The sequence below is a fragment of the Eleginops maclovinus genome, chromosome 10, assembly GCF_036324505.1.
Source record: "Eleginops maclovinus isolate JMC-PN-2008 ecotype Puerto Natales chromosome 10, JC_Emac_rtc_rv5, whole genome shotgun sequence".
In the NCBI taxonomy this organism is placed as follows: Eukaryota; Metazoa; Chordata; class Actinopteri; order Perciformes; family Eleginopidae; genus Eleginops; species Eleginops maclovinus.
Window position 1 is genome coordinate 14,244,446 of NC_086358.1, and position 288,358 is coordinate 14,532,803.

Sequence of the window (288,358 nt, forward strand, 5' to 3'; positions counted from 1 at the left end):
ACAGAATTTCAACCACTGCATCATAAAAGCTGTGTTGAGGCAATCCCTGTGCTCTGAATTTGGTATTGAAAACATTTAACTTACCATCGGTTTCTGCAACTCTGAAGGTACCTCACTCTTGAGAAAATACAAAGTTTGATGACTAGGAGATAAATTACTATATCATTCCAGACAGATGAGACCTCAGCTTTGTCATAATAGCCGCAATCATGGTCTATTTGTTTATTTTTTACCATTATTGACACTGTTTTCACAGGTAATACTAATACTATGACTAGTAATCTAATTATCAGAATCTTAACGTCAGAGTCAGGAACTGCCTGGGGTTTAAAATGACTTAACATTGGTGTAATTGTCCTCCACCTGTTTGTGAACACTGTGTAATGTCTGCTCCAACATGGCTCTGAGGCATTCCTCACACCTCTTTTAAAATGTGACTTCACTTTAGATTTAAGGCTGGAAGTAAATATAATAACACTGTGTCCTTGCACATGGACATCACTGTGCCAGTGTATAACAGGGCCGGTAAACTCCAACAGAACTGTTTTTCCCATGGTTGAATAGCCACACACGCACGCACGCACCTTGCTAACGTCATATTGGAGGTGTCTTTGTCCGACCATTTCTGTAACTTTCCGAAACTGATGATCCAAATTTCACACCTACTTCATGCTGACATAGACAAAGAAGACAGTGTTTGAACTTCCTTCCCTAGCTCTTTTTTCCTTTCATGACACACCTATACTGTTACATTTGGTTTGCACAAATCCAAAACTATTTTAAAAAAAGAAGCTAAAAATCGACCTTATTTTTCTCCAATACCCTGAAAACATGCCGTCACTGAACATGTTTTTTTGGTGGGTGGTAGACAGACTCTTTATGCCCTGCACCTTTCAGAGCTCTCTGTGGGGTGTAAAGGTGCATTACAATGGACAACATCACCCTGCCCGTTGTTTTTGTTAGCCTCTAATTGCAAGACCCACAGCAATGTTGATTGTGACATTCATTACGCACGTCATTAGCAGAGTCATTAACAATGGGGGAGCATGTTAAGGAGTGTTTGGAGACAGTTATCTGCTGTTGGCATTGGGTAAATAGAAACAGGGTGTATCTTGCTTCGGGTACATGTGTAGAACAAGAACACTTGTTTGGAGGAGTGTGATAAGGAACGGGAGAGGGAGTTGTAATTTAAGTAACTTCAAGTTGTTATTGGCCTGCCAAGAACAGTGCCAAAAATCACGGGGAAACAAAATCTGAAACGCCTCATCAGAAAGGGAGAATTTATTTGATTATATTTTCAGCTAAGATAAGAAAAGATAAGTTCCAAAATATTTTGGCTGAACATGGATCTGCAAACATTGAAATAATAAATCTCTGTATCTTGGACAAGATCTCACCCCAATATATTAACATTATATCATTCAAACATTCCACTGAGCGATCAATACGCATGATTTTAAATGATTCAACCGCTCAGATGGTTGCATGATCCTGATACAATACTTATTTACATATTGCTAATTGATCCAGTTGCTGCTATTGTGCCTACTAATTGACCACCAATTACGTCATTAGTCTGTGTTAGCCTGTTTTGATAAAACTTAACTACTTGCAGATGAGATAAGTGCAGCATCTGCAGTATCTATGTAACCAATCTGTGCTGTCTGCCACTAAGAACATGTAAATTACTGACACTTATCCGGGCATCTACTGTATGTCTGAGCCCAAATACTGAATGCTAACGAAACAATGAATGTAAAGTTCTTTGTAAAGTGACAATACAATCGCTATGGATTGTGCAGTCTCAGTTGGAGAGATCATCAGTCTCATCACCTCTGAGACTTTCCAGAGCAAATGAACAACTTCAGTTTGATCATCATTACATGATAAAGGGAGGTATTGGGCCTAATGCCAGCCCGAAGGCTTGTCACTCCACCAGAATGAGAAAGAAAAGCAAATCTTGGCTGTAAAGAAGTTTTAAAACAATTGTTCCAGTTGCTTATCAAAAAAGGCCAACGTAAACAGAGCCAAAAACCACAAACCAAAATACACAACAAACGATTTGGTATATGATTCATGTTCTTCAAGTTATGATATCACATTTGGAAGACCTTGATTTGGCTTCTCCCAGAAGTGTTCCGAAGAACATACAACAACTGAAAAATATCTCATTTTTATTATTATTTCAAGGGCAGAATACTAAAGTAGTCTTGACCCTGATGCAGCAAGAACTTGCTGCTCTGATCACCTGAGATCCTCTAGTTTTTGAAACAGACTTCTGAGAATGGAAGTATTTCTATATTTTCAGGAAATTGTTCAACAACATTCATGTTCAGTGAAAGCATGTGTTCATTTCCACTGCTGTTTTTAGCTCTGTAGAATATTGTGGATATTTTCAGGTTAACTACCAGATCTTTATCCAGCAACGAACCATTACCTCCACCATAGTATATATGATGAGCATATGGTACTTCACCTGCATGAATAGACCGTTTAAAGCCACTCACATGCTCAAGAAAGGCTTGGGTGAATGCTGAAACTTAAACACTGTTATGAAATGTCCTGTAGAGCCAGAAAGAGTATTTGTTGGTTCTCAATGCTGTGCCAAATATCAACAACAGGCTCATACACCTGTGCCTGTATTTATTAAGTGTCTCTGAGGTGGAAGTTGTTTTAAACTGGCCAAAAGCCTTTTTTACGAAGAGTAAAAAGAATTTTATTGAAACCAACTTTCTGAAAAACTGCGGAGAAAATGATTATTATAAACACCTACCTTGGTGTCCGGTAAACTTTTAAACTCATCGATTTATCCCTCTGACCAGCCAGGCAGTCCTGATTTATTTCTTCTCTTCTTTACCTTTCTACCTACTCAGTCTTTTCAGATGAAAGAACAGCTGTAAAGGATGTCATAAATTACACCCACTTGTTTGGAGAAAGCTGTATAGCAGATGAACTTCACATGGGACGGGAAGAAAGTCATACACAGTGTTAAATAAACACTGTATGATTGAAAGACAAACAGTCAAACTTGCAAGTCGAGAAATAACTCTTACTTTTGTTTAGTGAAAATATGATCTTCTGTGTTTTGGGGGAAATTTAAAGCTATACTGATAGAATACTTCCAAAACCTTCCCCTTCAAACAATCACAACATGATAGAATGGAAATTATGAAATTTGCAAATGTTCTTACGCTTACTTTGTTTTGCTAGTGGTTTATTTTGTGGTCTTATTCCTTTTTGACAAGTAAAAAGAATCTGAAGTTGTGGAGGAAAAAGTTTGTTTTTCTCGAGCAACTTGTCTCCCCTCCACACACTCCCCTTCTCCCCCCAACCATTAATGGCTGATGGTACTTACATTTAATGAGATCATGGGGTCGTCTGCAGAGTGCACTTCTGCAAATTGCTCTCAGCATGGGGTCTGAAGTGGGATAGGGTAGGGGCCAATGGGGCAGTGAAGGAGTGTTTGCCCAGTGTTTGGGGGCCTGGGCCCACAGTGGCTCTACCTGTCAGTCAGTAACCAATGAAACATGTCATGCATTTGTCTGCCTTTGTCCTCATTTGTTTGTCTGGCAGAGATAACCACACAGAGGTGGTGTTTGTCTCGTCTCTATTGTATGAAACCGTTGTCAGCCCATCACGTCCATCCATCCCCTACTGGCCCCCTTTCTCCCCTCTGTCCCTTTCTCCCTGCTCCACGACTGGTCATTTTGCCACTATTTTGTAGCTGCGGGGGGTGACCTGAGCAATTTAGCTAATCCATTAACAACTAATTGTCTCCTCCTACCCTATTTTGCTTGGACAAACAGCCTGGTGGGGGGGAAGTTAAGCCACAGTGACCTATAAAAGTCACTGTGCAAGAGAAGGCAGTCAGTGTGTCGATCACTGCAGACTCTGCACATTTACTTGGACTTTGGATTTTTTTTTCAAATCCAGAAAAAGTGACTCATCTTTACTTCGAGTCACCTTATTTTAAGTTAATAGTTTTCAGTATCACAAGCTCTTATTTCTTTAAATTTGTTGGTGGAAATGTTGGGAAATCTGAGGATACTCTGCCTCTGTCTCTGCTTCTCATGGGCTGAAACGCGTATATGGGCCTGGATGCTCAACATGCCTCACAGCCCTCCCAAAGAAGGAGCAAAAGGCCTGAGAGACAGCGCTGCTTTACCCAAAGCAACCATGGTAAGATACTTGATACTGTGCTTCTTATTATAATGAAATTCAAACCTTTATTCAATTTTCTTAAAAATCTTCAGCTTTCTTTTGAGCCCTATTTTAGGGTATTTATGATAATAGCAATAAAGATGGTTTTATTTAAAGGGGTGGTTTTCGTTGAAAGGCTTACTATGTTTTTGCCGTCAAATGTTCTCAGAAAACCCCAAAAATCGTTGTTTCCGAGAATATAGTAATAATCAGTGATAGATCCCTCTACTAATATATAACTTGTGCTGTAAATTCTTTAAGTCCCATAAGTCCATGTTCACGATTTACAAGTTTCAACATAAATCTCTGTAAAGTTTTAACATTTCCCTGTTTTTTTCTCCAGACTGTGTGTGACCATGACAGGGCCTGTGGGCGGGGTTTCTCGTGCGATCGTCACTTTGGCCTTTGTGTTCCCCTACGAGGGGAGGGTCACTACTGTCGGAGGGATGCCCAGTGTGTCCGCGGACTCAGCTGCATGTTTGGGAAGTGCCACCGCAGCATTCCCAACGGACAAGAGGGTAAGAGTGTAACAGCAAAAACATGTTGAAAATCTATAATTGAAACCTAAAAGACTGTGTCTTTGTCATTTTGGAGCTTCAAATAACCAATGTTTTTCCTTCCCCCAGGTGCCAGATGTAAAGTTGACAGGGATTGTGGGGATTCCATGTGCTGTGCTCGACACCACGGCGAGCAGGTGTGTAAAAGACGTCTAATCCGCGACGAGAGCTGTTTTGTTCCCGATGGTGGCCTGGCATTCAGCATAAACCAGATTTGTCCATGTGATGAGGGGCTTCTGTGTCGAGAAAACGGAGCGTCACACCAGAGAGAGTAAGTGCAGCAAATAATCTTAAATAATTTACACAACAAAATAGAAGCCAAGGTTGAATAACCAAGCCCACGAGCCTATGGTGGTGATTATTGGTTAGGGACTTTGCTCCACTTAACTACAGTATAAAAAAATGTAGGCCCTGCGTTATTGGAGCCCTTTGCGTGTTTAAAACTGGGTCCCAGCTATGGTTTTGAGTATTGTGTTCCCGCATTGAATACTCAAAACAGTAAACATTCACACAAAGAAAGCCATTTTTTGGAATGCTAACAGTTCACATTATTGTCCCAAAGTGCATTGCACAAAGGAAATGGAGGGGCGACTCACAGCTGGAAATAATTAAAGCAAATTATGGAGGTCTTAAAAACAGCTCCATGAACAGCGGAGAAATACAACATTTGTGAAGTTTCATCGACAGTTACATTCCAACAACACAGTTTTTATTTTGACAATCATTGCTACATGTTTTGTATTATATCCTGTTTGTAAAGAAACTGAGATTATTTTTTAGAAACTAGCTTGATAGAAGTAATGGGTATTTCGAGACCATTGTTCATGCTCATATATTAACTGACACGACCTTGGTTGGTATCATTTAAGACCTTTTTCTTCAATCTCATAGTTTGTATTAACTCACAGAACCCTTTATTATCTCAGCATAATCTAAAATATGCTTGAAAAATGTCCAACCGAAAGTTTGTTTATGTTGATAATAAATCACCAGTTTTCTAACCACATTTTGTTTGTCTTACAGGTTAGATTTTATTTACCACCCAGAACGAACAAGCTGGACCTGCCAAGTTCCCAAATCCTAAAACCAGCTTCATCTTTAAAGCTATTTATTGTGTAAATATGTTGTATATGGTTGTGTATATATTAAAAAGTGTATGTATTTCTAAAGATAGATTTCTTATTAGAGTCTTACAGCAAGGATATTTTTTTTGTTGACAAAAGCACTACTGTATCCAGCTTAACAATTCAATAAGGTCCGTTCATCATGCATTAAATGATCTTTGATTAAATCTATTTCGTTTGTATGTTACCATTGAATTCAAAGAATAAAACATGTTTTTCCAAAGAAATGTATAAAGTGGGTTTTTTGGTAATCACTTAATTTTCAAGCTGCACAGATTACCCATAATCAATCATAAATACAAATAAGCAAATGTACAGATTAAAAGGTTGTGCTGCTTTCTTGTGGTGAACATACATCAAGAGGGTGCATTTGATTGTAATTATTACAAGCACAATACAGGACACTTTAATGTAGTGTTAGTCAAATAACTTAACTTTAAAACTAAAAGTTAAAAAAATTGCTTTTCTAATCCATCATAACCGTTAACAGATGGACAATAGAAAAGGGTTTTCACACTCCAGAAGTACTTCAAGATAGTTCTCATACTTTCCCCCCAATTTGCTATATTCAGAATGGAATAGTTGCTTATTTAATAAAGCTGTTTGTGACACCTTTCAAAAAGTTAATATTTCACACACTCAAGATGCAGTATCACTTTAAAATGTAATGGGGACACACAGCGTTTTCTCTTGGAAAGCAGGCAGGGTTACATAAAAAAGTAACAACCCAAAGAAAGGCGCTGTAAAGCTAGCAGTCTCCTGTCCGTTTTCAGATCGGTATCTTCCCTACCGACTCCCCTGTTGCTCTATTCAGATGCTAATTGTCTGCAGCTTGCCTCTTCAATTGCGGGTTGAATTGAATTGTTCTATGAAAGACATTAGTGTCCAACCTTTTCTGCTATCGTTTTACAGCTCTTATCATTAAGTCTTTGCAAGGAGTTATTTGATCGTGTGAAGGGAAGTGTATGTCAAAACATCAAATATTTAAAGCTTTATCTGTGAATTTGAAGCATATTATCAAACTTTTCCTTTCCCTTGAGCAACCTTACTTACCAGCTGTTTTAGCTTCGTAAAAATGGCTGATTTAGCATAGATATCAAAACATGAAAAACTGACAACTGAAATGACGTCCATCTTAAGCTACTGAGTCTGTAGGCTGAATGATACATCCATTACAAATTATGTAAACAAGCCATGAGAACACGCTTCACACACATACCTAATGTTAGCGACACAAAAGAGATAGCTTATCGCACAAGACTGAGAAACCCTACACTACTGAATGGTATAAAACAAAGGCCTATCATCTCCACTGAAGAACACTAGTCACTAGTGTATGCCTGCTCTTATCTGAGCTGCCATCTCGTTTAGAAGGTATCCATACATGTCTGTTTGCACTATTTAGCTACTTAAATGCTTTTCTTCTGTCCAAGAGGACAAAGAAAAGACACAGGGCCTGTCGGTGACATAAACAAATGAACTGCAAAGCGTTTACATGTGTCTCTTGTAAAACACGTTGTATCTCAAGAGATATATGTTGAAGGAATAGTTTAATGGCTAAGGCAGCCGCCGTTTAGCTTAAATTAGCATAAAGACTGGAAACAGTGGGATTGCCAGGCTCTGTCCGCATACCAGCTTAGCTAAAGCTCACATTTCAACACAATTAACTTGCTGTTGCACATTTACAAAAACTGAATATAAAATTGTGTCTGGGTTTATTTTTTCTGCCACACAAGGAGGTAAGTGGTCCAAGCCAAGAAATAAGCCCAATTTTAAAAAAGCACATTGCCCATTTTATAATATGGTTTAATTGAATGTTTTCTTCTTTTAAAGAAATAATAACCTGTTCATTTCTGAGCTTAAAAGGTGCAGGTCGCTGGATTTTGTTCCCTTTTGGACAGAACCAGTGAAGCTGTATCCACCTTTCAGTCTTTTGCTAAGCTAAGCTAACCAGTAGCTCATACATTGATCTTCCTATTTACAATAGAAACTCATTGAGAATATTCCCAAAAATGTGGAATTTCAGGTTTTTTTAAGGATAAAATCTATGAGCAGACCATTTTTTTACAGCACTCTGACTCATAGATGAAATGCATATATAACGTTTTGAAAAATAGGAGAGACTTTTTACACAACAAGAGCCTGTTAGCTCAACATTGAGCTTAAAGTCGTGAAAATTCCAGTATCTGCCACAGTGAAGATGCTAGTTAAAAAGGGATATACGTTCATCGTGAAAGTCATAAATGTAGGCTATTCACCATAAAATTAACACATTTTGCTCTATGCCCATTTCTAGAAAAAGGGAGTTTAAGCTCTCTGAGTGGTAATCCTGAGAGATGCTGGTCATTTAAAAGTGAATGTCCTAGCAGCACAGAGAGCTTTTGTGAGCAGCCTCACAAAAGAGCTCTTAAACCTGCAAAGGGGGAGGGGGTGGGTGGGGGGAGTTGAGATAGGAGAGAATGGGGGAGAGTTGATTACACTCACCTGTGATGGTATAAAACCTCCTGAAAGTATCAATATGTTATAGAGGCACTCATGCTGTAGTTTGTTGAACAGCCATGAAGATACTTTGACATCACACTTTTTAAAGAGTTTCTCTTCTTTACAGGTGAGTCTCTTTTTCAATGACCTATTTAAATCATTACATATTGATTCTTGTCTTAATAAACATCTTCTGAAATCTCTCTTCAGCATCACAGCATGGCTTCTGTGGGTGCATTGTTAATGCTTTTGCCCGTTGCGTGGACATGCTCTCCCCAAAAAGCAGGTAACCTCCTTATATTATAGAGCTCATTTGGTTATTATAATTCACATAACATCCAAAAATATGTCTGCAGATCGAAGATTTGTCAGGTTCATTGGAAGTTTATTGTAAAATGTAACCCTTTACAACCTTAATCTTTATATCTTTAGACCTTCCATTTGGATCAGGAAAAATAAATGTGTACTGGGAAAAAGAGTCAACGGAATGAAGTAAATTTCTATATACAGAGAAGAAGAAGAAGAAGAAGCAGCAGCAATAGAAAAACTAGACTGACAATATTAAGTTATTATTCCTTGTTTTAACTAAAGTGAGTTTCAGGCTGAATATAAAAGTGTTTAAGTGATGACGCTAAATAATTATTACCAAAGTGTCTCTCTATGATTGTGTCTTATTTCAGACTACGTTATGGTGTCATGTTTCCCCAACGCCATCATTGCCAACGTCCCAGAGTGTCCTTACGGTTGGGAGATAGAACAGCTGTCCCTTGGTGGAGTCTGTTACTCTGGAATACACAGCCCAGGCTACTACCGCTTCATCATCCCAGACCTGACTCCCAAAAACAACTCATACTGTGGCACGCACTCTGAGGTGAGACACTATCCAAGTAACAATATCTCTTGTACCTAAGTATGGTGATATTTGTTGTTTTTCTTGCCCAGTGGTTGTCTGCCGTAGGCCGTCATAATTTGACTTTTTAACCATGTTCAAGAAAAATCTTTTACGCCACCATTTATAGATCTTGATCAGTTTAAACTATACAGTATATTTTCACCAGGATGAAGATTTTTGGTCATTGGATGTCTGGATCTTAAGCTATTATATAAACAAGCTGAGCAAACAGCATCAGAAAACACTGATGTTTGAAATGAAACCATGAGAGGTTATAAAGACAACAACTCCCACTGGCCCACGCTTTATTTAAAAAGTCTCATTCCAACAATGTAATGATAAATTGTGTCTCTACGATGTGGATTCTTCACAGTACATACCCGGCAAAGACCCTAAGTACGTCTTCTATAACTCCATTGTGTCCAACGACACGTCGCTCACGATCAGAAACCAGCCGGTGAACTACACGTTTAGCTGCATGTACCGAGCAGCCTATCTGGTAAATAACGCAGTGTTCAGCCAAAGGTAAGAATTAATAAACGAAACCTCACAACCAAAGTCACCGTGCAGAAGATGAGTGCATTCTAACCCAATGACTTGCAGTGTTTTTACTAAACCCTCTGCTTTTTTCAGAGTGGCAACAGTTTATGTCAACAACGGGAGTTTAGGCACTTTTAGGTCACAGTTGTCCATGACTGTTTTCACGGTGAGTAGCCACTCACAGACTTAGTTTCTCCAGTGGCCGGTTATAGTCATTAGAGACATGCAAATAAAAGATTGCCAGGCATTGTCAGATAAAAAAATAAAATAAATATATAAAATATAAATATATATATTGTAGAATTCAAAGTTCCTGTATGCCAAAGATGCTCCCTATGTGATCCACACGTCTGAGATCGGCTCTGAAGTCTTCATTGGCATTGAGGCCAAAGGACTAAGTAACAGGTATATACACATTCTAACATTTTCCTGATGTTTAAAAATCTAGTTTGTGTTCCATACAGAGTGAATACTTTACGTTGTCATTTGCTTAACCCTTCAGATTCAAAGTTGTGATAAACAACTGCTGGGCCACGCCTACTCCATACTCAACAGACAAGAAGAGGTGGAGTCTCATCATCAATAGGTACCCTTGCACCTCACTTAGGACAGTTTGGGCTTTTACATTTTTTGACATCCCAATTTAATTTCTAATTTTGAAAATGTAACTCCCATGGCCATTAAAGCATAAAGTAGTGCAAACTTTTATAGCTGACTTTTAATTTAGAGCATGTTATTTTCTTTTTGCTTGTTACGTGTCTTCAAGCTCAAGGAAAAGCGCTATGAAAATAACATGTATTATTATTATTATTACTATTATTATTATTATTACTATTATTATTATTATTATTATTACTATTATTATTATTATTATTATTATTATTATTATTATTATTATTACTATTATTATTATTATTATTATTATTATTATTACTATTATTATATTATTATTATTATTATTATTATTATTATTATTATTATTACTACTATTATTACTATTATTATTATTATTATTATTATTATTATTATTATTACTATTATTATTATTATTATTATTATTATTATTATTACTACTATTATTACTATTATTATTATATTATTATTATTATTATTATTAATTGCCATATTACTGACTGTTACAAAAGTTTTATAAAGGAAATAAGTAAATGGATGGCAGTGGTCAGAAATCAAGGAGTTAAAAAGATTTAGCCCAGTGAGGGTTGAATATTATATTCATCCTTAAAATTGGTAACTTCTCAAAAGTGTGACACAAGGTTCAGGTCCCTTTCTGCCTTAGAAATACAACTTAAATACATTTGAATCATTTGTCCTAAGTCAGCCAATGGTTTTTGATGTAACAGCTCTGATGAGTTTTAATAAAACATTCTTCTGCGATGTTCTAAGTATAGTTGAATGTGTCTCTTCTCGATGTCACTATTGATTGGATGAGTTCTTCAGCAGGTTCAGCAGTACTGTAGGTACAATGTTGTTTATTTTCCAACAGCTGCTCCTCCGATAACACTGTGACTGTTTTTGAGAACGCCAAAGACAGCCGCTCCATGTTCAAGTTCAACTCTTTCCGCTTCCAACGGCTGGAGAAGGTTTCCACCGTCTGGCTGCACTGCGAGGTCCAGGTCTGTGATGGAGAGAGGCTCGTCTGCCAGCCAGTGAGTACAACACCTTTACATTATATGAAAACATTAAACTATTTTGCTTCTTTATCTATTCCCTGTTTATACATTTCAGCGTGAAACATTTCCTTTTAATTACATTTACATTGACATGCACTCATTTTGAAGACATACCAACTTGTTTTGCGGTGAATTTTAAGTAAGTAATTTCAGGTCTAAACGGTAGAAGCAGGTAGTCATAGTAAGGATTAGACAAAATTACAAAGAGTTAATACAGACTTGTGCCATGACTCATGACCCCACATATTCATCTTGGGACCCTTTGGATAAATACATGATTAATCATATCGTAGTGAATATTTGAATGCATAATGTATACTGTTATTTAAAATTGTATTCATTTTATTTATAAGTACTCTTAGGTTGATTTGACAATTTAAACTTCCTTTTCTCTGCTCGTCACTTTCCTGAAGGCCCCCTGCTCTTCCAGAAGTCTGTTAGCAGAGGCAGAACCGAGTGGGGGGGTCCTTACTGCGGAGTTCCACCTTAAAGGTACAGTACGCCATGTTGCTTATACGTATGCTGGGGTGTTTTGAACTTTTGAAAATATTACACACCTGTCATTTCGGAAAGTCAAACATCCAAGTGAAGTTAAAATAAGTACTTACAGATTTTGAGTGATGGAGGACGTATTTAAAGCAAAATGTAGCATTGTTGTTCGTACCATCGTTGATTTCGTACTGTATATTCTTTTATTTTGTATTATGATTATTTGTATCTCCTAACAGGTATTAATTCCTCCAATAACGGACACATGAAAGGTAAAAAAAAAAAGTGATGCAATGATAACTATGATTGAAAAGTATTTGAATTCTAATATTCAGAGAGATCTAGAAAGGAATTTCAAAATACTGATATTTAATTTATTCAGTTCCCTGTTCGATCATTGTGTATTCTCTTTGCTAACATGCTGTTTCAAAGCCTTCAATACAATAACAGAATTTACATTTGGTGGAAATAGGTGTTGAATTAATATGTTGACAATGAAGTCATTAAATGTTGAAACTTAGGGAGAAAAATCTGAGAGGATACGAGCTCTCGCTATGCTAGCTCCTGAATGTCTAATCTTGTTGAAAGTTGTTTCTCTTTCTTCGACATTTGATCCACTCTCTATGTTCTTTTCCTCTACAGACACTTCACTTTTCATCCTGCTGGCTGTCTTCATGAACACATGTTGTAATTTAGTAAATGGATCAAGAATGTGGTAAAGCTCATATTCATGTCACCTCACACTCAAATGAAAGGAAATTTTCACCTACTCTCAGATATTATTTGTATTTAGCCATGGATACTCTTTTAAAAGGTCACATAAATACTTCACTGCTTTCTCCAATAAAGATTAAATGAGATTTTGGAAAATAAATTATCCTTGTCCCTTTTGTTTTTAATCATGAGTAACCTTTTAAAATCTTTAATGAATTACAATGTTGGTAGGTCAGTTAACTGTTTCATCCCACAGGAAGTTTGAAGCAGTCCCTCAACAAGGCAGAAAACACATTCATATTTAATAATAATATTTATTAATTTCCAATAAATCTACCCAGAACATGTGTGAATGGAATTATTGAAACATAACCATTTTGATTTCATACATCACTGTTGAATCTGATTACTCTTTATGCACTCCTCAAACCATATTGGGATTAGAAGTGATAATGTTGTTGTATGTTTATTAGGTTTTTCCTCTTCTCTGTTGCTGCATAAACACTCACATTTCCCCACAGGGATTAATAAAGGTACATCTTATCTTATTACAGTCACAAAGAAAAAAATAATAAAGCATTTTAAATGCCATTGTTACAAAATCTCCAGTGTCCCAAGTTTTGATAAATGTTTTATAGTTCATTATGTTTTTGTTCTGTTTGAAGGCAATAAACGAGTTTATCATAAAACACAGAGAAAAGTATACATGTTTTTTGCAACATGATAAATATATCAAAATGATTTTATACTTATACTAATAAAGCTTTATGTATTCATTCATTGTTTGTCATATTTAGAAATCATATAAATATATATATTTATATATATATTATATAAATGTATATATAAAATTGTTTCAATTCATGTCAAAATATGTACTACAGTTAAACACGCAGGATCTTTTTTACTCTAGCATTGAATGAAATTAGCCTGTGTAAAAGTTATCTGTATTTAAATCACAAAGTATAAATATTAAAAGTATTTTCAGTTTGTAGATAATCCTTTATCTAAAGATGTTGTTGATCTCTACATGTCCACTGTAGTCATCATAGCTTTTGCCAGGGTTTTATGGGCCCGTTTCTCAGTAACTCTGAGCATTCCTTGTTTCTGGAACACAACAAGGTACATAACATAATACTGGTGAAAATAAAGCACAGATTTTCATAAAACATAACATTCACATTCAATGGGTATATCATAAAAAGGATCATGACCATAATGGGCAGTAACTATACCTCTGTTTGTTGTTTCAGATTGTCAGCGTGCGGAGAGCTGTGAGCAATAACAGGAGGATTAAACCCCTGCTTGCTCAGCAGCCAGTAAGTCTTGTGAGATCCTTTACCCTGTCATGGAAAAAACTACAATGGTTAATAACATAGGATTTACATGCTATTGGAGAGATATTAAGACTGTGTAGTCACCTTCATTTCTACTTCCCCTCTTTCCTCCAGCTCAAACGATCCAGCCTGGAACAGAATGTCAGCAGTGCACTGAGATATGTGAATCTTCAGGGCTGTAAAACATACAGGAGAGAGTGGCACACATCTTAAAGTACACTTTCAGATTGAAAATGTAGACATTTTAAAAGTGAATTTCAAGTCAAATGTCTGTAACTAACAAGACTATGCTAATTTGTTAGTCCGGTTAATGTTTACAAGGCTTAGCAGGCCTGTTAGCATGCTACTATGAGCTGGTACATTTTGCATATACAGTATACAGTGATAAACCAACCAATTGTTTTATTGCTGCTATAAGAAAAGTCAAAGGATCACCAGACTCATAGTTCATCTTTTTGGGACACAACATTTTCAGGGCAATCCATCAAATAGTTGTCAACATATTTCACTCAAAACCTAAGAGAATTCCCTACATTAATAACAATCAACTTTGTATATTAGCATCTGCGAAGGTGAGACTTCAGTTCACTCACACAAGCTGTTACTTTCCATGCGAGACGCAGTGTTCACTGTGTCGCCAAAGAGACAGTAGCGTGGCATTGTGGTGCCTACCACTCCAGCAACCACTGGACCTACAAAAACCCACAACAAAGTGCTTGTATTCATGGGCTCAAGATTATCCGATGTCATTTATTTTTACAAACAGCTACCAAGTGTGTAGGACGAAAAAGACTTAAAAAGAACCATAAATCCTGCAAACGTTGCTTGTAAAAACAACCTGTCTCTTACCAGAATGTATCCCAATGCGAATTGCAAGACTCTCATTAGGCATATGGTGGATTTTGAAGACTTTGATGGCTTTCAGAAAATGCAGAGCCATTGTAGATATCTCCAAAGCGTGCTGATGGCCATTGCTGATTGGTAGGCCACTGGCTACCATGTATGCATCACCAATTGTTTCCACCTAGCAAAGATAATAGTTTGAGAGGCATTTTTAAGTAACAACAGAGAGCTGTTCCCTGCCAAAGAACCTATTTGCAATTTAATGAAAAAAATGAACATGTCATAGAAATAGTAATTGGGAAACATTGTTGATTGCCTTCTTTCCGAGAGTTAGAGGATCAAAATCAAAATCAATTGTTTTAATTTTTATTAAATGTAGTTACGTTGGGATAGATATATACAAATACATTAAACTACAGAAAAGATGGTTTGTAATTTTGCTAGCTTACTCTGCTGCATTTCCCTGGCATGCCTTCATTTTAATGTTGATTCCAATTTTTACAAACATTTGATATATAAATAGGATAGGTGACGTCACAGAGACTAAACCATTATTTGTACAGTCTTTATTTTAACCAGGCTAGCTGTGTCCATCGTTTTCCTGTCTTTGTGCTAAGCTAGGCTAACCAGCTGGTGGCTATGCCTTCATTTTTGCAACACAAAAATAGATTAAGTTAATTTCCAAAAACTAAGAATATAACTTAAAAACTATTTTAGATTGAAGCGTATAACTATAGCATACAATTTAGACAGCAGGTCACAGAGCTAACATATTTAATGAGTGTTCTTCCTCACTCAATGCATACCGTTGAATGAGAAACTAAATGTGTTTTGCATGATTTACTTTATAGACATCGTACAGCTTGATGACATCATCAAAGAGGCTGTAGAGGTCATTGAGGAACGTCACCACCTCCATCGCAGAGCTGACGGAGCACATTGAAGTGAAGCCCACGATGTCGGAGAAGAAGATAGTAACCATGCTGTAGCTCTGTGGCTCCACCGACTTCCCCGCCATCAGCTGATCTGCGATGTACCTGCCACCAAAGAAGCACCAGCACTGAGAAGGTGAAGGATGGATGTCCATTTACACGGTGCAACTGTTTTCATGTGATTCAAATGGGTTTATCATTTTGATTTGTTACCTTGGTAACATGCTGGAGAGAAGCTTATCTGAACGGGCCTTCTCTGCCGTGAGCTGATCGGTCCTCTCCTCCACCACTTCCTCCAAATGATTTGCATATTTCTCCAACTTTTCCACCATATTATCCAGTATATTTGCATTACTACAGTACAGAAAATCATTATACTCCTTTACGGAACTTTCAGTTTGAGTTTGTTCATTTGACATTCAATAGGGTGTCTCGTCTTTTTTCAATTTTCATTCTCATTTTAAAAAATCGTAACATTAGCAGATGGGCATTTTGAACCATGTCTGCTATTGACTCCTTAAAGAGACAGTTTATCTAAAAATAAACTTACATGCAGCGCTATTTATTTACTATACAAGATTTGTTGCCTTTGAGTTGCAGTGTTGGTAATGTCGGCCACAGAGGTATTTGTGTGATAACCATTGCAGATATCTCCAACACTTTGCTACTAACGCCAAAACAAAAATAAATGAAATAATTACAGGTAAAAAAAGATATGCACTACCTTCAGTTAAAATATGCCCAATGTATTCAGTTACTATAGTTATTTTGAAGCAGATAACCAAGTATATCCAAGGTCAACATATTACATACGGCAGACAGTGAGAACATTTGATTTTCTCACTGCCTTTTGGAAAGTATAAGCCGTAAGACTAAAAAAGGTCTATGGCCTGACCTTTCTGGGGTTATGTTCCTCAGCTCTCTCCGTATAGATGAAAACTGCGGTCGGCGGTCAGGGTTTTCATTCCAGCAGGCCTTCAGCACTACGTTTATTTTCTCCTCACACAGCACATCACAGAGTACTGGGCGGAGTGGTTCCCCTTGGAAAGGTGTTCGCAACTGCATAATGATCTCTGAAGAAAAGATGTAGCAATAAATGGGAATCATCGTAGTGTTGGAATTTGAGTTGAAAATGAATTAATATGCGTTTATCCTGCTAACCTTTGGGCTCCAGGTTGATGTCTTGATAAGGGCCAGACTTAGCATTGTACATGAGCTCCCACATGATGATGGCAAAGCTGTAGACGTCAGCTTTGGGCATCCCATTGACCTGGAGACCAAAATGTCTCAGAAGCTCGGGGGCTGTCCAGTAAATCTCTACAAAATAAAAAAATCACCTCACATGTGTTACCTCCATTTTATGATGTGGCAAATGCCGTTAAAAACTTTAAAAATGATTACTAGGCATTCGAGTGCACCCACTGACCTTCATGATCAGGGTTTTCCAGTGGGACACCCTTCTTTTGGCTCCCGTATTTAAACTCCCACAGGCCAAAGCCAGAGAGTTTGATCTGGAGGCGACTGTCCACCAGACATGTGCTGGGCTTCAGGTTCCCATGGAATTTCAGATTACTTTTGTGAATGAACTCCATGCCCTAAAACCCAGATGAAAAGATTAAAATGATGACTTTTCGAACAAATAAAAAAAACCTGCACTGTAACTACAGCTAGTGTTTACATTTTTGAATAAATTCACTCACATTTACAATGTCGTAAGCAAAAGACAGCTTGAACATCGTATCCAGGTCAACATCTGACTTCATAAGATCCTGCAGAAAAGAGGGAAGTCAAATATATTATACACAATAACAATCACAGGGTCACTAAAGACACACATGAAATATTGAGTTATTCAGTACCAACGGCTTGTTGTTGCCCACTTTAATCTGGTCTAGAACGACGCACATTTGATTACATAGTACACTTTATGTAAATTAAAAGCAAGCTTGAGTAGATGATAAAGGTTTGAAATCAGTTTAGCGTTGGTAAATAACCAAAAGTATTAAACAAAATAAAACAACCGTTTGTTATTCTTCTACCCTTTGTGTTAATCCAGGTGGTTCTATATTGGCTATTAACTAAGAGAAATGGGATAGCTTTAAAGTTGCACTTCTGCTGAGATGCATCAAAGTACGTAGTAGAAGTGTGCACACTGACCTTCAGACTGCCTTTCCTGCAGTACTGGATGACCAAACAGACATTTGGTGACACGATGCAAACACCAAAGAACTGAACCAGGTTCTCATGTTTCATCTCTTTCATCTGTCTTAAAGAGTTTCACAAGGGTCAGGCACAGTATGGAATTACATAAAGGCTAACATGTCTTAAAGAAAAAGCATTTCAGCATTAAAGGTTAAAAAATGTTCTTTAGAGTATCAAGATAGATATGTTTCTTTTTCGCAGTAACATTAGTTATTACTTGTTACAGTCGGATTTACTCTATCTGTATTAGGGTCATTGTAGGTTAAGCAAATATGACGGAGCTGGTGGAAAGGGCAATATTCAGAGTAAAAACATGAATGTTTCAAATGTAAAAGAAAAACGTGGATATTCAACTCAAATGTTTCCTTTTTAAATATGTGACTTTAATTGCATTCAATTAAAAAGATTACATAAATATATAATATAATAATTCTATATTTTCAGAAAATGTCTTTTAAACTTTATTATTGTAAATGTACTATTTTTAGTCATTGTTTTTTAAACCTAGAATTGCCCTTGTTTTAGGATTTGATCTAACATTTAAAAAAGATGCATCAAAAAAATTAAAAGTATGTTTGATCCAGGACAACATGAGTGACTTTACCATGTTGAACTCTGCGATTATTGAAGGTTTCTGGAAATGCGAGCTAATGTGGTTCTTGATGTACTTGATGGCCACTTGATTTCCCTGAATAGAATAACATTACATACTTTAGGGATATCACATATGTTAAGCAAAAGGTCACAGTACAGTAGGCTCATTTCAAACTCTGGTACCTGGTAGAGACCTATGGTGGTGTAGACGTGTTCTCTCGCTGGCTTGTCCCTCATGCTGTTGTTGGACAAGTTAGAGTGAGAGCTGTTGCTGCCTCTCTGACTGGCCGTGGTGCTCAGAGATAAACCCTGAAATCCCTGGAGGACACACACAGAACAAGCCTGTGAACAAAAGTAAGATGTAGACATACACTGATGCATGCTTTTTCTCTATCTGTTTCAGTGCTCATACAGCGCTCTCTCTGATGATGGTGATGTCACTGTAGTTGATCAGCCACCAGCGGGAGCCGTCGAGCCTCGTCTGCAGACGAAACTTCTGCAGAACCAGGACTCCGATGAACAAAACTGACAGAACACCAATGAGGGGGAAGCTCACGAGAAGAGCCAGCAGGGCGATGTCTGCATCCCATCAACAAGGGACATTAGGATGCTGGTTAGTATGGTTTGTTTTACGAGTGTTCTTAAGGAAATATAACAACTGAGATAATTGCTGAATTTACTAAATGCATATTCTGCAATTACCATTAATGAGCCATTCACAGAGCTCATTGTTGAAACCACATTTTGGTTTATCAGGGGGAGGTCTTTCTCCTGGCCAGACCACAGAAGCAAACATAGACGTTGGCCTGAAATGACAATTTTTTGCGGTGATTTCCCCTCATTGTAATCATAAAACAAATTTAAAACAATTTGATTTATTTAGTTTTCAACATATTTTACCGGACATCTTTGGTCTGGCTGTCAAAATTGAGGATCGGGACAAACTTGGTTTCGTCTCCCACAACCTGCAGGTCATAAATGGAATAGTCCAGATTTCTCTCCCCCTCTTCGTCAAAATGGACTAGCCCAGAGGCACCTGTAATGATAACCAGGGGTGAAAAGAATATATAAGAACATATTTACTTTACATTTTTTTTACTTTATACTTTTATACATTTCAGAGGCACGTTTTTTTCTTTTTACTACACAAAACATGATTGTTTTTTGTATTTGAAATTAGACATGTACATTCAAACAATTGTCAATGTACCTGATTAAATGTTGGTTTTTTATTAATAAATGATACAATATTTTCCAGCTGTAGTCACTGGTTGCTTCACAGATTTTATAAATCATAAATAAACTGATTTACTACATACAGATTTGGCCACCCCGCAAAAAAATCTTCACTGGTTTGCATATCGATACTTCTCACAAAAGAACAGATTTATAATAGCAAGTACAAACCATTAAATCGAATGTTGTTTTTGTTTTTTAATCTCCGCAGCAGCTCCTGTCCGTCTCGAGGGTCTTTTTCATCTTTGAGCACTTCCTTCAGCCCCATGGCGTACAGAAGCACTGCGTCGTGCAGGTAGGCAGCGTACGGGCTAACCTACAATACCAGAAAATTAAACAATCTGTATCTGTGATTTTACTTTTTATCAGAAGAAATGGAATAAGTGTTGTAACGGCTCAGGAAAACACGGATACATACCTCTCTTTCAGAGGACAGGTGGCTCTGAAAGGGTTGTTCTTTAAGTCTTTGAAAAACTTGCTCATAGAAGTCATAATAATCGTATCCATCGTAGGATTTCTGGCCAATAATGAAGGTCATCTCAAAAGCTCTCATAGCAGCTTGGTCCATCCTGTTGTTCAGGGCATATTTCCACAAGTTATCCTGCTCAGAAAGAGATTGATACAGCACAGATGGAAGAAAAGATAACTTAGTGTTGACAGCAATTCATAATTATTCTTTCCGTTTCCAAAGCTTGCAGTCCAATTAATGGTGCGGGAGTCTTTTACCTCAGCTGATTATGTGCGAACTTTAGATTTCTACTCACCACACTTCCACTGACCTCAAAATGTTGCACCAGGAAGAAGACATAGTCACCATTCATCAGACCCTGTCGCTCAGCCTCCAGCAACAGGGCCATGGAGTCCTTGGAGTTTGTCAGCACCACAATCACTGCATGGCAAAGGACACATTTACTAGCCAAAAATATGGTAATGTGTGTTTTAATGAGCCTCAACCTATTTCCTTCTTACCTCTGGCCAATGTTGAGATTAACCTAACATTTTGGTAAATCAGCTTCTGATCGCTGGTGTCAAACTTGAGTGCAGCAGCTAGTTGGAATTTGGCTCTTAGGGGATCCTCGATAGTTTTCCACAGAGCATCAACTTTGTCCCAAGTGTTAGATTCTAAGCCCCCTCCGATCATCGCAACGTGGCTCCACCCGAAGAACTCCAGGGTCTTTACCAGGACCTCCGAGCTCCTTTTAAGAGGTGGCACGACATTGATCTGGGAATCATAGATGTCCCTGTTGTCCATTTTGGAGGATTGACCCACAAATCCGAACATGGGGATGTTCCATGCGGATGCGATAAGACCGGTGACCTGGAAATAATGTATTAAAAAGATAAAGGAATCCACAAAAGATCTTTAAAAGTGTTATTCCATGAATCTACCTTGTTCCTCCTTAAAAATGTTTTCAATTGAATGATCCAATGTCTGCATTAGCTAGGTTTAATAAAAATACACCTTACAATACTGCAACTCAAGCTCTGCAACAGCTATTTAATGTACATGGTGCTGAGTTGTTTAAAACAAATATCATTATAGTTTTGTTAGGGTATTTTGTTCCAGTGTTCCTGGTATAACAATTGTAAAGAGACACCATGCTGCTAAAGAGTATAAATCATGCAACATTTGGAAGAAAACAAAGGACATACTGTACCAGATTCAGTACGTCATATCAGTTTTTCTTCTCTTTTCTCCAACCTTTTACATGATTTACAATCTACAGCAGCATCGTTTGAAAACATATGCCTTCCACTGAGCCAGGTGTAACACATCTGCAAACCTTCCCCATGAAGAGAAGCGGATCAGATTCCCGTTTTACACAGTGGATGCAGAAGTATGTCGATATTTACTTACGGATGATTAGCAATATCACCATGTAAACATACACAGCTAAGGAAAGATTAGAGACTTGCAGTGTTTAAAACCAGCCTCATGTTTTGACTATAGTCAGCCCCAAACTGTCACCATTAATAATGACCTTTTGTTTATTATATTTCTCATACTGATTCTATTTATTATCTGGCATTGATAGACTTCTATGTATTGTTTAATGTATTGTATTAGTTCTAATTTGCTTGTTTTTTGTGTTACCTGCCAAGGGACCTAAATTGCACATAAGCTTCTTTCTAACTCTGATGCAATTACATTTAAATATGTGCTGTCCCTTTTAATAAAGAAAAAGAAAAATACAATTAAAAAAGAAATACAATTCCTGTATTCACCATAGGTTTCAAAGCTAAAGTATAAACTCATTAGGAATAAAAACTATTTAAAGTTATAAAACATGTTTTTATCTTTAAAAATGTAATTCACTGTTTTACTTTCCATTCAAAAATGTATATAAAAACATCAAATGCATGAATTATCAATTTCTACATCACATGGATCCTACCTCAGCTTCTTCGGGACATGCTGGACCAAACAGCGCGGACACATTTTCCCTCCACACCTGATGAATGAATCCTCCCAGGGAAGCTTTAGGATTACAGTCTGTATCCGTGAAGACAAAATCCAGACTGTAGTTCCCCAAGAAGGAGGGGTTGGTGTTCACCTTCTCCACGGCCATCTGTAGGGCGGAGCCCAGCCGCAGGGCGCTGAAGGGGAACGAGATGTTCCAGGGAGCCTGGAATCCGATGATCAGTCTGTTAGACCCGCTGGTGTCGTTATTGGTGACCGTGCCAGCTGTCAGTGTGAGATGCAGCACCAATATGAGCCTCATGCCAGGAGGATACACCACCCTCATCATCACTTCCATCCTATTAGATGCTCCATTTCATGGGTTTAAATAGACAACGTCCAACTTGATGATAGGGAGGAGGAAATGTAAATATGTGGAAGAGGGTGGGAGGTCCAAAAGGGCATTGAGTTCATAATTTTTTCAATCACGGTCAAAGGCTTGAATTTGATGTCTTACTTAAAGTAGATTTATTTTATCTCATTAACTGTAAATATTTTTAGTGTCTCTTTGATTACTTAGTCTCAAATCAAAAATAACATGTGACGGTTATTTGATACCATAAATATTGTTTTTGTTTTTGTGTAAGAATTACATTTACTCAAGTGCTGGATTTTTTGATTATTTCCATTTTCTGCTACTTTCTACTTCTACTCCACTTCATCTCAAAGACAATTATCATACTTTTTAACTCCATTATATTTCTCAAGATCTTATATTATTTCATACACCTAGATTAATAACAGAGAATATAACGAGAAGCCACTCTATTTAAGTACCAAACAGTATATAAACCAATTAAAATAAGGTCCACCTCAACATAAAGTGATACATATTCATACTTTATCCTTTACTTATGGTACTTTAAGTTTATATTGATGCTTACAATTCGTAGTTGTACTTAAGTGAAGTTTTGAATAAAACATGGGACTTCTTTTATAGATAAATGCAGAAAACTTTAAGACTAAACACAAGTAGTTCTAGAGTTGTTTTCATGACTCGTGTTTTAAGGTCATTTGAGATATTCCTGTTTTTATGATTGCTAAATATTTGATCTGATATGTGCTTTACATGTAATACCCTTGTAGCAAAAAGAAGAACAACCAGAAGTTACCTTGTATTTCCAGTTGTTCTGCACTGTGGTACTGCTACTTTCACCTTAAGTAAACTATCTAATAGTTATTCCACTGCTAAAGAAATCACCTGTTGAATGTATTAACCATAAATCAGTAAATTCCAAAGCAACTACAACCAGTCTGCCTTTAGGTATCCCTCATGAATCCAGTTTGAAATTTCCTCATATCCTCTTTCTAACTCTCACAGGGACACATGCATGAGAAAACACACACACACACACACACACACACACACACACACACACACACACACACACACACACACACACACACACACACATGAGGAGGGTGAACAATCGGATTTATTTAAAGAATGTTGGCTAATTTAATTACGACAAATAAAAAATACAATCCAAAGTGAAATCTTTGCTGATGACCCCCTGGGATTTGTCTCTGCAGAAACCTGATGAGGCAGGTTGAGCCTTGCTTGTTGGCACAGAGAAGTTCACACACACTTGAGTGCAGTTTCAGGTGCTAATGACCACAGGTGGGCAGCTTGTTGGTGTTTCTGGCTTCAGCTGCTTTTCTTCCCCAGGAGACCTCACCACCTCTGCTAATCCCACCAGGTAACCTCGGAGCTTCTCCTAATGAACCTTTACCTTCAACTCACATGTCCTGCCCAGTCAAATCCTTCAGGAGACAGAATTATAATTCATACTTCACATTCAGGTAACATCTGTTTAGATGATTGGACCACCAAATAATTGCTTTATCTGACTTTGTGAAAGATTACATTAATGAAAAGTTAGATTAAAAGGCAGAAAAATGAACAAATGTGGAACAAAAACAGACCATACTAACTTTGATTTTATATTGCTGCAGCGATTTCCATCTTTATGATCCCCTTTTATTATTTTAGCATTCATTATTTGTGACGTGGCCACGATCACTGCTCCAGAAAGAATTGCATGGTCACACTTTTTTAATCAGTGTGATCAAACGGGAGGTGCAATTCCAGCTTATCTTTCTTTGGGGGCATCAAGTGACACCGACACTACCTTCTAAATGTGCTGATAACACGTTTCTCACCTGGAAAAAAAACCTTTATCACAGGAAAATATGCTAAAAAAAGTCTACTTGACATTTATTGTCATTCAAATCAAATTCATTTCAGTGTCCAAGAAAGCGAACATTTCTAAAATGTTTCAAAATGGTTTTAATTGGAGAAGAGTCTGAGTTTACGTCAGCTTACCAATCAGAGCAGACTGGGCTCTGGTTTCAGACAGAGGGTGAAAAGAGGTGCTGCAGTACAGGCAGTATGAGAGAAAGTAAAGACTTTTCTGAACATTAAAGCATGGAGACATGTCAGACTAGAGGCTTAAAATACAAATATGAACCTGAAAAGGAGCTTAATAGGGCCCCTTTCTTATTCATATGGCTTGCACTGACAGAATCGCGGCACTGTATGACCACAGGTCGACCTTTAACTTACTTAACTTGCATACTCTTTTCAAAGAGAATTGTAAGGTTTGTTTTGTTGTTGAAGTGTGAGGACTTTGAATACGTTAAACACTAGATAAGATTGGTGACCTTTCATCAGCTGCAGCATCTCACTTCCTCTGACATCGTGAGGTTTATCTGTACTGAAATTAAAATAATAAATGATTGATAGAGGTGATGGTTTTGAAATACACATATGATAAATTGCAAAATGCACACTTTAATATCTTGGCGTATACAACTCGGAGCAGTTTAAAGTCAGGTTTCTTTATCAGTGGACGTGAAGGTGGAAGGTTCAAAGGTTCCTCTGACGGTCAGATTGTCTTTATGAGTTCTTGTTCTCACAGCACAGGAGGAAGATCTGCTGTGCTCACACAAACAACAAACCACACACACACACACACACACACACACACACACACACACACACACACACACACACACACACACACACACACCTGCGAGTGAGCTGAGAGCAGAGTGGAACAGCTGAGTGGAACACCTGAGAGGACCAGCAGCAGGTAGGAAAGCTGTGGCATTATGCATTCAACAGTAATAATGAAGATGTGAAATTATTTATTTTATAAAGTTGTTTGCAATTTGAATTTCAGTCTGTCTCACTCATACCTTTCAAGTGTATGCTGATAAACAAACTGATGAATTCTGATTATATTTGAAAATAGTTGATCCTTCGTTCTCCCTCCCAATATTTGACTGTACTTGCATGCACACACTCGCTCTGCGTTCTAAAAAAATATGTCTTTGCTAGTTTGGTTTTGCTTACTTTGGTTTACTTAGAGATTTCTTCTATAAGCCTTTAGTTATATTTTAAGTTTTCTTGCATAACTTGCTTCTTTTCTTTCATGGTGCAAGCAAATAAGATCAGGAGGTGCATTTAATATGAAAACGTTTTAATTGTTCAGATTTTTGCCAACAGGTGCTCTTTGTTCACTTAAAATAAATAAGTGCTGCTAGTCTTCCTGTGGTCCACAATGAACAATAACAATACTATACACACCAACAAGAAATCAAATGTACTAAAATCACATTGTATTATTAAAACAAGACAAACCAGCCAAATGGAAGTAAGAAAAATAGTCAATTAGTCATTTTCTGTAATATTAAGGTATGCGACTGTACTTTACTTTTTCCTATTGCGCTGGCCGTTACTTTAATACTATAAAACGGGCTTGTTCCCAATCAGTCTCATAAAATGATTACCCTTGAGCTCAGTGCAGTTCAAAATTGTGACCTAAACTGTGTCAAAGGTCAAGAAAACTTTATTTGATTATTTTTAAGAAGAGTAACTATTTATTTGTTACCCCATGTTTTTTACATCAAGCCGCATTTGTTTAACAGTGTATGTAAATAATCAATATTTTGCAGCTTTTACTGTTCTTGTCGTATTTTCTGTCAGGTGTGGGACTTTATCTGGACAGATTATCAATAAGTGTTGCTCAAGTCGTGTTGACTTTGACCTTTTGTTATTACAGTATGGAGACAATTTGAAGTGTTAAGGAGCTCAGAATTGCAGAATAGACAGTACATCTTAAATAAACTCAATTGTATATGTCAAAGTGTTTACATCTTCAATTAACATTGTTCTGCGTCCCAGCACACCTTGCACCATGGATTCCCTACTCCAGCTGCTATTCTCGCCCCTCCCGACCTCGGCCATCATCTCGCTGTTTGCCCTGGCCGCTGCCACCATGTTCTACCTGAACACACGGCCCAGCCCACTGCGCAGCCCCGTAGACCTCAACCATCAGTCTGTGGGCATCAAGGTAGAGAGCGCCAAGCTGTCCATTGTTTTAGTAGTATAAGTGTAACATACAATATGGAAGAGTTCAATGGTTCATCTTCATATATAGTCCCTGAGACCTTAGCGATGATAGGTAGAAAGTTCACTTGAGGTACTTTGTATTTTTCTAATCTCCACCACTCATGTAGGTTGAAAAAAAGAGACCAAATGATGCTGCTGCTGTTTATTATGTGTATTTGTATGGTGCAAGTATACTGATTTTAAAGTTGTTTTTATTATATACATCAATACATTTGATGTATTCTGTTCAATGTATATAAATATAGTATTTTTAGTCTTATTTTGTGTTTGTCCATATTATTTTTCCATAGATCTGTAAAGCATATTTAAAGGTTCTAGAAACATTTCTAATCCTTATTATTGATTTTGCTTGATGTTTTCATCAGGATGGAGCAAGGAAGACTACGTTGCTTGAGGATAACAACAACCTGATGTCGTATTACCATGAAGACGCCAAGACACTGTATGAGGTCTTTCAGAGGGGCCTCAAGGTTTCAGGTGATATTGGATAAACCGTTTTTCCACATTTTTAGCAATACCATTTCTTTATACGGCTATGAATGGCATATGAACAAACCCCTCTGTAAACACTTTCAGACTAAAGATGGGAATCCAGTGAATTAAAGAACATTTTTTTGTGAATTGTACGTTTTCTGAAAACATGTTTAAATATGCTGATGAGGTGTTGTGCAATGGTAACTGCTCGCTTAAAATCTGCCTGGTGTGTCATGGTCTTTAAAGTCATCTCATTCTCAGGCAACGGACCATGCTTGGGCTACAGAAAAACCGGAAAGCCGTACCAGTGGCTGAAGTACAAACAGGTAAAGAACATAATCAAAAATTTGAGAAACAACAAAGTTAATATGAACTGCTGTGAACTCCAGCTGACCTTTACTCCACTTCCTGTTCCTGAAGGTGTCTGATAGAGCGGAGCACCTAGGGTCAGGGCTTCTTCATAAAGGACTGAAGCCCAACTCTGACACTTTTATTGGCATCTTTGCACAGAACAGACCTGAAGTGAGTGTGGGCGTTGCTAACGGGATTACGGGGTGTTTTTTCTCACAACACTCTAAATGCTGTCTCTGTTTTATATGCGTCCCCTGCAGTGGATTATTGGCGAACTGGCCTGCTACACCTACTCCATGGTAGCTGTTCCCCTGTACGACACCCTGGGTCCTGAAGCTCTCGTGTTCATTATCGACCAAGGTAATTGGAGCTTCTCTTGCACTCTTAATGCGGCTAATAACCTAGTCCAGCAGCTCACTCCTCCCTCTAGGGATCTGTAATCTCTTCTCACTTATTCACCTCACTTGCTCCTTCAATCTAGGCTTTTGATTATCACTTCTGGAAGATTAATCACAAGACAAAGACCAGGAGTATTGCACTAGTTCTGCTTATAAAACTTGTCTTTTACTCATTTTGTAAGCTCTTCCTCCCTAACAGCACTTTTATCAGCTATTGCCTCTATTATACAGTCCATTTAAATCATACAAATGTTTGCTTCCTTTTTCAGCGGAGATCTCCACAGTGCTGTGCGACAATGAGAAGAAAGCAGAAACTCTGCTGCAGAACCGAGAGGGAGGCCAGAGTCCGGTCCTTAAAACCATCATCATCATGGACCCTTTCCCTTCTGAGCTGGTCGAGCGGGGAACCAAGTGTGGGGTGGACATCGTGTCCATGCAGGATGTGGAGGTAATGCTTGCATTAACACAAATAAGTGCTGAGTCATTGCTTGTGTTTAAACTGGCTTCTATTGCGATTGTGTTCCCCTTCTGAACAACTAATAGGCTGTAGAATCAACTTTATTTAATGCCTATTTTCTTGTGTTCTCCAGACTTTGGGGAAGAGTAATCACAATGAGCCAGTTGTAAGTTGAATTCTGATTTCATCATGTAATCCATTTTTATGAGATTTGTCAAGCTGCATGTTGTTTTAATGTGGTCATTTTATGTTCCAACAGCCTCCTAAGCCAGAGGATCTCAGTATCGTTTGCTTCACCAGCGGCACCACAGGTGAGACATTTCACATTTATCAGCGGGGTTTCATTTTAATACTAAAGGAAAGGAAGTAAACATTAAAAACAGTCTTGTGCCTTCATAATGTTTGATTCTTACATGTGACTGAGCAATAAAAGCATGAAAAGCAAACTAGGCCATTATTTGTTATTATAGACTATTGACGTCATGTCGTTGGTCCGTCCACCTTTTTCTGTTTTTCTTTTTTCTTATATTGCTACGTGTTGTGTGTGTGTTCTGTTTTTCTGTCAACTAAATTACTATAAAAGCCTACCTGTTTGTTATCTGAAATATAATCTGTCATGAAAGGTGAAATATTTTTCTCGTCTCTGTCAGGAAACCCCAAGGGAGCGATGTTGACCCATGAGAACGTGGTCTCTGACGCTGCGGGTGTCATCAAAAGCTTTGAAGTATGTTTTAATAACCACAAGATGCCATATTTGAATGAAGCATTATGTAAGCCTGTGTTGCTGACAGCTTAGCTTTGTCCCGCAGGTTGCTGTTGTTCCATCCACTCAGGATGTCAGCATTTCATTCCTGCCTTTAGCACACATGTTCGAGAGAGTGGTGCAGGTGAGATCTGATAATACCATTTTTAGAGTCCTTGTATTACTATTAGATATTTCGAGGATGACTCCAAATTGTTTCTGTTTTTTGCAGATGGTGATGTATGGGGCCGGAGCTAAGGTTGGGTTCTTCCAGGGAGACATCAGACTGCTGCCAGATGACATGAAAACGTTGCGGCCCACTATCTTCCCCGTCGTGCCTCGACTCCTCAACCGAGTCTACGACAAAGTCAGTGATCAACAGCGTTGGAAATGAACTATACATTAATAACTGTACACTAAAGATTCATTTGAAGTGCTTTCAAATGTTTCAGTTCAAAAGTATTTCATGGTTTGCACTTCACACATTCATAGATATTTTCTGCCTCTAACTTTTTCATAATTTTAATATATTTTTGAATGATTTGAATCTTGGTCTGTTCTGCTGACAAAACAAACTTGGTGAACATATTAATTTGGCTTCTGACAACTTTTTAAAACCAATTTAAACAATTGATTTATGGTGGAGTCCGAAGATTAATTCATTATGAAAGTGATCATTAGTTAAAAGTTAGAAATGAGCAACTATAACTGGAATATCCTGCTTTTACATGTGTGCATAAGTTTTAATATTTAAATGATGCAATATGTAATACAGCAGTCACAGGGGTCATTTCACTTTTAAGAACTTTCCTGATTCTAGGCTTATTACTTGCTTGCATAGTATCAAATTCTAACACAGGACTTTGACTGGTAACGTCATTTCTTGCATGGTATTAGAACTTTTACAGAACGAAAGGATCTGAATATTCCACATTTGACACATGAGCCACCTCTTTCTTATCAATGTCCTTTTAAAATCAACCCACAATTCTTATATTATCAGCTGTAACCAAACGTCCACAACCACAGGTTCAGAGTGGAGCCCAAACCTCTTTCAAGAAGTGGCTGCTGAACTTCGCTGTGGAGAGGAAGTTTGCTGAAGTGAAGGAGGGCATCGTCAGGAAGAACAGCATCTGGGACAAACTCATCTTCCACAAAGTCCAGGTACAGCACCTCTTCTGTCCAGCTAACTGCGGGTAAAGGAATAGAAAACAGGAGGTCATGAATGTAAAGCACGCTCTATCTGCACTGCAGGAGTCTCTGGGGGGGCGAGTCCGGGTCATGGTGACGGGGGCAGCACCCATCTCTCCCTCTGTGCTCAACTTCCTCCGGGCGTCTCTGGGCTGCCAGGTAACAGACATTGATCCTGTCAAAGGTTAACCTTTTTAAATGGAAATGTGTTATTTCAAGCGGGTCCTGTTTACTTGATCTTGAATTTATTGACTGATTTTCTATATTTTAATACTTATAATACTTTATTATGTATTTTATCCTGTTCTGTTACGGATTTGTATACACACTATATTGTAGTCATATTTTTTCTATATTATTTGGAAAACTTTGCATGTTATAATTTTGTCTGGTGTAATTCAATCTTTAAATCCTCTGGTATACTAGTTCTATTTTACGTTTACACCTACTTTAGTTTTGTTTATCTCCCTTATTATTTATTCTACTCTTCTCTATATATATGTACTTATTTCTTTCCTAGCAACACCTTCTTTTCCATTCTGCAAATCAACATTTTAGGAAGCTTATAAAAGATGTCAGAACTTTTCCTCCTTCAAACAGACACACCTCCTTAGAATGACCTCCGTACAAACGTTATTAAATCCCCTAAATACAACATTTCTGTGATCATGATTGGCCACATTGTTTTGCCAATTAGACTCAGTTTCTAAGAGCAGTCACAAACTTGAGGTAGTTTGAACCACAGCAGCGCTCATCTGACCGCTCCCTGCTGTCATAATATACTTTAACCTCTCTCTGATTCGGCTTCTCCTCTCAGATTTTTGAGGCTTACGGACAGACGGAGTGCACTGCCGGCTGCACCTTCACCATGCCGGGAGACGCCACCTCAGGTATACACAGTTTAATCTCACCTGCCACACAATTCCTAAGCTGATATAAAGTTAAACTTGCCATATAAACAATGGTAGCAAATGTTTACTAAAAAAATAACTCAAATGTGTGATCCAGTATTTACATTTGACTTTTTAACACAAGGAAAATGTTTTCAATGAATGTTATTCCTCTGCAATGCATTCATTGATATATGGATTGATAATGGAATCAAGCAAATATCTTATAATGAAAAAAAGCATTAATTGCAGCCCTGTTGATTTTTTTATTTTTGATTATACTTACGTACTTGTCCTTGAATGATATTTTAAAATAAAGGAGTTTAACTTTTACAGTGCATTTTTTGCAGGGTGGCACTTAACTAAAGAGTCTTACTGCTTCCTCCTCTGCTTACTATAAATCACATGTTCACACAACTTTAAATACTATAAGATATTTGGTTATTTTATAGGTAAGAAATCATGTTACACAACCTTTTTACCAACAGGGCATGTTGGGGTGCCGCTGCCTTGTAATGTTGTGAAGTTAGTCGATGTTGAAGAAATGAACTACTTTGCTTCAAACGGAGAAGGAGAGGTAAGATAATGGAATTATGGAAGATTTATATTGCTTGAACCCTGTTTTAATTTAGTTTTTAGCCTATATATGTTTGTTTTGGCAACATGCAACAGTGAAAAGTATGACAAATGATCTATTAACAGTTTCAATGTATTTGATAATGTACAGAAAACTATCACTGATTCACTCAGGTACATTTAGAATGTATATGTTTCTATTTTAATCACTATTTTGCATTGCATTTGCATTTATCACACATTAAACTTTGTATTTTTATTTTACTAAAAAATACTTCAATTCAAAGACTTTAAGATTTCAGTTTAGTTCACCACAACTTATAATGCGGATTATAGGAACATGTACAATTATATTTATTGCTCTTCTTTCAGGTGTGTATCAAGGGTAAAAATGTTTTCAAAGGATACTTGAAGGACCCAAAGACGACTGCAGAGGCCCTGGATGAGAACGGTTGGCTCCACACCGGAGACATCGGGAAATGGCTTCCGGTAAGAACCAAAACCTAGATAATGGGAACATTCCAGTAAATGTTGTTTCTCTACAATGTAAATGAGTTTGGTTCACATTTACCACAAACTGAATCAGTGCAACCACAGACTCCCATGAACCAGATGCAGTGTGTTTGAGGATGAAGCCCTGAAGTGAGAGTGGCCGATTGTTTTCAGTGTGTGACCAAGGGATTTAAGGTGGAATCAAAGAGCTTCATGAATGAAGAAACATGTTGATTTCTCGTATGTTTTCAATAGAGTGGAGTTTTGAAAATCATTGACCGGAAGAAGAATATCTTCAAGCTGGCTCAGGGGGAGTACATCGCGCCAGAGAAGATTGAGAACGTATATGTGCGCAGTGGATCTGTGGCCCAAGTGTTTGTGCACGGAGACAGCCTACAGGTAAGAGCAGCATCTTTACAGTCCGTGCGTATGCAGTCAGCACAAACACCCTGACTCTGATGGATAATCTGGTGTCCTCTGTGTGTGCAGTCCTGCCTGATCGCCATCGTGGTCCCTGATCCCGACACCCTGCCAGGTTTGGCAAAGAGTCTTGGTTGCAATGGCCCCATTGAAGAACTCTGCAAAAACACGGTAATGTTTCTGTGTGTAGGAGGCCTTTACTCTCATGGTGTAGAAATCTAACTAACCTTGGTAAACAATATGGTATTGCTATAAAGCCGTTCAGTGTGCAGCAGTGGTGCTAGAATTACACAGATGTTTTACTCACATACACATTTAAAAGTAGTGTAGGAATAAAAAATGTTACTAAAGTTAAATTATAAGCATGTAAATATAGGAAATGTACAAAAAGTAAAAGAACTAGTTTTGCTTAATGTCACAAAGTATCAAAAATGTTATTGTTGATACATTAAGGTCGGTTAACTGCAGGATTAATATAGTTGTATCTAAATCTTATGTAATCAAAATAATTATATTTGGTTTGAAAATGAATGGGTCAGGTAGATACCACTGTAATGTGGTGATTAAAACAGTACAGTATTTGCCACTGGAAATCTGTTAAGGTTAAGCATAGAATTAAATACTCAAGTAAAGTACCTTAAAGTTGTACTTGAGCAAATGTACTTAGCTTCTTTCCACTCCTGTCTGCATGTTGTACTTTTCTACCCAAACTCCAGCAGAGAAGTAAACATGATCATTATCACTAGTCTTTTCCTTGATCTAAAACTCATAAAACACAATGCCTGCAACCAAATTGAGTATTAAACCAGATCAGTGTGGCCAAATAGCTTTTTTTTTGTATTTTTATTGGAAGACTTCTAACTGTGAAGATGTTTTTTCTTTGTTTACAGGAAATTAAGAAAGTCATTCTGTCAGACATGACTAAGCTGGGCAAAGAGGCGGGACTGAAGTCCTTTGAGCAGGTAATCACTGCTTCGATTTCCAAAATGAAACAACTGTTATGAATATTCAAGTCTGTTTTTATTAAGGGTAGTTTCAGCTTTTCTTACTGGTGATACCTTTTTTGGGGGGATCTACTAGGTTTACAAACTTTGGGTTTTGCCTGTGCTACACATTTCTCTAAACCTAGCTCAGTTCACCGTCTAGTGGTTAAAAGGAGAAGTGTTTGTTCAGTTTTGTTCGAGACCATGCAGATGTCAGAGACTTGACTCATTTCCTCCTCACTGACCAGAAATCCCCCAAATCTGTCTCTTATTACCAGATCAACAACTTCTAAACCAAGCCAAGCTTTTTTTCAGTTTGCATGTTTGACAGAATCTTGTATCCAAACTTTTTAACCATCTGCACTGTACCTCTCCTCCTCTTCCTCCCTGTTGCAGGTAAAAGATGTGTACCTTCACCCAGAGCAGTTCACCATCGAAAACGGTCTGTTAACCCCAACCCTGAAGGCCAAGAGGGCCGAGCTCAAAAATCTCTTCCAGCCACAGATCGACAAACTGTATGCTAACCTCTAATAAATGAATACACCACCATCTTTTTTCCTGTTTTGAATGAAATTATTCTTCTAGTGCAGAAGCCTTTCTAAAGAACTCTGAAGTTCTGAGAAGCGTTTTGGCTGCAGAGCCCTCATTCATCTAAGACAATCAGATTCTGTTAGTCATCTTGTGCAGAAAAAAATGTTCATTGCATCCTGGGGGTTAGTTGGACAGACTTTTTGGCTACAATGCCTGAGTGAATCATCCTCTCACAGTCCCAGTTCGATCAAAGCAATCTGACCTCAACTTTAAGACTTAGAAACATAAGATCTCCTTCATAAAAGTCTTCAATTCCCTTGTGTAGAAATGTCCTTCGAATGACTGGTCATTTATAACTATTGTTAACTGTATTCATTCAGCACTTTTCAAAACAAAGTGCTTTACTTGGTTGAAACAGGATTGAAACTTTCAAAGACTTCAAAAAGATAAATAAAATCACACTCTTAAAATAATATACATACAATTTGAGTCAAATGGGAATTAAAGAAATAGTTTGCTTTGATGGAATCACAAAATGTGAAAGCCAGCATTGGACTTTTTGTTAAAAGGGTCCCTTTTATGCTCATTCTCAGGTTCTTATTTGTTATGCTTTAATGTTCAGAAAGCTTTTTATTTTTCTCATGCTGGCAGCCTCTGTTGTGATTGGTCAACCACTTAGAGATGTCCCGCCCCTTAGCCTATCACATACAATATGTTAGAGCGCTAGCCAATAGAAGCACAAGTGTTACAACGTGATATCACTTGATAACAGAAGTAAACAAAGCAGTCCAAAGGCGGCATTTCAGGCAGGGGGTTGGAGAGTGTGGGAGAGAAACTCCCTCTGGATTTTGGGATTTTGGTCCTTGCAGAACACTAACATGCACAAATGCTAAATTACACACTACAAGAAAGGAAATACCCCAAAATAGTACCTCCTTTAAGTTGAAGAAAACATGAATTTTGATTGAAAAAGGGAAAGACTGAGAAAGCATAGAACGTAAGGTCAAATTTCTGGTCTTATTAATGTTTATTGTATTTCAGAATTCAATTACAGGACAGAACCCTTTGAGATGCTGATCTCATTTTAAAAGGGTTCTCTTGCACAGAACATAAATTCAAAGATGTAATCGGTGCTCATAAACTGGTGCTGTGGGAGGGATGCTGCAGTTTTGTGGCAAGTGTGCTTGAAATGCTGATGAAACATACTAGAAATATAACTTCTCAATTTCAAAACACGGTTCCACACAGTTTATTTTGGCCAAATGAAAACATTGCTCAGTGGTGAACTCTGACCTGTGGAGCAGCTGGAGATCGCACAGGAAAACACACGCTTACATTTTTGGGTTGAAGTAAAGTCGAAATAAACTTAATTTGCTTTAAAAAAAGACATGAAACATATATGAAAGGAACAACATTTAAACGATAAAATGTATAACAATAAAAAGGGAATAATAATACTGATTCTTCAAAAAATATCTATAGACCACACAGTAAAAATCACAGACCTTCGTGGAACAGAGGAAGAGCTACTAATCAGGAAAGTACCAGACAAATGTAAATACAGGTATTATACCTTTAATGTAGACAGCTGCATGACTAAGTGCATGTCATTTCTCCTGAACGATGTGCACATACTCACATTTTCTTGAGCTCAATATCTATGGAAGGATTACAGTTGGAAATGATGTCACTTGATGCAGCTGGTCAATTAAAGTTCAAGGATAGCAAACATTTTCAGCTTTTTGTTTGTCTACAATGCCCTCATGTGGTACAGCACCAACATTACATGTGCTGATGCTGACAAGGCTCGTCTTTATATCAGTGTTAAATAGAATGAATGAAAAAATGGCACTCATGGCTTGATTTTTCGAATCATGAGTAGAATATTAAAGAAGGACTTACTTGCAACACTCTCAGGAAATATGAAAAATATGAGTAATTTTCCCACCACTGCAGACACAAAGCCTATAAGGACTATTTCTAATTCTCGATAGAGATTCAAGATTCCATGGTTTTATTTTCATATGCACAGTAGCTACAGTGTAGTAATGGCAATGAAAAAGCTCCTCCAACAATGCAACATAGGACACAAGACAAAATAATAAATACAAATAAACTAAAAATAGAGCAAAATGTAACAGAGTAGGATAAATTAGAATGAAATAGTGCAGGTTATATTGCTAGACCAGTCTACAAGTAGTACAGATTAAGTAAGTAAATAAGTTAACTATATACTTTACTTGTCAGAAAAATGACTAAATACAATAGGCCAAATTATGCAGAGACTGTTGAAAGTGACCAAGTAAATGCAGGATTATATGTACATGTAAACAGAATAAAATAAACAACAACAGAATTAAGGTTAAATATTGTAAAGTGAAATCCAATTAAATACTGTTGGATCTTGTGATAACTATTAAGATAATAAAATAAATAAATTCTAAGATGCAACCAGATGAATGCTTTGGGTTATGGAGAGAGCACTGTATCTATACAAATACAAATTAGTACAAAATATATGTACTTCGTCCAATAATTAGTGCTGGCCAATAAAGCAAACATTTTGAAGTTACATTTTTCGATTTGTGTAACTTTCAAAAATCCAGAAAATAGCTGTGTCCCAAACTGCCCTGGTCTCCCCTACTATACACTCTGCTTAGTTGTAGAGGAGTTGAGTTAGACTAAAAAGCAATACATTGAAATACTCAGTACAAAGAGCTCAAATTAGCCTTCTAAGTACCTCTAAATTATAAGCGAATTGGCCTACACTAATTGGGTAATTGTACATTCTACCCTTGGGTTTAGCCTACTCTTTGCAGCTCCCGTGAACAACACTGCCCCCCTGTGTTGAGCTTTCCCGTTGCTTCCTCTCAGTCTCAGGGCTGCAGCTGCAGACCGCTCCGCTTCACCTGGAGTTTACACCGGGACACACCGCTCTCTCCCCGGGCTGCTTCGGGACACCTGAGGACACCAAACCCGCCAGCAAGTCAGAGGGTGAAGCTGCCCGCAAATGTCACCTCCTCTTACGCGTTTACACTATTTTACAGTCGGTGCAAGGATTTAGCTGGTTCCTCCTGAACTTCTTTTTCAACAGTTACCTGTGAACCGGAGCAGCTTCTTCAACATGGCTTCTTCCGCCACAGGTGACGGCGAGGAGCAGGTAAGCTGAAGTTTACTCGTCCTGCGGCTGCTATAATAACAGTTTTCATGCGTAATGCAAGCGTTATTCTCCCTGTTTTGCTTTGTCTTCGCTTGTAAAAGTTGTAAAATACAAACGTTGAGAAACGTGTTTCTTTTTCTCAAAGTTCCTACCTTGGAGTCGTATTCTACTCTGCGGGGAAAATAACACAAAAAAAGAGCAAGTATTCCATTACAGCTATGTATGGGTCATTTACTATGGAATGCAAATAGTGACATCCTCTTACTGCAACAGAAGGCTGGCTGGGTTTTGTGGGTTCTCATATTATCGTTTTCCCGGTTAAGTTTGAAATTGATTGAAGTCAATTCACTGATACCGTTTGAGTTCCGCTCTGACCTGCTAGGAGTCTATGGAATGACTGAGGATATCTGACTCTGAATTATTGCACCACATAAATACAACCTAGAAAATACTTGGGCTATTTATAAAAAGCTTTATTTTTAATGAATAAAAAATAATTAAAGGACAATATGAGTTTTTATAAACCTAGTTTAAGCATCTTAGTTAGCCTACATATCAATATACATTGTTTTTTAATGACTATATTTGCACTTGTTAAAGCCAGCCATCGATTTCAATTCATTTCTTTAGGCAAGTTTAACATTAGTTGCATAGCCTTTTCCATTAAGTTTCCTTTTATTTTTAAAGCAAGTAAGTCATTGGTGTCTGGCATTGAGAGATTTGTTAAGTTTTTCAATAGAAATGTAGTATATTTTGGTGTAATCTATTGGACATGGTATAGCCACAATTCAAGCTGCCATTGATTTCCATTCCTATGTGTTTGGTATTCAAATGGAATCAGTTGTGTTATCCATCACCATGGTTTGATGGAGTTCATGTTGTTGCCTGACGTATAGAGCTGAGAGATTGACAATGAATGAAATAGATAATCTGCAACATATTTGATAACCATGGTTAATCTTTGAAGTATTCTTAAATGTACGATATTCAGAATTTATAATGTGAAGGCAATTTTTTTGATGGTAAACCAAATATGTTTTGGACCACTTGTCATACAAGGCAATATGTCCCTGGGAAAATGTGATTTGCATGTTTCGTTTGGATGAACAGTATATCAGTAGTACATACCAGTGTTAACCTTGACCCAGTAGAACGAGTTTTACAGCGGGAAAATAAACAAGCAGTCTGTGTTATCAGTAAATAATCAATGACACGTCAATCAATGTCTGTCTGTCTGACTGCTTTGGCTTTCTTTTCATTCAATCCTGATGTGTCAGTATTTACTTTCTCCCTCTTAATTTCTTAGCTTACCTTTCCTCATACATGAATCATTACGCACAATGTTCGTTGGCTTGCAGTTTCTGCTTGTAAAAATGTTAGACTTCCTCGTGAAATGACCAGATCAGCAGAACCACATGTAGTTTTGGCTCATCATCAGTTTTTAGCTTGAAACTGTCCATAGTTCAACTAGCTTTGAGTATTTCTCACCTGTGTTTTGCAATGAGTGTTGGTTGATAATGAAAGGAGAGTTGTACAATCCATGATGTAATGGAGGAACAGATGAAACCTCACACATTATACTGGTCCAAAAAGGCAAATACACTAATGTTGACCCACCACTTTGGTAGTTAGTATTAAAGCATTCTTCTGACTGTTGTTTTGACAAATAAATAATAGGTGTACTGTCACTTAATCAAGTAGCAACCTCAAAGGATTGTTGCTAAATTTCATATTTGAACAAATCATGAAGAGTTTGTTGTATCATATCTGTGATGTCGGTGCGATCAATGCTCAATACACAGAGTTGATTTTCCAAATGTGTTAAGTGATCACTTTATCAAAGGAATCTTCTTGAAGCTGAGTGGAGAGGGTGAAATGAAACTTGGAAATGCATCACAGGGTTTAAACAATGGCCTCTTGCCAGAAACCAACTGCCTTTTATCTCTCCTGAGCCTACATATTTGAAACATCAGTAGAACTTTTGAATTGTGCACACCTATAAAGAATAGTGTAAGTACTGATACACTGATATAATGATTTTTAAATGCAGTTAATGAACTTTTCCCTGATCTTGTGTGTCCTTTAAAGAAATGATAAGTGGGTGATGATTTCTGATAGCCTGTCTGTGCTCCTATCTGTCTGTGCTCCTATCTGTCTGTGCTTCCTGCCATCTGTCCATTAATGTTTGACCACAGATTGTGATGGTAATGGAAGGTTTCAGTGGTGGTGGGAATAACTGCCTGTTGTCAGGACACTGTGTGGCAGAGCAAACATTATGAGGCTCCACCTAAATCCTGGTCATAAGCCAATGGACAACACAGAGATTACACCCCAGCTGCTGAGCTGTGTGTACATGTACAGTACAGAGCGTTCTGGAGTCAAACATACATTATGAAGTGTTTTCTCCTTTTATTTTATTAAAACAGGGAAAAGGTTAAGTTATGATCAAACTGTTTTTGCCAATACGTTTGAATCTGATCAGAAAGTTGTTTGTCATTTAATGTCTTTTGTTGGTGTCATATTTATGTGCAAGGTTTGGCTAGTTGTTGGGAATGCTGATGGTCGCTCGTGTCAGAATCAGCATTTGGTTTCAGCTACAGCTCCACTGATTTGAGATGTTTGAGGCTATTAGCAACATTGATATATTTGAGATTTTAAAATGTTGGCAATTATATTGTCGACTGCAGTGATGTTTTGTCCATAATATGTCAGAAAGAAATTAAAACTACCTGTAATGTTTCCTCAACTCAAGATAATGTTCTCAAATATCTCAATTTGTGATCGACCAAATGCAAAGCCGATATTTTCCTCAGTTTATCATTATTGCTAGATCATTTTCCGACGGTCAAATAATCAATAAATGGAGTGTTACGTCTCTAATGTATGTTAAATATATGTTTGTATCTAAATGATCATGATAAATAGACATATATCTGACATACATTATTTTAAAAAATGCTAAGTATTTACTTTCCTAGGATTTTCCTGTTTCTATATTGTGGTACACTTAATATCTTTGGCTTTTTGATTAGAATTCTAATAAACGGCAAATAATAAAAAGTACATCATTATTTATATATTCTTCTTTTATAATAACAAAATGTCACGAGAACACAAAAGGTTAGCCTAGTCTGCGTTTTAATTTTTGTTATTCATTTACACTACATGAGCATTTTCATAGTGCTCATTGTAACGGGAAAAGTCTAGTTCAGCTGACTCAGTGTGCTGCATGATCGGAGCGCGCTCACTGATTCAGCCTCACTGGCTCTCAGTGCGGGGGATTGAGATGGGATGAGTAAACATGACCTCAGTTGTGGTGAGGTAATGTCAAGTCACGGAGTGTAGTGTTTGTTTATGGAGAGGATGAAGCTGTCATTTGGTAAACACACGGTGGTGGTGTTATGATTATCACACACTAAGGTGTACCATGTGAAGTATAGATATATGTCAGGTTAGTAGCATTAGAATGTGTTTTCACCAACTGTTGTCTGTTAGCATTGGTATATGAATGTGTGTGTACCGTGTGTGTGTACTGGTCTGTGACTAGCTGAGCCAGACACACATTAGGCCGTGGCGAGACAGAGCAGAGGCTGTTTGAACTGAATAGCAGCTATTAACTCTGACTCTCAGACACAAGAAAAAATGCCAGTGCATGAGATCTCTGTTTACTAAGAATGTTCACCCTTTTTAAAGGGCAGTAAGCTATAACAGCCTACTATCGCCACTTTAGATAAATAAAAAATGCAATTTATTATAGATCAAGAGGGAAGGTGAAAGGTACTATTGCGAATATCCTGGATTAAACTAGACAAAACGTGCATACTTCCGAGAACAAGAACAAATCATTTATAAACCCCAAGCAAGAGCAGGTTTTTTGGCGGGAAAATAATTGAAAATTGCATTTTAATACTGGTCTGATTAGTTTATTAACAACATTTCCTTATCATGAAAAAAGTAATTATATTGCCATTACATTCTTAAAACATATTTGTTTTGTCCAGGTTAGTAATTTCTAATAAAAAGTACCGCCTAATCACTATTTATGAAGAAAAAATGTGTCTGCAACTGAAATATAACATCTGTGAACCACGTCTTATTCGGATTCAACAAATCCTTGCACTCACACAGGTTTGTTTCAGGATACTTTTTTAAAACTGAACATTTGATGACTACATTTCTATAAAAGGCAAACTCCAGAACATTGTCTTTACCAGTCACTATCATGATCATTGTTTAGTTCTACAGGCACTTATAAAAATGTGGACATGTTATAAAAGGGCCGATAACAAGTCAGACAGTAATTATTAACCTGATTTTATTATATTGTTGGCTGCACAAAAACCTAACTTAAGCTGTTACACATTGACATAATAAAGAATGGTTTATTCCAAAGAATTGTATTTACACATTAACCAAACCTTTTTTATATTTGAGAATAAAAACAGCTGCATCCTCAAACCTAGACCGGTTTAAATGCAGAGATCAGGATGTAAGCTATTTAATAATGTAACATATACAATAATGGTCTTACAGATGGACCAGATATGCCTTACCCTAAGGTGTGTGTCATATCTGAATCTCTCTTTTGAATTCCTGAAGGTCTGACAGACGATAAGATGTTGAAACAATCACAATGTGAGTTTAGGCAGAGCTCCAGGTAGGTCATCGGATATGGCTTTGATATGATCGTGCAGAATATTAAAGGATGTTGCAGCAACATATCAAACGTGAACCTTTGTATTATAATCATTTTGAAAGAGAAAGCTCAGATTTATTTATCATGTTGTGTCTGTTTTAAATGAAACGCGTTCCATAGTGATGGAAGTAGGTTGTACCAAAGGACTGGTTCTCTGTATTTTAATTTCAATGAATGTTAAAGGAAGTCCGAGAAAAGCAGGCTTCTTGGTTTATAATGCATCTCTATATGAGACGGAGAAGTCACTCTGGGTTAGCTGCTCCATGACTGACAAAAGAACATCTGCGGATTGTAAGAATGGACGGATCAATGAAAGAATGAGCACCAGTGTGTGAGCAGCATGACCGGGAATCATAGGGTCGCAGCACTGGCTGACACCAGGGTGTTATACAGTACGGGGCGGGGGGGGGGTCTGTGCTTCTTTATGAATGGGTTAACAAGAGGGTGAATGTGGGTCAATGTTTTCCAAGAATGGCTTCCTCATTGTGGGTCACAAGCCAGGAACATCACACTCAGAATCAGAGAAGCTTTATTTATCCCGGGGAAATTGCATTCTGTTGTTCTGTTTTAAAATAAATTATTTAAAAAATGTAATATTTATCCAAACACAAAAAGTAAGAATGTGCAAAAAAAGATAAAGTTAAATAAGATATAATACAAACATTATAATTCCAAGTAAAAAAGCAGTGGAATATTAAACCACTACACACTTTTGAATTAAATTAGTCAATTAGTTATCTATTACAAGTTAAGGTTGTGAATTCCAACAACGTATATTATTTTTGGGTTTTTATAAAAAAGTGTTCGTGGTTATTCTGTAATTCTTAAAGGAGGCAATATTATATGAACAATATTATTAGTGGCAGCATTTGTCTTTATATTTGAATGACTTTAAAAGTAAGTTAAACCTTTTTAATGAGATTTATTTCATGTTAATGTTTTAAAATAATTGAAAAAATGAAATGTACTATGATATATTCAGTGTGACAGTAACAGTTACTGTTAAACTTGAACGTATCCTTCACTGTTTCATTTTTGTACCTTTTGGACTTGGAAGTCCACGCTAGTCACACTGTCTAATCCCAATGCATGTTTCTTTAAGTTAAAGTTTGTGACCTGACATAAAACATTTCAGTTACCCAACCTCCAATATGCCTTTTACAAATTAAGACATGTAAGTGGACATTAAAAATGATTTGGAAGGGCCAAATGAAACATCAGTTAATCAAACCTACAGCATTACAAATGAATTCATCAAGGGCCCAGCGGTTTACCAGAGATAATACTCTGATGATACAACTGACCGTTTGAGCATCATATATTATTGTAGTAATGGCAGGAGAGGCTTCAAAAGAGTCGAGATGTTGCAGCTGTCAGAGCGTCGGGGGTAGACAACGCAGCTCGATGGTAGACAGTGGTTCTGGATCCAACTTTCCAGCTCTGCTCCTGTCACCGTGCGGCTCACTGTGGTTGGCTATGAGACCATTTTAGGCGTGGAACCGTGGCCTTTTTGCTGCCATTAGCATTGTGTGAGTGCGCCGGTCCTGAGAGACAAAGACGGATTGTAAATCAAGGGACGTTGGAAAGTCTATCTCTTTGTGACTGGTGTTTGTGTGTCTGCTCTTTCTCAATAGGTGTGTGTGTGTGTGTGTGTGTGTGTGTGTGTGTGTGTGTGTGTGTGTGTGTGTGTGCGTGCACGTGCGTGCGTGATTCCTTCTCTTCTGTGTAATTGAGGCTCTTTGACTTTACGAGCATTGGTTAACCTTTTCCTCTGACACTTAACTCGTGTTTATCTGGGGTGTTGCTGAAAAAGGCTTGTCTGATTGGTCGGTCGAACAGGTTTTACCAGGTTAAAAAAAAAGATGACCCCAGTTTCTTCCATGTTTAAATGCTCAATGCTGCGACGATTAGTCACATAATTGATAAGTGGATTTACGGAAAATCATTTCTCACCATGTATTAATTAATTTATTGTTAAACCATTTTTTTAATGCCAAAAATGACTTTAAACCTAACCTTTCAAATTTTTATGGACATTTTTCACTATTTACAGACTAATTTATAGACCAAAGAATGATTCTAGAAAATAATCGCAACATTTCTCCCTTTTGTAGACTCACATGGGTGGTTAGGGTTAGGTTTGTGTTTGGGTTGGGGTTAGGGTTTGGCATTTGGTGGAGGTCTTTGGCTTTGAGTGTCCTTCTAGTATACACTAATACAATTATGCATTTTTTTATGTTGTGTAATAAACCATGATATGGAAGGTTAATAAAGTTATCCAATAAATGTAGGAGTTAAAGGAGCAAAAAAGGAAAAATACTCATGTAATGTTCAAGTATCTAAATAGGTTCAGTACTTGAATAAATGTTTTATTCACAAATTATTGATATATTGTGACACGATGCCTTCTTTCTAAAGTTATGATTGGTTCAACCAACATAATGCTCACAGTTTATGTGGTTGTCATGGCAAAATCATGCCACATTGGTTGTTTCCATGGGGATTCATCTATTGCCATGGCTCTGCAGGCTCACTTCCTCCTGGCTGGTCATTATGGAGATTGTATTCACAGATATCATTAATATGCAGAGAGTATCACTGATCGTGTGCACGTGTTACAGTGGAGTACAGTTGAATATGGGCAAATATTTAGACATCCACTCTAGTGTGATGCTAATATTTATTGGGGGATAAGGACAAATGAGATAAGTGGAATGAAGGGGAGGGAAACAACTGATTTCAGGGAAGACAGATACTGACTGAGAAAAGAAAAAAATGTTCTTGGCATCGTTTACACGAAACAATGATCTTATCAGGTGGCTATGGTTGGATTGAAATTCCTAAAGATCAGGAAACCAGCAAAAAACATTTACAGAAATACATTTTTTTAAAGGTTCATGCTTTAAGTGTTTTATAAACCTTCAAACAAGCCCTTAAACAGCCATACATTTGTAAAAAAGGATCATGATCCTTTTTTATTGTGCTATTGCTTTATGCTTAGTATATTGTTATTACTAGGGAATTTCATGAGCTGCATTCACAACCCACAACAAGCTCATACCTGCGCTTCAGGGATTGTAAGAAGGCCTTTTGGTGAACGTGAACATCACATTGTGAAGTAAGAATAGGCCTATACGTGGGAGTGAAATTGCACGGAACATAAAGTTGATCCCAGGTTACAAACTACAGTCATTACCCGAATGCAAAGAGCGTCACAGATTTGGTGATTTACTGTACAACCAGAGTACAAGCCTGCTCTTCTTCCATGGTATCGCAGCCAGCAGCTCATTAGCTCACATCAGCATCCATGTCAAACCCACTGTTAGTGTTGTCCCTCTAAGAAACACTCACGCACAAATCACAGGCTTTAGTGCAAAACCACACCTCACACAAACACGTACAAACAACCCTCCAGTGTTCGCACAGACATCGAGTTCATGACTCCAACTGAGACCGAAACAGAGAAATAAACACACAAATACAATCGCCCATCAAACTAATTTGAAATTAGATAATAGCTATAGATTTAGAAAACAGAGAAACCCCGCCAGTGCCCTTACCCTCTCTGTTTGCTTTTTATTAGTTCTGATAGTCAACTGTTTGGAGATGATAATAAACCTCCCTGACAAGCAGAAACTAGTTCATTGAGTGCAAGGTCATTTTGGTCCTGCCAAACTCTTTGAAAAAAACAATGGAAATTGATTTATTGCAATAACAGATGAATGCAAACTTGATCTACAGGTGGATTTGGCACACGTTATGGATTAAAACGAAAGTGTTTTTAACTGATTCTTGTTTCTGCTTGATTCTAGTAGGCGGTTCAAACTTTAGACCTTGAAGGGGAAATGTTTCTCTATCACCTTGAATCCTATACAGATGATTATTCCAAGCAGAGTATTTCTTTCATAACTTCCCGGGTTTGGAGAGTTGGTGCCCCAAGTGAAGGAGTTCAAGTATCCTTGGGTCTTGTTCACCGGTGAGTGATTATTGGGCTGTATGCACAGCAGTGATGCTACTATTATATCAGTGAAGACGGATCCACGCTGAAAGGCAAAGCATTCGATTTCAACAGTAAAATGTCCATTTCAATCCTCATCTATGGTCATGAGCTTTGGGTAGTGACGAAAGAATGATATTGCCGATACAAGGAGCAGAAATGTGTGTTATCCGCAGGGTGTATGGGCTTAGACACAGACTGAGATATCCTAAAGGGACCTTGAATCTGCTGCTCCCTCTCATCGAACAGAACCAGTTCAGTCGCTTCAGGCGTCTGATCAGGATGCCTCCTGGGCGCCTGCCTTTGAAGGTTTGCATGGCACGCACAACTGGTATGTGAACACAAGGTCGACCCACGACATACTGTCCTTAAATGATATATCTCACCTGGTCTCGGACTACATTGGGATCCCATAGAAAATGCTGGAAAACATTGATGGTGCTCAGCCTGCTGCCAGCACAACAAACCCCTGCATGAGTGACAGAGGATGGCTGAATTCAGTATTTTTCTATGTCTTAAAACGTGCAGTCTTTCTGTCCATATTGTGATTGTTTTTTGGGAGGCTTTTGAAGAAATGGGGGTATGTAATATGGTGGATGACATAATAATGCTAAGGGTAAAGGTCACACAGCAATAAATAATATGGTAGGAGGTAGGACTAAAATGTGCATTTGTTCTTCAGGTTCACCTTAATCCAAGTTCCTGCTTTGTTACTTTTGCCGGAAAAGAGTGACTAGGAAATCAAACTGCCTTCTTAGGCTTTATAAAAGATAGAGAAACAGTTTGATGTGAAAATGCTGTTTCTAAAGTCAGTTTACCCCATACAATTTCAGATGTTACTGGTCAAAAAATGATAGTGAACTGTGTTTACTCTTTCTTAGATCTGCCTACACACGCACGCATGCACACACACACACACACACACACACACACACACACACACACACACACACACACACACACACACACACACACACACACACACACACACACACACACACACACATACACACACACATACACATACGCATAAGCACATAAGCACAAGCCAGTAGTCTGTGAAATGCTTCTATGGTCAAAGTTCACACCCCCTCTGACAAAAACCAACCAAGCACATGAGAACATTACTGTTTTGTCTACTGTGAACGCGCACCTGATGGTCGTCGCGGCGATGAGGAATGTAACATACAAATCTCACAGTATAAACACGTAGCTAAAGATAGACCTTCTTCTTTACTGTCTCCTCTCTGATGCTTCCCATCTGTCTACTCTCTAACTCTGTGAAGATACATTAGCGCTTTGACCTTTCTATTCCATATCTTAACATTTCCATACCCATTTCAATACTTGTTTGTATATCTCACTACCGAGCTGATTGCTATGGTTCCATTAGCAACCCACTGGCTCTTACTAACCACTATCTCCTGTAACCACCGGTTGTATTTTCCCTTTTATAATTTACGGTTATGGAGACATAAAACCACTCCCTTTTCCAGAAGGCCTTTAATGGCTGACTGAAAGAGAATACTAGCCATAAGAGTATTGTGTAACCTCTGGGTGCATGGATGTAACTGCTTTGGAGGCATGTTAGTGTGTGTGTGGGGGGGGGGATGTGTGTGTGCTTGAGGCTGTCATATTGAATTCAGGCTAAGAGATGAGGAGACACATCAGAAAGACAGGGCTTGAAAAAGAGAGAAGGAAGAGAGGTGGATGAAAGACGGCACACTATGTGTTGAAATTGAAACCATAAGAAAATAGATATAAATCTAATGATATATATTTCTGTAAATGTTTTGGTTTTTCCATCTTTATTTAAAACGCAGAGGACAATACATTGTTTAAGCTGGTTTGTGGTTCTTCTATTTGATGCGTTAGGCTGAAATGATAAGTCATTTGTTTAATACAATAAATGTCAGAAAAATAGTTATAGCCTCTCAAATATGGAGATCCAAATGTCCTGTGTTGCCTATATTATTAAACTGAGTATCTCTGAGTACCTGACGTACATTGACATGAAGAAGCGACTGGGATGGACATTTTCACTATTTTCTGACATTTAAAATGTTCTTCTGATTATTTAATAATTAAAACATTAGTAAGTAACACATATTGTTTCTTGCACAATGCATGTTTGCTTGTATGGTTATTATTGACTTCGCTGCTTAATTGACTATTAAGCAGAGAAGGCTATTGGGTGTGATTGTAGGTGCCGGTTATTAAAAAAACTTGCAATGGCTTTATTGGATAATGTTCTGCTCACACCTACCAGAGCAGGATGAGGTCAATGTTTAAGATTAAATACTGTTGCATTTATTGCAACATTTATGGATTATTCCTTTTGAGTACACTTAGAAACACAACAAAAAAGTACACAAAGGAAATAAAGGAGAAGCTCATTACTGAGGAAAACAAATACAAACAAGCTGTCCATAGTGATAAGACAGCTTGACCTTGTTTAGTTTAAGTATTAAGAACATTGGTTTGTATTATACTTATTCCAAACAATGTAAGGCTGTTACATTGTCAAGTACATGGAGTTAGTCTTTTGGTAAACCTCAGAACTTCCCTTTAATAATATATTTAATCACAGTCTCTTAACCTTTTGTACAATAGTAATCAAGTATAAAAAATAATCCCTATATTTGACCTTGAATCAACAACTTCCAATAGAATAAAGTCCTTCACCAAATCAACATCTCCTGTCGCCCTTATAGGCGAGGGCAAAACTATCACCAAGAAAGTTACCTTTATTATTATTGTCTGTACAATTAATATTTATTATAGAATTTGGTCAGAATTGATTGTTTTTTAGGATGTAATGGATGGTTGTTGTTGTTGTTGTTGTCGTAGAGAGCCTTGGCCACCAGAGGTCAGACTGGCTTCTTCAGTTCAGACAGGGAAAGACGGTAAACCTGAAAAGCCTGTCTCTCTATTAATATTGACTCTAAGAATACATAAAGCAGTGATTAAACTATACTAAGCCTGCAGGTGACATTATTCTGCATATTGACATGGATATCTTTGCATAGACACCCTTAATACTGTTTGTTATCTCAGCTTTGTGTGTGCAAAAAAGCAAAAGCGAAACACACAGGAGTTATTGCTCTTTGCAGCGAGTGTGTGTGCCCTTTCCATATAAAGAGCAACAATAATGAATAGCCCTGAATACAAACCCTAGAGTCTCCCATGCTTGTCAATGGATGATACAGCTTTAATTGTACTGGGCAAAGTGGCTCACACTGGCATAATCCACACACACACACGCACACACACACACATAGAGAAAGCAGTAATCCGCATTGATCTGTCACCAGGGGTTTTCCTTTTTTTCTCCATTATTGATAAGGAAGAGACAGAGGGAGGTGTAATTGGAAGGGGCTGTTGAGGCATGTTTATCCTGCTCGGCTCAAAAGTAGTCTATCGCTTCCTCTTTACGTTTAAGTTTCTCTTAATCCTACTCGTACTCTAGTAAGCTCATCAGTGACTTTCAAGTTAACTCATAGTCCTTTCATGCCTAAAAGTCTCTTTGTGGCAACACTGAAATAAAAATGAATGCCAAATGTTTGGATGTTTTGTGTACAGCCCTAAAAGTATTATAAAAGCTACTTAAACATTTTTACTCCACTGCATTCATTTTTACAGCTTGAGTTACTTTGACTAAATAATCATGTTTTATTGTCAATTTGAACATTGAACCTTTTGAATATCGGATATAATCAATCTATATCAGATCATTCAAGGTTGACTTATTTTAATTTACATAACGTAATCACATTATGCACATCTCCTTCTTAGCTTAAGTATGCAACTTTAGCTAAATTACAAACACAGTTATTTTATTTTATTATTTCATGTAGTTAATTTACATCTTTGACTAAAGAAACAAATATATTTTTCAGTTTTGGTCTGCAATGTGATTAAAAATGCGACCATTCAACAATGTAAAAATTGGTTGGTGTTTTGTAGTCGTTGCCAATGAGCCGTTCTCTTATTCAGACCCGCTGATTGTTAGGGATTAATCAACCTGAACATTAAAAGAGATGTAGCAGGGTCCCCCTACTAAACATGACAATTGAGTTTCCTAATAAACCCACACAATAGTAATGTGCTAGTGACCCACATGGCCATGTAAGAAATTGGTTCATACAGTACAAGCATTTTTTGAAAATGTCAATAACACTTAGTCGTTGCTACTAGTTTGCTATGATGTGGATGGCGACCCGCACAGTAAAATAGCATATGTTAGCTAGCTTACAAATAAGCTAGTACATTTCTATTGCTATGTTGGATTTATGTCACCGTCATGGTTATTTTAAGAGAGATTAGATTATTATTCTTTATTTTTAATTCAATATAGAAAAAAGCAGTTATAGGAAGGGCCCCTTTGCAGTTGATCTGAGGACCCCAGTTGTCAAGGTGGCCCGGGGGACTCCCCTAAATCATAATGAGTACGTTTTTACTTTAAATATATTTTGAGTCTGCTGATGTTTATCTTCTTAATCAAGATTTGGAATGCTGTACAAACAGCTCCCTAAATTGAGGAGGGGACCCAAAACGGTCCTCTCAAACTCAGTGGTCCCCACAAATATAGATGAACAAGCACATTTTCTGAACTTGATAAAGAATCTATTCCCTCTCTATTTACACACACACACACACACACACACACACACACACACACACACACACACACACACACACACACACACACACACACACACACACCTGCCAATATTGATTGCTATTAATAAACTGAAGCCCCCATAGCTTGTTGCTGCTCCGCTCTCACTTGTGGAGTGTGTGGGAGTCGACCACAGCTCTGACAGGTAGAGAAGTGTGTGTGTGTGTGTGTGTGTGTGTGTGTGTGTGTGTGTGTGTGTGTGTGTGTGTGTGTGTGTGTGTGTGTGTGTGTGTGTGTGTGAGTGTGTGAGTGTGTGAGTGTGTGAGTGTGTGAGTGTGTGAGTGTGTGAGTGAGTGAGTGAGTGAGTGAGTGAGGGAGAGCGGGAGAGCGGGAGAGAGAGAGAGACCATCGCTTCAGCCAGGAAGTGTAGTTGGCTACCTCTCCTCGCGGACAAAATGTGTGTGTGTGTGTGTATGTATGTGTGTGTGAAAGTGGGTGTGAGCAGCTGAACGGGTTGGTTGCTGTGCACGTTCGGAGTGGCGGCCACTCCACTCTTTTCCGCTCATTCATGCTGGATTAAAAAAAAAAAAAAAACCTTTTTATTTTATTTTGGGGACTCATACACAAGGCTGTTTGGGACACATTAACCCTCGCAGCTGCCGAAATGAGCGAGGAGGTTAAAGAGAAAGCTACGGGGAAGTCAGCACACCGCAAGAAGAAAGGAAAGAAGGTAAAAGAATGACTTGTGAACAACAGGGGGTGGCGGCTTCAAACAAAAACAAAACAAATGTCAGCCTTCAAACAGAAAAGAATGACGTTTGTTTGTTTTTTGAACAAAAGTTCTTGAATATATTTTTTAAATGTGTTTGATTTCATATTAAGAAGGGTTTTTATCTATTTTGATGTGTTTATTTCTGTTTTGTCGTCTTTGGCTGCATTTTGTTGATGGAGAGCAGCTCTTTTGTTGTGTGCAGCCTAACAGGCGATTTGATGTCGGAGCATTAGTGGTGTAGCAGCTTTTGTTCTTCTGATATTCAACAGAACAGGCATTTTATCCAAATCCAAATAGTCTTTTTCTTTTTTTAAACGGCCATGTATACAGTTAAATAACAGAGATTTACAATGTGCTGACGAGCTTAGACACTTCCATTTATTTGTTTTAGAGATTTATTTTTGTATCCAGCAATACTCTTATTTCAAATAGTTTCCTTCTGATGTTCATATCAGGTTGAATATGGACCATATTGTTGCATCACAAAGTGTGACTGCAGGTATTAAGCACCTGTTAACCTTTCAATATGCTCAGTCAGAGCAGAGGATCAGACATTCAAGAGTGATCAGGTACAGACAGAAATGAAAAGGATGGGCAAGGGAGAGAAGACATTACGTAAGAAATCAGGTGAAAGGTAAAGGTGGAGGGTAAGAAACAGAGAAGATGTAGAGAGATGAAGAAGCAAAATAAGACGGTGAAAGTGGGAGGAAAAGAGGTGACTAGAGCATCCAAATATAAAGAGCTGTATCATCCTACAAAAGTACTTATATTGACCACCTGCTCTACTAACAAGTTCTTTTAAATCCTGTTCACACAATTCTTCATTTTAGCGATGAATCTTGCATCTTTATAACATGATGAAGCCAATATTTCAATAATTAGTTGTGATGCTAATGTAACAAATGCTTCTCATGCTCGTTCAGTGATTAAAATGCAGATATCGGGATTTATAGTTCTCCATTAGTGTGTGTGTGTGTGTGTGTGTGTGTGTGTGTGTGTGTGTGTGTGTGTGTGTGTGTGTGTGTGTGTGTGTGTGTGTGTGTGTGTGTGTGTGTGTGTGTGTGTGTGTGTGTGTGTGTGTGTGTGTGTGTGTGTGTGTGTGTGTGTGTGGTTATTTTTTCAAGAATATTTGCTTGATTTGTTCGGGTTTCTGTTTTGGGATATATGAGAAAAAGACATTAAGTTTAATTATTTAAACAAATACTTCTATTTTTTGTACTATTGAATCATATTATTCCTCCTGGCATACTGTTGTTTTTTTATGTTGAAGTAATTAATCAATAAATAAATGCATTTAGAATATTTTATAACTACCAACCTGACATGAACTTCAGCTGTATAAAGTAGTCTGAAGCTGCTGAAGTGCTGTTGCTGGCTATCTTTCCTACACAATTTTTTTGTTTATATATAATGGGATGTTTTCTCCAAGGTTAGAATTTAGTTTTCAAGGTCGTACATCATTTCATTTAACAAGGAAATCTTTCAAAGCGGATCAATCTAACAAGCTCGCTAGCTCATGGTTAGCAATGGATTTGCTGGGTTTTTACATATTGCTAAAGTTATCTTTCATGTTTTTACGTGAACCTTAGTTTTTGTGTAAATTTGTAGCTCGTCCCTTCTAAAAAATTAAGTAGCAAGAAAGAAAGGTCTGAAAAGCAGCGAGAAATTTGCCAGGTTGCCAACAGCTTTCAGTTCTCAGTGTCATCTATGCATTTTAATCTATCAAAGTATAAGTTTGACACCCTGCCAAATTGATAACTACATTTCTGTCTGAAAACTCAGTCTGCTTTGTTGTTGTCTGGGTTAGGGTTTCTATGCACTACAGTATGTGTCTGTTTCGTGCTGTGAAAAAAGCTGCTGGCTAAGCACCTTTTATCCTAAAAGATTCAGCCTTATGTTTAGTCAGCTGTTTTTAATTGTCTCACAGCGTACACACACACACACACACACACACACACACACACACACACACACACCACAGAACAAAGTCTTCTCTATTTATTTAGTGTAACAGGTGCTTTTTGCTCAGACAAAGAAGGCAGCGTAAAGTGTAGCCTATATGATTTAGTACATATTTTAATATTGATGCTGTGTCCTTTGGAGGGGGCAAGGCTCTCAGACTTGGTGTTGGTCTACCGTATTGGTAAGATTAATGATTCTTTTTGTATTTGAAGAATGCAAATGGACGCTACAGAGAGGATAGGAGAAGAGGGAGGTAGACAGAAAGCACCAGAGAAGAGGAGGAGGAGTCAAACAAGGGTGGGGAGGAAGAATGGAGAGAGCAAGGATGGAAGAAGAAGGGAGGTGAGGATGAAAGATATAAAGAGAGGGAATGTTTTGAGTAGAGACGGCGTTTCGACTGATTTGACATGACTGTTGTGTCGCTGTGATCCTTCACTGAATAGACAGCCAGCAAGGAAAAAGGAGGGAAGATTTAAAGAAAGAGTGGAGTAAAGTAGAAGACAAGGGAGGAGGCAGATGAAGAGAAGGGTAGGCAGAGAGTGAAGAGGAGGAAAATGGAGGAATCAAAGAAGTCTATTCAGGGAATGAGTAGACAGGATAAGTAGAGAGAACGGAAAGTAAAAAAAGAAAAATATAGGAGCATTTTTTGGGCTTTGATGAGATAAGTGTTGCCTCCACTCTCCACCTGTTGCTAGGGACACAGGGTATGTGTAATCCACGGTGAACTGATGTAGATGACAACATGCAGAATGTGCCGGGAGGTAACCGGGAAGAACCATCACATCCGGCCAAGAGGAACAACTGAGTGCTTGAATGTGGGTGTGTTTTAAGGAGGGAAGATATTCAGGGAGAGGAGTGCTCTATGTCAATAATAAAACTGTCAGCTGAGCAGTTAGAGGTGCGGGAATGAGTCCTTAAATTAAGAAATGAGTTGGCATTTTAGCAATTCTGGCTTTGCTTGTCTTGAATTCAATGATTTTTTGGGCGTATATTTGGTTGAAATAAGGTCTCATGTTAATATCAGCTTGAGAGATTTTCCATATTTTATTCTACAACATAAAACACCCCACTTGAATGCCAGAAACTCCTGTCATAAAAACTGTGGTTGCTACGACGTGATGTAATGAAACTTCTATATATGGTCACACCATGGAGGTCGCATTTAGCTTAGCGGTGGTGACATTAACCATGTGACCCCGAGGTAGTTCTTTTACAGCCTGATGTGAGCTTTTTACTTCAGGCCATTGCATTTTTTTCTTTAAAGAGGACATATTATGCTCATTTTCAGGTTCATATTTGTATTTTGTTTCTCTACTCTGACATGTCTCCATGCTTTAATGTTCAAAAAGCTCTTTATTGTTCTCATACTGTCGGTGCTTCAGCACCTCTTTTCACCCTCTGTCTGAAACCAGAGCCCAGTCTGCTCTGATTGATTAGCTGGCCGGCTCTGTTGTGATTTGTCAACCGCTTAGAGATGTCCCGTCCCTTATCCTATCACATGCAATGTGTTGGAGCGCTGGCCAATATGAAAGTGAGTGTGAAATAATAATGCCACTAGGTTACAAAGTAAACACAGGAGTCCAATCAAAGTGTTTCAGGCGGGGGGGGGGAGCATGTAGGAGAGATACTCCCTTTGGGATTTTAGCCTTTACAGACCAAACCCCAAAAGACACAATAAGACCTCTTTGATGCTTAATAAAGGTGGTAATTTATTTCTAATGATGATTCATTGTTGCAACATTGGCTGTGATGTCTTAGTGATTTTTGTGAGTTGTTTTAATGCATTTTATGTAGATGTTCTTACGATGGCTTACTGTTCTGTAGAATACATTGGGTTCTGTAAACTCACATAGATTGACCCAATTTAAGGGACAGTGTGTTAAACTGAGTGTTTTTAACAGTGCTGACTTCTTATGTCTGTGGTTCTTTGCTGTAACCAATAAGATATGTGCTAAAAATGTGATGACAGAGCTTTTCCGCCGAGTAAATTAATAAGCTCCAAAGTTTGGTTCAATATGTGACTCTCAATATGTGTATTTTAATGCTAAACAAGATCCAGATAGTTTCATATGAAGCTAATAATTTTAAATATATTGTTAATTTAATTCACGTATGGATTAGTTCAAAAATAAGGATGGTGGGTAAAAAAAAACAGGGCGAACTGTGACACATCCTTCATTTTGTCCTTCTCTGTCCCCGTAGATGTAAGTACATGCCTCTGGTCTTGGTTTTGGTGTGAAGTCTATGAAAGAGAACAAGATACATGAGGGACCTTACAGCTTAGCAGGCGTGTTAATGGGTGTAACTATGACAACCAAAGCCCCGCTGGGAGAAGGAGGAAGTGTTAGAAGCTGTGGAGGTTAGTCATCAGGTGGAGAAACTGCATTCACCTCAACATCAGATATCCTGTGGCTTAGTGCTAACAGGGAACTCCAGAGTATGTTATTCAGTGATAATGGAACTGGATGAACTGGATTCCAGGAGGAAGAAAACAAATTGATATGTGCTCTCCCACCCTGCTTTTAGTCTGCGTGCGTGCGGTATTCATATGTAACTCAAATCCCTGTATGTGGTGAAGTCCTGTAAGTGAGGAGGGAAACAGGAAGACGTAACGGAGGCCCGAGTAGTGACGACTCTTTGGCTCCCTTCATCATTCCCTTTTCTATCTTTTTTGGAAGCAGGGTTTATCAGATTAATCTGTAAAATAATCTTAGTGTAAGATTTGGACTATATTTCAAATTTAGGCACCTTTCCAATTTAATATAATTACATTTTCCATGCATGGACTGGCTTAAGCAGCAGTAAAAAATGTGTGTTGACAGACATAATGTCAATGATCTGCATTGTAAACATTAGGCAAGCTGAGTGAATTCAGTTAATTCAATTTTAATATCTGTATGAAATGTATTATATAAATAAAATGGGCCTACCTAGAATGTACTTTATACAACACTTACTATTAGAAGACTCACTTGTTTGACACAATGAGAAGTGTCCTTATCACATTTGTTTTGCAAAAAGGGATTTTGGTGCAAATCAGATAATTTGAAAAGTATTTCTCACAAGAACATTTTTAATAAAAAACTGTACAAAAATAAAATAATATTTTGCATGGCCATACAGCCAACTTTAAAACCAAAAATCAAGTATATTTGAAAAAATGGCGAGAGATATCTTCTCTTTAGGTCTTCTTTTTTGATTTTTTTGTCCTTAGTTCTAACTAAAGAGGCGTTGTTAAAAATAGGATTCTTTTCCAAACGTATCATTGGTAACAAGAAGCACAGCAACACAGTGTAGACTTGTTAAAAAGGCTAATTGGTTAAAAAAAAAAAGGGGGGCAAACTTTGTTTTAACAGTACCTATTTTTACCAATGATTGGACTCAAAACCCATAAAATAATATGCATCAACAATAGAATTGATTATATCTGAAGTATTTGGTGTTTATACCACAGCAACGGCTTCTAGCTTCTCATAATGACATCTCAACTTGAATAAAACATCCCGTCTGTTAGAGGGAGGTGAGCAGCAAATATATGCATGGTGTGTCAGTGTTTTTGTGCTGTTTTTGTAAGAGAAGTGGACTATTGCTTATGTAACATGACTACCCACGTTCAGTCATTTTCATCCCACACCCTCTAATGTCAATACTGTCAATGCTTTCAATAAGAATGAAGTGGTAGCTTCAGCACACTGCTAATCTGATTTATCCAAAGTGGAGAGAAGATAATAAACGGAGGTGTTATTAGCTGAAATTATACTTAGTCATTTCAGATCAATACAGGTGTTTCACTTCCTTTGAAATGTTTTATTGGTTGCTCTTTATTCTTTATACGTAAGTGAGCATGAATAATGTTTATTATCTGTAGCTGTTTCCAATGTGCGGTCAGCAGGAACTATACTAAATCTTTATGGAAATTCTCTGCCCAGAATCTATATTTTGATGTAGCACTTGGACTCAATGTGGCTGTGAAAGGGTTATCATAAGTTACTTCTCAGTGTACTTAGGCCATGTGCCGATTCATGCTAATGGATGTTGATTCCAGTGATGACAAACGTCTTTAAACCTGGCCTAAAGCACCGGCGAACAATATGTAAAGTCTATTCTCAGACAATATTTTGTAACAAAACAAAATACTGGACAAACCAACCTCCTTCGGTGTGAAATGAAATCCATTATATTTAAATACTGGCTAACATGTTGCCCAGGTACACCAGAATTAAAGCGGTGACTAGTGTTTGAATACATCTTACTTATTTTTATTTTCATTTGAAGTTCTGCTGATTTAACATTTTCAGATTTAGCATTCTCTTTTCTTTTCTTTTATTATTCCACACTTCTTTGTTAGAAACATTTCACCTTAATTACCTACAATGCAACTTGATTGCTAGTAGCCACAGCCCATTTTACTTACCTGTGTCAGACAGCATTGCTATTATATTGTATTTTGTGCTTCCAAAGGTGATGAAACTGTAGCTAGCATCATAACTAAGAATAGAGTATTTGAGCATATTACACCAGGCTGATCTCCCATTCATTGGCCACCTTTTCATGTCAGATAGACTTGAAAGGGCCTCTGATGATCATTGTACATGGGCACGCCGCTTCCTTACTGCATGATCATCCTAAAATCTGGACCCCAGTCAGGACTCTCTGCAGAGTGAAAAACAAGTCAGCTCTTCCTCTCATCCCCCCTTTTTTTAAATAACCTCCCTATGGACATCAGCTGGATTCTGTCACTCTCCCCTTTCCATATTCTATCATGCAGTATTCTTGTTCCTACGCTTTAATGGCTACTTGAGAGCATCTCCACTTTGGCCTGAGCTTCGTCTCCCCGTATTGGGTAGAGTCAGACAGGTTACTCTACCCCCGTGAGTAATCCCAGCTGGAATGCATGGTGCACAGCATTCTGCGAGCATGGAGCTAGCTGCCCTTCTTCACGGTTCATCATTCCTGTTGAGACAGACGTTGCCAGGGAAATCCGATAACTCCTCAGGCACTATGACGAGCCATTGATAGAGTTTGGCCAGGTTGTACTATCGGTGCCATATAGCCGGCACTTCTCTGAAGGCAGGAAGTGTTGGCTGCAGAGTGTAACATTAACAGATGAGATGCCCCATTTCTAAATACTGCTGGCTTGCTCAGACAAACTTTATACTCGAGTAACACCCTGAAGCGTGATGTGCCGCTCAAGTTAAAACAAGAAAAGCACTTAGCAGCGCCAAAGAGCATTGCTCCCACCTGGGTAATTTATATACATATGTATTTTCAAATATCATTAATGCTGGTGTTTTATACATTAATACTCAGCTCGTTATTGAAATTGTATTGGCCTGATGTAGTTTTCTTCCAGGAATTTGCATAGTTTTGAAGTTCACTAAACCAATTTGTGTAGCATAGTTCTAGATGTAAAAATGAGTCCGTCAGTGTAAATAGCTCTGGTTATGCTCCCATGATTGGATGTTTCCCATTTGTAGCAACTACTAAGCCAATCAGAGTCTTTGTGGGTGGGGCTAATGTGGCTGCCAATAGCTTTGTGTGTTTGTAAGCAGGGTTTCAGAAAAGCTACTGGCCCAAATTTCATTCAACTTGGTGGAAGGATGAGATATTGACCAAGGAAGAACCTTGTTTAGCGGTTCCGATTTAGAGTGATGGATTTAAAAATATTTGTTTAGTTTAGTTTAGTTTAGTTTAGTAGTTACTTCAGTAGGATTGTTTTTGGACTTCATACGATGCATCCAACAAAACACCCGGACCAAAGTTATTGGAAGTCTTTTACTGGGCCACCACACATTACTTAATATTGGAGAAAATTCTAAGTAATTGGGACTGTAATATTGAAGCAACATGTGTATTACAGAGACCCTTATATGTTGCTTTTAAGCTCTAAAATGACAACAGAGACTTGTAGTAATACTAATAAAATGGTACCAAAATGGCCGTTCTAAATGTCAGGTACTCTTTTCAAAAGATCCTTTCAATAGTGAAGGACTCTTACAGTAGCAGGAATAATACACATCCAAAGGTCAAGAGCTTGATTCAAGAAGCACTACTCGAGGGTAGAGTTTGTAGTTTAACCTGCTGAGTCATCCGAGTTTACTTGAATTCCAGAAGAAAAACCCACAGACAAAATGTAATGCATGATTAAGATGAAAGGACGATAAGAAAAATACACACAGTAATGCAGGTATGAAACTGGAGCCGACTCAGCGTTTATTCACACAGCGTTGCAATTTTCTTCCAATTCATCATGCAGTGAGTTCACCCCCTCCCTTATGTATTGTGCTGGTAGATACATACTATAATAAGGCGGATGATATTCTTTGGGGTGAGGGGGGCTGGCAGTGCGCTCCTTTAGCGCCAACATATTGTGTTTTTGCTGAGGCAGCCGCGGAGCTGAGTGCTGCGCTTGGCTCTCTTTCTCACACTTCACAGGAACAGGATGAGGCTCTGTGAGCATGGTTTGTTCCATGTACAGGTCTCTGATTCTACTACATGCACCACTCCTGATACTCTGGGCCGATACCAGTGATATAACTCTCTGGCTGAATGCAGATGTTTTTGTCATTGTGGTTTATTCTCACTTGTTACGCCAGTAAAACAAAGAACTTTTATTATCCAAAAAATAAGGAAATGAACCGACCCTTCATTACACTACCTTTTGAATGGGCACACATTCAGTCTTTCACTGGTGTGAAACATCCATTAATGTAGCTTTAAAATCATTTTAAGCCTGCTATACAATAGGGGTGTAAATTACAAATGTAATCACACTGCTTTATTACATTGATGCGTTTAAGAAGGATATAACTTTTGCCAATATATTGTGTGCATAACATCAAATGTCAAAATGTCTGCCACACTACAATTACAGAAGAGTCAGCGTCCTGTGATACAGATGAGATGATATCATATGCTTATTCAACACCATTTGCTACATTTATATAAACTCACAAAAAGCAACTCAAATATTATTTGACAATCTTTATTAATAGCACTGTCAGGCTGCTAGCACCACCTGCTAACTGTGTCATACCAATGTTTTCACTTTCGCATCAATGTCACCTGGTGAGTTGAATCATTGAATCAATTATCTATCCATACACATACCCAGACAACAAGAATAATTGTTCAAAACATACATAGGGCAACAGAAACGTTCTTTTCCTGAAAAATGAACACCCATTGTCCTGTTACAGTAGGTCATAGCCATCGCCAAATTGATGCAACACAACAGATAAACATCGACCACAGCCATTGGCTAATGTCATCTTATATGTGAAGTAGTCTGAATATTAACCAAACAGATATTCTGCAGATAAATCTGTCAGTGCCTCCTTTCCCCCCTACCTTTTCCACTCACACCTAGAGCAAAAGAGTAGTTTGTTAGAGAGGTTGAGGTAATGGGGTTCAGGCAGAGAGGGGGAGAATAAAGTGAGATATACTCATTGGCTTCGACTCTGGGATTCAGTTCCAGGTATACTGCGCTGTTTGCCTTGCTCAGCAGTTGACTGAGGCCCAGGACTGCAGACCTTTCCTCTCTTAAGATCTATGCTTTTAATCAACTGCTAATCTTCAGCGGGAAAGGATATCTGTGCAACATCCATTTGTAATTACGTTGATCTTATAATCCTTTTGCTGCTTGTTATTGTTCCTGCTGGCTCATCTACATGATGAATGGAAAGCCAATTAACCGTCTGACATATTTAGCTTTATTGGTTTCCATTTAAAACTGTGAATAAATGATTACAGTAATACAGCTAGCTAGGATAATGGATTAAGATCATGAATATCTGCTAGGGTCATTCGCATCGCATCAGATATTACATGTTATCATATTATAGTTCTTGTGTAAGACAGCCTGACAGACACTAGATTCTTAAGACAGAATCCTTATGATATATTATATTGATATTTTAGATTAAAAAATACATGCATTTATATTAGTGTTTGTAAAACTATAATTTGGGCAGAGAGAACATTATTTCCGCGAGCTTATTAGAAAAACAGTGGTGATCAACAACTGTGCAGAAGCATTCTCATTCATTTTGAGTCATGTTTTTGACCACAACGGTAATGTCCATTATTCACTCTCTTTTTATGTCATTTTTGTTCTGCACCAACTTTGCCTGCTTAATACTCCAGCTAGTCTCTTAATGTCAATTTGTTTTTAGGGCTCTTTGTTGGAAAACAGCTGCCTGATGCGACTGAAAGTGCTAAATAAATGAATAGAACCTATAGACTCAACCAAAACAAAAAAGATGTGGCTTCGACGGCTTAACGATGGCCTGAAACTCAGTATTAAACTCTGTAAAACGGAAAGGAACTTCCTATTCACATTAATACATTTGAATCATACGAATATTGTTATAGTTTTTATTGATATAGTTATATCTCATTATGTTTTTTTCTTTCTGCTTAAATATTTTCTTTCCTTCTTTAAACGTGTAAGCTTGTTTTAAATTATTGGACTTTCTTTATTTTCCCTTCAGCTTTCTCTCTCTGTTTCTATGGGCGTATTTTTGTTGCAGGTGATGGTCATTTCTGTGCTAGTATGTCTTGAAGTGGCTTCTTATATTACTTCTCACTGCAGCATTAAAGTTTAATGAAAGGTTTTTCCATTTTATTACAACCTCTCTGCCTTGTGGTGCAAATAAGAACAGTGATGTAATGGTAATCAATAGCGAGGAGGGAAAATGTTTAACTCGAAGAGTGTTCCGTATTTTCTACAGCGTTCTCTATGAATACAAAGAAAGCAATGAACATGGTTTGATACAGTTTGTGGTTTTAATGCGAGGTAAAAAGGTTGAGTTGAATCAGCTTATAAATGAAAGTGCGAAAGCGTTTCCGCACAGTGGCGAACATATTGAGCTAGTACTCACTTTTATAGCCTATTCCCAAGGCATATCCCTTCAGAATATGAAAACCAAACATACAGCGTAAATTTGACGCTGGTGTAGCAGGTATAAAAGTAATAAGTCCTATTGCTGAATCAAGTTATTGCTGAGAGACATGCTTCCTCTAGTAATACACTGAAGTAGTGAAATGTAAAATGTGCACAAACTCCATACAGCTGGTGAATTAGCTTAATGCTATAGTGACTGACTAAGCAGTAGCAGTTTCAGAAGGTTTGCAGAAAAGCTGGCAGAGTGTCAGCTATAGATCACTGTTCAGTTGCTACACCAGCAATACAGCGCTGTGGCACATTCATTTATTATCTGCTATAGTGAACGGTTCCACAAGGTATATCTCCGGGGTCCTGACCTGGTAGTAATGTAACAAAATTCTACAACAAAAGAAATGTGGTGGAGATTAAAGAAAGTAGAACTTCGCAATTAAAAATGTAAATATACCTGCCGCTAACGCTGCCAACATTCTACAAATATGAATTCAGATATTCACAAACTGCCTCGACAGACTGTCATAGACCTCTGAAGATGATTTAAATGAATTGAAAAGTAAATAATGCCCTATAGTCATGAATTATGGTGCGCAACCTATGACTAGCATAGACTGTATAAATGTTGATGAGGGAAACTTATAAACATCTCCGGAAAAAATGTAGAGACCACTCCAAATGTTTCTCAAATCTTTATCTCTACATGTATGGCAGCCATTCCAGTGTTTGTATAATTTCAACACAGAGACAAATTGTCAGTAGTTTATAGAATACAATAAAAAAAATCTCAAAGACATATCTATAAATAATAAAACTAAATAATATGATAGTGCTGCAGGGGTCTCTTAATTTTTTACGGGGCTGTATGTATAATACTTTTCCAGGCAGCAAATCAATATGGAGCTTAAAATTTGTCACCTACTTACTGAATTGACACAAGCTGCTACACTATCAATTATATATTTAGATATAAAAATAGTGTGCAAAGAAGAGATCAGAAAAATGTAAGAGACGTCTGCATTCATTCTGCGGCCGTTCATCACATAAGCTGGGCAGCTGCTGGAACCTGGATCTGTGCTTCTCATGTGGCACTTGTGCGTGAGTTCAAAGCATTGGTTACGGGCCAAACGGGGACATTACACCTATAAATCAAGCTGGTTTAGTGAATTATATTATTCAGGACAGGTCAATACCAACTTCCTGTATTTGTTGAGTTGTTTTTGCCATTTTCCGCGACCTCTGTACCCCTTACGAAACACCATTTCTTTGGAGATGCACGAGCACAGTCCCTACTTATTTCATGGAGACATGGAGGGGATCCGGTTACTGAAAGTGTTGTGCATTGCCACATTGGCCTCTTACCAAACTGTGTTTCTGTAATGAAGCTTGCCCAGCAGAACGACTTGGCTTATCTCCACAGTGCATTCAAATCATATCTTTGAAGCACCCTCACCATCCCCTTGGAGGGGGGTGGATATGATATGAGAGAATAGTCAGATATGAGACCACCTTTCATTGAAATAAAATGAAGTGAAAAGCCTGGAGTTCATCGATGAAGACTGGATAAAGGCTAAGTGAAGGTGCCAGACTAATGTGACTCTGTAGCCATGGCAACAGGAGCATGCGGAAGGTGATGTAATGATTTCACGGGAAACCATCCATCTCTTTTCCTTCATATCGGTCACTGAACGTCATTCAGTCTTCCTCCCTGTCTTTGTTTCTCCGCCTTGAATGACTGTTCTTTCTCTACACATGTTTACCTCATCTCTATTCTTTTCACTCTTGATGATGTGTGTCATCCTTTGTACCACTCTTTATCCACATCCACATCCACCATTACCCCCTCCCCTGTTAGTCCTTCCACACCTCTTTTCTTGTCTGTCATTGCTTATTCTCAATATTGAAGTTGCCAGGAAGTTGATAGCTGCCTGCTTTTACTTCCATTACAGTAGAGAGGCTGTACGATATGGACAGTTCAATGGTTCACTTAAAGGTCAGACGTCTTAACCCACTTACGTTTTTACTCTTTATTTACAGGCTTGTGGTTTACTTAAGTTACCACATGTCTTAGCCAAGAAAGCAATTCTCTATTCTCAGGTAATCAGGATTCTTAGTCTTGTTATTACCATTTAAGTAGTACTATACAATGTTCCCAATATTTTTCGTCAAACTTCTCCTTAGTCAGCTGGGTGCTGATATGAATTCGCCCACTTCATAGAGTTGTCCTAAAACCCCTGAGAAGACTGAGCATTTTATTTTAACAATTTCTTTGTCTCAAAGTCAATGTCTTTTTTTGTTGTGTAATGTTGTTGGAAGCACACAAGCTTACACAATGAACGTTTTGTTTTTCGACATAAAATGTAAAATACTCCACTCGTGAATGTGTGAAACTTCAATGTGTAATAATTCTGCCTTAAGCTTATCGGTGGTGACGCGCAGATATTCAACCCTCATCTAGTTCAGCAATACGTTAGCTATTTATTTCTGCCAATTACATGTAAACTGGGGTGTTAACTGTGGAGATTATCCTGCTGAACAATAGCTAAATCCAATGAGGAATTCCCATTGCTTTGTGTCAAGAGACCCCGATGCGATGCTAACCTCCTGGTCGGCCTGCAAAAATACGTCATCACTGCATCACTCAGTTGTGACATCATCAATGAGCGCTGCGTGCTACCATTAGACAATCCTATCGCCTAACAACAAAGTTTGTAGTTTCTTGGCTCCACTCTTTAATCCTTACCAAAACCAGTATGTTGGCTAGGCTACAAACATCACAATAAGTTGGTTTGGCAAATACGGCATTGGTTAGCAATGCCAGCTTCTCCTCTGTTGCCAGATGTTTGTACAAATGTGATGGTTATCCATCTTCTTATCTATCTCTAAGCAAATAAGCCTATTCTTGGTGACAGCAGCTCTGTCTGTAGGGCCATGTAAGGAGTGTGAACTCGTATTCTGAGGGGAACTGCAGAGGAGGCCTTGGGCAAGGCACCTGACCCCAACACTACTCCCTGGGGACTGTATTATAGCTGTTCACTGCTCGTACAGTCATACTTTGTGACTGTGAAGATTGAAAGTGATTTCCTCGATTTTCATTCCAAAAAATGTCAGTGGTGTCACAAAACAGCTCCTGTAAAAAAGACTTGCATGGATTTTGTCACCCATTATGTTTTAGCGGTATGGTTCCCATCATGCTTAGGGTGATGCAAACTGGAATTACTCTCCTACCGTGAAAGCCCTAAATAAATCTGTGTCTGTCGGTGGGATGCTACTGTATGGATTAACTGCCTCTTTTATTGAATTCAGATGAGATATTACACATGCTTGATGCTACAGTAAGAGAGAAAGAGCATGAGATGTTGTAATGATGTAAAAGAGAAAGCAGAAGGGAGAGGGGTTCCTGGAAGAGAACTTCGAGTGTACTGGCTGGTCGCCTGCTGGAAATACCCAGACTGTTCCTGAGACCATGCACTGAGACCACGTCATCTTTGTCTGCATGCGTGTGTTTTACTGGTGAAGTCTGTGTTTGCTTACAGTTAATAGTGCCTTTATTAATCATGTCAAGTTGCACCACCAGAGCTAAGGCTGCAGGTTGCACCTGCATAGTCCGGTGTTTAGTGTCATGTGAAGAGCATCCTCTCTACAAACAGAACACATTCAAAGAAGCAGCCCGCCCCATGTCTCTCTTTCGCTGTTGCGCTCTATTTGTCTCTGTCACTGCACACACATTAATAACCATCATGTGAAATCAGCACAAAAACAGCACACATGTTCAATTAAAGGATTGGTTTCATTACACAGCTCAAGCACAAATTGTTGCAATAACCTCTTTTCTGAGCTCACTTTGAGCTATAGAACTTACATTATAGTATGACCACAAATAATATTATCCCAATGCGGCATCTGCATCAAATTTTGACCTTCATCCCTACAACATATCATTTAGACTTTGTGACTTTTAAATTGTTTTATTTATATTAATTCTCAGGTTTTTTACACAAATTGAGTAATTACGTAGTGTAGTTGATTTAAATTGTTTTGTTTTATTATAATATAAATATATCCGTGCCCTTCTTCTCATTTGGCTTTTATTTGTTTACATCCTTCTTCCACATCTGCCAAGCCAAGCAAATTGAAAATACAAATATACTGTAAAACAACACACCTAGTAGAGCTACAAACAAACCAATTTCTAAAGTTGTGGCCTAATATTTCCTGCTTTTTACGTCCTCACATCCAGAAAAAAGGTTTAGGCATAACATGGTATAATAGTCTGTTACCAAACACCCCAGAAAGGACAATATATCTAATACGGAATTAAAATATCATAACCGTCCCACAGAAAATATAAGTTTCCACCTGGAGACCAATACACTTTACAAGATCATTATCCACTATTATTATTATTCTCCTCCTTCATCACCTTCTCCCCTCGTCTCCTTTATAATTTTTCTCATTACCCGTGATTCCGTTTTCCTTTCACTCCCTCATTTTTCATTCCTTTCTCTTTTTATTTTTACCTCTTCCCTCCCTCCCTCCTCCTCCTCCTCCTCTTCCTCCTCCTCCTCCTCCTCCCATCGTCCCCTGCTAGTAGCCACATGCCTGCTTCTTGATGCGTTGCCATGACAGCCAGCCAAGGTGCCATCACCAGGGTCATTTGCATATGGCCACCAGAGTTAGGTCAGGGTACCCGTCCTGAAGTGTGTGTGTGTGTGTGTGTGTGTGTGTGTGTGTGTGTGTGTGTGTGTGTGTGTGTGTGTGTGTGTGTGTGTGTGTGTGTGTGTGTGTGTGTGTGTGTGTGTGTGTGTGTGTGTGTGTGTGTGTGTGTGTGTGTGTGTGTGTGTGTGTGTGTGTGGCAGATACATGCAGTGTGTGTGTGAATACATGGAATAGGATGAGCTATCAGTATCTACAATGGGAAGTTCAATTCTAATTAACCTTTAATCATGTCAGAGAGGGGTATCATTCCACAGGGATCAGAGCACAGCTTCAGAAGAGTGTGTGGAGGAATTAGGATTTGTTTTCCAAAGACGAACACATGAAAGTGTAATGCTCTTTCTGAAATGCTGTGTAATTTAACATGATCCTTAAGGAGGGTTTCTGAAGTGAACTCATTAAGAGTGATCACTGGGGCTTCCTCCGTGCTGTTGAGCCTGAAACATGTTATAAATAATGCTGTGTTGGCCAAATGAAAAATATCTTGTACTCTTGTATCAGTTGAGAAGACTCAGACCATATCAAACTTGTATCATTTTTATTAGATTGCGGTTGTGGTTGTAAAACATGAAATATACATCATGTTTTTCCCATGAATATTTATTTATTACAAAAATCTAGGGCTGTAATTTAGCCGAAACAAATCCATTAAAATATCCCACAGCCCAAACAAAATACAAACCAATCTGGGGGTGAAGCTGTTCCTCATTTTCATATTAAGATGAAATCAAATCAAATCAAATACAATTCTTCTTCATATATAAAATGTCTTTCATCCAAATCCAATTTTGTTTCAACCAGACAAACCAGACCCTATTTTTTCCAGATAAAAAATTGTTAAATTAACAAAAGTTAAACTCAAATATGTTACAAATAAAGATTGTTTACATCCTCATTTTTTCCAGATACTTCCCTATGGAAAACATTATCTAAATACTGAATATTTTTAGCAGAGAAAATTGAGTTTAAATAAAAGAAAGAACATTGTCAATTTCTCAGGAACAAAGGGGAAATATTCAACTTGCTTTTCCTTTTGTTCTAACCAATGAGATCTATTTGTCGCTGTGGAGGGAATTGAAATGTGAAGGGGCGTGATGTGGTTTGATATGACCCCAGCACGGCGAAGGGATACTTGGCAGTTAGATGCTATTTGTGGCTGGTGTATCCGGTTGCCTAGGAGACAGTTGGCAGAGCGCCAGCAGGAGACCGAAGTTGACCTCAGACAGTTACAGATAAATAAATAATTACCCAAACAGGCAGATTCATTTCTGATATATATTTCCATATCTACTTGTTTAGTTTTTCTCATACCCGGTCTGGTTCCTGGTTTTGTACATTCTAGTGACTCTCGTTATAGAGTAACAGAGGAGGATGTACGGGTGGAATATGTGATTTAAGCTGGTGTTGAAGTCCCCTCATTTGTCCTCACATAGCGTTGTACTCCTCCAGCCTTTTGTCACTAGAATCACTTGTTGTCAGCCTCATCCATCTCCATGGTGATAACACTCTAATCCTCACAAAGCATCTTGTTCATACTCTCCGCTGAGTAGTGCCTCCTTGTTCGGTCCTGATGAGATTTGTATCTTATTACACACAATAAGGAGTATCTCGTGTGAGGGGGAGCTGCTAATGGTGACAGGTTTTTCTTTCCCTGTCAATAAGCAACATTGGACAATGATGCTTTTTTTGTACCATACATTAAAAGATACAAACATGTTTTTCTACAAAGCCCTTTTTAAACCTGAAGCTGAAGATTATATTTATTCAAAATTTTAAAAAATCAATCTGAAAAAATGAATAATTTGTTTTAATTCAGCATCAATAAAATGTGTGTAAAAGTATAATTATTAATAATTATTTGATGGCCCTAGGGGTCACAATAAATAAATGTGTTTGTATATCCAATAGGTATCATACTTACAGTGACACCTCAGACTACAGTATTTTGATTGGTAGTAAAGTAGAAATAAGTGGATTGTTTGTTACTAATTACTAAAAGTTTTGACTGTAATGAACCTTTAACTTCAATTATTTTGGTTATTGTTTAATAATTTAATTTCCAAGTGAAAATGTTATCTCGACAAATGCATCCACAGACTTGAGGTATTAACATTTGTTTTATGCTAATGAATAACAAAAGTGTTAAAGTATGTGTAGACTACAGAAACAACAGAAATCACATATTTTTTTTACGTGTGTCCTCCATTATGTCTCATATCTCTAGGACAGAGGTCGTTTGAGAAGCAGCAGTTTTTGATTCAGATGTGATCATCCTGCTTTGACATTTGAGCATGAATCAGCTGCAGTACTGCTGGAGGACAGAGGGAGGGGGCATGCATAATTTGAACCATAACAGCAGTCTCCCCACATCACCTCATTGTTAATGGGCTTTTATCTCTCTTTATGGAGCGTCTGGGCAGGCCACACCCAATCTGCCTCTAACATGATCTTATCCTGCAGCATCATCCAACAGCCACTTGAGTATAAGAGTATTACACACTTAAACGTTTCCTTATCCAGTCTTTAAGTCCATTTGTAGCGTGTCAGGTATCTGGATTCTGCTTTGTCATAGTTGAAGGAGGAAGAGAAACATCGAAAGAGAAGGAGAACTGAGACAATATCAGACAGAACAGAGAGGAAGGTCATATAACGTCTAAATAATAACACTTCTAAGAAGGAACAACTGAGTCACATCCAGGGGTGCATGGGAGCCAGACCAACACGAGTTATTTGAGGCCAGAATGGATACTGATAATCCAGAGAAATAATCAAAAGTACAAAAAAAACACAAATTATAAAAAATAACGTTGGTGCTGAAAGGTGATTTCAACATATTTCAGTAAAGTTTTGTTCTATAGTTATCAAAACGACCATTTTATTTAATGTAACTGTTCAATGTAAACGAAACATATCCTGCCTTTCTTAGACTTCCGAAGTGTAACTGTAAAACAATTTATTTAGAAACAAAATAATGTAAAAGAAATGCTAAACTAGAACGGCACTCAGTGAGCACAGAACTCCACCCAGGCATTTGTTTGTCTTAATGGCTTTTAGTTGTAATGTGGAAACAACATTGACGGCCAAAATAATTTGTGTATCCGCCAAGTGATTTGGACCCGAACCAAAATGTAATGGGTTCTTCATTTGTTCATCCTTTCATCAAGTTTCATGACTATCAGACATGTCGTTTGTCCAATAATCCTGCTGACAGAAAGACAGACGAACCAGAAACATGAGATTCAAGAGGTTTTGAGAGTAAAAACATCTTTCAGGCTCTAATAAGAAAGAAACCTGCATGTGCTCAATGTCCCTGTTTGGTGTTAAGACATTCCTTCTGGCCACTTGAGGGCAGCAGAGCAAGCTTAGATGTGTTACAAAGAAATATATACGTCATATAACGTTTTATAGCAAGCTTGTTGCAAAGCAATGTTTAACACCAATATGGTGTGGTTTTACTCTCTACCTGATGAATGCTGGACTCTCTCCAGCTCTTTAGCTGCCATTCAAACCACTTATCTACTGGCCTTTCTCTAACTGTATCCGTCTGCTTTTTGCTGGTAAGCATGGTCAGCTATCAGATTTTTTCTGCTAAACAGCCCCCTGCTGCTCTTAAAAACTGATGTTGAAGGAAATGGTGAGATTGATCCAAAATATAAAAGTTACGAGCCCTAAAAAAACAATAACAATATGCTGAAAGAAGCTAAAAAGCTGCATAGAGCTGAGGGTATACTTTATCTGTCATTCTGTGATATCTTTCAATTTAGAAATAGTAATATATTGATTAAGGTAGCTTTTTTTATTTATAACCAAATATTTAAGGGACATTGTTTGGAATGGAAAGATATTTCATTAATATTACTTTTTTTTCAACAGGACATGTTTGTTATGTAATCCCTGTTGCCTACTATCAAAAAATAACTACTTTTATTTGCATTCTATATGAATATAAGTATCTGGCTTTAAAAATCCAATACTGTCAGCTCTAATTAGGAAAAGTGGTCTATTTGCATATTTTTTGATGATTAAAGGTGTGATTGAGCAGTCACTTGAGGTGAATCAGTGATCTAAATCACTCGACCTTACACACACTGTCACACGGATGCCATGATTTTGGTGTTATTGGAGGTGTTGAACTCACTGAAGGCTGTTTCTCTTTGAGAGACAAAGACCTTGATTTCATTTATAGAACATCAAACTATATTGCAGCAGTGAAGGGTTTGAAGACTTAAGAGCATCGCGCTGCCTGTAGTGATCCTAGATTGGCCTAAAATAGGCTCCTATCCTGGTTTCTGTTTTTGATCATTGGTGTACCAGTTGCAAGGTTGTCTTTGCCCTCACACATCCTATACAAATAAAGAAGCAATAAGGCTGCCAGGGTGCAGACTTTACAACTGCAGGAGCAACGCTGTTTAACAATAGGACATCCGTGTGCCCTGTCCTTTGTGATAAGACCCCACAATCAGCAGGTTCACCCGTGTTCTAACAAGATAAGGAACAAATACAGCTTGATATTGGTTTAAAAAAACAAGAGATAAACCACAAAGCAGGGAACCACAGCACTACCTTATTCTACATTTCATCTTTAAAACTAGTGAGGAAAAACTGCTACTGTGGTGAGATGGCTTTATTTGCCTCTACTGCAGCTCATCTCTTTGAGTTTTGTCCCCGAAGGATTGCATTATCTGGAACTAGCAATGCCTTTTTGTTACCTTGTCAGCATATTTTTGTTCCTCTGAATGCACTAAATTGTGTTACATTGTACCTGAGATGAAGAAAAAACGCAGATAATACTCTTGAATCCTTGAAAGAGACTCCATGAGGGAAACTTTAAAAGAACACAATGCTAATGTCCTGATGCTGAAGTCCTCACCCACCTGGTGCTATGCGCAAGTGGTTACACATTTTAAGAATGACTTTGATGCATGTTCGGGGCATAAACAGTTGCACCTCCTCCTCTGCTTAACTAGGGATGTTGGCTTTAATTAGACTGGAGAATACAGAGGTGCAATGGAACAGAATGCTAACATGATTAGCAACATAAATTACACACAGACACATACAGAGAGCCAGAGCAGCTAAAGGAAGCCTAGTGTCAAAAGTAAAAAAAAAAAAATATATATATATTTTAAGGCATATACAGTACGTAAAGTAGACATATAATAGATGCTGCATGCAAACTAAGTATTTGTTTCACCATTTGTCCCTTACTTATTGATACCATGCATCTTAGAGCATTAGGAAAAGTGCTATATAAATGTTATGTATTATTATCATTGATGCAACATTTCAGACATAGTAAATCAACTTACTTTTTTATTTAAATCAGTGGGTTAAAACTACATTTCAAGCACAATCACATCAAAATGAAGGAAATAAATGTAAAGAGAAAACGTTGTATACTGCTACAGCGCAGGAAATGTCTGACATGTGGTAAAATGTTACAACAAAAAAGGACAAAACCATTTCCATATAAAAGGTGACCGAGTGCACTCAATGTAACCCTACACTATAAAAGCTGGCATCTGTTTGGGTTCCTGTCAGCTGGAAGATGCTAAGTGGAGTGCTGTGCAGGGACTTTATCGACACAGGTTTGAGCTCTATATTCTAATTAAGCACTAACAGCAGCACATGCCAAATTAAATCTGACATCCGCTGCATTTAAATCTATTTACAGCACAGCAGTAATGAGGGTCACCTGGGGTCAGCGCATGGAAATGTCTGGGTAAATACAACATCTAGATGAGTGTGACTGGCGCTGAATGAGACTGTTTCATTGTAAAGTGTTAGTAAAGAGAAGCTTTATTCCTGAATCAACACTACTTTAACAATTACTGTCGGGGTAAGGAAGTGAGTTTAAAACAAAAACAATCCACTTGCTTCCAAACTGTGATTCTCTTTTTTCTCAGTGTGATGTTGCCTCTTAGTGTTCATAAAAAGAACTGCATCTAGTACACATTGTACTTTGAAATGAAAACATAACACCCTCAATAGTAATGCACACTGACACACATTTTCAGATGTCCAAACTGCCCTTATATTGCATTGAATCCATCTAAGAGAGGCAACACAATTATTTCTCACACTTCATGTTAGCTTCTACAGTGCTGCAATATAAGGGTTAAGAAAATATCCTCCATCATGCTTACATAAATAATAAATGAGGTTTGCTTTGCAAAACTGTGATACTGTAATATATCCACTAGAGGGAGCCATACACCACTGGAACCCTAATGTAAACATCAGAGTCACTCATTTACTTATTTGTTATTGAGTAGCATTTTCACAAAACAGTATACACTTACTTTTACGTTTATTTATTGTGTTTGAACATTATAATTGCTTAATTGTTCTTTCTTGGTTCCTCTCCACTCGTATGGTAAATTTCACCCAGGTTTTTGTTTGGAAAACAGGAAGCTGTACTCAATGCGGTTCAATCTCATCTTTTCCTGTACACACTCAACTCATAAATACACTCTCCCTCTTTCTTCCCCTCATTTCGTGGGGCTTTTACTGCCCATCCCAGATCCATTAAGCACAAACAAACACAACCAACTGTCCCCATTTGGATTCATGCTGACATAGGAGCGTGTGTGTGTGTGTGTGTGTGTGTGTGTGTGTGTGTGTGTGTGTGTGTGTGTGTGTGTGTGTGTGTGTGTGTGTGTGTGTGTGTGTGTGTGTGTGTGTGTGTGTGTGTGTGTGTGTGTGTGTGTGTGTGTGTGTGTGTGTGTGTGTGTGTGTGTGTGTGTGTGTGAGAAGTTCAGACAGTTGTGTTTGCTTTCTTCCTCCTTAGAGAGCATTGTGATTTGCAGTGGTGTGTGTTTGTGTTTGTGTGTGTGATTATGAGCAATTTTATGCTCACTGTGTGTTTAAAGTCTCTATCAGTATTCAAGGCTTGACGGATCATGTTTTTTGTTCAAATAGAGCAACAATAGAACATTAATTGTGTACTGTTTTGGGTACTAATGAATTGTTTCATAGTTACCTGTTGTATATTTTCTTTATCATATATATCTGTAAACCTTAAACACACTCCTTTTTTTACAGAATTGGAGGATGAAACCCTCTTTATTAGTCACATACATGCACACAGCAGAGCACACACAGTGAAATTAGTCCTCTGCATTTAACCCATCCTAGTACTAGGAGCAGTGGGCAGCTATTGTGGGACCTCTCCAAGTAGCAGTCCACCTTCCATATTTCAAGTCTGTTCGAGGACTTGAACCGGCGACCCTACGATTCCCAGTCCAAGCCCCTACTGACTGAGCCACTGCTGGACTGACTGAGCCACTGCTGTATAAAGCAACACAGTCAGACAGAAGTGAAACAAGAACTTAGTCTTCAATATTAAGTATTTAGTATAAGAGATTTACTGTTTTGTATCATTGGGTATTGTTCACAGTTTTATGACATTTAATCACAATTATAAAAAAGAATATTAAACTTATAATTGGATAATAATCAAAGCATTTCATCAGAGGTTGTCTTTGGTTACAGGTCAAAAGTTCATATTGGAAAAATAACATGATGTTGTTTATTTAGTTGCGAGGGAAACAAGCTGTAATATATATATATATTATATATAATATTTGGTCATTTTAATTAATGTATTTATCGCAGCATACATATTAATATTTTTGGGTTTTGGACCTTTGGTTGGCAAAATAAGATATCAGAAATGCCACATTGGGGCCCTGAAAAGGCAGTGCCCAACTGTGTGGTGTTGGTTGCAGGTCAAATATCCAACTTGGAATATTACATGAAGTTGTAAAAGTAGTTCCATGAAAAGAGCCTTCATTTTCTGAATCCCCCTAAAGGCCACAGGGTTCATCCTCTCCACTAGTGTGATATTGCTTCCCCCAGTGGAAGCCAGTAACACACACATACCCAGGACTTGATTAACTGCAGTTTCATGCCTGTATGCACTGAGCAGTTTGCTGCAGGCCATGGTTGGCATTAGCATTGTTTAGATCAGCGGCATAGTGACTAGAGATTGATGAAGCAAAGACATAGCAGAAAAGGGAACTGGAAGGCAGCAGATAATAAAAAAAGAAATATAGCAACACTGGCATCTTTGCTGCTGACCCACATCTAGAGCCTGACATTACTCCTGAGGTTGCTGTTTCCTTTGAGCAGAGACCGTAAAGTATGGCTGAGAAGACACCACCAGAGACAACAAGACAGAGTCTTCAACCTTTAGACATCATCATCTTTTGTCAGGCTTGTTTCAAACATTTCTGATCCATGTACAGAGGAATCCCCTGCTGTTAATCCCAGTTCAGGACAGACAGAGAGCCTTTAAAGGATAGTACATCCACATCATAAGCTCCTCTTACAGATGGAGATAATAAAGGATTAGTCCAATAAATCCTGTGTGAAGCCTTTCTCTGACTGATGACTTATTATGGTGCAGTAACTTGAGTTCGGCCTGCGATTAGTTTCAGGTGAACATTTCACTTTGTGTTTGAAGGCTGTTTGAGCGTCTGTCACAAAACAGTGAGCACACTTAAAGACATGGTATAGGTAAAAGAATGTCAAATTTAGGCAACCATGTTGACATTATGTTATATATATACACCTGTATATAGATTTTTTTTCAGATTAACAGCATCTGTTAGGTTTGGTTCAATATCTGACCTGCTGCTCTTAAACCAGCTACCTTTTCACTCTAGTTATTTGGCTAATATTGTGCGTCCCTTTACAGTATTAGACTTAAGAATCTTTTGTTTCTTTAACCCTAGCATAAAAATCTTACTTTCAGAAATCAACACATTAATTGTACATTTGCCTGTTTCATTCACTTAAGGTCTACAGTCATGCTTGTGTATTATACACAGCAGTGATTTGAGCTAATTGCTAATATTGGCCTGCTAAGATGCTAATGTTTAGCATGTTCAGCTCGTCAACTATCTTAGATTAGAGTAAACCTGGTGCTGAAAGGGATCTTTAAGTATTGTAGGTCAAAAGTATCAGACAATCTAAACTGTCTGACCTGGTGACAGTGCTAAAATATTATAATTCATCCTTAGTGACATGAATGTGTTTAATCCATGTTATGGAAATATATGAAGTAGTTGTTGCTGAGACTAAAACACAATCACAAAGGTCAACCTCATGGTAGCACTAAAGGGAACACCAAGGAGTTAGGTCAGATGGATTCATCCTCTGGGGACCACAAATCTCTGGATGAAAATGTCCATCCATCCAAGAGATATTTCAGTCCAGACCACATTTTTGGAACGACTGTCTTTAGACGGAGTATACTTATTGTAATCAGAATCAGAATCAGAAGTACTTTATTTATCCCAAACTGGGAAATTTTGCGTTGCAGCAGCGAAATACAAAGAGAAGCAAAACAAATACAAATAATTATGATAAAAAATAAAGTAAAAACAAAAATGAATAAAAATGAAAATGAAATATACAAATGTACAAAAAGGCAATAATAATAGTGTAATAATATGGTGTAAATGTACAATGTTAAGGTTGAATCAATGTGGGTTTTTTTGCCGATTAGCTTGAGTGTTATTTACAGGAGTTAGAAACATGGTGATCATGTACAGTACAGGACATGTAGAGTGTTGTGTACACTACATACTGCAGTTAATGCCAATAAAGCCATGTCCAAATGTTGACTCACTGTTTGGCTCACACCCAGAGGGAAATATCTGGGCCACAAGCTGTACAGCAGCTTGGCAGATACGCTTAATGGTTAGTACAACATACAACACACACATCCGTGATATTAACACATTTCCTATCGTATAAATCGTCTCCATGGATACAGTAACTAACATAGTCCAAGCTCAACAGACACAGGCTTTTAACCTACTGCAGTTTAAATACCATAATACTAGATCTCATTACGATTAAATGCTGGTTGATCATTGAGACATCCTCTCCTCTTCTCCTCTCCCCTTTGTTATTGTCATGTGGTGGGTGGGACCTCTCTTTCCAGGTAGCCAATTATAGCCCTCTCACATCCCAAACAGCCAATAGCAAGCCAGCTGTGCTGTCTGATTTCCCATCCCCTCTCCCATGAGCTCATATCAGCACTCAACACACACACACACACACACACACACACACACACACACACACACACACACACACACACACACACACACACACACACACACACACACACACACACACACAGTGAGGCATTAAAAACATACAACGATGCATTGATAACCATCCTGAACACACAGACTAAAAGCTGTAAATGACATCAAGGAAAATGTAATGAACTTCTAAGAACATCATGGTATTTTTAATTGTTCGCTGGTATTATCTCATGAGGCTTTGTTATTTGTAAATGGGAAGAAAAATCCTTTTTCGTCACCTCAGGCAACACTTTGGATTTGGATTTGTGCTTCTCATTAATCCAGGGCTGGTGCTTCCCCTAAGGTAACTAATTGCACAGGAATTATAATGGCATCCCCTTAAGGTATGACTGTAGCATTTTAGAGTATACCGGTTTATTATGAATAGTGCATCAGAATCTTAATAATGTATCCATAAGTGCACAGCAGCCTGCATGTAACAACATTTTTTCTAAATGATTGAGGTTTCCCCAAATTATTTCCAATTAAAATATGTACATATTCACTATATGTTGCTTCCTGTTAACTCACTGCGACTGTTCTTAATCAATCAGATTTTAATCCAGTTATTAACAAAAATGTGTGTCTGCATGGCAATGTTACAGCATAATGTAGATATACATTTATATTTTTAATTTACAGGATATAAAGATGACCTAATGATGGTGCATCATAAACTTTGTAGATTTACACAACGCATATATAAAGTAGGCCAATATATGTAGAGAATTAAAACTCAGCTCACTTTTCTCTTGATACATTTTGTCTAGTTTTTTAACAGTTGTACTTGTTCTGTCTAAATAGATGTACAATTATCCAGGGGACCTGTTTCAAGTAACTACAAGCCTTTGTAACATTTTGGATTTTTATTCGTAATCACAATCCAAAGTCTTTGTCATTTTTAATCACATTACTAAAAACAACAAAGGTAACGATATGTTTTATACATGAGCACATGACATTGATTTTCTTGCTCTGGCTTAACTCTTTATGTTTTTCTGGGTTATTACCAGTTAATTACTAGGCCTCAGATGTCGACTCTATGCGGATGATTGGTTGTTATTAACAGCTGTATCATTTTAACAATACACAATTCAGAGCAAAGGTATATCTGTGAGAGATGAATTCACCGTCAGCTCTGGTTTTGAGAGGAACACTTGTGATCAAGCAGGGAAGAGGCTGAGCAATTGAAGTTTCATAACAAGAGCGTCATGGCAGCACACTTACTGCACTCTCCACACCATGTTATGCTCGACTCCCCGTGTGTGTGTTTTTATCACCCTGTGTGAAGTATCATCGTCCCTGTTCTCTTTCTGTATCTCCCAGCCAAAGCCAGCTGGTACCAAGCAGAGGTATTCATCCATCCCTACTCCCTCTTTTTTTTCTGCTGTCCCAGCTGCTCTCTCTACCTCTCTCTGCCTCCTCCTTTCTCACCCCTCCTCCTCATCATCCGCCCCCACCTTCTCCTCCTTTCTCAACCTCCTTTCCACCGTCATTCCCCTCCTGTTCACATGTCCCGGCGAGACGTCGCGGACAGAGCGTGTGCATAGAGGATGCTCAGGTGCAGGCAGTGGGCTGTGGGAACCGGTGAAGCAGGCAGCAGGACCAGTTTATTTACCCACACGACAGAGCAGTCTGCTGGAATAGGGTCTGGATATTGAGCCCCTTCTTGGACCTCCAACCCTGGAACTCTACCTGTCACTGTTTTTATATATGTTATTCTTAATCAAAGGGACCATTTCAACTTACTGTGGACCATATCAATAAATAGTTGTTTTGTATTTGCTATAATTGGCACTTGTTTTGCACTTTGAGCGCTGAGAACTGGATCCTTCACAGTGCTGGAGACTGAGGAGTGCTGTCTCTGCCCTGCCCTGAACTGGACCTTTGCGTCTGCACAGTGGATAGCTGCTGAGGGAAGAACAGAACAAAAGAAAGAGGGGAATCTTATAAACGAGAAGAGGAAAAGCCTTCCCGCTCACACACCTGTGAGGATTCCCTCCCTGACAAAAGCACAGCCGAGGACACAGGAGGAACAAAAAGATAATCAAGAGCTGGGAAGAAAAGGCTTAAGAGGAGACTTTGGGTCCACACTCCATCTCTCCATTCATCCCTCCTTCTCCCGTTCCCACCTGTGAGGATTAATTGGACTGGAGCAGCATGGCGCATGCCGCCTCGCAGCTGAAGAAAAAGGCGGATGAGAACCTCAATGCTGTGGAGGATGAGAAAGAGAAGAAGAAGGCGGCCAGGAAGCGATCCCGGGAACTGAAGAAAAAGGTAGAGAAAGCGGAGAAAGAGGGATTGGGGGAAAAACAAGAGAAAAAGGAAAGGAATGGAGGAATGAGAGCTGCAACAGGGGAGAGAGAGAAAGGCTTGAGACGCGTCGGTCTAGTGGAGTCTCTTTTGTCATGATGCAGCCTCTTCACACGCACACACACATTCATGCACATACACACCCAGTGTGATAAGAGGGTGGTCCCATTGGGAATACTGGGAGGTGGGGTGGGAGGGTGAAAAAGACAGAGAAAGATGGATGAGAGGAGCGCACGGACAGGGAAGAAAAGAACAAGATAACAGGATTAAGCTATGGAGGGCAGATTGGTATTTTAGGCAGCGGGGTTGCTATTAATATGGGAAAGAGAGACAGTTCCCTGATGAGTTCTAAAATATTTCCACTGGGTTCACATCATTGTTGTCTTTAGTTTTTCAAAAATTATCTAAAAATAATAAAGCATCCATTAATAGTCCTCACTCTGACACTTTTTTTGTTTTGTAATAGAACCTCCATTTATGATCTGGTTTACCGCTCTTTGATAGGATGCTAGTTTGTGTGTGTGTGTGTGTGTGTGTGTGTGTGTGTGTGTGTGTGTGTGTGTGTGTGTGTGTGTGTGTGTGTGTGTGTGTGTGTGTGTGTTCTTGTATGATTACAGTTTTCTTTGTCAACACTTTAAATTCCCTCCTCCCCTGCTCAATCTCCACTTCATCTGATAAAGTGTGTTTTCTGGATGTTTTAAAGTAAAATGTGTGTGAATGTGCACCAATGAAGCGCCAGCAGTCACGCCCTGCGGTTAGGTGTGAGTTATTCTTGTGTATCTGTGTGCGTGAGTGCACATGCGTCATTGTGCAAGGACAAACTTAGGACACACATGCATAAGATGATCGATAGGTCTCACTTGAAATCAATATTCTTTCTCAGTATAGTTTTTGCCGACAAAAAAGTTCACTCAAGTTAATATTAAGTGTTTCAATAACTTGTGTGTGTGTGTGTGTGTGTGTGTGTGTGTGTGTGTGTGTGTGTGTTTGACTGTAAATGAGCCTGTGGTCAAAATCATTTATGTTTGATTTAGTGTGTACATGCTGGCATTTGCATGTGTGTTTGTGTGTGTGTGAACACTGGCTAACCCCAGGCTATAATTAGTATGGGGTTAGCCACCTGTCACAAAATGTCAATACCAGTGACCTTATTTGCATCAAGGTCAACATTGATACAGAGGTCACCCCTCGTGGTCACGGCAAGTCAAGAGTATTGTGAGGTACTAGTTAAGTGCTGGAAAAAGAGAGAGAGATTTCTGTACCACTGCTTAAAAAACATAATAAATTAAACAAGTTTTAGTGACTACCAAACATCTTATAAGGAAATATATAAGTTGATAATGTTCAAAATGCCTACTTTGATTACTAACCTTGGCTGTGTGACCAGCCTCTTCAGTAGTGCTATTGCTCGGGGGATACAGGGTTCCACCCAATGCTGCGTCACACCCAAAGTTTACTCTTTGCCTTATTCCCTTTATTAGGTCCTTTAATATCATTGGGTTAAAATCCTAAATACTTTGGTGGGGGGGTGTTTGGTGAATCATGTAATCTGCATATGCCCGATTAATGTGTAACACCCGTTACAACAGCTACTGTGTTTAGCCTAAAAGCAAGCATAATGCTTACTCAACAAATGCTATATAACAACATATGTTTATGTTCAAGCGACACAATTATGACTTTGATTAATCAAGAATAGGCGAGGAAGTTGTGTAATTTAAAATAACCCATTTACATGTTATGAAATGGCTTGAACCTGCAATCTTTATTACATCAGCGGAGGCGAACTCAACTGGTTGCAAAAATAAGTCTGATTGTATAGAAGTCTATGAGGAAATGAAGCAATTTCTTACGTAAAACAGACAATCATTAGTATTTGTTTGCGTGGTTACTTTGTGATTGACTGTTCCCCAACACTGTTGTCCAGTTTGGGTGTTGTCCCAGCTTTTGTGTTAAAGCTTGAACAATTTGGTCGCCTAAACATGTATTTTTCACTTATGCAGTTTGTCTTGTTGATGGCTTTCCGAAACCAGCTATTTACCAGTCATCTTGCTTTGCTGCAGAGAGATTAAGATAAGTTTGGTCTTTGATTTTAACAAACAACTTACGATTGTGTTGTTTCTGTGGGGATGACAGTCTCCCCTTTTACCAGTTTTTAAGTGTTGTTTAAAAATGACATAATAAGTAATAAGTGGTATAAGTATTTTCTTCAGAGACAAGGATACGATAATGGATTAGTAATTAATTCCATTCCTGTTTTGGCATGGCTTCTACCAATCTTGTAAATTACATTACACCCGAGCTCTGACACAGGCATCGGTTTGAATGCATTGATCCTCCTCAGCATGTGGGTTGTGTAATAGATATGCTGCATAATGACGTGCCTTCATCAAACACTGAGAGGAATTCAAGGCTACACTCTTTTTTAATTTTGACATTGAGGAATCTGAATAGCTTGAATGTGTCTGAGAGAATGGAAGAGGGAGGTTTGACCTTGAGTCTGAAATGTGTCCCGGTGTGATAACAGACTTATGGTTTCTTTATTAAGGCAACAGGTGAAGGAAACGTGTTGCTGTACTATAGTGCGTATTATGACATCAGCAGTTTCTCTGTCTACGTTTGTAGCGTAATGTTAGACAGGGTATCAGCTTTCCTGGGCTCACTCAAGGTAAATCTATAACGCTGTCTGCCAGGGGACAATTCTTGGCATCACAGTGCAAAAAATATCCTCTCCCTACTCGGCTCACGTCACCTTTCTTTTCTTTCCACGTATAGCTCAACTCACTCTGCCAATTATACTGTGTCTTGGCTTTTGGTCTCCCTCTCAGACAATGATTTAACAGATAATACGTGACACACTCCCTTTATCTCTTAGCTCTCCTGCTGTCCTACTCACTCTCTCTTAGGGTCTTAAAAATTCGGAAAATATAGATTGCGTGACCTTTTCCAAATTCGATAACCTTGATGTGTTAGCATAGCGTAACCCTAAAAACTTAATGCATGTGCAAACAGCTTGGCCTGGATTGCTTAAAAAAATAACAATAATACATTTTCCAATACGTATAAAGTTGACAATTCACAGAATTAATCCTGTTAGTTTAATCCATACCTAAACAGAAATGCAGGGAGTCATGTGAGCTTTTGGTCAACCTAGCTAGCGCTTTAGCTAGCGAGCTAATCTGCTAGCATGTGTACAGGCTGTCCAGGGAAACAAATAACTAAAGTCACAAAATAAAGAGTTGAATTTGGTTAGTTAGTTAGTTAGTAAGTTGGTATTTAGTTTGTTATCAGTTGTGTTCTTAAGGAAGTTACATGCTGTAGCTATTTCTCTATAATTCTAGGTCTATAAAGGACTTATTTGCCTTCTTTGCGTCCTGTCCATACTTTTGTTTAATTATAAACATCCTAACTTTGATTTGCACCGTTTGTTTTGTATGATTACAAATGCATTCAAGTGGCCGGTGCTATTCTCAGTATGGTTTGCTTTATGGTTCTTACTGGAAGCTGAGAAACAAAGGCCATGCATTAAGAAGCAGCACTGAGACCAACACACACGCAGCAGCTACCATTAGAGCTATTAGATGCCTGCTTCAAACAAACATGTAGCTGACTATTGAACCACAAGCTCTGCTGTATCCTTCACCACATCTCTTGTAGCACCGCAGTCTGTCCTACTTTTCAAATCGGTTTGCTGGTGAACTAACTCGCTTGTACTGTATCGGTTGGCTGACTGATGGATAAAACAGCAAATCTCGGTCTGTATTATTCAGTGCTTCGGGGCATCTCCTGCTGAATCCGACCATTATTCATTTTGAAAACTCTCACACCAAATATTGATATTTGTGCAAAAAGCCATCTGTGTGCTGACCTTTCATAAGGCAGTAGAGGAGGGTAATATTTCCGTCAGCGGGGAGTGAAAATTGGCAACAGAACCAAGTCAGCATGTGTAACCAAATGGTCTTCAAGGCAGAGAAGTGTAATGCAAACACTCAGTAGGAATTGCTAGTATCATTGCCCTTCCTTTATCATTTTGGATATCATGCTTTGAGTGATGGTGTGACTCAGACTCTAGGGCAATCGATGGCGGCTTTCCCTCACCTCTACTGTGTCTTTTGTCTAAAATAACTCACACACCCATACACATAGACCCAAACTCCTAATAAAATTAGTATTTATGTATAATATATTAAAGGGGTATCCAGGGCTCGAAAATTAACTTTTTTCCTCGGTGTCCCACAACTGTCCCGAATTCTACTTTGTATTGTTCCGGATATAACCAGCAGTGTCCCAAATTTAAATTTGTATCGTCGGGTGTCACAAATGAGTTTAAGTTCATTTATGCAGATGTTCATATCAATGAAGGAAGAAGGGGATGGCCCTAAACGTTACATCCAGCTAAATAAAGCATTACACAGATACAGAAAATGGAATAAAAAGGAGATAAACATGGTTAGCGTCTAGGAAAAAGCTTCCAGATGTAAAAATATCCACAACTATTGGATGGTTTGCCATACACATTATTTTACTTGATCCAATACGACCAAATTCCTGCAAATCTAATGACATTCCCATCAGCCTCAGCCGCACTCTTCCTACAGAGTCACAGAGCGCTCAGGGGGGCTGTAGGACTATAGGAAAAATCAATTTCAACCAAATGAGAAAAAGATGTTAAAAAAAGATTAGATTATCCGTTTTGAAGATTTTAACTTCGTCAACACTTCGTAGAAAGTAAAAAACCTCTGTAGCGAGAGAACAATTAGGAAGGGGTGGGGAAAACGCTGCTTTTTCTGTGGTGTATTTTTAAGATGGACTCGATTCTGGCTGCTTCTTTTTTTAATCTACAGCCTCCACACTGTTACCCCCCCCCCCCCCCCCATCTCTCTTTATCTTTTTCTCTCTCAATGCCCCTTCCTCCCTGCATCTCTGTCAGCTGGCAGAAGGCTTTATTGTTCTGCCACACTTCTGCTTCTGGGACTGGGGGGGAGGAAGCAGGACACACACACACACACACACACACACACACACACACACACACACACACACACACACACACACACACACACACACACACACACACACACACACACACACACACACACGTCCCTTGTGACCAGGCATTGTACCACTTTAATCCCTTGACACTTATTTAAGCCAAGATTCATATGTGAAGGCCATTTGTTCTCGCTGCTCTACATCTCTTTGTCCCCTATATGCCACCGCATGTCCATTTAAATATTCCATCCGTAGACTTATTTTTTGGATATACTTCTATCAATTCATAAATTCATATTTGGTAGTACGCAGAAGGTTGCGTGGCACTTTTAACAACCACCATATTTATTGTTTACAGATAACAACAAATACATTGTAACAAAACAATCCAGGACATTTTAATTGTGATTAAAAGCAGTCGTCCTTGAAATGTACAACCTATTTTTCCAAATAACCTTTGATGCAACACTGCCTTAAACAGTACAGTACAACGTCGTTATATAATGTTCTTTTTGTTATGAAATGTTATATATGCATTGAGTAATCAGGTTACTTTTAGCATTTATATATTTAGTTTGCAACTGAAATGTTAAGTTGATTAATAGAGGGGAGATGAACCTGCAAATATTGTGATCCCTTAATTCTTCAAATTAATTCTTCAAGAAAGCATGCTGAAGATCTTAGTTTGTTTCTTAGCAAGCTCACAGTTTTTCACATTTCAATACCCGACTGATTGATTGCTAGAGAAAATAATCAGCAGATTAGTTGATTATGGAAATAACGTTGAGCTTGTGCGCCTCCTGCTTCTACTCCACTCTTCTAGCATTCAAGCATCAATCACTTTACCTGCTAAAGGTCAATGGTTGTTCAGTAGTAATATCAATTGTGTGTAGAAATATAAAATCACAACAAATAAATGTCACAGAAACAGTGATTTAGCTGCAGACGTTTACCACCACATCGTTCTGTCTGACATCGAGAAAGCGTGTTGACAGATGAAAGCAAATGTGAGAGCTGACTCAATAAAAGATCTATAAAAGAAAGTCTTCACTGACTTGTCAACATGAAATGCTCTCCTTCATCCTCTCCATTGTTGGCAATTTGTGTTGCCACATACAGAAATGGAGCTGAAACACTCATCACACTGTGACAAGCTCAGGGAACTTATTTCTGTCATCAGGAGAACGCGTCATGAGTTAAGTTTAGGATAAGTTTTAAAACAGAAAGGACACATGCAAGGGTGTCACTTTGTGCTGGGCACAAAACATTTTTCAATTGTCTTCAACGCACAACATTTATTTCCCTTCCCCCCCCCCCCCCCCCCCCCCGACACGCTCCATTGAACTCCTTTGTTTGTTTCTGTTACAGTTTATAGTGACATCACAATGTAACACTTGCACTTCTATTGACTAGCACTCCAATACATTGTACATGACTAAGGGAGTTTAGACCCTAAGCGGTTGACCAATCATAACAGAGCCAGCCAGCTAACCAATCATAGCAGACTGGGCTCTGGTTTCAGACAGAGGGTAAAAAGAGGGGCTGCAGCACAGGCAGTATGAGAAAAATAAAGAGCTTTTTGAACATTAAAGCATGGAGACATGTCAGAGTAGAGGCACAAAATACAAATATGAACCTATAAGTAAGAATAATAGGGGGCCCTTTAAAATAGTACCATGAACACATGTAAAGCATTCAAACAAGAGCCTTATAGCACCAGATGCCGACACACACAATATGACAGCGCTCCACAAAGATGACAAAGTTGAAAAGGAGTGACCTAACCGAGGACAGAGCATTATGAATTATAGAATGACTCCATTACAGAGCAGAGGATACACAGCTGCAGAAGAGAGAGGAGAGCTGCGATGGAATCAGAAAGAGAAGCTGAGGGCTAGAGGAGGAGGGATTTGAAGAGGGGAGATTGGAAAAGAGGTGTTGGATAGGAAGGCACTCGTGTTTTTATGCCACTCTCAACCCTTACTGTTCTCCAAGGGGGGGGGCACACGATTGGTGCAGAGCCTTCAAAGCATCGTGATTGGTGAGCGGGCCAAAGCAGGAGGGGGGTTGTTGAGGGGGGAGAACGCATGCATCCCCAAAAAAGAGATGGGGCTGAGAGAGGAGGATGAAATCAAATTAAAATGAAGAGAGCAAAGAGAGATGGGGGAGAGCGATTGATGAAGTGGCAGAAAAAAAAGAGAGAAGGAAATGGGAGAGTGGGCCGCAGAGAGACGGAGAAGATGAGGCTGTTGTTAGGGAGGCTTTTTATCCTCCTTTCCTCCCTGCAGCTCTCTTTTCTCACTAAAGTGGAAGATCTGCACTCAGAACTGGGCCATTCCTAATCATTTTGAAACACACACACACACACACACACACACACACACACACACACACACACACACACACACACACACACACACACTAACATCTTCATTTCTCTGAACACACCACTGTCTTTCCCTTTCTACAGTCAGATTAGCTTTTAGCACAGCCTATTGAACACATCTCCTTGTTTAATTGTGTGCAAAGTCATACGTAGCAGTTCCATAGTGATGAATGTCATCCAAATTAAAAATAAAAACGTTTTTTTTGGTCATAAATTGTGTTTAGTGTTTTGAATAGACCATGGTAATCCCGCTGTGTTTGTTTGATGAAATATCACTTTCAATCAAATCAATTATTAATTGATTTCTTTCCATCATTGTATACAGTATGTAGAACATTGCATGACACTTTAAATAAAGATAATATTGTCTTTTTAAAAAAAATGATTACAAATAGCCAGGACTTGTTACAGATCTGAAAGCTTAGACTTAAACACATTTTGAGTAATGTAATTTATGTAATGACCTTTTGTGACAGACTGCTTTAAAACAAAACACATTTAAATACTATGTTATTCTTGTTATATGCTGTAGGTGCTTAAAATGGACCCTGTACTAGACTGACATTGGTTCTCCCTTAGTGTCTGTTGAAATCATTATCTGGGACACTGTGCAGAACAAACGCAACTAAATGTGGCTGCGTTGTCTTGCATGTCAGACTGGCAATGAGCAGCAAAAAAAGCCTTTAAATACTGCATATGTTGTTCTTAAGGCTATGATCGAGTGAAATACTGGCATGTCATCCCCACGAGAAGGGGGGAAATCAATGGGACAGGAATGTTTAATGTTTCAGACCCTTGTGTTTGCTCTCAGCGGGTGAGGTGATGAAGCGTGGCACAGAGTCACGACACCGACAGGATGTGAGTCAGTGTAACTGGGCGGTAGCGGACATTTTGAAGGTGAGAAGCAGGGAGGAGACCTGTCTGGATCGGACGGAAAGGAATAGACAGACAGAGGTTTGAACACAGAAGACAGAGGAGGCTTGTTTTAGTCAGGTGTATAAATAGAAGGGATCCAGCCCCTGGGGGCATTGGAGAGTGCTGGGAGTATCAATGGGACCAACCAATTTCAATTGCCTGAACGCAGCCCATTCCATTTATTTTTGAGAAAATAAGTAATGAAGCTATGCAGTCAAGATGGGTTTTCAGTTACAAAATAAGCCATATAATTGTAATATTTCTCTTCTTTTCAGATGGGTTTTCTGTCTATTGGAATGTTTTTAAAAGGCTGAAACCCCCCCTCACATGGTGCTCCTCAGGGGCTCATGATCCAGGGTGATTCCCCGCTTTTATCCCATTGCATGCTGGGATTTGTCTCAATCTCCTCTCCTCCTAAATAAGGATTGTAGGGTGTATTTACAGTAGATAGGGATGAATGCTTGGACGCTGTAGTGTGTGACTTTCACAGCACTCCTAAGCACCTGGCTGTACAGGATTTCCGTGGGCTACTATGTGACTCTGGTGAGCTAATGCTGCATTTTTCGCTTCGTGCTGGGAGGGTTTTCAACGGGTTTCGTAGTTTATTCATGTCCTGGCCCACTAATATTGTGCAGAGATGTGCAGCCACTTCATGGAGCCAAAAACATCGTCCTCAATTTCACAATTCCCTACGCCCTCTCTATCCATGTTTTAGTTCTTCCTTTCTCCAGGTCAAAGCTTCAACACTTTTTCATCTTTCAATAGAAATCTCGCACATCATTCATTAAAATCACAATAGCATGAACTAATGATTCCACGTTTTAACAATTCAAAGCTTCTGTAGTTTGATGTTTTATTCAGCATTTCTTGTTTTTGTACAAAATAAAGCATACTCCTGGGGTGTACTTTCTATGTTCTGTATAAATAAAATCAAACCTTCCAAAATCACCATAATACATCCAAAACTCTCTTTAGTTGTAATCTATGACGTTAAGCCTACACAAATCCAGCGCTTCTGGAAATGTTGGTCTTAAAGACCATTGGAAAATGAAATATTAACTAACATTTGATTTGAGGTTGTTTGTATTTTCTCAAGGCTGGATTTTTTGTTTGCTCTAAAAATGGGAATTAAATTAAACTTCTCCTACTGTACACGGAAGTTCTTGTTTCACTTCAGCGCTCCATAAGGGAAAAAAGAATGAATACAGAATGTCGGACCACAGCCCAGCGTGGCACGAGGCGGGAGAGTCAGCAGAGAGAGGAAGCAGCCATGCTGATGTCGGACGTACGACTAAAGTGCTCTATTGATTTTCCGAGCAATACCTTAATTGCCTTCGGATTCTATGAGCTGTAGTGTAAGGACAATGCTCACACAGTACTTATCCTCCTCTGCTGTTATTGTTTTTCCTGAAGATTAATTTATATATGTTTTATTTCGTAGCCTGTTTAATTTGTTAGTGCCAGAAAGTGGAAAATAAATATTTACCACTGGGGATGGAGTGTAGAGATTTTTTTAGAATAACAAGGTCAATGTTTCAGTGAAAAATAAAGCTTAGTGGAAAAATCAAAAGTAATAAGGAAGATTTATTAAAATAACAACAACAATGAAAAAAGTCAAAAAAATGTGACCAAAGCTATTTCCAAGCAATTAGCGACATCAGCATGTTAGCATTGCGAGCCTGCTGATGTTAGCATTCGGCGCTGCTTGCATGACTCTGGATTGATTGATTGACAAAACATGTGTCAGTGTTTTTCAGGCGATTACTTTTCTTGGTTTGTTTTTGTTTCACCTTGCATGGAAATGAGGCAGAATGTTGCACATTTCATAAAACTAGGCTTTGTATGTGTGTGTGCCTATAGGGGTATGGTTGTTGACATGCACCACCACACATGCCGCCCTGTTGGTGCACTGTGTGTTCTGTGTGTGTGCTTTCGATCCCGGCCAGATGTTAATTTATTCATGACCAGCGCTCTGTCTCTGTCAGAAGAGATTAACCAAGCAGTGCTACAGTAGCTTTTTACATCTCTGTTACTGTACCTCTTTTCTTTTCATTTTTGGATCACTTTTTTTTTGCAAGAGTGTTAGTTTTTGACGCAAGAGTGAGGTCTTGCAGCTGCGGAGTGTGTGTGCTTTCAGAAGAAGAAATAATCAATGATCTATGTTTTGGTGTTTCTGTCTGATTTCCCTTCAAGGCTGCCATGCACTACCAGTCACCACACACACACACACACACACACACACACACACACACACACACACACACACACACACACACACACACACACACACACACACACACACACACACACACACACACACACACATATAGAGAGAAGCACACAGCCTTACATCAGCATAGTGCCTGTAATCCAGCAGTAGCAGCAGCATCATCTGCTGTCATCCAATGAGGAGACAGCAGAGGCAATCTACCAGCCAATCACGAGGAGCCCTAACCAGGGACTGACCCTGCAGCTGACTATAGGAACTAGTTATAGAAGGGAGGGTTTGTTGATGCACAGGTGTGATGTCTGGAAATTTAACATCTTGAAAAGAGACTGAAATGTGGCAGATTTTTGATTATTCATATATGAAGGATCATAGATCTGAGGATCTTTAAGAATAATCTGTAGTGAAGTGTGACAGCAAAAAGCAGTAAGAGTAGTTGAAGAGTTTGTACTCTTGTGTGTTTTTATCTTCCTCTCATGTGCTGCTGTGAGAGGGCTGAGACTGCAGTAGCCAAGCGACCAATCAGAATGAAGCACCAGTCGGAAGCAGGACAACACACACACGTACACACTCCTAAATCTACCCATTCTCTGTTGATTTCATAATATATACAAGTACAGATGACGTGTGCTTTTTCAGAGAGGGACTGCACTTGTTGTTATGTAACCAATTCTATATGTGCAACCTTGATAACAGTATTGATTCTATATTCATAATACATATTGTGTAGTTGTGTCACTGTTCTTACAAACAAACTGTTAAAGTTGATATTGTTTACATTGAGGGACAGTCGTCACAGTCTGCTGCTGCTGCAGATGCAGATGCAGTAGTACTGCTGAGTCACCACTAGGGACTGATAGTGGACCTGGAAATTAATGACTGTAACCAGGCAAGCTGTGTGAGTGTGTGTGTTCTGTTGTGTGGGTGTGTGTTAGTTTTGTTCATCATACACACACATGTTGGACTTCAGTGCTCACACAAACACAATCGTGTGATTTACCAAATAATAAGATTAATTGCTATTAGGACTTCTTATCATCATTCAAAAACAGAGCTGCAAATAATAATTGATTTACTTTAGTCTCTGATCACAGACATGTTATGTGATGATCGATGATTCTTCTGTGTTCTATAAGTCAGGAAAGCAAAATACAATATTATCATGGACTAATCAATCTGTGATTAATCAAGGAAATAATTGTCATTGAATTAGTTTCATCTACCACCCAATAAATCCAATACATTTTCAGCTTAAGATATCAAACATTTTGCAGAATAATTTTGCTATTCATATATAGTTTATGGCACAAAAACTACCTTTGTTATGTTGAGCACCTCACACATCCTTCTGTGCTCGCATAAAATGGAAAAACAAATGAAAGCAGTAATAATAAGGAATATAAAGTTCAATATACTTCTTAATATTTCAATAATTAATTACCGATGTAGTGCCAAAACCAAACAATATTTTTTTCTTGCTATATTGAAGTAAATATTCTAGACATTAAATCAGTTTATCAAAATAAGCTCTTGAGATGTTAAATGTCTGTACATGTGCAGTCTTACAAAAACATTACTGACATACAATTTAAACGTTAATTTAAATCCGACCCAATAAGAGTATAATGCAAGATTTGGGTACAGACGCATTTTGAAGTTTAATACACAACATTACTGTTTGAAATAGCTGCATAGGTAAAACACTTTTGCAATGTTTGATTGAAAGAACACTAGGGAGTAACAATTTCAAATTGTGATAATTAATGCATTTGGGATATGATTTGCAATAATATAAGGGATGAACATTTCACATCGTAATTCACATCGTAATTCTACTGCTACTGAAAAACATAATAAGAGGATTATGGAATGCAATAACCCTTATCCAAACCCTCGGTATCTGTATCAAACAAAGGTGTTTTCTTAAGTCTATTTAATGTGATCTGTCAAGGGTATTTTATCGTCTCAAGGGGAATTTTGTATGTACATTGGTATTTCAACATACATTTCACCTCCTAAGATTAGCTGTAGGTTGTATTGGATTTTTGATAGAATTGCAAAGAATTGTTCAGCCGTGAAGAAGAGCCTCATTGGCGATGGTCTGCAATAATCACATATGATTGCACGGTGTGGGTTAATCCAAATGTCAGCCGTTATAGTTTTAACACCAAAGGGTTCTTTACATCCGTCAAGATCCAACGAACCCAGTGCAGCAGTGCACATTTAGGGGCTACAGTTGCCATGGAAACGCCTCCCTCTCTTTCACAGATGTCATAAAGCACCATCGACGGATCATTAAACTGGTGTGTCGGTATGTGTGTGTACGGGGGTTGAAATGATTGGGGGGTAGCCTTTGCCAACCTGCAGTGACAGAAGAGACAAATTCCCCCGCTTCTCTTTTGGATCTGAAATAAATAAATTGATTTCTTGACAAAACAATCTGCGACAAACAGAAGCGACGTTATCTTCTTATTTTGAAATGTTGTAATCCTGCTGGTTGTGATGCACCGGTTAAACGAAGCTGAGCTCGGTGAGTCTTGACTTCACCGAGGTTGACCCAGTTCCATTTTTAAGCAGCAAGCGGTCTGATCTTCATCGTGATGTTTTTGAGGGAGGAACTGAGCCCTTTGAAGGTGCTCCTCGGTACACCAGCTGCTCAGGGTGAAGCTCCCCCAGTTAAAGACTCTGTTTGAGACTGTTTGAATTATCCCCAAAACACACTTCCAACCAGAATCCTCCATAGGAAATCCTGGTGCAGTTTGAACCATCTCGATCTTTGACAGTAACGGTGCATTTCTGTTGTCTCCTAATGGAACCACCTAGAAAACACTCATTTGATCTAGTACATGTAGAACAGTAATCACTAAATCCATCATCATTAGCTCCCAATAGTTGAATGGAAAACCAATAATTCGTTGGGTCATACTAGACCATTTAGCCATTTTGTGGCCAATGAAATAAAGGACTAATTCAGCCTCTTGGCTTTTGGTAGTGTTAATCTCCGTTCGTAGGGAAGCTTAAACTCTCCATACAGATTTGCTGAATCATCTCATAACAGTTTTGTACGAGAGCTCAGACAGTCCCACGCTAAAAGAACTACAGCACATTGTCAATAAATAAATAAAGATTATCGGTTCCCCCCACAAGTGGAATTCCTATATTGTGCACAGAAAAGGATGTCCACTCTCCCCTAAACCTCGTCTAGCTGAAGCTCCCTAGGAGTGTTTGTAGGCCAAATTGTCCCATTTAAAAATATGTGCTTCCTCACTGCAATATCAACATTTGTAACTTACCCTGAAAAAGCAAAATGCGAAATTCCAAGGTTTAGCTGGTATGCCTTTGTCTCTGGACCGTCAAGACATAATGTGCGTAGAACTTCTATCCCTCAGAGTCCACGCTATCCAACCTCAGCTCGTAGTTCTTGGTTTGGATAGGTAGTAAATATGAAGGTTGGCCAAGTTAAAACAGTAAGACAATTAACACAGCTTTAAATAAACAAGAAAACAAGCATTCTCTGAAAAGAAGTGCTAATTACGGCTTACACCCTAAATGTATTTTTGTGGAGTGTAAACTAAGTCTTTAAAACTGAAGTGGCTTTCGAATACAGACTTCTGCAGTTGGTGTGTCCTCTGATCCTAACCGTCCGTCTTTCTGAAGAATTGTCGATCTGCTCCTTGTTCATGTCAGACCTTTCTATCCAAACCTATAGGCTTTAATATACAGTGGGGCAAAAAAGTATTTAGTCAGCCACCAATTGTGCAAGTTCTCCCATTTAAAAAGATGAGAGAGGCCTGTAATTTTTATCATAGGTATACTTCAACTGTGAGAGACAAAATGAGGGAAAAAAATCCAGGAAATCACATTGTAGGATTTTTAAAGAATTTATTGGTAAACTCCTCGGTAAAATAAGTATTTGGTCACCTACAAACAAGCAAGATTTCTGGCTCTCACAGACCTGTAACTTCTTCTTTAAGAGGCTCCTCTGTCCTCCACTCGTTACCTGTATTAATGGCACCTTTTTGAACTCGTTATCAGTATAAAAGACACCTGTCCACAACCTCAAACAGTCATACTCCAAACTCCACTATGGCCAAGACCAAAGAGCTGTCAAAGGAGACCAGAGACAAAATTGTAGACCTGCACCAGGCTGGGAAAACTGAATCTGCAATAGGTAAGCAGCTTGGTGTGAAGAAATCAACTGTGGGAGCAATTATTAGAAAATGGAAGACATACAAGACCACTGCTAATCTCCCTCGATCTGGGGCTCCACGCAAGATCTCACCCCGTGGGGTCAAAATGATCACAAGAACGGTGAGCAAAAATCCCAGAACCACACGGGGGGACCTAGAGAATGACCTGCAGAGAGCTGGGACCAAAGTAACAGAGGCTACCATCAGTAACACACTACGCCGCCAGGGACTTAAATCCTGCAGTACCAGACGTGTCCCCCTGCTTAAGCCAGTACATGTCCAGGCCCGTCTGAAGTTTGCTAGAGGGCATTTGGATGATCCAGAAGAGGATTGGGAGAATGTCATATGGTCAGATGAAACCAAAATAGAACTTTTTGGTAAAAACTCAACTCGTCGTGTTTGGAGGAGAAAGAATGCAGAGTTGCATCCAAAGAACACCATACCTACTGTGAAGCATGGGGGTGGAAACATCATGCTCTGGGGCTGTTTTTCTGCAAAGGGACCAGGACGACTGATCCGTGTAAAGGAAAGAATGAATGGGGCCATGTATCGTGAGATGTTGAGTGAAAACCTCCTTCCATCAGCAAGGGCACTGAAGATGAAGCGTGGCTGGGTCTTTCAGCATGACAATGATCCCAAACACACCGCCAGGGCAACGAAGGAGTGGCTTCGTAAGAAGCATTTCAAGGTCCTGGAGTGGCCTAGCCAGTCTCCAGATCTCAACCCCATAGAAAATCTTTGGAGGGAGTTGAAAGTCCGTGTTGCCCAGCGACAGCCCCAAAACATCACTGCTTTAGAGGAGATCTGCATGGAGGAATGGGCCAAAATACCAGCAACAGTGTGTGAAAACCTTGTGAAGACTTACAGAAAACGTTTGACCTCTGTCATTGCCAACAAAGGGTATATAACAAAGTATTGAGATGAACTTTTGTTATTGACCAAATACTTATTTTCCACAATCATTTGAAAATAAATTCTTTAAAAATCCTACAATGTGATTTCCTGGATTTTTTTTCTCATTCTGTCTCTCATAGTTGAGGTATACCTATGATAAAAATTACAGGCCTCTCTCACCTTTTTAAATGGGAGAACTTGCACAATTGGTGGCTGACTAAATACTTTTTTGCCCCACTGTAAGTCCATACCCTGCTATATTTAATCACCTTTCTCTTAGACCAGTAGTCTTTCTTTTTATTCCACTTTAATTTAAAGCATTTGTTTGAATGATCATAATGAGGGTATTACAGTACTGAATGATTCTCTGATTTCATGGATGCATGAAGCATGAAGTGTGCCTAAAAACTGAGCAGTGAGTGTATCTGTATGTATGATTCTCTCCAGAGAGGCCGACATGGAGTGATTAGAAGGATTCAGGCTCAAGGAGACTTTAACAGGACGAGTGGCTGTGGCATTGACCCTGTAATCTGTTGCAGTCATGAGTCAGCTGTTTTTCTGACTGAAAACAAATGTTCTTGATTACAGTTACACATTCTCACTGCAGCATAGTAAGCAATAACCAAACCACTATTATAGGCTAACAATTATTTTTCTTTATATCAATTATTTTGTCAATTTTTAGTTCAGTTAATCATGAAGTTATTATGAAAATAGCTCACATGTTTAGGAAATATTGAAAAAACTATTGTAATTTAGATTTTGAAATGCATAAAATGAAGAATAGCATGAAAAAAGATGATAAACTAATGGTTGTTTTGAGACTCGTGATCTAATTGTTGTGTTCGGCATCTATGGTTATGATCTAGTCAAAGCTGCATTTATTCATTTTAAATTCTTAAGATGAACAAGCTATCATTTTTCTAATTAAACTGACACCCAGTCCAACCCAGTTGTTTTTCTGCCCAAACCTTAACCAAAGCCCTGTCACATTGCAAAAGTGATGTACTTTTTTAGCAGTGATTTGTAATTGTTTTAAAAGCCACTGATCAGAAAACAGCTTCTATTCGTCTTAAAAAATATATTTTGTCCTTTAGTATGGAGGAGCTAATAGTATGTGTGATATAAGCCGGACAGCTCTAACAAATAGGATTTTACTTGATTTCAAGTCTGTGACACTGATGTGAACTTCCTCACCTTATAAGCTCTGACTCAGCCTATACTGAGCAGCTCCTCTCTCTGATGAGGTCATCTCCAGTCTGGCTATCTTTCTACCAGGTTAACTGATGGTGTTTACATCTTGAACGACCTGAGGAATCCAGATCCTGCTAATCTGTCCTTTTGGGCTCAGTGCCCTGAAGCCTCATATGTGTCTGGTTGGATCCTGGCCCGCTGTTCCTATTAGAAGGAGACTAGAAGAGTTTTCACTTCCACAGTCGGGTACAGTTACACGGGTTGCTGAAGATTAGGGTGCAGTTGTCTCTGTGTTTACTGTAAACCATGTAGGGGATGGTGGATGCAGATATCGTATGTCAGGGAGTATTCCCTAAACCGGTTCATGCACAATATGATCATAACTGTAGAGCGGGTCTTAAATACTGACTACAGTTGGGTAATCAGCCTAGGGGTTGGGTCTTTAGAGCCAATAATTTGAAGTACTATTAATGTAGTAACGGCCAATAGTAGTGGAAATATAATACCTAGAACAAGTAGGTGTGTGTGTCTGGTTATTTGAAAGAGGTAAGGAAAAAGTTATGGAATATTAACACTTCATTTCAAATATATAATTTAAAGGGCTTTATGATGCTAATTTGCAGGTTCATATTTGTATTTAGTGCCTCTACTGTGACATGTTAACATGCTTTAATGTTCAAAAAGCTCTTTATTTTCTCATACTGCCTGTGCTGCAGCACCTCTTTTCACCCTCTGTCTGAAAACAGAGCCCAGACAGCTCTGATTGGTTAACTGGTCATCTGTTGTGACTGGTCAACTGCTTGGAGATGTCCCGCCCCTTTGCCTCACGTACAATGCGTTGGAGCGCTAGCCAAAAGAATCACAAGTATTATGTAGTGATGTACGCCGGCGACCCGGCTTCGATTCCCGACCCGTGTTCCTATCCGGATCCCACCCCGACTCTCTCTCCCACGTTCCTGTCACTCTCCACTGTCATATCCGATTAAATTCAAAAAGCCCCAAAAAATAACTTAAAATAATAATCAGCTTGAATTATAATAACAAATAAAAGGTCTATAGTGTTAATACCTTTTTTAAATTATGTGTGAAAAGTAACTATTGGTTACTATTAAATTCACAAAATCAATCCAATGGTTTCTGAGACGTTTAACCCAACCCATTCTTTAAGAAGAGAAATGTCTCTTACATTTAGCTAATAATCATCCTAACCATGACCAGACAAAGTTTGAAAACCTGATTATTAAATGTTTTTTTCATAACGAATCCAACAGGTAACTGTATCGTCAGATAATTGCAGTCAAACATTTAATATTTCCCTCCTCTCTGTCCTGAAGTAAAGCACAGACTACAGAAGGGACAAACTTTGATTTTAATTTTCAACTTTTAACAAGTGGCTCGCAGACTCATTGTCCTCTGATCCTGTGTTGTTCCAATGAGAGTTGCTGTGAGATTAACACCCGAACTCTCCTGTCTCACCTCTTCCCTCCCCCTCCTCCTCCACCATGCTCTGGACTTTCTCACTGCAAGCCAGGTATTTTTAGCTGTGACATAATGCCCCTATCTCTCTCTCTCTGTCTTTCTCTCACCCTCACTCACACATAGATTGTCCCTCCCCCTCTCCTCCTCTCTCCTCTCTTGCCCCCATCCCTCTCTCCCCTAGCTTCCAGGGCTATAGGGCTAGCTGCAACAGTAATTGAGTGCTCAGGTTTCACTCTTTCGGCTGCAGGCTGAGAAACATGGCAGTGGAGGAGGCAGCAGAATATTTGGCAGAAGTAAGTCTCTCCCGTCTGTACTCTACTGTAAAGTCATGGAGCTCTGCGGCTATGACCAGACTGTCCTCTACTGTTGCGTTGAGTCATGCTAACAGGATTTGGGGAATTTACAGCCGGTGTAGTATTTAGTGATGTTGTGGCTGTGACACATTGTTTTGTGCAGAGGGACGTTGAGGGGTCGTTGATGGGACGGGTGGCAGTGGCAACTGCTGCTGCACCACTCTGCTGCAGTATGTGTGTGTTTGTGTGTGAATGCTTATTTGCATTCCTAACTGCTTTACTTGGACCAACATTTTAAACCTTTCTACTGATTGTGGATGAGTGAGCCTGTATACACAGTGTGGTGTGGAGTCTCATGTTGCACACTGATGTGTATGGAAGCACCTGACCTTGGACAGTGGTGCATGCTCTATGTGTTTGTGTGGAAAAGGGGGGTAAAAGAGCAAAAAGGGAGAACTGAAGAGGACAATTTAGGGCAAAAGGTGGATTTAAAGGGAACAAAAGGAGTACAGAATAACATTCAGAGACAAAGGTGGATAAAAGAGCAAGACAAGGAGAACTAAGGTGACATTTAGTGCAATACAGGGGAAAGGAGCAAAAAGAAACAACTGGAGAAGACAAATTGGGGGAAAAGGCGAGTTAAAAGAGCATAATACGAAGACCTAAAAGATGTGATTTATTTGAAAGTTAAAGGAGAACATGAGGAGAACCAAATAATAACATGATTGTAAACTGAGGTAAAAGAGCACTAAAAAATACAATTTAGAGGAAAGCAGGGACAAAATAGTGCTAAAAGGAGAAGTAAAAAATACTGTTTAAAGAGCAAATAAAGAGAAATTAAGCATAACGTTTTGACAAATAAGGGAGAGATTGACGTTAGAAATGGTAGTTTTTAATTAGTTAATTTTTGTTAATCCACTTAGGGAGGGAGGAGGACTGGCCTTTATGAGTCCCAGTGTTTGAAAAATGTCTCCCTGAAACCGGTGATATGTGATATACTGTATGCAGTAAAAGCTAGCTCACCATCAATGGCCTACTGCAGGGGCCCAAGCAGTAATTTAATTGATTGTCACCTCAGATATTTGCAACATTTCTAAGAGATGCAAATAAAAACCTAAAAAGGCTTAAATCAAATGTATTAAAGTGTTGAAAATGTAGTTTTTCATTTCTTAAAAACGCAGTCCTGCTAAGTAGAATATACAGAAAACATGTCTGGTGATATGAATGAGTAAAGTCTCGTCCCTCAGCTTTGTTGTTGGTCGGGGGGTCAGCTCCCATGTTGGAATGTGCGTAACTGTATGAGCGTGTTCCAGAAAAAGAGCCACCGTAGCATTCTTTACATTTCTCTCATGGATAAATAAAGTTACACTGGAGCAACACAAGTTGTAACCCTGCTGCTACAACCAACCAAGATATTATTCACACTAACTGGAGTATTTTTTCCTTTCAGTTATCATTTTGGCCCCAATGAATCAATTCAACTGTTAGTTTGTCAAAGTCCCTAAGGTCCACGTTAATGACAGTAAATATCACCAGGTTTTGCAAAGGTAAAAATGACATAATCACAATTACAAGGCTTTTACAAAAAAAGAAATTGTAACTAAACATCCTTTTCATGAGTAAGCCCGCTGTTGCTAAATCCCTCAGAAGATGTTTACGATTTTCTTTCCATAATTTGTTTAAGTAAAAGTGAAACTTTCACACTTTTTATCAAAATTGTTTGGTCAGAAAAAAGTTTTAAAAAAGCCAAATTTTTGGTCTGTAATTTGCCTTGTCTTGTTGAATTTGTCCGTCTAGAACCTCATGTTTTGCTTTTCTACTGGACCTCAACAATAGATTATCATAGTTGCCTTCAAATGGACGAATTGCTTCAATTGTATTATTTTTAATCAGGGCATTAAGATAATAATGTAATAAACAACATAGTGACAACTGCATTCCTGCTATAGCCTAATCTGGCACAGCACCAGAGCTGGAGAACTTGAGAAGCAAGGCGATGCAAACAGGGCAAGAGTTGATGGCAGGAATCCGAGCAGGAGCATTCGGTTCAATGGGAATACACTTTTACTGGTTTACTGTTCTGTCTGTTGCTGCTCAGCAATACGTTTATGTATGTTTGAAGCAGCAATATGCCCTCTTTTTCTCCGTTTATCGGCCAAAACCTTTTTAAATTCCTATTTTAACAAGTGTTTTGTGGCAGTAGAGCAATACAAAACCTGGCTCACACAGGCTTGTGAATAAAATTGAACTGTTGGGTCTTGATGTGATTTGCATATGATGCAGTTTCAATCAGGGAACTAGTATTTTTGAAGATGGAAAACATTGAAATGTTTTATTTTATTTAACAGATCAAGTATATCTATATATCGTCAAGTCCATCTTTAGTTTTATTGTCATGTTGAATGAATCAGATGTGCAGCTGTTGGTTTCATCAGTAAATTGTTGAATTTGCAGCTGGACTTCTGTTCTTTTGGCCAGACTGCTTCCTAAGAGCGTGATGCTTTAAACTGGTATTCTGATAATGCTCTGAGTTATGAGCGGCCGAGCCTGGTACCACTTTCAACTCAAAAGGCTTGGCATGGTGCCTTACAACTGCTCTAAGGGTTTAAAAAACCTCCACAGCACGCCGCCTCATACAGGTTCTACTGCTTTCAGAAGACAGAAACCCACCCAAGGGTTTGTCGTTGATAAGAAACATTTGCTGGTCTTAACCTCCAATTGTTTAGCTGGTGTTTTTTGTTACCAAGCCTTGCTTAATTACCAAATATTTGTTTGTCAAAATGCTACGCTCTGATATTGAAGGCCAGATTCCAGTACTTTTGATGCTGCACCTGTCATTGAGTGTGCACTTCCAGTCTTTGTGCAGTTAGCATCGTATTCAGAAAGGCTGGAGATAATTATGCAATCTGTTGGAAAAAGTGTAAGTCAAAGTCAGAGGAAAACACTTTTCAATAACTTAAATATTTCAAGTTATAGAATATAAGTGAAAATAATGTCTGGCTATCAACTTGGGTCTAAATACAACTTTCTTAATTCGGTTAGCTTGGCTGTGATATCGTTATCTCTGAACTCCATCAAAAAGAAACATTCATAGTTATGCTTTGAAGTCATCAAAAAAAAGACCCTTTATATAGTCTCACTGAGAATCATCATGTTTTTATAAAGTATTCCAGTGATAGCTGTGTGTATATAAATGGGTATATTTCAAGAAGGAACTGCTAATAACCAATTTAGCATACTTTTAATGGTGCTAATTTGCCAATTTTGACTCTAATGCAACATGACATAAATCTGTTTTGCTGAATTTATATCATGTGTGTTATTCTGGTTCAGTATGTACTTCATGTAAGAGCAGTAACAGATACACATTCACATCTTATTAGGGATTCCAATAGCCTTTTTACAGAGGGTTGATGAAAATCACAGAAGACATTTTAAATTCAGCAGGGTCATACAATAAATAAAGATGTAGAGTTGAGTTCTTAATGAAGAAAAACAATTCAGAAACATTTACAAAGACACCAATGGAGTCAATTATAATAATGGAAATGTTTTCAAGAAGTTTGTGAAATATACACACTCTCAATCACTGGATAAACCTGTAAGTGTGTGTGTGTGTGTGTGTGTGTGTGTGTGTGTGTGTGTGTGTGTGTGTGTGTGTGTGTGTGTGTGTGTGTGTGTGTGTGTGTGTGTGTGTGTGTGTGTGTGTGTGTGTGTGTGTGTGTGTGATGTCATGGCGTCAGATAAGCCCACCGTGTCGCTGCCCCACAGAGTGGATGCTGACACCAGAAACACTCTGTGTGTGTGTGTGTGTGTGTGTGTGTGTGTGTGTGTGTGTGTGTGTGTGTGTGTGTGTGTGTGTGTGTGTGTGTGTGTGTGTGTGTGTGTGTGTGTGTGTGTGTGTGTGTGTGTGTGTGTGTGTGATGATGAACTCAGATAAGAGCCATTCAGTGAGTGGGAAATGAGCTCAGTCGTCAGCTTTAGCCAACAATCTGTCTACAACAACACACATCATGGTGCAGTGAGCATGACAGGCCCGTCTGTAACACAAGAGATTTAAATTACCCTCAGAGCCCAAGTTATTCTGAATAAATCCAGAGAATTATCATCTCATATGTTGTTTTTGAAGCTTAAAAGCCTCAATAATGGTGGTAGGTGGTTTGACATGCTTTATAAAATAAAAAGTGGTAGCCAAATAACTTATTTGGCTACCACTTTTTATTTTATAAAGCATGTCAAACCACGTGGGGACTTTCTAGGATTTCACTGAAAGCTATTCAGAGTTTTTCTGACATAATTACAACATTTTCCATCCAAACAACTAAATCTTTATGAAATATTTAATGTAAAGACTAAATGTTGTTATGGCTGCAGTATTTTAGGAGCACATTCCAGATGTGTTTCTTGTATCTGATAGGTAAATCAGTTCCAATGTCACCGATGAACCCTTAAAACTCACTAAATTATATAGTTTTTCCATCTTTAAAGAGAAACGTCTGTTACTAGATTATCTTTGATTGAGAATGAGCCTCTTTTTGGATAAATATCTATTAATAAATACTTTCTTTTTTTTTCTTTCAGCAATGACAGTGTTATTTAAATGTGTTTGAAAATGGATGGACCTTATGTTCAGCTTACTGGTAGAGTTAACTTGTGAAAGGGGGTTTGTGAGTGAGCCCAGTTGCAGAACTAAGAGCTGTTTTTGTGTGTCTATGCTTTCTAGAGAATAGGTGGGTTGCTAGGTTAATAGGCACATGAGCAGAGGGTAATTGGAGAGTGCCTCTCCTGTGTTACTGTGCACGTCTGGGTGCGGCTCAGTGTAGCTCTGCAATCATGAAATCAGAGACTCACTCTGAAGGTCTGCCTTTGGTTCTGTTTATATTCCTTATTTTAAAATCTAAATATTCTGATGCTTTCATTGTGTCGACCTTGTATTTGCAACAAGCAAACCTTCCTGTCAACATTTGCTTGGATTTAGCAGCCTTCTTGGATTTTGATGTTGAAACACACAGTCATGTTCTCTTCACTCTTAAATTCATTTAAGCTCCTAGTCATCTTCTGAAAGGGCTTTCCATATGGAATGTACCCTATTTCGTTTTTTCCAGTTAATAACATACTTGCCTTTAAGGATTTATTCAACTTATCTCTAATTGCAGGGATTCACATGAATGAAGTATCAGCTTCTGACTTCGCATCCCAAATAATAACTAGCTTAGAATAAGCTCTGAGTTACAAAATAATTGTAATTGCTGTCTTTAAAAAAATTCCGCTTTTTCTTTTCACTTAGACATAGCTTATTGGTTTGTTTACTAATTTAACAGACCAACATATTTGATTTTCTTTGGTTTTCCTGTACCTGCTTAAGCCTTTTTGAAGTAAAATGACAACATGCTCCTCTCTCTGTGTTCTGCAGACGGATATAAATGCCTGTTATCTGCGATCAGCTCGGGCCGGGAACCTTGAGAAAGCTTTGGACTATCTGAAGAATGGAGTCGACATCAATATTTGCAATCAGGTGAGAAGCATGATAACGTACACATGTGAGGAAACAAGAGTTCCACTTCACAGTGATCTGTTTTATCTTGTACTGTAACAGTGAAGCTGCCAGAAAAAGTATGTGGGACAAGTGATAATTAACATAAAATGACCACAAAAAACACTTTAAAAATGTGCAAATACATAAACAGTGTTTCCATCTGACACTATTGCCCAAAGCTTCAAACCTGTTAAATGATTTCCCAAGTTCAAACATTTTTGCGATCTTTCCACATTTCGTCTGCGTCATCATCAGGTCAGCATTTATCTACCATTTGGTTCCTAACTAACAAGGTTTATGTGCAAAAATAATTAAGCCTTACAGTAGCTGTACGTTGAGTTGGCATGCTCCAGAGGTGTTTGAAGTACTCAGATCTTGTACTTAAGTAAAAGTAGAAGTACCAGAGTGTAGGGATACTCTGTTACAAGTAAAAGTAATGCAATCAAAATGTTTCTCAAGTAAAAGTACAAAAGTATTTGCATCAAAATATACATAATTACCAAAAAGTAAAAGTACTCATTATGCAGATTGGCCCTTAATAAATTGTGTCATTACCCCATTTTCACTATTTGTTTTTGAGTGTTAGATCTAATAATGTTCAGTGTTACTGAGTCAAAGTGCAGAGGATTGACAGAGTTAATATTTGTTTTCACAGTGAAGACAAACAAAAGGGTTTAATCTCTTTTTTCTTTCTCTCCAGAACGGTCTAAATGCTCTCCATCTGGCCTCGAAGGAGGGCCATGTCGAGGTGGTGGCTGAGCTCATCAAACACGGCGCCAACGTGGACGCAGCTACCAAGGTGTGTGTGCCCCCCAGGAGTCCCACAAACACACACACGATCCCTCACATACTGTAGTGTGCTGAGTCAGCTCCTTCCCAAAGTCACATTGCTCAAGCCACGGTAAAGGAGATGAATGGCTGCTTGTGAACAGAGAAGTTGAGTTAACTGAGGGAGGAATAGGTTTGTCTCAACATGACTGTGTTTCCCACATAATCTTAATGAAATGACAGTAATGCAGTTTCACATAGCAAATGTATCAAGAGAAAACTCAAACTGAATTAGGATGTATCTACTATAAGCTGCTGTTGTGGAGCCGGCAGCTCTGTGTAATTTCAAACTACAAACAAAGTACTTAAAGTAGAGATTATGCAAGACTCTAATTCAGAAATGAATTTTGATAAGATATACACACCCAATATCTGTTGTGTAGCTAACTGAACATCTTAGCTGAAAATGCTAACTGAAGTAAAGCAGATGCTTTAATATGAAATAGTTTAAATATTGGATCTGACATTTGTTTAAAATGCTGTTATCATGATCTAAATTACAAAGTGTTTACAGATGCTAAAGAGGGGTTATTGGCGGGAAATAGAGGTGATGTGTGTGGAGGCTGAGACTTGTACAGTACCTGCCAGCAAGCCGCTGTTATAAGTTTGCTGTTGGGCTCCTCTGCAAAGGACACGCTGATGGTGTCGTGCTCAACTGGAGGTGGGGGTGCGACAGTTGAACAGGTGGCTGTCGTTCTCCGCCTTCACTAGCTGAAGGTCAAGTCCTCATGGATGCCAGTCTAGCTTAAGTTGAACGGGTGACAGGATAACTAGTACGACCTAGTGGATTACTGTCCTCCTTTTGGCTATCAATGTTAGCATCCCATTTGCTCTCAGCGAGCGGTTCCTTTAGTTTGCCTTTTCCACTGCTCTACCATTTTTGCTTCATGTTTTTTAGTGAACAGTGAAAGTAAATTCTAAGGAAACATCAGTAAAACTTTCAAATGCTTGCCACTTTCCAAATTCCAACAATCGTTCCGGTGAATAATCCATGTTTTGGGGGATATACAGTTACAGGGGGGTTTCGGAGGATTTTACTGGCAGCGGTCTCCAGGAGAAATCTAGTTGAGGAAATAGGGTTTTTCTGATCCTTCTTTATGGAAAAGCGCCTATATTTAATATTTTTACATTAAGAATGGATCAAAAGACTAGACTAGAATGAGAGAGAGGTCTTTAGTTGTGACAAAACCATGTAGATGTTTGACCCAACTTAGCGTTTTAGCCTCTTTCAGTTCACTGAATTGGTTTTAAGGTCCGCCAGGTTACTGTTGTGCTTGAGTCTCACCATTCTCATCAGCAATGTTTTCAAAAGCAGCAGATAGCCATTCTTTTGGTGAATTTGTGTCATACGTTCTGAAGTAGACTATTTAGCAGATAAATAGGAATATATTTCCCTCTGTATTGGAGATGTGGAGACCCTAAAGCAAAGCTATCTGAGTATTGGACTTACAAATCCAAATGAATGCTTTTTATTTGTAAATAGGCATCTGTTTTTAACAAAGGCGATATATCAACTTCATTAAGTGATTATATATACTTTGATTTGAAGCTTGTATCAGCATTAAATTCAATATAAGGCAGGTTTAAATGTATATAAACCCACCGAAAAGCAGATAAAGAAAGCACCAGCTTTTGCTTCACTTCTGCTTCACTTCTGCGTATTAACTCCATCGGAGGAAACTGCTGGCAAATTCAATGTGCACAAATATTGTTACATAAGTCGTGAAGCATGAAATTGTGCTTTCTAGTCATAATCCAGTATAGCAGCATGAGAGGAAAAAGAGAAACAGCAGTCTAGATCCAGGAATGAGGGGAGGTGTTGATGTGGGGTTCCCATTGGCAGCAGGAATGACAACATGGCAACAGCTGCTGCTTAGCTGCTATAGCTGACACACACACACAACAGGTGCATCCATTAGAGGTTCAGTATATGGAACTCGACTTCAACTCTAACACAACCTTCATGTACATTATACAGTAATATGGTTCTTGACTGAGACCTCGCAACCTTTTCCCCTCCTGCTGCACCTTCCTATTTCATATTGTCTTAATATTATGTGAAAGAAGCACTACCTTTTTCCCGTTAGTAGTGATTCTAGCAAGATAAAAAAATGTGTATTTCATATAGAAATCTGATTTCTCATGCAGGCAGTTTAAATTTTAAGTAATTTCCAGGTGTGTGTTTTGTGTTATGATGTTTCATTCCTATATTATTTAATTACATTTAAGGAAATTGCATAGAGAAAATGTAACACATTTTAAGATATCAATGCTTTGAGTTAACTGAGAATCAGAATGTATTTGTAGTATTTTTATTTGCGGATTTGTTCTGCCGTCTAGTTCCACATACATGGGATTGAAATACAACTTACAACTTTATTTTACTGTATAGCTTGAATACATTTAAAACATGTTTTTATTTCAACATGTAAACGCTTATTTTAACATTTTCTAAATAATTTTGAAGTTCAGTTTTGGATCTAAAGCTCCCGTATTTTGGGAATGTAAAACGGTTTACAGAAATAAAATAAAGTTCAGGATCCTCAGGCAAGTTTTTCCTATGATTTAGAGCAGACATTTATTCTGAGATAATGATACCCTGGGGAGATTAAGTCGCAATTAAAAATACAATAGTTGTTCATATCTCTGTGTAACTGTTTGACCGGGATTTTGATTTGAAGCTATTAAAAAAAGTTTAAAGTGTGTATTTCCTGTTTTCAAAGCAGAAAGGAAACACAGCTCTTCACATAGCCTCCCTCGCTGGGCAGACAGACGTGGTGAAGGAACTCGTCACCCACAATGCCAACGTCAATGCACAATCTCAGGTAAGACCCACACACCAAACACACACACACACACACACACCACACCACAAAGCTCTCTAATTGTCAAATCAACTTTGTTGGAAATTCACATTCGAGTGTGTGCGTTCATGCAGATAAATGCGTATACTGCATTTGTACATGCTGTGTGTGTGTGTGTGTGTGTGTGTGTGTGTGTGTGTGTGTGTGTGTGTGTGTGTGTGTGTGTGTGTGTGTGTGTGTGTGTGTGTGTGTGTGTGTGTGTGTGTGTGTGTGTGTGTGTGTGTGTGTGTGTGTGTGTGTGTGTGTGTGTGCGCTGTGTCAGCAACTCTGCAGTGCTTCCTGGCCCACATTCAATCGTCAGCACACACTGTTCTGGTCACCACAGCAACCATAATACTGTCAAAGCCGTGGCCTGAGCTGCAGAGAGACAGAAGATGTCGTTTAACGTTTGTTCTAAAGTAGTTTATGAAACATCATCTATCATTTAGTTTTTGTTATGTCTTAAAGAACAAGGAATACAGTGCATTAAAGAGAGGAGTGTGTAGGGATGGCTGATTAATAAACAATGTTTTTCATAGTACATTATTATGATATGCTTTCAGAAGTTTCCATGGCTAGTTCATAATCTGTATGAAAGGAATATTGAATACTTGAACATTTTTGAAAAGCGATATAATAATGCAGTAGGTAGGGAAAAACTGTTTTGGCAGCATACGTTTTTTTAGGTTTTGTATTCTTTGTTGTTGTAATACCCAGTGTTTCCACAAGAGGCTTAGGTGAAATACCCCATGTTCAAAACAGGATTAAAAGTCACCAAAATACCTTCAGAACCGTACGAGAGGAAGTCACCGGACATTACAAATAATCAAAATCAGCTCTAAATGAAGGTCGAGTTCGTATAAAGCAAGGGGGCAAAGCAGGATCTGCGGTTTTATTCTTTAGTTACTTGGCAACGTAGTTTCACTTCCACTGCGTCCTTGGTCAGCGCTGCATTTTGACTGTGAAGCCGCAATGAAATGTATTATAGGAGGTTACATTGGTGCAATGACATCAGAGTAATTACAGAATTAGGAGTAGAGCTCTTTAGCAGACTGAAGTGATTGTTGGATCCTCGTGTTGCTATGGAAATCTGTATTCTTGGCCTTGTTTAAGTGTTGCAACACGCACATACACTTCAACTGCAGCACTGCATCAGCTTTTATCTTTGCCGTTATCAGGTGTGAGGTATGCAAGGAGTGACAGTATGTACTCCATGATAGCCCTTCCAATATAGTAGTTCTCTTGTAGTTGTAGAGGTCACTAGAGAGCTGATGTTAAAATCACAATATGATGATAAAGCACATTTCTTCAAATTCAATAGGGAAACCATTTATAGATTTAAATAAACCCTAATCGGAATGTCGGGTTTTGGCCGACAAAGTCAATTCAATACCTGACTTTGATGACTGCAATGAACTCAAGTACACTTTGACTTCTTGTTCCTGCAGTAAAACTCAATAGTTACAGCTCATGTTCAAACAGACAGGAGTGGTGTGATGGCCCTTTAGAAAAACATCTTCATTCCCATGACTTTAGGTTTGATTCAGTGTTTCTTTTTTCTCTGTTTTCCCAGAATGGCTTCACTCCACTGTATATGGCGGCGCAGGAGAACCACATGGACGTGGTGCAGTTCTTATTGGACCACGGCTCGAGTCAGAGCATCGCCACTGAGGTAACTAAACAAGGACAAACAGATTATACACGACGCATACGCAACAAACTCCTATTTGGCCAAAACAGATTTTAATATCTCACATTCATCACAACCCTTTATCTACCCTCCCTGTCCTTACTCTGCAGTGTGATGGATGACATATTTCTGTAAATGGTTAATGCGTGGCTTCAACTACTGTCTCACTGAGGAGACCAAAGCGGAATATCATGAAGTTGTTGCTCACTTTAAGAGAAGATGATTAGGGAAGAATAAAGGATGGAGAGAGCATGACGAAGTATTCATTCTGAGGGACCTTGACTGTCTCTGGAGGATGGAACCATTGATGTAACTGAAGTCTCTGTGTGTGTGTGTGTGTGTGTGTGTGTGTGTGTGTGTGTGTGTGTGTGTGTGTGTGTGTGTGTGTGTGGTGTGTGTGTGTGGTGTGTGTGTGTGGTGTGTGGTGTGTGTGTGTGTGTGTGTGTGTGTGTCTGTCTGTCTGTCTGAGAGAGTGGGTGAGCAAGTACTACGCTGTGAATGTGTCAGTACAATCCATCATCTGCTCTGCTGTAGTACCGGCAGGCGGCCAACTGCCACTAAAAGGTGACACACATCCTGATTATGTCCAAACTCTCTCCGTCTAAAGCACATTTTTGAAGCCAATGCTTATTTAACTAGGTTTTTCTGTATGTTTAAGGTAGCAATACAATAGCAGAGTTCTGCAGATACTACTGTATATAGCAAAAATATTTCCGTTGTGCAGTGATGTAAGAAGTACTCGCATCCTTTACTTACATCAAAAATACAATTCATGCATTTGAAATGTTTCTTTGTACAGAAGGATTATCAGTAAAAATCAACTTGAGTCATAATTCCTAGTATAAGTAAAAGTACATTTTTTAAAATGTTAAATTATATTGTTATTGTTTTATTTTCAGCAACAACGACTTCTAAGCACATTTTAATGTTTTAACATCAAAATAAGCCACATTTGAATTTAAATCGGGAACATTTCAAACAAAGAATATGGTAAATAGCAAAATAATAATACAAATAAGATAACTTTTTTGTTAATATGAAAAGCTTGGTGCGATGGACAGATTTGTGTCAAAAAATATTTAAAAGAAGCTACCAACATAACCAGTTATTGGTTATACAGTATTCTAAAATGAGACAATTTCAGATGTTCATCTTTTGAAACTAGTCATAAATAATGTATACTTTATTTGGAGGTATTTTAAACCTTTAAAAGCTTTTCACTGCAGTTTTGAGAAAACATTACTCAAACAGGAGTAAGTGGTGTTTTTTCAGCAGCAGAGCAATACACATTTGGTACTCTAATAAGATTTTGGGACAGCGGTCGGTGTATAGGTCTCAAAATAAACCAAGATGTGTGTTCCCTGGCCTTTCATCTTTTTGTTTCTTCTCCAACCTTGTCCTCCTCCATCATTCCTCCTTTTGTCCGCCTCCTTCTCCACATCGCCACATCTCGCCATTTTCCTTCTTTCCTCCTCCGCCCCAGAGTCTCCTCCAGCGGGAGACACGAATGAATTATTCATGTAGGAAAACATAAATCCATGTGTAAAGCAACTCACGGTGTTCAATAATTCATATTTAACCGTTTCAGCATAGCATGAGGTAGAGTAGGTCAGGAATCCTTTGTTTATTCAAAATCCTCTGTCTGCAATAGATCTTTTTTATTGCAGGTATTTTCATCCAACGGTACAAAATATGTAAAGATATTCTGCAGTGATATCGACATATTTTCTTTTTGATTTCATGTTGAAGGTCACCCTTGCTGATTGTTATTATTCATTTCTCTTATGATTAATGACTTGTCATGTAAGATGTACTGAGTGTCCTACTGTCCTGTCTAGTTTATTTATGTGATTCAACTCAATGATCTTCAGCAAATTTTAAAAACACAGCAGGGAAAATGTGCTGTGTCATTGCAAGTGTGCATGCTTGAAGATAAAGATCCAAGTCCTCTTTCAGTGTTGTTCTGTTCACTGCTATTGTCTTTTGAAGTATTTATAGGACATTAAAACTGACTCTGCCTTATTCCTGAATCCATAATGAAGCAGATGAAAACAGGAGGGCAGTGCAGGGAAGGCTTATGACTTTCTTAAAAAGGCTACATTTATGCATTTTAACATGTCAGCCTGCCTGTGGATGCGCTGCAGAGATGCTCTGATTATGACTTTGTGCTAGCATGGGTGTGTTTGTTTGCCTGTGCGTGTGTGTGATCTCTAAGGAGAGTTTCTGCTTTGATGTGTGGGTGTAGTGATGCTGAGTTGGTTTTATCCAGACAGTCAGCGTCCTGTGAAAACACACACACATGCCCGTATTCATACACACACACACAAACACAAGTGTTGTTTTTGTGGATGAGAAATATTTCCTTTTCTTTGATGATTCATGTCTTCTGCTGCTAGCCCCCTCTAATGTGTCTCTCATTTGTTATACTGCCTGTGTGAATGGATATGTTTGCAGTTGGCGTCGTCGTGTTTTCTTCTCGGTTTGCGCTCATTAGCAGCTGCATTTCCTTTCGATTTGTCCTTGAGCGAGACACTGAACTCCTTCTGAAGCACTCAAACTCTCTTTAGAGCATTAGCTGCAATGCCTTCGTTGACAAATGGTTATTAAAATGCCATTTTGCTTGTTAAAGCCTTTTCAGACAGGTCTACCTTCATGCTAATCTAATAACAGTTTAACAAGTTGGAATTGTCCTTTTCATGTTAAAGTCACTGCGACAATTTAACAATTTTCTATATAATTGTACTATTTTGAAACCAGTTATCTGAACTGATTAACGTAAGGAGCACTAGCATAAGCTGAAACATGCAGAGAGAGAATTGTGTCTTATTATTTTTTCCTAAAACCACTGTTTTAAGTCTTACATCTTTTTCTCCCATAACAGTTTTAAAAAGTCAATTTTAACTTCCTTTAATTTACTGCTTGAGCACTGACGGACAATAGCATTTGCTCTCTAATATCTTTAAATGAGGAAACTGATGACAGTGATGGTCCCCATGGTCATAAATAAAAGTCCAAACAGGGAAAACTCTAAATCCTTTGAAAGAACACAAAATGGTGATCCTTATCTCTTCCATGTATTTGTTAAATCATTGAATAAAATGTAATGCGAGAGTGAATTATTTTTAGAGATTACGTGGAGAGTAAAAAAGAAGCTCATGGAAAGTTACTGGTTTGGAGGAAAAGGTTATCTATTATTGTTGGCGTTGAGTGTTTACATTTTTTGAAGCCACGATTTGTTAATTCTTGAAGAAATAGAAAGAAACATGTGCTTAAATATCAATTGCTCATATACAGTGGGGCAAAAAAGTATTTAGTCAGCCACCAATTGTGCAAGTTCTCCCATTTAAAAAGATGAGAGAGGCCTGTAATTTTTATCATAGGTATACCTCAACTATGAGAGACAAAATGAGAAAAAAAAATCCAGGAAATCACATTGTAGGATTTTTAAAGAATTTATTTTCAAATGATTGTGGAAAATAAGTATTTGGTCAATAACAAAAGTTCATCTCAATACTTTGTTATATACCCTTTGTTGGCAATGACAGAGGTCAAACGTTTTCTGTAAGTCTTCACAAGGTTTTCACACACTGTTGCTGGTATTTTGGCCCATTCCTCCATGCAGATCTCCTCTAAAGCAGTGATGTTTTGGGGCTGTCGCTGGGCAACACGGACTTTCAACTCCCTCCAAAGATTTTCTATGGGGTTGAGATCTGGAGACTGGCTAGGCCACTCCAGGACCTTGAAATGCTTCTTACGAAGCCACTCCTTCGTTGCCCTGGCGGTGTGTTTGGGATCATTGTCATGCTGAAAGACCCAGCCACGCTTCATCTTCAGTGCCCTTGCTGATGGAAGGAGGTTTTCACTCAAAATCTCACGATACATGGCCCCATTCATTCTTTCCTTTACACGGATCAGTCGTCCTGGTCCCTTTGCAGAAAAACAGCCCCAAAGCATGATGTTTCCACCCCCATGCTTCACAGTAGGTATGGTGTTCTTTGGATGCAACTCTGCATTCTTTCTCCTCCAAACACGACGAGTTGAGTTTTTACCAAAAAGTTCTATTTTGGTTTCATCTGACCATATGACATTCTCCCAACCCTCTTCTGGATCATCCAAATGCCCTCTAGCAAACTTCAGACGGGCCTGGACATGTACTGGCTTAAGCAGGGGGACACGTCTGGAAATGCAGGATGTAAGTCCCTGGCGGCGTAGTGTGTTACTGATGGTAGCCTCTGTTACTTTGGTCCCAGCTCTCTGCAGGTCATTCACTAGGTCCCCCTGTGTGGTTCTGGGATTTTTGCTCACCGTTCTTGTGATCATTTTGACCCCACGGGGTGAGATCTTGCGTGGAGCCCCAGATGGAGGGAGATTAGCAGTGGTCTTGTATGTCTTCCATTTTCTAATAATTGCTCCCACAGTTGATTTCTTCACACCAAGCTGCTTACCTATTGCAGATTCAGTTTTCCCAGCCTGGTGCAGGTCTACAATTTTGTCTCTGGTCTCCTTTGACAGCTCTTTGGTCTTGGCCATAGTGGAGTTTGGAGTATGACTGTTTGAGGTTGTGGACAGGTGTCTTTTATACTGATAACGAGTTCAAAAAGGTGCCATTAATACAGGTAACGAGTGGAGGACAGAGGAGCCTCTTAAAGAAGAAGTTACAGGTCTGTGAGAGCCAGAAATCTTGCTTGTTTGTAGGTGACCAAATACTTATTTTACCAGGAGTTTACCAATTAATTCATTAAAAATCCTACAATGTGATTTCCTGGATTTTTTTTTCTCATTCTGTCTCTCATAGTTGAAGTGTACCTATGATGAAAATAACAGGCCTCTCTCATCTTTTTAAATGGGAGAACTTGCACAATTGGTGGCTGACTAAATACTTTTTTGCCCCACTGTATCTGGTCTCCACATTAGATATTTTGGAAACACAACCTTTTGTTTAGCTTCTGCTATCCATTAACAGCTAGTATAGTATTGTTGGAGTTACGTTTTTAATTGAGTTTTACCAATTTCTAAAGCCACAATTAGTTTTTCCATGAGGATATAACTGTACTGTGTGCTTGAATAACAATTACTCATATTTCTCATCTCCACAGAATATATTTTCGAAACACAGCCTAACTTTCTTCCTTTTGTTTAGTCACTGCTAACCGTTAAGAGCTAACATGAAGTATTAACATGTTCCTTTTGTATTTGATTCACAGGATGGTTTCACTCCTCTGGCAGTGGCGTTGCAGCAAGGCCACGACCAGGTGGTTTCCCTGCTGCTGGAAAACGACACTAAAGGGAAAGTCCGTCTGCCTGCGCTACACATCGCTGCACGGAAGGACGACACCAAGGCTGCCGCGCTCCTCCTCCAGAACGACCACAACGCTGACGTCGAGTCCAAGGTACGCTCTCTGCACGATATGCAGGACTACAATTCATCTACTCTCACAGAAAAAAATATGAACGTTAATACTTTTATATTCAAAACATTTTATTGTTATATTTAAGATACTATCCAGTTTAATACCTAGCCTTGCGTGGATTATTGAAGGGACTTTTGGTTGAATCTTTCACTTAACCGGCACCTGCAAGTTAGCCACATGCTGCAGTTTTACTAAATTTCGTAAAGATTTTTGGGCAATAAAGGAAATATGAAATATGTCATGACATGTTCGTTAATGAGCTTTAAAGGGGATACCAGACATGTGTAACCTTTACACTGAGCAACGCTGACTTTGTGCTAAGCTAAGTTAGCTAACACTCAATATTCTCCTCAAAGTATCCTAGAATTGAACGACTGAACAAACAACAAATAAATATTAGATGTGGCAGTGATTTTGCTCATGTCATCATGGGGAATTAAGAAGAAGGAATACTTTTGTTGTTGTGTTGTTCTTTTGTTATGAAAATACATTTGGATTAGAGTTTTGTTCCAATAAGGAAAGCATTTAAGTCCTGAACATGTTTGCTCTGGAACAGAAATGCAACAAAGTGTTTATAATTTGGATGAAAGTCTTTAAAACTGTTACAATACACAGTAACTAAACCAGAAAGAACAGTATAGTATTACTTTTTATTACAGGAATACATTTGTGCCACCTACAGACATTAAGGGAGAGTCCATCATCCAGTTGTGTTTACCTCAGTTTGGTTGCCTTTTAGTCCTTTTTTCATTATTCCCAACTTGTTCTCATTTATCCATCCTATGCTTGGTGAAGCCGTGGTGTTGGTGTTGTAGTTGTTGTGTTGCACTAACCACCCCATTCTCTCCTCCTCCTCCTATTCGTTTCCTATTGTTACCCTACCACTTCCCCCGTTTCCCTTCTAGATGATGGTGAATAGAACAACAGAGGTACATCTTATCTTGTCTCCTTCCTCTCCCGTCAGTGTTCACTCATAGTCACCATTGCAAAGCCAAAGCCTTCTGTCTGCTAGCATGCACCGCAAATGCTGGCATGAAGCTTTTGCTGCTGACAATGTCTCACCTGTGCACCTGCTTTCTTTAAATCTTTATCGCATTTTCGACTTTGCTCTATGTGCATCCAGTGGCTTGCTGCTTTCTGGTAGAAGTAAAATAGATGTCATTAGATATATATTTTTATATACACATAGAGCTTTTGGAACGATTAATTTGTGAGCCGATCAAGTCGAATTTGATCAATACCACAACAGTCATATTAGGTTCTGCACTTTGATGTACTTGTTTACATTTTTTACATAAAATACTGTTTTCTCATCCTTTATTTCAAAAGCAAGTGAATAAGGAATTAAAGTATTTAATGAAAACAAAGAACTGCTCCTGAATGTATGGCATCATACGGTAGTTATTCTTCTCTTATGGAATAGCTATAGAAAAAAAAGCTTCATTTCCTTTTAAATCTATTGATGCCTTGAATCAGAAAACATTTTTTGTGGATGTTTTCTTTTTTACATTTTAAAGGCAGCAGTGAACACTTTGCTGCAATGGTTGTTCGCAGACATGCCGACGGTATGAAGGCCTCATTATGAAGGTTGAGGTCTGCTGCACTGACTTAAGGGAATGGTTTGATATTTGGGAAATACGCTTTATTTACTATTTTGCAGAGAGTAAGATGAGAAGATTGACACCACTCTTATGTCTGTGTGATAAATGAGAAGCTAAAGGCAACAGCTGGTTAGCTTAGCCTAGCATTAACACTTGAAACACCTAGTCTTGTTCTGTTAAAAGGAAAGACTTCCATCTTCGAAGCTATTGAACACATTATATCTCATATGTTTGATCCTTAAAAAATGTAAAAGATATTTCCTGGGAGTCCCCCACCTAGCTGTAACCAGACTTAATGCTAAGCTAACTGGCTGCTAGCTTTAGCTTCATAGCTGTTCCATACAGACATGGCAATGATATTGATATTTCTGTCACACTCATGCAATAACACAAATACGAGTATTTGCCCGATATAAAACTGTTCTTTTTACGTCTTAATAGAATAACTAGCATATTGCAATATTCAATTTAAAAATACGGAAAGCAATTTGTTGTCTGTGGTCTGGCCAGAAAATGATTTGCATGGGTTGCTGCTGATTGCCAGATCATTTACCCTCTAGGTTGTTATCCTCTTTACTGTAAATGGTTAATTACATGTGTTTAGCAGTTATAATTACATTTGTCACAGAGTATGCAAGATGATGTTTTTGTTCTTTCCCCTGTTACCTTTTTCCACCCACAGAAGAACCTTTCTGTAATGTGATCCTACTCCAGTTACACATCTATTAAGTGCTTTTGCTGTCACACTGCTTACGAGATTGTATAGGATGTAAATTGCTGAATAAAGTTAAATTAAATGTCAGTGCTTTTTTCACCATCTAAGGCTCTCATCTAGCTGCCAATGAGAGGACAAACTGTAGGGCTGATGTATTAGCTTTGGGTTCAGTTGAGCTCGAGCATGCCAGTAGATTTAATTAAATTGCATTCTTTTTTTAACAAACATGACATTGTGCTGACTGTCCTTTGAAAAAAATGCTTTACTGTCACTGAACAGAAAGCAGTTCCATCAGCTTTCAATAAAGTAGCTTCTTGATTTTTTTTTTGTTGACCTTTCGTATTTGTTACTTTGGAAACTGAAAAACATTTTTGATTTATTAAGTCTGAAGAAGATCTGAACATGTTGATGATACTGGATGATTATTTTTGAGCCATTTACATGTTATATAAAGGATTATTTATAGGTCAAGCCTTCCAACAAATACTTCCTTAAAAGCTTCCTTTAAGAACTACGTATCCTAATAAATCAATATTGCCTTTGATTAATGCAGAAGCACGATAACCTGCATGTCAAGATTTGCAAGATTGTTTTTTAAGGAATCGAGACAAAATCAAAACACACTTTTATAAATGCCTTTGCATGGTTTTTATATGACAGGAGCTCAATGTGCTATGTTTGAATATAATTGTGACTCTATCCGGCCTGATCTATGTCACTGCAACTATCACTCAAGAAAAGTAGAAACATATTTATAATAAGATGTGAATCCACCACTCAGAGCATGTTTGACTTCTGCTCAACCTTTGTCTGCTCTATTAGCCTGCTTTTGGCCAAACTGCTATTTAATATCCCATTATGCTTTGCTCGTTGCTCATTTAGAGAGATCTTTTTTTTAACCTCTCTTTTAATTTAATGTGTCTATCTTTCTGTCTCTCATCCCCCTCAGAGCGGTTTCACTCCTCTCCATATTGCGGCTCACTACGGCAATATCAACGTAGCAACACTCCTGCTGAACAGAGGGGCAGCTGTGGACTTCAAGGCGAGGGTAGGTACTTTGCTTCAAAGAAGACAAACACACACACACACGCGCGCGCGCACACGCACACATACACACACACCTTTTGAAGTCAGGGCTTCAGCAAACACTCGCTGTACGACTTTCATATGAGAGGGCGGAACGATGTGTGCAGGAATCTAACACGTACACACGTAATCCTGCAGCTGTGCCTGTCACTCTGCTGTAGAAAAGTATACTTGATATCAGAGTGCTATAGGATCTTTCAGACAGGAGGAATGGATGCTGGGTTTATGGCTGTTTGAGACTGAGTATCTTTCAAATAAGCAGGGGTAGAAGAAGAACTAAAATGTGTAATTTATTTAGAATTGACTACTTAATACTCAGTACAACAAATAAGTCCTAATGTGTAATGTTATTTAAGGGAAATTACTAATATAAAGTATAGAATAAAAGCCAGCATTGTCCTTTTAATTTGCTCATGACTGATTTTGAAACAGACTGTCTTACGTAGATGCACATATTTGTAAATCTTCTTGGGTTGTTTTGTGTTACTTTAAAGTTGTGATGCCTCTTTGTGATGTTTTTGTTGTAATTTTCAGTTCCTTTTGGTCATTTTGGGTCTCTGTTTTTATTTTGTGTGTATTTGTAGTTGTTTTTTATTTCTCTTTGTTGTTTTGCCATTTTTGAGTCTGTTTGCCTGTCCTTGCAGCTGATGTTTTCCTCTCTGCAGTTGTTTTAGTCTTCTTTTTTTTAGCCTTTTTGTATTACTCTTATCTTAAAATATTATAGCCAAGGTTAACACCTGTCACTTTGGACGCCAGTTCCTGTTACCTGCTGAAATCTATCCATGCATTTATTGTAGAATATGTCAAATCGTTTAGGTTACTTTATCATTTTGTGACCTTATTTTAAAGACACACTTGCAAACATCACTGTGTATCAGTCTGTTTTCAAACATATATGAGGATAAAATTGTCAGCAGACCATGTACAATACTCTCTCTACAGTGCATAGTGTCCTTTTGAAACCTCCACCTCCTCTTTGAGGCTGAAGTTGCTTGGATGTTATGTTCCCCTAGAGGGGGATATTTATCTAGTTTCCTCCTACACTGTCACATAAAGCCCGTTTTTGTAGTTGAGTAAGCACATTTTAGACAAGGGATATGTATTAAAATGCTGGAGACACGGACAGGCTGTCTGGAATGTGTTGGAAGGTTTCATTTTCAGTTAAAATCAGTTTTGAAGCCCATTGTATCCCTATGTCATTATTCATTTGTAAGTTACTGGACATTATGTGTGCAAAAAACAATGTTTTTGTGTTATTTATCTTTTCTCTTAAAACAAATATGAATTGAAATGGGTGATACATGTCTGTGTATTCTTGTCTTTGTGACTGAATACGGAAATTATGCTATTCTTTCAGAATGACATAACACCACTGCACGTAGCATCCAAACGTGGGAACAGCAACATGGTGCGACTGCTGCTGGAGAGAGGGTCCAAGATAGATGCACGAACCAAGGTAAAATCACTTTTTTTTTACTGACAGAAATATAATTTGGTCTCCATCAATCAATCAATTAACTTCTATAAACTTAGAGGCCAGAAAAAGACAGATGAAATAAAGAATTGTCCACCTTCAAAGTTAACTGGTATGAAGTTAACTGTTCCTGTGCAAATTGTTTTTTCCAGGACGGTCTGACTCCTCTCCACTGTGGAGCCAGGAGTGGGCATGAGCAGGTGGTGGAGATGCTGCTAGACAGAGGAGCTCCAATACTATCTAAGACAAAGGTAAACCTCCAACATTTGTGTGTCTCTTTATTTCTCACTTTCTTTTTTAATGTCTTACTGTTTCAATTTCACTCTGACTCATCTGCTCTTACTAGAAGTACACTTAATAGTGTAAAATGACTAAAGTAGTAGAAACAAAATACTAAAAACCATCTATTCCGTTGTAGTTCTTTGAGGCGGAGCCATTTTTTATGTATTAACTACTGATTATTTCCATGGATTCATCCGCTTATTATTCCCATTATTAATGCATCTAAGGTTAAGTTTTGAAAAATGCAGAAATGAATAAAAAAATGACTGTTAGACTATGACTAAATCATATTGACACCATCAAAAGGCTTTATCCAACTCATAGAACAATATTCCCAATACTTAGTAATTCAAGGAAAAATGCTTTGGTCATACAATTGTGAAGCCAGAACCTTGATGTGCTTTTGCATGATGATGAAATGATCAATAGTATCCAAATAGTTGTTAATTGGCGGTCTATTACTAGTACATCAAATGTGAACTTAATTAACCGTTCTAAATTTAATTCCACAACTGAAGTCAGCTACAGCTTTATTAACTTGTGACTCTATTCCCTACAGAATGGTTTGTCTCCGCTCCACATGGCGACGCAGGGCGACCACCTCAACTGCGTCCAGCTGCTGCTGCACCACGAGGTGCCTGTGGATGATGTGACCAACGACTATCTCACAGCGCTGCACGTGGCAGCACACTGCGGACACTACAAGGTGGCAAAGGTGATCGTGGACAAGAAGGCCAACCCCAATGCCAAGGCACTGGTGAGGATACAATGATGTAGGACCAGAAACACTTGATACTCTGTAGCTTTGGAAACAACTCAACAATATCCAGTCTGGATTTGATCGGGGGACAGAAAGTTTCAGGAAAATAGTCAGAAACAGAGAAGGGGTTAAGATAGTGGAATGACAGAAAGATCTTGCCCCCATTTCTTAAAAGGGTAAGCAACCTATTCAACTGTATGTATAACATAGATGATGTCTGTGAGGTAGCCATTGGTTTGTTGACTATCTTTTAAAGCCTTGAGTTTTGCATTTTGACCATCACCATCTTGGTTAGTGGTCATTGTCATCTTGCAAACAGAAGTAACATGACAGGCTGGAGCTACAAGGGAATGCACCAAATAAACTTCACAAGGGTTAAAAATGTAAGACACAAACCGTAACGCTATATTGGTGACCCTTCAACCACAAGGGACATCAAACCTACCCAGATTTATTGTCTATTTTGCTTTAAATGGGAATATAATTCACAAAATGATTTTCATGCTTTATTGAAAAAGTAGTATGTAAGACTATAAACTGGTCAGTGATATGTATATTGAGTGAATTAATCAAGTTAAAAATAGGTTAATGTTTTCTTAGACTTCTTGTTTTCTTTTCATCCTGCTGGCTATTAGAAAGAATGCAAGTTTAAAGCATTTCGCAAATTAGAATTTATTACAGCAACCTCAGAGATCCTATTCAAGATGTGCGTCTTATGGAAATGTTACGGAAAAGTGACATGCACAAACAGGTTTTTAGAGAGGAAAGAATGGACAAAAATCTAAGTTTAAAATAGATGGATTAAAGCAGCAGTGGCTCCAGGTTGTGGTAGTGGCAGCATTTAAGTGTCTCGATGATTTCATCTCCAAACCAACCAAAAATATCCTCCTTCCTTTGTAAGTCTTTCATTTCCTCTGTCCCTCCATTCTTTCCTTTCTTCCTCACCTCCCCCTCTATCTCCACTATGTCTCTGTTTATAACAAAAATAAAGTGATGAGAGACTTTAATGGAGAAGTAAAGACATGTGGTGGAAATGAGTGAAGGAAGTAAACAAGTTAAACAAGACTAAAAAGACACTTATACCGTGTTGGTGTAAGACAACCATCTATGTTCTGTAATGGGAGAAGGCTGGGTGTGGTAAGAGTACTGGGACTTTATAGTTAGAGAGAATGAGATGGAAAAAAAAGGACACAGAGGAAAATGAAGTCATAGGATTGAGCCAGAAACCTCAAAGTGAGAGGGAGGGAGGGAGGGAGGGAGGGGGCAGAGTGTACAACGTTGGCAAGAGAGGAGTAAGTTGTACATAAAAGTATCTATTTCAGTGCAGCATACTCTTTCTTTTTTTTACTGCTTTAAATCCAGTTAATTATTTCCACACATGCTTGTGTAGTTTATATGCAGACAAGTGAAGAAAAAGGGGAAAGAAAGAGGGGGGAAAGGCAAAGAAAGTCCCGCTTTGTACTGTATTTTCCACTCGGTGTTCCACACTTATCTTCCAGCCAGCTCAGCAAAACCTGCATGGGAATGCACACAAAACGTTTCTGGGACTATTTCTGAACCTAAAATGTTTATATTTTTTATTGATTTCCTGTGTATTTTAGAATGGTTTCACCCCCCTGCACATTGCCTGTAAGAAAAACAGAGTCAAGGTGATGGAGCTACTTCTGAAGCATGGAGCGTCGATACAGGCAGTCACTGAGGTAAGTGTGTGTGTGTGTGTGTGTGTGTGTGTGTGTGTGTGTGTGTGTGTGTGTGTGTGTGTGTGTGTGTGTGTGTGTGTGTGTGTGTGTGTGTGTGTGTGTGTGTGTGTGTGTGTGTGTGTGTGTGTGTGTGTGTGTGTGTGTGTGTGTGTGTGTGTGTGTCATTGAAACTCAATGACATGAGTTGTTTTTGTGTGATCTGCTTTTAATGCAATTAAAGCTGGAGTTATAGAACAATATTGAGTAAATGTGTCTCCACAGTGGTGTAAAGTAACCAAATATACAGCATTTACGCACATTTTGATGTGATACAAGTCTATATCTGTACCTTCTATTTAAAATGTCTGCTTACATTTTGAACAACAAAGCCTAATTCTGTTTTTATTGTCATTCATTTCTCCCTGCTGTATGTGTCTCTTCCCTCAACAGTCCGGTCTGACTCCAATCCATGTTGCAGCGTTTATGGGACACGACAACATCGTGCACCAGTTGATCAACCACGGGGCTTCACCAAACACAAGCAATGTGGTAAGTTAAACTTCTTTCTTTTATCCTTCTTTGTCCTCCCAATTGCCATATGTGCAGTTTCTATTCTATAATAAGCAGGGGTTTAAAGGAGCTATATTTAATAAGGAGCCTCATAAATACATTCAGCTCTTTGTGTGTCTATCAGAACTTTTCAGTTTGCGTTCTAGTTTGAGGTTCTCAGTTGTTTTCATCAAGATTGACCTTAAAGGCATCGTAGACTACATGCTAAGCAGCATGTACAGGCGAACTGGTGAACAAAGTAGAGCATTTAGCTGCAAATGAGTGGGTGGAGACCAAAGATAGAGGTAAACTAGAGTGCAAAAAATTCCAACATTTGTAAAGTGGCCACAAACACTGCTTCAAATGACTGATGATAGCTTTTGATACTCACAAAGGGATGATATGCGTACGTAAGAACTGTAATTAAAGTAAAAACAATATATTGCATGGTTTCCCTGGATCCTTAAAATTCTGCAATGTTTTCTAATTTGAGGCCTTTAAAACACACATAGAAATGAAAGTGATTGAATTATATTTTTTGCAAGAATAGAGATGGCTTTTTCCTGGAAGTGCAATTAAACCTTTATAAATGAGTCCAATACTTCAACAAGGGTTAACATGAGAGCAATATTTCAATATGCTTTTCTTCTCATCCACTGCTGCTGTGTTTTACAGAAGTCTAACTGTTTACCATGTCCCAAACTATGCCGTGTAGCATCCTTGAACTTCAAAGAATTGTACCTGGAAAGTCCTTGGTTTGGGGTCCCTGATAAGGAAACATAGAAAGCACGGCCATTGGAGCACACAACAGAGAAAAGCTGTGTACTTCAGGAAAGAGGAGAGGAAGTCTATTAATGCCATGTGTATGTAACCAGAGGACCTCTCATTCTCATCTACTCCATAAACACTTTTTGATATGAGCTGGAAACTCAAACTACTGGCCTTGTTGACTAATTGAAAGGACAGAAGACGAACAGAAGAGAAGGAGAGGAGATAGGAAGGAGGAAGAGACACAGTGGGTAATGAGCAAACAGAGGGGAAAGAGTTCTGCACGCTCAACTCTTCAACCCCAAGTATTTGGTCGCCCACGCCGTGTCTGTGGCCAGGTTACCGTAGAAACGGAGCATTATGGGACGTCATTATAGAGGGTTGGGTGTGGAGAGGAAGGGGGTCTCTCTCTCTCTCTCTCTCTCTCCCTCTTTCTGCCTCCTATCCTAACATAAGGAGAATTTGTATGGAGAAAGGCAGAGAATATTCAAAACTTGGGAATAACTATCATTTCCTTTTTGTGTGTGTGTTGCAGAGGGGGGAGACAGCGCTCCACATGGCAGCGAGGGCCGGACAGTCAAATGTGGTCAAATATCTGATCCAGAATGGAGCATGTGTCGATGCCAAGGCCAAGGTAGTACTCGTGACTTCAAAAACCAAATGTTCCTTTTAAACAAAATGTAGTTTTGATGAGCTTTGCTACATGTTTCCATACCTTAGTCTTCACTTCACCGCCGTTAAGGAGCAAATTATAGTTTAAAATATATTTATCCTTTTAAGTTACTAGATATTATGGGCTACAGACCTTCTTTTTTTTAAAAAGCCTTTAGTTAGGGCTGGTTCAGGCTTCCCTAAAAGGCCCTCCTGGGTCCTACATTTTATGGTACTTTATTTTATTGTATTTTTATTGTATTTCATTTTATTTTACTCAATTCAATTGTATTTTAAATTCTATCTTGTAATTTATTATATTCCTGTAATTTATTATATATTTTACTTTGTCATTCATGTGTGTTGATCTGTAAAGCCCTCTGACACAATTGTTTTTGCCGCCACCAGGACGACCAGACACCGCTGCACATCTCAAGCCGTCTTGGTAAGCAAGACATCGTCCACCAGCTGCTGACAAACGGAGCTTTCCCAGACGCCACCACCAGCTCCGGATACACTCCTCTACACCTGGCTGCCAGGGAGGGACACAGAGACATCGCTACAGTGCTGCTGGATCAAGGAGCCAGTCTGGGAATCATTACCAAGGTAAGTTGGATGTGTGGAGATGCGTACCTCTTGGCCATTGGTTGTTTTGATAGGCCGATAACAAGTTACATGACCAAGAGATTCCAAAAAAGCAGAGCAAGAGGATAACTGTTACCTCTTCTCGCACACTCACTACACACATGCTGGTCCAAACTAAAACTTGAATTGAAGACCATCAGTTTTAGTTGAACTTCTGCCACTAATTGAGTGTCAGAGTAACTTCTCCAGAGCCTAAAATTCCCAGATAGTTTTTCTTTGTGTATCACTCATTTCATAACATCCATTTAAACTGCAACAGAGTATTTGTGGCCACAGGTTTTGACTCTCTCTTGAGGGACGTTCAAAGTTACTTAAAGGTACAATATGTAAGTTATTTGCATTAAAGATACTGAAACAACTAGACTTATGTTTCAATTTTGTCAACATTGTTAACTAACACTGAAATTTCCAAAAAATCCAACAATTTAAAAATATAGATACATCTTTAATTCTGATGAAGGCAACAGTTTATTTTGGTTATATTTAATGGTGGTATAACCCCTTGTGTATGACTCTGCGTTGTGGTTGTCTGAATTTTTTTGTCCAGTTTTAAGACATTTTTACATCATCAGGCGTCTGGATGTTAAGCGATCAGAAAAGCTAGCTAAGTAACATTAGCGACAGCCGCACAGCATGTGGGAAACAATGATTTTCAACCTTGACTCTGCTTGAATCAGCAATTTAAAACACCCTTTGTGTAGGAGGAGAACTTCTTTGATAATCTGATTCCTGCATACATTTTACAACACTGCTTATTTATTTTTTTATAGTTATGATACAATCACCCCTAGTGGCAGAAATGTAATATCATGTTATCCAGGGTCTTTAAACTAGGAAGCCTGGATTCTGTCAAGTCCCATTAGCTATTTGTCACCTCGTTCAACATGCCCATGTGCACACTCACACAGAGCCGGGTCTATCTGGACAGAGTGTGTTCATGGATCCGTATTGCCTCATGGCTAAAGAATCTGATGTAACACTCATTTCCACACCCTGGGCCCTTTTCATCATTTTTAAGCACCAACTAATCAGTTCCTCATGTAATGTCATGACATAACCTTGCAACTTACGCAATTATAAGTAATCAAACCCATATGGCTCAGTGGCTATTAACTGAAGTGTTTTGACAACCGTTGTACAAATTGGATCAGAGTTTGTGATACATTGGGTTTAACATTCTTGTCTTGTCGTTGTGTGTCGCTGCAGAAGGGCTTCACTCCGTTGCATGTGGCTGCAAAGTACGGCAAGATCGAAGTCGCCAACCTGCTGCTGCAGAAAAACGCTCCGGCTGATGCTGCTGGGAAGGTAACGCATTTTGAAGCACTGGTGTGAGAGGGAATGATGCTTTAGGAGAAAAAAAGAGCTCTCATATAAATGAACCCACAGTAAATATGTTTTATATGCAACTCACGTGTGCATAAATTAGCTGCCTTCATGTTTTTTTTATAGCTCCACTCAAAGCTTTCTCTTGTCACTGCACAATACTGTATGTATATTCCCTTCTAACAATATTTGTATGTGTACGCTCAGAGTGGACTAACTCCACTGCATGTGGCAGCACACTATGATAACCAGAAGGTGGCGCTGCTCTTGCTCAACCAGGGAGCTTCACCGCACGCTGCTGCGAAGGTAAGAGCCTTTCAATGTGCGCCACATCGAATGTTCATTAATGCATTGATACAACAAAACCTCTCTCTCACTCTCTCTGGCTCTGGATGAAAGCAGGCTGACCTAGTTTCAGTAGCCCACATGCAATTACACCATGCATTATAGCTGAGCATTGCATTGCGATTGGCTGGCTGGAATCCCCTCTTCACTCTAACAGCATCCATCCGGAGAGGGCTGCCACTGAAATTAGCTAGGCCCCAATAACTTTTACTCACATATTCAGGGTGTGGAGGCAATTCCTGGACATACAGTTACCTTAGTGATTATTTTTGAAACCACTATGTATACTTTATTTTAGTTCCAGGACATAGGCTGTAATTATCTGTACTTAAATTATAGTTATAAAACACTTGGTAATACACAGTCCAGGTAGTTAAAGCATTCTCTATTGGTAAAGTATAACAGCTGCAAAATGTAGACATAAATAGAATTAAATTGCAATCCTTTGCTTTGTTATGAGTTTGATGTTTAATTAGCTGAGTTGAGAAAAAAACAATTTACAGGTGTAAAACTAAATAATTCAACCACTTATTTTGGGAGTTTTTATCAACATAATTTGTGTTATAATACATTTTGAAGAAAACTTTTAAGGAAATAACCACAATGTCATGTCAGTATGCTAGATATAAAAAGTCAACGGTATGTTAGCTTAGCTTAGCTTAGCTTAGCATAAAGACCGAGCACAGTAACTTCTTTGACTTTCTATCATTTTAAGTTTGATTCAAAAGGTTACCGCTCTTGGACAACAAAAAAAATAGCCTGTCACGTAAACTATTTTAAAACAGAAACTTGTTTTTGCACGGATAAGACAAAAAAAATTGTTTTGTTTATTTGTTAGCTTTAGTGGTGCTGGTAGATGTTACCTTTGAACAGAGCCATGCTAGCTGTTTCCCCTTTTTGAAGTTTTGTTGTGCTAAGCTAAATGTGTCCTTAGGTGATATTCAACAAACAAATATATGAATCATATTTATTATATATATATATATATATATATATATATATATATATATATATATATGTATTACTTTGTATAATCAGCATCAAATATTCTGTATTTTGTCTAAATTATCTTTTTTGTTTTTGGCTCTATATAAGTGGATAATAATTGTTTAAGAAAAAGTATATATTTAACTCTCTTCTCTCACAGAACGGTTACACACCACTCCACATTGCCGCTAAGAAGAATCAGATGGAGATAACCACCACCTTACTGGAGTACGGTGCCTCCACCAACACAGTGACACGCCAGGGCATCACTCCTCTGCACCTCGCTGCACAGGAAGGCAACGTGGATATCGTGACGCTGCTGCTGGCCCGAGACGCTCCGATTAATATGGGCAATAAGGTACGAGAACTGTGAACAAAAACTTTAATTGATGCACAAGTTTGTCATTTTCTTAACATAGGAATAAAATTATGTTTTTGGTTGGACTTGTTTAAATGGCCGGAGCCTGACTTTAAATGTCTTTATCGGTTTTTCTATCCCTCCATCTCCCTCTGTCTGCATATTTAGCTCTGTTTGTTTGCGCTATCCCTATGTTTGATTCATTTTTATCCCTCTGTCCTCAGTCCGGTCTGACCCCACTCCACCTGGCTGCCCAGGAGGATAAAGTCAACGTTGCTGAGGTGTTAGTCAACCAGGGAGCTACTATAGACCCTGAGACTAAGGTAGGTGTGTCTTGTTCTCTTCATTGTTTATCCAAATACCCACTGCTTCTCTAATGTGAGGATTTGATGCTTTTCGTGTAAATTGAATATCTTTGGGTTTTGGACTGCTGGTTAAACAGACCAATCAAAATTAGACTTTTCCTGTGATGTTGGGTCTGTTAATTAATATTATGTCACCATCATCTTTGGAGGTTATGCCATAAATGTGCAGTGTTTGTACATTAATTATAATATTCACACTGACCTTTCGTAAACTTAATAAACAAATCTTGACATAATTAAAGAAAATGACAGAAAAAATACTAAATGTTGAGACCCTTTGTCAATCTGAAATTATTTACACCTTAGTTTAATGTAAAATTCTCACAATGGCCCGGATAAAACATCTTTTCAGGCCCTGAACGGATCAAAGTTACCCATTTCATAAAGTTTCATGAAACACGTTTCAAGCAGAGAAACAACGGACAACGACAACACCAATGCTTGGATGGTTTCTTTCCTAATCACCAAATTATTTTCTCCATCATCAGCTGGGATACACTCCTCTCCATGTGGCCTGTCACTATGGCAATGTGAAAATGGTCAACTTCCTGCTGAAAAATCAGGCTAAGGTCAATGCTAAAACCAAGGTAAATATTCAGTACACATACCTGTTTTTTTTAAATTTCTTTTTGCAAAAGACCGTGCATAGAGTACATTTAAAAGGGTATTGTGTTTGCATTGTCGTTTTTTAACTTTGTCTGTTTTCTCTCCTTTGCAGAACGGTTACACACCTCTCCATCAGGCTTCACAGCAGGGACACACACACATCATCAACCTGCTGCTTCATCACGGAGCATCGCCCAACGAACTCACAGCTGTTAGTACATACTCACTCAGACGAATATTATACACAACATTACAAATATCTTGACTTTGTAGATCTGCACTGTATCCAAATACTCATCTCGACACAATGAGTAAAACCCTCATGATGTTTCAGGATTTATTGCACAAAACCGATAAGTCACCAATTTCTTCTTTTTTGTCCAGAATGGCAACAGTGCTCTGTCCATTGCAAGGAGGCTTGGCTACATCTCTGTCGTCGACACGCTCAAAGTAGTGACAGAGGAAACTCTTACCACGCAGGTGTGTATGTGTTTTAACAGTCGTTGTTAACTGAAATGTATAGTTGGTTTTACAAAGCTATGGCTACCCTGTAGTGTGTTATATTGGTTTTTGTTCATGTAAACGGTCTGCAACGTTCACACTGCCTGACTGAAGCGCCTCCATTGGACGTTTACTTCTGTAACATGCTGACATCGCTACAAAACACTCACATCTATAGGCTAGCGCTCCAACACATTGTATGTGGTTGGCTAAGGGCGGAACATCTCTAAGCAGTTGAACAATCACAACCAAGCCGGCCAGCTAACCAGTCAGAGCAGACTGGGCTCTGGTTTCAGACAGAGGGTGAAAAGAGGTGCTGCAGCACAGGCAGTATGAGAAAAAATAAAGACCTTTTTGAACATTAAGGCATGTAATCATATCACAGTAGAGACACAAAACACAAATATGAAACTTATAATAGGGCTCCTTTAACAGAGGGAACTCTCATATAAGGCCATTATTCCAAATGATATTGTATTTGAGATATATTCTTAGTTATCATTATAAAGGTCTTTATAACAGTTTATCAGTTTCCTAATCTCTTAATTTGCTGTTGCTTTGCTGTTACGTAAGCTTTTTTAATTGGGAATTACAGACAAATTAATTGCTGTCTGTTCAATTTTGTCTGGTTTTTCAAACTCGCGTCAAATACTCATGATTTCCTGCAATAGTGTTTGACATTTAAAGCATACCAGTGGATCAAAGGCCACCTCCCCTCTCTGGTAGGTTTTCAGTGTGAAACATCTGCAGGAAGTGTTTTTTACTTTTGGTTCACACCAATAAAGTTGATGCAACTGATGAATGAAAGCACTGTTAAAAAGAAAAACTTTGACACTTTTCTAGTTTTTCTCCAAAGATTCACAGCCCCTTCAAATGCCATGCTCTTCCAACAATGCATCAACAAAATGTATGTTATATATACAAATAATGCAGTAAAGCTACTAGTTTAAATGCTTGTATGAATTTAAGTCATATTGTGGCAATTTAACCGGTAGACCATTAATGTACATATGAGTAATTACTTTAATTTAAGACTTTTCTGTAATCATTGACTGTTATGGTTGTGGTGTCTCTGTTGGACAGACTGTTACGGAGAAGCACAAGATGAATGTTCCAGAGACCATGAACGAGGTGCTGGACATGTCCGATGATGAAGGTAAGGAGTCATCTTCAATTCTTATTGATGTGTTAATGTGTTTTACTTTAAACAGTTTTCTCAACCTGATTTTAGTCCCAAAATCTCACATTGAACCATATTTGGCTTTTGGGCTGGAATTAGTCCCGGTAGTGGTTTCCGCACTGTTGTTATGGAAACACTTTTGTGGAGTTATTCAAGAGAATTATGTTTTATTTTTTCCATTGTTAACATATTGCATTTAATTTGACATTTTAGCTACAATCATGATTTAAGCCTTTACTTCTTAATCCAGTCACTTGACATGAACTTTCCTATTCTTTCTTTGCCTTTATTTTGGTTTAATTTTCCATATATTTTGGTTCCCTTATTCCTCTAACCCTCTCCTCCATCCCAATCACACAGTCTGTAAAGCCAATGTCCCCGAAATGATCACAGAGGACTATATATCTGATGTGGAAGAAGGTATTTTCATCTTTCTTCATTTTTTTGTTCTTCTTAATTTCACTTCCTTCATTTCTCATTTTGCTTGTCAGTCCTTGGTTATTTCCAATCTTTGGTTGCTCTTTTTCATGTCAGATTTACATGTGCTTTATTCAATTGAAGGTAGTGAAATACCGTGATATAATTGGTAGAGCTTCATTTTCTTTATCTACGTCGATGGCAATGTGCATGTGTGATACACCCGACTTGAGCTGCTGCTTCCCTCTTCCACTCTCCCATGCTGTTTTGTTGTTAAACCCTTCAGTATCTTCATGCGTCGAAATGCAGGGAATATGCTATTTTTCTCCTTGTTGCCATGCCAACTGTCTGCATATGGCGTTTTGGAGTGTGTGACAGATTTCTTTTCATGCCGTGGAGTATACGGCACACACACACACACTCGATCCTTTGTCTTCGGGGGGGTTGTCAGCGACGCTTCCATTGTAGTTTCACACATTTGGACTAAAGCAAACACGGTGTCAGCTGCTTGTGTGTGTGTGTGTGTGTGTGTGTGTGTGTGTGTGTGTGTGTGTGTGTGTGTGTGTGTGTGTGTGTGTGTGTGTGTGTGTGTGTGTGTGTGTGTGTGTGTTTACTCTGTGTATCTCTTTTATCTTGGTGTCTAGTGTGCCTAAAAGCGGCTGAACTTGACCTTTTCACTGACTTCCCCTAATGAGATTGGGGGGAGGGTGAAAAAATCCTATATTGAGATTGCCCTCCGGCGTTTTTGCTAAAGCATTGATGGTAAAGAATGGTAGGCTTTCAGTTTTATGTGGTTAAATGTGTCATGCTGTCTGCACATGCCAGTTTTTATAACGTCTAAATGTCAACAGCCTGCAGAAATCAAATTTCAAAAAGAAGAAGTTTACTGTCCCACAATGATTAGGCAGCGACATCATGAGATTTCCAGGTGTACTGTAGGTTCCAGGGCTTAGAGATAACTTCTTCTGGTGCCTTTTATATTTTATACACACTATCATGCAGTTATATTTAACATAGATCTTTGTAAAGATGGTTCTTTGCAGGATGTCACAACGTGTGGGCCTTTTCCATCATGATTCATTGCTATTTCCCTGAATATTTAGTGTGTTTTTCTAGTAGACCACACTTGGAGTAGATGTGTAGAAAGCAGAAAACCAAAGAAAAGGAGGAAAAAGTGTGATTAATAGGATGAGTAAAGAATGACGAGGAACAAAAGGAAAAGGGAAATACACACAGGCACTATGTAACGTCACTGGATAAGCTTTTAAATGCAGCCTAATGTCTCCGTCAGTAATTTTCCTGCATGCATGATTTCCAAAAGTTTAAAGATATTCTGAAATAATTCAAACAAATCTGGTTCAAGGTGTATTTTTGCTTTATCTGAACAGAGATGGATGTTGGAAATATCTGCATCAGCTATTCCTGTAAGTCAAAAAAGAGAGTGGTGTTGCTGTAACTAACTCCAATAACCAGTTTGAAGTGGTGCCGCCGAAACTAATTTTCATAAGTATGTAATGCGCCAATTTGCCCTGAAACCAAATTCTTTGTGCGAGTTGTCTGTTGATTTTCTTAAGCAGAGCAGCCATCTTTCATTTCATTTCTGATCTAAAAATATCTATGAAGTGTAACTCTAGGCACACACACACACACACACACACACACACACACACACACACACACACACACACACACACACACACACACACACACACACACACACACACACATCCAAACACACATACTTTCCCAAGCTCACATACCGGCTGAGTAACAGCAATGATTAACATCTCCAATAACACACACACAGTTCTAAATCAGGGCGGCCCACACACACTCTGCAGTCTTTAAGAACTGTTGTGGGCTTTCAAAAGAGTGTTTTCCCCCATGTAGTGGAAACCTGAATCATATGAAACAACTATTTATAAGGTAATAACAGATTCACCACATGCTGGTTTATATTTGATGCAAAGGTTTTTACTTCTTCCATTAATTGATCGTTTGTGTAATGATATGTTACCAGGGTGGCTCTCAGTCTAAGATGCAAAATCGCTCAGATGTTTTCATCATGTGCCCTTAATGCCTGTCTTTGACATTTCATATGCTAAATATAACACTGGCAATCAAAAGAAAAATACAAGACAGACTGTTAACGAGAAGGAAACCTACTCATTTGTCAAATGGCAACGGATTACAAGACTGTAACTAAGATAATCTTCTATTGACATTTGGACTCAAGTCAGACTTAATGAAAAAACCCGTGCTTGAATGCTGAAACACAAAGGCTAAAATATTCAAGTTTTGCTTTGATATAACTCTGGAAACCTTGAGTAATTAAGGTTTAGTTATTGTATAATCATTCTAAAAGAACATAAACTTTGAACACATCATTGGACTTAAACAGACTCCAAATTTCCATAACAGAACTTTGAGGCCAGGCAGCAAACTGGAGGATTTTTATTTTTAAAGTAAACTCAGAATTAGAAAGAATATGTATGAAAATGAAGATTTGAAGCTATAGATTTAATTACATTTGTTATGAACATACTGTATGTCAAGTGAAGTGTAGCACTACAAAGCTTATATTTGCAAGTAGAGACACATCAACAAATGGCTTAATCCATTTTCATAAACCAATTCATACATAATAATAGACCTATATGCACTATATATGTCTACGGGTGCAAAGTTCTGTTTATTCTGCATCATTTAAATGCTACGTTCTGATTGCTTGGTTTAAAATTGTTGGTAGCAGCAGAAGTCTGTTTTCAGTTGATTTTCTGAATTGTATCATTTGACCATTTAGAAAAAACAGACAGGCAGTTATGTCACCCCCTGATGCAAAATCCTCAGCTGGGGTTCTGTATGAATTCCTGCAATCGCTGCCTCCTCCTGAGGTGACAGGAAAACACAAGCTGTTACACATGGTAGTTGACACAGAGAAGCAGCAGTAGATAGGAAGATGCAGAGATCAGACAGGGTGAAGATAAACACGGGAGCATTGGCAAAGTATTGAACTAGTTAGCCGGTAGAGAGATAAGCGGCAGACAGGTAGAACAAGGAAGTGACAGACAAGATAAACAAAGCAGAAAATAAAAAGAGGACAGCATTGAGCATGTATACTGTACTGCGTAGGTAGAGTTTAGAGCCAATTCTGAGTCACACACCCACTTACTATTTCTGTCCTGCAGTGAGCTCTAGGTGTCTGTCCCCCCCCCACACACACACACACACACACATTTACACACACTAGATAATCCTAGAGCAGGGTGGGTAGGCGGGAGAAAGCCGATCTGTTTGTGTGAGCACTGGGCTGTGAGAGAGAGAGAGAGACAGATTGTGTGTGTGTGCAGGAGATAGAGCGACAGAAAGTTAAAGGTAGTCCGTGAAAAAAGTTAGTTTAGGGTGCAAATCCTGCAAACTGGACTCCTGGCTGAATGAATTGCTTCAAAGCAGGAGGTGAGCTGGGGCTGACATGAGAATGGGCTGGAATGTAGCCAGTTGGGGTCTGTAAAGTGTGTGTGAGGGAGAAAGTTTAGGGAGGGGGGAGGGGTGCTGTAGCAGCAGGGGATGAAGGGACGGGAGGGTGAGGCGGGGGTCTCCGGAGTTTTGTGGTTTGCTGGAATGCCTTCCTTTTCTTTCTCTTTTTGTTTCTCCGCCTGCATGCACTTGCTCCCCTCTCCCACTTTTTAACTCCTCCTCTGCTGCCTTCTCTGTTTCTACTGTGCGGTCAGCGGTTCATCAGTACTACAGTAATTCTGAGAGGAATACCATGCTGCTCTCTGTTTTCCTGCTGTAACGTTTGTTCCAACAACTTTCTTTTATGGAGTGAGTGATCTGTTTGCTGTGCTGACATGGACTTCTGTTGTGGGTACTTTTTATTTATGAGGAACACCTGTTACATATATATGTGTGTTGAGTCACTTTACTCAGACACACAGATGTTAAACTGCTTTTGTTGCTTTCATTGTTAACGCAGGAGCTGAATGATTCATCGACATGCAAAGTTCATCGAAAGCAAAATAATCCCCAACTATTTGATCATTAATTATCGCTAATGTAATATTTCTTGGATTAAAGCCAGATATACTGTATTTTTGTCACTTAAATAAGGAGATTTTATGTTTCTTCTGTTTTAAATGATAATAAAGTGACTATTGACTATAATATATGGTTTTGGACTGACAACACAAGACTTGTAAAGACATTACCACAAACTTTGAGAAACTAGGATGGAAATGTTTCACATTTTTCTGACATGTTATAAACCAAATGATGATTAATAATCTGCAGACTAATCAACACTGGAAATAGTCATTAGTTGCGTTAGCTCACTAGACTAACCTGACAGGAAAAGTTACTGACCGCAGCACTATTTATTGTTTGCAAGCTTTACTGTTAACATTTTTTTGTCATCTGGAGACTGAGACAAAAAGCCTTTAGTGACAGCACAGACTTTTGTTTTGTGTGTTTGTTGGACCGCAGCTGAACTGCAAAACGGCCTCTGGCAGAGGCTGCATTGATCTGTATGTTTTAAATGAGCTACTCTGTTATGGTCTGCGTGGACAGTAAAAACAAAAAAACACAGAGATTAGCCAATAAATCCCATGTGCATTCATAGTTCCCACTTCAGCCAGTGCTAGTCTGCCACAGCTAAATGTTGATAAGTCTAATGAAACTGTTATTGATTTTAGTTTTGAAATGGCAAAGTGTTGGTCGCTTAGAGAAGATTATAGCTACTAAAAAGCCAGAAAAACAGTTATGTTTACTTTCTGTAACCTTTTCTTCTACCATGTTTGTTTTCAACCTGCAGGTGATGATGCAATGACGGGGGACACTGACAAATATCTAGCCCCCCAGGACCTGCGGGAGCTGGGGGACGACTCGCTCCCACAGGAGGGCTACATGGGCTTCAGCGTTGGAGCGCGTTCACAGAGGTAAGACCCACTGTGACTTTGCCCACAGTTAACAATACTGTGACTATTTCTACGTCTGCTAATGTACATGTAGCATTTCATATCAGTTGCTATGACGTTTAATAACAAATGACATGTTTATTGACGTTTCTGATTTGTATAGGCCGGGTCACACCAGGGTTGAAAGGCGATGAACTCTGACACTTTGAACAATTGACCTTTTAGAGTGCATTTGTGATGACCTATTTCTGTGAACCGTATCGGAAGTTAGCATTGCCCTGGTTCCCTTACCAAAAAATCGGTTTCCCATCTTTGCCATTTGGTTTGGATTATTGCAGAAAACAAGCTCTGTGGCAAACAAAGGTTTTTGAAAAGCTGTGTCCAGTAAGATAATCACCAGACTTATAAACACGAAAAATGATGTCTTGAGATTGGGTTATCCACAATCCTTGTTTCAGTCATCAAAACTTCAAAACGAAGGAAACCAAAGTGTAAACATGTTGTCTCATCTCCAGGTTTTAAGACTTATTCCTGCAATACCATTTAGCAAAATATGTTGACAATGGTAGGAAACCAAGAACCAGATAATCCAAAATGAAGGGGAGCTTGAAAGTTTGAAATGAGATGGTATAAAGAAAATTGCTTATTTTAGTTTTAAAACAGAGAAAAAGAGAACAGGAAGTGACTGGGTTAAAATAAATCCTCTTTTTATTTATAGCAGTGATATGCTAGATATTTTCACCATAGGTTCTTTGGTTTATAGTTACTACAGTACACCAAGGTATAGCAATGAGTTTGTTAGCTAAACTCAGTCTAAACGTGTTAAAGACTCCTTTTTTAAAGTGTATCGGACTTGTTTCTAAGTAGTATTGTAGGAGCACCTTTTTTATTCTCGTATTGTACAGAGCAAGTGAGGCTTTACATTATTCTGACTCCTGACACTCTCCTTTCAGCAGGGGGAGGTCATAGTTCGTTTTCTGTGGCTGTTGAACTTTCTCGTTCACACAACAATATTGACGTTTGTGCAACCCCGCTGAAGAGGGAGGGGTTATTGAATATCTGAACAGTGACACACACACGGACACTGAGCCACAGGAAATGAGAAACATGTTCGATTTAATGGCTTTTAGCCCCAGGTTACAATAACACACACTATCTAAGTGGGTTGGGAGGCGTATTTGTGAGTGTGTGATTATGTTTAGCAAAATTGCTGGTCTGCTGTAGAAATTAGTTCAAATCTCTTCCTGTTCATTCGATTTAGGAAGTGAATTAACTATAAAATCCCTCTTTTGTTTGCCACAGTTCTGTCAGTGGCAGCTATGAAACGTTTTAACGCTGTTAATTCATTATCCTTTTTGAACGTCACCTAAAGCTAAACAGGCACACCCAATAAAGTGTGGAAGTAACTGCATGGTCCAGATGTCTTTTGTCCCACCATTTAAATGTTTTGTTTTGAGTATTATCCCCCGACTGGAGCTTTTTTCTCTGATTTAAGCGCTTTTCATTTGTGACCGTTTTTTACTCAGTAGGATCCCTTTAGCTTCATTTGAAGGAGTCCGGTACACTTCAACACGTGGTAGACAATGTGAATTAAAAAACGTACTTGATTACTTTTAAGTCATGGTTTGTCTTTGAATTAGTAGGTTTTTCACTTAACTTAAGTCATATATGTAAGTTAAGTATTTTTATATATGACGTTGGCTATAAGTATGTTAACTAAATTTGGCAAGTTCAGGATTTCACAATAAGAGAAATAAGTAGTCAAAACCAATGCCAGTAATTTCCAGGTCTTCCACACCCAATTTGATAGCTTATTAAAAAGCCAAAACAAAACAGTATATCCCATGTTCTCAACCTACACTCCTTTATTATTACCCTTTGCATGCTGGTTCAAAAATTCCCTCTCCAATACCAATTTATATTGCAAACATCTGTTTCAAACAAGGTTATTTATTCAAGTGTTTGCCAAAAACTACATTTTCCAATAATACATTTGAACACATCATTAAGGGCCACTGACCAGGCTGTATTAAATGTATTTCACAAGATTGAATTTCAGGGAGGATGACACATGGGGGGTTCAGATGAAGAAGCAATGATATTTGCCCGAATATTAGGAGTTCATAAGGTAATTTATTATAAATCTTACATGTGCTCAAAGTTGTAGTCTGACAGGGAATGGCAAGGATGCCAGGCAGGTTGATGGGCACTCAGTGAGACAGTCAGTTAATGAGACAGGGAGACAGACAGTTAATAAGACAGTGATACAGTCAGTCAGTCAGTCAGTCAGTCAGTGAGACAGTCAGTCACTCAGTCAGCATTTGGCATGATTCTACCAACCTGGCCTTTTTTCCTCTCTGCATCTCTCCTCTTCTGTGTTTGTTCATGATCTTTTATTCTCTCCTCATGTCCGTTCTTAATGTTAGCCCAAAAGTCAGGTAAGGCTGAAGGCATGAAAAGCCCCCCCCCCCCCCCCCCTCCAAAAAAACCACCTAACCCCTTCCCACCTTTCACCCCTTCCCCTCCCCAGACTCCAGTGGCTACTTTGTGGTCCACTGAAATACATCTTTACTGTGAATGTTTGATTACTAACTTAACGATTTCCGCCAGGTTTTTCACATTGACATCAGGCTCTGTGTTTCATACTGTGGTCCACTTGTGTAATATTTTATGAATGACTTCATTTGAAAAGAGTTCTGCTGAGTTCCCTGCCTGTGAGGGAGTAGCTCGATGAGTTTGCTTTTGTGTTGGACTGTGGTGACTCTTTCATTACTGCCTGGGTCTTTTTGCATTGAGCTTTGCATTATTTTGGTTTATGTGTGGAGTTTTGCTTCATCAAGCTTCCAGGTGCCTGAACTGATATATCTGTCGGCAATAGCTATTGCCTACATCAGTTTAGCGTAATGACAGGAACAGTAAAGAACAATCTTACTGTCTGTGGTCAAACACATTTTCTATTCAGAAATATATGTATGTTTCATATGGAAATGTACATTAATACATTTTTAATTTACTAATTTATTATGATTTTTATTTACACAATATATTTGTATGATTACTATATATATATATAAGTCATTGAAACTGTATGGGCAAACTCTTTTTTTATTTTGACCAACAATATCAGTTTTTACAAAATATCATACTTTCTTTTGGCTACTATTTAATACAGAGCTGCATTTGTAATCTAGTCGATACATTACAAACACATGTTCAACTAGAGTAGATTACATCTATTAGTTATATATAACATTATTATTTTCTTATAAATAAATATCATATGTATTGCATGTTTTCCTTGCACATACGCGAGTGTTGTTGGGCTATGGGTGGAGCTTGTCATCTCTTATTCATTTGGGCATTTGGTCTTTCAAAATATATGTATTTTTTATAGAGAAATTAATATCTTAGACATTGTAACTTTAAATGAGAAAAATAATTTGTGATTGCATGTTAATGGTGTTCACGATCTGATCAATACAACCTTTTGTTTTCCCAAGATAATAACCCTTTTATCATGAGGAAGTTGCTTTATTATTTTGAGATAGCAAAAGACTCTTGCAATATTGAGATAATGTCATTCAAATATTTATACAGCCAGACGGCCTTTCTGTGCTTCCACAGATTTGTCCTGTCAGATGAGTTGCTGTGCTAAAGAGCAGCTCCTCTCAGCTCCAGCTAACTGGTTCAAACCGGTTTACTTGCAGTATATTGAGCAAATACAGCTGCTGTAACTGTGGTAGAGACATGCAGGCATACATCACATTTTTTGTCATTGCCTGGGAATGCTCTTAATTCATCTCATTATTGTCTCAGAAACAAACACATCTCAGCTCATTTTCCGTGACAACTGTATTTGGACAGAAGTCAAACTTTTACAAGACAAAATTAGCAGCTAATCATCTGCCCGTTTTTCATCTTGTCGGCCGGCTTACTGTCCTCATACTGTGTCCATTGTCAATCATATGGTAGTTTGCTGAGCTTTCATTAGCTACTCTGCTACCCTCAGGCTTTTTGGGCCTTCAAATTGTGTGCTGGCATGATGTGAGTAGCCTCTGAGACTGAAGGGGCTCAAAAACTATAGATATAAAAAGAGAAGGTGTTGTAACAAACCCACAAGAGGTATTATTTGGAAGATCTGCAATGTCAACTGATGTGACCTCATACACAGTATCCTTTGCACATCATTCCCTTTCTTTCTAGCAATGGAAACACTTTTAAATTCTCTCTTAAAGATCGTTCTTCCTTGTCTTGTGGTTGTTGTCATTGGAGGCATACAGTCAGGTTCCTGGAAGCTGCATGCATTTAATGTGTTTATGTTTGTTTTTTCTGTTCACTTTCTCACCCGCCCTTACACCCCACCTTCCTCCCAACTCCTCCTCACCTCCCCTCTCCATCATTGTGACTGTTGTCTTGGTAACCGGCAACCCCACCAAGCCTGCGTTCCTTCAGTTCTGATAGGTCCAACACGCTGAACAGGAGCTCCTTCACGCGGGACAGCATGATGATAGAGGAGATGCTGGCACCTGGCAAGGACATGGTACGTGCTAGGTGCCTCCTTTTTTCCCCTCTTCATGCTAGCATTAGTTTCTATTTCTCTCTCGCTGAGTAATCCACAGATCATTAACCTCAACAAGAGACACAGAGTTCTGTCTCTAAATGTGCTATGCTGACTAAGCACTGTGCGAGAGTCCAGGTTAAACCAATCCTCTTACACCTGAGGTTGTGTTGACATGAAAACGGCCAATCCTGTTACATATTACTGAAGGAGGAAATGGGATCAGTGGTGAGTTGTGCTATCTCTGAGGGATTGTATGGCCCACTCACTTTCAGGGTACAACAAATTGGATTTTAAGTAAAGTTGGAATTCAGGTGGACTTTAATTTTTAGAGGGTAAATCCCATGAGCCAAAAGACATCACAACCAGGCCTAGCATCAGTTAACTTTACCTCCTTATGAGATTTTTAAAGATGTAACACATTTCTTCACTAGCGTCATAATAGAAATGATATTGTTCTCCATCTTTAAGCATTATTAGTTCTTGGTTCAAAAAAGGTTTGGGTGAAGCCTTAAAAACCTTGAACTTTTTTGAATTTGAGTAAAAAATAATCTAAGCCTTGACAGTTTTGAAGACTAAAATGTAAGTTGTAAAGTGTTTTTGTTGCTAATCCTAAGTAAATAGACATACTGCTGTCTGCATGTGTCTCCTAGTTAGATATTGATTATGCATAACCTGCCTCAAGAGAGTGCAATGGTTATTAACATTGATCCGTCTCTGAGGCTATGTGGTGTTGGGTCATTAAGTGAGGGATCGTGTGGGATCCCTTGTAAATTATTTTAAAAATAGAAATGTTCCCAACATTAGAAGCACAACACATGATCACATTTGCTGCAAATTGTTAGAAAATGTCCTTGCCAAAATGATTCCCATGATACAGAAACTCCACCATACTTAACCGTTACACAGGTTGCTCACATTTCATGTATTGTACTTTCAAACAGCTGGAAGACATATTAAGCAAAGGCATTGTCAAAATGAATGCAGAAGACCAAACATATTCTCATTTTAGGCCCTAAAACAGGTTCAGAAACCCAAAATCTATTGTCAAAAATACTGTATCCTGCTCTTCCCATGAAAAGACTCTTGGCGATGAACTGTAAAGAAGAACTCTGGCCCTGTTCCGATATGCATGCTATTTCTTTTCCTGCAAATGTGTAACAGACAGTGTTGATACAATGAGTATTTGCTTCAGAGTAACATGGTTTAATGATGTGTGAATGTAACAGCTGCTCAGTAACAGCTCGTCTCCTCTCACGCTGCTCCAGATGCTCTGTAAGGAGAGGTCTTTCATTGTAGAGAAACACAACAAGGTAGATGTTTAAGTGCATGTGAGAATATGTCATTCACACTTTCTCATTTGATCATGTTTTATATGTGGTGTATTTATTTTTGGAACCGTTAGGCCATCATCAAAGCATGTACATAATCATCATTTTCTCTTAATTGTGGACTGGCTTTTCTTTATCCATGTGTTGGTGATGAACAATTAGAGACACTACTTACTGGATTCCTTCCTTATTAATGATGGGATTGAATAAGAGTCATATTTTTTCATCTCAAATCGTAGTATTTCCAATATTTTGTTCTCATCAACTTACCATTTGTTATAAAGGCTGTTAAAATAATTACAATCTTTAACATTACACTCATAGTTCTAAGTGTCGATTGAAGTTGTATGATACAGGCTATTTGGAGGGTATAAAACCTTTTAAAGTCAGCAAACTTGGTTTTAATGATGTATTTAAGCCATGTTGGAAAGAAATATTATATTTGTATAGTTTTGTCTCTAACAATTAGTCTCTAACAGACCAGATCTGTTTTTGATAGCAATTAAATCCATTTAATTTAAACATATGGTACTGGTTTTCTGGTTTTACCATCTGTTAAGGAACAGTTTTTCATTTAAAGACTATTTTGCTGGTAATGTTTTCCTTTTCCCCCTAATATATTGAATGCAAACATGGTATTTTTGGGTCCTTGTGTACTGATAGCTTCAGATTTTCAATTTTATAACGACAGCTGCAGCAGTCTCCAGAGTATAGAACTAATTTTTATGACTCAGCCATAAATCCTGCAAGCGGTACTAGTGTTGATGCCACCTTCCCCAGAGGAGGTGAAACTAGAAATAAGCTTCGGAGGAATTGCCTTGTCATCATGTTATATCAGAGCTCACTGCTAGTCCTTGAAAATAAAGTTAGGGAAACCAGAAAAATCCAACCTAAAGTCAGACTTTCTCAACACATTTTCACATTTTCTTTATTTACTTCTCTACAATTTAAATGCATGGATCATCAGAGTATATGTACATTGTGAGGTGACTCTCAAACATCTTTTCTCCTTTCTTTCTTCTTCTGCACATGCAATGTCGGTCACATGCATACAAACACACTAATGCATTGCAATGACCTTGTCTGCTCCACAGCATCTAGCGGTGGCTAAGGACTGCGATAATGACTCTCTGAGGAGATACAGTTGGACTCCAGACGCCCTTGATAATGTCAACCTCGTGTCCTCTCCAATACACTCGGGGTAAGTACATTTGAAAGAATGCGTGTATAGAGTAGGATACAAGACATGTGCTTGTCTGTGCTTCCTCCTACCTGTTATATATTCTCTGTCCGTCTCCCGTTCTCATTTTATTTTCCCTCAAGAAAACGGCTCCCACCTGCAGCAGTTTCTCTTCTCCCTGTCCGATTGTCTGTTCTTGATTGAAAAGCTAATCTGATAGCAAAAGTTACACCTCCCTCATTTCCGTAGTCACTGTATTCTATCATAGTAATCAGTCTAAAAATACATTCAACCGTAGTAAATGACGGCTTCAGTTTTTCTTTGTGTTTAGCCAAACCCTAAAATCTGATCTGTGCTCAGCTGATGCTGAAGGTCAGGTAAATGCTTAGCCTCGCCACAACAGATCCCACTGTGACTCAGATACATGCAGAAATTAAGGATCTGAAATTTAAAGCAAAAGTTTGACATTGTTGGAAATATGTCTATTCGTTTTTCTGGCGTAGAATTCAATGAGACATTTTTTTTTCAGGTCTGTCCAGTAAATTGAAAAACAATGATGGCTACTTTAAAGTAACTGATTAGCTTAGTTTAGCACAAAGACTTGAAACCTGGAAAACATTTTGCCTTTCTAAGATCCACCCACCAGCCCCTCTAAAGCACACTTGGGAAGGGTTTGTAATCCGATCATAAAATATACTTAATTAGTATCTACTAAATACTGTGCACTAAACAACCATTCAGTATTTCATTACCAGCAGAAATGTCACACTTACCTAAACTTCAAGACAAGCCATTTGTCTTCTATGTATTTATTGACAGTAGAGTTTGGAGCAATATACTGTGTATATAATATTGTGTTTTATTATCAAATTCATGTATCCTTCTCAGAAATTCCTGCTAATCTACATCCAGGCATTTCTGGTGTACACAAACCCTCATACAGTGCTTTGAAATTTGAAGACACATTATACACAGTTTTTTTTACATTTTACATCACACTAATCACCAATCGTAGTATAGTTTGTTTGAACACAGCGGTTCGTACAAAAATGTAGAGAAGAAATTACTATTCATTCTTGGTGCTAGGCTAACCTGCTGATAGCTGTAGACCAATATATAACGGACAGGCTCAACTTCTCATCGAACCCTCGGCCAGAAAACGAATAAGCATGACTCCCAAAATGTCAAGCTATTCTTTGAAGGGCTCCTTGGTAGTGGTCTTCTCAGTGGTGTTCCCTATGACAAAGCTCTGTTGTTGACCTGTCACTCCTGCGTTGCTTTGTCCTCCATCCTGCAGTTTTTCCTCTCCGCTCCCGCAGTACGACAGCAGGTGATTGACTGTGATTGGTTGCCCTCTTTTGTCACCTCCACCTTGTTTGTTGTTACTTTCTGGTGACATCACGCCCTCCCCTGTCCATTCACTCATAACATCTGTGTTTGCTCTCCTCACACATGAGCTGTGTTGTAACAGATTTCAATATTTTGGACCTTGTGTGTATTCCTTTTGTTTAAAATCTTTGTGAGTCTCTTAAACGTATAATCTGTGACATTGCTACGTTCAAATGCCTAAAAACCTTGACCTATGTTATTGTCTCTTTTTTCCATGTTTTGAGGTTATTTTTTTTGCAATATACTTTTTGAAGATTTTTTCCTCTTTATATGTTTTTTTTAATGTATTTTAAATGGACGACAGATTTTAGTCATCGAACATCTGGATATTAAGTTTTCGTAGTAACAAGCCGAGCAAAAGTTAGCAGTAGCCGAACAGCATTAGAGAAGCACTGACTATTAGCGTGCAATTGCTTTAATCAGTGTTTTTACTGGTTTTACTCACCATGTCCATTTGTTTTGGAGAGGGGGAGACCTTTGTGGATAATTCGGCGTTTTGATTCGAGCAATATTGCAACTACAGATACCATGTGTGAAACCTCATGAAGTCTGTAAAGAACCTTTACATTCACTTGAGATGTCAGAATCATACTTTTCACAGGATGCAAAATGACATTTGTATTCAAACCATTTATTCAAATCCTGCATATAACTAACATGAAATATTGTTCACCAAATTGCATGGTGTGGATCTCTGTGTGCAGAACTGGAGTCTCCTGTGTTGGTATCTTGGCTAATTTATCCACATGAAATAATATTCATGAAGAATAAACGTAAGAATAAAATAATACGTAGCAATAATTCTTACATCTACTTTGCAAAGTTGGTGTTTTCTAACTGTAACCACAAACTTTGCAGCCACAGCCAACACAGAAAACTCTTCTGAAACATTTCCGTTCTTTCCTTCTCTTTTGCTCACACTTACTTTGTGTGTGTTATGTAGATCATGGCATGAGAAGGGACTTCACCTCAACTAAAGCTCTTCTCTCTCCATCAATGCTGATGTTTAATTGATGTGTATTACTTCCTTTTCCATTCTATACCCTTTCCTCTCTCCGGTATCTTTTTTCCACATGTTTTTCACATTACACTCTACTTAACCGTCTCCTCTCACTCTTCCTCCCTCGCTCCTTTTTCTTCCTTTGTTTTGCTCTCTGTCAGGTTCCTGGTCAGCTTCATGGTCGATGCCAGAGGTGGCTCCATGAGAGGGAGTCGTCACAACGGTATGCGCATCATCATCCCGCCCAGGAAGTGCACTGCGCCCACCAGGATCACCTGTCGCCTGGTCAAGAGACACAAACTGGCAACGCCACCTCCGATGGTGGAAGGAGAAGGCCTGGCCAGCCGACTGGTTGAAGTCGGTCCTGCTGGAGCTCAGTTCCTCGGGTGAGACTCAACATTTTCTTTTCAAACTCACCAATATTGTTGCCGTTTGCTTAATTGCTTATTTTTCTGCATTTTGTTCGGTGACTTGACATCTTCTTCCTTCCGCTTCTTGCCATAGCCATCTCACGCCATCTGCGTTATACTTCTAAAGTGTGAATGAGTATGTGCATGTTTAGGTGGAATACATGCTGTTTAATATGCAGTTAAAGTGTAATTGTTGCAGTGTGATAACCCTCAAGCATTAAGTCCAGCATTAGCAAAGTAAAGGCAACATCGCTATCAGATATAAAACTGTTCAAAAATAAGGACTGTGGGAAACAAAATGAATGGTGCCCATGTTTTAGTTTTATATCCATTAAAACCCTATGACAGGAAGTTGGTCAAAGCCAACAGAAATGATAGATTTGGCTCAACTGAATGAAAATGCTTTCACTCCTGTTTAATTAAACTTATTTTAATACAATAAATGAATGCAACATAATGTATATGTTTGCATGTCTACAGATAGTTCTCAATAAGATGCAGCTTTGAGACACAAATATTTGTTTCTCTAGAGATATAATTGAGTTGTTACCTCCGTCAAGGATTTCTATGTCAATTTATCAATTTGTTTTAACAGCTGGAGTGTTCATCTAATGTTAGGGAAAAAAGACAAAAGGAAAAAGATTATGCTTTTGTACAGACGAATGCAACAGAGATTTTCCACACTGCAATATTACTTCTTTTTTAATTTAAGTTGAAATCCTAAAGAGTTCAGTCCTAGGTGAAAACAGTAAATGTGGTTTTAGATGCTAAGTGTCAGCAAAACAAACTTTCAACAAAGAAGTATGTGAAAATGAAGGTGTGCTGCTCGCCCATAGCTCTTCCTCTAACAGCTCTCTGTGGCTGCTCTTGATTCTTCCATTACTTTCTGCAATATTAGTTATGTAATTTGTAACAGCTGTCAAAAATGCTGCAAATGACCTCTTGCCTTCTTTTTTTGTACGCACATTTTTTATGAACAACAGCGGCAAACATCAAGGACACTGAAAAACACATTGCATTTCCTGTGACACCTTCAAATTAAAGTCACTTGTGTTTCACGATTAAATGCGTTTAATGTGAAGCTGCAGCCGAGAATGTTCTCATTGCATTATACAATAATAATATCGAAAAAATGCAAATTGTGTTACCTGAATTGGTAATAGAAAGTGGTTAAATAAAATTCAAATCTTCAGTAGTAATTAAACTCGTCAATATTAGATGTATTTAATACACCATGTGTGTATTCCAACCTGAGACTGATATTGTGAGTGTGTATTTGCTGTTATCACTGATGACAATAGAATCAGGAATCCATTTACTGATACAACTCGGCAGTGTGTGCTGTTGCTGACTTTGAAAGTGTGTGTTGTCTGTGTACGTGGACGTGCGTGTGTGTTTCACTATCTTGTGGACGCAGTAAACTACATCTTCCCAGAAAGCTGCCAGCCCTTAATGAAGGCGAGAGCCTGGTTAGTCCAGTGCTTCAGCTCGGACCCAGAGGAACTAGATTTGTTGGGTAGGAACCAAACATAGCACCCCCCCCACCCCCACCTGCTCCTCTCCTTTATGTACCTCCCACCTCCCCTGAGGAAGTGACATGACCCAGGCTGACTCATGCTGATAGATATGATTATTTTACTCATCTCTATTGATTTGTCAGGATACAGCATTACTGCTACATGGTTGTCATGTAGTTTTGGGAAGAAATCAATGACATAATTAACCTTTTGAAGTGAGGACAACTAGCTACTAATTACTATATAAAGTCATTTGTATGATTTGTTTTAGCCTCAATTATATCTCAGGGTGAACATAGAATATTGATTTGACCTTTTAATATTTTAGAATTCTTCCTAAAACTACCCCATTGAATCCATGACGGTTATTTTCCAGCCACTTTCATTCAGAGACCATTGTTCTTATTTTATTTCCGAAGCTTTCAGTGGGCTTCTGATGTCCCTGAAAGAAGAGGTTTTGATTGGCTGTTCGGATTTGACTGCGCTTGTTGGGCATGAGCCTTTTCCTCCTCAAGTCGAGCATCATCCTGCTTCTCATGACCACTTTACTTCACCTTTTAGGTTCAGTTTTATGTCATCCCACAAAATGTTTGTGTAATTTATTTACAGAGACTTTGGTTAAAAAGAGTTGTTGTGATCCATGCTGTGAAACTTCAGTGGAACAGCTCCCCTTTAATGGTTTGTTACAGTATGCTGATTGACAAGCAGTAAATAAACTTTGCTTCAGTGAGTATGAGACCTATCTGAGTACTCCGGACCTTTTATTCATAAAGATTTACATTTTTATGAAGATTTAAAGATTTAAAGATGTAAAGATTATATGTGTTAAGTGCCTGTTAGACAATGTCAAACTACAGATGCTGTCAATCTGTTGACATTTGAAAAATAAGTAAATGGCACATGTGTCGTAGATATAAATATGAATATTGAACATTAAATGCTCTCTTTTGAAATAACTATACATATAATTTAGTAATAGGCAAGAACAAGTGTTTAACTTTGATACTACTTGTATATTTTATGCTCACACTTTTGTACTTTTAAGAGGTTTTACATGTGACTTGTACTTGTAACTGAGTAGTACTATACTGTTGTATAAGTTAAATATTTGAGTACATTTCCCCAAGACTACAAATTAACAAGTGAGGTACTACTCTGCTGGCTTTGTTCAACCTAGATTAATTTAACTTTGGCGGAAAATTGTAAATAGAGTTCATGTAGGACATTAACACTCATATTAAGACGCTGATTGAGAAAATTGTACTTAAGAAACATTATTTTGTGACTTGTCAAGGGAATGATCAATGAATATAGTTCCTCTGTGTGTCCTTTGTACTCTCTACTCTGGGGTAAAAATGGTCCTCAGACTAGAGTGCGTTCATCCTTCTCTCTTGTGTTGCCATCGTGCCTTGTTTGAGTAAGGGCTATGCAGCTTTCTCCCCTCACTCCTCTGTCCATTTCATATCAAGTCATGCCCTATACTGTATGACACATACTGCAAGTGACCCTTCAACTGCAGCACGACCATCGCTATCATTTTAAAGATCCACTCTCATCAGCAGAACCAAAGTTCATTCATAGCTGTAAAGTGTGTTTCGGGCATCAACGTTCTTTAATGTCCCTTGTTCATATTTCCCTTGTAGAATTAACAATCTGAATGGATTTAATCTGTTAGTGTTAATCACCCCTGTGTATAATATATCCATCATTATTTTGTATTTCAGATTTGATTTTGCAACTAAACCTCTACTTTCTTGGTTTACCCGTCACCTGCCATTTCATTGGCATAAGATTAATTACATCTTGCTTTCATGACATGCTCCTCACCAGGCCGGTGATTGTGGAGATCCCTCATTTTGGCTCAATGCGGGGCCAGGAGAGAGAGCTGATCCTGCTGCGCAGCGAGAACGGGGAGAGCTGGAAGGAGCATCTGTACGACTGCAAGACAGACGACCTCAGGCAGCTCCTCAGTGGGATGGATGAAGGTGAAGCACGGGTTCAGATCACTTTTTTGGTCAAAACATTGTCTTATAATGCCAATCAGCCAAGTATTTTCTATTCCAAGGTGATTTGGTATTACAATTTCCTAAACCATTCTTTCAAAACTCTTAAAAAAAGGATATAACTCGGGAAGTAGCCTTAATACATAACCTGTTTCTGAAAATTCAAATCTTTGAATGTTAACTTTTTGGATCCCTTCAAATTAAATGATATATGTCATGTAGTAGAATACGTAGAATTATATGGCATCACTGAACCGTGTTAATTATTCTGAGAGCATTAGTTTTTGTTTGTAGAATACTAACCACAGTCTCAGTACCAACCTACTATGTACTTTTTTTAAAGTTATGTAATCACAAGACAACTAAAGTAAGTTACTTGGAGAAAGACATGCCTTCCACCAATAGTCATGACATTTGGGCTAGTAGTTTCCCTCTAATGCTGACTGACAATCAAATGTAAAGCAAGTCCAACCTTATTTAAGGGGGTTTTAGGGATACCGAAGATTACGTCTTACAGGACAACAACCATTTTTTAATTCAGCCTCATGTCTGACTCTAGTAGAACTACCAAATGAGCTGTTTTATAGGTTGGGAAAATAAATGATTTATATTTCACATGTTATTTATTGTATATTTTGTATTTTCCTTCCCTCTAGAGCTGGACAGTCCTGATGAGCTGGAGAGGAAGAGAATCTGCCGCATCATCACCAAGGATTTTCCACAGTACTTTGCTGTAGTTTCTCGAATCCGGCAGGAAACCAATCAGATGGGACCAGAGGGCGGAACTCTGTGCAGCCTCAGCGTCCCATTGGTTCAAGCTTCTTTCCCTGAGGGGGCGCTAACCAAGAAGATAAAAGTTGGACTGCAAGTGAGTTTAGAGTAGTTTTAAATTGTCTAATTCCAGTGTCAATTGTCCTTGTTAGTTTAAATCACATTAATTCAATCTTAAACCTAATTCTGTTGGTTTGAATATAGTTTAAGTTAACTTAAATTCTATATCAGTACAGTTTGTCTGTCACTCAGAAGCTTTAAACAAATGAACAAAAATCTACTCAAACTTTAAACACACATTACTTAATCTCCCCTCTCCCAGGCCCAGCCAGTAACGGACGACTCTGTGAAGAAAATCCTGGGTAACCGGGCAACCTTCAGCCCCATCGTTACCGTGGAGCCCAGAAGAAGGAAGTTCCACAAGCCTATCACCATGACAATCCCAGTCCCGCCTCTCTCAGGGGAGGGGCTTACCAATGGCTACAAAGGAGACTGTACGCCATGTCTCCGCCTTCTCTGCAGCATCACAGGTGTGTGTGTGTGTGTGTGTGTGTGTGTGTGTGTGTGTGTGTGTGTGTGTGTGTGTGTGTGTGTGTGTGTGTGTGTGTGTGTGTGTGTGTGTGTGTGTGTGTGTGTGTGTGTGTGTGTGTGTGTGTGTGTGTGTGAATGACAGAACTTGTATGCTATCTTTGTGAGGACATTTTTTTGTCTTTACTTTATTCAAAGGGATGTGTTGAAATATGAAAACAAATATTGGACACATGTACAATATTTACAAGGCATGGCTTAATCATTCTAATAACATTGACTGAAGGGGACCTGAAACTGACTGTTAAACTTTAAATCATTCTTCCATGGTATACATTTGTTGTTGCAACTCATTGATTATCTTTCTTCTTTGTATGTTGTTTTATTTGCTCTCAATTTATTTGCACTCTTTCCTACTTTGAACTTAACTAGAAAAATAGCTTATGAAAAGAATATATGATGACGAAAAATGTATCAAACTCTTCCTATTTATCTTCCAGGCGGTACGTCCCCTGCACAGTGGGAAGACATCACTGGCACCACTCCTCTCACTTTCGTCAATGACTGCGTCTCCTTCACCACTAATGTTTCTGCAAGGTGAAATACGGATGACATGCACACACTTTAACTCTGTTCAATCTGTAGTGTTTACATTTGTGTCTAAAAATCGTTTTATTTTTCATCTGTGCAGGTTCTGGTTAGCAGACTGCCACCAGATCCCAGAGACGGTGGGCTTGGCCATGCAGCTGTACAGGGAGCTCATCTGCGTGCCCTACATGGCCAAGTTTGTGGTGTTTGCTAAGACCAACGACCCAGTGGAATCCAGACTGAGGTGCTTCTGTATGACCGACGACAAGGTGGATAAGACCCTGGAGCAGCAGGAGAACTTTGAGGAGGTGGCCCGGAGCAAAGACATAGAGGTGAATACAGAAATGATATTTCTTTCTTTTTTTTGTTTTCAACCCTTAATAAAATTATATTTTATAAGGATTCCAGAATTCTTTGGTTTCGTTAAAATGTAGGCAAATGCTTTTCAATCCCTGTGTGACAGCTATTATAATTACGTATGTATTTTAATGAGTTTTTTTTCAGGTTAAACACCAGATATAAAACAATTGTCAATTAATTAAATGCCTTCATAATTAATGATTTAGTTCTTCAAATGTATGTTATTTATACAGCTACAGTCTCATGTGACCATTTAAAACATGTCCTATATCTGAGGGCTACTTCGAAACCTTAAATGAATCCTTTTGAAAGATCTCTGACAAAGAGTGATCCACTTTACTTTTGGCATGATGTGATGTTTTTACCTATAATGTTCTCTCTCAGGTTCTGGAGGGCAGGCCCATTTATGTGGACTGCTATGGGAACTTGGCTCCTCTGACCAAAGGTGGTCAGCAGTTAGTTCTAAACTTTTACGCCTTCAAGGAGAACCGTCTGCCCTTCTGTGTCAAGGTACTGCATTTACACTCTCTATCCACACCATTGCCTACAACAAACTTCTCATTTGAGATCTATAAAGCAACATGGCAAAAACTATTTGAAAGTTAATAAGAATTAGAGGTCACGCCAGATAACCACAGGGTACAAGACTAAATGAATGAGAAAGCAGGACCAGGAACAATTTTGATGCTCTATAAATACCATGCTAATTCATGATCGTTATCGCTCTATTCTCTAATGATACATTAGTTCTTCTCACACTAGCTTTCAATACAATAAACAAAAGCCCACAGGCTATAATAACTTAGTTCCCTTTGCCCCTGATAAATGCTTCATTGATTGACCCATTAACCTCATGTTCTTCATAATCAATCCCCTTGCATCATTGGGTAAAAACCATTCCTGTTGCATGTGAACTAGATCAGGCACCACTTTATCACAACACCACTAATTGAAACCACAGAAGCAGGTTTCAATGTGAATAACATTACTTACAAATATATTCCATTAGTTATGTATTTCCACAAATGTTCATTTAGGAAACATTCCCAATCGATAAAATGTGAAAAAAAGTTAAAAGACAGAAATGGTATATGCTTTGTGTGGCCTTTTAGAACTTCATTTAATTGAGATTTTCTATTTAGATTCAGCATAGTTGTCACTGCACACCTGAGACAATGAAATGCAGTTTATTATCCAGCCAGTTGTGCAATAAGCAGTAGTTCAAAGTGATTGTACAAATGTATGTTGGGTAACAGGAAGGGGTATATATGAATTCACCAAAATGTGTAAAGTATGGACAATATGACATGTGCTGCAGTTACCAAAATACATTAAACAGTTTATAAATATAAACAGTATTAAAATATGAAAACACCATACAGTTTGTAGGATGTACACAATATGAACGGAATAGCCTGCATGCTTCAAGGGTGAATTTCTTATTCCGTTACCTACTTGGCTGTATTAGTAAAAGAGAAATATACACACACCACAAAAAAAACAAATACACTGTGTATTCTGCTGGTAAAATGAATGCTCAAGTGTAGGGTTTACACACTGAAGCACATCCGCAGTGCCACCTTTAAAATAGGAACAAGGTGCATAAAGAAGCAATGTTCTCCCTTCAGGTGAGAGACCCCAGCCAGGAACCCTGTGGTCGTCTTACGTTCCTCAAAGAGTGTAAGACCATTAAAGGCCTTCCACAAACCGCTGTGTGCAACCTGAACATCACACTTCCAGCAGTGAAAAAGGTAAGGCACCCTAAACTCACCATTTCTGTTTTCACCTCCATGACCATACTTGTGGTTAGGGTACCATAAACACAGATAGATGAAGGACAGACAAAGACTTTGGCCAAACCACCGCCTGTGTCTTTTATCTGTTTAAAGCGTCTCTCTATGTAAATCAGTGATTTATGCAGTGGATTCTTTTCATTGGCTGTTACATGTTGTCCCTACCTATCTTTTGATTTGGATAACATGCTTTTGGCTGAGCGCTTTCTGCAAAGGGCTTTTTTTGATTATCCGGCTGGCTTCTTGTGGCTTGACTTCATTTGCTGTTTTTGCTGCTGAGTGTTGGCGCTTTACTTTTTGGTGTTGTCCAGTCTATGTTTTTGGTTTTTGTTTGCTGAGTTTGCTAAACTGGCTTCTCTTCTGAGCTTCTGTCAATCACTCCTTTTTCACGCCCTGATGTTTCTTTTCCCCTGCTTTTCCATTATGTTACTCCCCCTGTTTCTGCAATGCATCTTGGGAACCAGGAAATGGAGTCAGATGCCGAGGACGAGGTAAACCACACCCTCCCCACCATTTGCTGTCCTCTGCGCTAGATCAGTAGCGGCCCTGCTTCATCATAGCATTATTCTTTTTCGCTTCCACAAGGAACAATACAATCTCTCCTTGTTTAAAGCAACCTTTAGCTGCTTAGGTTTGCATGCTATATCGTAAAACGACTTGTGTTATGTCCAATCCTTATTCCTTCCGTTTTACAGTATGTAATACAATTAAGTTTGGAGTTTAGATGTACCTTTATTGTCCTTTCGTAACATTACTATAATAATGTTGCACTTTTAAGTACTTATAATTTAGAGTTTATAGCGTTATCATGAATAACTTACGCTAATTTGGCTAGCTTGGCATAGTGACAATTTTTGTAAGTTGTAATATACGTACTAAACATTTTTATTCTAATACCAACAAATGCAGACCAATGGGTTAGCTTTAATTTGACATTGATAAGGTCCAAATGTTTGTCATTTGGCCGCACCGTATAATGTAGGTTGACCTAAACTAATAGGTTTTTGTGTTGTTTGCTATTGTTGCAGACTGAAAAGCCAGAGCGACGCCATACCTTTGCATCCCTAGCCTTACGTAAGCGCTACAGCTATCTGGCCGAGCCTGCACTGAGTGAGTTTTGACATATTTACTAACAAACACATTTTATGAATTTAATTATTCCAATTTTCGTGGATAAGATCATCTATTAACAATTTTAATTCAAATGTAAAATGCGTGACGGATTTGTAGACAGATGTGACCGAATGTTATAAATGCATATCTCTCATCCCACATAACATGCACTGTTCACATGCCTGTTTACAACATGGTACATATTTTTGCATGAGTCAATGAGTTGGTTTTGTGCTGTGCTTGCCCACATTGTGAGTTGTACTTCTTCTGGGTTTGTTTGGTTGACTTCCACTGCTGAGTTTTAGAAGTCCTATTACAGCAACATCAAACATTTTCTTTGACTTACCATCACAATGCGTAGGCATTTGAAAGGCAGTCAAAGTAAAATTGTATTTATTCATTTGTCCCCTCTGAGTTCATTTGGCTTTGTGGTGATGTAGCAGCTTTTTGTGGGATACACATGCATGATAGGAGGTCTTGAGTTTGGCTTTCTTTTAGGTATCTCTTCCAGTTTTTCACACTTGCTTGTCACCAGTTCGTATCAATCTTGCATGACAAAATGGGCCAAAACCTAGGTCTTGGAAAACACATTTTGTCATATGTTTTTGTTGTGCAATTATAGGAAAATTGAAACTTCTGGAGCCATTGGCTATGTTGTATCATAGTGTCTAAATTGTCTTTACAAAATCTATCATTTAATGTTTGAACCAAACAGATAAAAGGCACTTTAAGAAGCGGATTGAAATTAGAGCCAGAACCCATACGCTGATTTTCAGAACATCTTAAAGAGAGAAGTTGTTTTCATGTTGATCCTGGTGCATCTGTCTTACCATTTTTCTGTTCTCAATTGTCAGTCCAAGCCATTGTTTTTGGGATTTTACTTTGCTGCTGTTTGTGTTTTGTTCCGTTTATTCATTATGTTGTTTTCGCTGTTGCTGTTTGAGTCATGTACTAATCCTAAACTTACACAGAAGCAAAACTGTTTCTTTTCATAACTCCATCTTCAATCAATACTCAAATATCAGCACATCATAAAACTGCAATTTTTCCTTCCTTGATACCAGGACTGCGTCACTGACCAACTATTCCTCCTCTGATCTCTTTTTCTTACACATTTTTTCTTCCTTTTCCTTCCCCAACCTCATTTTCTGTTACCTTTACAACTCCACATTTTTGTTATTATTTTTTTCCATACTTTCTTTATCTTTTTTTCTAAATTCATCTGAAGAAACGACCGTTGAGCAGCGAAGCACAACAGCAAGAACACTGCCTGCTGGTTACCCTCACAAACCTGTCTTTCCAACCAGACATTACCCACCATGGTCGACTGCTCCTATTACCGTCCCTGGCCAAACAAGGCCAGTCGGAGTGGGGGGTTCCCTCTCCTGTACCGATTCCCCGGCAGGCTCACCAGCTGCTTCTCCATTGAAATCCTCCTGGCCCCTCTCTTCCCCATCACCTGCATGCGCTGCAACAATCAGAACTACCCTGGGAGCTCCACCACCACCACCTACTCAAGTTAAACCTTTCGATGACAATGTTTCCTCATCCCCCATCAGGTCTTACAGGACTATGCCTTCACCCATTAAAACTGTTGTCCAGCTGGGTCAGTACCCTGTGCAGGGGTCTGCCAGCCTTGTGTCTTCTGGAAGCCCATGTAAACTTGCCACAGACCCAACATCTATCAAAAACCTTGCTTCAGCATACACATCAAGGACTTCCCCACTTCACTCTATACCAAATGGTTCTGTACCAGAGAGGCCATCAGCTTCTCTTACTGCTCCAGCATCGCCAAAGTCCTCTTACAACTTGTACAATTCTAATTTGCCTTTTAAAACTGCCCTTGGGTCCACAATTGTGACAGATTCCTCTGTTAAAAGTATGTCAGGCCTGTCCTCATTGAAAACCTCTGTAGATTCAACACTTTCATCAAGAGGAGGAAGATCCTCCCTCTCATCTCTCTCCTCAACTGGACAGACAACCATAGCTTCCTCAGAATTGTCCATGATGAATGGATCAGTCTCTCCAGTTAAATATCCATCCTCTTCCTCAACACCATCTTCCCCTTCGTCTCGCCATCTCTCGGAGAGAAGTAGCAGCCTTCAGGAGAGAATACAGGCCACCACCCAAGCAGCAACCTCTGGTGTTAGCGCAGCCATAAATGAAGCTATAGACTCATGTTCTGTGTCAGGCTATGGCACTCTTAGATCGTTGTCCACCTCACGTAGGCCTGCAGCAGCAAGCTCTACTTATGGTTCTTTAAGATCTGTAGCTGCCTCCTCCAGTTTGGCAGTTTCTTCTAATACAGTAACTGCACCCGTGTTTTCGTTAGTCAATGTCATTCCAGAGACCCCTGTCAAACCAGGGCCAGGGTCTCTCAAAATGGCACTGCCTGATTCTTCCCGTGCCTCATCTTCATATTCTTCCTCTTTGTCTTCCTGTGTTACTGGATCAAAAATAAAGTCCCAACTTAAATCCCCTCCGTTTATCACGCCGGCCATCATCCACCCAACGGGAACTTCAAACCAGGAGATACTGAAAGATGTAGCAGACATGAAAGAGGATCTGATCAGAATGACCGCTATCCTACAGACTGACACACAGACTGCAGCTAAAACAGTTCAAACATCACAAACTGGCACTCCTCAAGAAACCAAGTTGGAGGATGAGGAGGCTTTTACATTAGTGGAGAAAGTTAAAGAAGACTTAGTTAAGGTCAGTAGGCTATTACAGAAAGATATCAAGACTGAGAGTATGGCTAATGCAGGTAAAGAGAGAACATCTGAGGATGAATGGGAAGAATTTTCAAAAGATGAAATTGAGGAGGCGCAAAGCTGTGCCCTCTCAGACTATGACTCTCCCTTTGAGCAAAATACTCTCCTTCTGAAGCCGCAGTCTATCTCAAGCAAAGACTTAGAGTTGAGTAAAGTAGTAGACTATTTAACAAATGATATTGGTGCCAGCTCTCTTTCCCGAATGGCAGAGTTGAAAAGTAGGCACGAGGAAGAGGCAAAACGGGAAGGGGAAGAGAAACAGAAACGTGTTCTCAAACCATCAATGTCAATACAAGAGCACAAACTCAAAATGCCTCCACCTGTCTCAGGCATGCTCAGGTCTCCATCAGAGAAGGACTTAAGCAAACTTGCTGAGTCATCATATCAAGGGATTGACACTATCTTGGAGTCCCCAGAGGACCTGTCTCATGACCAGGATAAGAGTCCCCTTTCAGACAGCGGTTTTGAGACCAGGAGTGAAAAGACACCCTCTGCTCCTCAGAGTGCAGAGAGTACAGGACCAAAGCCTTTATTCACAGATTCGCCCATTCCTCCCTGTGTTACTGAAACCAGGACTGAAGCGGTCCAGATGAGGGGCTTTGAACAACTTGATGATCCTTGTGGGCCTATATTCACTGAGGAGGCTGCATGTGCTTTCCCCTCTTTAGAGCCAGATGCAGCTTCAATGAACTCCATGAAAGCCTTACAAATGAAAATACCGGAAGACAACAAAAGTGTGTGTCTTAAAGAGGAAACTCATATTACTACTACTACTAGAATGGTCTATCATAAGCCCCAACTGACTGATTGTGCAGACATGATAGAGGAAGGTATGTCAGTTAGAGATATCATGAAAGCATTCCAGTCAGGTAGAGACCCATCCAAAGATCTGGCAGGCCTTTTTGAACACAAGGCTAGCCAGGATTCAGTCAAAGGTGATGAGCTGACTCCTAGGTTTCTTGACAGAGACATTAAATCCAAACCTAAAGTCGAAAGGATAATTGAGGTGCATATTGAAAAGGGCCACAGCACAGCAGAGCCGACTGAGTTTATTATCAGGGAAACCAAGAAACACCCTGAGCTTTATGTCTACAAAGGTGACCATGGGATTAAGGAACTAACTGATTACGATGAAGCCCAACAGGAAGAGGAGGAGCTTACTGTTGAAGAATCCCTGCCTTCCTTTCTAGATACATCTCGTGTTAACACCCCAGTGTCACAGGAGGAGGACAGTCGCCCAAATTCTGCCCAGTTGGTAGCAGATGATTCTTATAAAGCCCTAAAACTATTGAGCCAGAACTCCATAGAATACTGTGATGATGAACTATCAGAAATCAGAGGCGAGTCATATAGGTTTGCTGAGAAAATGCTCCTCTCGGAGAAACTTGACACATCTTCACTTTCTCACTCTGACACAGAGGATTCAGCAATATTGACTGACAAAAAACGCCACCAAGTTTCTGAGGAGAGTGGTAGCCGTGGTACTGAGAGTCATCAGCATGGAATCCCAAAAAGAGAGTTTGCTTCTAAGTCTTCAAAAGACGGGTCCCCAATATCTGGTAAATTTGTGCAGCGGGATGAACCATCTCAGTTTGATAAGGTGACAGTGCTTCATTACTCCACAGAGCAGGGCAGCCCCAAACATGCTGTTTGGATGCGATTTACAGAGGATAAACATGACAGGAGCAGGGATAAGCTTCTATATGAGGATAGAGTGGATCAAACTGTAAAGGAAGCTGAGGAAAAACTAAGTGAGGTATCACAGTTTTTCCGTGACAAAACAGAAAAGCTCAATGATGAGTTGCAGTCCCCGGAAAAAAAGCCTGTTAGACGAGAGCCAAAGGAACCCAGGTCATGGCCTAACTCAGCATGCAGTACTCCTGAGAAAACACCACAGAAACCTAAACCAGAGGAGGGCTTCAGTAAAAGCAAACTTAAAGAGCCTTCTGTTGGTAAAATGTTTGACCGTACCACTAAGACAGAAAAGAAAAGTTCAAGCTTACCAAGCAGTCCCCAGAAAAGCATGCTCCCTCATAGCAATGAGGACACAATTAAACAACAAACAAAAACCAATGAATCTGAACCCTCTTCTCCCTCTCGTGTACAATCAACATCCAAAGTCAGTGCTGTTAGGATGAAGTTCGAATCTGAGGCTCAGAAACAAACTCTGTCTAGTCCAACCAAAGTCCCTCCTCCAGTGCAGCCAAAACCATCAGTAAAGAAACTACAGGATAGCAAACTGCCTGTTTATCAATTTTTCACTGGAGGAAAAACTTCAAAAGTATCTGAAACTTTAGAAGAAGTAATCCCAAAAAGGGATAATGAGAAGGAGACATGTGCTTCCCCAGACAGTAAACCTGCTTTAAAATCACCAACATCTAAAGCCCCAAAACAAACAATAGATAAGTCACCTAACAAAAATATTGCAGGGCCCCCATTGCAGACACAAATTAGTGAAACTGAGAGTCAAAAAGCAACTACTCAAGGTAAAGCTATATCTTCCGCTGTTACTTGGGACATTAAAGAAAGCAATAAAGGTCAGGAAGTTCAGGCACCTGTTGGCCATAATAATACTAGATTATTACAGAAAAGTAGTGATCCTACAAAGTGTCAGCAAGTCACCAAAACTGAGTCTGCTTCCGAAGAAGCGATTGCTGAGATTTCAAGAAAAGACACTGAAGAAATACTGAATAAAAACCTTAGGAAAAAGACAGAATCGCAAATTCCTGTAAGATTGCCTTCTACTTTGGATAATGACCTCACAAAGAAACAGACAAAGCCATCACAGATACCGACATTATCTAAAAACAAAATACAGACGAGCCCTGTGACAACCCCAATAAAAACAGATGAAAATCGGACTTTTGAAATTTTAGATAATTCACCTAGAGACTCCAACTCAAATAACCTTCCAAGCCCTAGAGACACACTGGAGAAAGTTATAACCCCTCCCACTAATACAACAACCAAAGAGAATTGTAAAGGAATCAAAACATTACCTGTTTATGTCAGTGTCCAGGTCGGAAGGCAGGCAGAGAGGGAAGCCAAGGGGGCACTTTACACAGTCAAGCAGAAATCTAATTTGGCCCTCAGCCCCATAAGCCCGGATGATGATACACTAGAACAGGTCTCTTTCATAGATAGCTCAGGAAAAAGCCCCATTACACCAGAGACCCCCAGCTCTGAGGAGGTCAGCTATGATCTTACGACCAAGACCCCTGATGGCTTTATGGGGTTCATGCCAGGACAACCCAGCCCTATCATGGAGGTATCTGAAGAATCAGAGGAAGATAACCAAAGCAAAGTTGTTTTCTCTTTTAAAGAAGCCCTACCAGAAAGCAAAACTAGTTCTTACAGCACCCAAGCAGACCTTGCTAATGCTAATGAGCAAGAAACAAAAGATAATGATAACCAGCAAGAACTAGTTGATAATTTCAACCGGCAAGAAACAGAAGCCAATGGCAGGTATAATCAAATGACAGAACATGAGCATCAACAGGTCTCAAAAGACAAAGGTATTGCTTATATTGAGTTCCCACCCCCTCCCCCTCTGGACTCTGCTTCAGAAATTTCAGACGGAGAAAGGAAGGGTTCCTGTGCCTCTTCAGAGACTGAGACAGAAATGATGGAGGTTAACTTACAGGAAGAACATGACAAGCATTTGCTAACAGAGCCAATAATACGTATCCAACCTCCTTCGCCTGTGTCCCCAGAGGAAGATGACAGTCAATCAAATGATAAAGATGATGATGGGTCAATCTTTCAACCAATTCCTTGTAGGAAACTTGGTTTCAAAGATCCTGAGGATGAGGAGAATAGGAAGGAGAGAGAAAAGGCCTCAATATCCAAAAAACATGACAAAAACGGAAACAAGGAACCAAATGGTGGGACAAATGGCTCTAATGGTTCCAATGGCAAAGGAGAGGACTATGAATATGAACATGAACAAAATGGAAATGACCAGTCAATCACAGACTGTTCTATAGCCACAACTGCAGAATTTTCTCATGACACAGATGCCACAGAGATAGACTCCCTAGATGGATATGAACTTCAAGATGAGGATGATGGACTGTGCGAGCAGGCAGATTTACGTCTGTTTGGCCTTCCAGACAGTCGGAGAGACGTCTGGGCAACAGACACATTTAGGTCCACGGACCGCTCTTTTCCTCCAACCAAACTGGAAGTTATTGAAGAAGAAAAAACCCCAGAGGAATGTCAAAAGGACACATTCAAAAATGATACCCCCTCTAATGGTGGGATACTTGATGGTGTTGGTAAGGATGGGGTGAAAAGTCAGGAACAAAATAAATCAGATAAAGAGGGCTTTTCAGACACTTACTTCAGTTATAAGTTAGAAGAGGAGTTTAACTCTCCTTTTAAGACTGTTGCCACAAAGGGGCTAGACTTTGACCCCTGGCCAAGTAAAGGTGGAGAAGAAGAAATTGTTGACATGGGAGGGACAAAGGGAAGCAATGGTGAGCCTAAGCCTTTTGGACTGGCAGTGGACGACCAGTCTCAGGCTACAACACCAGACACTACCCCGGCCCGAACACCAACAGACGATAGCACGCCGACGAGCGAGCCAAACCCATTCCCCTTCCATGAAGGGAAAATGTTCGAGATGACACGCAGTGGTGCGATTGACATGAGCAAGAGGGACATGGTGGAGGAGAGGCTCCAGTTTTTTCAGATTGGTGAGCATTACTACTCGGCGGGCAGGTACAGGGTTAGGGACTCTGAGGTTGATTCCTCCTGGCAACATGGGGATGACTTTGATATTGAGGATCCCACAAATATTTTACCAATCCCTCAAATCTCCATTCAGACTACTACTGTTCAGCTAGAGATATCAAATCCGACTGGCAGTTACACCACATGCAGAGACTCAACTTCAGATGTAGAGCCAACATTCTCCACTTTTAGAACAGGATTTAAGGTGTCAACTGTTAAAACGTCTGATGCTTCAAATAGCAGTTCTAATTGTAGAATACCAAACATCTTTGATCACTCTAATGACACAACCTCAGGAACAACTGCAGATTATTATTCTGTAACCTCAAACAATAAAGATTATTCTACTTTTGATACACCAGGCGTGACAGATAACTATTTGAATAATAGACCGTCATGCATCTCTGATTATTACACCAATCAAAGAATTCCTTCAGGTACTTCCAACCATTTGGATTGGTTCTCAGCAAATCACACTTGTTACCAAAGTGAAGATTTGTCTTCCGCCCCATCACAACAGATAAGCAATCCCCCAACATGGAGCAGCAATGCCAGTAGCAACATGCCTGACTCCCATTGTGTCCGTTCAGACGTCATTCAGGTTGGCGACAGTATTGCGTTTAACTTGTTGTCCTCCTCGGGATCAACTCTGCAGGAGGTCAGCAGGTTAGAAGCATCTTTCAGCCAGCTAGAAAACAGCAGGGATGGCAGGGATTATACCAATATAGCAATAACAAACACAGGAGCCAAAGAGGTCAAAGGCAAGATATGCAAGTCCAGATTACCGGTTAGGGCACCTTGCCGCAAACTATGCAGTCAAAGTCCACACGTAGTAAAAGATAATGTGGATAAATACCGTGTAAGAAAAAATTCAATTCAAAATGTCAGGGAAAGATTAGACCCTTTTAACAACGTATTTCCTAAATCGAGAATTCCAGTAGTGAAAGTCATAAAAAACTCCTCTGGTTACCGGGGGAAAAAGCAGGTTCAAACTAAATCTGTGGTTAGTAATGAAAGTCTTAAAACTGACAGGAGTAATAAACAACCAAGTCGAGGCAGATTGAGTGCTGAAAACAGATGCAGTTCAGTAAAAAACGCTGGTATATGTAGCACAAATGAGACAAGGAGAAAAAACTGTGCAATGGTCTCAAAACACATTAAAACAAGGTTGGTTAATAGCCAGGCAGGCAAACATTTGGACCAAACTTTGCAAGGAGGCTGAAAGAAAGTTAGAAGGGAAAACACTGCCCACTGAGGACGAAGGGAGCTGCAGCCACAGCACTACCAGGAACACTTCCTTGTCAGAACCATCTAGAGCTTCTAGAAGTTCCCGCCCTTCACGCACTTCTACCTCCACCTCCACCTCCACCAGCACCACCACATCAACACCATCTGCTAGAGATGTGAGAGCTGAGGTTGAGCAGGCCAGCAGTGAGAGGAGGATGAGGAGGAGCAGGAGGAAGAGTAGGCGGACACTTGGGAAGGAGCAAGAGCAGAAGGAGGAAGGGAATCAGGTTGATCAACCAATCACGGCTCCTGTCACAGATAACCAGACTAGTTTGTAAACTCTTTCTAAACACTTGTTATACTTCTATCTTTATCTCTGAGATGCATGTAGCTGTTGTGGGTGCTCTGTGATGTGACGTTGTAAGTGTAGCTGTCACTTCTTCTTCCTGTCGTTCTTGTTATCTGTGTCCTGTGCTGTCTGATTTAGACAAAGAGGTAAAGGCTATGATTTGATGAGAGAATCAGCAACACTAAATATTTGTCCCTGGTTCCCTGAATGATTGATGATTAAAAGTGGTTAGGGTAAGGGCTATCTGAATACGTAATAGGAGAGTGGATTAACTACCTCATGGTGTGGGAGCTTTAACAGACTATAGAGAAGTCTTGGATGCACAATAACTACAATTCCAAATTAGCCAACTTGTTTTAATTGTCAGTATCTGTTTGCAAGAATGTACTGAGGGGCTAAGTTAAGACTTATTCCTACTCCTTTCTGTTACTGTGGGGTCTTATAGGCTGCCACACACATTGTCACTTTCATACCACTCAACAGATCAAGTTAGCCTCGCACCTCACCACACGATGACACCACACCGCTCACTTTCACCCTCTTAATTAGGCCCTAGATGTAAAAAGAGTTTTGGGGAAAATATGACCTTGTGTTTGTTTTGGTCTGCTTGCCTGGTTTGTAGAAATCATTTTGTGAAACTTTTGCTCTCTAAAAACACTGCGAAAACAATTCATCGGCTGAACTTGACAATCAAATAATTGTCAGCTGTGCAGAGTGTAACAGTGTAGTCAGTGGTTGGAAAATGTTGTAGCAGCTGGATTATTTTAGATTTCAAGTTGAAGCCATGAAATGCTTTTATCAGTGAGAGGGAATGTTGCCTGATGGTAGATTGTTTGTTGTCAGTGATGTGTTACAACACTCTTTAACTCTTTAAACCTTTACTACTCATACTAATACTAGTTGATGTCAAATACCGTTTTTTTCTTTTTTCTGGCCTCTCCGATCTTCATGCTTTTAACTGATTTCTTATAATCTTAATTGCCTCAGTGATGTTTTTTCTAGAGCTAATCAAAAATACATTTGTTTGATATTTCATATATGTTGACTTAGGTATCCTGGTTAGGAGTAGGAAAGCTAGTCTGGTTAGTATGGTATGATACTCTTCGCTGTTACAGTACAGTACTCAATATTGAGTGAGCATATCTAGATTTCACAAGTGTAATAATTCAAAGAAAAACACCTAAAATAGCCGTTTAGAGAATCCATTGTAAAATGTAAAGGAATAGTGGAATAATGTTTTAGTATTGATTACCCATATTCAATATAACGTGATAGTTAGTGAGCTTTAGGTGTACTGCTAGATAGAGTTCTTTCTGCCTTTGCAAAGAGCAAAGTTAGCTAGATGTTTCTGCCACTTTTCAGTCTTCATGCTAAGCTGCGCTAAGCTAACAGTTGTCTAGATCCAGTGTGTATTGAAATCAGAGTGAGTGATATCGATCTTCTCATAAAACTCTCTGTAAGGACATGAATTATGTTTCCCAAAATGTCCGAAAGCTTTTTATCTAACCAAGCCTCCATTATCTAAATTGAAACATTGAGATGAGTCTGGCCAGAAAAACATGTGTTTCTCTCTCAAAGGTGAAACCTGGGACGGTGAGCTAAAGTTAGTCTTTATTTTTGTTCAGTGAACAACACAAGGGTTTAATATAAATATCACATCTAAAAACTCATTAACTAGGTATGTAGGAGTGCTTACGGTTAAACAAAAAAACAGACAAACTTTCAGTTCACAATCCCAATCTGTTTTCTTTTGTCACTGATCCTCTATGCAGCCGTTTTAGAGTAGTCATTTTTTGTCTCTCATACTGAGAACAACATTTAGTTTTGGGGGGTATTGTCGACATAATACAACATGCTAATTGTTTGTCCTGCCCTTCAATTCTTCCTTGCACAGGCCCTCAGAGTCCCTGTGAGAGAACAGACCTTCGTATGGCAATAGTAGCCGACCACCTCGGACTCAGCTGGACTGGTGAGTCTACACACATCTCACTTCTTTACACTACAGAAAACAACCTCAGAACTAATCAAGAATAGAATACCATGTGTATTAAGGTCATTGATACAACATGGAGAAAAAGCTTGAACATGAATCTTAAACAAAATATCAGATCCAATACAGTCAATGATTAGATATGATATTCGTCTTACGTATCCAGCATGTCAATTTTGAAGAACAGCCACCTATGTAGAAAATGAGCCCAGCTCTCACGCTAACAGTTTTATAGTGTGGGTTGCCATCTGGTGGACATATAGTACACAACTGTCTTAACTGAGCAGCACTGCAGTGGCATTTAGAGTCACAAACATCATCGTCACAACATATATGTTGGAGCATGAAAGTAGGAAAATAGTCAATCCTCTTTGAATTCAACTGAATTTTGAAAACTACACATCTCATAATGAGACAAGCAAGTAAGTGAGTTAATACATTTTCATTTTTATTCCATTTTACATTCAATAAGGAAAATATATTAACCCAATGTATTTATGTCCCTCCATGTCATGTATCTTTGTGTTGAAATCTGTTAGACCCATAGAAGGATGATTTGGTTTATGGGCAGCTATATAGGGTGTGGCCTCTGCAGTTTAGTCCCAGCTTGACCACCTGCACTGCAGCACTGCCCCACGCCTGCCTGCATGTGTGTGGATGAGTGGGCGTCACCCCGTGTGTGCGCAGCAGTCGTTTGTAAATGGGCGTCGTCTGTACTGCGTATGAGTGGGAATAGTTGTGTGCCTGTCTGTCCGGTGCAGTGACTGAGTGAGTGGAACCTAATCCATATTTAATGTGTGTTCCTGTTGCAGAGCAGCAGTGAACAATCTGCTGAACATAATGTTCTCGCCGTTTAGAATTTATAGCCCTTATGCTTGTCTGTGGGAGAAGCCTTCGTTAGCTTTTGGCACAGTGTTTGGCAATATGAATATGTTTAATTATCCACACTAAGTATTGATATTTTTTCATCTGATAAGAATATGTCTTGAGCCTTTGTTTCATAAGCAATCACGTTTATTCTTTACTTGAAAACAGATCAGTTGGAAGGTGAATTATATCATTGCTGTCTTTCTGCATTGCTACGCACGTAATCCTGTGTAAATCCCTGTGGCATCAACTTGTTAACACCAAACGTGATATTTCAGTCATCAGCTTGTCATCAGATAACTCACTGTTTTCTAAGATATCTGCATTTCTGGAGGCATTTGTGTACTGTCTCTCCCTTTTGCAAAGGTGATTTGTGAATTTGTCAGATAGTGATTAAATGATGGTGCCTTATTTACAGTGCAGACGTTTTTATAACTTTGGCTTGGTCGGTCAGTTTTTAGTCAGCAGAATTATTGAAAACCACTGGCCAAACTTGGCAAAAGGGTGTGGCATGTGTCAATGAAAAACTCATATCATTTCCAGAGATGGGACTCTCAGAGGAGCAGGAATTAGAAATGAGACTTGTGTAATGACGACCTATTGATCAACAAATGATGGCATCTCCATGGTTGGACTTTCTCATGGACACACATTTCTTCCTGGTGTTTGTGTTGTTACAGAGCTGGCCAGGGAGATGGATTTCTCTGTGGATGAGATCAACTTTATCAGAGTGGAGAACCCCAACTCCCTGACAGCACAGAGCTTCATGCTCCTAAAGAAATGGGTGCACAGGGACGGTAAAAACGCCACAAGTAAGCAGTGTTTGTTCGTGTGACAGAGAAAAATGGATATTGCCATTCAAGGTTATATCTAGGTTTTCTCGTAAATGAGAAAACATATTGGTTGCTACTTTATGAAAACAATCAATCAATATAACTGAAAATATAAAGTTTTTCTAGTACAAAAACATGACTGTAAACGCTATTTCTCCATCCCTCTTCTCCCTAGCGGATGCTTTAACTGCGGTGCTGACTAAGATCAATCGGTTGGATATTGTGACTTTGCTGGAAGGGCCCATATTTGACTACGGTAACATTTCAGGCACACGCTGCTTTGCCGATGATAACGCAGTATTCCCGGATCAGTCCGATGGTAAAGTGTAGCCCACCCTAGCTGAATTATCAGTCTATCTCTCAGTCTATCCCTTCACCCTTCTTCACCTCCTCTCTCAGACAGATAGTTCAACTTAAAAAACAATACTACAACCAATCAGGCCTGACCAAACAATGGAAGTTAATCAAACTTGCACCAAAAAGACTTAATGCTCCAGTAGGTTCATTGAGCAAATCAGTAAATGGACCATCAGGTATTAATAGCATTAGAGTTGTCCTTATTGAGTAGTCACCCCATCAGCTTGTTAGTTTTCCAACACTGGGCAGTGCATTTAACTTAAAGCACTCAGTCGTTGGAACGTTAATGGCAAGTGATGGATTTTTGGATGATTATTGATAAAAAAGCTGTACCATTTTGGGTGCATGAGACTACTTAGTATGTATGTTGTAAACTGTAAAAAAGCATGATCATGACGCATTTGTAAGCAGCTAATGAACCGCTGTCTCGTTCCCATCTGATGAATGTGTTGGTAATTATGTTGAAACTCATTTGTCAGAATGTTGACGGCCTTGGTTCATGATTTCAATTTCTGTCATATGCTATTAGAAAATACATAGAAAACATTCCTATTAAACAGCATGCTTGCTTTAAGCAGCATGGCAAGGCTTTCCCTCTTTCTAACTTCTCTCTATCCTCTTAAATGAAATCTAAATGTGGCAGCTACCAGTATCTGCTCATCTGACAGACCCAGTGAGGGCCATTTCAGAGATGTGATAACAATGTGCTTTTTTTACAGATAGTTTGTTGATATTGTTATTTTTTACCACAGCGTTCTTATTTATATTCAATAACTGGTGCACATTACCCACAATGCAATCTGACCGTGGACATTTTGTTCAGATTTTTGTATATGTGCATTTCTTTAGAAAAAAATGTACTGAAGTACTTTAGTAAAAGTTTGAGGTACCATTAGTTTGAGCATTTCCCTTTCTGTTACCTCATAATTTCACTCAGCTACATTTCAAAAGGAAATATTTTACTTCTTACCATGCTACATGTGTCTATTAGCTAATGTTACCAATTACTTTACAGATTCATATTCAACCTACAACAATAGCATATAACATAAAAATGGCTTGACCAACTGCAACATTAAAATGCTCCTTAAATGGTAATGCATTGCTAATAATAACTAAATAATATATGATAATGACTGGGAACGCCCTGCTGTATGAGGACTAACTTAGTCTGTTTTTGAGCACTTCATCCACCATTGCAACAATGACGTACTTCAAATGTTTTCCAAACCGCAAACAACCACAAATCAAATCGACCCTTTTCAGCAGTCTGTAGATTTAACTACAGTTTTGTCCAGGCACTTTTTGAGTCAAACTTCTGAAATGGGTCTCATTACCGTTCTGTCTACTTAGGTTTCTGAAAGTCATCTTAACACAAAGGTCAGCGTTACTTTAGCTTTATTATTAAAGCAGTGGATCCTTTTTGCAAAGATGATTTAAAATGAAGCCAACATTTAACAGATAAAATCCACAAAATGCATGGCTTTGGCTCTGTGTGAGAGGCTGTCTGCTCTAATGATATTGGCTTGTAACTATACACTTCTAACACTCTTCAAATGGGTGCAGCCTTTTCAACACATGATGCACAAGCACAGAACGCACGTTGATGTATTAATGCGCTCTGTCCTAGGTCACGTTCACAGATGAGTTGAAAATGAAACGCCTTTTTTGTGCAGTGTATATTGATGCTTCTGTGTTACTGCTGTTAGCTGCACTGTACCTTTCATCTCCTGGGTTCCTCGGAGCCTCCCAGCCTCTAAACTCCTCTGTAGCTTCTCCTGCTTTGAGACCAGCAGACTGCCCGCCGCTCCTCCTCCTCCTCTCTCCTCCTCTTCTGCTTCTGAGTGACTAACTCGTTCAGCAACCTCCCTCCTCAGCGCTAAGCACCACTAACCGGCTAATTCACACCGCTGGCTACCTTTTGCTAACTCCAGCAGCTTCTGGATCCCAGTGTAGCTTCTAACTGGATGACATCCACAACATACCAGCCGGCTTTTTCATCATCTTATCCCCATCTATATTGACCTTTTAAAATAACTATATCCTTGAGGACAACAAGGCAATGTTAATATTTGTTTTGGTAATGTTGGTCTTTTAATGACATCCATACAATGACAGTCACATTGTTAGCTGATTCAGCTTTTATTTTGACAATGATAACATTGAAAACAAATCAAAAGCGGTTTAGTTTTCCTCTAGTATAACAACATCCCTGGTGGTGTGGGGGAGACTGCAGAAGCATCCCAATTCCATACTTATTCTAAGTAATTTTTCAGTCTATAGTGTGAGCTGCCATTACATTTAGGCTATCTATCTAGATTAGTAAACTCAAAACAATCGGTATGTGAGATTGTGTTTAATGCACAATATTTGCTTTTACAAAAGCATGCACAAATACTAGTTGCTGGACAGGAGATAAAACATTTGCAAAGGAATACATGATATATGGTTAATACTGTATGATTATTTATGGAATTAGGACACCACAGCTGTTTGAAGGCTAGCCAAATATGTCTTAAGAGTGTGGGTTTACTCCAGGGGAATTTGGTCTATGACTCTCATTATTTTTATTATTATTAAATCCTGCCTATACAACCCAGCCTTTCAGCATTCCCAGCTCTTGACCTACTTCTAAGTTCCTCCAAGAAAAATCATTTTTAGCTGAAAAAACTTTACCCAAACCCTGTCCTGATGCAAGACACAGCCAGAAAATATATTTCCCCTTGTTTCCCTCTCTTCTCTCCTGAAAGATGCTATCGCTATTCACTTAGAAGCCTATTCCTGCTTATCTACCGATAGATAAGCAATCCCATGACAGTAGTTTGCAATACGTTTGCTTCTGCGGCTTCTAAATCATTAAGACTTCATCGCTCACTTCACTGTCTGTTTATATGCTGTTTCTCTTTTCATCCTAGTCTTGTCTAACGGTCCTTTTTCTGTTTGGTTTTGTCTTTTGTGATTGGAATATTTGTAATAGCTCTAAAACTTCTTAGGTCTCGTACGTTCCCCTTGTGTTTTCAAACCCTTCAGGCTGTAGCTCCTCTTCCTCCCTCCTCTACCCATCATCCCTCTCATCCCAGCCATATCGCCCCTCTCTCTTTCCCCCTTCCTCCTGCTGTACCTTCTTCCTCCATTGTCTTTTGTTTCCCGTCTCCCTCTTCCTTACCTCCCGTTTACGTCATGCCTGTCGCTCCTGTTCTCCCTCATTTCTCTGCTCCTTACCCCCAACCTCACCCCTACTCCCCTGAAAGCCCTTTTAGCTGCTCCTCATTTTTTTCTCTTCCTCCGTCCATTTCTTGTCACTTTCCTGCCTTAATCCCTAGTCTGTCCTCGTCTCCTCCCTCTTCATCCATTTCTCCTTTTCCTCTTGAGTCTCTTCCCCTTTATCAGTCTCCTCCACCTGTTAAATTGTCTCCCCCTTCTTCCACCTCTACTCATTCTCCCCCCTGCTTTCCCTCTTTCATATGTGCCGCCACTCCTTCTCCTCTTCCAACCACGTCTCCCCCCTTATTCTTCTCTTTCCCTTCACCTTCCCCTCCCCTTCCTTCTGCCCCACATCATTGTCCCCCATCTCCTCCCCTAAGTCATCATTCTCCTTCTCCCCCTTTGCTTCCTCCCTCTCCTCCTCCCTCTCCCCTCCCTCCTGGCGTCCCTTCTTACTTCAGGCGGGATCGCTCTGTTCCTGAAGTTTACATTTAGAGGCCTGTGTGTTGCTCTGCTCCTCTCTGCCTTTTGTTGAAATCAACACGACAAACCTGCCTAAATTTAAGCTTTGGCTCATACTCTAATATTTACACAATGTTTGAGATGATGAGCTGAAGTCAGGCTTCTTTAGGGTTAAGTGCTTTTACAAAAGGTGTGGCTGAATTAAGCTCCAGTTTGAACACAAAACAGTGTGAAACATTCATAAAACAGACAGAATGTTCATGTTAAAATATATAAATGAGATGCAGATGAAGTTTCAGTCTTATTTTTTTCATGTTCTCTCTTTGGTACTTTGGTTTCTCTGTTTTCATCTTGTGATCTGATCATGTGTCTACTCTGTAAGGGTTGTCCAGCAGTCACACAGGAGTCTCCATGTGTTAAAGCAGCATTATTTCTTCTTCTTTTGTCGCCACAAAGAGGCATCGGAACACGTTTTAACACTGCAAAACTGTTGTTTATTACACATTCAACAAATATGAGGCAACATTACCATTCATTTCAATTGGTATTAGTTGTCAGTTGGCTTGTATTAGTCCAAAATTCACTCTGTTTTTGGTCTCTTCCACCTGCTGATGGAAATATCTGGCTCATTAACTGCTTATTGCTCCACTATGTTCACCAGGTAATTGCTTTGTGGTCATCAGTAAAAAATAATATCACCTTTAAATATTATACCTTCAGGCCAAAAAACTTCATCACGTCAACATAAGGCAGCTGCTATTATTGTAAAAACGCCAGTCAGGAGAAAGGCGCAACTAGCAAGTAAAGAACACCTAGTGATATTTTCTCAGGGATTGGCCAGATCAGCATTAGGGGGAAAAAAGTGAACGCATTAATGTAAGCTACATGCCCAGGCTGACAGCTAGCGGCTAACTGGTGGACAAAGTGGAGCATTTAGAAGCTAAAAAGCTGTCAAGTTGGTAAAGACCTTAAACACTCATTTGTGCCCCATTAATGACTTGCACTCCTCAGTGGGGCATAAATATGACTCTGAATGAGGGCTAATGTCACTCTGTGTATACTCCATGTGTACACAGCTAACTGTGTGCTAGCAAGTTCCCCATTCCAGCTTTACAAAGTGATAACAGGTCAATGTTTTGCTTTAAGTTTCTGATCCAACTTGCCAAAAAAATAAGGTAATGCAGCTTTAAAGTGTCTTAGCGTTACACCTGTGTGACTTTTGAACATATGCTACCCTTAGATGTTACAAGTGTTCCTCATATCATCACCTCCACTGCTCTACCCCGTCATTCCCTCCCCTCTTTACCTCCCCTGTTTTTGTCTTTCCCTACCTCTTGGATCCCTTCACCCTCTAATCCTTTACTCCTGCCATCCACCCAGGATACGACAATATAGAACTGGAACTGCAAACCCCCACAGAACTGAACTACCAGCCCCCCACCCCTCTTCGCTCAGACGACTTCTTTAGTGAGGGCGATGCTAGCGCAGACTCCCCTAGCAAGATCACGCTTACTAGACCTAGCGACCTCTCTCTCACTCAGACCACCAGTACTTCCAGCAGTGACCCCCCCACTGTCGCCCCAGGCCCCGCCTCCAGTGCCGCTCAGCCGCCCATCGTTGGGGCAGAAGACACAGCGTTGACCACTGGAGAAAGGGAGATGTCTAAAGATGAAAAGACAAGGCTGGTTTATTATGACAGGCCAGATAATGACAGAAGGGCAGTAGAGCAATCAGGAAAGGGAACAGAGGGGCGCGCTGAGCCCTTAGAGATAGAACTGATGGCAGGGGAACGCTGTGTTTTGGAGAGTCAGGGAGAGGATGTCGCCTCAGAAACACCTCCTGGAAATGAAAGGCATGAAGAAGAGGAAGAGGAGGAGATGACCCCGGAGAGGCTGCAGAGTCTGCTGGATGATATAAAGCAGGAGGGAGGCTCCGAGGACGAGGAGATGACAGAGGAGAGGATGAATGCTATTCTCGAACAACTGCACCAAGCAGAAAAAGACGTGTGTTCAGTTCCAGGCTGGAGAAACGAGACGTCCGGCGCAACCTTAGAGTCAGCAGCCTCCGGCCACAGCCCCGGCACCGAGGAGGGCAGGTAGGATCTGCTTTTATTTAGTTTTAACATAACATATTTTTGTGTAACCTTAAAAAAGTTATTGGGATAAAAGATAAATAGAATGTCCTGGCTAACAGCCCTCAGAATAAAATAACACGATAAGATAAGTTAAGAAAACTACAATTTAAAAAATGACTAATCAAATATAACTAGGTTTAGTTTGGGTATCATGGAATATAATAACGTTTAGAACACAATGTTGTGAGTAGTTTGGTGGCAGCCTCTCATTTAATCTCCTCCCTACATGTCATCCCCACAGCCCCGACAGCCTGGCTGATTCTTTGGAGCAGCCCCCGGCTAAGGCTGTCAGACAGAACGGAGGTCACATCGATGCCGCCAGAGAAGGAAAGGAAAATCAAGCCAAGAGGAAGGGATCTCAGGAGGACAGCAGCACAGCGGGACCAAGTGGAGGACGGGAGGAGGGAGGAGAAAAGTCCCAGCACAAAGTCCAGGTGAGAGTCGCTCTTCCAAAAAGACGTTGTCGGCGGCCAAATCTGTACTTATTTAACTTCTAATGTTTTTTACCCAAAGGCACTTTGTGGTGCTTTTCGGCCTTTAACAGCCCACACATTGGTTTTGTTATGATTTAAGTGTGTAAATTCCGTTATTGTGGGTTTATGGCTGAACTGTAACCCCTTCTCAGGAATATCAACTTACATCATTCGTGTGAAAAAAATCCAATATTCGATTTTTACATTTCCTTACTAATAAATGTAAGACAATTACACACAATTGGTCCATATTGTAACAATGCTCCTGGACTGCCCTCGTCAGGGGATTGTTATAGATGAGTCCGGCTCCGATGGGGAGACCACTGTCACCACCAGGGTGTTCCGCAGACGGGTCATACTCAAGGTGTGTAAGGCCTGCTGTGTGGCGGCTCCAGGCAGAGTGAACATGCTTAAAGCTGACATACAGAGTGTTTCCATCCAACTGTTTTTTAAAGTACATTTTTGATGAGAGCTTATAAAGGTTTAAATATCACACAGCATACATTTATACTTGGCTTTCAAAAAAGGCATTGAATTAAGATTTAAATACACAAAGTCCCCAAAAAAGATGTAGTGAATGAGGGATCTGGAAAATATTCAATGTTACATAAAAATTATGGATGAAAGATCCAATTTATTTTCTTTTTCTTTGGATGGAAATGTTGTCTATGTACATAGGAGAATGTGTATGTGGGGGCAGGGTGAGGGGGGGTTAGTGTGTGTGGTTGTTTAGTCTTGCTTTAGCGTGAAGTGCTACTCACTGCTTGTTGGTGTGAGCCACCCCCAGCCCTGCTGTTTGGTGTTGTTACCTGGTCGCTGGACTGCTGGTTGTGCTGCGTGTTTGGCTCATATAAAGAGAGTGTTATACTGTATGCACGTACAATCAGGCTGATTTCCACAAGAGCAGAACATCTGTTCAAATGTTAAAACCCAACTTTGATGGTCGCAACGCCCATGTGTCCCTAGAGCAAGACCTCTGAGATGTTTGCCCACTCCAGATTCAAGATTGAGCAATAACAGCATCAATTTGATGCTCTTAATAAAGAAAACTAATCATTTCTCTCGGTTGCAACTAACAATTGTTTTCATTCAAAGTTGATCTGATGAATATCTTCTAGATTAATTGTACAAGTGCTTGGTGTAAAAAAGGTCAGGACAAAACTTCAAAAACACCAAGATATTCAGTTGATCAGATGAAGAACACCAGTTTATATTGTCACTAAAGAGGCTTGAATTTGAGAACTTCTTAAATAATAACTTAAGCCTATTCATTTTGTTTGGTCGATCGTCTAAAGTTAGCTGCTCAGGCAATCTGTCTCTGTGTGAGTGGAGCCTTAGTGAGCTGAAAGTGTGATTCCTGGGCTTTCTTTATTATGCGTGACATCGTGGCAGAGTTTGAACGCTTGTTCTCCACTTAATGCTGCTGGAGTTTGAGATGTGCCGTGATTAGTTAGTTTGTGTTACAGAGCCATGCTAACATGTTGAGCCTGTATAATGCACCAGCATCCCTTGGGTTTCCAAAGTATTACTTTGCTGTATCAACATTTTATTGAATTTAAACACTTTTTTAATTATTGTCATAAGTCATGTTTTTCTCTTATCAGGGCTGTGACGCAAATGAACATTGTCAAAGATTTTATTTATAGATGTGTTTTGAGAATGTATTAAAAGGAAAGTGTTATTTCAGAACAATGAGAACTTCTGCAGTTTTCAAATCTTTACTCTTTAATGTTACAGTGAGTAAACCATCGTCTGTGGCAGGCAGATGTTCTCTCTTTATTCTCAATAACCAGATGAATAACTGTCTTCAAGATTACCTTTCATAATTTTTCCTGACCTGTACCTCCACCCTTCCCATCTCCTTCCATCCACCTTTTACTCATCCTTTAACCCTTCATCCCAGGGAGAGGACGCCAAAAACATTCCTGGGGAGTCTGTGACTCAGGAGCAGTTCACAGATGAAGACGGGAATCTGGTCACCAGAAAAGTAACCATCTCATCCTCCTCCATCACCTCTTTAATCTACAGCTTACACACACAAGTACAAACTGAAGTTTGTTTACAGCCTTTAGAGGCTAGTGTATCTACAGTTTTTAATGTACGGTTTTGTGAATCGGCTAAAAAGAAATCTTATTTTAGTTTTTGTAATACTCAGTTCAGCCACAAGAGGCTGTGCACCACTATCATCTCTTCTCAATAGGATTATTTGGTGTTTCTATGTTACTTAACATTACAGTTTCTCTTTTGACTTGATATGTAAAATGCTTTGCCTCTCGGGGCTTCCGTAGTTTCCCTAGAACTGATTGACGTGGAAAAAAAGGGTTGAAATAGTTCAACAGAAAACACACAGCCTCTTTCACACAATAACATACAATACAGACACACACTGCTCATCGCCCTCATTTCCATTGCGCCTACTCACTTAATGCTTTCCTCCCCATCACATGCTTCTGCCCCTACAGGTGATCAGAAAGGTGGTGCGCCGTGTGTACAACACTGAGAGGAGGGAAAGTGAAGGCGATATTATTTCAGACGAAGGAGCTGGTGTTGGTGCTGGTGCTGGTGATGCTTGTGATGGTGGTGGTGTAGCCCCAGGTGTAGCAGATCCTGCCTCTTCTACAGGATCCAAGGGGGGGAAGAACAAGAAGAGGGGGAAGCGCTCCCGGCATGGCAACAAGGCTGAGAAGTCTGGAGAAAAAACTGAGGTTGGGGTTAAAAACCAACCGTCAAACGTCGTCGCCTGAACTATTCGGGCCCACTTATACCTGCATGAAGCTTTAACTGTGTGAGCACTCAGAGAAATGGGAAGGATCAGTCACAATCAAGAGCCGAAGTAGAAGAGTGGGGAAAGGTCCAGGATGTAGCCAAGAGCCGCAAATGAGGACGAGCTTAGGCCAGTTGATTTAAGCCAATTGAGCAGTTTTTACAAAAAATAAAAAGGGGCTATAAGCTAACACCTTCTCTTGATCCATTTACACATCAGGTTTTTTTTCTTATTGCCACCACATCAAATTAGAAGATGATGGCACCTGAACTTCAGACAAAACCTTGAACTCTAACCGTTCATTGCTCAAGTCCTTCGAGCTAAGCCCACAGATAGACTTCCGAGATCAAAAATACATCTGTTTCATCCAGTTGTTTTTATGCTGGAAAAGAGGATAGGTATTTTGTAGCACTCTAAACAACATGTGTATGTTATAAAAGAGAAAATGGTCTATTAATAACAGCAAATTGTGACCATTGTAAGGAAAACTCAAAATGCCACATATCCTTTCCCTTGAGTTTTCCAACATCATTTTCATTTGGTTTGGTTCGACTGGCGTTCTCTTCAGGACATCATCAGGTTGAGCGCTGTTTCTTCAGTGGTTTTAATGTCATCTGACCGGAGAAATGCCACCTGCTGATTATGTCCTGGAAATAACTCTTAATATTCACATTGCAATAGTGGATGGAACATCTTTTAATAAATCAAAGACAGGTTATGAACATTATTAAACTCCCCCAAAGAATATGTGATAAGTCGTGCCCCTCCAGACTCAGGCTCCTGTTTTGAAGCCTGATCCCAGCATTAAACTGAGCCGTGTGTTGAGTGCTGTGTCATAGAGTAGCAGCAGCCTGTATACATGCGATCGGGCAGTGTGTGTGTTCCTCTGTACTGCAGTGTGTCAGTAGTGTTTAATTACCAACTACAGCCATGTCAGGTTGCTGCGGTTTGAGAAATACTAATATTACATGTTTCAACTACCATAGAGAAATGAATTCAAATCCTGTTTTGAGATGTTCAGATGCACGTGTGATTTGGAAGTAGTAATACTAACATCCTTCTCTCTCCTTAACCCCGTCTCTCTCGCAGCATGCTTCCTGTGATCTCCTCCGCAGTAGTACAGCCTCACTAACACACGTGCTGTTCTGTCGGAGCACAACCCTAACTTAAGTGTCATTGTTTTTCTCTCTTCTGACAAACCTCAATGATTTCTCCCCTCGCCAAGCCTGGAGACAGTGCCAATAAGAAACAAGGGAAGAAGAGTCAGTCATAACAGTAGAGCACTCAACCTAACCAGGTAAGAAAATCATAATAAATATCCGTCTCTTAAAACAATCTAATCTGCAATCTGCAAATGTTCAACATGTTTTTTTACAAGCTGAAAAAAAAACAGTTAGAAAAATTTGAAAGAAAAGAATACTGGCTATCATTTTCATTACTGCTTGACATTAATTGTTTTAATATTTAGAGTTTAAAATGTCCAGGAAATAGAAAATTGGATTGAATCTATAGTTCAAATTGCTGTTTTTTAAAACAAATATACATCATTTATAATTATAAAAAAACAGGAGCAGCAAATTTGAGAAACAGGAAGTAGCTATTTTATTACATTTCTGTTTGGGAAATCAATGAATGATTGATCCAATTAAATCCCCCCAAATACCTAATAAACGAGTGCAGATTATGAGCTCATTAACAGATCGTATTACATCTGGGGCTGACTACAGTAGAGCCTCAGATTTGAATGTATATTTCTAATTTGTCTCCCTCCAGGTCCATGATGTCCATCTGCGACACTAAACACGCCCTGGGAGGAAAGACCAGAATGGAAGCCTCGTCATTCGGCCAAAAACGTGTCTGAAGCACTCACTTACAACGCATGGTTTTCAGCAAGACAACAAGCTAAACTTTTCTTTGATTTCGCATGAGCATGTCACCACAACTCACTCACTGTTGGAAACAACACGGGAGGGACACACGTGGACGTGAGCTGGAGCTTTCTTACATTATCTTTAACATATGGAAGGCGTGTGACCAAAGATGGCACAAACAAGGAAAACTAATCGCTGACAGATGAGGAAGGCCTACGATTCACTTTCTCTCCCAGACACTCGCCTTATATGGTCTACTTTTTCCTCCTGGACCCGCAGTATTGGGGTGTACCATGTGGTTCTTTTTTTAAAAATGAAATATAATAGTACATGGGTGATTTTTGTTGTATATAAATGACACTGTATAAAATGAAAAAAAAAAATAGAAATCAGTAGCTTCACAGATTGTTTATGCACTGATTTGAGTTGAAGCTTTGCCGAGTCGGTGCATTTGTATTGAGGTCGACACTGTTTGAGCAGCCTTGAGTGCGACCTGCCATGCTCGTCCCAAATGAATTAACTAAGAAAAAAAATAATCTGTATGTAAATGAGAAAGGAATGGAAGAAAAAATAATAACTGCTTGATTTTAAACAAAGGACGTTTCTTTAAAAGCCAACACGTACTTCATGTGGAACATTATTTGTCTTCAGAGAAATAATATTTTGCTGCATGTGACGTCACCTTATTTTAAACGCTTTCCTTTCATTTTCCTCCTAATTCAAATACACTGTAATACAATTAGAGAGATGGTACTTCTGTCTTTGATAGCACTCATAATAACCCAACCATGTGTCATCTATAACTGTTTTTATTTAGTTTTTTACGAACATGAAAGCAGACGCACAGTGAGGTGCTGACGTCGTCCCCCAGTGTAACCTGCAGAGCATCTCGTTGTGTTTCCTCCTAACTGCTAGCGGCCCTGTGTGTGTGAAACATCAAATACAAATGTCTATATGTAAGCCCATCATGCACACTAGCCGTGTACGTTTAAGCTTTTAGGTCTGCTGTGATTTTAAAAAGGGGACTTTTATTTTGACGGTTGATGACTTTTATCTTTATTTAACAGGTTGTATTTACATGAGAACACAGAACGTCATTTTTAGCCCCATTATCCAATTTGTATTAATGGCTAAATCCCACATGGTTAGAAATCTGATATACAGTTCATGTGAAATTTAATTTCTTCTCTCTGTATGTCTTTTTTCATACGAAACCACCTTAAGCATCCTTTGCTGATGATAAATCTGGTACCAACATGTATGACGAACCAACATAGCCTACACTGGATGATCAAAGTAATTATTTAAGCAGAAAAATAAATTGTGTTTAAACTGATCTTTGTGTGATCTTTTTTTGTATCAAGACACACTTAAACTTTAACAAATGTGAAGCCGTCAAGAGCTAAAGGAGGAGCCGTCGAGCAGCTTCACAATAAAAAGCCTTTCTCGTGTGAGGGGCGTTGGATTCATCGCTGGTAGTGGTGAAGTAAGTATTTTGATCCTTACATGAGTAATAGTATGAGAACTACACTGTAAAATACTCAGAATCCCCCGTTACTCTTAAATGTTTTTTTATTACTATTACATTAATGTAAAAGCAGCATTGCTTGGTTCGTAAAAAAACAGTAAGAAATGCCATCACAATTTCCCAGAGTGAATATTGACACCTTCACAATGTTTGTTTTGTCCAACCAAAAGCAAAATTCTGTCAATTGACTTATTGTTGGGTAGTTTAAGATTATTATTATTTTCAGCTGGTCAGCTGGTTCTGAAAAGGTTCAGAAGTTATAATAAATACATGTTATATCCTATACTATGTTGTTGTTGTTTTTAAAGATTTTGATAAACTATACTAGTTGTTTTTTTGCATATTTTCGACAATAGTTTGAGAGTATCTTGAGACTGCATTGAAAAGGCAATGTAAAGAGTAATCAGAAACAGATTCCCTGCACTTTTTGCTCATTCAAAACAGTGTACTGTGGCACCAAATTCAAAACACATAATTTAAGGTAACATTTTTCCATTTACAAGCTTTTTAAATACATTTAAAAAACATAATCTTTTCAATATAATTCTTTTGCTAAGTCATTATACTATGACATACAGATGGTATTGGAAATATATCTATGAAAGCTAAGTCTGTTTCTTATGAACAGACCAAAATCAAATATTTACCATCACAAAAGAGAGAAAATGCAACTCCTTGCACTTCAACATTTGGAAAATGACAGAATTCAGGTCTTGGTATAGATTTGCTCATCTCACTTTTGAAAAGAAAGTGAATTAGCTTATTATTAATGTTGAACTTGTCCTTTAACAAACATTAAAGACTTGTCAGCACGGTGGATTCCTCTTGGTGAGTCTGAACATGTTTTTTCAGATCCTCCTTCCTCGCGAATCCTTTCCCGCAGACGCTGCAGCTGTGCGCTCGCTCCCCCTCGTGGACACCCATGTGTTTGGTCAGCGAGCCGCTGGCCGTGAAGCTTTTCCCACAGACGTTGCACAGATACGGTTTCTCTCCGGTGTGCGACCTCATGTGGATCTTTAGTGCTCCGCTTTTGTAGAACTTCTTGTCACACACGCTGCATTGGTGCGAGGACTCTCCTGTGTGGATCATCGTGTGTGTTTTCAGAGTCCCCCTCTGCCTGAATCCTTTCCCACAGATGCTGCAGAGGAAGGGTTTCTCCCCTGTGTGGATCCTCATGTGAGCCATCATGTACTCTTTAAAGCTGAAGCTCTGCCCGCACACGCTGCACACGTACGGTTTCTCCCCCGTGTGGACTCTCATGTGTCCCATTAGGTTCCCGTTTTGAGCGAATGCCTTGCCACACACTGTGCAGATGTATGGTTTCTCTCCCGTGTGGGTCCTCATGTGCATCTCCAGTTGTTTGTGGCCATCAAAGTGTTTCCCACAGACTTCACAATCATCCGTCCGGATGTAGGTTTGCAAGTGAATCCTCAGGCTTTCCTCGGACTCAAAACGTACCCCGCATACGCCACAAACATCTGTATCCTCCTCGTCTTCTAGCACATGCCTAAAAAACGAGGCTCTGTAGGAGAAAGATTTGCCACATACTTTACAGAGGTATTTTGATTGAGATAAATTCTTGTAATCATTATTTTTAGTTCTTTTTGACTTTCGTAAACAAGGTTGGTCTTTGATCTCTTCCTTCTCGCTGTCTCCATCCTCACTATCACTTTCCTCACTGTCCTTCCACTCTTCATCACTGTCCTCTTTATTCCCAGTGTCAGAGCCCTCTGCCTCTGACTGTTTCTCCTCTGTATCCCTGCAGATGTTTTCTTCTTTGTGCGTTTGTAAATGCACCTCCAGGCTCTCGTCGGAATCCAGATGTTTCCCACAGGCTCCACAAAGATCGGAGCTCTGTTTGTGCGTAACTACGTGTTTCAGAAAAGAACGTTTGTAGTGGAAAAACTTTCCACACACTCTGCAACAGCTCTGTCCTGCAGTTGGGCTCCTGGTAGTTGAAGAATTGTTCCTTTTATGTTTTGTTATTTTCTTTCGAAAGACCCCATTGAGGAAAGACCTTCCACACATTTGGCAACAATCCTCGCCCTGACTATGTCTCTGAAATGATTTGAGATGTTTTTCATTTATCTCACTGTTGTTATCTTCACTTGGAGTTTCAGAATTGCTCGTTGATAGAACCTTGGGGTCACTATGTGGCAGTGTCTCCGTTTCCATCATAGTTGAGGTTCCCTTTGCTTCTCTCTGTGCTTGATGGTTACGTGAGAGTCCAATGTGGTTTACATCACAGTCTGTCTCTGTAGAAGCTTGTTTAAACTTTAAATGTAATGATTTCTGGACCAGACTGGATGTCTTGCTCTGCTCAGACTTCTGCTGCTCAGAAGAAACATTATTTTCGGTGTTCGACCCTCGGAGCGTCAATGTCTCTGATGGGAAGATGAGAGAGATCAGCTTGGTTATATTGCAAACTGCATAAAAACACACATGATATGACAAATAATAGATTATTATTCGGGTTTGAACATTATTTAATGTAAATTAAATGTACCTGTACTGGATACATTTGTCTCGGTCTTTAACATGCCGTCGGGCAGTTGGCATTGGCTTGGGCTCTTCTGGTGGGAATTGGACACTTCTGCCTCATACTCTCCCATCATGCCCTCCAGGATCCTAAAGATCTCGTCTGCAACCGCTGACAGCCGCTTGTGCACAGCTGCTCTCTGCTGTTCAGAGGGCATGTCTGGAGAAAGGGAGGAAAGAAAAAAAATAGCTTCAAAAATAAAAAAAACGACAGAATAATTCAGCTGATCCTTGCTCCCCATATATGGTTCATAGAAGGTTGTTTTCCAGTCCAGTTTATATCTACAGGATATCAATTCAAATGTGCAATATTGTTCATGGTGAAGATCTTCTGTGGATTTACTGTTTATCTTACTGCTGATATATACATCTAAAATAATACCTTTTTTTAATCAAGAGGAAGGGCAAAATAACGTTTGGTATCAAATAATGTGTATTTAGTACAATCCTGGTATCCAATATGAATTGAAGTAGAAGTAAAAAGTAGAAAAACATTGGCAACCTCAAGCAAAGCACCAATTTTGGGGTATACTTTAATACTTCCGTAGGCAACTTTTTAATGCAGCACTTTTACTTTCAGTCGTGTATTACGTTACTTTGCCTTTGGGAGATAACAAGATAACATTTTTATTTCATAATTATTAGTTGATTGGTGGTTAATAAAGCGTATGTGTTGAATGTGTGTTTACATGCCTGCTGTCTCCACAGAGCTGAAGATCTCCTCCGCAGCCGCCGCCAGCCTCTCAGCCAGCAGCTCCCTCACCGCCTGCAGGTTAGACATTATGGATTCTCTAAAATACTTTTTTTAACATCAGTTCATTTTACTTTTGCTCCAACAGCACCCGTAGACACACTTTTATCAACATCACAAAACACTGGGGAGCAGGCTTAGTGCTTCCGGTAAGGTCGTGTTCTTCCTCTGCATTGTAAATCTAAAGCTGGATGGTGAAACACCGCCGCCCTCTGTTCAGAAATCGCATTACAATACACCGTGTCAACGATGCGGTGAAATAAAATATATTTTATTTAAATTAATGTAGCATTACCACTACAAAACACCCACAAAAATCTAATTCTACTAATACAAAAGTAAAACATTTTTAGCATCAACTTTAAAGTACAAGTACTCATTATGTAGATGGACATTGTTAGAATAATGTATGTTGTTGGTTTTGAGCCAATAACTGTTTGTGAGCCACGCATGTATGTAACCTATTTTTTAAAATCTTGACCCTGATCCTGAAAGGATTACCGAACAGGCATAGTGGAAACTGGCTCAAGGGCCCAAAGGACAACTCCAAGCTACAAAGAGACGCAAAACTACAACAAAAAAGGCTTAACACACCATGTTAGGGATAGATCGACAGGACAGAGACTTCTCGGCCAGAGGCCGCATTTATTGTGGCCGGGGATTTTAACAGAGCCAACATGAAGAAAGTCCTGCCGAAATACTATCAGCACGTCAGCTGCCCCACGCGCGGTGGAAATACACTGGACCATGTTTACACTCCTTTCCGGCATGGATATAAAGCCCTCCCCCGCCCCCCCTTCGGCAAGTCAGACCACATATCTCTTCTTCTGCTCCCTGTTTACCGGCAGAGACTGAAGAGGGACCGACCTGTGACAAGGACAGTGCAGCGTTGGTCCGAGCAGTCTGACTCTGCTCTCCGCCACTGCTTTGGCATCACGGAGTGGTGTGTGTTTGAGGAGGACGATATAAACACACACACTGACGCGGTCATTTGCTACATCGGCAAATGCATCGATGACGTCGTGCCGCGGATTACTATACGGACATTCCCAAATGAGAAGCCCTGGATAAACGGCGAGGTCCGAGCTAAACTTAAAGCACGGGCCATCGCGCACAGCGGCGGTGATTTGGATGAGTACAGGAATTCCAGGTATGCACTCCGGAGAGCTATTAGCAGTGCGAAAAGACAATACAGGGACAAGGTGGAGTCGAACTACAAGGGCTCCAACGCCAGAAATATGTGGTCTGGACTAAAAACAATAACAGACTACAAAAGGACAACGAGTGGTGCTGAGGAAGTGTCTGCATCTCTCCCAGATGAACTGAACACATTTTATGCACGCTTTGAGAAGCCCCCGGCTGTGGAGGCACCAAAGGCCCAGGATCCCTGCTCACTGGTTTTAACCAGTGCAGATGTGTGTAGATCTCTGAAAAGGATCAACGCACACAGGGCTCCAGGACCTGATGGCATCCCTGGCCGTGCTCTCAAGGTGTGTGCAGTTCAGCTGGCAGATGTGTTCACAGACATTTTCAATAGGTCACTGCTCCAGTCTGTAGTCCCCACATGCTTTAAAGAGTCCATCATTGTCCCTGTCCCCAAAAAGACAAAACCCATCTGCCTCAATGACTACCGCCCAGTTGCACTCACCTCCATCATCATGAAGTGCTTTGAGCGGTTAGTCAAAACTTTTATCACCTCCTCCCTCCCTGACTCACTGGACCCCCTGCAGTTTGCCTACAGAGCAAACAGGTCCACGGATGATGCCATCTCCCTCACCCTCCACACTGCCCTCTCCCACCTGGACCAGAGGAACACTTATGTGAGAATGCTGTTCATTGACTACAGTTCAGCATTCAACACCATTGTGCCCTCCAAGCTCATCATTAAGCTCAGGGACCTTGGGCTCAACAGCGCCCTCTGTGACTGGATCATGAGCTTCCTGACGGGCAGATCCCAGGCAGTGCGGATGGGGAACATCACATCCTCCACCTTGACCCTCAACACCGGAGCCCCTCAGGGTTGTGTGCTCAGCCCTCTCCTCTACTCCCTGTTCACGCACGACTGCGTGGCCACACACAGCTCCAACACCATCATCAAGAGAGGAGGTCAGAGCCCTGACATCTTGGTGCCAGGACAACAACCTCCATCTCAACGTCAGCAAAACAAAGGAGCTGATTGTGGACTACAGGAAGAGGCAGAGAGAAGCACACACACCCATCACCATCGACGGGACTCCTGTGGAGAGAGTCAGCAGCTTCAGGTTCCTCGGGGTTAACATCAGTGAGGACCTGACATGGACACATCACACCAGGGTCATATCCAAGACGGCTCGACAGCGACTCTTCTTCCTCCGCAGGCTGCGGAAGTTCAACATGGACTCCAGGATACTCTGCAACTTCTACAGGTGCACCATCGAGAGTATCCTGACTGGCTGCATCACCGCCTGGTATGGCAGTTGCACCGCCCTCAACCGTAAGACTCTACAGAGGGTGGTGAAAACTGCTCAGCACATCACCAGGACGGAGTTGCCATCCATGGAGGACCTCTACACCCAGCGGTGTAGGAAGAAGGCCGGTAGGATATTAAAGGACCCCCATCACCCCAGCAACAATCTGTTCTGTCTGCTGCCGTCTGGCAGACGGTACCGCAGCATCCGGACCAAGACCACCAGACTCAGAGACAGTTTTATACCACAGGCTATAAGACTACTGAACTCCTGAGCTGTGTGAATGTCTACTCACATCTGTTTATAGTACACACATACATATATATTATACACATCTGCCATACATATCTGTTTATAGTACACATATCTATATATTATACATATCTGCCATACACATCTGTTATACATAATATATGCATCTGTCCATACCTCCTCATTCAACAGTGTAAAGTATTTAAATACTTTCAATGTATTCCACATATGTATATATTTCACATCCTCAAATCTGTATTGTTAATATTGTAAATATTCTTCTCTCTTTTTCACTATTTTATTTATCTTTTGCACCATGTATGTTGAGTTGTTGGAGGAGCACGCGACATAAGATTTTCATTGCCAACATATACGCTGTATCTGCTGTGCATATGACAAATAAAACCTTGAAACCTTGAAACCTTGAAACCTTGAAGATGGTGGGGCCTTTTTAATATTTAAGGAAAAAATGATTGTAATAAAGTGTTGAAAAACAGCAGTAGTGACACACTCTTGCACAGTGTTCATTATTCATCGGGTGTTATGTGGCTATTCAGAAAGACACAAACAGACAAATATTGAATGTTCATTTTGCAATGTCAGCCTTAGACAGTCGCATGACGTGCGTGTCTATGTCATCGCAGCATGTCAGGCTAAAGGCCAGGGCTTTGGTGCTGAGTCAATGATTTACAGCGGGTAAAATAAGTATTGAACACGTCACAATTCTTCTCAGTAAATATATTTCTAAAGGTGCTATTGACATGAAATTCAATCAATTCATCAGATGTCGGTAACAACCCATGCAATCCACACATGCAAAGAAATCTAACCATAGATGTCCATAAATTAAGTAATGTGTATTAAAATGGAAGGACACAGGGAAAAAGTATTGAACACATAAAGAAAGGGAGGTGCAAAAAGACATGGAAAGCCAAGACGCCAGCTGAAATCTATCAGTAACTAGAAAGCGATCCTGCCCCTTGTCCGTGCAAATTAATATCAGCTGGTTCAGTCCCAACTGATGGCCTATAAAAAGGTTTCTCATTACCAAGGTGTCACACAAAAAAGATCTCAGGATGGGTAAAAGCAGCTCTCTCAAAACTTTTGCAACCTTTTTGTTACAAAACATACTGATGGCATTGGTTACGGGAGGATTTCTAAACCTCTCAATTGGTTTCAGAGAAAGGAAATAAAGCTGCTAGAATGGCCCAGCCAATCACCTGACTTGAATCCAATAGAAAATCTATGGAAAGAACTAAAGATCAGAGTTCATAGAAGAGGCCCACAGAACCTTCAAGACTTGAAGACTGTTTGTGTGGAAGAATGGGCCAAAAATCACACCTGAGCAATGCATGCGAGTAGTTTCTCCAAACAGGAGGCGTCTTGAAGCTGTCATTACCAACAAAGGCTTCGGTATGAAGTATTAAATACATTTCAGTAAGCGTGTTCAATACTTTTTCTCTGTGTCATTCCATTTTAATACACATTACTTAATTTATGGACATCTGTGGTTTGATTTATTTGCATGTGTGGATTGCATGGGTTGTTACCGACATCTGATGATAATTTCATGTCAATAGCACCTTTAGAAATATATTTACTGAGAAAAATTGTGACGTGTTCAATACTTATTTTACCCGCTGTATGTCACACTCTGTCTGTGCCAAAATGGTATGTTTATCTTTAAAAGAAGTTCTACGTCCTCAAAAATTAGATTTTTATAAGGAGGCCATGAGTTATTCATTTAGGTTTTCTAAATAAATCTGAAAATGTTGCAATTGGAACGAAATGTGTCCGTCAGCAAGAAAGGAAATCATTTGGGGGTCACTGAGATGGAGATAAAGTGATTCTTTGTTTTTTTAGGGGTGGATTTTTTGGCTTTTTAATGTTAACATTTGTAAAGACAGAAGTGAGGAGGGGCTCCATTTAAGCATGTACTGTAATACAGTACCATTTTAAGGTATTTGTAATTTTCTTGAGTATTTGTATTTACTGTTCATTATTGTTCCTATTAAAAGGATTTGACAGCTTTAGTTACTTGTTACTTTGCAGATTCAGATAAATAAAACAAAATATAAATAAGAAATAGGAGAGGATTTGAAATTATAGGTAAAGTCACTAGCTAATAGTGGTAATAATTAAAATAAAGACTAATACTGTGAGAAGGGTCATTTCAATGTAAAAAAGTAATTTTACTTTTGATACTTTAGTTTATTAGACTAATGATTTATATGTTCTGTTACCTGAGTAAACCTCATTATTCAGTGTTAGTAATGTTATATATTCACTTTCACCACTGGGGAGTGGAGGCTAAGCTTTGTGGGACTGGGTCAATTAATGGTGGTAAATAATGGATGAATACTCATGATAAAGTCAAATATAAGCCACGTGATTTAATACATTTTCAATATATTTTTTATTAAAAATATTTAAAACAGTTTCAAAAATACTTTCTATAACATTTAAAATACATTACTAATACAGTTGAAATACCATATGAAAGTGGTAAGTGACGGCCATTGTCTCCAAGATGAGGTTAAACATAACAACTGCAGCTTGTGTGTTCATTGTTATGTTTTTTCCAGGACTCAACAAATTGAATTATCATATTTTGCTAAACTCATAATTGGTCTTCGTAAGTGCCACTCAGCATCCTGGATAGTGCTTTCACATAGTCACAAAGAGTGTCCAAATCACACCAGGGACAAATTCACATTGATCTCATTGGCACTTCCCTGAGAAGCAGTTGGACATTTAAAGTCACAAGCACCTGAGGAACTTTTTTTTCAATCCGGAATAGGCTCCACATATTAATGTGTCCAATCTGAGTTCTTTTCTCAAACTCCCTTTTTGTTCTGCAGGCTCAGAGCTCCCTTCACGCAGTACGGAATGATGCTCACTGTGACCAGAGGCACGGTGGCACTCTTGCAGAAGGACAGAAGGTAGAACAGAGCTGCGGTGTGTGTGGGAGGCTTAAAGGAGTCAAACAGGTGCAGTAGGAACAGAGTGCTGATGACGCTCAGTACTTTGACCACCGAGCTGCTGCTTTTCTTGGTCTCGGTGTAGAGGGGTGAGTGCAGGCCCAGGCCCAGGCCGAAAAGCGTGCCCATGTTACGCAGCAGGCTGGCGAAGGGTGTAGAATCCATGTGGACCCACTCAGGCTTCACACACCACTTCTGAGCCTTCTCAAGGGTCCAGAGCAGGTCCACTCCCACAGCTTTAAGCAGCAGGTAGAAACCAACAGCGAAGGAAGTCAAGAAGAGAGTCGTGTAGAAGTATTTCTTCATGCTGGCGCTGTAGATCAACTGAGTTCTGTTGAAGGCTTCAGCCACGATAATACCTAGAAAACAATGGAATGTCCAGGTTAAATGGGAGTTATGAAGTACAGAATTCTGCTAAGATATAAGTAATCCTTAGCACAAGGTATAGGTAATCAATACAGTTAATATAATAAAACATCGGTATTTGATACCTCTAATGAAATGATTGAAATAACATAATACAAAATAACAAAACTAGTCAAACAATACCTGCATTCAATTGTTTTTGTATCTAGATCTAGGGAAAGAATATCTACTAATTGTTCTTTTCTTTCTCTCAACCAATCAGCGCAGGCGTTTTTTGATTAGATGCAAAGTGTGATTGGCCCACAACCGCATCAGCTACAACCCTGTCTGTGGTTAAGTAAAGTTGAGCATGTTAAAAATGAAATATATGTATAAGTTTGATACTTTTTACAAAACCTAATGCTCCCTTCAATGATGGGTATCAAATGAGTTAGAGAAAACTCTTTTGGTATCCGTACTTGTATTGGTATTGGTATTATAAATATATTGTTTTAACAATATTCATCCCTACAAGGGAATCGTATTTCCACACTGACCTGTGATTACACCAGCTACGACCTGGTGTGGGAAGTGGGCGGCGATGAAGACCCTTGAGAGGCAGACACACACCTGGACGCCCCAAAACACTGTCCACAAAGCAACCTTCAGATACCTGTCAAAAATACATTTCATTTTTTTTTTTTTAATCAGCAATTGAGATTGAGTCAGCCTTCCCTTAACTTTTCAAAGCAATTAAATCACTAAAAGCAATATAACAATTAACTCAATTTCAGCCTGTACGTCAAAACAACCCACATATAATCTCCCCCCTCTAACCAATAGTTCTCAGGAGTCAATGATCAACCACGGCTCAGGACAGATAGTGTGTCCACAATGATAAGCTCAGGGTGGAAGAACTTGGTTAACAACACAGACATGGATGTGTACAATATGAATTTCTCTGACTCACCAATCTTTGTTGGTGGTTTTCTTGAATCCAAATTTCTTCTTGGTGGTCATTATGGCGAGGATGGAGGTCACAAGGGTGTAGTAGACTCCTGCAGCTCCCATAGCGTGGCCTGAAGGGCTGCCTGGGTAACAGAGACAGAGGGGAGATATCAGGGGCTGATTCACTCAACTGTATTGTTCATTCAGCATGTGTTGTTGGTTCAAAGAGAATGAATAGATACAAGAAAATAAGGAACACGATTAAAGACAGCAGTAAGAGTAAGAGTAATTATTCATTACATTTTCATTGCTATTTTATAGTTCTTTTTTACCTAAGGTTGGAGCTTTTTTGAGCATAGCTAAGGCTTATAAATTACATACCATGTACATGTTAAATTCACCTCTTAACTGTTCAGATGAACAAAAGATGTTCAATTATTTCTCAAAATGTGACAACAAAATTATAGATTTTTTTTTTACATTTTATTTATATTATGGACATTTTAAGTTGTTTGATGATAGTGCTTTGTATTTTTACTTTTGAATGACTTTACCAGAAAATAGTCAGATATTCAAAGGTTGTTTGATCTTAAGTAAAAGGTTTGATTAAATCTTGGTAAAAGACAATACCTGAGCATTATTATAAGATTAGAACAGAACAAAGCTGTTATCTGCCCAATAGTCATAAGCCCACACTGTGTTTTAATTGGTTCAGGGTAATTAAATCAACTGCACCATGAAGCACAATTTGAATGAATGACAAGATGGGTCCTGCTATAATAAAATACCTTGAGGTCCTGCATCAAAATCTGCAGCCTACAGTATATTGCACCCAGGGACAGTAGGTTTTACCCATAAAACCTACTGTCCCTGGGTGCAGATGTTGATGCAGGTTTTGCAATGCAATTTACGATAATATTCCAGGAGAGTCTGAGGAGTGTGGGGTAACAGCAGCCGAGTAGGGATATTTCTCACCTGGCCCGGTCTCGCAGGTCATAGGGTACTGCTCGATGTGAGGACGAACTGTGTTTGCATAATAAGCCGCCTCATGGACCCACCAGTAAGGCCTTTCACCAAACAGAATCCTGAGGAAGACAACATAATGCACTCCATCATGATCTAAAAACATCTTCTGGCCAGTTGAAAAACTTCTCATTCAAAGATTTACTTGACTCACCATTTGAACACCAAATTAAGCCAGTCTCCGATCACAGCCACCCATATGAGCTTGATAGCCACTGGTGAACGCAGGTGGAACCAAAGAGGGAAGAAGATGAAGAAGGTGTTCCTCAGGTCTGCCGCCCAGGAGACCCAGAGAAACAAACCCTGGGCATCCTTATAGTTTGTCTGCAGGTAGTGGGTGGTGCTCACCCCAAAACCCGACATGGTGTCCATTAAGGCGTTCATCTTTGCCTCAAGAGACAGGGAGAGAAATCTCAGTCTGGTGCTGCGTGAATGACAAATACAAGACTGTTACTATCAGCAACACAGCTGGTAGGTTTTATACTGAGGGACCCACCGCCTTAACGCATGCTCACACTGATCTTTGGACCTTGCACATGTGTAATAAAACACCGGGAGACAGGAGAGTTTTGGAGGTTTGTCACACAAACATGTTGATTACGGGAAAACAATTCAATAAGTCAATTGTTTTTTTTGTCACTGAACTACTGTACGCAGCACAGAGATGAAGTCAACAAATGGCTGTATTTCACATTTGTGTTAATTAAATGGATCAAGAACAAATCAATGAACTTGCATAATAGCATTTGCTTTTCAATGAACTGCATTATATATCTTAACTTAAAAATTAGCCATGTCTCTTTCTTTCTCTGTTTCTTTCTTTCTTTCTCTGTTTCTTTCTTTCTTTCTTCTTTCTTTCTTTCTTTCTTTCTTCTTTCTTTCTTTCTTTCTTTCTTTCTTTCTTTCTTTCTCAAGCATGCAGCCCCTGAGTGATCGCTGTTCGGTTATATAATTGTGATTTCTGATTATTTTTGTGTAAGAATCTCACTGGTGAAGGCAGCCATGTGTATGTTACATAAGGAGATCAATGATTAAATTATTGGGTTTGGACTGAAGCGGAGGAGATAGTTGTTGATAAAACTGAAGGAGCAGATTGGCGGGTTTTAGGATGTGTATTCTGTCAGGACAACAGGTTTTGCAGGGACGTACCTGTCATATTTGATCTTGATAAGCTACAAAATATCCTTTACATTTGTGGAGCCTAACTCACAAATGACGCACTCTACTCTGCACATGGCACACAGAGGATAAATTGTGAGCCAACATCAATGGATTTCACAAGTAGCTACTTCATATTCATTGAAAAACAGGGAGATTTAAAAAAAAAAATGGTTTACCTAAAAATCTGGGATACGTCAGATGGGCGGTGGCTGATTTCTGTTCGATGGATTTCAGCACAGGGGGCTTGAAAGTGAGCAAAGGTTAAGGAACCTGTCTGCACTGTCCCAAAGGTAAACAAAATGTGCTATCCTTGAGTAAAGTCCGATGGGGATCACACAGAGGCAGCAAAGAGGGGACTGCCTGGCTGGGAAGAGCTTGGCAGCAACCTGACACAACCAGACCCAGATTTAGAGCACTCTCCTCAGGCAGGAGGTTGTGATATCATGGATCTTTTCCACAGTTGGGGGGTAGAGCTGGTGGTCCATCTGCAGACCACACACAGCAGGCATGAGGGCTTGTTCAGCCTGGCGTCGACAGTGGCCGACCTGCACACTACGTTCTTCTGCTTCTTCCCGATCTGGTTCCACCTGCGGAGGGACACGGGGCTCAGACTCATCTGGGTGGCCGTCCTCGGAGACTGGCTCAACTTGGTCCTGAAATGGTAAAAAACTGATGGAATGTAATGCTTATTAAAATGCATAAATATAAATGTTGTATTTTCAGTTTCTTGTTGTTTTCATGACAGGGTTCTGTTTGGGGAGAGACCGTACTGGTGGGTCCATGAGACCCGGTTTTATGGATCAAGACCGGCCCCTTCTCTGCAGCAATTTCCCATAACATGTGAGACTGGACCAGGTACACTTTACGACCTGCAGGGGATCACATGATGATAGTTTTGTCTTGAATAATTGATTGATTCAATGGAATGGTTGATTGTTGATAATTAACCTAAATTAAGAACTCCAAAATGCAATCTGCGAAGCTTAGATGAGTTTAATCAATATTTGTGAAGCTACTTTCTCTCAAAGTCAGAAAAAGAAGGTAGAAGTTTGTTTTAAACTATAAAGTCTTGATTTGCTGTGAGAATAACGAGTGTTTTTTATTTTCTTTCTAAACCCAAATGAGCCCCTAGATTCCAGACTTTATACTTGATAACTTCACAACACATTTGAGTTTAAGCACTCTAGGTATTTGATTTTACTTAAATAATATTTTTTGACTTTATTACACCATAGGAATAACAGGAATTTAGAAAGCTGGCATAGTTCCACTTAAAGTACTTGATTGCTAGATAATATCTTGAGTGTTTGGCAAACACTCTAGGCTTTCTTTGAATGAATATGATCTCAAATGCGATAACTAGGTTATAAAAAGGTGCTCTAGTACCTTTGGCCCTTTGTAGTCTTTGTAGCTTAAAGCACTTGTGAAGGAAATGACTTTGGATTCGACAATAAAAAAAAGCACATCAGCAAATACACCTCGCACATAATGTGTACCTTTTTTCAAAAAATTCTCTAATCATCACAAGTTGGCTTGGACTTTGAAATGGTTGTAAGTCTAGATCTAAGAGGTCTAAAATAATTTGAAAAAAGTTATCCGAAAAAGACGATGTGATGTATATTGATTTGAAAATGTTCTGTAGATGAAGTTGAGGTTGATGAAGTCTGACAGTAAGTCTGTTCCCTACAGGAAGCCCTTCAGGTCATGCTATGGGTGCAGCTGGGGTCTGGTATGTGATGGTAACAGCGCTACTAGCTATTGCTAAAGAGAAGCGATGCCCCCCCTTACTGTACAAGTGAGTCTTTGGAAATAAAACCAATTATTTATTTGAAACCTTGAATTGCACTCTTGCTCAGTTTTCCTCCTTGGTCAGATTGTTTCAGGCAGGCCTGTGGACACTACTGGTGCTGATAGTGCTGGTGGTCTGCATGTCCAGGGTCTTCATGGCTGCACACTTCCCACACCAGGTTGTAGCTGGAGTCCTTACAGGTAAGTCTGCCAAAAATATTCATCACACATTTTGTGTTGATGAAAAGTTTATTTTTTCAACAATTTATAGTATTTGAAGTCCTAAGAGGCAAGTGACATAACAGAAAATATTGTCTGATCCTCAATGTTTTCTCTTTTGTGTTTATGACTTGAGAAGAGGATTCATTATCTTAGCTATCTTTATTCCGTCTGTGAATACAGATGAAAAAAAAAGTTTGGGGAAGTGTTTTTCTTTCAGGATGTTTGTTGTTGTAATACTCATTTCAGCCACGAGAGGCTCTACCAGGTGAGTTTTCATTTGTTTGTTTTTTTATTGCCTTTCACTATTTGTGTAAAAATATGGCTACCATTATCTAACACATAATAGTGTGGATGTGTTCAGGTAAACAAATATCAGTGAGAAGTAAATGCAATTAATCATTATGCAGCTCAAATCATATGAAGTTCTTCTGGCCCTCAGTCAAACACCTTCTCTGTTTTTGTGTCAGGTTTACTTGTCGCTGAAGTTGTCTCGAAGGAGAAATGGGTCTACAGCGCCAGCATGAAGAAATACTTCTACGTGACTCTCTTTTTGACATTGTTTGGTGTTGGCTTCTACCTGCTGCTTAAAGCTGTGGGTGTGGACCTTCTGTGGACCTTGGAAAAGGCCCAGAAGTGGTGCGTGAGGGCAGAGTGGGTCCACATGGACTCTACGCCCTTCGCCAGCCTCCTGCGTAATATGGGCGCGCTTTTCGGCCTGGGCCTCGGCCTGCACTCGCCCCTCTACAACAAAACCAAGAAATATTCAAGCACCGGTTTTAACATTGGATGCATTATTGTCTCCCTAATTCTGCTCCAGCTGTTGGATGGATGGACATTTGCCTCTGATTATGATATAATTTACTATTTCCTGTCTTTTGTTAAAAGCGCAGTTGCACTTTTAATCCCGACCACTTTGGTTCCCTGGGCTATGCTCTGGATTTGCAATGGAAAGAAAGAAGACAAGACGTTGTGATTCAGGAGAAACCTTCTGTTTAAAGTCAATTATTAGTGTAATTTTTTACATTTACCTTGTGTTTAGTACGCAAAGAAATGTAGACTTTTAGGACAATGTCCCTGAATGAAATGTGATTGCATGGATATCAGTTCCTTTAAGGAATATGTACTGTAGTTTGACATTTCAGGAACTGCGCCTAATCTCTAACTTGTCGAGAGTTAGACGATGAGATTATTACCACTCTTATGTAGGCCTAGTAGCACTGAAGCTACAGCCAGCAGCCTATTAGCTTAGCTTAACTGGTATGCAGCTAGCATGACTTTGTCCATTTTATATTAAGGGCTGCAACTAGCGATTACTTTCTTTGTTGATAATTTGCAGATTATGTTCTTTATGTCATTTGGTCTATAATATGTCTGTACAATGGGAAAAATGTACATCCGAATTCCTCCAAAGGTCCATGACGATCAATATAAAATGTGCTTTTGTCATTTTAGGCTATTTTTTGATGATAAAACCTTAAGGTACCTTTAACTCTGGGTTTAAGTAAAGATTAAGCAAAGAAGATACAATATGTATAAGTGAGCTTCAAAGGTGCTGTACCTATGGCTGATTTTTTCACTCGTGAACAAAGCCAAGATAGTTTTCCCCCATGTTTCGAGTCTTTATGCTAAGCAAAGCTAACAGGTTCCATACCTTAGATACAGACATTAAAGTGTAATCAAATTATGGTTTATTTTTGTCTGCATCCGACCTTCAAGGTCTGTTTGTTTTGGTAACTGTCTTTTCTCCCCGAAAAAGGGGTCTACACACATTGCAGGCTCTTTTACTGGACAGTATAGAGATGTTTATACAAACATAGGTAGGAAGTGCTTAATCAGCAAAATGATGCAATGAAAACTATTTTATTACCATTTGTTCCCTAAAAAACTTGTGCTTATTTTACTATTGCTCCCCAATTGGATTTCTCTGAATGTCTCAGTCATTCAGAGAACTGATTAATTCTCTTTCAGGAACAACCATTAAATATTAACCAGAGCATGCTCCCTTCACTCGGCAGCCCCACATAGTGACACAGCCTTCACCGCAGCCATGCGCTGTCGGGAGGGACATGGTGGGTCAAGGGGCAGAATGCGTTACAGACAACACGTGTGTTGTTTCAGGCTCTAAAAGAAGTGTTCGGCCTACATAACGCACATGAGATCAGGATGGCAGAGAAAGACAAACCTCTGGAAGTCTGCTAATTATATTGTAAACTGAGAGCAACGAGATGTCAATTTAAAATATTTAAAGTAATGATAAAACAAGGATGTAAATGATCTCCTATCATGTACACTTATTAAAGTACTAAAATGATGTTTTAGTTGTCATTTTCAACAATGCAATATTTAATCTGCTATGCAAATGCCGATGTGATTTATTTCAGCTGTACACAACACCATAGACAGGGTCAACTTGAGCAATCTCTCTGTGACATAATCATTGTGGATGGTGACATTTCCCAACTGCAAACCCCAAGTGTATTTTTTCTTATCTCTGCAGTCCCTCAAGTGTTTCCGCTGCTAATCACATGAAGCCATAGCTATATCGTGATACTCTAAAGAGCAGGCTGCATTGTGGGAGGTTAAAGGAGACAGGGGTAAGAGACACTGCAAGTGCGTCAGCAAAATTGAGCAACACTACACTGTTTACATCACCTTATATTTAAAAAAGACTGAAAAACATATGTCTTTCTCAGTGATGTCAGATCTAATCAGAAAACAATAACATTAACTTCAGTCCGACAAAGTTCGTAGATTATTCGTCAGGTTCGTCAATTATTTATTTAATGATTTTTGATTTTAAGTCCTCATAAAAAAATGACATGTAATTTTAGACTGAATATATTGTGAAATTTGGAAAATGGATCAAAATACATAGGCAATATTTACAGATGTGTTTTCCATAATGAAGGTGGTTTCAACTAAATACAAATAAAAATGATATGCAGAATTTGCTGTATTGTTAATGGGAAGTATTCATTGTATTCTTTTCTTAATATACTTTTTAATGATCATGCAGTGTTTGCATCTTTACCACTAAGAGTTCTTTGCATTTATCCTATAGTCCTATAGCATTTATAGTCAACAGATCCAACAGATGATCCACTTTGCTAGGGATTTAACAATATAAACGTGTTCTTTTAGACAAATGTGCATTTAGTGCAGAGAAAATTGCAAATTAAAATGAACTCAATCTTGGAGAAAAAACATGTACATTTGGGTTATTACACCAGTGTTGTCAAGTTGTATTGGTGAGTGTAGTGTGCTATGCCTTGTGTCTTCTGCTAATGTAAAGAAAGCAACAGCGACATCTGCAGGTCAAGAGGAACATAGCTACATGTTTTTTACGGTATAAAGAAACATCTTCACATTAGTCTATACAATTATCGTCATCAGAGATCCAAATGAAAATGAAAATAAAACCATAAATGCCAGAAGTAGTTCTTTTATCAAAAAGTTTTATTCAGTAACATCAATGCCTTAACATAAGAGATGCTTTGGTGACTCGGGAACTTTCACTAAAAAACTAATAGGCATGTAGACCTAAAACCTGCTTAGTATTCAGATGTCACTATTATACTGTGTAATGTATAACATTCGGAGAAAAAACAAAAACAGCTTTCGTGTTGAGTATCCTTGAGACTCTAATGGAAGCGCAACAAGAAAGCTGGTGTAAGCGTCAAATAGAAGACTTAAATAAAAGTAATATTCAGTGGACTTGAAACAAACCACTTTGCTTGAATTTTTTAAGAGCTATAAATTGAGCATTTTCACAATGATCACGAAATATTTAATGAAAAATACATAGAGCTTTTTATTGTCTATGATTTAGCTCCCCATTTTCCTTCAAAATGGTTTAAAACAAGAAAAATATTTTACATTTAAAACAAAAACATGTGCGTCAGGTCCAAGTATGGATGCTATGTCTTTGTAATGGGTGGGGTCGATTGTACTCTAGGTGAACGTTGAGTTGTAGTCCAGCGGACAAGAGCCGGGGCTACTGTAGCTCAACAGGCATAATAGGGTGGATGAGAGGGTGGAGGCAGAGATGGCTGTTTGAACATCAGTACAACGCGTCGGTATTACTGCTTCTAGGCCTCTTGATCTTCTCTATGTTCTTCAGGATCATGTCGTGTAACGTTACCTTCACAGAAAATAAAGAGATCAGGTGGAAATTACAGCTAACGGTTTAAGTACTTCCAATAACTGCAATAAATGTTATATAAGAAATAGAGATAATAACTTACATATTGATTTCTGAGCTCAGAAACTATGATCTTCAGACTGATGTATTCCTTCTCATCGATCTCAGTTACTGTGCGCCGATAGTCCTCCTAATAATAAAGAACATTTTTATAAAATATCAATATTCATGCTCATCTTCACTTGTATAAGCGAGCCACAATCTCACAAGGGCCACACAACTTCTGTTTTCCTTACTGCTTTATATTTTATGTTCAGGATAACAAAAAAATGTATGTGTTTATGATGTTCATTTTTACAGTAATAGCCATTTATCTACAATCTCTATCACATGCACAAAAGACTCATCCAACACTAGAGAAAGTAGTTTAGAAATGTTGAAGCTCAACCAAAATCTATCATTTTTCATGGGAAAAAAAAGAAGCAATGTTAGATGGCAACAGAAATAACGACTTACCACATGTGGATATTTTGCTATTTTAGAAACCAGCTTCGCCCTTGTTATGTAGTATCTAGAAGTAAAGAAAAGAGTTAAAACAAACTATCCCAAGAATCTTTAAAATTCTAAAGAACAAGTAAACAATCAAACACAGCAAACTGTATCATCTAAGCAATTTGACATCAACCAGCTTTTTGTAAAACTATATGGTTAGGAATTGACAAGACCTTGATATCTGGTCGAGGTAAGATGCGGCCTCCCCTTCAACAGTTCTGAGTTCAGCTACCGTCTCCTCCTGGATTGACACTCCAAAGTTGTTGCCGTCCTCTATCCTGGGGATTAGCAGCTGAACCCACATTTTGACCTACAGAAGAACAAAAAACATGCTAAGAAAAGAAGATCCAACATCTGGAATGCTAACAGTGAAGTACAGATGTAGACTGATCATGTCCACAACACTTGCAGCAACTGTCTGGGAAGGGTGGCCACTAAACACTAAGAATCATTGTGTTTGTTCACATGTTGAATGTGTATATGCTGAAGCTAGAAAGTTGTTCAACCACAGTTAGACACATAGCTTTCCCTTTGAGAAGTCCATTTAGCCAGTTTAAGTGTATGTTTTGAATTAAGACAAGCCTGGCAACTCGGAATAGTTTTCACTCCATTTCATCAATAACCTTATATAAGACTTTTATAATATTGGACATAAGAGACATTACTTACTGTGTTACATTTCTCTATGAGTGTCCTGATCTCTGGTTTGACTTTTTCAATGAGATCCACAAGGCTTCCGTTGCTCTTCATCATCCCACCAGGCATGACAAAGACCTTGGTGCCAGTCACTGTGTTACACAGGAAAGAGAGAAAGGAGGGGACAATGATAACGTGTCAACAGGAGAACAAGAACATTTGGTACATGTATTGGCAAAGAAGTGCTACCGTAGTGCAAGAATAACACTGTACAATGCCTTTTAGTTGCTCTTTTGATGTGAGCTAATAAATGAAGGATACCACTCATATCCAAACATAAGAACACTGTCATTTACAGCAGAAGCATTCACATCTAAACTATTATTAATGATCCTCGAAAATATAAAGAATGGTATCCTTTGATCCAGAAAAAAAGTAAAGTAAGAAATATTTCACTTTAGATCTATTTGACCGAGTTAATAGTCTAGTACTCACCCTTGTCCTCCCCACCTCCATCCTCAAGCTTTCTCTTTTTGGCATTTTGCTGAGAAACAGATACAAACAGGATCAGGCTACACACTCCCCTCTGCCCTGCACACAGTAGTTATTGAGGATTTAGTTATTCTCTAAAAATGGAGACTCACCGCTTCTATTCCGTCATGGAGGTTTGAGAGCAGAATGGGGTCTGGCACTGTCAGGTTTATCTCTGAGTGTATCTCCTTCAGATCAGCGATGTTTATGATTGGGTCCTGAAAAACAACATGTTTGATTTAACTTACTTGATTGGTCAAAAACATTTATTGCCATGCAAGTTGTTTATTGTTTACACACCAAAAGACTAAGGCAAATTCCTTGTATGTGAAAACCCAGTTAGCACTCATTTATGTGCACTGATCTAGGGCTCAATGTGTATTCAGCTGAATGGACATATAACTGACCTTTAAGAAGTGATCGAGTTCCAGCAACTTCTTTGGGAAAAAACTTGCAACTAGATCTTCTGCCTAAAAGAAATGCAATCTTTTAGATACTTGGAAACACTTTTGATAGCAGTATATTCGCTGTCTGTGACACAACACTTACTTCTGAAGTGATACGTTCCCTGAAAGCATCGACCTGCGAAAACACAACACAAGGGTCCAATGATTCACATAAACTTAAACTTCAACAGCAGGTAAACACAACACACACATTAATGCATTAGTAATACTAGTCAACCTATATTTTATAGTTAAAATGATAGAGGATAATTCACTGCACAATGAATACGATACATTTAGTTAATGTTGCTGTGATGCACACTTATAGGTAAGTAATGTTTGGGATGATCAATCAATGTACTTTTAAAAAAATGTTTTACTTATGACCATACACTCTCTGTAGCAAGTGTTTCAGTAGACTATACATATTAAGAGCTATAACACTACTATAACTGTACTTTTTGTAGGTATGAGAACGGCAGCTTGTAAAATTGGCTAACTTGGTAGCTCAGGCCTTAATAAGGTAAGTCCTCTTCACAAACAGCGCAGCAACGTTAACCTCCATACAAGATGCGTATTGTCATTGTGTACCAACACCTGTTAGGAGGTTTGACAGGTGCATTTGTAACAGGCGGGAAACAAGCCGGTTAGCCACGTTTAGATAGCTGGCTGCTATTAGCTTGAGTTCTCATATCATGCTACAAAACGTGGCTAACATGCTAGCACGCAAATAGCAACAACACTTCGTATAAACCTAAACTGGGGCTTCAGAAATACAAACCTTACCTTGGTTTTAATTTCATTGTCCACTTTGAGGAGAGAAGACATCTTATGTGATCAAATAGGTGAAGAAAATAGCTGTCCAATAGCATTAAATTGGCCTCTAAAACGTGTGTGGCTTATTTTACCTGTCAGCCACACTTTGTGAGCTTAGAGATGACGTTGTTGACTCGCGACAGGAGGAAGGGAATCGATGTTTGGACTGCGCCTGCGCCAAAACGTCACCGTATTTTTCTCGACGCAGCTGACGATGTAAACAAGAAAAGACAGTCGAGGGCAACAGGGATCAAATAGGCCGGTGTCACTGCAAATGATAGACACTATATGCTCATAAACGGCTGACATGGGGCTGCCTGTTACGATTAAAGTAAATTTCCGTGGGAACGTGAAGAGATTTCTGGCTCAGGATCTGGACAAACTGGAGTGGGAGTCCGTTGAAGCCTGGGTAAGCTGCTGCTAGCTGAGCGTGCTGGCTAAACGCTGGCGCAGTTTGGTGAAGAGCAGGCCCAGACATGGCCTAGACACGTAAACAATAGACCACCTGAAGGACAGCCAATACTGTTGCGACAAAATGTACACAAGTGGTAATTGTGTAATGCTTACCCTTAATATGAGGGTTAGGTTTGCTATTATGCATTTTACAGGACAATAACAGTAGCTAGCTCTACTGTAAAGGTATTTCTCAGCGTGCCATTATTGATGTTTTGCTTACATGTGTGGTTGAAACAAATCTGAGGTGAAACATATATTTTTCCTCGGGGTTTGATAATCAATTCTTTAAATGTGTACATTTCAGATCAAAGCGTCTTTTGGGATCAACCACTTTCAAGTCAAATACTTTGATGAGGATAATGAAGAGGTAAGGGGGTGTATATAAATGTGTCCGTTCTTGTTGTTTTCACTGAAGGAATGTTACTTACTAGATGTACTTAAGTACTGTATATAAGTAAGTGTACCACACTTGGGTATGTACATTTTACTTCACTTCATTTATTTGAAAGCTTGAGTTACTTTGTAGATTCTGATTATTATGACAACATATAAATCAAACAGAGTAGTTTGTTAACAAGCATAAGAATACTTTAGTTCCAATATAAGTAAGATTGTAAATGGCTAAGTAAGGGAGCAGTACTGAACTACAACTTAGTACATTTACTCAAGTAATGTAAAAGAGTCAACTTTTAATACACAACTTGATTGTTTACATTTTGAACCACTTTTATACTTGGCAGATTTAGATGATTAATACACAACATAAAATCAACTAATAATGTATTATAACTGATTATAATTAAGCTACCCAACAATATACAGAGTAATGACAACTGGGCCCCCATTAACCACCCGCAACACTTAAGAGATGTAGATACTAATGTATCACCGACAGTAATATATATTATTCTGAATTGGGCCATTTTGTATCATGATATATATATATATTTTATACAGTAAACAAGTCCTCTTACTTTTGATACATTTGCTGATAATATTTATGTTATGGAAACTTTTGATTGCAGGAATGTTACCTGTAAAGCAGTATTTCAGTTCTTCCAGCACTGGTTTTTGAAAGAATGAACAATAATAATTATGTTTGACCTGCATGATCTTTAGGTATAAATTCATTGAAATATTCTAAAGTCATTCACTCTTTTTCTTTCAGATTTGTATAAACAGTCAAGGTAAGAAAAAAATTGTTTTGCCAACCTTTTATTTCATAATGTATTTGAAGTACAACATCAGCAAACAATTATATGTGATAATACCTAAACAAAGTAAACATTCTTATCGCAGAATAACAGAGAAGACAACAGAAAATACACAATTCTTACCAACAATATTCAAATACTTCATATAAAAAGTGGACATATGTGTTCTTTACATATATACAGTGGGGCAAAAAAGTATTTAGTCAGCCACCAATTGTGCAAGTTCTCCCATTTAAAAAGATGAGAGAGGCCTGTAATTTTCATCATAGGTATACTTCAACTATGAGAGACAGAATGAGAAAAAAAATCCAGGAAATCACATTGTAGGATTTTTAAAGAATTTATTTTCAAATGATTGTGGAAAATAAGTATTTGGTCAATAACAAAAGTTCATCTCAATACTTTGTTATATACCCTTTGTTGGCAATGACAGAGGTCAAACGTTTTCTGTAAGTCTTCACAAGGTTTTCACACACTGTTGCTGGTATTTTGGCCCATTCCTCCATGCAGATCTCCTCTAAAGCAGTGATGTTTTGGGGCTGTCGCTGGGCAACACAGACTTTCAACTCCCTCCAAAGATTTTCTATGGGGTTGAGATCTGGAGACTGGCTAGGCCACTCCAGGACCTTGAAATGCTTCTTACGAAGCCACTCCTTCGTTGCCCTGGCGGTGTGTTTGGGATCATTGTCATGCTGAAAGACCCAGCCACGCTTCATCTTCAGTGCCCTTGCTGATGGAAGGAGGTTTTCACACAAAATCTCACGATACATGGCCCCATTCATTCTTTCCTTTACACGGATCAGTCGTCCTGGTCCCTTTGCAGAAAAACAGCCCCAAAGCATGATGTTTCCACCCCCATGCTTCACAGTAGGTATGGTGTTCTTTGGATGCAACTCTGCATTCTTTCTCCTCCAAACACGACGAGTTGAGTTTTTACCAAAAAGTTCTATTTTGGTTTCATCTGACCATATGACATTCTCCCAATCCTCTTCTGGATCATCCAAATGCCCTCTGGCAAACTTCAGACGGGCCTGGACATGTACTGGCTTAAGCAGGGGGACACGTCTGGAACTGCAGGATTTAAGTCCCTGGCGGCGTAGTGTGTTACTGATGGTAGCCTCTGTTACTTTGGTCCCAGCTCTCTGCAGGTCATTCACTAGGTCCCCCCGTGTGGTTCTGGGATTTTTGCTCACCGTTCTTGTGGTCATTTTGACCCCACGGGGTGAGATCTTGCGTGGAGCCCCAGATCGAGGGAGATTAGCAGTGGTCTTGTATGTCTTCCATTTTCTAATAATTGCTCCCACAGTTGATTTCTTCACACCAAGCTGCTTACCTATTGCAGATTCAGTTTTCCCAGCCTGATGCAGGTCTACAATTTTGTCTCTGGTCTCCTTTGACAGCTCTTTGGTCTTGGCCATAGTGGAGTTTGGAGTATGACTGTTTGAGGTTGTGGACAGGTGTCTTTCATACTGATAACGAGTTCAAAAAGGTGCCATTAATACAGGTAACGAGTGGAGGACAGAGGAGCCTCTTAAAGAAGAAGTTACAGGCCTGTGAGAGCCAGAAATCTTGCTTGTTTGTAGGTGACCAAATACTTATTTTACCATGGAATTTACCAATGAATTCATTAAAAATCAGACAATGTGATTTCCTGGATTTTTTTTTCTCATTCTGTCTCTCATAGTTGAGGTATACCTATGATAAAAATTACAGGCCTCTCTCATCTTTTTAAATGGGAGAACTGGCACAATTGGTGGCTGACTAAATACTTTTTTGCCCCACTGTATATATATATACAGTATATATGTGTGTGTGTGATGTGCAATGAATTCTTACTTATCATTGTATTGTTGTGTTTGTATTTCAGATGAATATGAAGAAGCCATCAAGGTACTTGGGGATTGTGTTATTTCTTTAGAATATTAAAGACAAGACAAGATTTAAAGGCACATTACACAGGTCAATGTCATTAGATCATGCAGGATATGGGAATCAAGTGACTTTGTAGTGGCAGTTGAATTGAAACATTATTATGTGAATGAGATAGAAAAGAAAAAAGCATTGTATAACATGACTGTTACTCTCTAAGCATGTGACGAAATATAACGTCATACATCACATGTATTGTGTGACCTGCCTTAGGACATAAACCAGTCTAGTAGCATTCCAATAGTTGTTTAAATAGATATTTACAAGGCAACTGTGCCAAAAACAACAACACTGTGTTTGCATAGTTAATCCTAATAAGTTTATTTTTTGCAAAGTCAAGATAATAGCATATTGCTTTTATTCAATTTATCAAACGTGCGTACCTTTTGTGTCAGTCTCCTGTGGTATGCGTTTCATGCTTGTTTTCCACACAGAGCGCAGAGAAGCAGGGGAACCAGTTGCACATGAACGTGTACAAGATGAAGGGGCAGGCCTGTGGAGGCCCGCTGAAGACGGAGGTGAAGGAGCTGAAAGGAGACCTACGGCCTGCTCCTCCGTATCCATCAAGGGTGAAAACGGTGGATAAAGGCACACAGGTCACCCCGGAGCGAGAAGCTGTAAGGAAACAAACAGATTCTCCTCCTCTCCTTCCACTTTCTACTGATTATGTGCTCTCACATATGCAGTGTTTACAGCGCATGTTTTTCTTTACAGTTGCATTACAGCAGTATTAGAGGGTGCCTGTACTGGGGCTAGGTCATCACCCTAGTTCGAATCCGGCTCGGGAACATGTGCTGCGTGTAATTCCCTCTGTCTCCCCTCTTCTGATCTGTCTCCTAAATAAAGGCAAACAATCTTTAGATTAATTAGATTCATCAAAGCCCAATTTATGTAAAGGTCAGATAACAGTCTTTCATTGCCTGTGCCTTTATCTGGCAATGATGGAAATATTACAGGGAATTGTGTGGTCAGTTTGTGACAATGCAAGTCAAGCTCAACTCAACTCAACTCAAAGATAAGAGGTACTTTATTGATCCCAAATTGAGAAATGTTTTTGTTGCAGCAGCATAAAAAAACAAGGCATTGCACATAATTATAAACTAAAAGAGTAAAAATAAACAATTCTAAAGTATAAACTTCTCAGAATAGAAATATAAATAAATCGGCATTAGAGATTAGAACATTTACAGATGACCGTGAAGATAAAAAAATCTATAAGCGATCTCACAAATAAAGCACTATCGGAGGGCCAATTTTCAGTTAACACAATATAAAGCAGGATATTATTTACAATAAGTGTGTAAGGAATGGAATATGAAATATAAATGTACACTGTGAAGTTATAAATCCAGTTAACAAAAGAGAAACTGTGGAGCAGTGAGTTCTCTGGCAGCCAGAGATGATTTTATATGCAAGAAAAGGAACCCTCACACCTCCTTGATGTAAGCCTGATATATTCTGATACAGGTCACAGTAAAAGACAACAAGGGGAACAAGCCAGAAGATGAGCCACCTCCCATGTGGTTTAGATCGTACATGGAGAAGGTAAGAGTTCTATAATGTTTTGGGTAACTACAACTTCATATTTTTGCTTCTCCAGCTTTTAATAACATAGAACAAACTTATTTTGTTCTTCTTGTTTTATAGTTTAAAGATGAGGTGGTGAAAGAGGTGGTGGAAAGGATGTGCAATGACTTTTCTGGCCAGTGTTGTACCCACAAATCACCTGATGGGCCCCTTGAAGCCAGTGGCGGTCCTTTAGGGCCAAGGCCGGGCCCCTCCACCTCAAGTGGATCCCTGGGCTACACCCCGAACTGCAGCAACTGCAACAAACTCACCTCTGAAGGGGCCTACAAGTGCAGGTAGAGACGCATGATAAGAAAATGAGAAGTAGCTAATTGGAAAATAAACAATGTGATTAAACATGGCACACTTTTCAGATCCAGAAAATGTTTGATCTGAGTCAATAAGGGACAACAGTGATGATCTCACATACACAATGTTTAGTGGTCCTTTTGACCATTGTGCCTTTTAGGAGGTGGTACTTGCGTGTTTACGTCATACTGTTACTTGCGTTCCGTGCTCTTTAAGCGTTTATGAGTATCCATATAATTGCTTTTCCTTGGCTTGTTCCCTGCCAGTGTGTGCCCGTCCTGCATCCTGTGTGAGATGTGCAGACATAGCCATGACCCCAGCCACAACCTCGTGAGAACCAAGACACCTCTCTCCATCCCTGAGCATGGCATGTCGGGAGAGTTGAGGTAAACCCCCAAGACCGAGGATCAATCTTCCCACTTCTTGAAACTATAAGACATTCTTACTTGCAACAGTGCTAGCCCTTTTTGCTATCACTTCTTCTGCATTATTGGAGGAAAACATAAATATGAAATAGACGCAGGGCAAGACTGCAACATGTTTTAGCAGCTAGATTACCGTAAATAATGAATAATGAGTGTGTATGTGTTTTGTTCTTGGAAAATAAACTTTTGATAGTCAACAAATAGGTGTTCCTGATGACATTTCAAACCAGGTTCCCAAGGCGAGGAGACAGGACTGTGCGCAAGGCCGAGCGACAGCGCCTCAAAGCTGAAAGGAGGCAGCTCAGAGCTGAAGTGAAGGAAATCAAGAAGAAACTGAGACTGGAGAAGAGGGGGCTGCAGTGGAGTGGGCCCTCTACCTCAGGCAGAGCCAACCTGACAAACATGGCCTCCACGTCCACCCAGGTCCCAGCCCTGTCCCCCCCTGCTGCCACAGAAACTGCCTCAGGTCCAGCCCCAGCCCAAGGCCCCATCCCTGCCCCGGTCCCTGATCCCCAGACCTCCAGTCCAGAGTAAGCGCCATCTCGGAAGGGCGTCCGCCAGTGCTGGGTACCTCAAACCCAGCATGGATGCAATAAAAGTCCTTTTTTTCCAAGAAAAGAAATCAAAATATGCCATCTTTGTAATCTAGTCTGTATGAGTGTGTCGCTGGCTGCTCTGGGGTGGTGGAAAATGTTGGAACTACCTCAATGTGAAAACTGCTGCTGCTGCTGCTTCATAGATTTTCTAAGAAAAATTGCTTTTGAGCTGCAAAAAAAAAATCTGGGGGTCCTGCTTTTTTGATTCGTAGAGAACAAAAGAGATGGGTATTTTAAGAAACCAGGGCTATTTTCAACAATGCTCTGTACACTTGAAACTAGGGGTCCCGGGGTCTCGAACACGTCCTTGGTTCCTACTATGGCTGCCTTGTTTCTGGATGAAAATCTGCCGGACGGCACCCGTCTGGAGCCTGGTACCAAGTTCATCAAATACTGGAAGATGAGGAACTCGGGCACTATCAGCTGGACCTCAGAGACTAAGGTACTGCTCCCACCCGCCGAGAGGACTGGCCCCTCTGCTTCACTCCCAATTTGAGTCCCCGCTCAGCTTCTTATCCACTAACACCAGCTAAAATGTGTTACCCAGCCTAATCCTACTTATGCCCTTTCTGTCTCAGATCTCACATTTTTTTAAATTCAGTTAATTCTGTTTTGTTATTTCAGTTTTTAAATCTTTGTCATTGTTTGAGTGCGTGTGTGTGGGTTTCCCTCACTTGAGTTTATTATTTTTCTGCTGAGTGACTTTGGCTGCATGCTGTTGTCCTTGTGCCTTTTTCGCATGTGTATTCCTATTTTGTGTTTTGTGTATGTGTGTACGTGCACCCAGCTAGTGTTCATGTGGGGAAACCTCGGCCTGGCGTCAGAGGAGAGGAAGGAGGTGCCGGTCCCCTTGCTGCTGCCGGGACAAGTGGGAGTGGTCAGTGTGGCCTTTGTGGCTCCCGTGATGGAGGGGACGTACACCTCCCACTGGCGGCTGGCGCACTGCGGGTGCCAGTTTGGCCCGCGGGTCTGGTGCAGCATCGTGGTCGACCTCGGTGACGGCCGTAACGCACTCGGGCATCAGAGCAAACGACTGGCAAGTCTGATAACCAATGACACAATGTACAACGGCAGAGAGAACATCCACTGTTGGCATGTATACTCAAGTACATTGTTTACTTGAGTATATCAATTATTTCTATGTTATACTTCTACTGGACTTATTTGATCGATAAAATAATTAGTAACGTTGAGGGGTGTTATTACAATTTCATCACCAACAATATTATTTTTGATTCTTTCAACAACAATATGACAATTAGCTTGAATCATTAATTCTGCCACAATTTCTGATTAAGGGGCCCGGGATCAATATGAAATGATATCTTACTCACATTTAACATAATCATTAACATTTGTTTAATAAATCCAAGTCTGTATAAAATATATGCACTTATAGGCATAGGAATTTCGAAATAAAAGCCTATCTTAAAGACATACAATGTTTTCACTTTGCATAGACAATATTGAATCGATGATGATTCAATTTACACCCCTGGTTACATTTTCGTTTATGTTAATACAATTTGTTTTGCATAGGCTTATATAAAACATATGAGTTATTAAGACACAGGTTCAAAATCACTTTGCTTTTTACTTACAAGAAACACAAAACTCCTTTGGGCCATTTTTCTCATCTCAGATGATTGTTCGCAGTTCTTCCAAAGAGAGTTTTTACCTCTTTGAGTTTGGGGCTGTAAAGAGGTTGATTTATTCAGTATTTCACATAAAAGCTAATATTAGAGAAACAATCTAATTAAAAGCAGATGTGTCTGGTTCCAGTGTATTAATTAGAAACGGGATGTCTTTGTTAGGATTTAAAGAAACTGATATTTCATTATAATCAAGGAATCCTTAAATTAATAGCGACGCCAAACTTGTTCTTCTCTTTAATGGTTGAACTTTCTGAATGCACACTGTAGTGATACTCATGATGTCATGCTTGTGTGTGCTCCAGAAGGAGGAGGTGAGTCCAGTGGAGAAGGAGAAGGAGGTCAGGTCAAAGGACAGCGGCCCTGGCTTGCCTGTAGACCTGAACCACGAAGACTACTACTTCCCCTCAGTGGACCTGCTCACTGCACAGGTGCACACTCAAAAAGATCTGCTTTTCATCTACCGTATCATTTATTTTCAGCTAATACCTGTGCCTTGTTTGTGATCGCACACACTGACAGAACAGCTTTCACCTTCCATGCACGTCTCCTTTTTTATAGGATCTACTGTCATTTGAGCTGCTTGATATAAATATTGTGCAAGAGTTGGAGAAAGTTCCGAACAACACTCCTGTTGGTGAGATATATGTTACGTTTTAAACCAAATTAATTGAGGAAGATATGGCTATACTTACAAATTTGAAAATGGATAAATAAGTGTGGACATTTTTTGTGTTTGCTTTTCATGAATCTAGATTTGACTCCCTGCATATCCCCTCTGCCCCATGATCCACCAGTGTTGGAGAATCCTGTCATTTCCCAGATTAAAGAAGACGCAGAGGTCACAGGGGTCAGAAAGCTTTTTGGTAAGACTGATTGACAACAAAAAGAGAGAATTATGTGTTCTTCATTTTGTGAAGATGATGTTGCGTCGCAAGGAAATGCAACAAGTGAAAAAAAAGCACTTTCTATCTTGATGCTAGCGGCTGAAGGCTACATTAGCCACTGCTAGCATAACACACGGGGGTCAAGTTGTATTGTGAATAATGTAGTTGCTAGATTTTGACAAGAAAAAAGAATGTGTGGAAAAAAGAAGATATCTCTGTGTCTGCTGCATATATCTGTCAATCATGAGTCCATTACAGAAGTTCATTGTTAAATCTCTGGATTATTCTGTTAATATTTGTTGTATTATGTCAAGCAGTGAAACTGAGGCAGCAGAACGAGCAGCTGGAGCATGTGGTCCAGGAGGAGGACCGGGAGGAGGAGATCAGTGGAGCCCAGTTCCTCTGTGAGACAGTCATCCGCTCCCTCACCTTAGAGGAGGCCCCTGATCACAGACCCCTGCGCAGGGCCCAGCACAGCAGCCACAAACCACAGGGTGAGAATGAGTCCTTTAATCACACTGTTGTTATGTGGTGGAAAGCCTTGCAATGCATCTTAAGTTCCATAATAGTTATTAAAAAATGTCGTCAAAGTCATCTAAGAAACCTCTTTTGTGTTTTGTGCTGTATAATGAGGGGCTCACTCTCCCTTTTTTCTTCCAGTTGTGTCGCGGGGCACCAGCTTTTGCTTGGAAAGGGTTGTAGAGGCTGAGAAGACGACAGAGACGGTGCAGGAGGGAAGTGAGGAGATCTGCGCCGTTAGACTTGAGAGTTCAGCTCTTCCTGTCAACACAGGCCTCAACCAGATCACAGAGGAAGAGGAGAACAGAACAGGTTAGTAAACCACTTCCAAGACTCTTGATTATTCCAATTAAGCGTCTGATTCTTCTTTATTTGATTTTGCTTATTTTTATTACATCTGTGGTTATAATTTCACACCAAAAGTTTGATATCTGTAATTCGAGATGCTAATTTTGTTGTTCGTTGTCTTTTTTTTGTCTTTTTTTTCAGTTTTGGCGGAACCAGCGAATGAAAACCTGCATATGAGTTCCCAGCATGATATCGAGAACGAAGAGGTCATGGATGACATGCAGAACATGGCAGATATTCAAGAGGAGAAAGAAGAGGGTGGAAATAAAGGAGAAGACTGGGAGGAGGTGTGGTTTTAATTTTTTTTAACTAAAACTTTTCTCTGGCATCTTATCTGTAAGACTCTTTATCATTTAGGATCCACGTTGTCCTTTAAACCGTATCAGTTTTCTAATGTAATCAAGTCCACCATCTCCTGCCTCCTGTGTCTCAGGTCAGCAGTCAGACCTCCTCAGTCTCCTCCTGCGACGATTACATCATCGTCCTCCCAGACTGCTTTGACACCAGCCGGCCTCTGGGGGAGTCCATGTACAGCTCTGCCATGTCACAGCCAGACCCCACCACCGCTGCTGCTGCTGCTGATGATGATGTGACCCAAGCCGAGCCGGACGCACTGGAGGAGGAAGAGGAAGACTCCAACTCCGAGCCGGACGACGTGGCCCCACTGAGAGAGAGGCAGGAGGCGGTGGATGCCGAGGATTTGTCTGCGAACACATGGCCTCCACCCGTCCATCCCCCCAGCAGCAGCGTGAATCAGATGCTGTGCGCCTCCCAAACCCTGGACGCCGTAACGCTCACGCCTGTAGTAGTGCCTCCACCAGTGCTGCCTGACCCCCTGCTGCCCCCACCCACACTCTACTCACCCAGGTGAGATCACACAAATGGTCCCCCTGGATTTCGGTCCGGTTTTTGGTTCTTGTTGTTAAATGTCTTCGGTTTCCTGTGAACAATGTCCAGTATCAATACACATAGGGAAATTTCCCCAATAATTGCGTGACCATCACTTTTTGGTTAAATAATGTAAAACACTGAAAGTATATACTGTGTGTATTAGTGATGCGCGGGCTGGCCCAAAACCCGTGGGCGGGTCGGGCGGGCCGGGTTGTTTTTTCCGTGGAAAATGCGGGTAGCGGGCGGGTCGGGTAAAAATCGCAATTATTCCAGCTATTATAGTTATATGTATCCGTTCATATGCTTGTCTTTTGTGTAAGGATAAAATGGGGTTTTCTCCCTCTCTTCCCGCTCCGTCTCATGCACCGCACACAGGCAGCACGTCAGAAGGCAGCAGCAAGCTGCGAGCTATGCCTCCTGTCAATCATTTGTTTAGCGAAAATAATAGCCTGCCGTGCATCTCCTCATAATTGTGAGCAAAACCCCTCGTTAATAGGCCTACCGTTTGGCAAATCACGACGTAAACTCATTGGTATCTTTTTTTTTTTTTTCTCCCATTTTCGCGGGTTGGGTCGGGTTGGGTTAAAAAATCAGAGCGTAATTTTGCGGGTCGGGCGGTGCGGATTGGCTGTCACGATGGGTTGGGTTGGTGCGGGGGTTAAAAATCCTTAACCCGCGCATCACTAGTGTGTATGTATATATTGTATTGTTTATACAGTGGGGCAAAAAAGTATTTAGTCAGCCACCAATTGTGCAAGTTCTCCCATTTAAAAAGATGAGAGAGGCCTGTAATTTTTATCATAGGTATACCTCAACTATGAGAGACAGAATGAGAAAAAAAATCCAGAAAATCACATTGTAGGATTTTTAAAGAATTTATTTTCAAATTATTGTGGAAAATAAGTATTTGGTCAATAACAAAAGTTCATCTCAATACTTTGTTGTATACCCTTTGTTGGCAATGACAGAGGTCAAACGTTTTCTGTAAGTCTTCACAAGGTTCCCACACACTGTTGCTGGTATTTTGGCCCATTCCTCCATGCAGATCTCCTCTAAAGCAGTGATGTTTTGGGGCTGTCGCTGGGCAACATGGACTTTCAACTCCCTCCAAAGATTTTCATGGGGTTGAGATCTGGAGACTGATTAGGCCACTCCAGGACCTTGAAATGCTTCTTACGAAGCCACTCCTTCGTTGCCCTGGCGGTGTGTTTGGGATCATTGTCATGCTGAAAGACCCAGCCACGCTTCATCTTCAGTGCCCTTGCTGATGGAAGGAGGTTTTCACTCAAAATCTCACGATACATGGTCCCATTCATTCTTTCCTTTACACGGATCAGTCGTCCTGGTCCCTTTGCAGAAAAACAGCCCCAAAGCATGATGTTTCCACCCCCATGCTTCACAGTAGGTATGGTGTTCTTTGGATGCAACTCTGCATTCTTTCTCCTCCAAACACGACGAGTTGAGTTTTTACCAAAAAGTTCTATTTTGGTTTCATCTGACCATATGACATTCTCCCAATCCTCTTCTGGATCATCCAAATGCCCTCTAGCAAACTTCAGACGCGCCTGGACATGTACTGGCTTAAGCAGGGGGACACGTCTGGAACTGCAGGATTTAAGTCCCTGGCGGCGTAGTGTGTTACTGATGGTAGCCTCTGTTACTTTGGTCCCAGCTCTATGCAGGTCATTCACTAGGTCCCCCCGTGTGGTTCTGGGATTTTTGCTCACCGTTCTTGTGATCATTTTGACCCCACGGGGTGAGATCTTGCGTGGAGCCCCAGATCGAGGGAGATTAGCAGTGGTCTTGTATGTCTTCCATTTTCTAATAATTGCTCCCACAGTTGATTTCTTCACACCAAGCTGCTTACCTATTGCAGATTCAGTTTTCCCAGCCTGGTGCAGGTCTACAGTTTTGTCTCTGGTCTCCTTTGACAGCTCTTTGGTCTTGGCCATAGTGGAGTTTGGAGTATGACTGTTTGAGGTTGTGGACAGGTGTCTTTTATACTGATAACGAGTTCAAAAAGGTGCCATTAATACAGGTAACGAGTGGAGGACAGAGGAGCCTCTTAAAGAAGAAGTTACAGGTCTGTGAGAGCCAGAAATCTTGCTTGTTTGTAGGTGACCAAATACTTATTTAACCGAGGAATTTACCAATTAATTCATTAAAAATCCTACAATGTGATTTCCTGGATTTTTTTTCTCATTTTGTCTCTCATAGTTGAGGTATACCTATGATAAAAAATCACAGGCCTCTCTCATCTTTTTAAATGGGAGAACTTGCACAATTGGTGGCTGACTAAATACTTTTTTGCCCCACTGTATGTAGTACATGAGTGAATTATCCTCCAACTGATAGTAGTGTTTGAACTGTTGATTGTTTATAATTCAAATATTTAATGTAGCATTGAAGAGGATTCCTCACTGCGCTTTTTAAAGTGGTGTTATGTAAACCAGATTCCTTACTTCTAGCGACAAAATTAGAAATCATAAAGATCGTCAGGGCAACAGCCTCATCTCTCTCCCTCTCCTTGAGCACTATGCATAGGCGGGCTGAAAATCACTGAGCTATATGCAACTAAATGCCCTTAGCGTCATTTAGCTAATGCTGCTACTTTGCACATGACGCGCTGCAATTCGTTTTCAGTCATTTTGTGCCAAAAATGAAGCCTTTCTTTTCCCAGGAGATTGTATCTGGTCAGACAGGATTCCATTTTGAAAGCTAGGCTTATAGGGAACCAATCTAATCACTGGTGGTTTAATTATTCTATACCCATTACATGTTGCATTCAACATTAACTTCACAATAAGTTAAAGCAAATAACTTGTCTATTACCACTTAAAAAAGCTATTTCATTTGGGATTGAATAGAACATTAAGTGATTCCTTTTTTTCCCTATTTTTTCTGCCTGCTACAGCCTTTATATGGTTTAATCGTCTTTGTTTGATTTGTGCTTCAGGTCTGAGGCACTGTACCTGGCTGAGGATCCCAGTCCTCCAGCCTGTGAATCATATGAACCACATCAACCGAGGGTCCACCTAAACGGTGAGTTTCACTGTTTATACCCCCAGCTTTAAGCACATCACAGTATCATAGTCCAAACTGGCACACATGGAGCATGAAACGTACACACCATTCATGCATATTTTCACTCAGCATGACACAGCAGTATCAACACACATCTTCACCAGTGTTTTTAGGTGTTAAATAAATAACACTGTGATGGATTGACTTCAGTGTTGCATCACAGAAAGGAAACACATTTTGCCCTTTGTGGGAAGACAGGAAGTGAGAGCACACACAAGCTTTCAGGATTTGTTGCTTCAGCAGAATGCTTTGTTCCTCCTCTAATATTATGTTTGCATGTGTGTGTGTTCCTTTTTTCTTTCTTTTTTTAAATCTGCTTTCCAGTATCATCTGGTCTGTCAAGATCAGCAGGCTCAGCATCCAGTGCCTTTGAGACATACAACCCCAGACCCAGCAACGCTTTGCAGCCAAGGTGCAATACAACAAAGAGTAAAATTTGATATATTTCACTTTCATAAAGCAGATTCCTTCGTTGGTTTCTCTTAAGTGTTGCCCAAATGCATCTGTTTTCATATTGTATTTTTGTAACAACCTGATCTGATAGCTTTTAACAGACTCTATAATCAGAAATGTGATGCAATCCTAACCTTGCATGCTTTCTATGTCTTTTTTTATAAACAAGTCTGACTAGAACATGTTGTTCTCTGCTATATTGTACAACCCAGCTTAACCACATCCCTGTCTCTATACAAGGGGCCAAGGAGGCATCACCGAGGGACTTGTCAAAGGGGCCCTCTCTGTGGCAGCGTCCGCTTATAAAGCTCTCTTCACTGGACCAAACTGCTCAATACAGGTACATCACATACATCACACAGAAACCCTTAATCAAACATTCTTTTTGTTTTGTGTATCCAAGAGGCACAGCATAACAAACAGTATATTACGGTTATAGTGGGAAGATTACGTTACTGAAAGGCAAGTTGATTATTTTCATAAGATTTCTTCTTAAAAAGAGTTAAAAGGCCCCTTTTTTATTTCCTTTTTCTGAAGTGTGATATATAGGTTTTTGTGCACGTAAATGGTCTGCATAGGCTGAAATCCCAATGTTCCCACCAGAGGGAGTTCCTCTTGCACCCCCCTACCCCTTGCATGAAACACCTCAATTGGAATACTTTGTTTACTTCTTTAACATAGTGACATAACTACATAACACTTTTGCTTATACTGGCTAGCGCTCCCACACATTGTCGTGATAGGCAAAGGGGCGGGACATCTCTAAGCAGTTGACCAATCACAACAGGGCCGGCCAGCTAACCAATCAGAGCAGACTCGGCTCTGGTTTCAGACAGAGGGTGAAAAGAGGTGCAGCAAAACAGGCAGCATGAGAAAAATAAAGAGCTTTTTCAACATTAAAGTATGTAAACATGTCACATAGCAGGCTCAAAATACAAATATGAACCTGGAAATTAGCATAATAGGGCCACTTTAAGAGTTGGCCCTCCGAAAATGTTATGAAATTGGCGAGAACATGTGTGAGAGATAGTACATTTCCAGGAACTTATGATCTTTGCATCAGCATTTCCCACAGAAAATTTGAAATCAAGAAGGAAACGGGTCCTAACAGAATGAATGTATGACCCAAATCTCCAGATCCCCTTATGACAGGGCACTGTTTTCATTTAAAAACTCACTTCTTTTTTTCTGTTTCACATTTCCAGTTATAGCAGGCTTCTTTTTCCAACCAAACAATGACTAATAAACCCCCTTTACACAACCTGTGCAGCACCAGACAGCAGAGAGACAGAGATAGCTACCAGCTGGTGAACATAGTGGAGCATTTAGAAGTGAAAGAGCCAGATATATCCACCGAGGGTTTTTTTAGAACAAATCCAGGCTTAAATGAAAGTGAATATCATCAAGTGGACATAAAAAGGCTTCAAAACACTACTAATTCTGCTCTGCATCAGAACTCAAAGTACATCATAACAGCTTTATAGTGTAATAATATGTCTTCAGTTACATTCAAAGTTTTTTACCATTGCCCTTTGAAAAATAACTGCTGCTAACAAGTTCCATTAACCAAAAGGTCTGTTTTAGTTCAGAAGTACTCTTTTACTAAATAAAGCAGTACTATAAATAGGTTGAAAATCGCAGTTGAAGTCTTGCATTCAAACTATACTTTCTTGGAAAAGTACAAACGTACTCGTCATCTATCAGCATCTACGTGTACTAGCACCAAAAAGGTACTCATAATGAAGAATGGCCCATTTCAGACTAATAAATATTATTGTTATATTATTATAAAAATATCACAATACCTTGGTGGTGATTATAATAAGCAACAGGTAAAGATGAGGCAATTTGTTATACTTGATCTGCATGGTAGGTTTAACCTATAATAATATAAGATAATTCATTAGTTGATTCACATTTTATAATAAAGATTTGACTTTTGCAATGTAATTAAGGCTGTCCAATAAATATAGTGAAATAAAAGGTACAATATTTGTCTCAAACTCAGTAAACTCTGTCTGTATTTACTCTGTATGTCCCCTTATCCCACCATTTCATCGCTGTTTTTGTTTCCTCCTCCAGCGAGGCATCGACCCCGCCACCCGACAGGACCCTTCCCTGATGGCGATGCTGCTGGAGATGGGCTTCAGAGACCAGCGGCTCAACCAGCGGCTGCTGAGGAAGCACGGCTACAGCCTGCTGCACACCGTCAACGAGCTTGTGCAGATAACTGAGGACAGCCACAACAAAGCTGTCAACACCCTGCACTGAGCGAGGGGAAAGCTAAGGCTAAATGCATTTGACTTTTAAACATTACGTAAAGAGAATATAAAGATTATGACCTGCGTATACTGTTTATCACCCTTTCCAGTGTCTAGGTTTGTTTTAAAATATGTAAAGAAGAGACAAAGATGTTTATGATTCGTACAATTCAATACTATTCCAAAGGGTGGATGGTTATTTAGAACTGATATTAACGATAACGAGACAGATGAAAGAGATTATTTCTTGGATTTGTTCATCAGAGAGAAAATAGATATTGGCTTTTTCTGCCTTTGCCTTTTGATTTAGCTTCAACATTTTGACAAAATTAACCATATCGATGCTTGTGAATTCTTACAAATAGTGGTTAACCTTTGCCACGCCTTGGTTACCCACTCAAATGGGAGGAGCTGTTGTTTCGACAGGCAAAATTGCGTATTCGCACTCTTCATCTTAAGTGTTTGTATGGCTGTTGTTGCTGCTTCCTCAGCGCTGAAAAAAAAAAGTCTCTTGACAGGGCTTGGCTAGATTCCTCTCACAAATAGAGTGAAGAAAATGAATGTCACTAAAGATAGATAGAGACAGCTCTCATGTGTGCCACTGAAGCTAACGTAGCTAATGATAACTGGGTGGTAAGGGTCAGCAGTGCAGTAGTGAGAATATTTAACTTTTCCCAATTATTGTAGTGAACTCTGCCTAAACAATGCAATCTTCTTTCTGTATCAGAGTACTGTTATTTTAGACGTTGACATGTGGAATGTATACTTAAACTGTCCGAAACTGACTCGGATGTTTTCTAACGCTTTTTAGGAGACACCTGCATGACAGGTAGAGGCTTTAGAGATGTGTTCTCGTGGTCTTAGCACAGTCACGGTAGAAAGTGTCCGCTTCCTTTGCGTCTACATCCTGCCTGCATATCTGGCTGAAACAGTCATTTAACACTTACTTAAACCCCAGATGTCTCTAACAACACATTCCTCACTCTCATAGTGGAACCAAGTATATCTTATTTCATTACATTGCCTTTATAAAAACATCATATTAGTTTACTGAAATATACATGTGGTGATTTGTGGTGTGAGTGTGCAGATTTAAGTTGATGTCTGTTATTTTGAATCCTGTGTGGGTGGTTGTGGATTTTCTTTGGAACCATATTTCCTTTTTTTGATCGTCCAGGTTTTAAAAAATCATGCTCTGAATAATTCTGACTATATCTACTATGCTTGTCAACTTAGTCCTCTGTCACAGAGTGTATACATAAAATATCCTTCTACTGTCAATCCGCCAATAAAACATTTGCACATCTCTCTTGTCTCTTTTCTGTTAGTCTCTAAATGTAGGAACATGGTACACCTATGTATCTGTATAAGCAGGAGGGCAGGCTGTACTAGGTTAATGGAACGTGTCAAAAGTTCAGAAGTTACATTCTTTAAAGTAGTGATGATGCTGCATTTTTGACAGAATGAGGTTGGGTTTAACATATTTTATGACCGCTTGTGTACATCAAAGCTGCATTACTAATGTATGTAGGTAGCCAAGTGGTTGACTCACTGCACTTGACATATCATTCTCAGGTTCATACAGTTTTGAGTTTGTATTAGAAAGAAACACATCTATTTTCTCATACTATATCTGAGCATACTTGTATTCACCACCCGCCTGAAGTTTTTAGCGCCTGTCTCTTTAAGCCCTGTTCCAAAAACAGCTGTAGTTAGTCAGTGTTTTCCAGCTCTGACATATTTGCGGTCCCTGTGTCACAATAATATTGGTTGTTTCATGTTGAATCTCTAGCTTACTCTTGCTTGCCTCTCCAGCTTTTCCTACCCAAGCTTTAAGTAAAAGAACATAAGTATCACCAGCAAAATGTACCTAGGGTCCTGATTGATTTGGCATCACCCTGGTGTAACAAGAAATGCAGTCTGCTACTACAAGTCCCTGAATTCATGGGGCTGTAAAACTATTGTATGTGGGAGAGAAACTCCCCCTGGAAGGAATTTTTGGGGTTAGCGATACTCTATGGTTGGGGGTCAGTAGGGGCTCCCCAAGAGGTTAATTTGGCCAAGTTATAAATATGAAATAAGGTGCCAAGGTAACAATGGCTTGAACTATCAAGTTTCAAACATTTGGTTAGGTTGCAAATGTTTTAGATTAGACCTAATCTAAAACATTTGCAACCTACCCAAATCTTTGAAATAAAACACACTTGTAAATGTGTTGCAATACTTTATAGCCTTGAAGCAAAGTAAATGAAAAGCAGCACATGTGATCTGCAGCCCAACCGTCACCTAAAGGAGGAAGTGATCCTCCCACTGTGTCTCTCTGCCCTGGAGGTGTGAGGCAGACAGCGGTGGAGCAGTTCAAATCGGAGCTGAGTCGTGTTGTGAGGTAAATACCTATTTTTATTTATTTCTGTCAGCAGCAGTAATGCGGGATGAATCATCTTTCTCATGTTTTGCGTGTTCGGTGAGCCATGTGTCACTGCGTATGTCAAAACAACTTAGGTGTCTAATGCATGTTGTGCGAAATGTCTACTAATAATATGGTCTCAGATTTTAGTCTCTGAAGTGCAAACCCCGCTTCTGTGTGTGCCATCTATATATGAAGTATTCACATGTTTAATTTAAGTAGAATTTGCAATATAAAAATATGGAATTGCAAATAAAAGTCCTGCATTTGAAATTTCACTGCAGTTAATACAGTATTCATTTTGCCCTTTATATTCTTTTCAAGTATGCAGGTGAATGTGTATGATGAAGTACTGATAAGGCCATTAAATAGGCAATGTAAAGAATCAAAATAACTTCCTCTTCATGTTTGAAGAGTTATTAATTGTGTTTTTTTTTCAAAATGCATTTGAAAACTTGACATAAAAATAAAGTGAAAACAACTGTGTCCTCAGTGGCGCTCCCTAGAAAGAAGAATGTAGGCTATGCGGTAGGATTGATTTTCATTTTACTTTGATTGGGTATAGAGCAACATAACCAACACAACAAACCAGCTCAGCTTTTTTATTAGAGAAATGGGAAGCAGTCCAAATGATCGTGGTTTCATATTTTGAAAACAATATGATTCAGTCAATGATTCATAAACTCAATATCCAGTGAAGGGTTGTAACATTACACAGCAAGTGCTAGTTAATACATCATTGCAAGAAAAAAAATACTGCTACAAATGTTTCATTCAGTTTTTCTGTCACTCCCACACAATGGACTCTGCTTACATCATGACATTTAGCACAATAATGAGCTTTTAATGACCATTTCATATGATGTCCACTTAAGGTTGTCCAACTAAAAAGAAGATATCTGTGAAAAGACCATGCTTTTATCATATTTCCGGTTGTATCTGAAATGTGAACCTTGTCCTAACTTAGTGAAAAACAATCAAAGGGGTCTAGGTGAGAAAGAGGTTCACTTTGTGTTTTACTGTCCTATCTATGAGGAAATACAGTAAGAGATTGAATATGTTCAATTCTTTAGACTGGCTAACGACAAAAAACTCGAGTTGTGCTCCAAGAAACGAACATATTTCCTTAGCAGATGTTATCTGAAAAGCTTGGAAGAGTAGGCAAATATATTTTGCAAGACAGAGCAATGAAATAACCTGTAATGGGATGCAATGTTAGACGGTCAGGTGTCTTGTTAACCATGAGGGTTGGGCACTTTGTGAACATCACATGAAAATAGAGAAATCCACCCTTCTCAAACGTCTCCCTCCAAGACTAGTTTTTATTGGAACTATGCTGACATAATTAGACAGCTTAAGATGGAAAACATTTTTACAAATTCTGTTCTCTGTTCTCCTAGATCAAACACACCTTCTCTGACAATTTTTTAGTTGGTTCTACAGAAATCTGTAAACACTTTCTGATCACACTTTCAAACTGCTGAGTCAAAATATGTTTCCTACTAAAGAAACATCAATGTAATACACTTTATGTCTGTTTCATTTGACTGTTGAGTTGTTGTGAGTTTATGGAGGATATTGCAGCCATTTTCACCTGTTTTCTTCTTCAGTTAAAGGTGCAATGGTAAGACCAGCGAAAAACAGCAACACCACAGAAGAACCTGATGTGATCAAAGCGATGGAAAAGGTGAAAACTATGAAGTACTCCCCTCCGTACGGCGCCACAAATGGGACCTCAACAGGAGACACCTGCCCCACATGTCGAGGCACAGGGAGGATTCCCAGAGGTTGGTTTTCTTTTTTCATGATTTTGACATCCTTCTGAGCAGCTTCAGTGCCTTAACAAGGGCAGCAAACTGAGACCATCATCCTCTTTTTTTCATTTCACATCCAAACTATGTCAAAGCGAGAGTCACAAATGTGTGTGCATCAGCCTTTGTTTTGCCAGGAATGTGACACTTTCACTTCATGTTTTTGGGAAAAAGTCTCTCTTTAAACCACATAGTTACTAAACAACCTCACATCAGAAACATATATTACAGAGACAAAGGCAAGAAAAAATACAAATAAAAAATGAAGTGTGTCCTTCACCAATACATAAACAATGTTGCATCTAAAAGTGACCAAGTGGCAGTCATAATAAAGTGTAGTTCATTAAAATATCACGACTGAACATAATAGCTTACTAACTAACAACTTATTAAACGTTAAAATGAGTGTAAGTGTCTGTTTTCTATTTCATCCAGACTTTTAGACTGTCAGGGGATTCAGATGATTAGGAATGCAACATTTTATACAGTACAGAAATATGCCCTTTTATTAAGACAACTATTAGAGATTAGTTGTTATATTTCCTGGAGAGGCAGCAGACATACTAACCATTTAAGAGATGCCACTTTCAGATAATTTCTGTGGTTAAACAAGTTGTATTTTTTTGTATTGCCAGGCCATGAAGGCCAGTTAGTTGCTGTAATACCCTGTAATGATGTGAGGCTGAAACCCAGGCGCACGTAAGTGGTCTATGTATATATGTGTGTGTGTGTTTGTATAAGTGCGTTTATATCTCTTGAACATGCACACGGATATGTTAGTAATGGTATCACCATGTCATATACAATTCAGCATGACTGTATTGTTTTTCAGGAAGCTGTACGTGTGCGTGTCAATGGTCTTGTGTCTCCTCCTTTGCAATCTCATCCTCTTCTTCCTCTTCCCCCGGAGTGTCACTCTGACGCCTGTGTCTGTGCTGTCAGTAATGGTGTACTTCACACCAGACACTGTGGAAATGGAGGTCACAGTAAGTAAAAAGAACACTAATGCACTGACATGAACAGCTGTGCCACTTCCTTGTTGCATAGAAGTATAGCAATGGGAAGGGACTGCATCTGTGTCTATGGTACAGGAACTAAAGGACAGTACAAAACTGAACTTTTAGGAACTAGGTGAAAGAACTGTTCAGGTAAAACTGTGTTTCATGCTGGCACACTATTTTCATACCATTTGTGGTCTTACTAGTAGATGCAACAATACATTTGGCATGACAGAGATGCTGTTGGAATTTAAAATCAGTGTATATGGTTTGACAGAGGAATCATTTGGGCTGAGATCATAAGGGTGTTTTTATGCAAATGTCTGCCAAATCTGATGCCGTACAAATGTGTAACTTATCAAAAAAACGTGTTGGCACTATAAAACATGGATTCAAACCAAGCGAATCCTAGTTAGCACCCACCAATCCTGCAGGTCGGCTACAACTCTTGCTATTTTTAAAAACCATTAATTAAACCATTATTAAAACCAGACTGAAAACGTGTCTTTTCACCGCTGCTTTTGATTGAGCTGTTCATATGTCACACTGCAGTGTGGTTTTAATCAATGTACTTTATACCTGTTGTGTTCATCCCACTATCTTTGCTTCTTAATGACTGTTTTTAAATGCCATTTTTATAATGTGTTTCTGCTGAATTTGTTTTTCAATGTTGTCTATTTTGTTTTGTAAAGCACTTTGAATTGCCGTTTGCTGAAAGGTGCTATATAAATAAACTTGCCTTGCCTTGCCTTACCGAACAGCTAGAAAAAGAAAGCTAACAATGTCAACCCAAAAGCTAGCCCCTGTATGCAATATAAGGTGTGACATATATAATATTTGCTCTCAGCAGAACATTCTGTGCCACCACATTTTTATTGTGTCAAAACCTCATCCACCAAGAAGTATCTGAGTTGCATTCACATGACTGACTGTAGATAGCTGCTGTAGTTACAGGACAAAGTTCCTGCTGTCTTTTTAATGATGGAAAGGTGTGTTTTTATTGCACCTGACCAGCTGTGTGTGTGTTCTCTCTTCTAGAATCTTGTCAACATCTCCAACCAGAACTTTGTCCCAGTGAAGATTGTGGAGTTTACCATTCAGGGTCTTGTATCTAATGCAGTTGTTGGTAAAACCAAGATTTCTAACATGACCGACATCCAGCCCCGCTCACAAAATTCGGTGAGTTGCACTCAGGATGATTCACATTCATACTGTTGTTGTATTCGTCTCGCAATTAATTTCCTCCTTCTTTTGCAGTACACCATTGAAATTGACCTGCCTCTTGCTGATAAAGGCTTAAAGTAAGTTTGACATTTTGTGATGAAGTGACATAGACGTCCATCATTATTGTTTATATGTCTAAATTCAGCACATCAACTGCTTCTTTCTCTTTCAGCACTTACTGCAAGTCGAGCTCTATCAAGATTCACACGTTATTTCTGCAGCTGCAGTAAGTGTCAATCTCAATCTGACAAACACCAGAGGAGGCAGCCTCCTCACAGCAATTCTCACACCCACAACGTGTAAAAAGTATGGTCACAACCACAGCCACACACTGGTTCTCTTTTAATGTAAAGGGTTAATCTTTCAATGTGAAAGGTTCTTTGAGATAAAAGAGAAAGAGATGATAAAACAAAAACACTAAAGTCAAACTTTGGCAGCTTTCATTGGCCAAAACTCTAGAAGACTCAAAAAATGTAATGTAACAGGTTTTACCAGAGAGACAAGTGATCAGATGAACTTTGTCATTGTGTTAAAATTTAAAACAGCATTAATGTATTTTTGGGCAACTTAAGGGCAGTAGAACAATCTGAAAACATCGACGTATTATAACCGTATAAAGTTATTATTCAGTTATTTCAAACAAGCATTCATGTTAAGGGAAAATTATGTTTGGTCTCAACAAACTAGAAAACTATCTAGCTCTTTTTGTAGGTTGGAAAACCAAAAGAAGGTGCCAAAAGACACTGAAACACTATGCAGCGCTGCTTTAAACATCGTTATTTGAGCCATTGATACAAGAAATATTGATTGGTTCATGTTTAAAGCATTCGTTTTTTTCTCCCCAGAATGACACTGAATATTTCCTATCTCTCTCACATGGAGCAGCTGTCTTTGGACACTTATGAGTACATTGACTGTGGCACCAACTCCACAACCCCTCATCCTGTGAGATGATGACATCATAATGGAAACACCAATGTGGGAGTGTTAAATAATGAATATTGCTAAATTGCACCTTTTTCATCTTCTCCGGGGGATGTGACATTAGGAATTCAGGAAACCACCAATGAAAACAGTCCTGCATTCAACCTTTTACTTGAGTAGAAGAACCAGATTAGCAACAACGTGTAATTAAATTCCTCTAGCAAACAGTGAGGAAATGTGCTCAGTTACATTCAAACACTTATCTAATTATGTATGTTGTTTTAGCATGCCTTAAGAATTAAAATACACTTAACTTAAAATGAATGATTTTTCTCTTGTTTGTTCTATAAGGGGTGTCATAAGTTTGTGAAAAGCACAATTTCCTAATGTCAAATGTGTCGAATGTGGATTTTTGTATGAAGATGTGTTTGTTTCTTAACATTGTAAGTAATTCACAATGTTTTTGGAAACAATGTCATTTGCTCTGCATTAAACTTTGGCATTCAAGATTCTGTCTGTTGAATTCTCTTTTTATTTTACTAACAATATAATGTCAATGTATAGAAAACTAAAAAACAAGAACCATATTTTGCTACAGCTCATGGAGATCTTGAGAGTGGACACAGGGTGGAGCCAACGCTTTGTTAGAATCATAGCCTGTCTACACTGTCATCTAACAGTTAGACAGGCCATGGTAAGTTAACATGTAGAGCTGCCATGAACTATCATAAATAATCAATTTCCTTGGTATAATGTGCTGTTGAAAGTAAATATTGCAGTTTCACTTTATGTATCTGACATTCCAGATGAAGATACCAAACAAAAATGATAACATATGCATAGTTGTAGATTAGACTCCCCAAACAAGAGCAATCTAAATGATTAAAATCAACTTCAACTTGCATGCCTGCGTCAGTATCAGTAATTAAATGAGATAAAATGCACCCATCCTGCTATATTTGTTTTATTTTGTTGGTAAAGCACTGTCTTGCATGTCTCAACACAGAACCTGCAGTTCACCGCTGCACCTGCAGATGGCGGGGCGAATCTCTCCAGGTGGCCGTGACGTCACCGGGGCTTTAGGTGCTGTGTGCTCTCGTGCCTCTCCGGAGCTGCTCAGTGCTGCTACAGGCGAACAGGAGTGGATGTTTCCGCCGGGACAAACATAATCTGTTTACCATGGACGTCTTCATTGCGTGTGGATGATGGTTTTGCCGCACATATAAAAAGGTACGTTTATTTTAAAGATACATTAAAGAGGACAGCATTTAATAGTAGGGATTTAATTATTTCTAATGTGTAACCAGCATGTTTTTCTATTTTTAAGCTTTAATTGAGTCTGGTTATCCCTTAAAGTTTTTATTTCCGGCTCTGTGCGCAGTAGGACGTTTTAAAATGGTTTAATTTCATTGGGTTCGCACACTTAAAACACTATGTTATCATCATGTAATATAAATGAGATGTGTTCGTGATGGAGAGGAAGAAGGTGGCTTATTCCCAGCATAATAATGTAAAAAAGTCATATAAACATCGACTCACAAACATGACTGAGCAGTTTAGCCACTATAATCAATAATTGTTAAATGATACTTTTATAATAATATGCAGCATCAGAATTCTGCTGCTCATGTGTCAATAATAAATATCATTCTGCAAACAAACAATTCCTGGCCAAAGGCAGATGTTTGATGGGTATCAGGATGTCAACAACAACCGGATTAGTGCTGCTCCAGCAGTCCTCATAGAGACAGTGAATACATATTATCCATGCACTGCATTGAAATCAATCTGCCTTGAAGAAAAGCCTCTCAGGTTTAGTAGCGTTAAGAGGATTTAGGCTCCAGGAAACCCCATTCACCCAATTAGCTGTTGTTTGGCTCTGTAATGTGGCTAAGGCATTTGTTGTTTTATATAATCACAATTAAAAGCTTACAGTGATGAACTCAGGTGTCAACACAGCAGGAAATACTTTGGGATGAAATCACATCCATTGATAATCAGTACTATCTATTGTAAATCCCTTGGGTGTGATTGAAGCACTTTCCTGAAGCACCCATTGTCATCTCATTCAAAATTAACTCTGTTTATGTTTTGATAAGGTTTTCAGCACACTCTGATACCGTCTGCCTCTGCGGACCAGGAGCAAATGCCACTCAACTAAAACAGGATTAAATCAGGAATCTGTCACCTGACCCTAAGTAGGTGTGATCTACTGGCTGCAACCATGGGAAACCAGCTGACTGATATCGCTCCTCACACGTCCTTCCTGCCAAACTTCCAGTCCCTGCACGTGGTGGTTATCGGGTTGGACTCGGCCGGCAAAACCTCTCTGCTCTACCGGCTCAAACTGAAGGAGTTCGTGAAGACAATCCCCACCAAGGGCTTCAACACGGAGAAAATCAAGGTGGCAGTTGGGACGTCCCGGACAATAAACTTCCAGGTGTGGGATGTTGGCGGCCAGGAGAAACTGCGCCCACTGTGGAAGTCATATACCCGGCGGACAGATGGCTTGGTGTTTGTAGTGGACTCTACTGAGGTGGAGCGGATGGAGGAGGCCAAAGTGGAGCTCCACAAGATCACCCGCACGTCGGAGAACCAGGGGGTCCCCGTGCTCATCCTGGCCAACAAGCAGGACCAGGAGTCAGCATTGTCCGTCAGCGAGGTGGAAAAGATGCTTTCTGTCCACGAACTGAGCATGTACACACTGCATCACGTGCAGAGCTGCAGTGCTGTAGATGGTGAGGGGCTCCAACAGGGCCTGGAGAAACTTTACGAGATGATTCTCAAGAGGAAGAAGATGGTGAAGCACAATAGGAACAGGAAGAGATGAGCTCTTGGTCGACGCTGTGGACATTAGGAGATTTATCCACGGTTGAGACACTTCTTTAATGGACCCTTTTAATGGGCGATTTGTGCCAACACAACAACAATAACCCTCGGCCGCCGGGTCTGGAGAAATTGATTTGCTCATAATAATTGAAGCAATATTGACATTTTCTTTGTTCTGCCCCTTGAAAGCTATTATAGATTTGAAGGGAATCTTGATAGCAATTCGTTTTCACTAAGTGCTTTTCTACACTTGTTTTAAAGAAGACTTCTAGCAAGAAATTTGCCTGTTAACTGTAGGACTAATATATAAAGATTTACTTCCATGTGGCAGGTTCCTATAGAATTTAAAATGTCCTTATTATCCTTCACAAGTTTGCACAGATTTTACCCCACTAAATGGTTGTTTTTGTTCCACGGATTCTTTCCCGAAATATTGATTCGATATTTCTGTGTTTGGACGAAAGGGACCTTCTTTTTGGAAATGAGACAGATTTCTGTTGGTGACGGAGCTTAAAAGTATAATACATTTTATTGCCATGACTGAACAGTAATCCCAAATGCATTCCCTTTGTGGCCATACAGGTTAAGTTTCAGTTACTATATTAATAATAATAATGTTTATACAAATTGTACATTTTTTAACACTGAAAACTTAATAAATAAAAACACTGTACAGAACATTCATTGCTTTCTTTGAAGTTGATAAATGGGAATGAAGGAACATTTTGAAGGTTTAGGGTTGGGCCCAAGAAGTTGTGAAATATTGAAGTATTGCGGCAAATTATTCAGTAGTCAGTATATAACATTTTACAACTAACAAAGGATCCTAGGAGCGATGTTAAAGGGGTCACTTGTTTTCTCAGACTCTCTATTTAACATTCAAATTGAGTTTTTAATACTCATCTTTTTAGTTTTACGGCTTGCAACTTTACTGTTTTAGTTCATTAGCCTTTATTGTTTTCAGCAGATAAAAGAGCCAAATGTTCCCTTAAGAGTTGGTGGAAACCAAAAATAACACTAAAAGGAAAGTTCATTCTGGATTCTATCCACCTTTTGAAGTCTAGAGTTGTGACACTCCTTCCCTATTCATGCCTGAGTCAGCAAATAAGGCTGTCAGAGAGAGGGGGAGTTCTCCTTCCCCTCCCTCTCCTCCTTACACACACAAGCTAAAACAATCCATTTACTTTGATTCCCACCTTCTAGTCTGCCAGCTGCTGACATAGTAATTGCATCGATTAGTGTTGAGGTAGTGGGGAGGGGAGGCAGTTCAGCCCTGTTGTGAGATCAGCAAATGTTCTGCTTTACTCTGACTTAATCAGGTTTGATCATACCATGAGTTTGTAGTCATGTTTGAAGAGTTGTTCTGCAAAAAACTGATATCAATGTTGTAATTTATTATCCTGAATCATGTTCTCTGGGCAATCCAGGCAGAGCTTTTGAGGATTTGTTGTTCACAAACACATCACCGGTATGGAAATAGAGTTTGGTGGTTGTTTGCTTGTTCAGAACGCCCTGTTTCTATTTTGACACGTTTTTTAATGGCCAGCATATACCACTAACCCTATTTGTGGATAATCTGTAAGGGCTAAATTCTTTTAACCCGCTTGCTTTTCTGCTAATCTATTAATTTAGTTCTCAAATGTGATGTTATTCAACAAATACAAAGTCCAATCTCCCCTCACACATTACTGACCTGCATGCTGTCATAGTGGGAGTGTGTGTGTTTGTGTGGCCCTGCTGCGTAATCGTCTTGCTTGACATGATGAGATAATGACTTGTTACCTCCCACTGAGTGTTTTTAAATACTGAATGTCAAAACAGACATAAATGCATGTGCACATAATATGAAAAGACACCGACACACACGCAAGCACACATCTTGACTTCTGTGACCTCAGTGTCCTCATTACTTGAGGTAAACTCATTAAAACTTTCAAGGATGTCTTTTGCAGAATCATCTTGACACAGCAGCTGGTGCTGGAATAAATTAGCATCATGATGCAGCGTTTTCAACAGCTAAGACACAATGTGAGGCATGTGGAGGCAGCGATACGCCAACGAACAGAAAAAGGTGTAAAAGACACTGCAGCTGAGGAAAATGTGCTGCTTTTTTAACGTACTGCAGACATGATTGACTTGCTGAATTTCGAGCTGTGATACATCCACAGGGGGGACACCTGAGGGAGCTGCATGTGCATTGTATTGTTGGATCGTTTCTGTCACACACCTGTCCCTGTTATTCTCTGTGTCGCTCTCTTGCCTCTTATGTTTCACGTGTAATGTTGACTGACAAGAAACACGTAAATGAGGGAAGCCTTGGAGATTATTTATGTGGTTGCACGTAGCTAGGTGTTTCCTTGCAATCATGTGACCTAAATCAATGACAGGCCAGTCAATCAGTCAACCCAAGGTCATAAACTACCTAAATGTATCTTCCTGTCCTCCTCACAATTCAATGGTAACCATCTGTTTAAAAATTCCTAACAAGATTGTGAGGGTACACCCTGCTGTATTTATACTGCCTGAAATAGGCAGTTTTGTACCGCTTTCATATGACTCCATAAGTATGACCTTTAGGTATTCACAACCTGTATAGTGGACAATTTATGAAAGCTACTTGACATGTTTGAAGACATTTTTCAAAAATGGTGGATGCCATGGAAGTTCATTATTCGATGGTGGGTATAACATATTCTATTCTTTTTAAATATATCTGAACGGCCCCCGTCTTTTTGTATTGTTATTTTGCCATTGCATTTCCTGCATTGCTTTAATTGCTAGCTTGCTAAAGTGTTAGCCTTGGTAGCCTTCATTTCAAGGCAGCATTAGACATAACGTATAGCTTTGAGGTAATGTCAGCATGCTATCCGATTTGCAGCTGAGGCTAATGGGAACGACTGATGTCATATGTATTGAGGGTATTTAATCATAAAGCAATGTTTTACAAATAGTAAAAATAAGAGGACAAATTAAATGGTCACCAAGATGATTAAAATTCATACAGATGGGAATATTATTGTCTGTACTAAAATGTATTTGCATTTAAAAACACAGACAAACCCCCATGGTAGAGGCACAGTTAAAGTCAAGCCATCACCAAAGTAATAGCAGTATATCCTCTGGGAACCATTTATGGGTTCATTGATTTTACTTGATTAAAAAACACATCTTACACTGCACTACAGTCATTACGTCAAAAATCCTCTAGAATGAGGATAATGAATCCCAAAGACTCAGTTCCATTGTGGTCCTCTAGCATATCATTAAACAAACAATAAGACAATCAACACACAAGTTCTTTGTTACTGCATTTTTAACAATTTGATAAGTGAGCATCATCTGATTATGAACAATTTCATGGCAAACCATACAGGATGCCTTTCGGATATTTTAATCTGGAACGAAATGGCGGAAGGCTTTACGGACAGACGGTTCCACATTGGCGACAATGCACAAACTCGAAGTTCTTAAAAAGACAACTGATGGATGTAACAGACCTAATGTTTCGTCCTCTTCTCAAAATAGCCAGAAAAATAACAACAATAGAACAAAAGCAAAAGAGCAATAATGGTCTGCTGCAGCGTTTTTATAGTGCCCATGATTAAAAGCAATCGGCGCTGGGCAGAGATCCAAGTCTCTTAAACTCGTCCAAACGGAGCCTAGACATACTTTTTCGGTCACTATGGCAACATGGAGTCAGCAGTCACTAAAGGATGACCCGTGGGGGCAGCTGTGGGGGTCAAATTGCTTTTAGTGGCTGGATGTCCAATCCAGCTAAGGTTACGGAGATTAGAAAAAGAAGCTCAGATCAATACTGGAATCCTGATAACTGTCTCTTTCTTTTCCCATCTTTTTTTTAACCTCTTTATCCCCCCACTGGTGTCTTTATTTAATCTCCTTCTGATATAAAGATGTTGCTCTTTCACTGTCATTTGACTTGTTTTTCTAGGTATGTCAAATTTCACACCTACAGTGTCTTTCTAATGGACTTGGTTGACATTGCCTTAGATGTAGGCGGGGGGATGGTTCTTCAGAGGAGAGTTGGCTGTTTGTACAGGACATGCTGCAGAGTGAAAGTCCTTTGTGGGTTTAAAAGGGACAATGTTGGTAGGAGGGCTGGATTAGTTGCTTTGGCTTTTATTCCTAAAAGGTCGTAAAGCTGCCACTGGGCCTTCATTTAATGCAGAGTCTGTAGGATTGAATGGAAGGGGAGGAGTTGCAAGGGAAACCAAAGCTTGACTTTATTGCTGCCTTTCACCCTCTGGCTATAAATGAAGAGAGACCAAAGCTATATGTCTTAGTTTCAAGAAAAACAGTAACACAGTGGGTGGGACTTCTGTAGTTGTATGAAATCCGCTATACATCTGGTGGGACCCTGCACCAAAACATATGGATATAACCACCTGCTTATTCATCCTTTTCATTGTATTTGTGAAGAATAGGTATCACATCAGGGGTCAGATATCATTTATTCATAATCAAAAATACATTCATGTCAGATTTAAGGGCGATTCATTGCTCATGGGAGCCATGAGGAAATAAAGGGCCTCATATTTGCTGTGATCCAAATCTAATGACCAAACTTATTTGGCTGCAGGGGGGATTTAAATATGACTTCATAGATGATTTCATGCTTCCACATAGAGATCAAAAGGGTTGAGATTAAATCATCTTTCAAGAAGAAATGGTTATTGTGTTCTGTTGATGCACAGTTCTTAGGAGGTGAATCATATTGGTGTCATTTTTGAACTTTTGGTTTTTAATTTTAAAACAGTGTTGGAAATTGAATAACCTTCTTCTTGGCTGTGCGAGTTTTATGGTGTCTTCCCTATTATACTATATGTGCCTGCAAATGACATTTTGAATATGGGCTTGCCTAGGCGCAATTCTGAAGACATTTTCAAAATGGGTCAATCCGGCTGTGAAGCAATTTTTTTTGGCAGATAGGATTACTGTTTTTTCTTTTATATTTAGATATCTTTTAGGAAAAAGATAATAACTTCAGGTGCCCAAAGACTACATATAGTATGATAACAAAAGGGCTATATCTCAGAACAACAAAGAGCATCGAGTATCTTTGGCAAATAACTAAGAACATAAAATGTTGAATAAATAATTCAAATGGAAGATATTTTTTGAATATTGATATTGATAAAAGTGTGAATTGTCTCGGACTCTAGACTGAAGAACAATCATGCCCAAATTGTTGTGGCATCTTTCCTTATTATACTAAATATAGTCATTGGGCACAAATGGGTTAATATGGCAGCGATAATCCAGTGTATATTCGGCACTCCCACACCTCCACGCCTGGGTCTACCCTGGATCCCACGCTAGGATTACCCAGAATCCCATCTGGCGCTTGCCAGCTTGCGGGGTGAACATGATCAATGCCCCAGTGGCCACCAAAACACCAGCTCTCGTTAATCCTGACTATTACTGCCATTTAACAGCAGACAGGCCTTTGAGCTGCAACCCACATAGAAAGCTATGGATCAGACGTGCTGTGAGGTGCTACATCAGGATCAGGGCTGTTTATTTGTGTCATCCTGCCAGTGGGCTGATCACAGAATGTGCTGACGTAGGAATTATGTGGTTTGATTTAATGCAATGGAATAATTTAACGTGATATACTGAGACATAAATAATTGCTGCTGTTAAAGATGCAGTCAGAGATCATGGCTATGAATCACAACATGCTGAAGACGCCAGTCTGGTACAGCTGTGTCAAAAAGAAGCTGATTCAATCCACTGCAGCAAAACCTCTATCTTTGAGGTCCGACTGTCTCTCCTCACATGACTTCTTTGTTGGCTCTGCCCCTGCCTAGCAGATCAAGATCAGAGCTGGGTGTTGTGGCTTTCCCCTGAAAGCAGCAGCTAAAAACTGGCCGGTGTTTTTCAGCCTTGGACAGATAGCAAGAACATGTGGGAGTGAGGCTGTACGTGAGCTGTAGAGCTCATGGAAAAACAAGAGAGAATGTTTTTTTTAGAAAACAATTTCAGAACGAAAATCTCGTTTAATACTGAAGACTAAAATGTAATATCCCTGCAGTAAAAACGTAACTTCTCTTAGTAATTCTACAAATACTGCTGCTTCTACAATGTTTTGTGTAGAAGTGTCACCCACCTCTGCCTGGATGATTTTCATGTTGAACTGAAAGATATATGGGGGCTCATTTCCAATTGCCCAGGTCCTACATGGTCATTTCCCATCCATCCACTAGATGCCCCCAGATTTTCCCTCCTTTCCTCATCACATGACTGCCCCACCCATTAACACACCTGTTCCCACTTCCCTTATCAACCCTGCAGTTACCTGGACCATGTTTGGCCCTGACACAACAGAGCAAAGCTTTTACTTCAAAGGAAACAGTGGAACCCTGTTCTCCAGTTTTTAACAAATTAACTTACTGTTGTCCTTTTTAGTTAAATCTTGTCATGTGATCAAATTAGTACAATATTTCCACCTATGGATTTTTACCTTCCCTGTCTACCATCAGTCTCTCAGTGAATATATCTGCCTAGTTCCATTCATTCCCTGCAAGAACATGAAAGTTGCCAAGCTTCATCTTTTTTTGTTTCGCTACTCTCTCCCTTTACCTGGACCTGTACCTGTCTGCTTACAGGTCTTGCGGAACCTGCTTCTTGCCTTCCAGGAAGTCTCTACCTTGAATACATGACTGAACTACATCTGAATTTGTGTAATATCCCTGATACCTGCACTCACCACATTGTGACTAGTATGTTCTTGGAGTATACATTGCAGAATAAAAGCATTTAATAGAAAACAATTTACAATTTCAAACAAACACCGGTACTGACTCCCGCTGTCAGTACCGGTTTCTCAGCTGCAGATAATACCTTTGCAATACACCCTTTAAGTACGATGTACACAACACTAACACTAGATAAAGCAAACCCAATGTTGAGTTAATTATTAAGCCTGGCTTGCTAGCTTCTGCCATCTGGGCCTTTTTAAAAGTAAAAATGTCTTCTTTTACTAGCATTGCAACATACGCACACTTCTACCGAAGCCGGCACACATTTCAATCAAATGTATGATGTAAAACTCCTACCCAAAGTCCTAAAGCTCAGATGCTATTGGCATAAATATGTCAAAAAACAACTTAAGCTTTGTCTAAAAAATGGGAAAGCTGCAATCTAATTATATATTGTATTTACTTACACAAAAAGTGAAGACTAGAAAATGACAAACTCACTTAGTAAGGCTATTTTCAGTCAGAAATTCCCATAATGGACGTACAATAGACTACAAGCTGTATTGTGCAGGAGAAACCAGGAATCTTGACCAAGGTTGTGAGGGGGAACCCATGCGGATCAGATCTGGTATTTGGGGCTTGATCTCCTAAATGAGGCACACATACTGGCCTTTTTGTTCATCCCGGCCATGCGCCGGCCTTTCACAAGCCATCTTATCGTTCCTTTTGTTGCTTTTCCGTGTTATTTTATCAAAGATTTCATTGTTTGAGGGTCTGAAGTTGGCCAGACTGTCCATGGTACTTTAAAATAGGCATCATGCTTGGATAAAGTTGAGTTTTTCTTTTCTTTTTTAGGTTCAGCAGTTAAATCCCAGTCCTCCAGTGACCATTACTACACAGGAACCACCAGGACTCATTTGATAACAGTGAGTTCATTCCCACAAGGGGATGTGGTCATTCAGTTAACTCTACATCAATCTGGTTTCAAATGTGTTGGCCCCAAAATGATTTGACACAGTTTCCATTTGCTCATGTTTTGGCCTGATCTGTGCTTTGTCAGCTCATTTTAGAGGCTGGTGCCCCAGTTCATACATGAAGTAGATAACAAGCAAAGGACTTGCTTGGAAAATTTAAAATGATTACATAATTTGTATTATCACGAAACACCGTAAGCTCAAGTTTTCAAAAATATTAACAACTACTCTGCCAGGAATACTTTGACACTTCTTTCCTGCGAAGGGATACATGAGAGGATCCATGTGTCTGTATGTTAAATATGAAGCTACAGCAAGGAAACAGTTTGATTAGGTCAGCAAAAAACGCTGGAAACGGGAGGAAATGGAAAGAGAAACCATGTTAAAGCTTGTTTTTTTGGTTTAGTTCAACATCATGATCATGGGGGGAGTTGTTTGCCTGACAATATCTTAGCTGAACAGATGTATTGAGAAAACTAATATCAATAGAGGCATCACATCCTTTATCCCATTTAGTTGCTAACAAGATCTGATCAGGGTGGTTCATTTTTTTATGTGTTCTATCTTTTTGGATTTCCCAAATAATCCCTTTCATTATGTTTTTTTTTACGTTCATGTTTTTAGGTTATTTTATGTGCTGTCACATGGTCGTAGATTATGATACACATTTGGGCACTTTGTGCAAAGTAATTTCCCCTGGGAGCAATAAAAGTTTCATTCATTAATTCATTGATTTACCATATAGCCAAAATTGCCTGACAGCTCGGCATAGTTTCTGAGTTTTGGCGCTTGGTCTTTGAAGCAAGGCAAGCTGGTTTAATGTCTTCATGCTAAGCCATGCATTCTACTGACTCCAGCTTTAACCATAGAAACATAAGAGGTGGTATCTTTGAGCTGACTCCCAGGCAGGAAAGCATTTGCCTACATGTAATGTAAATGTCATACTTTTCATATAATTTCTCTCTGTTTGTAGCCCTGCATTTGTTTTCTATTGCATATATTAACTTCATATCAATACCGTTGTTATGTGATTATGTTTTCTAAAGACCAATCTTGACATTTACATTTGTGTTTTGAAATTTCCAGATCAGTGTGTTACACTTAAACAAAATAAAAGGACAAACAAAAATGCACTTGGTGAGCGACAACCTATACAGATATAATGTGTTCTTCCACCAAGTTTCATGAAACTCATTTTAAGAGTAGTCCTATGTCATCTTGCTGAAACAAACCAAAGCTAAACTATAACCTATTTGGTTAAGGTTATAATACTACAAACCTTATTCACCCTTTCATTTTATCTAAAGTTGCTCTACATCAAGCATCAAGGGCATTAGAGCTGTTTGTTGTATCACATCTACTTCCCCCACCCCCGACCCCCTACTCAGAGGTGACATACACAAGTCCTCCAGCGTTGCTTTAATCCTGTTACACAAACCTAAAGCAAAGTGTTACCAGGAGGCACCAGTGGTATGAGACCCACAGGTCACAAACAGCCTTAAGTCCTGTCTAGACAGGACAGCTAATGTATAGTAACACCCTTCATATGCAGACCCATGTCCTGCCTAATGATAAAGAAATGATGTGAGAAATCTCCAAGTCAGCTCCCTGAATTGGTGAAAGCAATGGCTGAGCAGTAAAAAGGTTTTACCTTTCCTTAACAGTTTCAGCTAAACATTGAACAGAAGATGCTTTGTTTCCCTCATTATTTTCCTATGTGGTGCAAAGTGTTGACATGCAGCATATTGGCACCTGTAGTTTTTGTCTTACTCGATTGATCGCGCAGCTTTATATATATTTAACAATGACACAGGGATGCACACTTAACTGTCATTCCATTTCCAAGGAGAGGATGGGGGAGTATAACCATTGCGCTTTCTTTTGTCTGTTGCCTTAGACAATCCCACTTCCATTTCTATAATAGGAGAGGAGAGGAGGAAAGTAAATGGGAAGCCATTGTTTCAATTGCTTTTTGGAATATGTCCCATGGCACACATTTAAATCACCCTAAATGAGGCATCCAATGATCTGTAACTGTGCCGAAGTGAAACAGCTTCCGCCGGCCCTCTTTCATTAGGAACTTATTAAAACTGAATGGAAACTCTGAGAGACCAACAGTAAGAAAAATACAAGAAGAAACGCCCCAGGCATCAGTTGAATGCAACTAAATACCCTGTCATTCTGTCAAGGGCACGCTTTTACAATTTCAGGGAAATGTCGAGGATTTGACAACTACACTTTCTTTTACTTTGGTATATTTTCTATTAGGCAGTAGAGGCCACACATTTGCCATTCCATTTATTATTCACCAGCTGGGTTCTATCTGTTTTGAAGTGCACATACTGGGATTAAAGCATAACAGCTGGTTGGAAAAACTGCAGGAGGTTAGCAGGAAAATACACTGAATCTCTAATATTTGTTAAGAAGAATAAGAATGAATGCACCGAGCTTATTCAAACAGTGAGAGGCAAATTATAAAAATCGGATTTTATGTTCCCTAGAAGCATAGAAGCCTCAATACTTCCTCATCGCTGTCAGCTGCAGTGTAAAGCTCTCGGCTAGGCGTGTCAGGGGACTACAGCTCAGAAGGTGAAGTGGGGAGGACAGAGGAAGTGTGTATCCTGTTACTCGATGTGTTGCCTGGTGGCCTGTTCTGCACAGGGGAGAGATGACAGGCAGCAGAGGCCAGCACAACACACAGTGCATATGCTCTCTTGACAGCTACAGGCACTGCAATGCAGAAACAGAGAGAGGAGAGAGGGGAGGACACTATTACAGGTGCACACTGACACCAAAACGCTCATTCTGCCCTATTATTAGACAGCCTCACACTGAAATGATTTAATGGTTATTAAGAATGCAAGAATAGTTCCCAGGTTATTCTCACATGCTGGGAGGAGAGATTTTCCCGGTGATGACTAAAACACTGAATAAAGCAGAGATGTTTGAATACAAACTAAAGGTTAATGGTTTTCTTTATCGTAGTTGTACAAATGATTGTCCTCATTTGCAGTTTTTTATTTTATTTATTTTTATTATTATTATTTAATGAACTTTTGTGTGTACAGTATATTTATTTAGATCTTGTGTCTTTTATTCTGTAGAAATCTTACATGTTAAAACAAGTGGACAGAGCCAAGCTAGCTGTTTTCCCCTTCCAGCAGTCTCCCTGCTATGCTAAGCTAAACTAAGCCTTCTTTGCCTTTACTGGAAAAAATCTGATTATATTATCAAATGAGAAAGTAAATCATTGAAGAAGTCTTTACAGAGTAACATTACTAGTCAAATTGCTGGGAAGAATATAGATCTGCTACATAATGGGATATCATCAGATGATCAATTTAAGGAAACGGCATAACCTTTTGTATAAAGAAACTAAATAAGATCTAGGCAACACTTTACTTGAATGGGTGTTCATAACACTGACATAACATTGTCATAACCATGACATGACACCTGTCATAAACATTAATGAATACTGAGGACAGTTGTTGTTAAATGTCATTTGGTAAGTCATGTACCAAGACAACAATCATCATAAACATGTCATAGCAGACCGAACTGTCAAACTTAAGAAAAACGTTTAGCTTGATATCTTAGCGCGACATTAAGCCATCATATATGGATGTCTGCTATGACATGTTTATGACAGGTTTTGTTGTCTTGGTTTATGTCAAGTTGTCATAACAAGGACATCTCAAACAATGTCACCTTTGCATCAAAAGTGACATAACTTACAGAATGACACTTAACAACAACTGTCCTCAGTATTCATTAATGTTTAATTGTCATGGTTATGACAATGTTATGTCAGTCTTATGAACACCCATTCAAGTAAAGTGTTACCAAGATCTCTTTAAAGACACAGTTTTTTTCAGGGTTACTGTACTGTTGCATGTTCCAAGTTGTTTTTTTCAACTTGGACAAATCCTTTTGCTTTACCTGTGTTCCTAAAATGTCTTTAAACAATAGCTTTTAACAAATATAAATGTACCACAAAAAGGGACGTGCATGCTTAAAAACCTCTCGGAATATTTTAAAGTTAGGATAGAGGTTTGACTGTCATCACTTAAAACAGTGTTTAACGTGATAAAAAACGTTCCAACCAAATCTTTTTTGGGTGGTTTGATTAGAACAATTACATAGTATTGTTGTGATTATTCCATCTACATTTGCTACTTTCTTTGCCGCAGTTTGTGTGAAATCACAAGGACTATCTTGGAAAACAGTCAAAATAGTGCATGTGTTAATATTACTGAATCAACAAGCTGCACCAGCATGGCTTATTAAGAAGATGAATTGGGTACCAACAGCAAATGCATTTTATGCCACAAGAAACAGTAGTCCGTGTGCATAATATACAATATAAATGGCGCTGGGCCGTTACACTCTGATGAAATAGAATTGGTGTAAGCACAGTTTGGTTCAGGGCAAATTTATTTATTAATAGTTTATAGTTGATGAGTGTACCATTGACTGAAATTAAAGCATTTTGAGCGAATAGGAATATGAATGTACCCTGTGAGACTCTCAGCTTGTAACTTGCCTTCAGGCAGGAATCAGGGCGGCTCAGGGAGCAAGAGTCAGTCTTTCGCTCTGCAACAAGAAACACACATCAGCCTCATGTTTTTACCCCAGAAGTAGGTTGCTTCTTTTAATCTGCCCAGTAACAGTTATGCAGTGTGCATATGTATGTTACTGTAGTGTGTGTGTGAGTATGCGTGCAAGCATGCATAAGTGTACATGTTTGCATGTGCAGCCAACAGTGAGTGGGCTGAGGGGAATGGAGGAGGAGGAAGAGTGGGAAGAGTAGGAGGAGGCCAGTGGTAAAAGCTTCAACAAAAGCTAAAGATAGCACAGCGCTCGCAGGCACTCAATGAAGCTTGGATTTCACTGTCAAGGTTACACACACATACACACACACACACACACACACACACACACACACACACACACACACACACACACACACACACACACACACACACACACACACACACACACACACACACACACACACACATAATATAACAGGGACCACAGCAAGGGCATGTGTGTGCATGAGAAGCCCCTTTTGAACAGAAAAGTAAAATAACTAGACAAATAATTAAGCTTTTATGGAATAATGTACACTGTCAATAATGCATTGCTGCATCGTTCAGCTCGGGCTTGTGTTGTATTACTTAAATTACACATTTTACAAAATACTATTTTTTGTATTATTTCATTTTGAGCCAGGGAAGGGGTTAAAACTTCTAAGGAAACAAAACATACAAGTCCCAGATATTTTCTAAAAGTATAAAATCATATGTTAGCAAGTTTCGTTTCTAATAATCTGAGATTAAAGTCACACATTTCCGAGAAACACCTATGAAAAAATATGTATTTTACTTCAACAGTCATTCTAATCACACAACTAGTTAACAGGAAATGTCACACACATGTTAGTGAAAAGGTAATGAACACGGCAATATCATTTCTCATCCATATCAAAATGTTGTTTTCTCCTTAAAAGGCCCATTTTAGGGCAAAGTCTAATTAAATTCTGGATATTATTGATTATATGGATATTATATTTCTTTATGCTTAACAATATTGCAAAGTTTTATTTGATAAGGTTATCCACAGCAGGAAACGTATGTGGCAGTGTCTGTGGAAATGAACAATGTGGTTCCTAAGAAATATGTTTTTATTGTATGCATTAAATTATATTATAACTTTTCCACTTTAGACTCTCAAGTTTTCCAGTAAACGTATAATTCTTTGGAATATGCCCACCTCTCCTGGCTCCGTTATTTTTATATTCATCTATATATTATTTTATCAAGATTCACCTCAAAAAGGCGCTTGCGTAAACAGCATGTCCCCTATATAAAAGTGTGTAACATGTTTGATATCATTTATCTGTCACGCCATCCCTGCAAGCCCTCTAACCCTCCTTTGATTTACGATGCTGCAGAAAAGAACAATGTGGTAGACTGCCTGGATTCATATCAGCCCTGTAGGGGGAGTAATAAATGTAATCGTCACACTAATCTGGAGACAAGAGATCCTCAGTCAACCATATTGGAGAACTCTTAGGATTTAAACTTCACATCGGATGCAGTTTCCCAACTGTTTAGGGGCCATACTAAACATGGTTTTCTATAAACAGTATTTTCTGCAAGTGAAGATACTGTGAGCAGATTATAATGACAACATTTGGCACACCAGACCTGCCAATCATGACCATTAAGTAGTAAATTAAACAGATATTACATCCTTAGCCGCAGTGACAAATGATCTACTTCCCTTCAGCCTCATGTCAATATGTCTCGCCAACTCCATCCTGCTGACTTATTGCAAGGGTCTAAAGATAGAACTGAACTAATGTTCAAAAAACTGCACACAGCCATGAGCTCAATCATACAGGGTTGTTAAAGTCTCTGAGGAACTCCATTTAGTGGATTTATAGCTGCTGTGTGTCGTAGTGGAATTAACTGAAGCAGCATCTGGGACGGCTCACAATGTCCCAAACAAAAAGACAAAAATGTCAATGTTTTGCCTTTCTCACTTCGTTTCACAACTTGTAGGACATGATGTTTTCAGTAAAACCTCTAACATTTGACAATCACTCTCATGACAGGAACTTGTTATCAAGTGAACACAGCCTAATGTTGCTCTGAATAGCATCCATACTGGAAAAATCTCAATGGGTTCGTATAGGTATAGCCCTTGGCTCTTAAAAATGAAGTTCCAAAACAATTCAAATGTATTGTCAATAGGGTTTTGAGGATGTCTCTTTTACCTATCGTCTTTGTTTTTAACTTATCACTGATATGATTCCCATAAATAGGCGGCTAAGTCCTCAAATGTGGGGATCAGGAGGATATATCAGTCTGGGTTTTATCTCAAAGACCTTTGATTTTGTCTTTGCAAAAACAAAGTTATATACTTTAATAGTTTGGTTGCTCTAAACCTAAATGTAATGACAATGCAGTTTTTTTGAATGGGAACGTTCTTTTTAGAACACAGGGGTGTCCACTCTGAAAAGTGATCCTTGCCTAATGGAGAAGTAGAGGTCACAGGGTTACCAAATCATTAAAAATCATACCCTAGGGATATCTATAGCAAATGCCATTACATCTGGCCAGTATTCACAAAGAGAACAAACCAACTGAAAGAAGAGCTATTTTAATTCAAATCAATACAAATAAATAGTTAATTATACCAATTATTCAACCTGTTTTATCTTGAATTCTTGAAGAAACCTTGAGAGAAAATTAGGAAAAGTCTTGATAATTTCAAGTTAATGGCGGCAGGGCTCAACTTAAGCAAAACGATATGTTAAACATCCATTTAAAAACATATACAAATTGTCATTTTGTGGATGAAGTATCCATTTAATGCCTATTAAATATTGAGGTATAGAGCCACTAGGCAATAGGTATATTGAATAAAAAAAGTGTATTAAAACAAAAAGTTGGAGTTTTACATTTGACATGTTGTATTAATTACAGAGAAAACCAACATGTTCATAAATTAGCTTTTTCGTCACTTAAGACTAGGACAGGCTAGCACTTTCCCTCTGATTCCAGCTTCATATTAAACCCACACACATGAGAGTGGTATCGATCATCTTTTCTTAAAATAGGCAAGACAGTAAACATTATTTTCTATGCTCAGATCCAGCCGCTTAGAACAACAATTGGATCAGGTGAACTGCATATTTCCCACATGGCTTTTAAAAGCAGGTCATGAAGTCTTAAATTACTTTTTCCTATGTAACCATTTAATCTGTTTAATGTGAAAACAGCTCAGTCATTGTGATATAACATGATCTAGCAAGCCTACGTAAGAACTGCTGGATGGATGAAGGAATTTTATATCAAAACGCTGCCGTCACGAGATGTGGATTCACTGAACTCTGCTCGATTTGCTCGAAACAACCCCCTCCAAATGATTAGTGTCCGCACCGCTGTCAGCTCAGACAAACAGCCCGGCTTGTCTTTATACCCTCAGACTCTTTTCCTGGGGGTCATTATTTGATCACAGATTACCTAAGACAACACTATTGTGTGGCTGTGGTTATCACATTATCAGTCCCTGTTGTAGAAATAACATTAGGCCTGAACGCTGTGTGCCAAAGAGGCCATTGTGAGTCAAACACAGCTGTAAATCACATTCGAGAAAATGGGAGAAATCCTGATCTCAAACGTGACACTGCTAACAAGACTGAGGATTGTTTGTGATGGAAAGCGAGTGTATGTTAAACTGGGAGAATGTTATCAGTTCTCACACATGTTAAAGGGTTAAGCCTCTAATCGCTATAAGCTTGTATGGGGCAGTACAACCCTATTTGGGTGAATTATGGGAGTAGGTTATAAAACTGTAAATTAGAGCGAGGGGAATCCAGTCCTGGTTATAAACCAAAAGAAAGCTCTTTATAGGTTTCATAAGCATATTTTAAAGGACCTTACTAAATAATAAATGTATGTGTCTTGATTTATAATGTTGATAATTTAGATGATTGGAGAAGATCTGGAAAGAAGGACTTGGACGGTTGCTCAGTCATCTCAGAAAAGTGTGAAAACGGAGAATTGTAACTTCCTTAAAAAAATCTTTAATTTGAAGGTGCAGAGAAGAGAGGTCATGTCCTTTAGTTCTAGCTTGGTGACTCCTAGCGTCCTAATAAAAGACATATACCCAAGAAACTGTGACCCAGAGCATATTATATGGAGGGTGAAATAGCTTTCATTTTATCCTCATTAACATTGGTTTAAAATGGTTATAATTAGCCGATTCATTATTCAGTTATGGCCATAAACTTGTTATGTGAGGTCACAGTAGCTACAAGTAAAGCATGTTACCACCCCATCAAATCAGTTCTTCCTTCAGTCCAAACGGATGTTTGTGCTAAATTGAAACAAATTTCCTCTGGCAATCCTGAGATTTTTCATTCATGAGAATGGAACGGATGTAAGGCTGGATGTACAGACAACCAGTAGCCATAATGCATCATAAAAGAACACCATGTAACAATTAATGTGCAGAAGTACTAAGTGCTTGTGTAAGCCTATTTAGCATTCGAGGGCAGCAGCTTGGAACAAACTATAGCTACAAGCGGTTTGATTTGCACTTTGGCACACAAAGTCTTCTTCCTGATGGCAGAGGTTAGAGAGGATGTTGGGAATCTGCAAGATTCGAGATGCTTGTTTCACTGACATGCTAGCATGCTCGTGTTCATTTGGGATAAATTGCGATAACTTTGGTGATCCTATACACTTCCAAAACTGATACATTCTAATTATACTACACACCTTTCAATTGACTGTAAGACTTTTTGATGTGCGTGAATTTATTCATGGTCTCATTACAGCACAATTGTAACCTTTTAGAAATCTAACAAGTAATTTCTGGAATTCTAAACCATGATCTGTTTTTGGTCTAATGTAATAGTGAACATAATTACCTTTTTTGTTCTTCTCATTGCCAAAAATACTCAACTATACCAACATTTTTTTGACATTTTATAGACTTAATCACAACTTGAGAAAATGATAAGCCGACTAATCAACATCTTGTTACACAGCACTTCTCCCTAAATAGAAACTACATAGAGTTTGCATTGATTTAGCACAGGCGAAACCTAAAAGCTTTGTATTTGTGTTCTCTATCTTTTGAATTATTTGGAATAACTTCTGCTTTGCATTTTAACCAGCCATATTTATTTTTTCAGCTAACTGCCAGCCTTCATTTTAATTAACCACAGAGGAAATACACAGTCAGACAAAAAGGTGACTACTTGACCAGGCACTGCTCTGCATTTACAAATCAGAAACGAGCAGACTGCCCAGACTAAAAAGGACCTCCGCGAAAAGAAAAACACCCGAGGTCAGGACCTTTTTTAAATGATGAGATGAGATAAATGTGGGCACAAAATGACCACCCAGTAGAATAAAGTACACATTCCAACTAAAACAGCAGACAGGTACATTAAAAAATGTATGCAAACAGTGGAAGGCCACCAAATAACTTCAAAAATAACCCCCCACTTTTTCTACTGTGATCTTCGCCTTACACTTAAAATTCTTTGCACTTTCCAAAGGCATAGATTGCTCTCCTCTCCTCAAGTTTTATCCAGGTGGCCATTTGGCAGATGGTTATATCAATCACACCTCACAATTGTTGTTTCCTCCATCCTATAGAAACCCCTATTGTTATATATCCTCCAATATAAGACAAATAACCTTCTACGGACTGCCTACAAAAGCTACTGGCTAGAGCCGGACCAAGCAGGGGTCAGTGTGAATAAAGAGAACTCAGATTGATTGAGACACAGTGGTTCTGCTCTGAAAGGAGCTCAGGGCTAAAAGGCACCACGTGCAGATATGCATTACAATAGAGCGTGCATGCAGAGAGGCAGCTCTAAATGATAGAGTACAGCACATGCAGAGACCATCTGGATATTTCGGCGTGAGTGCACTTCTAGAATTAAGAAAAGAGTCCTTTTTCTTATTTTTTAATGACTGTTAGAGTTTTGTCTACTTTGCTTCCATATAATGTGTTTTATCCTAGTAGTGGAAAGAAAACTTCCTAAATATACATTCAGGTGTTTATTTACTTGACTATTTATGTCTCTAGATTTATAATAAGTTTACCATAAGTAAGCATAAAAAAGTGTGTCAGGCATATTTACATTTCAAAACTTGTAGCATAGAAATAAATTGACTTGTAAGTGATGAACTGGGGAACTTTGATGGGGATTTATATTGTAATTTTTTTTAGCAATACATCTATTTTTTAATATTTGGTAAGAGAGGGTGTGTTCATATATAATCCATAGCTTGCAACATTTTATTACTTAAAGACAAATATAGATATATTTTTGTTGCTGTTGACTTTATGGCTGTATTTTCTTATTTAGTGATCAGAAGAAAAAAAAAAGTAAAACTATGAATGTACATATGTGAACCTGGGACATTGCAACATATTTCATGACTTAATGCCCATCATTGCCATATCTATGAGTTCATATTTTGCCCTAAAGTAGTTTTTCTGGTGCTGTTGTGAACTATTTAAGCTCTACTCTATACTGTCTACTTTATGGCCATGATCCCATGAGCCATGGTAAACCTCTGCTGATGTTTCTTAGACAGTGATGGGTGTACATTTATAGAAGGGATGCTGTTAAGAAATGAAAAGGAAAATCCATTAATGCATGTTTCACCCACACACGTTAAAAGAAGTCTTTGGATTTACAATGACAGGAAATGTAAATGTATCTGCCCACTGCATGTGCACCAGCAAAGGAATATCCCACATAAGAATGTACATGCATATTACATGTTGATAGCGGGACTCCATATTCCATCTGCCCTGCTGCTGGTATGTGCAGCTGATAAAAGATGCAAACAAAGCTGCTATCCCATTCAGGGCTGCTTTAAGCTCCCCTGGGAAAATTGGACGTTGATCACAAGTCTCCTATGGATTTTTTAATTGAGAAATGTAGAAAAAACAAAACAAAATGTCTAATACTTTCCACCTATACATAAAAGTGTCTGCATTAACAATTATTGACCCAAACATCTGACAGGGTCTAATATCTGTATCTTGGTAGGGGAAACAAATACAAATCCAAAAAACAAAGAATAATAGTAATACAATTACTCAGATCTGAGCGTGCAGTCATTCAGAGCTGATTTGCAGAAGGACTCAGGTGCTGGTCATCCAGTTAACTGTTCATGCAGCATCACGATGCAGAATGAGGGAAGGGGAAACTGTCAATAAAAATGCCACTAAATCAATGTTAAGTCCTGACTTCTCTCAGCCAGATGGGGCTCAGCGTTGCCCTCCCTTCCTATAATTTATCTATTCTGCATTTTTATGTTACATTATCGCCCCCGGAGCCTGCTGCTGTCTGACGTTTTTTTAAATTGGCAATAAAAAAAGGACTGATTAGGTATATTGAAATGCAAAACCTCACAGCTGTTCAGAATAAAGGAAATATTTTTAAAAACTGCATTTGAGAATGCTACAAATATTTACTGAATGCAAAATCGGAGGTAAAATGTGGCTATGGTAGTAGTTGACCTGGAGTTTATCAATACTCTGCAAAACAGATTTGAAGTCTGCACCTTTCTAGTGTCCCCAGTGGGACCTTATTTGAAAATATTAATGTATGGCAGTTTGTGTATTTTTTTTATCCTATTAGAATTTTGCCATAAATTACACATATGATGTATTAACTAAACCTTTCAATTTAGAAGACAAGTTTGCAAGTTAGAAAGTTGCACTCGTTGGTTTATTGTAGCATAACATGTCTATCATCCTGCACAATATGCGTCAACAGCACTTTGAGTTTTGTAATTTTAGTTGCCCTTTTTACTTCATACGTTTATTTAACAGGGGCCATATATAACACAAAAAGTTAAAGCTAATTTGTATCTGCTGTCGCTAGCTAGGTAGCTAACCATGTAAATTAGTTATTTCAATGGCGTATGTAACCTTATCTTACCTTTATCCAGTGACTTCTTGTGTTTTTGGTGTATGCTTAGTAAATAAAGAATTGACAAATTAATATAAGAATAGAATTATATACATAAGTACTGACATCCAACATCGATATATAGCATTTATTGTGGCTCCTTATGTGAAAATATGGCTTAATGACCATGTTCCATTAATTCATTCAATTTCCATAAAAAATGTTAAGTGCAGGGCTGTGTTACAATGCACACACACACACACACACACACACACACACACACACACACACACACACACACACACACACACACACATACACACACACACACACACACACACACACACACACACACACACACACACACACACACACACACACACACACACATACACACACACACACACACACACACACACACACACACACACACACACACACACACACACACACACACACACACACACACACCCACACACACACACACACACACACACACACACACACACACACACACACACACACAAACCCACACAGGTGTGCACAGGAAGCTCAAATGTTGTTCTGCAAATTCTGTTGTTGCCATGGTATTGCACTGCATCTTCCTACATCACCATGGAAACACAAAAATTATGACTGGCATTGGGCTTTAAGTGAAGTGGGTCAAGAGCATCTGAGTCAAGTCGTAGTCTAACAAAATATATGCGTATCACATAAAATGTCTCAGTGGGATTTACAGCCCATCGACATCAAACAGCTAACCGGAGCCAGTGCTGGATCTTCAACAGTTTTTTTCAAATATAGCTTAAAGTTCATTGAGCACATGAGAAAACTAAAAAAGTAATATATTCCATAATATGTCATTTATTTGTCTAGTTGATCTACTTTTAAAAACTCATAAACATTTGTCTTAATTCTTTATATGTCCATCTGCAAACTGTGTCTAATGCAGTGATAAAATGCATTCACATTAAATGCAGTTTTAGTTTTTTAAGACCTACAAAGCCTTTGAAAAAAGTTGACACACAAAAGGTAAGATGAAATGAAAACCATTATATCAGCTGTGTCAGCAAATATTCATTATTAAGTGTTTTTCGCTGAATGAGATCAGTGTTTAGCGTGCCACTGGCTGAACATGACTGAATGCTCCTGAATTGTTTTGACTTATTAACCTACTTTCAGCCTCATGGGTTTCAGAGGAGAACAGCTTTCACTCTATAAGCCCCAAGCTCTGTTAAATACAATTAAGTGTGATCATTAGTGACTTTTTCGCCCATGTTTGGTTTCTTATACTTACTGTTTGGTTAAAAGAAATCCTTACTGTGCCTCTTAAAATTACAGTTTTGTGTTTCATTTAGTGTTGTGTGTTAATTAAGGGAGTGATTTGATAGAAATATGGCTCCACCTTGTGGTGATAAATATTTCAGTGAATACTATGCATGCTGTTTAAGCTCACTCACTCTGCTTTAGTTCACAGTATTCACAGCAGTGACACCACATCCAAGTCTCAAAATCCCCACAAATGTATCCATATTACTGTAAAGAAATCGTTTAGATCATAATACAAGTTTGGAATTTGAGATGCAGTCCAGCTGTTCTCAGATTTGCAGACTTGAAGCATACATTAATAAGAGCTAAAACATAGTACCTTCCATCTCAATGCACAGTAACATCACCGCTGAATAGATTGCCTTCTAGGCATTTGCTGCCATCTAGAGGTGGACAGAGTCAATGCATCTGTCACGATTAGGATGCACAATATACAGTACTCTTTGGCAGGTCATCACATCCTTGGCTGATAAAGGAATATTCATATATTATACTAATAATACATTTAGATGAGAAATGATCAGGCAATAATACAAAACCATGCGTTCATGAAATTAACAAGCAGAGCATCTGATAGAGAAAGACAACATACTTCTGTATAATAAGTACATAAATATTCAAAGAGTTATATTGTTTTTGCTTTTAAATAGTTATGTCAATTACATTTGGTTGGCTATTAAATCATCCATTGTTGCTTACTTCATCTCAGCCTTTCATCACTAAGGTGTGCATAAACTACAGATTAGGAACCTCTTTTAAAAAAAAAAAACAATGTGAAAGTACCGCTCATTACCTTTCATTAGTTGTTGTGACTGGTGTGATCCCCTTGCAAGATGGTCTCTAGCGGGGCTGATTTTGGAGAAAGGGACACTGAAGTAGTATTGATCAAGCACTTGTTGGAGAAGTGCCTGGCCGGATTAATGATAATGGCAGGTTATGAGATTCACACAGCATGACAATAGGCCTATGTTGGAAACTAAAATCAACCTAAACCTGAATCTTGACTGGACAATAAACTGTTTAACTGTATGAGCAAAACTCAACTGAAATGCTTCATAACTGGCCTTTATTGTGAATTTTATTTAAAAACATATATAATTGTCGTGAACATTTCGATGTATGGGTGTTTCAAGTAGCCTCATTCTGCCAGGTTTCAGAATCAAAACAATTGACCACTTGTTGTGCGCACAGCATAGACAACCATTCCTCGCACTTTAAACTCTAGCCCACTATTATCCACAAACATCGAATTGGAAAGCGGGGACTTATAAGTGCTTATAAAAATCTACCACATTTAGTTATGAAACCCAGCTAAAACTGCACGGTAAACCTTATTTTAGGATCTTACGCGAAGTCCTTGAAAGCAGCACGCTCTCCCTTTAGTCACTACTGTCCTCCCGGGTCCAGCTCGAGTCTCCTGGGAGTCCCTGTGGGGTGTGTCTGCTGGAGATAGTGCTGGAGAGTCAGCTGCGTCAAGTGGGCCACAAACAGACAGAAAAAACCGGAAATTCCACGATTTATTCAATAAAATAAAAGCGCCTAAACACCTGCCACTGCCTCTGCACCTCAAATCAAAACTAAGGAACCGAATCAGTATATTCTTGTGTAAAAATAATAATAAACACAATCTAGGGAATTCAAATGAATGTCACCATAACACTTGAAATATGTTTTACTAGTATTTCAAATAAAACATTGTGCAAATCCATATCACATTGTGACTATACTGAAAAGTGGTCAATATAGTACCCAAGTATTCCTAAAGGGAACAACAATAACAAGAGAAAAAAACAAAAGCTATACAGAGAATATAAGCCAGCAGAAGGTCCTCTTCCTCTGCAACCAATTAAAATAAAATGTTTGGCACACACTTGTGAAATGTGTCTCTAAAATGTTCTTAATTGTATCTCGGTTTGTGAGTGTGTTTTTCTGCTTACATCATGTATACCATTTCAATTATATATGTTTTTTGCTTCAGGGTTTTTTATATGTGCAATGTCATCATTTTGAAAAGGTGCTATAATTTGTTTATTATTATTATTACCTTTTCTATTAACTATGATTATTGAAAGATATGCAGTGGAATATATGTAGCATGAAATTGAAATATTCCAAAAATATTTCACTTATTATTTTGCTAAAACAGTTGGATCAAAATGTGTTAATAGATTTGATTACCTATTGTTTATTTTGAAAGTTTTGACCGGAACTACCTGTCTAAACTCCCTCCAGCTGGACGTAAATGGGGCTGTAAAAAAAAAATCGGTCCCGCCACATCATCAGACACCTTGTAGGCTAGACAAGAAGACAAGCTCGCGCACGACTCACGTGCACAGGTAAAATGCAGCTGAATAACCGCACGAGGCTGACGAGTTTGAGACTGTCTGTTATTTAACATTAGTTGGGGAGGTAAAAAAAAGAAAAAAAAAAAGAGCCATGAAGAAACACTTGAGTCCTACAAAACAGGCGCAGCAGCAGCCTCCTCCGGCGGATGTTCCCGCGGCTCCCGGCGGCGAGGTTACCGTCCAACAACTCAACGAGCTGCTGTCGAACGGCAGCGGCTTCTACAGCTTACCGACACAACACTTTAACGAGGTTTTCCCCCGGATATACATCGGCAACGCGTGAGTCATTCATCATTTTGTTATTAGGCTGTCGGTTGACAGGTGAGACAGGTTGTTTTTGTGCTCGTGCCTCAACCAAAGAGCAGAGGTGACAATGACAACAGTGTTGCATGCACAGCGGGGCGGGCTCCTTATTCTGGTGTCTTCACTATCATCATGGAGGGAATCGACAGCCTGTTGTTGTCAACAAATTGTTCTGTTGTTCTCGAAATTTCAGCACCAGCAATGTGAATAAGTAGCCAGACGGGTAGATATCGTGTAAGAGAGTAACGTAATTGAAAATATAATCATGTTTCACTTTGAATTCATAGTCCAGGAAACGCACATAAAGGACACAAAGAGCTGTTTTCACTCATTGCATCCCTCCATCAATAGTATCTCTGCGATATAAAACGTCTTCATGGAGCCACTCCCCATTACCCCCAGCTGGGCTGAAACAACATATCTAAAAGAAAAAGGTTTTAATTTTCATCCATAGTGTGCTAAGAAAAACAATAACAACAGGCGGTCTCGTGGTTTGCTAGAGAACAAAGGGGGACAAGAAAGAGCTCGTTAATTTTAGAATCGTGATGGGAAGTTGATCTCATCAGTGAGTCGTGACAATTGCCTGGTTTTCAAACATGATAGGCTACCCCTTTGTAACTGAACTACATAATATACTAGTCTCACACACATTCGAGAGTGTCAGGTATTAAGAAGAAAAAAGTGCTTGAAAAAATATATGTACATACTTTGTGAAGGAAAAATAACCTGTTGTAAAAAGCATAAGACAGGTCATTTCTTATTCTAAAGAAGTAACAGGTAGTTGATTAATTGATAAGAATATATACAGAAACTAATCTGCTACTGTTTTGGTAATTGACTCCTTAGTATGTAAAGCAAACATCCCTTATCTTCTCATTTGTTAGTGTTTTCTTGTCGTTAATGATCATAAAACTGAATATTTTGGGTTTTGGAGCATTGGTCGGATATACCAACCATGATGATAACATCACCTTTATGGAGTGAGCTGGTAGCTGGAGAGGTGCCAGTTCTCCTCCTAGGCCACTGCCGAGGTGCCCTTGAGCAAGGCACCTCACCTCTATCTGCTCCCTTGGCGCCGGGTACCTGGCTGCCTCTCTGCTCTGCCACCTCTCCTCTGCATGTGGTTGTGTGTGCATGTATTTCCTCTGTGTTTGTGCATGTATATCCTCTGTGTGTTTAATGTGTGTCAACACAACAGAGTAGAGAAAGCAATTTCCCTGTAAGGGATTAATAAAGTATGTCTTCTTCTTCTTCTTCTTCTTCTCTTTGCACCTTGTTATAGATATTTGTCACACTTTCGCCTTTATATAGTCCAATGGAACAAGATTCACTACTTAAAAGTAATTGTTATTTTTGATGAATTAATAAATGCTACACCCTTTAAGTTGTGCTCAGTTAACTCTATCGCAATGTGACTTGTGCTGACAAATATGCTGTATTTTTTAGGCTGATACAAAATTGATATTGGAAATATATTTTAGGTGGTTGCAGCAGTTGCACTTTTATTGTCATAATTGGTTATTATTTGGTGTATTTTTCTTATTTAATCACTTAGTCAGTTGATCAGTAGAGCATTGGCAATAAACATGTCCTCGAACATGACATAATCTAATTTCCTGTTTGTCCAACCAACATTCCAAAATCCAAATATGATAAAAAATACTGTACGTAAACAACATATCACACCTGTGAACCTAAAACCATGTGCTTAAAAAAGATCCCTGTTGAATTTTCTAGAGTAATCAACTTATTGTTGAAGCTCAACACCTGGTACTTTGTCCTTAACATAAACAAACACATTTTTGCAGATAACTTTTTCCAAAGCCCAAAGTCATCAATAGGCATGTTTCACGGACTTACTATCAAATCCCCCAAAATACTCAGACTACTTTATAATACAGGATGATGCCTTTCTGCTATATAATGAAATGTTTGCAAGTTTACCTTTATCAAGTCGTGAAAGGTGCCGAGCACACACACACAAACACACTCACTGTACAGACTGTGTTGCATATGTACAATAAATATGGCAGTGGGAGAACTGTAAATCCACAGTTGTTGGTTGACTTGATGCTATTGGCTTTGTAATGAACATGCCCAATCTTTAGCAATTTACAGCTCAGTGTTCCAGTAAAACCAGTTCCGGGTACTACTGCACTCTGGGACACTGTACAGATTGTGTGGGAGATGTATTATGTGCCTGTTTGAAAAAAGAAAAAAGGTCAAGTAATTTGTGACATTGTTACTATAAGCTATCTATCATATTAGCACAGGTATCTAATATTTATTATATCAGTTTTGCATATTATCACACAAATAAATGGGTATTTGAATGCAACATTGGGTAAAACAACTGCCCAAAAATATAGTAGATGACCCCAAAAACAGAAATCATTCCAGGTTTCAAGTGTGATATTTTTCAGAAAGCCAAAACAGAAATATACATTTCGCTCTGCTGTAATGTAATATAGGCCTCTAGAGAGCAGCTCCTTATTTCAACGTATGGATTGAGGGTAAAGATCAGATTCCCGGATGCCCCTGAGATGCTAGTTTGTCTGTCCCGTCCATCATTTGGCTCCAGCCCCTGCCAAGAGAGTGGTGGAGGAATACAAGCACATTACTGTACCTCTGCTCCAACAAAATCAATCTGAATATGCCACTGTGTCCGGGCCAAGTCTCCAAACAAAGTGCTGGCAGCCCGAGTGCTCAACTGAAGCTGATCAGACAATGCAGTGGGCTGAAAGAGCAGCTCTAATGTGCTTACAGATTCATGGAAGCTTTTGTAGAAGATTTTTTTACTCCTGATGAAAAGAAATGTGTTCTTTGTAATCATTTAAAGCATTTTACTCACTCTAATCCATGGCTATGTGGAGCTTGGTAGGGTAATTAGCCAGAGGTCTTACCGTTAAAGTATATCCAACAAGTGGAAAGGGCAGCCTAATGTAATGTGATATTACAAATGGCTCAGGCAGGGCGAGGTGGTATTGATTGTTGATGAAAGCCTGCACCTCGTCCGCTAGTTCCACCACTGGGACTCACTAAGCCTTTCTGCTGATGGATCCTGTTTATTAGTTGTACCCGGTTACAAATGTTGCTGGTCGGCAGAATAAGATCAAAACAAACACGGATTAACCCTATATGTTTTTATGTGTGTTTGTGTGTGTTGTAGTCATTCACACACTTGTTCGATCACAGTGCATGGCTCAAATAAGAAAAGATAGCTTTGTCCTTGAAAATATTCATTATCTTCTCTCCTCATGTGATCTCCGTAGGGAATAGGTTCCATGACCTATTTTGGGCTACAATCCTTACTTTTAAGGCAACAACCGGGGCACAAATCAAATATAGGATTCACTGTTCCGCTGGCACTTGTGAAAATACATTGTAGTTCAGTTAATAATAGGACAGATTGGAATATAATCTCATGACCCATCGTGTTTACTGACATTGTGCCTGCTGGTTTTGTAAATGATGTGGAAAAAGTTAAACCCAGCTTCAGACTTTAGGTTTTTCTCTACAACATTAAATATTTGTGGTTGCTAATGTAGGGAGCCATTACTCATAGTGAAAATGGCTGACTGAGGAATATTTTTAGGGCCTTTTAAAGTTGCTGAAACTTAGTTTTACTTTAATATTACACAAGTATTACAAACACAACGGTCCAGTGTTATGGCGTCTGAACAACTTGATTATCTGGATTGTTTTTAAAGTCTCTCCGTTCATATACCTGTTTTTTATTATGTCCCTATTATGCTTTTTGGGGTTTTCCCTTTCCTGTAGTGTGTTGTATAGGTGTATGTGCATGTAAATGGTCCACCAGTTCACACCAGAGGGAGTTTCTCTCCCACATGCTCCCACCAGCCTGAAACATTTCATTTCATTTTAATTTGTTCCGCTCATGATGGTGCACAACATAAGAAAAAAACAAAACAAAACAAAACAAAAAACACCTCCATTGTACTCCTTTGTTTACTTCCGCGATATAGTATATCTATAGGCTAGACCTCCAACATATTGTACTTGATAGGCTAGGGGGCGAGACATCTGTAAGCGGTTGACCAATCACAACAGAGTCTGCCAGCTAACCAATCTGAGCAGACTTAGCATATTAGAGCCCCTTTTAATGTAGGCTGTTCCAAATCTGTTTCTGACTCATCAAACCTACAGGATTATCTGCGTTTGTTGTATTTTGGTATTATAATAATATCTTTTAGTAACAGCCTGCGAGTAAACATACTCTTTAAGATAATGATAACTAATCTCAAGAACAAAAACAATAAATGATCCAGAAGAGATTATAGAAAACAGACATCTGGGAGTGGTAAGCAAATAAAATACTGATTATACAATAAAGTCTAAAAATGGTGACCTGTGGGCAATGTGAGATGAGTGAGTAAAATGTTTCCCCCTCGTAAACATTATGAGTGTATTTTCATGAAGTCAAACGCTTCCACTGGTTTCAGATCAGTCGCAGTCAGCACTATGAAACCACCGTGTGCAGCTCAGGGACACACTTAAGGTGGGGTTTGTTTGCTTTGAAGAACACTTGGGCTCTTTGTGAAGCGGGCCTTTAATAATGGATGCGTTGGGACTGCAGATCCCAGGGTGGAGGACAGGGCAGGTAAACAGGAAGGAAGCCATTGCCTGTGAACTCTGTTGGACCGCAGTGTGTGTGTGCCTCTGCATTGTGTTGTGTAGGGTAAATGTGAACAGTCTTCCTCTTACACGCACACACAAACGCAAACTACTTATGTGGCATTGTAAGTGCTCTCACTGTACATGTCAGCATGTAATCAATCATTTATGCACAAATATAAGGTAATATTCTGAAAGCAACATATATACGAGTCTTCACATCTGAAGGAATCTCTGCCCTTAGAAAAACAGATGGGCTGCTTCATCCCTCCTTATATAGCCGTAAAGAAAAATGATGGCAGGGAGAATTTTTTTGTAATTAATTCGTGCAGAAGGGGCTTTGCTGCCACCACCCCTGGGGAGCTGCTCAGGGTCACCTAGCCTCGCCTTACCAGCCTCATATCGACTGTGAATAAAGCAATAAAAGCACACAGCACTGTCGGGGTCAGCGTGTTACATGAAGACTTATCACTCTGTGGTGTGGATAAATGCAAAGACAACATTTAAAGAACTCTAAACACCTTTATGTTGCATAATTCATAACTTTGTTATTTTATTAGTAATCATAGCTTTGGAATAATCCCAGTTTTCTGGGTCTTTTTATGAAAAAACTCTAGTTCTTAAAATGTTAGTGAAAAAAGGAGCACCTGGGATAAGAGAATACAGGATTTCATCGAGATAAAGAGACTAAACATGTTGAATGTGGTGTATTTCTGTTATAAGGATAATTTGGAATATATTCATTTGAATGACATGGACAAATGGTAGCTATATATCATGGTAGAGATGTGAAACATAGAGCTGGGATGTCAGAAAGAACAGACACACAATGTTGTTATTTTATTTATTCATCCTCTATTCATGGGGACCTTTTTATAATTTACAATTTTTTCATTCAAGATTATTGTTGCTTTCACTTCACAAATGATTTTCAATAAATAATAATAATAATAAAAAACAATATGTCATAAATGAGAGGTAACGTCAGCGCCATTTTAAGAGTTTTCAGCATATGGAATGATTGTTGGAATATATAATAATCATAATAAAAAAGACATTGTGAAAAGCCCACACACTTATTCTAGTTTTTAGTCCTGATCTATGTGTCTCTATTATCTGAACAGCGACAAATACTCTGCAGTTTTTCTTGTTTAACATAAATTCAGCCCATCTAATTAGTGACACTAAATGTTCCATAAACCTCAATACAAGACATACTAAAGAGGCCTTTTATTTAGAATCAATGGATAGAGCCTGCAGCCAGTTTGGATCGCAGTGGACCCTGGCATGGAGCCAGCGGGGGGGGGGGGGGGGAATATACTATTGTAGTTCCTACAGACAAATTACAGTAGAGCAGGAGAGGGGGGAGATTTATTGTGTCCTGTAGATAAAGATGAAGAGGACGCTCTTTAGGATGAGAAGAGGAACACAACTCTATGTGCATCCGGTGGTGACGCTCTTTAGCCATTTCTTCCTGCATCTAGTTATTTGAAAATGAAAATGATTTCCAAATATGTGAAATTATTGGTTTGCATGCCATTCCTCTTTCTCCTTTGTATCAGTCTTTTTAACTTTCTTTATCTTGCTTACAACGGTCCCATATTCCTCTTCCTGCTTCTTTTATTTATATACTGAAGAATCTGTTTTGCTCCTATAAAGCCACATGAGTGTGTGCATCTACTCTAGGAACTGTAGCTCTGATGTCCAAGGCAGGACGTTGAACAGGTACCCAGTCAGATGAATTAGCCCCACTCATCTGAGCTGAGCAGAGGTCTGATCAGTAGAACACATGTTAACAGCTGTGTGGGCCGGGACAACTGGAGCTGGATATTGAATTTCTAGATGAAATTATAAATCAGGGATATAATCAATAAATTGGCTGAAATCAGGATAGCGTGTGTATATCGACTCTTAAGCATGCAGAAGGGCTTCTCCAGCTCATAGCAGATATACAGTATCTGGCTGTGCACCTTTTGGGATACTGCTAGCACTAAAACGCATGCAGAGTGGTCGTGAAAGATGCAACCTACATTGTGAAAATATCCCTTTAAAATAAATAGTGCTGACGCGCTCCTTCGCTGTAGTCTGTCCTGTTATTTGTAGTTGTTGTTTTTTGTCTTTATGTCATGTTCTGCTGCTAATTTCCCATAATGCTGTGAGAGAACAGAACAAAGTTCATGTCCCCATCAACAGATATACGATTCGACTGGTGTATTGTCTTTCAGTGCTGTTTCAGACATCAGCAAACTGCTAAATTGATTTTATGGATGTATTTTTTCCACTCTGATCCTGTATCTGATTTCTCCCTCTCAGGTTCGTAGCCCAGAATGCAATGCGCCTGCAGAAACTGGGAGTGACGCACGTCCTCAACCTGGCAGAAGGAACCTCCTTCATGCATGTCAACACCAGTGTGGAATTCTACACTGGCACAGGCATCACGTACCACGGCATCAAGGCCAACGACACGGTGCAGTTCAACATCAGTGCCTTCTTTGAGGAGGGGGCTGACTTTATCGACAAAGCCCTAGCACACAATAATGGCAAAGGTGAGTTTAATCTGACCTGGGATGTTTAGCAATTTCAAACCTCAGCTAAAGCCGAATGGTTATCTGGTCTAATTTGTTTTACACTTTAAGAGGTGGGGCTATTGGGCGAATGTCTAAATAATAAAACTGGAATATAATCACTAATTGTGTTCTGAAAAAGTGTAATTTAAATAAAAATATAGCAGTGCTTTTGTGCATTCTCATAAAGTACCACTCTTGCAGTATTACTGATGAACTCCATTAATGATGGTGGTAAGTCATACCATAAGTATGTCTACATAAAAAATGAGCATGAATGTTACAGTTATTCTTAGAATATTATCCTCCATTTGCAAATGCACCTAAACCTCGAAGACAATTGAAGGTGTATGCCTTAACAAACCCATCAAAGGTAGAGCAGATAAAAGGGGAACACTGTTTCTTCCTTCTCGCTTCAGTAGATCCCACTTGAAAGTAATTTGTCACGACAAGTTAAGACATGAAAACAAGCTCCTCTTGTTTTCCTGCTAACAAAGGATACAAGATTCAAGCTGTCCTCTAATGATTCCCTCACAGTACGCTTTAATGCTGTGGGTCTTCAAGGGAAAACAGGAGATAATCATGAAGACAGGCTAAATCTGACTCACTCAAGAGCCCTGCTCCACATTTTATTATCAGGTCATGTTGAAATGTTCCTCGTACAACACACCTGTAGCATCCAATCCACGTTATTGTGTCTTACATTTGCTAGGCTGAAAAGATTCTAGGACACTTTTGGCCTGGGTTTAAACAGAAAATAATGTATAAAAAATTGGCAAATTAAAACGGCTTGAGTCTTTAAGGGAAACGTTGCTACTTTTTAACTTATTGTCCCATTCTTGTATGTCCAACTGACCAATGGGGACAACACATTTGCTAATTGGTCCAGGATTGAGCCACAAAACGGTTGCAATGTAATCCTATTGGGCATTGATTTAATGTACAATAAAATTGTTTATATTTCCCAGTGGCAGGCTCAGATTGTTTGTGGATCCTACAAATAAATAAAATGATTTTTTCTTTCTCTTTATAGTGTCTCACCAAATCTCCCTCAAGGAAAAGTCTCAGAAGGGCTAGGCCTCATCCACATGATCAAAATTAACCAAATAAATCAATACATTTTAGATAACACCTCACACTCTTTCTGGCAGTCTTCTCTAACTATCAATACTTGTTTAAACAATGGTGTCATGCAACATGTCCTCTCTGAAATATTACAGAACCAGGCTTCATGAAAAACTTGGATAGACACAATAAGAAATATGTCAGAAAAGGTAAATGTAAAAAAAAAGGTGTTATTTCTCTGCAGGGTTCTTTAGATAATAAATAATAACAATCTGAGCCTGTGGCAAAAACATGCACTTAGGACGCATACAATAGAATAGAATATTGCAATTGCCTGGAAGATTACACTGTAGTGTAGCCGGTTTAGCTGATCAATTAAAAAGATGTTAACCCTATTAGTCATTTAGACCAAAGACTTGGTAATATGGTCCAGTTTGACAAATCCTAAAGTTTCCACTTATATAAGCCATTTGATATTCCCACAAGGTCAGGTGTGTGGTAATATCATGTCACATGTGCAGTGTTTTGGTAAGCGGAATACAAAGACTGAAGAAGCAATCAATCTCTTGAGGCCTCAGCCCTCCCCCTACCAAAAATAAGCCACAATTAAATATAGTAATTTGTAACGGCACGTGAGGGATGTGTTTCAGTTAACGTGCTGAACCCTGTATTTTATAATGACCGGGAGGCAGTGTCCCGCCTCTGCTTGCTGCCTCAGTCGCTCGACACAGTGCTATTTGCAACGTTATCTTTGACATTTTGTGACTGCACTAGCTGCAGGCTCTGAAAAAGGTCATAGGGTCTGGGTTTTAATGAGGCATCAATGCATTGTTCCTACGAGTCTGCCATAATGAAGACAGGAGGGCACTGTGTGTCATGTTCACAGGCTCACAATGCACACTTTCATCCTCTAAATAGAAAATACCAGCAAAGATGCCTTGTTCAAATGTTTTTCTATAAATAACTCATAAAATGTTGAGTTTTCCTTTCCTCTAAAGAGCGTTAATGTTAGATTAAGTCGCTAAAGTGCTGAGAAGTCAACAGTATCATTATTGACCTGCTGTAGATTCTATATTCTCACTATAAAATCAAACAAAAACAATATACATAACACTTAACACACAAAACCAGCATATTTTCAATATTACCACAGGTAGCCATAGGTGAAATGAATCAAAATATGAATCCCCTTTATGCCATTAGCATCAGTCATTATATTTAAATATAATTTATTTTATGAATGTGGGATAAACTCACAATATTTTGAATAGAACATGAATCAGTTTTATTTAATTGTATTTAAACACATCAAAAGTGATATTAATCAGAACAATATTTTGACAGTTTATTTTATTTTTCTAAAGAAAGTCAAATTAAACATCTAGCGAAAAGAGCTTTCAATCTTTCTAAAAGGCAAGTTCAAACAGTAATCAATGAATCAATACACTTATTGACAGAAACATGTATAGGAACTATTTCGATCCTTGATTATTTTATGTCTGTCATTTTTCAGGCCAACATTGTAAAACATTCACAAAATTCTCTGAAATAAGTGAATATTTTATGGTAAACATAATATTCTGGGGTATTGTAATTTTTAAGAGTGTTTGGCCTAACGATAGAGCAAACGATCATCTATTAAGTAAAACACGTCTTTGCTAAAGATTGAATATTAAACAACTGTATAGGTTGTAGTAAATCAAGTAATTTGCAATTAACGGTTCAGCACAGCTTCTGGTGTCCTCCTAGATTTTATCATTTAGATTTGTTTGTTAGCTTTAAATGCTATGTGGGCAATAGGTGAAGATTGATTAGTGCCCTCTACTGGACTACAAGCTTCATTTTTGGGTACTGGAACAGGTCATTACAGTATGAATATTTCACTTTCCTCCTTGTTGTAATTTGAAATAAGAGGTGAAGTCTTTACAGTGAATGATGGAGGGAATAGTGACTGAGCCTGAGATCTTGTCCAACAAAAGGATACAGTACAATCAACATTGATCGGTGGCAGGCCGAGCATTAGATATTGAACAGGTCATTTTATTGGCAGGGGACTCGGGGATAGGAGGAGATTAAACTACAGAGAGGGGTAATACCGGGAGAGGGAAAAAGAGAGGGGCTGCTTTTCAAATAAAGTGCAGAATCTGGTGCTCTGAGCCCAGCACATCAGCTGCTCTGTGGAGCCTGCCAAGCCAGATTTCCTCATGGGGTTCTCGCCTGTCAGGAAAGGCAGTTAAATAGAAACGCATCCTAGAAAGCAACACAAACAAGTCATATTTCACAAACAGACAAGTACAAAGACATGAAAATATGAATGGAGTACAGAAAACATGCATGTATTCTATGCACACACACACACACACATACACACACACACACACACACACACACACACACACACACACACACACACACACACACACACACACACACAGACTCTTAGGGTGTGTGTGTGTGTGCGGTGAAGATGATTGACTTTGCCGAGTCTGCAGCAGAGGTCAGGTCTTGTATTTGCATCTCCTGGTGCAGAAAATGCTTAGCTAAGCAACTTTGATCTCAGCATATGCTCCCAGACAGTGTAACTGTGCCTTGTGTTTTTTATGTTAATGTCTTTCTTCTTTTCTTCCCCCATTTTTTTTTTCTTCCTTTTGAGTCTTAGAGTGAAAACCCTCCATACCCTCTATGTTTTTCATAACCCTTAACAATATCTGTGCGGTTCTTTAGGGACGTGGTGAAATGAAACGTACATTTTCCAAGTTTTCCTGATCACATGTCCCTTTGGCTAAGTACATATTTAAAATGTAAAATGTGTAAATGTTGTTCTCATGTTTTCCTTTTTGCTGCTTCCAATTTAATTCTACGAGTGAATAACAAAACATTATTTTATTAAAGTAATTTAATAGTCAAATAAATCCGTCCCTCTACTAATTGTATTCGTTTGACGGATTCATAAATTGTCTGTACTAATACTGAAATAGTAGAATAAAATAAAAATACAAAATGCCACGTTGTTGTTGTTGATGATGATGATGATGCGATTTTAAAGTAGCTATCTTTCAACTAACAGGAAAAACTTGAATTGCTATATTTTAGTCTTTAGCAATGAGTTTTTCGTGGGAGTTGGCTTTGCAATAAAGAAACAAATGTGCACCGCTAACATGCACAGTATCTGACTGTACCATTCCTCATTTATATCCTCCAGGGAAAGTGTATGTACACTGCAGAGAAGGCTACAGCCGCTCCCCCACGATGGTGGTGGCTTACCTCATGCTGCGCCACAGGATGGATGCCCGGCTGGCGGTGGCCACCGTGAGGCACAAGAGAGAGATCGGCCCTAACGACGGCTTCCTGCGCCAACTGTGCCAACTGAACGAGAAGCTGGCAAAGGAGGGCAAGCTGAATGGGGAGGTGGGCAAACTAAAGACCAAATGAAAAGCCTCCCATCATGCCTTTCAGCTACAGTGGGAGACTGAACCCTCCCTGACCAAACCAGCACCCATCCTACACCAAGGGGTATTCCAAACACAAACATACATGCATTTAAAAAACTATTCCTCATGCACACACACACACACACACACACATGCTGTTTTCTTACTTCAGTTCACGTCTGCCGCTGCTGCTCTGTGAGAGGACTTCCGTCAGTCCTCGGCCTGCTTCTACGATTGTGATCTCAAATACTTGCTCTTTCCAAAACACATAGACACATAGACAGACACAGACAGACACACAGACACACACACACAACGCTCCACACATGCAGATCTCTTTCTGCCGAAAGGGGCACCTTAAAGCATTCCTTCAATCCCCACAAATTTGCCCTGATTTTTAAGATTTCCTTAATAAAAAGTAAGATTATAGCACAATCATTCCATAGTTTTCCACTGCCGGGAATGTCATTGTTCTCTCCGCCAGCAGGAGTATTCTAAAAATTCCACTCAAACTTTTAGATATAAAAATGACCACACATGATGCAGATAAAATAAGTCGGAAGAGGGAGGAAGGGAACATCCCAAACATTCCAAGCCCCTCTACAGTTTTTACCCCTTAAATGATCTTCTACCTTGAAGGGCAGATATTTAATGCACAAACACAAATGATTCACACTCTAATGCAAGCTGTAGCTCTGTGTAGCATTTCAGTCGGCATCCTGGACTCTCGGCCTCTAGTTTGACAGCGGTAGCGATACATCTGACGAGTTTTGTATCCCAGAGGCTCACAGCAAGGACGGCAAAGGTCGAGCTTATTAAAAATAATGAGTTGCTGCGTGGGCTGCTCATGTAGCGTCAATATTTCCAGTAGTTGTTTAAGTGACATTATTTTAGTTTGTCATTGAGCTCAACGAGCATGCACACAAGGCAAATCACATTCAGGCGGGTGAGTAAGGGGAGCTCTATCCTCCTCAAACTAACATTCAAAGAGCTCATTTACAGTATTTCATCTCTAGAGTGGCTTGTTTACAATTACATAGATATCATATGAGGTGATATTAGTTTCCTGTAGAGCAGGACTGCATGACAATTGTTTTGCGACTCACCAACTTTCTCCTTTCTTTCCCTCTACATTTATAGTCTTGCATGCCTACAGTTTGGGACTCTCAAAATGCAGATGACCAATACTTAGCTTTTCCTTTTGTACACAGACAGCTGTTGTTGCCTTTCACTTAGACAACGCCCAAGTTAAGCCAGCTAATTTTTTTTAAATGCTATTCACAAGTGTTGTGAAGACCTCCACACACATTAAAAGTCCTGAACAACCGGAGCACTGTTTAGTTTATTTTACTTCTCCTTTTTTGTCATCTAAATACTGCGATTTCCTGCAGGTGAGGTTACTCTTTTGTTATATTGCATTATATATTTGTGTCTTGTTGTTGTCAGCATATTTTCTTTATATTTAAGCCTTCTGTCCACACTAAGCAGGAGTTTTCCTACTTATGAACAATGATAATAATAATAATATTCCCAACTTTCCCACATTACCTATGCTACACTAAAAGAGTAGTAGCTTAAAGGTGGACTTCCCCAGGGTTTAGCGATTTCAAACTAGAGGCCTTTAGTTTTACAATGCCTCCCACTAACTCTTCTAACAGAACGGCCCAGTCATCACGCCACAGAGTTGTCCACTGCCATACGGTCAGCACCACTGTTTCATCCACACAGTCTGTCAGAGGCCCATTCACAACATGTCTCACTCCTACATGTGTGTGTTAATTATGCCTGACTTTACACACACACACACACACACACACACACACACACACACACACACACACACACACACACACACACACACACACACACACACACACACCGGGTCAAGTTACAATGTTTTGTTTGTATGTACTTCAGCATTGCAATATATGTCAATACCCCCATCTGATATATAGAACGTAATCACATCTAAATATGAACATTCGGGCTGTAGTTGTTACATATAGGCAACCGTAGTTCACTTTAAAAGTATTTATTAATTGGCATAATACTGTAAACTGAACCTAGTGCCAGGAAGGACAGAGATGGGGTGTGTTTAAAGGAATATTTATCCCACAAAAATGGCCATTGTGTGTTGATTACCCACGCTGTGCTACTTTGAAGAAAACATTTCCTTTCCTTGATGGTAACAACAAATCAGAAAATGTAAATGGTTAGAACCTTACCGTTAAAAAACCGCTTTGCGTAAACACTCCCATGCTTGTGCAGTCGCATGACTTGTCCGTATAAGTCGAGTCCAAAGTGTTTTGAATAGTAAAGGTTTTCTTGTTTAATAAGATTTATTTCTTTGGCCTTTTTTGTCTTTAATGTATCGAAAAGATGTAGAGAGATTGGAAATGGGGTAGCGGGGGTGGCTTTGAACCCGACTCGCTGTGCTTCCTCTTCTTACCTTTGGGGAAAATGCAATTTAGATGTAGTAAGCATACGACTGAATAACAGAGACTTGGATTTAAAGGCATACGTTTTATGAGGTATAGTCTAAAAAAAAGTCTGGCTGTTATTAAACACATCAAGAACCCTAACCAAAGAAAAACTGTTTTCTTCAAGAGTACAACCTAACCCAAGAAGAGTAATTTATATATGAACGATCATCTTAAGGGGTAAAGAATTCCTTTTAAACACGCCACTCCACGGAGCTTTACCGAGATGGGCTCCCATCAGAGTGCAGGGGGTTTGAGCTGGATGAGCACCAACATCCCTCCAGAGTTACGACTCTTTGTCCCACACATCATAATCCTCCTGAACAAACGGCCTCGGGCATGTTCGCATGAATCCAGGGGGATAGTCGTCTCACTAGAGAGGAGAATGGAAACTAGGTTGTCTCACCTCATTAATGGCACTATTTATTCCTCCTTTGATATATCTGTATACATATGAATATATACATGTATACTGTATATACATATTTAAGTGTTGACATATATGAATGTATGAGCAATGTGTCTATTAACGTGTAGGTATCGTCAGTATGTCTTTATATATCATGTTATATTTGTATATGGGGCATCGCCGGATCCATTGGTTACATGTACATTCATATTGAAATGTAATGTACATGTAAACTGTTTGTGCGATTGTGACATTACACAATTGTGCAAAACTTGCTTATGATCAGCAGGGTTTACCAAGCTGGGATACTGAGGCATGTGATCATCCTGTTTGATAATGTTTCGTACAGTTTTTTATTTTTCATGGTAGTTTATTCATGATATACAGCAAGATGCAGGTGGCAGCATAAGATAGATACGGATTATCCTGCATATGGCACCATGTCATCATGTGAAAGGATACACTCATCCCTCGCATCAAAACATTTACAGCAACATGTTATGTGATTATCCACATGTTGGTTTCTTTGCATGAGAATGAATTGAGTTTCCAGATACACTTTCCTTTTCAATGCAATGTTTTTAGCTGCAACACTTACAATCACCTTTAGCAGGCTGCGGTTTCCTCGTAAAGAGAGACGTCCGGTATGAGATTTCATAATTAAAAACCTATTGTAGTATTTGTGCAAAGAAAGACCTTGATGCTGGATTAATCCTGCATACTTTTCAATTAGATGTTGAAATACAACCAGTGTGGCAATACAGCAATCTATTCTCATAAAATCCAATCTTTGAATACAACATGCATTGAAATGTTAAGTTTTTCTGTAGCTTTTGCTCATTATAGGATTAAAGATCAAGTTTGAACCGAATATTATCACAGGAAGTTAGAAACTAGGGCCTCAGTGCTGGTTGTTCTTTTCCTTTAGTCATCGCATGAAAATGTTTCATAACATCAAAGCAACACACCCGATATAACATATCTTGCAAGCCCTGTTTCCCTGTTGTGTCTAGCAAGATAATTCCTCTTGCTAGACACAACAGGGAAACAGTTTGCAGTAGCTCCAAGCTGAGAACATTTTCAAGTCTAATTAAGTGCATGTCTTTCACTTCATTTTCCTACCGCCTTGTCATGAACCCCAAACCACACGGCAGTGAAGTTATTGAAGATACAACAACAACAACAACAACAACAACAACAACAACAACAGAGAAACATTTACCTCTGTGCCCTCACACAAAAACATTAAACACCAAGATTGTCTTGTGCCAAGTGGCCTACTGTACAAAACAAAGTCTATGTTTATGATTGGCTTTTCAAATCTCATTGAAATGGACTGGGGTTTCACTCACCAATTTTTACTTCTGCTCTACAATACTACCCTGATTCTGAATTCACAAAAGAAACAACTACTTTAGTAATTCTGGAGTTTTACATGACAATAAATTCAGAATGATTGCCCTAAACTCGTTCCAGGATGAGGGTATGTACTTTATAGCATCATAACTCTAGAGAAAAGGGCCTAATAAGCACTAGCCAAACTAGCCATGGTAGATGTTTTCCGTCACATTTTGTAGCCACTATTTATAAAACAAAACGTTTTACAACTCCTCCTTTTTGGATGAAGAAAAGGTGCAACAAAGTTTTCCTGAAAAGAAAGCGTCTATGATGGCTACACCGCTGGTTTTACTCTTTTTATGCGTAACAGATATACACTGCCACCTGCTGTTCAACAAATGTAGTTATTTTTAGCATTACTTGTTCGATCTCTTTTTATGACTTTTATGTGAATCTGTTATGTCAAGACTTTTTGTGTTTTGTTTAACAAGGTACCAGCATCGTTTTGTGGGTAATACTCCAGGTACAGTACTTAATGTATTATCGAGAATGTCCAATGTGAAATGCCACTGATATATTCTGTTATATATACTGAGTATGTATCACGCACTAAGGCAATTGTGAATTGCTGCATTTTACTGTCTTAACCGGCTGACTATATAGATAGGACTTTGTATGATGTTGAGTTTAGTGAGTTGAAATTGCAAAATATGACTTCTTTTCTCCTCTTTCTTTTATTTTGCTTTAGATTTGTCCTGTTACAAGGATGTAAGTTGATTATAGGTTAATTACATTTTCTATGCTAAAGGTGATTTTTCTTTTCTTTTGTACAGTATGTGACCTTCTTCTATTGTCTTAAGCTTAACACAGTACGTCATCCGTTTTGATTTTCTTTCGGATGAGTCACTTATAATGGTACCTGGACCAGATGGTAATTGTAATTCATTCATGGAGCTTGCTGGAAACCAGAAAAGAGAGGGGGATTAAATCACTCAGAGAGAGCCAGGTAATTTTTTTTTATCACAGAACACTAAATTGACTTTGAGTCGAATGCACAGTCCCATGTGGCGTATCTCAGCCATCTGTGCTGAAGTAAGCAAAAACCTGAGATGTTTAAACCCTCTGTGACTGACCGTCAATATTTTACATCATGGAAAGTCATCTGGCTGAACTTATCTGAATTTTGCATGATGCAATAAACTCCATCCGATCTGGTACTCTGGAGAGCGCTCAAACAAACACCGGAAATGACTTACAAATACTGTTTGGCCCAGGTGAAGTGCAGAGCTGCCATCTCCTTCTTCTTGCTCCCATTCTTTAAAAAAATAAGGAGTTTTAGCACAAATGAGCCCACTGCCTGACTTCACCTGGAGTCCATGACACAGTCCACTTATCTCGTCACGTTTCTGTTGGTGTACAGATGTCTTGGAGGATTATGTTGTGATATTGGATCGGCTGTTCAATGGTTTTGTCCACATGTATATTTGTAACCGCCACTGACATCTCAATGAACACAGCACCCCACCCAAAGCCTTACAGTAAAAATCGATTCTTTAGATTGTTTTTCAGTTTGTGTATCTCACTTCACGCAGCAGGAAGGGATGGCTCCCTTACAGGATGAGACATTGTTGAAGTGCACTTGATTTTAAATCGCAATGTTGAGTTTTCTTACCTTGAAGAAGTCCCTTCTTTCTTATGTTTAAGAAATAAATGGCTGAGGTACTAACATCTGATCATGACTGGCCTCTTTTTTTGACAATCAAGGTGTATGGTTGGGTATATTGGGTGTATAGAGAATAAATACATTCTCCGTTTTTTCCTTTTCATACAGAGCTTGGCAACAAGTCAGTTATGTGACACACTGTTTAAAAAAATATGTTTATATTAAAGCTGCTTCAGATTTCTTTCTAACAAATTTAAATGTATATGTTCCAATTCCTATGCATCAAATATATCAACAACGTTGTCGTTTAGTATTATTTTTTTATTATAATCATTTTTTGGTGAAAGTAAATATCATTTAATCAGTAATTTGGATAAAAAGTCGTTACTGACACATAAGCACAAGAACAGAGGGGAGGGGCTTAATGAGAAGACAGGTGTGGTTTAATCAGGTAATCGTTAAAAGTTGTACATGCGCAGTAGCTCCTCTTCAATACAAGAGATAGGACGATGTTGGGGCGCACCTCTCCTGCGCCCCGAGCTGAATGCAGCTGGATTTGGCGGCGGGGCTGACGTCACAGCCTTCTGTCATAAAGTATGTGTATTGTCCATGTTATATGATATATATTATTTAAATATATAGATATAGAGATATATCTAGAGATAGATAGATATTTATTATATATGTATATTGGCCCTCTGTATAGTAATATAGCACATCTGTATATTTGTTCATACTACATCTGTTTATACTATGCCAATTATTCCCACCTCTTTATACTGCCCTTATCTTTACATAATCACTCTTAACTGCATACTGTACATACTCTATATATTGCATGTGTTTCTGTTTGCACTTCTCTATCTATCTATAATGTTGTTTTTGTTGTTTTCATTTATGTAAATACACTCGTTTGATACCTTAGTACATGTATGCATGCTTTTTAAAAACATTTTTTATACATTTTGGAGTTATAGCCCCCCCTGGAGAAAACTCCACCAGCCGCCACTGCTAATATATTTATCCATTCTGAAGACATGACTCTTACAAAAATAACGTTGAACAATGTAGGCTTTAATTTAAGTTTTAAAAAGGCTAAGTAATTGATTGCATTTGTCGTTTCCAATGGCGGACAGTCCCGTATCCTTTTAGACTAGTGGAGTAAACAAAAGTGAGTAACCTACATTTACCTAATTTTGTAAATCATTCTTATATCACTTGCATACTTTAACTGCTTTTGAATGCAGTACTTGTAATACAGTTTTTTCATAGTGTGATATTTATATTTTTAGTACAATATGACTATTTCCACCACACTGAGTAAATAAATGTTAAGAGACTTACAGCCAGTTGCTTCTACAATACTGTACAACTAGGTGGAGGCAAACCGCTGTTCAAACACAAATTGAAACAGCAATGAAGACAAAATGACAGAACTACAGCAACTGAGAGACAGCTAGAAAGTGAGAGGGGAGATAATAATAAGAGTGGGAATAAGTTCACAAAAAGAGAAACCCTTCCAAGTCTCCAACCATTGAAGCAAATGCTATTGTATGTTTCACAAGACTAGAGCACACCTGGGATGGACTCTTTGCACAGCAGGGTTACTGAGGAGGATAACTCTCTACCTCCTGCACCGCCTCTTTCCTCCACGCTCATTTGCACAAGCAATTATTACAGAGCAGCTGTGGGGTCCCTTAGGGGCCCCTGTAAACCAGGGACTTCCATTCTCCTCTGGCTGAATTCAAACGATCACTCAAGTTTAGAACTACAACAAGAATCCAACCACTTTTATTTCTAAACTAAGAAAAGGCTGACATAAAAAAAGAGCTTCTAGCCTTCATCCGTTCCTCCTAATTCAGAGTGTCTGATGGGGAAATGTGCTAGGTACAACATTCACCAGGGAGAATTTCAGGGGGCAGGAAGTAGCCAGAGTAAAATGGAGGGATTATGTGTTGCAGCAGGTTATAGGTCCCTCTCTGCTGCTTACTTGAAGGAATCCAGGATGGTCGTTTCCGAAATCTCATCAATAACAGTGCTGGGCTCCGTGTGATGAAGTGCTATTTATTTCAGCTATGTGCAGCAGCATTTACTTTTTGGGAACTGTTTATAGCTAGAGCCGGAATCTAAGCAGACGAGTTCCTGCATTCAGTCAGGTTTGCTGGTGACACTTTTAAATTGGAGACTCGGAGGAAGGATACTCTGGTTTCGGGTTTGTTTTACGTGGACTTAAAAAGTTGTGTTTCAGCTGAAATCTCACATTTGTCTTTTCTCTTGCTTGTGCACTGAATCATTGGCTTGTTCATATTTATTCTCCAAGTCACTCATCAGCTTGAAAGATTTGGGTAGAAGCTCATGTTTATGGGGGAAGTGATTCATTTGTGACAAACAGGACGTCCAATCAGTTACAGATATTTTCGTAGAAATTTCCTATAATCTTACTGAAATAAAAATGATCAGCCGCCTTTGAAAATTTTACTGCCAGTTGACTCATTCAACCCGTTTCCCTCCGGCTTTGTAAAATCCAGTAAGTTGATTTTCAAACTTCGAAGGTTTCTTGCATTTTTCTCTTATTCCCCATATGTTTGGGTTCATCGCACTACTTAAATATGATTGCGGTCCTTAAATACACTTTCTTTTAATTCCCCACAGCTTTTTTTCCTAATATGGACCACTCAGCTTTCATCTTTGTCCTCAATTTTAATGGCTGTATCAAATAGAAAGCATATGATGCTCTCTTTCAAATATTCATCCCAACATCCCACATAGAACACAGTTAGAGGATTGAGAGGCAGCTGGGTGGGGAAAGAGAAATGCACATCTGTGGCGCAGCGCTAATTATTAGGGAATATTGAGGGGGGAGGGGGGGAGAAACAGAATGGGCTTTGGAGCTGAGCCATCCTCAGATCCTCTTCCAAGCGCCTGTGCCCGTGGTGGTGGTGGTGGTGTTTGTTTCATCTCCGTCTCTCAAAGTGTGGTTTTATTGCACTTGCTGTGCTGATTGTCGACCCTGCGGGTCAAGTGTTTATACATCAAACCACACTGATATAAAGGTGGAGCTGCAAGGCCTAACAAAAGACAAATTAACAACTATTTGACAGGAATAGGTGTCTCTTTCAATTACATTGCAGAATGGTTTGTAGCGTTAATGGTTAGCTGTATAAATGCTTTGTAACAATGATTCAAAAAAGACATAAAACTGGATTAGGCATGTCTTTTTTTTGCTTCATTGTGCAAAAAATCTATGACAACCTTGTAGCATATTGTAATACAGGTGCTCTGAGAGAACTGCACCTCTTCTTGGCTCTGTTTTAAGGCTTTACAAAATGAAGCTTATTATTGGAGACTGCTGAAACCCAGGCCATTTTCAGAGATCAACATGCATCCCTTGAAATGGTAAAAACCTGATTCATCATTAGAAAATCCTGCAGAAAAAGTTGCTTAATCCACAGCTTTGTCAACAACTACCTACACTGCAATGCAAACTAAACAAGAAAGACTGATTTATTAAGAAGAGTCGAGTTGTAAACACAAGAAAACATGTTGCAACATCGGCAAAGCCTTTTAGATATAGAGAAAAATGTTGCCCATAGTTTAGCATTCTGCGAACAATAGCCAAAGACGTGCTTTGACTCAGTGGCTTACTATAACCTTGAATCAAAGTGTCACTCGACAAGTAAGAAAAAACACACAAATGTAATTTGAGTGCAGCCAATAAACCTGCACTCAATTGATATATTCTTGTGCCAGTGTGGCGCTTCAAGATGTGTTTTAGCGTTTGTGTTTTGTGTTTGCAGAAATCACACCTGGCACAAACATGCGTCTTGAGTGAAACCTGTGATTGGATCTCGTTTCCCTCTGCACTTAAAAAAAATAAAAATACATACAATACAGAAACCCAAAACACACAGAGCAACTGTAATTGCAGGGAGGGTAATGGAAGCCTAGTTTAAAATGAAGGACTAGTAATCGTACAGGTTACTGTAAGAAGGATAATGTTTGACATAAGTACTAGTAATTTTCCAGAAAAGTGCCCTCCCCAGCTTTAATAGGAAACAGTTGTTTGGTGTGAGAAAAAACAAACTCCTAAACCTACCATAAACCAAAACATCCTCGTAGAAAGTTTGTGGTTTCTAGAATCACATTTAATAATTATGGAAAGAAGTCGGTGACATTGTTGAAACCCAGACCTCTCTTTCGCTTTAAAACAGATTTTGCTGCCGCATTATTTTGAAAAGGGCTGGACTTCATCAACTCATTGTGTCATAACAAATGGCATTTTTGAGGGCACAAGCAAAGCATTCTGATTCAAAATTAAGTGTCCCCCAAACCATTACCATTTCTGAAATACTGACTCATTATAAGCATGCAAACTCAACAGGCTGGGTTGTGCTCTTTGTCTGGATCCTTGCTAGTGTGTTTTCTGAGTGATACATTTTATTTAATCAGCTCCAGATGGTCTGCACCACTCAAAAAGCAGCACCTGCTCAAAGTTGACTGCCTCACATTCATAAATACTCAAGCTTAACACTGAGCTTTATGCTGTTGCAGTGTACCCTATACTAAGACTTATATTAATGTATACGTGTGTAGGGGCTTTTCCTCTAATTATTGGTTTAGCTCATCAGAGTCCATAATGTTTTTTTCTTTCTATCCAGAATGGCAAGTGTGTGCAGTGACCTCTTGTTCATGAGAAACCATAAAAACCTGATCTTTTAAAAATTATGCACACTCCTGCAAATCACACCGTTTTGTATTCTTACATCATATTAAGTGTTAGCACACTGCAACACAACTCCACCCTGTTCATAAGTCTGCCTCGAAAGCATGCCAATGGAGCTTTCCTTGAAATATTCTTTAAGCTTTACCATTACAGCAATCATATATACATATCATGCAACCATGCTGTTCAAAACTTGAGTAGTGCAATGAAAAAATGTACAGGAAAAGCAATGTTTGTGTGTAAAACCCAGGCTGGACTCACTCAGGAAGCAGCACAGTGGGTGGGCTTGGAGCTGTGCGCAAAGCTGCAACACCTTCAGGTGACGGGCTGAGGCTCGACCTCTTGTAATACCGCTGCCTTCCATTATCTTTTATTAGATTAAATACAAGAGCGGTGGATTATTCTCACGTGCTTGTAATTCTTTTTAATGAATCTTATTAAAAACAAAATCAAAGCTTTGAGCTTTTCTCCCTGTAAATGATGGTCTCTGTTCACAGAGGGCTCGTGATCCGCAACTGAGCCTGTTTCATGCTTAATTAGCACAACTTGCAAAGTATACTGGGAGACTGTGACAGTCGGGGAGACTTTTGTGCTGAAGCACTAACAGATCTTTTATTCACCAACCACATCAGAGCACGGTTCATCTATATTTCCAGCTTGTAAAAACACTTGTCAGTCATCATTTGGCACCTGATGCAACACTGGAAAAGCTACTATGTGTATTATAAGAAGTATGCATTACAGCATACATGAATCCACAATCCCACTCATGTTTGTGTACAACCGGAGCTGTTGAAGGCTGTAAGTTTAACTTGGTATAAAGATCGGACGCAGGAGGAAACTGCTTGCCTGGCTATGTGCAAATTTCAACCCAAAACTCCAAGCTAACCTGTATGTGCTCTGTAACGTCAAAACATTTTTATTGGCTGTTTTCTAATTGCCATGGTGAGGCTGAGTAACAGCACATACTCTACCTATCCATGTGGCAACATAGTGTCAGTTTCAGTTTTTTTGGGGTTAAAGAAACTATTGAATTCGTTGAGCTAGGCTCACATCCTCTCTGCTTCAGCTTCATACTTAAAACAAAGACATGATGGTGACATCAATCTTCTTATCTCATCCTATTTCCCCAAAACATATTTTATTATTTATGGCTACATACACAACAACACAACATGCAGTACAAAGAAAATGGCATTGGATGTGTGTTTATGGTTGGGAAGTGTTGATCCACAGCTCCTCGATTATGATTGGCTGAGCACCTTCTAATCTGTTAGCATACATACAGCTTAACGGTAAACACACAGCTATGACCACATTTCAGTTGTGCCACTGTGCCTCTGTACTGTCATAAGATCACTGTAAATCACAGCTTCTCAATGTTGCTTAATTCTATATCATGCTTATGAAAGCTTCTTTTATGTTAAGCCATTAAAGGGACCAGAGACAAACAGGCATTCTTCAGCTTGGCCTAAGGAACTGTTAATTACCCTCTATGCTTCCATGTCTGCTACACAGCTTATATTTAGATATTTTATGGCACTGCTGTTTGACATACACAGTTGAGATTAAAGGCAAGGTCGGCTTCATTATGGAAGCAACTTAAGGCACCTCAAGAGAAGACGGACACTTATGGTATACCTAAACCTACAGATCTTTGTTTAATATATCCTTACATGGAACTATTTGTATTATATGGGTTCATATTTGTTCATTTTGTACGAAAACACACAGTTTTTAAACGTTGATAAACAGTTAAACATTTTTAGGAATTCACCTGCTGAGAAGTGAGAAGATTGATAGCAGTCTGTGTGCCAGAGCGAAAACAATTTCAAGTTAGGCTGTTTTTATTTTACTATGCTGTCAAAAGCTTGCGTCGTTAAAAAAAAAAAAGTAGGCTAATTGATACATTAATGTGTCCATCACTTAATGTTTATTATTATTACATTATCCCTTATTTGTTGATAATTTGTATTTATCTGAAGCTGAAGAGTAACTGAAATGTTCAATATGTAACTGAAAAAGTACAAGTATAAAGCAGCATAAAAGGATAAACACTTAGGTACAAATGACTGTTCTAGTGCATGTATTTCTATATGGTTTAAATGTGGAATAATGTGTATTAAAACTTGTTAAGACGGGGCCAGTTTGTTGATTTAAAAAAACATCCTGAGCTAAATAATGCTGAAACCAGCAGACGACACACTGGGATGCTGTGTGTCAGAGAGACACACAGACAGTGCTCTTCTTTGTGGTGAATCATTTGTGGGATAATTCTTCTGTCTGCTAAGAATAGCAGCAGCAGCGGGCTGGCAGGCAGCATGGTGGTGATGAGTGTTGTGTTGGAGGCTCGGGGTGGTCAGCAAAGCTTAGTGTGGTCCCTGAGGACCGGCCGGGCTCGTTCCCACAGCCGACTACTAGCCTGGTACTTTCTATTTTGATGATTCTCTAAAAAGCCCAAAGACAAACAATGGGAATGGCTTGAGTGTAATTCATAACAGCCAGGGTTTAGGCACCCCTTTTTGCGCGTGGAAACCACATGAAAGATCAGAGTGGAAGAAGAACCCTGCTTTGGGTTGTAATGCTTATCGTGTCTTGGCTTCAGCTCAGTCAGTCACCTCCCAGTGACCTCCTGCTCCCCTGAGGAAACGCATCTTGGCTGCCAGCAGACAAACAAATTGTTCTTACAGTTAGAAGTCAGCATCCCGAGCCATAATCCCTTTTACAGCCTTTAGTGTCTTCCCTCTTTCTCTCAAATCCACATGTCTGTTTAATTTGATACATTAAATGGAGTGTTGCATAGTTTGCTTACACTATTTAGCTGAAGTCTTAAATGATTGTCATTACATGACAATGCACAGATACGGTTTGGTAAGAATGGTGCGTGATCAATTGATTAATGGGTTGAGCTGTTTAAGAGGTAGTTTTGGTATTATATACAGAGGGATTTACAAAGTGATTCAGAACAGAGCCACTGTCAATAATTAAACTCTTTTTAAATGTTGCCAGTAGTCAATGACCTTCCATTAATCAACATAACAGCTCTCTTTGTAGTCCTTTTCAGATTTTTTTCCAAGTTTACATTGTCCAACCGTCAAAACTACAAAAGTGCAGAAAAGGAGTTTCATTAGACACAATAGTGCAAGGTTAACAAAATATATTCAGTGTAATGTTAGTTATTGAAGGCCCGTTATTAGACAGTTGCTTGGGGGGAAATGTGCTTTATTGGCTGATTTTTATAAACTGGGTTACACTTTTTGACAATTAGTGTTGTTACATGTGAAATGGCAATGGTTATAGATGCAACTAAATATGTGCAGCTACTTGAAAAGCAGATATGATACAATCTACCCTTCAATTGCTTAAACATTGTTACATTTCTGTAAGTATGCATATGATTACAGGTTTTCTAGACTGGCCTGCTTTGTAACTTCATCTCTGCTCTTAACTTAGTCCTGTCGAAAGCGAAATCTTCCTGTTCTTTTGATGCTTAATTTGTGCGGGTCTAATTTGTTCTTAGAAACAGAATGTGACAGCTTTTCAAATGGAATAAACCACACTGAAGCGTCAGGATATTTATCACTGATCCACATCTGAAGAGTACATGGCAGGAAATATTCCAAATATGCCTCTATTGAACACCATATACTTTAAAGCCTCTTTCCCGCTGGACGAAAAACACACTCAACAACTATGCACATATGGCTCTTATTTTTAGTGGTAAAGATTAAAATGAGTTAATGCTAATGTTCACACCAGATACAGCTCATTGATATCGTAGCGGTTTAAAGTGAAATTATAATGCATAAAAGCAACAGGGAATTTTACCTCACTGACCATCATAAAAACACACTCAACTCAAAAACGAATGAGTAACGGATATATAGATATATATATATATATGTAGTAACCACCGTGGAATCTTTCCATGCTTACCATCCCAGCTGGTGCATCCTTACACAAATTTAAAATGGAAATGCATTCACATTTACTGGCAATGTTAAATGAGTTTAGTGTGTATTTTATTCAGGTTTTCAAGCATTTAACAATCTTGCATTTAGATACACTTATTATTATTTATTTGAAAAGGGTATATGTGGCTTTGCCCATGTTTTAATTTTATAATGATTGCGGTGCATTCTGCTTCATACAGTACATGAGGGTGTGAGGAGCGTTGCACTTAGTTTGTGAATAATCCTTTATTGTATTTTGTGAGGGAGGGTTATACAATTTATCAATAGACCGCTTGCATTTTGTTATGCAAATTTACTCAACTGTGTGCTACATCTGGATGGAACAAACAAAAACATTTGTTTTAATAAATACAGTTACATTTTAAACCCTTAAGCTGGATATTGTTTGTAATGTCTGGTACAAGTGACGGTATTGATACCAACTTTAACAACTCAGCTTGAATTGAGCCGAAGCTCTCTAATGTAAAATGCTTGTTAAACGAGCTGTACAAGAATGTGCCTAAATAGACTGTTAATGTTAAGAGAATGTTTAATCAGAATTTCAAATGCTAAGTTTAAAAGACTTAACATTATTCCATACTTGTTAATGCGGAAACTTTTTGGGACCTAAAAAGTTCTTCAGCCCTACTTAGCGCTAATGATATAAACATGAAATTTGACTTTAACATGTGGCACGTCACAGCAATGTGTCACCATTTGCTCCACATGTTCAGTCTCGCTTGTATTCATAAAGCTTTCACTGTAATATCTTTCTAGGGGACTGATGTGGAAAGCCAAAGCTGAAGTTGAACCTACTTTACATAATTATGGTGGACACATTATGAATAACTTACCCCTCTCAAACTCAGGAGTCAAACCCTGCAGACTTTTGAACACACAGCACAGTCACAAAACCTCCTACTTAACTTTCACTAGTTTGTTTGTGTGTTTCTAACCTTGTGTGTTCAAGCGATTAACAAACTTGTAAAATGAATCATGCCACCAAACACAATGAGCTGAGATGGTTTTGTTTATGAACTGAAAACATTGTTTTGCTCCATTTTCCATAAAATTATGCCCTGCCATCCTTTGCAGTGCTGGAGGCTTACTTGCAATCTGGGGAGCATCTGATTGTTATTTGGGCCTCATTGTACTGTTATCATGATAAAAACACTGTGCTGGGGCCCAAGGGCTCTATAAAGAAACCCAGAGACGTCTAAATTGAGACTGTGACTGACATCGGTCGCGACGTTGACGTGAAGCCTGTAATCAGAGCTGGCTTTGTGTAGACAGTGGGATCATCCATCGCTCATTAAATCTGGCACAACCTCAGAGCTGTAGGCTTTAACACAATAGGAAGACATGGCTCTCTGCTCTGGTTACTTTAAGACCTCTTGGCTTATGAATGATAATCATGTTTGACTTCAAAATTTACAAATGGTAAAAACAGCCCTAATAATACGTGTGATCATGAATAAGTTGGACAAGACTTTCCCGGACATATAATGAACTCAAACATAGCTTCGTTTCTATTAATATTTAAAGGCAACATGATGGTCATTTTCAGGTGCAAACTTGTTTTCTGGGTTTATACTAGAACAACTTGTTTTTCTTGTACTGTCTGAATATTCTTGTATTCACCCATAGGCTGAAATGCTCCATTTAGCGCATGTCTCTTTAGGCAAAGCTCCAGGAAAAAAGGGATCCAAAGATATGTCCCCTTAAGGTACCTATAGCTACACAATTAACTTGCAGCTCAAAAGCTACCCCTATACTTCCTCCGTTCTTCAACTGCAGCTACAAAAACTGAAGACTAACTGAAAACATGTCCACATTACAATAAATACATATTACTTTTCCAAAAAATGCACATTACAATTCAAGTCTATGATTAATGGCAGTTGCTCATGTCTTAGCTTGTTCTTTAGGTTTTGTAGCCTATAAACTCTGCTCTCATCAACTTTGTTTTCAGCCAAAAAACCTACCTGCCTAGCACCAAACGACAGTCAGGCAAAGTTGGCTTCTACCTTGTGAACACAGTGGGGCATTTAACGGCTAAAGAGCTAGATAGTTCCTTCAGAGACCAAAACTGAGAGTCATAAAGATACTTGCATTCGAAAGTGCGTATCCATATGAAGGCTGCCCTTAAGTTGCATAAAGCAAATACAAATTCATTTACATGTAATATTGCAGCCAAAACAACATGAAGTATGTCCCAGATAAATTTCATCTTTAACTTACTCTCCGTCCGTAGCACAACTACGGACAGTATCCTGTCACTTTTAAAACATCACAAACTTAGTTGATGGTAACCGTTGTAGAATAACAGAAGGCTCATTTACACCAGAGGAGACTCGTCTGTCAGCTGATGTTCATGCAAATTATAATAGATAGGACTTCAAAAGGGGTCATTGAGCTTCGAAAGAGTTTATTTGACCTAATCAGAATTTTACGTCTGATGAAAGCCTGTTGTCACATGTCTTTTCTATAGAAGCAAATATGTTGTCATCTTACAATATCATTTTATAATTAAGTGTTCACCCCTACAATGTCCATCATTTTGAATTGCAATAGACAACCAGTTTGCCGCAGCATTACAAAACTTAATTAAAGAGTTGTATAAAAGTAGATTGACCGTGACATATTGTTATGGATGCACTGCTGTGCCTCAAACGATTGGGTACAAGATGTATCAAAGCAGTGACATTGACCGAGACATTCCCATTCATTCATTTATTTATCTTCCAAGATGAGTTGCCGCTGTATGCTCATGCTGCCTCTGCAAACATAGTGTGATGCTAATGAACCCTTAATCACATATTTTCCTTTCACAAGCCTTGTTTATTCCCCCTCAAGAGGGCAGTGTTTGAATAAAAGAGACTCCATCTGTCAGCACTCATCACATCACTGCAATGAGAAGTATGCCAAGAACTTTGAGAAGAGTGTACATGCAGTCCTCACTCCGTATTATTCAAACCAGATACAATGTTTGATGTAAATGACATACATAGATAAATGTGTACAATATACATGACACTAATTTAACACGGATTTACAAGCTGATAAAGATCTGAAAAGTTAAGCCTTTTGATATTGAACATTTCATTATGGTTTGATGTCTCTGCAGAGAGCTGTAATGATGGGTAATTAACGCGAGGAATAAATGATTCACTCGTGTACAGCCCTGTATCAGGAACAGAGCAGGATGCAGGGGGAGTGTGAGGCGCATGAGACAGCAGTCCAAAATAAACCACCTCACAACCGCCCTAAATGCTTTTCAAACACGTAATGCTCCGGAAATCATTAAGGAGGAGGGGGAGAAAATGCTTTGTAAACTTAAGTCCAACAACAACAAGAACACAGTGAGATGCACATCCGCTGCCTCGGACAAAACTATGATACAAGTGTGCTCCTTTTCTCCCTTCTCTTTTTCTTCTGCTTTATAAACTTCTGTTTAATTTTCTCTGTTCTCTGTTCTCTTTTTGTTCTAGTCTGACCTCTTACCTTTCTCTTGTTTTATCCTTTCTAATGTCCTCACCTCTTTTACTCATTGCTCATTTTCCTCTCTGTTTTCTATCATCTCTGCTTTCCCCCTCTACTTTCCATCTCTCCTTTTTTCTTCTCATCTCACCTTATCACTCTCTTTTTCGTACTCTATTCTTCTCCCTCCGTTGTTTCACCCTCCTCTCCTCACTTTTGCCCTCTATTTCCTCCACCTCTCCCAGCCCCTCCTCTCCTCTCCTCTCCTCATTATTCCATAGTTTCTTCTCTTTTTCCACTTTCTTTCCTCTTCCTCACTTCTCCCATCTGTTTCTCCTCCATTCCTCTCCTACTCTATTTCACTTTATCATTTTATCTCCTCTCTCCCTTATTTTATCCCCTCATCTTCTTCCCTCTCCTCATAGTTTTTCAATGAGTGTCCCTCCAGGTTCAGCCCCTCCCACTCCGTGTAAGGCTTAATTGTCATCTTGACGAGAACTCGCGAAGGCTTAAATACCGCGTGCGCTTCGTGCATTGAGAGAGGAACTGACCGACGTATCCGAGAGGGCATCATCTCGCTCTTTCTCGTGCGTGCCATTTTTTTTGTCCTCCTCGTACTTCTTCACTTTTGCCGCCGAGCCTCCAGCATGCAGGTGTCTGTGGCCCTCCTCGTCTCCAGCTTCGCGCTGCTGCTGTTGCAGGGATGCTGCACCACCGTGAAGGGATGGAAGGTACTAAAGAACGATGGGACGGAGATTTTACCGGAGTATAGAGAAAACAGTCGGACTCCTCACGAGACGATATTACAGACGGCCAACAGCAACAATAACAACAACAACAACAGCAACACCCTGAATAACAGGGCGAAGAGCGGCGGGAGGAGCGCGAACACTGTCACCTACAGTAAGTACTACGTTCACTCTATGATCATGGTAAAAACTCTTACAGGTGGCAGGTGTGAGGTATTTAGAAATAAATTAAATAACGATTTAAATGTCTTTTTCCACGTCAACCTTAAAAAGGTAATTTTTATATCAGGTTTTATTCAAGGCATGGTGCGTAAAGGTGAGTGAATTAACATAAAAATGCATACAAATAATGTATTTTTAAAACGTCAGTTCAATCCGCAGCATTAATGAGAATACATGTATTCAAGGGGGGCGACAGCATTATAATATCTTATTTAATATACGGACAGTCGAGACAAACTACCCTTTTATAATTAGTTAATACTAGTACACTAGTATTACACTTATTATACCATTTTTTAATACATGTTAAAAATGTTTAGTTTTTTAAGTTAAATAGTGTATTATCTCTTTGTTTAAAATTGTGCACTCAGACTGTCCCTTTGACCTTACAAAGAATTTTAGAGAAGCAGCATTTTATGTCTAAAAACTGTAATATTAATTTAACTTTATTTTATTGGTTCTGTTGGAAATAAATAAATGTTTTAATTAGACTTGAACAGTTTTGACTTCTCTGTTGTTTAAATGTAATCTTGGATATGTAATTCTAAACTGTCGTAATCAGTAGATCTGACTTAAAAAAAAGGCACAAAGACAACCCGTCTTTCCATTTCACTTCATCCTCACACTGCCTCCCTGATTATGAGCAGCTCTCCTGTGTGGGAAGTGTTTTCTTGCTTAATCCACTGCCAGAGTCTGAGGGTGCTGAGCGGCACAGACACATTCTTGTGGTTTCTTCCCCTACACAAACTCAAGTGGAGCATTCAGAGAGACATCAGGGCTACGTTTTCACATTGTCTTCCAGGTTGTTTCCTTCTCTCTTTATACTATTAGTCAAGCTCTACTTACCATTTGATTGCAACAACATGTCTCCCAAAACCCTGCAGTTTGTCTTTCAGGGGATGTCATTTTTCTTTGTTTTTTTTTTTGGGGGGGGGGGGGGGGTGTATTGAGAAATTGCTTTTTAAACGCAACACTGCCTTTTGAGAATGATTCCCACCTGTGGCCAGTAAAGGTTGTATGTTCCGATCGAGCGGTGCATGTAGAATAATCTCACGCTCATGCATTCAAGATGGGTGGTGCAATGGTTCTCTCAGATTTAACCACGGACACTGGAGGAGAAGATGATTTGCTGACAAAAGCGGAATTAGCAAGTTATCATATGGTTTTGTCTTAGGATATGATTGGGCTGTCCTTAACTACAGAAAATCTCAGACGGCTAACGATCGTACTCGTAACTAATCAATTATTTGATTTCATAAAGTTTATTTCGCAAATATTCATTGCAGAATCACAAAATGTATTTGTAAATTCAGTATATAAATAGCTTAAAAATGACTGAAGAAGTCTTATCGTCTAAAAGCGGGCCCAAACGATTACCACCAATCCACAAAATAAACCTCTAGTCTCCAAAATATAGTTGGAAAACCACATCCCCTTGTTTTCATCTGGATACGCACCATATGTGTTGTGGTTCAGTCAAGAGAGACAGAAATTCAAATTTTTGTACCAGGACGTCCTGCTCATGGTCCCTGTGGGGTCACAGCAGGGACTTTGGATCATTGCCTGGCCTCCCTAAACTCCTCTCCCAGGGCTGCTCTCTTATGGCCGAGGGAGAGCAACAGTGCACGCAACTGTACAGTAGTCCAGTGTGCCACCATCATTAGAAATGATTTTTTTCAGGCTTACAGTGGAGAGTAGAAATGGAAATGTAAGGAAAAGGCACAGAGAGACCAAACAAGACAACCTGACTTTCTGGGATACGTCGGTAATTGGTGCAAACTACTGCCCAGTGTAGTCATTGTATACTACTGTGGTCCCTTCAGTGGCGGCAACAGAATAACATCAGATCAGGTTCTCGTGCAGAGGAAAAAAAAGAGTCACCTCACATAAATCCTTTGTTCAGCCCTTTTTTTTTTGCAAAGAAAGCCACAGAGGAAAACAGATCCCTCTCGGAGTGTATCATTTCTAAACCGACAGTCCCTCTGCCCCTTCTATACACACTGCTTGTAAAAAACTAAAACTTGCAGGACAATAACTCATGCACACGGCTGTTAAAAGGCTGCAACTGAAACATAGGATTACAGGCGGGAGTGTGTTTTCTCAAATCAGTCTGGCAGATGTCCAGTTCGTCCAAAACCGTACACTTACTTTAAAATAACCAGACAGCTATTTACTCTTCCATCACCACATACATTTCCTGAGGGCCAACGCTGTATGCCAGCTTTTCCTTCCAGCCCAAACCTACATTAAGTTTGATTGAGCTGTTTAATGGCCTCTGGTCTGGATATGCTATCAGCTGATTGCTGCCAGCTGGATCTCCTTGTCAAGACCCGTCATCGGCTAATGATCGGACCATGACTAAATTTAGGAAACCCTGATATGATCTCTCAAATCTTTTCCTTAAATGTACAAGTTGTTACATTAAGTTGGATATATCAAAGTGCATTTTTCGGCTGCACTTTTGTGTCTCATAAAATGTCAGGATTGAACTGCCGTTTGACTTATACAAAGCAGAACGGGTGACCTAATGTTGACAGAATCGGAGATATATTAGCACATATTGGAGTCGGACAAAGCTGCAGCATTAGGGCGGTTAACCTGCAAAATGTCCGTTCCAGTGTGCAGAACTTCAAAGTCTGTGTTTTGGGCTGAAGCCACAAGTGTAACTGTGATATTCTGCTTTTCCATCCCAGGTGCCGCAGAGCTGAGCTGCAGGGAGTTGCGCTCCACCCGTTACATTACGGACGGATCTTGCCGCAGTGCCAAGCCTGTGAAGGAGCTGGTGTGTTCGGGCCAGTGCATGCCCGCGCACCTCATGCCCAACTCCATCGGCCGTGGGAAATGGTGGAGGGGCAGCGCCACGGACTACCGCTGCATCCCGGCCAACTCCAGGACTAGGAGGGTGCAGCTGCACTGTCCCAATGGCAACACTCGGACTTACAAAATCCGCGTGGTCACCTCCTGCAAGTGCAAGCGCTTCCGGCCCCACCACAACCAATCAGAGGCCAAAGAGGTGCCGAAACGCAACAAAAAGCACAGCCGTGTCTCTCAAGTCCGGAGCAAGAACAACACGCCAACAGTGATGGGAAACTCGTACTGATGCTCCTCTTCCAAAGGACAAACACCAAAGCACACACACACGTTACACAACACACCACCAAACAACGTCTCCTTCAACTAGGCTTGGAGAAATATCAAAGAGCGAATTTATAAGCTAATTTTTTGGCTGTTTTTTTAAGTCATCAGTCTTAATTTGTTCGGCGTATTTGTGAACTCAGCTGCTTATTTGCATGACAAAGTGAGTCAGTGCCAGGGGGCTTGCCACAGATGTAGCACCGTGTTGGATAAAAAGTATCTAATCACCCCAACAGCTCAAACCTCTTTCAGTTTGTGTCCTGCACTCGAACAGATTTCATTTAATGAGAAGTCCTCCCGAAGGCTTCCAGACCATCTGTACAAACATCCAGCGGATGCAGAGCAATGTTTTTTAAAGCTGAAAAGGTGTATCCTCGCCCCAAAGTGGTTGTAATCCATCTCCTTTTTGGCTGTGCGTGTGTGTGTGTGGAGGAGATGGAGGCAGCTCTTTGGGGCTCCGATGTTGACAGGTTTCTGTGCGGCGGTGCGGGCAGCTCACTAAAGGCCTCACTCATCGGGACAGCCCCACAGCACTCTTCCAGGCCTGTCAGTCACCTTCTCCACAGCTAGATACAGAGTGAGGAGAGACAGAGAAATGAAGCAGTTTTGACACCACAGGGGCATTCCTGTGACTCCTTAATCACTAAATGAGCCTATTCCTGTGTTGTTTCAAGTCATAAAAAGCCATTTCCTCCAGCCAGTTCCTGTTTGCTGGAAACACACACAGAAAAAAAGTGCACATGTGTGTGTGTAGGAGGCATCAGAAAGTGGAGCATGGTTGCGTTGTTACCTAAGGGCAGAGCTCTTCTCCAGCACGCCCACACACACCGGAATTCTTTTGTAACGGGCCAAATAGAGCAGCGATCAAGCATCCGCAGGCAAAATCCATCCATTTGTGTCTGCTCCCATACTGTAAATAGCACCAACAGGAAAGATAGGAATAAAAATAACATAATGAGAACAATAATTCTGATAAAGATGTGACCCTGGTCTGTCACAACCTCCTTCCTCAGCAATGGGACTGTACTCCATGAAGAATATTCCCGATGTTTCCACATATTGTCATTCCGCTTCTATTGCTTCCTGATTTTTGTATGGTTGTCTTAACTGTACTGACAATGTTTGCTTCTTTTCCCGATTGTATGTTTTGGAATAGCAACTGGAAGGGGTTCGTGGAGAGCTGTGATTGTACATATCATACCTGTGTGGTCCGCTGCAGTGGGGAGGGCGGGGAGGGTGGGGAGGTTGGGGGTGGCTTCTACCGACACTAAAGAAAGACTGTTACAAAGAATGAACTGCATATTTATTTTTTATTTCCCATTTAAATTATTTATGCAACCTTTTGTAGTAAATGATAGCCATTATTGTCATATAGTATGATAGAGACTTTGGAAATGAAATACTGTACAGAACATGAATAAAGTAAAGGAAGATATATTTGAAAATGCTGGCTTATTTGTTATTTTTCAAATCTGAATCCCCAACCCACTAGTTATAACACACTACTATGTGGTTGTAAGCAGATATAAGTGTATTGGAGGTACTTTAAAGTTTAACGTTTTAAAGTGTTTTAATTTATGCTACTTTACTTCTACTTCAACAAAAAATGGCTGCATGTTTTATTTTGACAGTTTTAGTTACTTTGCAGGGTCGGACACGAAATATAATCCACCAATAAATTATGTATTATTATAGATCTAGCTTGGATAAAATACAATTTTAAAAAGTACAAAAGCATAGTAAAGAGTAATAAAACAAGCTCCACTTTCACCAGCTGTTGAACACATAATTGTTTCAATAATTAGGATCCAGTGATAGAATAAACATTGTTTTAGCTTTATGTAAAATGATTTGTATTTTATATATATTTAAAATACAAATAATTGTACTTGTACGGCAATATCTATATGGTATTGCTGCTTTTACTTATTTAGTTCTTAGTACTATTTTCCCCAAATGCCCAAGTGGAGGTTGGTGTAAACATAAAGTTAAAGCTGTTTTAATGAAGTGCAATATGCTTTCATCTGAGAAGCTATAACTGTAGGCAAGTACTATATATTAATACTCACAAAATGTCCTTTATATTTGCTTCCTACTGGTGTAATTTTGAAAGTATTGATTGCTTATACAGTGTGTTTTATTCTAAATAATGCTTAAAGTAAAGTGTAACTTTGTTTATCTGGGAAATCTCTATCCGTGCAAAGAAATTTAGGCTATAACAAGTTAAGATTTGCCATTGTTTAAAGTGTCTGCACAGCTTTGCAGAAGAAGAAGAATCTTTTCTCTTGCCATCTCCATTTCTTTGTTTATGAGGGTGGATATCAGCCACAGTCATCACTCAACACCATTCCTCTCCTCCCTCACAGCTT

The 288,358-nt window shown here is 39.1% G+C and overlaps 15 protein-coding genes across 50 annotated transcripts; 11 read left to right on the forward strand and 4 right to left on the reverse strand.

The window, feature by feature from the left end:
- The first annotated feature begins 219 nt into the window (after window positions 1-219).
- On the forward strand, window positions 220-6,085 carry LOC134870698 (dickkopf-related protein 3-like). Of its 2 annotated transcripts, XM_063893017.1 has the most exons (4): window positions 236-4,179; window positions 4,544-4,718; window positions 4,827-5,028; window positions 5,781-6,085. In XM_063893017.1, the coding sequence occupies exons 1-4, from the start codon at window positions 4,027-4,029 to the stop codon at window positions 5,839-5,841; spliced, it is 591 nt and encodes a 196-aa protein (XP_063749087.1). In that variant the 5' UTR covers window positions 236-4,026; the 3' UTR covers window positions 5,842-6,085. The 2 variants fall into 2 exon arrangements, with proteins under 2 accessions (XP_063749088.1, XP_063749087.1); XM_063893018.1 differs by lacking the exon at window positions 5,781-6,085 and having other exon boundaries at window positions 220-4,179; window positions 4,827-5,032.
- Window positions 6,086-8,488: 2,403 nt separating this feature from the next.
- tectb (tectorin beta) lies at window positions 8,489-13,189 on the forward strand. The gene is made up of 10 exons (XM_063893016.1): window positions 8,489-8,648; window positions 9,043-9,233; window positions 9,628-9,779; window positions 9,888-9,960; window positions 10,096-10,199; window positions 10,297-10,380; window positions 11,299-11,461; window positions 11,899-11,977; window positions 12,214-12,246; window positions 12,617-13,189. Exons 1-10 carry the CDS (start codon window positions 8,582-8,584, stop codon window positions 12,691-12,693), a joined length of 1,023 nt encoding a protein of 340 aa, XP_063749086.1. The 5' UTR covers window positions 8,489-8,581; the 3' UTR covers window positions 12,694-13,189.
- Window positions 13,190-13,579: 390 nt separating this feature from the next.
- gucy2g (guanylate cyclase 2g) lies at window positions 13,580-22,555 on the reverse strand. The gene is made up of 22 exons (XM_063893012.1): window positions 22,229-22,555; window positions 20,802-21,150; window positions 20,612-20,721; window positions 20,251-20,433; window positions 20,004-20,148; window positions 19,497-19,632; window positions 19,299-19,402; window positions 19,009-19,175; window positions 18,780-18,914; window positions 18,607-18,690; window positions 17,958-18,062; window positions 17,501-17,569; window positions 17,227-17,395; window positions 16,962-17,117; window positions 16,696-16,873; window positions 16,014-16,154; window positions 15,713-15,905; window positions 14,875-15,049; window positions 14,619-14,717; window positions 14,110-14,201; window positions 13,924-14,031; window positions 13,580-13,795 (listed from the first exon to the last, which is right to left on the reverse strand). Exons 1-22 carry the CDS (start codon window positions 22,553-22,555, stop codon window positions 13,715-13,717), a joined length of 3,306 nt encoding a protein of 1,101 aa, XP_063749082.1. The 3' UTR covers window positions 13,580-13,714.
- Window positions 22,556-25,253: 2,698 nt separating this feature from the next.
- On the forward strand, window positions 25,254-34,235 carry acsl5 (acyl-CoA synthetase long chain family member 5). Its single transcript, XM_063893020.1, has 21 exons — window positions 25,254-25,388; window positions 26,483-26,651; window positions 27,076-27,187; window positions 27,446-27,510; window positions 27,605-27,706; window positions 27,796-27,895; window positions 28,203-28,381; window positions 28,524-28,556; window positions 28,650-28,701; window positions 29,041-29,114; window positions 29,200-29,277; window positions 29,365-29,499; window positions 30,162-30,296; window positions 30,387-30,482; window positions 31,141-31,213; window positions 31,702-31,790; window positions 32,162-32,278; window positions 32,537-32,680; window positions 32,771-32,872; window positions 33,592-33,663; window positions 34,081-34,235. The coding sequence occupies exons 2-21, from the start codon at window positions 26,496-26,498 to the stop codon at window positions 34,213-34,215; spliced, it is 2,049 nt and encodes a 682-aa protein (XP_063749090.1). The 5' UTR covers window positions 25,254-25,388; window positions 26,483-26,495; the 3' UTR covers window positions 34,216-34,235.
- Window positions 34,236-37,108: 2,873 nt separating this feature from the next.
- Window positions 37,109-179,453, forward strand: ank3b (ankyrin 3b). Of its 31 annotated transcripts, none has more exons than XM_063893314.1 (49): window positions 37,109-37,375; window positions 103,438-103,539; window positions 104,261-104,359; window positions 107,112-107,213; window positions 108,805-108,903; window positions 114,126-114,311; window positions 115,238-115,261; window positions 117,598-117,696; window positions 119,092-119,190; window positions 119,361-119,459; window positions 120,050-120,247; window positions 121,852-121,950; window positions 122,380-122,478; window positions 123,782-123,880; window positions 124,306-124,503; window positions 125,749-125,847; window positions 126,073-126,171; window positions 127,358-127,555; window positions 127,780-127,878; window positions 128,409-128,507; window positions 128,639-128,737; window positions 128,911-129,006; window positions 130,111-130,183; window positions 130,568-130,627; window positions 132,013-132,048; window positions 135,435-135,558; window positions 139,975-140,077; window positions 142,521-142,627; window positions 143,904-143,936; window positions 145,157-145,381; window positions 148,753-148,907; window positions 149,582-149,793; window positions 150,019-150,226; window positions 150,725-150,821; window positions 150,916-151,144; window positions 151,557-151,682; window positions 152,801-152,923; window positions 153,430-153,456; window positions 153,994-154,075; window positions 165,057-165,131; window positions 166,700-166,831; window positions 167,028-167,171; window positions 172,256-172,970; window positions 173,251-173,443; window positions 173,766-173,846; window positions 175,386-175,469; window positions 175,945-176,187; window positions 177,472-177,543; window positions 178,020-179,453. In XM_063893314.1, the coding sequence occupies exons 1-48, from the start codon at window positions 37,340-37,342 to the stop codon at window positions 177,517-177,519; spliced, it is 6,162 nt and encodes a 2,053-aa protein (XP_063749384.1). In that variant the 5' UTR covers window positions 37,109-37,339; the 3' UTR covers window positions 177,520-177,543; window positions 178,020-179,453. The 31 variants fall into 31 exon arrangements, with proteins under 31 accessions (XP_063749384.1, XP_063749381.1, XP_063749372.1 ...); XM_063893311.1 differs by lacking the exon at window positions 37,109-37,375 and adding an exon at window positions 51,156-51,419; XM_063893302.1 differs by lacking the exon at window positions 37,109-37,375 and adding an exon at window positions 79,138-79,418.
- LOC134871069 (histone H3.v1-like) lies at window positions 162,149-163,729 on the forward strand. Its single transcript, XM_063893660.1, is given in 2 exon segments — window positions 162,149-162,795; window positions 162,797-163,729. Coding segments are annotated over 2 exon segments (1,002 nt in total). The 3' UTR covers window positions 163,152-163,729.
- LOC134870851 (zinc finger protein ZFP2-like) lies at window positions 178,498-183,094 on the reverse strand. Its single transcript, XM_063893329.1, has 3 exons — window positions 182,877-183,094; window positions 182,152-182,343; window positions 178,498-182,029 (listed from the first exon to the last, which is right to left on the reverse strand). The coding sequence occupies exons 1-3, from the start codon at window positions 182,962-182,964 to the stop codon at window positions 180,441-180,443; spliced, it is 1,869 nt and encodes a 622-aa protein (XP_063749399.1). The 5' UTR covers window positions 182,965-183,094; the 3' UTR covers window positions 178,498-180,440.
- Window positions 183,095-188,001: 4,907 nt separating this feature from the next.
- On the reverse strand, window positions 188,002-191,395 carry g6pc1a.2 (glucose-6-phosphatase catalytic subunit 1a, tandem duplicate 2). Its single transcript, XM_063894065.1, has 5 exons — window positions 191,085-191,395; window positions 190,883-190,992; window positions 189,930-190,050; window positions 189,517-189,632; window positions 188,002-188,973 (listed from the first exon to the last, which is right to left on the reverse strand). Exons 1-5 carry the CDS (start codon window positions 191,312-191,314, stop codon window positions 188,471-188,473), a joined length of 1,080 nt encoding a protein of 359 aa, XP_063750135.1. The 5' UTR covers window positions 191,315-191,395; the 3' UTR covers window positions 188,002-188,470.
- A 958-nt stretch (window positions 191,396-192,353) lies between these two features.
- Window positions 192,354-197,064, forward strand: g6pc1a.1 (glucose-6-phosphatase catalytic subunit 1a, tandem duplicate 1). Its single transcript, XM_063893857.1, has 5 exons — window positions 192,354-192,752; window positions 192,837-192,946; window positions 193,781-193,886; window positions 193,965-194,080; window positions 194,569-197,064. Exons 1-5 carry the CDS (start codon window positions 192,535-192,537, stop codon window positions 195,072-195,074), a joined length of 1,056 nt encoding a protein of 351 aa, XP_063749927.1. The 5' UTR covers window positions 192,354-192,534; the 3' UTR covers window positions 195,075-197,064.
- Window positions 197,065-197,536: 472 nt separating this feature from the next.
- On the reverse strand, window positions 197,537-201,446 carry psme3 (proteasome activator subunit 3). The gene is made up of 10 exons (XM_063893858.1): window positions 201,194-201,446; window positions 200,511-200,543; window positions 200,369-200,431; window positions 200,075-200,179; window positions 199,926-199,974; window positions 199,464-199,582; window positions 198,968-199,104; window positions 198,759-198,813; window positions 198,346-198,432; window positions 197,537-198,242 (listed from the first exon to the last, which is right to left on the reverse strand). Exons 1-10 carry the CDS (start codon window positions 201,233-201,235, stop codon window positions 198,162-198,164), a joined length of 771 nt encoding a protein of 256 aa, XP_063749928.1. The 5' UTR covers window positions 201,236-201,446; the 3' UTR covers window positions 197,537-198,161.
- On the forward strand, window positions 201,409-219,119 carry nbr1a (NBR1 autophagy cargo receptor a). Of its 3 annotated transcripts, none has more exons than XM_063893856.1 (22): window positions 201,409-201,632; window positions 201,984-202,046; window positions 202,848-202,866; window positions 204,761-204,783; window positions 205,257-205,439; window positions 206,290-206,367; window positions 206,470-206,684; window positions 206,964-207,083; window positions 207,353-207,652; window positions 208,001-208,160; window positions 208,506-208,754; window positions 209,676-209,801; window positions 209,932-210,007; window positions 210,126-210,236; window positions 210,572-210,751; window positions 210,918-211,088; window positions 211,266-211,411; window positions 211,558-211,991; window positions 214,972-215,057; window positions 215,424-215,528; window positions 215,793-215,892; window positions 217,635-219,119. In XM_063893856.1, the coding sequence occupies exons 1-22, from the start codon at window positions 201,531-201,533 to the stop codon at window positions 217,672-217,674; spliced, it is 3,087 nt and encodes a 1,028-aa protein (XP_063749926.1). In that variant the 5' UTR covers window positions 201,409-201,530; the 3' UTR covers window positions 217,675-219,119. The 3 variants fall into 3 exon arrangements, with proteins under 3 accessions (XP_063749926.1, XP_063749924.1, XP_063749925.1); XM_063893854.1 differs by having other exon boundaries at window positions 215,424-215,511; XM_063893855.1 differs by having other exon boundaries at window positions 210,575-210,751; window positions 215,424-215,511.
- A 961-nt stretch (window positions 219,120-220,080) lies between these two features.
- Window positions 220,081-225,689, forward strand: tmem106a (transmembrane protein 106A). Of its 2 annotated transcripts, none has more exons than XR_010166630.1 (8): window positions 220,081-220,199; window positions 221,831-222,007; window positions 222,667-222,730; window positions 222,864-223,017; window positions 224,068-224,208; window positions 224,287-224,330; window positions 224,426-224,559; window positions 225,099-225,689. XR_010166630.1 is itself a non-coding variant. In XM_063893631.1 (8 exons), the coding sequence occupies exons 2-8, from the start codon at window positions 221,842-221,844 to the stop codon at window positions 225,205-225,207; spliced, it is 732 nt and encodes a 243-aa protein (XP_063749701.1). In that variant the 5' UTR covers window positions 220,081-220,199; window positions 221,831-221,841; the 3' UTR covers window positions 225,208-225,689. The 2 variants fall into 2 exon arrangements, 1 of the variants encoding a protein (XP_063749701.1); XM_063893631.1 differs by having other exon boundaries at window positions 224,426-224,479.
- Window positions 225,690-225,832: 143 nt separating this feature from the next.
- arl4d (ADP-ribosylation factor-like 4D) lies at window positions 225,833-228,671 on the forward strand. Of its 2 annotated transcripts, none has more exons than XM_063893632.1 (2): window positions 225,833-226,407; window positions 227,277-228,671. In XM_063893632.1, exon 2 carries the CDS (start codon window positions 227,402-227,404, stop codon window positions 228,005-228,007), a length of 606 nt encoding a protein of 201 aa, XP_063749702.1. In that variant the 5' UTR covers window positions 225,833-226,407; window positions 227,277-227,401; the 3' UTR covers window positions 228,008-228,671. The 2 variants fall into 2 exon arrangements, with proteins under 2 accessions (XP_063749702.1, XP_063749703.1); XM_063893633.1 differs by lacking the exon at window positions 225,833-226,407 and adding an exon at window positions 226,424-226,989 and having other exon boundaries at window positions 227,377-228,671.
- Window positions 228,672-251,796: 23,125 nt separating this feature from the next.
- Window positions 251,797-269,794, forward strand: dusp3a (dual specificity phosphatase 3a). The gene is made up of 3 exons (XM_063893552.1): window positions 251,797-252,118; window positions 259,091-259,323; window positions 263,609-269,794. Exons 1-3 carry the CDS (start codon window positions 251,931-251,933, stop codon window positions 263,836-263,838), a joined length of 651 nt encoding a protein of 216 aa, XP_063749622.1. The 5' UTR covers window positions 251,797-251,930; the 3' UTR covers window positions 263,839-269,794.
- A 12,014-nt stretch (window positions 269,795-281,808) lies between these two features.
- sost (sclerostin) lies at window positions 281,809-287,434 on the forward strand. Its single transcript, XM_063892462.1, has 2 exons — window positions 281,809-282,786; window positions 285,548-287,434. Exons 1-2 carry the CDS (start codon window positions 282,531-282,533, stop codon window positions 285,952-285,954), a joined length of 663 nt encoding a protein of 220 aa, XP_063748532.1. The 5' UTR covers window positions 281,809-282,530; the 3' UTR covers window positions 285,955-287,434.
- Window positions 287,435-288,358: the final 924 nt, after the last annotated feature.

What these genes read in the sequence shown, in the direction of transcription:
- LOC134870698 (XM_063893017.1), top strand. Translation starts at nt 4,027, where the DNA reads ATGTTGGGAAATCTGAGGATACTCTGCCTCTGTCTCTGCTTCTCATGG. An exon ending in CTTTACCCAAAGCAACCATG is followed by an intron (nt 4,180 to 4,543) that starts GTAAGATACTTG and finishes TTTTTTCTCCAG; the next exon opens with ACTGTGTGTGACCATGACAG. An exon ending in CATTCCCAACGGACAAGAGG is followed by an intron (nt 4,719 to 4,826) that starts GTAAGAGTGTAA and finishes TCCTTCCCCCAG; the next exon opens with GTGCCAGATGTAAAGTTGAC.
- tectb (XM_063893016.1), top strand. Translation starts at nt 8,582, where the DNA reads ATGGCTTCTGTGGGTGCATTGTTAATGCTTTTGCCCGTTGCGTGGACA. An exon ending in AACGCAGTGTTCAGCCAAAG is followed by an intron (nt 9,780 to 9,887) that starts GTAAGAATTAAT and finishes TGCTTTTTTCAG; the next exon opens with AGTGGCAACAGTTTATGTCA. An exon ending in AGAGGCTCGTCTGCCAGCCA is followed by an intron (nt 11,462 to 11,898) that starts GTGAGTACAACA and finishes ACTTTCCTGAAG; the next exon opens with GCCCCCTGCTCTTCCAGAAG.
- gucy2g (XM_063893012.1), bottom strand. Translation starts at nt 22,555, where the DNA reads ATGAGGCTCATATTGGTGCTGCATCTCACACTGACAGCTGGCACGGTC. An exon ending in AAACAACATTCGATTTAATG is followed by an intron (nt 19,633 to 20,003) that starts GTTTGTACTTGC and finishes TTATCATTACAG; the next exon opens with GTGCCTCTGGGCTAGTCCAT. An exon ending in TAATCGCAGAGTTCAACATG is followed by an intron (nt 18,063 to 18,606) that starts GTAAAGTCACTC and finishes TCTTTAAGACAG; the next exon opens with ATGAAAGAGATGAAACATGA.
- acsl5 (XM_063893020.1), top strand. Translation starts at nt 26,496, where the DNA reads ATGGATTCCCTACTCCAGCTGCTATTCTCGCCCCTCCCGACCTCGGCC. An exon ending in GCCGGGAGACGCCACCTCAG is followed by an intron (nt 31,214 to 31,701) that starts GTATACACAGTT and finishes TTTTACCAACAG; the next exon opens with GGCATGTTGGGGTGCCGCTG. An exon ending in AAGAACTCTGCAAAAACACG is followed by an intron (nt 32,873 to 33,591) that starts GTAATGTTTCTG and finishes CTTTGTTTACAG; the next exon opens with GAAATTAAGAAAGTCATTCT.
- ank3b (XM_063893296.1), top strand. Translation starts at nt 155,651, where the DNA reads ATGCCTTCACCCATTAAAACTGTTGTCCAGCTGGGTCAGTACCCTGTG. An exon ending in GGACGGTAAAAACGCCACAA is followed by an intron (nt 166,832 to 167,027) that starts GTAAGCAGTGTT and finishes TCTTCTCCCTAG; the next exon opens with CGGATGCTTTAACTGCGGTG. An exon ending in GCAGACGGGTCATACTCAAG is followed by an intron (nt 173,847 to 175,385) that starts GTGTGTAAGGCC and finishes CCTTCATCCCAG; the next exon opens with GGAGAGGACGCCAAAAACAT.
- LOC134870851 (XM_063893329.1), bottom strand. Translation starts at nt 182,964, where the DNA reads ATGTCTAACCTGCAGGCGGTGAGGGAGCTGCTGGCTGAGAGGCTGGCG. An exon ending in CAGCTCTGTGGAGACAGCAG is followed by an intron (nt 182,344 to 182,876) that starts GCATGTAAACAC and finishes CCCTTTCTCCAG; the next exon opens with ACATGCCCTCTGAACAGCAG. An exon ending in GACAAATGTATCCAGTACAG is followed by an intron (nt 182,030 to 182,151) that starts GTACATTTAATT and finishes TCTTCCCATCAG; the next exon opens with AGACATTGACGCTCCGAGGG.
- g6pc1a.2 (XM_063894065.1), bottom strand. Translation starts at nt 191,314, where the DNA reads ATGAACGCCTTAATGGACACCATGTCGGGTTTTGGGGTGAGCACCACC. An exon ending in CTTAATTTGGTGTTCAAATG is followed by an intron (nt 190,993 to 191,084) that starts GTGAGTCAAGTA and finishes TGTCTTCCTCAG; the next exon opens with GATTCTGTTTGGTGAAAGGC. An exon ending in CGTAGCTGGTGTAATCACAG is followed by an intron (nt 188,974 to 189,516) that starts GTCAGTGTGGAA and finishes ATTGTTTTCTAG; the next exon opens with GTATTATCGTGGCTGAAGCC.
- g6pc1a.1 (XM_063893857.1), top strand. Translation starts at nt 192,535, where the DNA reads ATGGATCTTTTCCACAGTTGGGGGGTAGAGCTGGTGGTCCATCTGCAG. An exon ending in CTCAACTTGGTCCTGAAATG is followed by an intron (nt 192,753 to 192,836) that starts GTAAAAAACTGA and finishes TTTTCATGACAG; the next exon opens with GGTTCTGTTTGGGGAGAGAC. An exon ending in AACATGTGAGACTGGACCAG is followed by an intron (nt 192,947 to 193,780) that starts GTACACTTTACG and finishes TGTTCCCTACAG; the next exon opens with GAAGCCCTTCAGGTCATGCT.
- psme3 (XM_063893858.1), bottom strand. Translation starts at nt 201,235, where the DNA reads ATGTCTTCTCTCCTCAAAGTGGACAATGAAATTAAAACCAAG. An exon ending in GGGAACGTATCACTTCAGAA is followed by an intron (nt 200,432 to 200,510) that starts GTAAGTGTTGTG and finishes CATTTCTTTTAG; the next exon opens with GCAGAAGATCTAGTTGCAAG. An exon ending in CTGAGCTCAGAAATCAATAT is followed by an intron (nt 198,243 to 198,345) that starts GTAAGTTATTAT and finishes TTTTCTGTGAAG; the next exon opens with GTAACGTTACACGACATGAT.
- nbr1a (XM_063893854.1), top strand. Translation starts at nt 201,531, where the DNA reads ATGGGGCTGCCTGTTACGATTAAAGTAAATTTCCGTGGGAACGTGAAG. An exon ending in CCCCAGACCTCCAGTCCAGA is followed by an intron (nt 207,653 to 208,000) that starts GTAAGCGCCATC and finishes ACTTGAAACTAG; the next exon opens with GGGTCCCGGGGTCTCGAACA. An exon ending in GCTGGACCTCAGAGACTAAG is followed by an intron (nt 208,161 to 208,505) that starts GTACTGCTCCCA and finishes ACGTGCACCCAG; the next exon opens with CTAGTGTTCATGTGGGGAAA.
- tmem106a (XM_063893631.1), top strand. Translation starts at nt 221,842, where the DNA reads ATGGTAAGACCAGCGAAAAACAGCAACACCACAGAAGAACCTGATGTG. An exon ending in CTTGCTGATAAAGGCTTAAA is followed by an intron (nt 224,331 to 224,425) that starts GTAAGTTTGACA and finishes TTTCTCTTTCAG; the next exon opens with CACTTACTGCAAGTCGAGCT. An exon ending in ACGTTATTTCTGCAGCTGCA is followed by an intron (nt 224,480 to 225,098) that starts GTAAGTGTCAAT and finishes TTTTCTCCCCAG; the next exon opens with AATGACACTGAATATTTCCT.
- arl4d (XM_063893633.1), top strand. Translation starts at nt 226,859, where the DNA reads ATGTTTGATGGGTATCAGGATGTCAACAACAACCGGATTAGTGCTGCT. An exon ending in CTTGAAGAAAAGCCTCTCAG is followed by an intron (nt 226,990 to 227,376) that starts GTTTAGTAGCGT and finishes CCTGACCCTAAG; the next exon opens with TAGGTGTGATCTACTGGCTG.
- dusp3a (XM_063893552.1), top strand. Translation starts at nt 251,931, where the DNA reads ATGAAGAAACACTTGAGTCCTACAAAACAGGCGCAGCAGCAGCCTCCT. An exon ending in CGGATATACATCGGCAACGC is followed by an intron (nt 252,119 to 259,090) that starts GTGAGTCATTCA and finishes TCTCCCTCTCAG; the next exon opens with GTTCGTAGCCCAGAATGCAA. An exon ending in AGCACACAATAATGGCAAAG is followed by an intron (nt 259,324 to 263,608) that starts GTGAGTTTAATC and finishes TATATCCTCCAG; the next exon opens with GGAAAGTGTATGTACACTGC.
- sost (XM_063892462.1), top strand. Translation starts at nt 282,531, where the DNA reads ATGCAGGTGTCTGTGGCCCTCCTCGTCTCCAGCTTCGCGCTGCTGCTG. An exon ending in CGCGAACACTGTCACCTACA is followed by an intron (nt 282,787 to 285,547) that starts GTAAGTACTACG and finishes TTTCCATCCCAG; the next exon opens with GTGCCGCAGAGCTGAGCTGC.